Here is a 288358-nt window from a genome sequence, read left to right on the forward strand (position 1 = left end):
TTGGGGACAAGAGCCCTCTATACATCTCTATGGAACTGACCATATTCACAGCCATATATCTGTTGCGTTCCACTGCTTAGACTTTGCATGCATCAACCATCGGTTGCATTGTGTGCCACATCATCGACTGTGTCATTGACTGACAGATTGCTATATCATATGATGTATGCTGATAAGTAAAATACATTTCCAGGCATTTTAAGATCTGGCAACATCTAAGCAGTGAAACGCGACCACTCAACTACTTCCTGTTTTCCTCTAACAATTAGCAAACTTCAGACCAATAAGAATAGAGCCAGGCAGTTTCTAGGTAGATAATCAATCATATTACCATTCTAAACAACTGACTCACCATATTTTAGAACTACACAGTGACTTGAAAATAAATCATACACTGGCTAAAATGTTGTGATCTTGTGCACTCCAAATAAGTGCAGTAGGGACCTTACAAAGGTGCTATCTAGAACCTTAAAGGGTTCTTTGGCTGTCCCCATAGGATAACCCTTTGAAGAATCCTTTTTGGTTCCAGGTAGAACCCTTTTGGGTCCATCTAGGACCCTTTCCACAATTGTGTTCTACATGGAACCAAAAAGTGTTCTGCTATGGGAACAGGAGAAGAACGCTTTTGGAAGCCTTTTTTCTAAGAGCATAGGCATCCATTGCATGCAACAGTTGGAAAGAAACTCCCTCTCTTCCATTCAATCTACACTGTGTGGTGCTTGACTGAGCTGTCCTGGAAGCAGAGGGTTTGTGGTTGTAGCTACCTCCCTCAGTCTCACCGAAAAACAAATATTATTTTAAAAAAATCTTCTTTTCCCCTCCTCACTACACTGCCACCACCGCTCAGTAAAGAGCTTGAGGTGAATCTGACCATTATGATATAACACTGGGCTCATGTGTCCACACACACACCACACTCTCCCCATGTGCTCTGCAAACTAATCCAAGACTTGGATCTATTTGTAAAGTAATAAAACTCTACTGTACATACTTTCTCCTCACACTTAACCACAGGAGGTTGGTGGCACCTTAATTGGGGAGAACGGGCTCGTGGTAATGACTGGAGCAGAATTAGTAGAATGGTTTCCATGTCTTTGATGACATTGCATTTGCTCCGTTCTAACCATTATTATGAGCCATCCTCCCCTAACCAGCCTCCGCTGCACTTAACCATCATAAGGCAGTGTTACCCAATCCATTCCTGATGGACCCTGTGGGTGCAACAACAACAAAGAAATCTGTCCCCCAAAAATGTGCACACCCTGGGGTCCCACAGGAATGGAAGACTTCTGCCCACCAGACAACACCATAATGCTCAGTACCATTTAACTCTGTCCCTCCTCAGCTCATGAAGTCAGTGACCGAGTCCTGTCCTGACATCACCCGTATCTACAGCATCGGGAAGAGCCACATGGGCCTCAAGATGTAGGTCATGGAGATCTCTGACAGCCCTGGAAAGCATGAGCTGGGTAAGTAGATATAGACCTACTCCAGTTTATGAAGTTTTATCTTAAGGCAATACTACATAACGTATCTACAGTACCACTGCTATAGTACTTTGTACTGTATGCTCTCAGAGACTGGAGTTAACCCTTGTCTACACTGACAGGTCTAAAGTGTTGAATCAGTCTGCCAGTACTGGCAACCACTAATACCCCTTACCTACAGTACTTATAATGGAAGGGAGATAGCCAGGAATGCCTCAGCATAGATGAAGAACTGGTTAGCCTGCACACTGGAATAGAGAGGAAAACCCTATTATATAGAGGGTGACTAGTCTTCTTAATATGTCAACACTGGAAATTCTTGGCCTGTTTTGTATGGAGTAAAAAGCTTTCAATGGTTTTTGACTGTAAATATTTGTTCATCTCCAACTCTCTTGGCAGAGATTAAGCCAGACTGTAGTTTAACTTGTTGAATCTAGGGATCTTTTATTTTTGGGGAAAAATAACGTCCCAAAGTAAACTGGCTATTTTTCAGGACCAGAAAAAAGAATATGCATATAATTGACAGTTTAGCATAGACAACACTCTAAAGTTTCCAAAATTGTAAAGATATTGTCTGTGAGTATAACAGAACTGATATTGCAGGCAAAAGAATGAGAAAAATCCAATCAGGAACACAGCGGTTTCTAAATTATCCTATGCCTATGCTCCCCTATTGAGCAGTGAATGGGATATCAACGAGATTCCTTTTCTATGGCTTCCTTAATGTGTCTAGTATCACAAAACATAGTTTCAGGCTTTTATTTTGAAAAATGAGCCTGAGCGACAACATTGCTTCAGTGTCCACCTGATGGCTCTTTGTGTATTTCTCGCGCAAAAGACAGAGGTAGTCATTTTTCCACCCGGTCTTACTGAAAAAAGCTCTGTCCTGGTGATATTTTATCAAATAGATATTTGAAAAACACCTTGAGGATTGATTATAAACAACGTTTCCCATGTTTCTGTTGATATTATGGAGCTAATTTGGAATATTTTTCGGTGTTGTCGTGACTGCAATTTCCGGTCGTTTTCTCAGCGAAATGTGAAGAACTAACGGAGCTATTTTTGGCTACAAAAAAACAACATTTAGCTATCTAACTGGGAGTCTCGTGAGTGAAAACATCCGAAGTTCATCAAAGGTAAATTATTTAATTTGATTGCTTTTCTGATTTTTATGACCACAATGCCTGCTGCTAGCTAGGCATAATGCTATGCTAGGCTATCGATAAACTTACACAAATGCTTGTCTTGCTTTGGCTGTAAAGCATATTTTCAAAATCTGAGATTACAGGGTGATTAACAAAAGGCTAAGCTGTGTTTGAATATATTTCACTTGTGATTTCATGAATATGAATATTTTCTAGTAAGATTTTTTGTCTGTTGCGTCCTCAAGGTGTTTTTCAAATATCTATTCGATAATATATCCACCGGGATATGGTTTTTCAGTAGGACCGATTGGAATAATGGCTACCTCTGTATTTTACGCGAGAATCACTCTGGGAGCCATCAGGTGACCAGTTGCGCAATTTAGCCGCTTACGGGTATTCTTCAACATAAATGCGTAAAACTACGTCACAATGCTGTAGACACCTTGGGGAATACGGAGAAAAAGTAATCTGGTTGATAGCGCATTCACTGCTCAATAGGGACGAATTGGAACGCAGCGCTTTCAAAACATGAGGCACTTCCGGATTGGATTTTTCTCAGGCTTTCGCCTGCAATATCAGTTCTGTTATACTCACAGACAATATTTTTACATTTTGGAAACTTTAGAGTTTTCTACCCTAAGCTGTCAATGATATGCATATTCTAGCATCTTGTCCTGACAAAATATCCCGTTTACTACGGGAACGTTATTTTTCCAACAATGAAAATACTGCCCCCTAGTCACAAAGGTTAATGAAGCTAGCAAATAGTAGCTAGCAGACACATTGAGCAGCCAGGCCACAATCAGCTTATCAAGTCACTTGTGAGTGGAGACATGTGTGCTTCGTTGCTGTTTAGTTTTATACAACTTTCTCATTATCTATTACCAGAGTGTGTCTGTCTGGCAGTGTTTCAAAACAACTGTCACGGGAGACACAAGATGCTCACAAATGGGTTATGGAATATTGACAAGATGCAGTTTGGATACAAGTTCACTCTGATCGTATCAATTCTAATCTTGCCGAAAAAAGTGGCAGACTCGAGTGATTGACACTATAAAAACATCAGCAAGTGGCCACTCCATAAAGGGCTTAGGGCCAAGGGTTATTCCAACATAACATTGGGGACGTGTTGTTTTATGTAAACAAGTCGGAGGCGCTGCGTAAAGGGCAGATCTGCTGTCTGGAGATTCTGGCTGCTATCTAGAACCTAAAAGGGTTCTTTGGCTGTCCCCATGGGAGAACCATTTGGAGAACCCTGCCATAACTCTCCTGTGACGATCTGAAGAATCAGGTTACTGTGGATCCGCTCTACAGTGTGCTCTCTCTCGTAGAGGGGGAGAGCAGGAAGTCTGCTGTTTTATGGGCGGTCATAAAATACGCTCCCTCTATGCTCTGTTGTGTTCGAGATTGGAATGTAAACTGTGGAACACAGAGTGACGCTTGGACATCAAAAGTTTGAATAATTAAACAATATTTATATTTTTGGGAATGTGGGAATGGTCCGTGGACACTTAAGGGACAGTCATGTCGAGTGTGTTTCATTTGATGATCTCATGAAGGACAGGAAATGCACATAACTGTATCTCTAAAAGTGTACATTTCCCAGCTGTCAGGTTTACATATAAATATTGTGAAACATATGTGATTAAACATGACACTCTTTGTGAAAAGATGTAATGTGAACCTTCTAAATGAGAGTATGGATTTTCATATAATGTTTAACTAGTCAGTGACCACACCCCGTGAGCCCAAACATCACATTAGGCATCATAGAACCACCCCTTCTTCCACAGAGTATAAAACCACTTCCTACAAAATTTACATTAAGTCAGAGAACGCCAGGATGGATTCCCCACATTGGAATTGCTACAATTCTATAGGCCATCAGACCAGAAAATATGGAGATGACACTACCTGTTGAAATGGTTAGGCACTACAACTCTACCAAAGGATGGGACCATACAGCGTAGAGCATTGGCTACACCGCTGGAAATGGTTTAATTCTGAGACTATCAATTCAATTCAAGAAGTAAGAAATCCTAGGCCGTCGAACTACCAGTCTGCAGCTGGAAATGTACAAAGCCTAGGAGAAGAATACAGACACCACCGAAACATCCATCCTATGCGACAACCATGGGTACGCCTGACATATCCATTATGAACACAACCAGAGACTTTCTGTCGATTGACTCTCCAGCAGACAGACCGGTGACCACAGAGAGAGACAGCAAGACAAACACCATACATTTTCGAATGAGCAGTTGTTCATATAAGGCAGTAGCAATATCTATGAGTGTAGTTATCAGCTATGAGTTTCCCGCTCTTGAGCGGTCCACATCCCCTTTCCTTTGTCTACCAAGCCATCATATCGGTTTCATCCGCTGGGGACTTTGTCTTTGTATCATGTAGTAACCCTTGTATAACTAATTGTGTGTGTGATTATGTATTTCTGTGATTATTTAGTTAGTTAGTAAATAAATAATTAAGCCAATTTGTAGATCGCTGATTCATCATTTAGGCTAGGGTTCGTGCAGATATTCAAGGGTTTGTGACATTCAGTAATGAGAACTGATGAGGTACAATACATTAATGAGAATTACTTATCGATAAGATATGAAAATATCTGAAGAGTCAATTCGGGAAATAGAGACTCTATAAACATTTTCCAGTGGTGCCCCGACTTCCTAGTTAATTAAAGTTTACATGATTAGTTTAATCACGTAATAATAATTACACATAGAGAATTGATAAAATAACAGTCTTCACATTTAATGACAGTCACAGACACGACAACCCTTTTTGCTTCTAGATAGAACCCTTTTGGTTCCAGGTAGAAAGAAGAACCTTTTGGGTTCCGTGTAGAACCCTTTTCACATAGGGTTCTACATGGAATCCAAAACCTAAAAGGGTCCTCCTATGGGGACACCGCAAGAACCCTTTTGGAACCCTTTTCTCTAAGAGTGTATGATTGGATAGAGTGCACGGAGCTGATAAAGAGCAATCACCACAGCTTCTTCTCTCGTGTTAGTGTGTAACTGTGGAGCTGTCCACTGTAACAGTGGAGTTGTCCTGTGATGCCAGTGAGCTGCCCATCAAGTGGGAGAACAACAGAGTCTTTACCGGTCTACATGGAGTAGGTTCGTCCATCAATAGTGTCTAGTGCAGGTAAACACAACACGATGGTGTTGTTGATCCTAACTCTATATTTTTGCTTTGTATTGAAGGTCCATAGAGGACGCAAGGGTGTAATCAGAGACAAATACACAGAGGCTGGCATTGAGGATGCTATAATAGAACGTGGATGCCATAGACCACCATATTAGATCAGATGGGCTCCCTCCCTCCTCACATGCAACATTTTTTATGTCAATAAATGATACAAGAAAACCTATAAATTATGCTGTCAAATTGCCCCTAGATGGCACTACAGGAATATGTTATGAAATTAGTAGGCTAAAGAAGTCAACCACTTACCAGTAGCCATTTTGTGTCCTGCCCCTACTGTAGTACCTGACGGGGACTACTGGCGCCTGCTGAACCCGGGTGAGTACGAGGTCACGGTGAGTGCCGAGGGCTATAACACTTCCACACATACCTGCCGTGTGATGTACAACCACTACCCCACCATCTGTGAGTTCCGCCTCACAAACCCCCCCAAGCAGAGGCTGAAGGAGATCCCATCCAAGGGAGGCAAGCTCCCCAAAGCCCTGCAGCGGAGGCTGCAACAACTGCGTCTGCGCAAACTGCGTGCCAGCACTAAGGCCATCAACCAGCGGTGGCTAGCAGGAAGGCACAATGAACAATCACAGCCCACTTTGTCTGGAGGGTTGTTGTATTTCATTGGCTCTTGTTAGGGCACTTTCTGGTTTAAGTCAGTTTGGGTGTTTGGAAGTCTTTACAACATGTGGGCAGGCAAAAAAATATATGTTTTGGTAGAGCAATGGTAAAATACATTGTACTTTCAGTATGGTATAGCTTTATTGCTGAAGAAAGGGACCAATTGTATTTAGATATTTGAATCAGATTGGAGCAAAATATTGCAAGATGATTGAATGACAGGGCCAAATATTATTTTCACTTAATTAGCTCTCAGAAAATAGTTACAACAACAACAAAGTGGCTTGATACTTGACAAATGCAGCGTTGGGTGGATATACCACTATTCTAGGAAGATTCATGCCACAAATTATAAGTAAAACTCGTGAGCCTAAAATGACGTATGTATTTTGACATATAGTTAAGAGCTCATATGCTACAGTCTAGAACTAAGAGTTCTATACATGAGATATTGTATATCTATTAATATAAAGTTGTGTTCTTATATTTTAGTTTTTTTTGATACATTTTATAATACTTTTTTTTTTTTAATTGCTGGCATGTGGATGTCCTTGCAAGCCAAGAGACAATGTTACAAATTAATTCCAAGTAAAGCTTTTCTTAGAACACAAATAGTTCAAATCCATGTCTTATTTTCTATGTAGCTGTACATCCTGTTGCTGCCGGTGTCCTCCACGGCGTTTGCGGCTGACAAAGCGACACCACAGGGTGGTGATCAGGGACAGGAACACACAGGTCAGTGCCACAAAAACACCCACCCACATCACCAACGACAGCTGCCCGCTTCCCTGCCGAAGAGGAATAACAAGCATCAGACACACACCATCTAGACAGTATGAACATATCAAACAACAGCACTTAACTTAAGCACTCAACAAGTATCAAACTCCCCTAAATAATGTCACAAATGAATCAAACAATTACATTTAGTAGTTTAAAACATGAACATTTGAAGATGAGCCAAAGATAGTCTCTGACACAGATATCTGGGAATATATTTTCTCCCTCTTCAGATGTGCTACACTAGCTACAGTAAGTTTCCATCCATTTGGCAACAGATTTACATGGGAATACTCTAAAATCAGCATTAAAACAATATGTGCATTTTCCCACCAGAGAGGTGTTTCCATCACATTGACTTGTTGCGGATAAAAGGCTGTACTTGATGACATAGTGCAGATAAAAATACCCTTTGCGGTAAAATGTCCATGTACCGAAAAAAATGCAAGTTAAATGGGTTTACATGGCATTTTCGACTCTACTGAGGGTTTTCTCACAATTATTTTTTGAACTTTATAGCAAATGTGCCCACTCCGGTATTGTCACGAGCGCTTAAGCCCACAGCGCTATTTGAAAGCAGCATCAAACTCATCATCATGCACATTCACCACCCTGTGAAGTTCAACATAAACATATTTAATCTGTTGCCTAATAAACTGCATGCTTTCCCGACAAGTCATAGTGGGAAGACCACACACGGCATAGTGCGACTCCAAGTTTACTTCCATATCATGGTTATTATATCAATATTTGGCCTTAAAAGCGTTTCCACAGACATGTCTTGCATAAATATTTTTACAGACACAAAAAGATCCCACCTTGTCTAGCTTATTTTGGTTTCTTGACAATTAAAGTTTTCGAAACATTTTCTGTTTCCATCAGGCCTGTCATGACATTTTTTAAATTACATGTACTTTACTCGCATAAAAAGGTGAGATGGAAAACAGGTTAGTGTTCTCTTTACCTGTCCCTGATGGATTCCCTTCAGCAGAGCGAATGTGCTGAGATGGTTGCAGGAGCACACAGTGTGCGTGGAGTTCGAAATCACTAAGGTGCAACCCCGCCCAGACCACACCCCCGGTCCATTCTCATCCGACCAATAAACACAGGTGGGGTCAACATCACTGGACTAGGACACAGTGTATATGGGTTGGGGTCAATTCCATTTAGACTCAGTAAATTGAGGAAAGAATGTGACTTCATGGAAAATATATCAATGAAAAACATGTTTTACTGACAGTCAGAAACTATTAAGTAGAGACAAGTGTTACCTGCAGGTGATGGAAGGTGAGATTAACCTGTTGGGGCAGGTATGTTGTGTTGGAGTTGCTAACGGAAACTGTCGCAGCACTGGACATGAGCTGCTGGCTCTGATGAGAAGTGTTGTCCTTCAGACTATCCAGATTCCTATAGTTGAGCAGAACGACATACGCAAACCCTGCACACAAAAAAACAATACAAGAAAACATAAGGCCTAATACAAGAACATGTACAACTCACAATATCCCAAGTGAATCCATCAATGTATGTCTTTAGTAATATTTTGAGCAGATGAATGGTACTGTAGGACTGTGGCTACCTAGGTAATTCTGGTAATCTCCAACCACCGTCTCCCAGGTGGTGTCAAGTTGAGTGTTCTCATTGGTTAGGCTGACTGGTCCTTTAGGTGGAGTCTTGTCTCTCCTCACCATAATCTCAACCTCTGTTTTTATTGACAAAATCAACACAGAGCAGAAATCACCATTACTGAAAGAACACAGTATTGCATTAATTATATTTTAAGTTGACACAATGTAATGTGCTTGTTAGTGCTCTGTTTATTGTCAGTATGGTGCTCAGATAGTGGTCTTCCTGTGGTACTGTAACGTCTGCTTCCAACTCACACTCCCAAACACGAAAATCCCCTGAATGCAGCTCACTTTCCAGCTCACACTCTCAATCACATAGATCCCCTGAACACAGCTCAATCTCCAGATCCCAATCACCTGAATTCTGATCACCTGTTCACACACCTGTATGTCATTATCACTCACAATTTAGTTCAGTTCTTTGCACCTCATCATTGTGAGGTGTTTGTTTTGTGATACACTTCTATTAGGAGCTCTGTTTTTGCATGTGTAATTTAATCCTATCCTCCTGTGTATGATAGTGAGGCAGGCAAAAACTAACGATGCCTTTTGTCTATTCCCTGCCTGTACTTTAGCCTATGGGATTTCCTCTTATCAACCTATTGCCTGATCTCCCGGACGTTACTAGTCTTTTCCCTGCCTGTACTGTTGCCTTTTTTGATTTTTTGTGTAAGACCTTCTGCCTGCCACTGGACCCAACTGTCTGCCGCCTCCTGTGGTCCCTTACAAATAAACACCTGCTGCACCCTGCGCTTGAAACCAGCTCTCTGTCTCCCATCGTGTTCAATAAAGGTACCTGCGAGGTAGTCAGTAAATGGTAAATATGTGGTCAGCGTGTGCTCAGTGTGTTTATGTTACCGGTGTGGTTGGTCTCTATCCTGGTCACGTTCTCTGTCAGCAGTGGAGCGATCAGTCTGAATGAGATTTCAATCGTCCTCAGTAACTTAGTCACTTCACTGCTACTATGGTGACCATTGGACTGGAGGCCCAGTTGAACAACATCAGTGGTATTAACCAGTAACTAGAGAGAGACAAGGGTTTTGTACGTGTGTGTTAGAGGTCGACCGATTATGATTTTTCAACGCCAATACTGATACCGATTCATCGGCCGACCTCTTGTGTTTGCATGTGTGTTTCTGTGTGGTGACTTACTGTCAAAAACACATCTCCAGTTGGCAGCAGTCTTGTCGGTCCAGGCAACGTAGAGTTGCTCAACACCAAACAGTTGTTTTTCAACAGAGACAAGAAACTATCAAAGCCTGGTAGAGTCTGGGAGGGAGGGAGGAGGGGGGGCATGTGCATTAGTGGGTAAATGCATACAACATTTCAAGATCATGGAAAAATACCCTTTTCCCAATTAATAATGTAATAATTCTAAAGTAAAGCCTTACCTGTCCAGCCTGTGTTTCATACTGGTCACAATTAAGCTCTAATGTAAAAACATGGAGACATATTACCTCAAAAACCATTGTATGTACACTATGTACAGTATAAAACCTGACATAGACTTTTATGGTGCTTCAGTACAGTCAGCCAGTACATGGAAGACAGACAAAAGGTAGCCACCTTAGAGTATTTAGACAAACCCAATACAACAGCACCCAAGAGGAAATGTGTCTCTCACCTGTACACTGAGTTTGTCTGTTGCCGTAGTTACTGAATCCTGTGGGACACTTGCACAGGTAGCTGCCCAGCTGATTGACACAGATTCCCCGTTCCCCACAAAAATGTTGGTTCTCAACACACTCATCTATGTCTGATAGAGAAAGAGAGTGGTAAAGGGAAAAGTAGTGGAGATGGAAAGATGATTAAAGATGGTATGTTTACAAAGAGAGGGTGATAATCCCTCACACGTTAACACAGTCACACTTTCAATAAGATTATATTGACCACCACATGATTCAAAGCCAAGCGATCTGAAGCCAAAATAGCATTGATAGTAGTCGCATCCAACGGTGTTGATGCATGTTGAATAGCTTTTACAGATGTTCTTCTCATTTAAGCACTCGTTTATATCTACATGAGGGAGATGAGAGGTGAATTTAGAAAGACTAGATTATCTTCAGAAAAAACATCCCACTACTAAACAGTACATAGTGTTGAATGTTCCTAAACAGGGTCTGTTTAATGGTGGAGATTATCAGAGGTCAACATTACTGATCAAAGCACATTCCTAAAGCAAAATACATTGCAGGAAATTATAACCATATTCTCCATCATTACCAATACAATTCAGAAACTCTGGATTGGAATTCGGTTGAGTAAAGCCATTCGCACATCTAGTAACTCTTGCTCCTTGGTCCTTGAGTAGCGCTAAATGAAGACAAAGAAAAGTTGAACTGCACACATGCATATGTTAAATATTTTAAACAGACTTGTGGATGTGTTGGTCAAATAAAAAGCAGAAAATTGACCGACCCACAATCAGTAGAAATAGAATGGCTCCCATGATGTCTGACAACTGGTGAGTTAATGGTACATGTCAGCTTGGTTTTAGTTCTAAAGAATAATTTGGAGACCTCACGGATGTGGTTAGCGCAGGGAAGTAAAAATAGTTCCCCATAACTAGCACCGGCATTTTCTTGTAAGTCGAGAACAAAGAGGAACTGACTGTGTGGCATGAGAAGACCATTTGCATCGCAATTCACATCAGGTTAATTTGTCTAGTTTTGCGTAGACCACGTCCAGGAGTTCCATCCCTGAATTAGACTCTAGTGTAGAGGGTCTATCTCCAAGATCAGACATAAGAGGACACATTGATCTAAAACACCAACATGCACAGTATAGACTCTTATCAACAGGGCCACATAAACCAGCTGCCTTACCAAAAGCAGACTTAGAATCCATATTTCACTCTGAAGCAAGGCTACTTATCTTTTTCTTTTCTTTACAAAATGTCTTGCTCTTGATTTCTTTTGAAGATGTCTGACCTTTATGCTAATTTTACAAGTTACTGCAGCAGCATTTCCCGTAACTTTCACATTCTCACTTGCTCTATCAGCATTTCCCGTAACTTTCACATTCTCACTTGCTCAATCAGCATTTCCACATTCTCACTTGCTCAATCAGCATTTCCCGTAATTTTCACATTCTCAGCATTTTGCTCATTCTCACTTGCTCTATCAGCATTTCCCGTAACTTTCACATTCTCACTTGCTCTATCAGCATTTCCCATAACTTTCACATTCTCTTGCTCTATCAGCATTTCCGTAACTTTCACATTCTCACTTGCTCTGCTAACTCACATTCTCACTTGCTCTATCAGCATTTCCCATAACTTTCACATTCTCACTTGCTCTATCAGCATTTCCCGTAACTTTCACATTCTCACTTGCTCTATCAGCATTTCCGTAACTTTCACATTCTCACTTGCTCTATCAGCATTTCTCCATAACTTTCACATTCTCACTTGCTCTATCAGCATTTCCCGTAACTCACATTCTCACTTGCTCTATCAGCATTTCCATAACTTTCACATTCTCACTTGCTCTATCAGCATTTCCCATAACTTTCACATTCTCACTTGCTCTATCAGCATTTCCCATAACTTTCACATTCTCACTTGCTCTATCAGCATTTCCCATAACTTTCACATTCTCACTTGCTCTATCAGCATTTCCCATAACTTTCACATTCTCACTTGCTCTATCAGCATTTCCCATAACTTTCACATTCTCACTTGCTCTATCAGCATTTCCCATAACTTTCACATTCTCACTTGCTCTATCAGCATTTCCCATAACTTTCACATTCTCACTTGCTCTATCAGCATTTCCCATAACTTTCACATTCTCACTTGCTCTATCAGCATTTCCCATAACTTTCACATTCTCACTTGCTCTATCAGCATTTCCCATAACTTTCACATTCTCACTTGCTCTATCAGCATTTCCCATAACTTTCACATTCTCACTTGCTCTATCAGCATTTCCCATAACTTTCACATTCTCACTTGCTCTATCAGCATTTCCCATAACTTTCACATTCTCACTTGCTCTATCAGCATTTCCCATAACTTTCACATTCTCACTTGCTCTATCAGCATTTCCCATAACTTTCACATTCTCACTTGCTCTATCAGCATTTCCATAACTTTCACATTCTCACTTGCTCTATCAATTTTTCACATTCTCACTTGCTCTATCAGCATTTCCCATAACTTTCACATTCTCACTTGCTCTATCAGCATTTCCATAACTTTCACATTCTCACTTGCTCTATCAGCATTTCATAACTTTCACATTCTCACTTGCTCTATCAGCATTTCCCATAACTTTCACATTCTCACTTGCTCTATCAGCATTTCCCATAACTTTCACATTCTCACTTGCTCTATCAGCATTTCCCATAACTTTCACATTCTCACTTGCTCTATCAGCATTTCCCATAACTTTCACATTCTCACTTGCTCTATCAGCATTTCCCATAACTTTCACATTCTCACTTGCTCTATCATAACTTTCACATTTGCTCTATCAGCATTTCCCATAACTTTCACATTCTCACTTGCTCTATCAGCATTTCCCATAACTTTCACATTCTCACTTGCTCTACATTCTCACATTCTCACTTGCTCTATCAGCATTTCCCATAACTTTCACATTCTCTATCAGCATTTGCTCTATCAGCATTTCCCATAACTTTCACATTCTCACTTGCTCTATCAGCATTTCCCATAACTTTCACATTCTCACTTGCTCTATCAGCATTTCCCATAACTTTCACATTCTCACTTGCTCTATCAGCATTTCCCATAACTTTCACATTCTCACTTGCTCTATCAGCATTTCCCATAACTTTCACATTCTCACTTGCTCTATCAGCATTTCCCATAACTTTCACATTCTCACTTGCTCTATCAGCATTTCCCATAACTTTCACATTCTCACTTGCTCTATCAGCATTTCCCATAACTTTCACATTCTCACTTGCTCTATCAGCATTTCTTTCACATTCTAATCTTTCACATTCTCACTTGCTCTATCAGCATTTCCCATAACTTTCACATTCTCACTTGCTCTATCAGCATTTCCCATAACTTTCACATTCTCACTTGCTCTATCAGCATTTCCCATAACTTTCACATTCTCACTTGCTCTATCAGCATTTCCCATAACTTTCACATTCTCACTTGCTCTATCAGCATTTCCCATAACTTTCACATTCTCACTTGCTCTATCAGCATTTCCCATAACTTTCACATTCTCACTTGCTCTATCAGCATTTCCCATAAGCATTTTTCACATTCTCACTTGCTCTATCAGCATTTCCCATAACTTTCACATTCTCACTTGCTCTATCAGCATTTCCCATAACTTTCACATTCTCACTTGCTCTATCAGCATTTCCCATAACTTTCACATTCTCACTTGCTCTATCAGCATTTCCCATAACTTTCACATTCTCACTTGCTCTATCAGCATTTCCCATAACTTTCACATTCTCACTTGCTCTATCAGCATTTCCCATAACTTTCACATTCTCACTTGCTCTATCAGCATTTCCCATAACTTTCACATTCTCACTTGCTCTATCAGCATTTCCCATAACTTTCACATTCTCACTTGCTCTATCAGCATTTCCCATAACTTTCACATTCTCACTTGCTCTATCAGCATTTCCCATAACTTTCACATTCTCACTTGCTCTATCAGCATTTCCCATAACTTTCACATTCTCACTTGCTCTATCAGCATTTCCCATAACTTTCACATTCTCACTTGCTCTATCAGCATTTCCCATAACTTTCACATTCTCACTTGCTCTATCAGCATTTCCCATAACTTTCACATTCTCACTTGCTCTATCAGCATTTCCCATAACTTTCACATTCTCACTTGCTCTATCAGCATTTCCCATAACTTTCACATTCTCACTTGCTCTATCAGCATTTCATAACCATAACTTTCCCACATTCTCACTTGCTCTATCAGCATTTCCCATAACTTTCACATTCTCACTTGCTCTATCAGCATTTCCCATAACTTTCACATTCTCACTTGCTCTATCAGCATTTCCCATAACTTTCACATTCTCACTTGCTCTATCAGCATTTCCCATAACTTTCACATTCTCACTTGCTCTATCAGCATTTCCCATAACTTTCACATTCTCACTTGCTCTATCAGCATTTCCCATAACTTTCACATTCTCACTTGCTCTATCAGCATTTCCCATAACTTTCACATTCTCACTTGCTCTATCAGCATTTCCCATAACTTTCACATTCTCACTTGCTCTATCAGCATTTCCCATAACTTTCACATTCTCACTTGCTCTATCAGCATTTCCATAACTTTCATAACTTTCACATTCTCACTTGCTCTATCAGCATTTCCATAACTTTCACATTCTCACTTGCTCTATCAGCATTTCCCATAACTTTCACATTCTCACTTGCTCTATCAGCATTTCCCATAACTTTCACATTCTCACTTGCTCTATCAGCATTTCCATAATTTCATTCTCATATCAGCATTTTTCACATTCTCACTTGCTCTATCAGCATTTCCCATAACTTTCACATTCTCACTTGCTCTATCAGCATTTCCCATAACTTTCACATTCTCACTTGCTCTATCAGCATTTCCCATAACTTTCACATTCTCACTTGCTCTATCAGCATTTCCCATAACTTTCACATTCTCACTTGCTCTATCAGCATTTCCCATAACTTTCACATTCTCACTTGCTCTATCAGCATTTCCCATAACTTTCACATTCTCACTTGCTCTATCAGCTCTATCATTTCCCATAACTTTCACATTCTCACTTGCTCTATCAGCATTTCCATAACTTTCACATTCTCACTTGCTCTATCAGCATTTCCCATAACTTTCACATTCTCACTTGCTCTATCAGCATTTCCCATAACTTTCACATTCTCACTTGCTCTATCAGCATTTCCCATAACTTTCCCATATCACATTTCCCATCACATTCTCACTTGCTCTATCAGCATTTCCCATAACTTTCACATTCTCACTTGCTCTATCAGCATTTCCCATAACTTTCACATTCTCACTTGCTCTATCAGCATTTCCCATAACTTTCACATTCTCACTTGCTCTATCAGCATTTCCCATAACTTTCACATTCTCACTTGCTCTATCAGCATTTCCCATAACTTTCACATTCTCACTTGCTCTATCAGCATTTCCCATAACTTTCACATTCTCACTTGCTCTATCAGCATTTCCCATAACTTTCACATTCTCACTTGCTCTATCAGCATTTCCCATAACTCACATTCTCACTTGCTCTATCAGCATTTCCCATAACTTTCACATTCTCACTTGCTCTATCAGCATTTCCCATAACTTTCACATTCTCACTTGCTCTATCAGCATTTCCCATAACTTTCACATTCTCACTTTCTATCAGCATTTCCCATAACTTTCACATTCTCACTTGCTCTATCAGCATTTCCCATAACTTTCACATTCTCACTTGCTCTATCAGCATTTCCCATAACTTTCACATTCTCACTTGCTCTATCAGCATTTCCATAACTTTCACATTCTCACTTGCTCTATCAGCATTTCCCATAACTTTCACATTCTCACTTGCTCTATCAGCATTTCCCATAACTTTCACATTCTCACTTGCTCTATCAGCATTTCCCATAACTTTCACATTCTCACTTGCTCTATCAGCATTTCCCATAACTTTCACATTCTCACTTGCTCTATCAGCATTTCCCATAACTTTCACATTCTCACTTGCTCTATCAGCATTTCCCATAACTTTCACATTCTCACTTGCTCTATCAGCATTTCCCATAACTTTCACATTCTCACTTGCTCTATCAGCATTTCCCATAACTTTCACATTCTCATATCAGCATTTCCCATAACTTTCACATTCTCACTTGCTCTATCAGCATTTCCCATAACTTTCACATTCTCACTTGCTCTATCAGCATTTCCCATAACTTTCACATTCTCACTTGCTCTATCAGCATTTTTCATTCTCACTTGCTCTATCACTTTCATAACTTTCACATTCTCACTTGCTCTATCAGCATTTCCCATAACTTTCCCACATTCTCACTTGCTCTATCAGCATTTCCCATAACTTTCATTCTCACTTGCTCTATCAGCATTTCCCATAACTTTCACATTCTCACTTGCTCTATCAGCATTTCCCATAACTTTCACATTCTCACTTGCTCTATCAGCATTTCCCATAACTTTCACATTCTCACTTGCTCTATCAGCATTTCCCATAACTTTCACATTCTCACTTGCTCTATCAGCATTTCCCATAACTTTCACATTCTCACTTGCTCTATCAGCATTTCCCATAACTTTCACATTCTCACTTGCTCTATCAGCATTTCCCATAACTTTCACATTCTCACTTGCTCTATCAGCATTTCCATAACTTTCACATTCTCACTTGCTCTATCAGCATTTCCCATAACTTTCACATTCTCACTTGCTCTATCAGCATTTCCCATAACTTTCACATTCTCACTTGCTCTATCAGCATTTCCCATCTCACATTCTCACTTGCTCTATCAGCATTTCCCATAACTTTCACATTCTCACTTGCTCTATCAGCATTTCCCATAACTTTCACATTCTCACTTGCTCTATCAGCATTTCCCATAACTTTCACATTCTCACTTGCTCTATCAGCATTTCCCATAACTTTCACATTCTCACTTGCTCTATCAGCATTTCCCATAACTTTCACATTCTCACTTGCTCTATCAGCATTTCCCATAACTTTCACATTCTCACTTGCTCTATCAGCATTTCACATTCCATAACTTTCACATTCTCACTTGCTCTATCAGCATTTCCCATAACTTTCACATTCTCACTTGCTCTATCAGCATTTTAACTTTCACATTCTCACTTGCTCTATCAGCATTTCCCATAACTTTCACATTCTCACTTGCTCTATCAGCATTTCCATAACTTTCACATTCTCACTTGCTCTATCAGCATTTCCCATAACTTTCACATTCTCACTTGCTCTATCAGCATTTCCCATAACTTTCACATTTCCTCTATAACTTTCACATTCTCACTTGCTCTATCAGCATTTCCCATAACTTTCACATTCTCACTTGCTCTATCAGCATTTCCCATAACTTTCACATTCTCACTTGCTCTATCAGCATTTCCCATAACTTTCACATTCTCACTTGCTCTATCAGCATTTCCCATAACTTTCACATTCTCACTTGCTCTATCAGCATTTCCCATAACTTTCACATTCTCACTTGCTCTATCAGCATTTCCCATAACTTTCACATTCTCACTTTCATTTCCCATAACTTTCACATTCTCACTTGCTCTATCAGCATTTCCCATAACTTTCACATTCTCACTTGCTCTATCAGCATTTCCCATAACTTTCACATTCTCACTTGCTCTATCAGCATTTCTATCAGCATTTCCCATAACTTTCACATTCTCACTTGCTCTATCAGCACTTTCACATTCTCACTTGCTCTATCAGCATTTCCATAACTTTCACATTCTCACTTGCTCTATCAGCATTTCCCATAACTTTCACATTCTCACTTGCTCTATCAGCATTTCCCATAACTTTCACATTCTCACTTGCTCTATCAGCATTTCCCATAACTTTCACATTCTCACTTGCTCTATCAGCATTTCCCATAACTTTCATTCTCACTTGCTCTATCAGCATTTCCCATAACTTTCACATTCTCACTTGCTCTATCAGCATTTCCCATAACTTTCACATTCTCACATCTCTCAGCATTTCCCTCTCACATTCTCACTTGCTCTATCAGCATTTCCCATAACTTTCACATTCTCACTTGCTCTATCAGCATTTCCCATAACTTTCACATTCTCACTTGCTCTATCAGCATTTCCCATAACTTTCACATTCTCACTTGCTCTATCAGCATTTCCATAACTTTCACATTCTCACTTGCTCTATCAGCATTTCCCATAACTTTCACATTCTCACTTGCTCTATCAGCATTTCCCATAACTTTCACATTCTCACTTGCTCTATCAGCATTTCCCATAATTTCACATTCTCACTTGCTCTATCAGCATTTCCCATAACTTTCTCACTTGCTCTATCAGCATTTCCATAACTTTCACATTCTCACTTGCTCTATCAGCATTTCCCATAACTTTCACATTCTTCTCACTTGCTCTATCAGCATTTCCCATAACTTTCACATTCTCACTTGCTCTATCAGCATTTCCCATAACTCTTCACATTCTCACTTGCTCTATCAGCATTTCCCATAACTTTCACATTCTCACTTGCTCTATCAGCATTTCCCATAACTTTCACATTCTCACTTGCTCTATCAGCATTTCCCATAACTTTCACATTCTCACTTGCTCTATCAGCATTTCCCTATAACTTTCACATTCTCACTTGCTCTATCAGCATTTCCCATAACTTTCACATTCTCACTTGCTCTATCAGCATTTCCCATAACTTTCACATTCTCACTTGCTCTATCAGCATTTCCCATAACTTTCACATTCTCACTTGCTCTATCAGCATTTCCCATAACTTTCACATTCTCACTTGCTCTATCAGCATTTCCCATAACTTCACATTCACATAACTTTCACATTCTCACTTGCTCTATCAGCATTTCCCATAATTTCACATTCTCACTTGCTCTATCAGCATTTCCCATAACTTTCACATTCTCACTTGCTCTATCAGCATTTCCCATAACTTTCACATTCTCACTTGCTCTATCAGCATTTCCCATAACTTTCACATTCTCACTTGCTCTATCAGCATTTCCCATAACTTTCACATTCTCACTTGCTCTATCAGCATTTCCCATAACTTTCACATTCTCACTTGCTCTATCAGCATTTCCATAACTTTCACATTCTCACTTGCTCTATCAGCATTTTCCCATAACTATCAGCATTTCCCATAACTTTCATTCTCACTTGCTCTATCAGCATTTCCCATAACTTTCACATTCTCACTTGCTCTATCAGCATTTCCCATAACTTTCACATTCTCACTTGCTCTATCAGCATTTCCCATAACTTTCACATTCTCACTTGCTCTATCAGCATTTCCCATAACTCTTCACATTCTCACTTGCTCTATCAGCATTTCCCATAACTTTCACATTCTCACTTGCTCTATCAGCATTTCCCATAACTTTCACATTCTCACTTGCTCTATCAGCTTTCCCATAACTTTCACATTCTCACTTGCTCTATCAGCATTTCCCATAACTTTCACATTCTCACTTGCTCTATCAGCATTTCCCATAACTTTCACATTCTCACTTGCATTTCTATCAGCATTTCCCATAACTTTCACATTCTCACTTGCTCTATCAGCATTTCCCATAACTTTCACATTCTCACTTGCTCTATCAGCATTTCCCATAACATTTCTCATTCTCATTCTTGCTCTATCAGCATTTCCCATAACTTTCACATTCTCACTTGCTCTATCAGCATTTCCCATAACTTTCACATTCTCACTTGCTCTATCAGCATTTCCCATAACTTTCACATTCTCACTTGCTCTATCAGCATTTCCCATAACTTTCACATTCTCACTTGCTCTATCAGCATTTCCCATAACTTTCACATTCTCACTTGCTCTATCAGCATTTCCCATAACTTTCACATTCTCACTTGCTCTATCAGCATTTCCCATAACTTTCACATTCTCACTTGCTCTATCAGCATTTCCCATAACTTTCACATTCTCACTTGCTCTATCAGCATTTTCATTCTCACTTGCTCTATCAGCATTTCCCATAACTTTCACATTCTCACTTGCTCTATCAGCATTTCCCATAACTTTCACATTCTCACTTGCTCTATCAGCATTTCCCATAACTTTCACATTCTCACTTGCTCTATCAGCATTTCCCATAACTTTCACATTCTCACTTGCTCTATCAGCATTTCCCATAACTTTCACATTCTCACTTGCTCTATCAGCATTTCCCATAACTTTCACATTCTCACTTGCTCTATCAGCATTTCCCATAACTTTCACATTCTCACTTGCTCTATCAGCATTCTCACTTGCTCTATCAGCACTTTCACATTCTCACTTGCTCTATCAGCATTTCCCATAACTTTCACATTCTCACTTGCTCTATCAGCATTTCCCATAACTTTCACATTCTCACTTGCTCTCTCACATTCTCAGCATTTCCCATAACTTTCACATTCTCACTTGCTCTATCAGCATTTCCCATAACTTTCACATTCTCACTTGCTCTATCAGCATTTCCCATAACTTTCACATTCTCACTTGCTCTATCAGCATTTCCCATAACTTTCACATTCTCACTTGCTCTATCAGCATTTCCCATAACTTTCACATTCTCACTTGCTCTATCAGCATTTCCCATAACTTTAACTTTCTATCAGCATTTCCCATTCTCACTTGCTCTATCAGCATTTCCCATAACTTTCACATTCTCACTTGCTCTATCAGCATTTCCATAACTTTCACATTCTCATTTCAGCATTTCCCATAACTTTCACATTCTCACTTGCTCTATCAGCATTTCCCATAACTTTCACATTCTCACTTTTCACATTCTCACTTGCTCTATCAGCATTTCCCATAACTTTCACATTCTCACTTGCTCTATCAGCATTTCCTCACTTGCTCTAAGCTTTCATAACTTTCACATTCTCACATTCTCACTTGCTCTATCAGCATTTCCCATAACTTTCACATTCTCACTTGCTCTATCAGCATTTCCCATAACTTTCACATTCTCACTTGCTCTATCAGCATTTCCATTTCACATTCTCATAACATTTTCACATTCTCACTTGCTCTATCAGCATTTCCCATAACTTTCACATTCTCACTTGCTCTATCAGCATTTCTCTCTTCACATTAACTCACATTGCTCTATCAGCATTTCCCATAACTTTCACATTCTCACTTGCTCTATCAGCATTTCCCATAACTTTCACATTCTCACTTGCTCTATCAGCATTGACGGGAAAGGGGTTTCAATGCTTAACATTTAGTGTGTCTTTGTGATTACACAAATGAAGAGCGTTTCTGGGTTTTTCTTGAAGTGGTGGTGGGACTATTTGTCCATGAAATCAATAATTTTCCTGACGAATTCTCCTTCCATAGCCGAAGCATCCCAATATATTGAAAGGCTACATTATCTAGATTTATGTTAGCTCAAAAGGTAGGTCGATTAACCAATGAAGAGAGAAGTTTCAAGAGCTATTGAGAATGAGAGATGTCAAAGTCATGATAATGATGGCAAATGCATTTGTGTGATAAACAGCCTGTTGGAAAATGAAGAAGCAACTATGATCAAATGGTGGGAGACATTAGATTTACAATATTAATATCACTCACACTATGTTCCTTCATGATGATCAACGGTAAGTTTCAGGGCAGACATACATTTATCTAGCCTGGCTGACACAAAACGCTAAGTTTTCTTGACAAAGCTATTTCTCTCTGTGCACTCGTCACTAGTTACTACAGCCACAGCTTATTTCTAAAATGTCTCTCCTTAATTCAAATTTCATTTGAATCCTAACCCTAAACTTAAACACACGGCTAACCATATGCCTGCCTAACCTTCAACTAAAACCAAAAAGCTTATTTTTGGGGGGATGGGGGATTTTATGATTACAGCCCAGGTTTGGAACGCTCTTTCTTATTGGTCTATTGACTAATTTACTGCCTGGTGATGTCACCAGCAAGCCAAAACTCCATCCTACCTAAACAGGCTGACATTTTCAAACAGCTCTTACACTAAAAAGGCATTATCATAATGTCCACAATTTCACAGTCTTATTCCAACCTCAAAGTGTTTAAATATACATAAAACTCAGGAAATCATGTTCTTGACTGCACTGGGCCTTTAAGTCCGTTTGGAAATGTTTACACCATGTGGGCAGTTATAAAGGCCTAACCTAATGAGAGGCAAAAAAAAACTGTCTTGGGTGAGCAATTATCAAATTCATTGTACTTTCAGTATGATGTAGTGCTTTATTTTTTTTACAAAACGGACAGCTCATATTTAGACATTTATGTCAGAATGAAGGATATAATAGCAAGATGATTTGTGGATTTAAATACCTTTTCAAGCACTGTAAAATAAACAGGAAAAATATCACTTTCACTTCAAATAAGTTAGTTACAACAACAACCAAGTGGCATAAAATAACAATTTTAAAAAGAGGCAGCAGAGTAGCCTAGTGGTTACAGTGTTGGACTTGTAACCGAAAGGTTGCAAGTTCAAATCCCCGAGCTGACAAGGTACAAATCTGTCGTTCTGCCCCTGAACAGGCAGTTGACCCACAGTTCCTAGGCTGACTTGCCTAGTTAAATAAAGGTACAATTTAAAAAAAATACTGGACAAATGCAGCGTTGAGTGGATTTACCACTATTCTCATCTCTACAAATTACAAACCATGTTTATGAGACTGAAATTACTTATGTTGCCATAGAGATGAGAGCTCATCTATTACAGTCCAGAACTGATTTCTATAGATGAAAAATTGTATATCTATTAATAAAAAGTTGTGTTTTTGTTTGTTTGGTACATTTTTAAACTACTTAAATAAATACAAATTCTGTCGGCCTAGTCCTTGCAAGCCAAGAGACAATATTTTCAAATTAATTCCAAGTAAAGCTTTTCTTAGAACACAAATAGTTCAAATCCATGTCTTATTTTCTATGTACAGTGCCTTGCGAAAGTATTCGGCCCCCTTGAACTTTGCGTAAAGGGGCTGAATAATTTTGCACGCCCAATTTTTCAGTTTTTGATTTGTTAAAGTTTGAAATATCCAATAAATGTTGTTCCACTTCATGATTGTGTCCCACTTGTTGTTGATTCTTCACAAAAATACAGTTTTATATCTTTATGTTTGAAACCTGAAATGTGGCAAAAGGTCGCAAAGTTCAAAGGGGGCCGAATACTTTCGCAAGGCACTGTAGCTGTACATCCTGTTGCAGCCGGTGTCCTCCACGGCGTTTGCGGCTGACAAAGCGACACCACAGGGTGGTGATCAGGGACAGGAACACACAGGTCAGTGCCACAAAAACACCCACCCACATCACCAACGACAGCTGCCCGCTTCCCTGCCGAAGAGGAATAACAAGCATCAGACACACACCATCTAGACAGTATGAACATATCAAACACAACAGCAGCACTCAAGCACTCAACAAGCATCAAACTCCCCTAAATAATGTGACAAATGCATCAAACACATTTAGCAGTTTAAAACATTAACTTTTCCAGAGGAACCAAAGGAAGTCTCTGACACAGATATCCTGGAATATGTTTTCACCCCCATCAGATGTGCTACACTAGCTAGGTTTCCAGCCAATTTGCGAAAGATGTACATAGGAATACTCTAAAATCTGCATTAAAACAACATTTTCATTTTCCCACCAGAGAGGTGTTTCCATCAAAATTATTTGTTACAAATAAAAGCCTGTACGTGATGACATAGTGCACATAAAATACCCTTTGCGGTTAAATTAACATGTACTGAATAAAAAATAAAGTTACATGGGTTTACATGGCATTTTCAATACTACTGATGGTTTTCTCAACAAACAAAAAAGCTTTATATAGCAAGTGTGCGCACTCCAGTTTTGTCACGTGCCCTTAAGCCCACAGCGCTATTTGAAAGCAGTATCAAACTCATCACTCATTCACCACCCTGTGAAGTTCAACATTAACATACTTAGTCTGTTGCCTAATAAACTACATGCTTTCCCGACAAGTCATAGTGGGAGGACCACACATCATAGCGTGTCTCCAAGTTTACTTCCATATCATGGTTATTATATCAATATTTGGCCTTAAAAACGTTTCCACTGACATTTCTTGCATACATATTTTTACAGACACAAAAAGATCCCACCTTGTCTAGCGTATTTTGTTTTCTTGACAATTAGAAAGTTTTCCGAAACATTTTCTGTTTCCATCAGGCCTGTCATGACATTTTTTAAACGACATGTACTTTACTCACATAAAAAGGTGAGATGGAAAACAGGTTAGTGTTCTCTTTACCTGTCCCTGATGGATTCCCTTCAGCAGAGCGAATGTGCTGAGATGGTTGCAGGAGCACACAGTGTGGGTGGAGTTCGAAATCACTAAGGTGCAACCCCGCCCAGACCACACCCCGGTCCATTCTCATCTGACCAATAAACACAGGTGGGGTCAACATCACTGGACTAGGACACAGTGTATATGTGTTGGGGTCAATTCCATTACCACTCAGTCAATTTAGGAAAAAATGTGACTTAATGTAAAACATGTCAATGAAAAACATATAAACATATTTTACTGACAGTCATAGACTATTAATTAGAGACAAGTGTTACCTGCAGGTGATTGAAGGTGAGATGAACCTGTTGTGGCAGGTATGTTGTGTTGGAGTTGCTAACGGACACCATTGCGGCACTGGACATGAGCTGCTGGCTCTTGTGAACTGAATTGTGTCTTCCACATTTAACCCAACCCCTCTGAATCAGAGAGGTGTGGGCAGTTGCCTTAAACATCCACGTCTTTCTCGCCCATGGAACAATGGTTTAACTGCCTTGCTCAGGGGCAGAATGACAGATTTTTACCTTGTCAGCTCGGGATTGGATCCAGCAAACTTCCGGTTCCTGGTTCAACATTCTCACCACTAGGCTACCTGCTGACCCATTGTAAATATGTGGTCAGCATGTGCTCGGTGTGTTTATATTACCTGTGTGGTTGGTCTCTATCCTGGTCACGTTCTCTGTCAACAGTGGAGCGATCAGTCTGATAGAGATTTCAATCGTTCTCAGTAACTTAGTCACTTCACTGCTACTACGGTGACCATTGGACTGGAGGCCCAGTTGAACAACATCAGTGGTATTAACCAGTAACAAGAGAAGAGCGACATAAGGGTTTTGTACGTGTGCGTTAGAGGTCGACCGATTATAATTTTTCAATACCGATACCGATTATTGGAGGGCCAAAAAGGCCGATACTGATTAATCGGCCGATTTAAAAAACAAACATGTATTTGTAATAATGACAATTACAACAATACTGAATGAACACTTATTTTAACTTAAATATAATACATCAATAAAATCAATTTAGCCTAAAAAAAATGAAACATGTTCAATTTGGTTTAAATAAAGTGTTGGAGAAGAAAGTAAAAGTGCAATATGTGCCATGTAAAAAAGGTAACTTTTAAGTTCCTTGCTCAAAACATGAGAACATATGAAAGTTGGTGGTTTATTTTAACAGGAGTATTCAATTTTCCCAGGTAAGAAGTTTTAGGTTGTAGTTATTATAGGAATTATAGGACAATTTCTCTCTATACGATTTGTATTTCATATACCTTTGACTATTGGATGTTCTTATAGGCACTTTAGTATTGCCAGTGTAACAGTATAGCTTAAGTCCCTCTCCTCATCCCTTCTCGGGCTCGAACCAGGAACACATCGACAACAGCCACCCTCGAAGCAGCGTTACCCATGCAGAGAAAGGGAAACAACTACTCCAAGTCTCAGAGCGAGAGACGTTTGAAACGCTATTAGCGTGCACCCTGCTAACTAGCTAGCCATTTCACATTGGTTACACCAGCCTAATCTCGGGAGTTGTTAGGCTTGAAGTCATAAACAGCTCAATGCTTGAAGCACAGCGACGAGCTGCTGGCAAAACGCACTAAAGTGCTGTTTGAATGAATGCTTACGAGCCTGCTGGTGCCTACCACCGCTCAGTCAGACTGCTCTATCAAATCATAGACTTAATTATAACATAACACACAGAAATACGAGCCTTAGGTCATTAATATGGTCGAATCCGGGAACTATCATGTCGAAAACAAGACGTTTAATTCTTTCAGTGAACTACAGAACCGTTCCGTATTTTATCTAACGGGTGGCATCCATCAGTGTAAATATTCCTGTTACATTCCACAACCTTCAATGTTATGTCATAATTAAGTAAAATTCTGGCAAATTAGGCGGCCCAAACTGTTGCATATACACTGACTCTGCGTGTAATGAACGCAAGAGAAGTGACACAATTTCACCTGGTTAATATTGCCTGCTAACCTGGATTTCTTTTAGCTAAATATGCAGGTTTAAAAATGTATACTTCTGTGTATTGATTTTTAGAAAGGCATTGATGTTTATGGTTAGGTACAGTCGTGCAACGATTGTGCTTTTTTTGCAAATGCGCTTTTGTTAAATCATCCCCCGTTTGGCGAAGTTGGCTGTCTTTGTTAGGAAGAAATAGTCTTCACAGACTTCGCAACGAGCCAGGTTAGCAGGCAATATTAACTACATATGCGGGTTTAAAAATATATACTTGTGTATTGATTTTAAGAAAGGCATTGATGTTTATGGTTAGGTACACATTGGAGCAAGACAGTCCTTTTTCGCGAATACGCACCACATCGATTATATGGAACGCAGGACACGCTAGATAAACTAGTAATATCATCAACCATGTGTAGTTAACTAGTGATTATGATCGATTGATTGTTTTTTATAAGATAAGTTTAATGCTAGCTAGCAACTTACCGTGGATTCTTACTGCATTCGTGTAACACGCAGTCTCCTCGTGGAGTGCAATGTAATCAGGTGGTTAGAGCATTGGACTAGTTAACTGTAAGGTTGCAAGATTGAATCCCCGAGCTGACAAGGTAAAAATCTGTCGTTCTGCCCCTGAACAAGGCAGTTAACCCACCGTTCCTAGGCCGTCATTGAAAATAACAATGTGTTCTTAACTGACTTGCCTAGTTAAATAACGGATAAATAAAGGTGTAAAAAAATCGGTGTCCAAAAATACCGATTTCCGATTGTTATGAAAACTTGAAATCGGCCTGATTAATCGGCCATTCCGAAAAATCGATCGACCGCTAGTGTGTGTGTGCGTTTGCATGTGTGTTTCTGTGTGGTGACTTACTGTCAAAAGAATATCTCCAGATGGCAGCGATCTTGTAGGTCCAGGCAACGTAGAGTTGCTCAACACCAAACAGTTGTTTCTCAACACAGACAATAAACTATCAAGGCCTGGTAGAGTCTGGGAGGGAGGGGGAGGGGGGGGAATGTGCATTAGTGGGAAAATGCATAACACATTTCAAGATCAAGTAAAAATACCCTTTTCTCAATTAATAATGTAATAATTCTAAAGTAAAGCTTTACCTGTCCAGCCTGTGTTTCATACTGGTCACAATTAAGCTCTAAAGTTAAAACATGGAGACATATTATCTCAATACCCTTCTACAGTACACAATGTACATAGCTGTGCATGATAAAGGAGTACATCATGGACAACAGGTGGAATGGTGCTTGACTCTCACCTACACACTTAATTTGGTTTTTGCTAAAGTTAGTAAATCCAGCAGGACACTGGCACCAGTAACTGCCATTCAGGTTTTGGCCTGGGTAAATAAAACTTGACAAGGAATGTTATGGGGGTTCAGTAGTCAGCCTGTACATGGAAGCCAGACAAAAGGTAAAAGGTAAACCCAATACAACAGCACCCAAGAAGAAATGTGTCTCTCACCTGCACACTGAGTTTGTCTGTTGCCATAGCGACTGAATCCTGTGTGACACTTGCACAGGTAGCTGCCAAGCTGATTGAGATCGATTCCCCATTCCCCACAAAAATGTTGGTTCTCAACACACTCATCTATGTCTGATGGAGAATGGGAGTGGTAAAGGGAAAAGTAGTGGAGATGGAAAGATTAAAGATTGTTTTTTGACAAAGAGAGGGTGATAAATCCCTCACACGTTAACACAGTCACACTTTCAATAAGATTATATTGACCACCACATGATTCAAAGCCAAGCGATCTGAAGACAGAATAGCATTGACAGTAATAGCTTTCAACGGTGTTGATACAAGTTGAATAGCCTACAGATGTTCTTCTCATTTAAGCACTCATTATATCTACATGAGGGAGATGAGAGGTGAATTTAGAAATACTAGATTATCTTCCGAAAAAACATCCCACTACTAAACAGTACATAGTGTTGAACGTTCCTAAACAGGGTCTGTTTAATTCTGGACATTATAAAGTAGCCACCATTTGCCTCGATGACAGCTTTGCATACTCTTGGCATTCTCTCAACCAGCTTTACCGGGAATGCTTTTCTGGCAGTCTTGGAGTTCCCACATATGCTGACCACTTGTTGACTGCTTTCCTTCACTCTACGGTCCAACTCATCCTAAACCATCTCAATTGGGTTGAGGTCAGGTGATTGTGGAGGCCAGGTCATGTGATGCAGCACTCCATCCCTCTCCTTCTTGGTCAAATAGCCCTTACACAGCCTGGAGGTTTGTTTTTGGGTCATTGTCCTGTTGAAAAACAAATGATAGTCCCACTAAGCACATACCAGATGGGATGGCGTATTGCTGCAGAATGCTGTGGTAGCCATGCTGTTTAAGTGTGCCTTGAATTCTACATAAATCACTGACAGTGTCACCAGCAAAGCACTTCCACACCATCATACCTCCTCCTCCATGCTTCACGGTGGGAACGACACATGTGGAGATCATCCGTTCACCTGCTCTGCGTCTCACAAAGCCACGGTGGTTGGAACCATAAATCTCAAATTTGGACTCATCAGACCAAAGGACAGATTTTCACCTGTCTAATTACCATTGCTCGTGTTTCTTGGCCCAAGCAAGTCTCTTCCTCTTATTGGTGTCCTTTAGTAGTGGTTTCTTTGCAGCAATTCGACCATGAAGGCCTGATTCATGCAGTCTCCTCTGAACAGTTAATGTTGAGATGTGTCTGTTACTTGAACTCTCTGAAGCATTTATTCGGGCTGCAATTTCTGAGGGTGGTAACTCTAATGAACTTATCCTCTGCAGCAGAGGTAACTCTGAGCCAGTTTCATGATAGTGCTTGATGGTTTTTGCGACTGCACTTGAAGAAACTTTCAAAGTTCTAGAAATGTTCCACATTGACTGACCTTCATGTCTTAAAGTAATGATGGACTGTCGTTTCTTTTGCAAGTATGTTAACACAGCTGAAAACTGTTGTACTGATTAAAGAAGCAATAAAACTGGCCGCCATTAGACTAGTTGTGTTTCTGGAGCGTCAACATTTGTGGGTTCGATTACAGGCTGAAAATGAGCAGAAACAAAGAACTTTCTTCTGAAACTTGTCAGTCTATTCTTGTTCTGAGAAATTAAGGCTATTCCATGTGAGAAATTGAACAATTAGCCTTTTAAAATTATAAACCTGGATTAGCTAACACAACGTGCCATTGTAACACAGGAATGGTGGTTGCTGATAATGTGCCTCTATACGCCTATGTTGATATTCCATTAAAAATAAGCCGTTTCCAGCTACAATAGTCTTTTACAACATGAACAATGTCTACAATGTATTACTGATCAATTTGATGTTATTTTAATGGCCGAAAAATGTGCTTTTCTTTCAAAAACAAGGACATTTCAATGATGATGTGTTGGTCAAATAAAAAGTAGAAAATTGACCGACCCACATTCAGTAGAAATAGAATGGCTTCCATGACCTCTGACAGCTGGTGAGTTAATGGTACATGTCAGCTTGACTTTTAGTTCTAAAGAACAATTTGGAGACCTCACGGATGTGGTTAAATCAAATCAAATCAAATCAAATTTTATTTGTCACATACACATGGTTAGCAGATGTTAATGCGAGTGCAGGGATGTAAAATATTTCCCCAGAACTAGCAACAGAGTATTATTTTAAGTAGAAAACAAAGAGGAACTGACTGTGTGGCATGAGAAGACCATTTGCATCGCAATTCATATCAGGTTAATTTGTCTAGTTTTTCGTAGACCACGTCCAGGAGTTCCATCCCTGAATTAGACTCTAGTGTAGAGAGTCTATCTCCAAGATCAGACATAAGAGGACACATTGATCTAAAACACCAACATGCACAGTATAGACTCTTATCAACAGGGCCACATAAACCAGCTGCCTTACCAAAAGCAGACTTAGAATCCATATTTCACTCTGAAGCAAGGCTACTTATCTTTTTCTTTTCTTTACAAAATGTCTTGCTCTTGATTTCTTTTGAAGATGTCTGACCTTTATGCTAATTTTACAAGTTACTGCAGCAGCATTTCCGTAACTTTCACATTCTCACTTGCTCTATCAGCATTTCCCGTAACTTTCACATTCTCACTTGCTCTATCAGCATTTCCCTTAACTTTCACATTCTCACTTGCTCTATCAGCATTTCCCTTAACTTTCACATTCTCACTTGCTCTATCAGCATTTCCCGTAACTTTCACATTCTCACTTGCTCTATCAGCATTTCCCGTAACTTTCACATTCTCACTTGCTCTATCAGCATTTCCCTTAACTTTCACATTCTCACTTGCTCTATCAGCATTTCCCATAACTTTCACATTCTCACTTGCTCTATCAGCATTTCCCGTAACTTTCACATTCTCACTTGCTCTATCAGCATTTCCCTTAACTTTCACATTCTCACTTGCTCTATCAGCATTTCCCTTAACTTTCACATTCTCACTTGCTCTATCAGCATTTCCCATAACTTTCACATTCTCACTTGCTCTATCAGCATTTCCCATAACTTTCACATTCTCACTTGCTCTATCAGCAGTAACTTTCACATTCTCACTTGCTCTATCAGCATTTCCCATAACTTTCACATTCTCACTTGCTCTATCAGCATTTCCCGTAACTTTCACATTCTCACTTGCTCTATCAGCATTTCCCGTAACTTTCACATTCTCACTTGCTCTATCAGCATTTCCCATAACTTTCACATTCTCACTTGCTCTATCAGCATTTCCCATAACTTTCACATTCTCACTTGCTCAATCAGCATTTCCCTTAACTTTCACATTCTCACTTGCTCTATCAGCATTTCCCATAACTTTCACATTCTCACTTTCTCTATCAGCATTTCCTTTAACTTTCACATTCTCACTTGCTCTATCAGCATTGACAGGAAAGGGGTTTCAATGCTTAACATTTAGTGTGTCTTTGTGATTACACAAATGAAGAGCGTTTCTGGGTTTTTCTTGAAGTGGTGGTGGGACTATTTATCCATGAAATCAATAATTTTCCTGAAGAAATCTCCTTCCACAGTCGAAGCATCCTAATACATTGAAAGGCTACATTATATAGATTTATGTTAGCTCAAAGAGTAGGTCGATTAACAGGAAAAATATTACTTTCACTTAAAATAACTCAGTTACAACAACAACCAAGTGGCATAATACTGGACAAATGCAGCATTGTATTCTCATCTCTACAAATTACAAACCATGTTTATGAGACTGAAATGACTTATGTATGTTGCCATAGAGATAAGAGCTCATCTGTTACACTCCAGAACTGATAAGAGTTCTACACATGAGATATTGTATATCTATTAACATAAAGTTGTGTTCTTATATTTTTGTTTGTTTGATACATTTTCATACTACTTAAATAAAGAATTGCTGGCATGTGGATGTCCTTGCAAGCCAAGAGACAATGTTACAAATTAATTCCAAGTAAAGCTTTTCTTAGAACACAAATAGTTCAAATCCATGTCTTATTTTCTATGTAGCTGTACATCCTGTTGCTGCCGGTGTCCTCCACGGCGTTTGCGGCTGACAAAGCGACACCACAGGGTGGTGATCAGGGACAGGAACACACAGGTCAGTGCCACAAAAACACCCACCCACATCACCAACGACAGCTGCCCGCTTCCCTGCCGAAGAGGAATAACAAGCATCAGACACACACCATCTAGACAGTATGAACATATCAAACAACAGCACTTAACTTAAGCACTCAACAAGTATCAAACTCCCCTAAATAATGTCACAAATGAATCAAACAATTACATTTAGTAGTTTAAAACATGAACATTTGAAGATGAGCCAAAGATAGTCTCTGACACAGATATCTGGGAATATATTTTCTCCCTCTTCAGATGTGCTACACTAGCTACAGTAAGTTTCCATCCATTTGGCAACAGATTTACATGGGAATACTCTAAAATCAGCATTAAAACAATATGTGCATTTTCCCACCAGAGAGGTGTTTCCATCACATTGACTTGTTGCGGATAAAAGGCTGTACTTGATGACATAGTGCAGATAAAAATACCCTTTGCGGTAAAATGTCCATGTACCGAATAAAAAATACAAGTTAAATGGGTTTACATGGCTTTTTCGACTCTACTGAGGGTTTTCTCACAATAATTATTTTGCGCTTTATAGCAAATGTGCCCACTCCGGTATTGTCACGAGCGCTTAAGCCCACAGCGCTATTTGAAACCAGCATCAAGCTCATCACCATGCACATTCACCACCCTGTGAAGTTCAACATAAACATACTTAGTCTGTTGCCTAATAAACTGCATGCTTTCCCGACAAGTCATAGTGGGAGGACCACACGTCATAGCGTGACTCCAAGTTTACTTCCATATCATGGTTATTATATCAATATTTGGCCTTAAAAGCGTTTCCACCGACATGTCTTGCATAATTCTTTTTACCGACACAATCCCACCTTGTCTAGATTATTTTGTTTTCTTGACATTTAGAAAGTTTTCATCAGGCCTGTCATGACATGTACTTTACTCACATAAAAAGGTTGGATGGAAAACTGGTTAGTGTTCTCATCAACTTTACCTGTTGTAATTCGTTCAGCACAGCGAATGTGCTGAGATGGTTGCAGGAGCACACAGTCTGGTTGGAGTTTGACATCACTAAGGTGCAACCCCTCCCAGACCACACCCCCGGTTCACACCCCCGACCAATAAACACAGGTGGGGTCAACATCACTGGACTAGGACACAGTGTATATGGGTTGGGGTCAATTCCATTTAGACTCAGTAAATTCAGGAAAAAATGTGACTTAATGGAAAATATATCAATGAAAAACATACCTGTTGGGGCAGGTATGTTGTGTTGGAGTTGCTAACGGAAACTGTCGCAGCACTGGACATGAGCTGCTGGCTCTGATGAGAAGTGTTGTCCTTCAGACTATCCAGATTCCTATAGTTGAGCAGAACGACATACGCAAACCCTGCACACAAAAAAACAATACAAGAAAACATAAGGCCTGATTCAAAAACATATACAACTCACAATATCTCAATGTGTGCCTTTAATAATATTTGAAGCAGATGATTGGTACTGTAGGACTGTGGCTACCTGGGTAATTCTGGTCATCTCCAACCACCGTCTCCCAGGTGGTGTCAAGTTGTGTGTTCTCATTGGTCAGGCTGACTGGTCCTTCAGGTGGAGTCTTGTCTCTCCTCACCATAATCTCAACCTCTGTTTTTCAACATATTGACAAAATCAACACAGAGCAGAAATCACCATTACTGAAAGAACACAGTATTGCATTAATTATATTTTAAGTTGACACAATGTAATGTGCTCGTTAGTGCTCCGTTTATGGTCAGTATGGTGCTCAGATTGCAGTACCTGTGAAGTGGTAAGTAAATTGGAAAGCGTGATACCTAGTCAGTGGTCCAACTGAATGTGTTCAACTGAATTGTGTCTTCCGCATTTAACCCAACCCCTCTGAATCAGAGAGGTGCGGGCAGCTGCCTTAAATCGGCATCCACGTCTTCGTCACCCATGGAACAATGGGTTAACTGCCTTGCTCAGGGGCAGAATGACAGATTTTTATCTTGTCAGCTCGGGGATTCGATTCAGCAACCTTCCGGTTACTGTTCCAACGTCCGTTAGGCTACCTGCCGCCCCATTGTAAATATGTGCTCAGTGTGTGTGTGTTACCTGTGTGGTTGGTCTCTATCCTGGTCACGTTCTCTGTCAGCAGTGGAGCGATCAGTCTGATAGAGATTTCAATCGTCCTCAGTAACTTAGTCACTTCACTGCTACTACGGTGACCATTGGACTGGAGGCCCAGTTGAACAACATCAGTGGTATTAACCAGTAACTAGAGAAGAGACACATGAGGGTTTTGTTGTGTGTGTGTGTGTGCGTTTGCATGTGTGTTTCTGTGTGGTGACTTACTGTAAAAAGCACATCTCCAGTTGGCAGCAGTCTTGTCGGTCCAGGCAACATAGAGTTGCTCAACACCAAACAGTTGTTTCTCAACAGAGACAATAAACTATCAAGGCCTGGTAGAGTCTGGGAGGGAGGAGGGGGGGAATGTGTGTTAGTGGGAAAATGCATAACACATTTCAAGTTCAAGTAAAAATACCCTTTTCTCAATTAATAATGTAATAATTCTAAAGTAAAGCTTTACCTGTCCAGCCTGTGTTTCATACTGGTCACAATTAAGCTCTAAAGTTAAAACAAGGAGACATACAGTGTTATCTCAATACCCTTCTATAGTACACTATGTACAGACCTGTGCATGATAAAGGAGTACATCATGGACGACAAGTGGAATGGTGCTTGTATCTCACCTACACACTTAGCTTGGTTTTTGCCAAAGTTAGTAAATCCAGCAGGACACTGGCACCAGTAACTGCCAATCAGGTTTTGACAGATGCCCACATTTCCACATACTCCGTCTGTATTACACTCGTCAATGTCTGAAAGAGGAAGAGAGAAAGAAAGAGATGAGGAATTAAGGGAGAGATGTTGAAAGTGTGGGATGCCAAGAAAGGACGTCACACACAAACATTTTACCACTGATATTCTCAGGCTCTAATCTAAACCCAGGAAGACACAGTTTTAAACAGCCTGCGGTGTTGACGCATGTTCAATTGTCCCCACAGACGGGGAGAATGTCTATATACTCGTTGATATCTAAATAATGTTGAGTCCAAGTGTAAGAGAGTTTAAAATGTTTCCACCTTCTTCACCAAAATGGTACCTTTTCGATGGCGCATCTGGATAATATGTTGTCAAGCAGACAGTTTTGTGTGTTTGTTAATCAGAGGATAATTAGTTTGAGCCAGGGACAGTAAAGCAGGAACAGTGAAGCCTGTTACACAAGGAGTAAATACCAGTTGAATATTATGGGTCAGTCAAAATAACACAACAGTGGATGGGACAGTCAGAAGACTCAAGAAGAATTGTGTTTCTCTCACCTACACACGGAGTTTGTCCGTTGCCAGAGTTCCTAAATCCATTGGGACACGTGCACAGGTAGATACAACCCTGATTACGACAGGTTCCCCATTTCCCACAAATATCTGGGATCCCAACACACTTGTCTATGTCTGAAAGAGAAAGTGTGTGGTGAGGATGAGATGGAGAGATGAGGGTGAGAGTGTCTGATTATAAGGATGATACTAAAGACACAGAATTCTTACCCAAGCATTGTTGAGTGCCACCAGTAGTCATTAAACCCAGAGAAACACACACAGTAATACCTAAAAAATACATGAATTTTAAAAGCTTTAACAGGAGCAAGGTAATTGTGTTTCATTTGAAAACAGCATAACATTTTGTAAAAGCAGAATATTTCAGGTCATCCCACCCCCTTGACCTTTGACCTACTAACAGCTAATTCCATGGGTGAAAGCACATGATAGTGTTGAAACAAGCTGAATTGTCCCCACAGATGAGTGAGTTGTTACTACACTTGTCGATATCTAAATGACACCACATATACAAAATAATGTTATGACAGGCGTAATGTCGTTACATGGTCATTTAAAAGCGCTGGTTTTGTCTAGTCCTGCTTACATACGATTCACTCTCAAACTCAAGGTATCCATAAGAGTATTGATTCAAAGCTCTATACATCAGAGGAAAATCATGTTTAAAGTTCTGACAGAGATCATATTTACGTCAAAATAAATACATATTTTCTGAATAAAGACCCCCTTTAAAGTGGATGGTTTTATTGTTCTTGAGCAAGGTCTGGTTAATGCTGGAGAATGAACAAATGAGCCATGTATAAATTGCTGATATAGGTGAGTATTACTGATCAACTTAACAATACAATCATTTACAAACATTAAGTCTAAAACCTTCACATTCAGTCTTCATCATCATCATCACAAATAGCATAAAACAAAACCCCCTTAGCTTCAGCCCCACCTTCCTGTGGCGCTCCATGACCATAGTCCTTGAGAAGCGCTAAATGAAGACACAAAAGAAAGGTTGAACTGCACACATACATATAATATATATCTTTTAAACAGACTCAGTGATGATATGTTGGTCAAATAAAAAGCTGAACATTTACCGACCCAGAATCAGGAGAAATATAATTGCTCCCATGCTCTCTGACAAGCGATGAGTTAATGTCAAATGCCAGCTTGGCTTTAATTCTAAGTAATGATTTGGTAACATCACGCATATGGTAAACACAGTGAAGTATGAATAGCTCATCTTATCTAGCAACATCTTTCTCTTTAAACAGCAACCGCCCCTAAAAACCAACTTCTCATTTAGAAAACAGCCTATGTAGCATCTATATGAGTCCAAAAAGTATTCTTCAGTCTCAAAATTGACTCCCAAGTGTAAATAGGATCATTTGTCATAAAGTCCATCTTTAACCAAGTTTTGTGAGATTGTGGTCGTGAATACTGCATCACAACATAATTGAAGGTTCGGTTTGTTGAAATGGAGTGTAATGGATGGAATGGACTGAATGTAATATTATCAAACCCATGAAAACCATGTTTTTTATACCATTCCATTTCCTCTGAGACCTTCACTACACCTGCCACCTCAGGTAATTCATCCTCCTTCTCTTCTAGTTCATCTCCAGAGCTACTGGAGTACAGCTCATTCTTATGAACTCGACACCAATCTTCCTCGACACATAGTCTCCCTCATTGTTGCTAGCTTCATCGGATTCAAACTTGTAACCTACTTCCTTCCATCTCCTCATTGACCCCAACCCTGGAAATATACTTCCGTTACAATTCTTATCACTTTCACTGTCAGACACCATGTTCCACGCATAGACTGTAAAAAATACAGTAAAAACAAAAAACCTGTCTCCATCCCGCCATCCTGTGTGTGAATGACGTCATTAGCTCTTAACGAGACAGCGTGCGCTTTCGTATAAGAAGAGGTTGTGTCTTTTCATGCAAATATCGTTGATCAGTATAATAAAATAAGTCCCAAATGGAAGGAAAACAGATTGTTTGTCATCTGTAGCCTCATGATATCAGCCAAAACATGCTCAATAACACTATTGAATATGCATTCACATGAATTATGAATAGGCCTAGGCTATATCTTGGTTGATATACCCAGTTTATCAATAGAGATTTACCATTCAAATAAATGATTACCATTATGTTGTTATGTACAGTAAACAAAAATATAAACGCAACATGTAAAGTGTTGGTCCTGTTTCATGAGCTGAAATAAAAGATCCCAGAAATGTTCCATATGCACAAAACGCTTATAAATATCACCACTCTCAAAACAAATGATGATTAGCAAATAAAAAAAGGGGTTTTCTGGTTAAGCCTTCACATTTTTACAAACATATTTTATACTTTGCAAACACAAGTGGTCAAATATGTTTTTCTAAATATGACAACATTTGTGACTCCACAGATGACATTTGTGACTCCCTTTCCTCATATAATTTCCAAGCTAAATTTCCTTTCCTCGTTTCCTAGCATCCTTTCCTTGATTGTTTTCTTCCTTTCCCCCTTTGCTATGCTAGCTCTCCACTACTACTGCTAGCTCTACACTACTACTATTGAATGTCACACCATCCTTCGCTCTGGCTCCCCCTCCTGTCCAGCTCAGAAGTTCGGCGTCGCCGGCCTTCTAGCTGCTGCCAAACCTGCTGTGAACAAACGCCCTTCACTCATCAACCCCGTACATGTCTCGTCATCATTACACACACACCTGGTTCCAATCCCCACTCTATCACTGCATATATACTCCCTCTGTCATTGTAACTGTTGCTTGTTTTCCTGAGAGGAATCTCTCCTACTATTCCCTGAGAACTTTATTATTTTGCACTTTGGGTTTCGTCCCGCTGTTATATATGGCGATTTAATAAATGTAGTAGTTCTATACCTGTGACTGCCTCCTCCTCTCTACACTTGTGACACTGCTACAATTACAGTTAGTTTAACAGTACCAGCAAATCAGTGGCCCCGTGGTAGTGTCCACCCTGAGATTGGAAGGGGGAAGAAGAAAAACGGACTTAAATTGAGATAGCCTCAATGGCGCTGGCCATGTTGTTGCAGACGCTATAATCAAGTATTTGTATAACTAACCCAAGATGGAAACGACCGATTCTGTCTGGTCTAACGGCAGCAAATTAATCATAGTTGGCAGAACAAGCGAGGTGGTTGGCAGAGTGAGATCCTATTGGCTTCGTTGATTTAACCTGCTGGATTGTAATGTACAGATTGGGGATTTAATTCATTTCAATATTAGTTTCTGCATTTGGAATGAAGGTGAGAATGTGTAACTTTATCCAAACTGGATGGGATAGCTAGCTCATGTGCAATACATGATGTACTAGTAGCTAAGCGACACAGACAGGTTTTAGTTGTAAGATAACCTTGCTGCTGCTTGTTTGCAACAGCTTTCTTGGGTGGTTCCTATTCTTCTAAAGTAATGGGAAAGTTACTTCAAAGTGCAAAAAAAAATGTTTTAAGTTCCAATGTCCAGTGACCTTGTTGCCCGTGTCGCTAACTAGGTAAGCTGATCAATCAGACAGCTACCAGCTTTCTGGTAACACAGCCTGAAACAAGCACTGCAAAAACTTAGAAAGCTGGTATCACAGTCTGATTTACCAGACTACCTAGCTAGCAACACAGGCAACAGGTTATATACAAATGTGCCAATGGTGACTGTTGGTTTCTATATTACTGTGCAACTTATTTAGCCCATTCACAAATGAAGCCTACTTCTCATAAAAATAGTCCTCTCTTCTTAAAGATTTGTCACAATACTGCTGCAGAATATTAGCAAGCACTTGGGGCTCTCGAGTGGCGTAGCGGTCAAAGGCACAGCATCTCAGTGCTAGAGGTGTCCTTACAGACCCTGGTTCAATTCCAGGCTGTATCACAACCGGTCATGATTGGGAGTCCCATATGGCAGTGCACAATTGGCCCAGCGTTGTTAGGGTTTGGCTGGGGTAGGCCTTCATTGTTAATAAGAATGAGTTTTTAACTGACCTGCCTTGTTAAATAAAGGTTGAATAAAAAACATTACATCAAATCAACCACCTCCCATTCGAAGCATCTCCCACACTCCCTTTGCCTGTGACCACCACACAACACACAGCAACCACATCCCTCTTGGGGTGGCCACATTATCCTGCCTCCATCCTAAAGTTGCCAAATAAACTTCATGTTTCAGCCCGGTAGACCAGTTCCTACAACCAGCGGTAGAGGCCGGTATGAGAGCATAGCAGACTCTACCCCTGTCCATCTGACTGAGCAGCTACTGAGATCTATCCATCAGAACACAGGTCTACCATGGTGGGCCAGTACCGTCTGTACCACCGTGGTCCTGAGGACAGTCGTAACACTGCCACTGGGAACCTATAAGGTGGTCATCCTCGCAAAGGCCTGTGTTGCATCAAGAACCAAGCATCCTATTATACAGTGTTTTTTCAGCCCTTGTTGGTGCACACACTAGTCTCAACAGGGTCAGAGTTGAGCTTGAGAAGCCCTGGGGTGAATCTCCATAGTCTAAAGTGAAGTAGCATCCTTCCTCATCTTATTTCCTTAATTTGCACAGGTGAAAGCAAATATCCAGGAAGCAGACAAGTGGTTTCACCTATTTTGTGAACACAGATGGATGCAGTTGAAGGAGAAGAGATACGAGTAGGAAGCTACATTAGACTATTGAGGTACAACCCTGGTGTAATGTATTATTTGCTAAACAATTTAAAATGTAAATGTACAGTATCCAAACAACCACAAAATATTTTATCAGGAAAGAAGTGCTCATCCATATTGTTATGTTAAACATGATATAATCACAATGGGGAGATGTTCTCTGCTGCTCACCATTCCACCAGAGGGAACACGAGACACTTGTTGAAACTCCCTCGTCTCCCATCGTTTTGTCTGTTATTGAAACATCCCAGGAAGATCAAGATGTTTACACACATTCTGGGGAACTATGACAGGCATTTTAAAGTCAGCCAATGCTGTGACTGGTGCAAACGTTGCTGAGCGCTTGGCCTTATTAAGCATTCTATCACACTCCTCCATCCTTCCTCAGCTGTGGGATGTTGTTTTTTTCCTGCCTCCACTTACTCCTTTTCCTCCCCTCCCCAGTGCTGCTCTCTCCCCCACTGTGTGAGAACAAGAGTCAGCATATTGCTCCCCCCTCTCACAGGCCTGACACACACACACACACACACACACACACACACACACACACACACACACACACACACACACAAGCATTCTATTCTACTCATGTCTATGAATGACCTTCATGAGTCATCATGAGGAAAACAGCATTTTTACTTTAATATTTGGCTGTAATACATCAAGGTCCCTGACTCTTGGAGGACTTTGAGAACTTGATTTTAAAAAAGGAGTAGTCGGTTTGAATTTCGTTGTCATAACTCAGAGAGAGTGCTCCCTTCTGACCAGGCTACTTGGCTACCCTGATTCACTCTACGACCTATGTCCAGTTTTGGGTTACTAATGTGTGCAGTGTAATTTTATAACTTTTGGCTGCAGGGGGTGTCTATGTTGAATCAAAGCTAATCCCCGTGTTTCTCTTTGCCTCCAGCTAAGTTGAAGACCTGAAAGTGGAGATGGCGGAGCTGGCTAAGAGGTTGCGTTACGAGATCTCAGTGCGAGCCAAGTGAAAAGGGCTGGATATAAAAACACTGTCGGTAAAGAAATGACCTTTGACCCAGGCTTATGGAGGGCTGCCTCTGGGAGCTTGGCGCCAACCTCAAGACTCTAGTCTATACATATCAACAGAAATAGAACGCACTGCCTCACTCAGTACGGAAGTGGTCAGATGATGCAGATGCTACACTACCAGTACTGTTTTGCTAGCCCAGACTGGAATATGTTCCGATATTCATCCGATAGCATTGGCGAGTATTCCACATTAGTCACCGGCTTCATCAACAAGTGCATCAATAACGTCGTCCCCACAGTAACCATATGTACATATCCCAAACAAAAGCCATGGATAACAGGCAACATCCGCCTAATGGCTAGAGCTGCCGATTTCAAGGAGCGGGATACTAATCTGGACGCTTATAAGAAATCTCATTATGCCCAACAAACAGGCAAAGTGTAAATACATGACTAAGATTGAATCTTACCACACCGGCTCTGACTACCAGATGAGCTAAATGCTTTCTATGCTCACTTCGAGGCAAGCAATACTGAACCATGCATGAGAGTACCAGCTATTCTGGACAACTGTGTGATCACGCTCTATGTAGCCGATGTGAGTAAGACCTTTAAACATCTGGCAGGGCCAAATGGATTTCCAAGACTTGTACTCAGAGCATGTGCTGACCAACTGGCAAGAGTCTTCACTGATATTTTCAATCTCTCCCTGGCTTAGTCTGTAATACCTACATAGTCCCTGTGCCCAAGAAAGCCAAGGTAGCTTGCCTAAAGGGTAGCCATGATGTGCTTTGAAAGGCTGGTCATGTCTTACATCAACAGATACAATTACCTCGACTAACCTTTACAACCGCACATTGACTTGGTACCGGTACCGCCTGTATACAGCCTCATTACTGTTATTTTATTGTGTTACTTTTTAAAAAAACGTTAGTTTCTTTAATTTAGTATTTATTTTTCTTACTTACTTTTAAAAAACTCTGCATTGTTGGTTAAGGGCTTGTAAGTAAGCATTTCATGTTAGTCTACACCTGTTGTATTCGGCGCAACCAAAACATGAGGCCTCTCCTTCACTGCAGCCGAGGTAGGTAAAACATTTAAACGTGTTAACCCTCGCAAGGCTGCAGGCCCAGATGGCATCCCCAGCCGCGCCCTCAGAGCATGCGCAGACCAGCTGGCTGGTGTGTTTACGGACATATTCAATCAATCCCTATCCCTGTCTGCTGTTCCCACATGCTTCAAGAGGGCCACCATTGTTCCTGTTCCCAAGAAAGCTAAGGTAACTGAGCTAAACGACTACCGCCCCGTAGCACTCACTTCCGTCATCATGAAGTGCTTTGAGAGACTAGTCAAGGACCATATCACCTCCACCCTACCTGACACCCTAGACCCACTCCAATTTGCTTACCGCCCAAATAGGTCCACAGACGATGCAATCTCAACCAAACTGCCCTAACCCATCTGGACAAGAGGAATACCTATGTGAGAATGCTGTTCATCGACTACAGCTCGGCATTTAACACCATAGTACCCTCCAAGCTCGTCATCAAGCTCAAGACCCTGGGTCTCGACCCAGCCCTGTGCAACTGGGTACTGGACTTCCTGACGGGCCGCCCCCAGGTGGTGAGGGTAGGCAACAACATCTCCTCCCCGCTGATCCTCAACACTGGGGCCCCACAAGGGTGCGTTCTGAGCCCTCTCCTGTACTCCCTGTTCACCCAAGACTGCGTGGCCACGCACGCCTCCAACTCAATCCTCAAGTTTGCGGACGACACAACAGTGGTAGGCTTGATTGCCAACAACGACGAGACGGCCATCAGGGAGGAGGTGAGGGCCCTCAGAGTGTGGTGTCAGAAAAATAACCTCACACTCAACGTCAACAAAACTAAGGAGATGATTGTGGACTTCAGGAAACAGCAGAGGGAACACCCCCCTATCCACATCGATGGAACAGTAGTGGAGAGGGTAGCAAGTTTTAAGTTCCTCGGCATACACATCACAGACAAACTGAATTGGTCCACCCACACAGACAGCATCGTGAAGAAGGCGCAGCAGCGCCTCTTCAACCTCAGGAGGCTGAAGAAATTCGGCTTGTCCCCAAAAGCACTCACAAACTTCTATAGATGCACAATCGAGAGCATCCTGGCGGGCTGTATCACCGCCTGGTAAGGTAACTGCTCCGCCCACAACTGTAAGGCTCTCCAGAGGGTAGTGAGGTCTGCACAACGCATCACCGGGGGCAAACTACCTGCCCTCCAGGACACCTACACCACCCGATGTTACAGGAAGGCCATAGAGATCATCAAGGACAACAACCACCCGAGCCACTGCCTGTTCACCCCGCTATCATCCAGAAGGCGAGGTCAGTACAGGTGCATCAAATCTGGGACCGAGAGACTGAAAAACAGCTTCTATCTCAAGGCCATCACTGTTAAACAGCCACCACTAACATTGAGTGGCTGCTGCCAACACACTGACTCAACTCCAGCCACTTTAATAATGGGAATTGATGGGAAATGATGTAAAATATATCACTAGCCACTTTAAACAATGCTACCTAATATAATGTTTACATACCCTACATTATTAATCTCATATGTATATGTATATACTGTACTCTATATCATCTACTGCATCTTTATGCAATACATGTATCACTAGCCACTTTAACTATGCCACTTTGTTTACATACTCACCTCATATGTATATACTGTACTCGACACCATCTACTGTATCTTGCCTATGCCGCTCTGTACCATCACTCATTCATATATCTTTATGTACATATTCTTTATCCCCTTACACTTGTGTGTAAGACAGTAGTTTTGGAATTGTTAGTTAGATTACTTGTTGGTTATTACTGCATTGTCGGAACTAGAAGCAAAAGCATTTCGCTACACTCGCATTAACATCTGCTAACCATGTGTATGTGACACATAAAATTTGATTTGATTTGACACCTAAAAAAAAGGTTGGTTTTCTGAATCATGCCCCTGTCAGTATCTGATGGGATCACCAGCCCACCACATCTCCTTCTCATAGAGTTAATCAGGCTGTTTATTGTGGCCTATGGAATGTTGTCCACTCCTCTCCAATGGCTGTGCGAAGTTGCTGGATATTGGCGGGAACTGGAACACGCTGTCGTACACGTCGATCCAGAACATCCCAAACATGCTCAATTGGTGACATGTCTGGTGAGTATGCCGGCCATGGAAGAAGTGGACATTTTCAGCTTCCAGGAAATGTGTACAGATCCTTGCGACATGGGGCCATGCATTATCATGCTGAAACATGGGGTGATGGCGGCGGATGAATGTCACAACAATGGGCCTCAGAATCTGATCACGGTGTCTCTGTGCATTCAAATTACCATCAATAAAATGCAATTGTGTTCGTTGTCCAAAGCTTATGCCTGCCCATAACATAACGCCACCGGCACCATGGGGCACTCTGTTCACAACCTTGACATCAGCAAACTGCTTGCCCACACGATGCCATACACGCTGTCTGCTATCTGCCCCATACAGTTGAAAACAGGATTCATCCACGAAGAGCACACTTCTCCAGCATGCCAGTGGCCATCGAAGGTGCGAATTTTCCCACTGCAGTCAGGTCAAGACACTGGTGAGGACTATGAGCACACAGACAAACTTCTCTGAGACGGTTTCTGACAGTTTGTGCAGAAATTCTTCGGTTGTGCAAACCCACAGTTTCATCAGCTGTCCAGGTGACTGGTCTCAGATGATCCCACAGGTGAAGAAACCGGATGTGGAGCTCCTGGGCTGGCGGGTTACACATTGTCTGCGGTTGTGAGGCCAGTTGGACGTACTGTCTAATTCTCTAAGACGATGTTGGTGGTTTATGGTGGAGAAATGAAAATTAAATTCTCTGCCAACAGCTCTGGTGTACATTCCTGCACTCAGCAATTGCACGCTCCCTTAAAACTTGAGACATCTGTGGCATTGTGTTATGTGACAAAACTGCACATTTTAAAGTGACCTTTTATTGGCCCTGCCAATCCTGAGCCTGGGGGTGTCTGATGACGCCACTGGTAAACCTCCACACTCACCCACCTACTTAATCAATCAATCAATTCACAATCAAGGCTGTTGTATCTTCTACAAGAGACATAATCACATTTGTACTGCTTTATTCTGACTATGAAATATTTAAAATATTAATTGATTAATACTGTCATTATTTCAGTGTGGCAGACAGAGCTGACATTAGGTGGCGCTCTATGGTTCTTCAACCTGACGTTGTATGACTCCACTTGTCTCCCTGGGCGTCATCAACCTGTTCCTCAGAGGTGAGGCCCTGGTCTAACTAACACACCCTGGCTTGAGCAGCAGCTCCATTAGACACACAATAGGGAAACATTTTAGAGGAGAGCTTTGATCCACCCAGTATTCAGACCCCCCCCCCCTTTGTTTTACAAGAGGAAACTCCTCACCTGTTGTGCTTTCAGCTGTGTTAAACTCACAATGGATTTCAGGGGTGGAGTGTCATGTTTTAGTGTAACAAAACGTAGGCTAGGACAGAACATACTGTTAAAGATGATCTACTGTGATATGTTTGCAAAGGATAAAAATATGAATAGGGTTGCTAAAACATTTTTATATTTACATTTTAGCAGATGCTCACATCCAGAGCGACTTACAGGAGCAATTAGGGTTCAGTACCTTGCTCAAGGACAGACTTTTCAACTAGTCAGTTCATGGACTCAAATCAGCGACCTTTCGGTAACTGTCCCAACGCTCTTAACCGCTAGGCTACCTGGCGCCCTGGTTCAGATTTACTGTATGTGATTGACACATCTGTTTTGGATTTTAATTTGGTCATTCTGCATCCTTCACTGACCCATGAAAATACAGAATGTATTTCCCACTAGGAATGAGAACATTGAGACGTTGACCTTATTACGTCTGGTTTCTGTGTTGTCCAGTATTTTCTCTGCGGAGGAAAAAAGCATCCAGGTTCCAGAAGTATGTAACCAACTTTGTCAGAGGGATTTCTCTGGTGATGATGCCCATAGCTGCCACCGTGCCCTCAGTAAGTTTATGTGTGTGTTTGCATGCGTGCGTATACGTTTTCGTGTTCGTGCCTGTTTGTGAGTCCATCCGTGCGTGTCCATATATCTGCATGTATGCACATGCGAGTCTGCATGCTTGTCTGCACACGCAACCACAAACCAGAAACATTTTAGCCTTCAACAACATTTCATCACAAAAGCTATTAAACATGCCACACCACTTTCCCCTGTAGATTAACAGACAGCTAGCACATTTCCCTAGCCAGCCCTATGTTAACACCCTCCCACTAGCTCTGAAACAAAATACTTCAGCCACACCTCTGTCTCCCTAACTCCAGTTACCTCTTTGGTTTAGTTAGATCTATTCTAGTAGGGTGATGTTTCGAATGCTTTTTCAGATATGATTCTGAGGGGCTACCCATATGAACCTCGCTTCCAGTTGAATTTTATTTTATGTACGGAATTAAACCCTGCTTATTTGTCTATGCTGAATGCCAAAGATTGACACACTATCCTTTTGGCCTCTTCATTCTTCTCTATTCTCTAGTCTATAACTCTGTACTGGTTGACCTCCAGTTGGGTGGGACTGGGACACAATCTGCTCCTGCGCTCGCCTCGCTTCCGGAGGCTGTGCCACATCCCATCCACGTGCTCCAACTCAGACACGGCTTACAGAGATATTGCTTCCTCCTTCGTTTCCAAATACATCAAGTCAAAACAGTTTTCCATCTCATAGTGGATAAAAGACTTTCAATCCTAAATCAACCCTAAAGCCCCTTCGCCCAATTCAGCCAGTCAAGGTATTAATGATTAGCTGAATAATCACGTGTTAGCACTGGGTTGGCACAAACGCCTGCACTGTACACCCTGTATCTCTCAAAGACAAGGAGTGATGGTCCATCAGAGAAAATCAGACATATCCAACACGTCCATATCTAACAAACCAAGTCAGTATCAATATATCTATGTGACTGGTGTATACTGTAACATGTATGTGCATGCTTACTTTGAAAGGCAACCACTCCCTGTTCTACCCAGGATAACTTGGTGTTGTGATTAGGGAATGTAACTGGCAATGCAACTTTGACTGACATTGTAACTGGCAAACGATGTGCAAGAAATGTATTTAAGATGACCACCATAGTCATGGATGATCAGTAGATTTGTACTTTGAACATCCAGTGTAAATTGCACAAAATGTTTATTTATTGAATGTGAATCTCATTATGTCATCCATAAATCGCTGATATCAGATGTGTTCAAAAAGTTGAAGTAATTGGGTTGAAGTTACTTCAGTAAAATAAAACATTATTTTGTATTAACTGTGGTGTTTTTGGTTCATTGCAAAGTCAATTTAAAATGGGGATTTAGACCAAAACTTTTATGGAGACATGGAAGTCAAAGGAGGGGATTTTGGGGGCGGGGTTGAGCTTCAACAAAATCGCTAATAAGAACTGTACAGTGCTTTACACTGTATGAGACAGCCATGGCAATACAGAATCACCACTATAAACTCAACATCAACATGTTGGTGCTTTTCGCCGTGGCGGTATCGTTGTCACTTGCGCCCGCATCTGCGGACCGTGTGCCGCGCACCTGTGGCACGTGTGAACCCAGCCTGTGCGACCCTCTACCAAAGGAGGGCTGCAAGTCTGGCACAATTTTTGACTCCTGCGGTTGTTGTTCACTTTGCGCGTATGGAGCCGGGGAACCATGTGGGGGGCGCGGAGCCACAGCCAAGCGTTGCGCCTCTGGACTGGAGTGCATAAAGAGCGAAAAGGACAGAAAGACAAAGCTCGGCGTTTGCGCCTGCAAAACCAACTACGAAGTGTGTGGCTCCGATGGGGTGACTTATAAAACTGGTTGCGACTTGAAAGTTGCCAGCCTGAAAGCGGTGAACGAGGAGAAGCCTGAAATCAAGATCTTGAATAAAGGAAAATGCTCAACAGGTGAGAATGGGGGGAACGGCAGATAACGGTCCACTTATTATATAGAGCGCAGTAGTAGTTTAGTGGACATTGAACTCTGTATATTTTGGAAAAACTGTTTTGATTTGGTGTATCACGCTACAATAATTCTCATCCATATCAAATACATTCTGACCTGATAGCCAATAGTTCACCAAGGGGCCTAGACATGACATTTTGGTGTTACATGTTGGTGTCACTTTCATCTTGACTAATCTTTCCCCTTGATCAGTAAGAGGTATTATGTTTATTTTTAAGTGTGATATGCTTGCTATACGCTTTCTGGCATAATCAATAACCATTTACACAATGCAAATAATGTTAATGTATTAATCCAAATTCATTCATATATTAAACTGATTCTAAATGGTCTTGATCAGACTACTGTCTAGTTACTGGATAGAAGAACTGAGAACTATGGAAGATCTGTGGCACTGTCCACTGGGTGTGGACAAGGTTCACATCATCCTCTATCTCTATAACCCTTCCAAAACAACCAGATCTAATGCCAGCCACGGAACAAGCTGAAAGCCGTTGTCTCCACTCTGCGGTGGCACTCTCTGTAGAACATATAGCCCTGAACAGACATGTCTGAGATTTTACATTTTATAAAGGAGGATGACTGTCGATCAAACAGCAGCGTCTCGCCTACAAACACACAGACAGGCCCTGTTGGTTTAAAGCAAAGCCAGCAGTGTCTAGTTCACTGAACCTTCACATGATTAATTATAACTGCATGCCGGCTCTGGATTAGGCAGGCGAAAGGGTTCAGGACGTGGAAAAAGAATGGAAAAAAACCTGGCTAGCTGCCAGAAAAAGTTGTGCCACAGGAAAGGCCCCACATATACAACAGGGCAAGGTCAGACCACCACTTAAGCTGCACCCTTTAGGCTCTCAGACAGGTCAAGGTGAACATAACGTTAGGTTCAAATTCAAGGCCAACATTCCTCTCTCCACTCCAAGTTGTTATTGTTTTCTGCAGGTTAGTTGACTAGGCCTAGGGCTGTGGTTTCAGGGGAGGATTTTGTTGACCTTACTTAACTGGTGACAGTAAATTTCACCGGAACTCAAAACAACAGGGGCCTCTAGCTACAGTTGAAGTTGGAAGTTTACATACACTTAGGATGGAGTCATTAAAACTTGTTTTTCAACCACTCCACAAATTTCTTGTTAACAAACTATAGTTTTGGAAAGTCCGTTAGGACATCTACTTTGTGCATGACACAAGTACATTTTACAACAATTGTTTACAGACAGATTATTTCACGTATAATTCACTGTATCACAATTCCAGTGGGTCAGAAGTTTACATACACTAAGTTGACTGTGCCTTTAAACAGCTTGGAAAATTCCAGAAAATTATGTCCTGGCTTTAGAAGCTTTTGATAGGATAATTGACATCATTTGAGTCAATTGGGGATGTACCTGTGGATGTATTTCAAGGCCTACCTTCAAACTCAGTGCCTCTTTGCTTGACATCAGGGGAAAATCAAAAGAAATCAACAAGTCTGGTTCATCCTTGGGAGCAATTTCCAAACGCATGGAGGTACCACGTTCATCTGTACAAACAATAGTACGCAAGTATAAACACCATGGGAGCACGCAGCCGTCATACCGCTCAGGAAGGAGACGCATTCTGTCTCCTAGAGAGGAGCGTACTTTGGTGCGAAAAGTGCAAATCAATCCCAGAACAACAGCAATGTGAAGATGCTGGAGGAAACAGGTACAAAAGTATCCATATCCACAGTAAAACGAGTCCTATATCGACATAACCTGAAAGGCCGCTCAGCAAGGAAGAAGCCACTGCTCCAAAATCGCCATGAAAATGCCAGACTACGGTTTGCAACTGCACATGGGGACAAAGATTGTACTTTTTGGAGAAATGTCCTCTGGTCTGATGAAACAAAAATAGAACTGTTTGGCCATAATGACTATCGTTATGTTTGGAGGAAAATGGGGGAGGCTTGCAAGGCGAAGAACTTCATCCCAACCATGAAGCATGGGGGTGGCAGCATCATGTTGTGGGGGTGCTTTACTGCACCCCCAGGAGGGACTGCAGGAGGGACTGGTGCACTTCACAAAATAGATGGCATCATGAGGAGGGGGAATTATGTGGATATATTGAAGCAACATCTCAAGACATCAGTCATGAAGTTAAAGCTTGGTCGCAAATGGGTCTTCCAAATGGACAATGACCCCATGCATACTTCCAAAGTTGTGGCAAAATGGCTTAAGGACAACAAAGTCAAGGTATTGGAGTGGCCATCACGAAGCCCTGACCTCAAACCTATAGAACATTTGTGGGCAGAACTGAAAAAGCATGTGCGAGCAAGGAGGCCTACAAACCTGACTCAGTTACACCAGCTCTGTCAGAAGGAATGGGCCAAACTTCACCCAACTTATTTTGGGAAGCTTGTGGAAGGCTACCCGAAACATTTGACCCAAGTTAAACTATTAAAAGGCAATGCTACCAAGTACTAATTGAGTGTATGTAAACTTCTGACCCACTGGGAATAAAAGCTGAAATAAATCATTCTCTCTACTATTATTCTGACATTTCACATTCTTAAAATAAAGTGGTGATCCTAACTGACCAAAGACTGGGAATTTTTACGAGGATTAAATGTCAGGAATTGTGATAAACTGAGTTTAAATGTATTGGGTAAAAGTGTATGTAAACTCCTGACTTTAACTGTATATGAGTCAGTGCTTATTTATGATCCTAATTATCATATCATATCCATTCCTTGGGTTGGAGTATAGAGCATTGAAAAGACAACATAGTCAATCTTCCATAGGTCAGCTGTTTCATCATAACATTGTTCTAAAGCGGCCCTTACTTTGCAACCCTTGTCATTCAAAGCCTATTCATCATAACTAAAATAACATTCCAGTAAAGCTACATTTCTGTCTACACTTGTGGATCGCATGTAAAGTATTACGTGCCAGAAGTGTGATGTAATTGCACAAATTATTTTCTTGACCCATAGAAATGACAGATCATTCTGTTTGAGCTAAATAGATTACCAGCTTTGTTTTTCAGAATTAATAATAGAGTTTTAATTGGTGCAAGTCAGCATAAAGCCTGTCCCAATGTTTCAAAGGCAATTACAGTAATGTCCAGGTTCATATTGAGAAACCAAACAGAGGTCATTTTCAACTAATTCTTACTGGCATGAGAAAATCGAAGGGAGAAAGTATGCTTAATATTTCACCAAATTCCTAACTAACAGAATTAACTCCAAACTCCTTGATGTGTTCCATGTTATATCAGTGCCACCACTTACTGTAAGATTCACATGAATTATTTTCTGAACGGCTAAAAGGACTGGAGCATCTGTTCATTTGTAACACGCTCACTCATTTATACAACGCATCAATCAGAACACGAACATTGAATTCCTGCTCTGACATTTCCATACTGTACCAGCTTGTCCCAGGGGATAACACCAGAGCTCTCTCTGAGTCCGCCCAAGGTAAAAATACATGTTACAGGTTGATGTGAAGGAGATAATAAATCCACTCAATTGTCTCACCTTTTTTTCCTTTCTTCTTCTCCTCCTCCTCTATAGCACCTGTCATTGTGACAGCCCCTGGTGAGGTCTACAATGTCACAGGCTCTCAGGTCTACCTGAGCTGCGAGGCCATTGGAATCCCCACCCCTGTGATCACCTGGAAGAAGGTACCAGAAGGTCCAACGGTGAGGTCAATAGGACATGTTCAATTGAAATTTGAATCAACACTTTTCTAGGTTATGGTACGAAAGAAAAGACAATCGCCCCATGCTTTGAGAAAACACTTCTACACAGGTACCAGAATCACTCCCATGTATAGTTTAGTATGACGGTCCAAATAACTGTACATACGGTAGGTTGTTCATGTATTTTCCTATGTCTAGATATTCATACATCCACTTCAACTGAATGTTGATTTGGGCTCTATAGTTGAGGACATAATGGATGAAAGAGATATGACCATGGAGGATATGAAGCGCGTGATTGTTGACACTGAAACAATAGCACAGGACATAAGAGGTTAATATGAAAACAGATATAATCATGATGGAAATCTGGAAGTTTTGGTGGTAAACAAAAAAGTCTTCCTGCACTGAAAGAGTGTGGGTTTGAATTGATACATTTGAACATTGTAAGCATGGTTTAATTGATTCGATTAACACAAACGCCCACACTCTCACAGCTCAACAGAATGTTGCTTTGTTCGAATGGAGCCCATAGATTAGAGATTTGCCTTGACCTGTTAAATCTGACCTATTTAGCAATCAATGCCTATGTAACTGGTGTTAGGGGTTTTCCTTTAAATAGCCAGTCACACACCTTAAATAGCAGAACTTGAGGAATTAAGGGTGAGCTTAGCAACCACATTCCTCTTTCTCTTGTAGTGGAGGGGCCCCATTATGTTTTAATTACAGTAGGTAGTGGGCCTGTCATGGTCCTAATCAAATCAAATCACATTTTATTTGTCACATGCTTCATAAACAACCGGTGTAGACTATCAGTGAAATGCTTACTTTCAGGCCCTTCACTACAATGCAGAGAGAGAACAAAAGAGAAATAGTAGAACAATTTAAAAATTATATCAGAAGGATTAAATAGAAAAAAACTAAGTTGCCAGAGAGGAAGGAAACCACAGGGATTTCACTATGAGGCCAATGGTGACATTAAAACAATTACAGAGTTTAATGGCTGTGATAGGAGAAAACTCAGGATGGATCAACAGCATTGTAGTTACTCCACAATACTAACCTAATTGACAGAGTGAAAAGGAGGAAGCCAGTACAGAATACAAATCTCCAAAACATGCATTCTGTTTGCAAAAATGCACTAAAGTAATACTGCAAAATGTGGCAAAGCAATTAAATGTTTGTCCTGAATACAAAGTGTTATGTTTGGGGCAAATCCAATACAACACATTACTGAGTACCGCTCTCCATATTTTCAAGCATAGTCGTGGCAGCATCATGTTATGGGTATGCTTGTAATTGTTATGGACTGGGGAGTTTTAAAGGATAAAAATTAAACAGAATGGAGCTAGGCACAGGCAAAACCTGGTTCACTGGTAGATGAATTTACTTTTCAGCAAGAAATTACCTAAAAGAGGCCAAATCTATACTTGCTTCCCAAGAAGACAGTGAATGTTTCTGAATTACAATTTTGACTTACATTTACTAGAAAATCTATGGCAAGAACTTAAAATGGTTGTCTAGCAATGATCAATAACCAATTTGACAGAGCTTGAAGAATTTAGAAAATAATAAAATGAGCAAATGTTGTTACAATCCAAGGGTGGAAAGCTCTGAGAGACTTACCCAGAAAGACTCAAAGCTGTAATCACTGCCAAAGGTGCTTCTACAAAGTTTTGACTCAGGGGTGTGTAAATTTGATATTTCTGTATTTCATTTTTAATAAATTTGCAAAAATGTCTAAAAACTTGTTTTCACTTTGTCATTATGGAGCATTCTGTGTAGATGGGTGAGAAGAAAAAAAAATCCCCAGAGGGGCCCCCATGTTGAGGGTCAGCATGGCAGATATGTTGTTGTCTACCCTCACCACCTGGGGTTGGCCCATCAGGAAGTCCAGGTTGCAGAGGGAGGTGTTTAATCCCAGGGTCTTTAGCTTAGTGATTGGATGGGACTATAGTGTTGAACACTGAGCTGTTAGAGTGAAGGTGATGACTATGCCCGGGTTAGGTCCTATCTACTGTAGAGGACTAGAGCCTGGAGAAAGTAATGTCCGGGCCTCCTGAAGAACAGTTTTCAGCTTGCCTCAAATTCCCCACAGATAGGGAGGGAGAGGGGAAGGGGGAGGGAAATAATGGGAAAGGGGAGAGCGGGAGATAAAATTGAGGGGGAAGAGTAGGAGACGGAGACAGAACTGATGAGTGAGAGACGGGGAGAGAGAGTGAAGGAGAGAGAAAGGCCAAAATATGTTACAACATTTACATTTGACTAATTTAGCAGGTGCGCTCTTATCCAGAGTGCATACCTTTTCATACTGACGCCCCCGTGGGAATCAAACCCACAACCACCCTGGCATTTCTCTCTGGAATTAAGTGACCTTCAATGTCTTCGACACACCAAAACAGGCCAAACTCACCTCCAGCTGGTTCTCACACTTCGTCTCTTTGAGGGGAGAGAGAGGAAAAACATGTCAGTGAGCTCGATAAAAAACAACTGCAGATGGATGGTTTGGATCCAACAGAACATGTCATGTGTTAGTTACATCCATCTTTCCATACCAAGACTTTCTTGTGGCCCACTGATTTCCCAGATGAGCCTTTGCTTTCTTTGCTTATGTCATGTGTTTTTATAGCTGTAAATGTCAGTGTCTGAGCTTAGGTCATATAAAGAGAATGTGATTTTAGATGACTTGAAATAACATTGGGCAATTTACTGAAACCTACTATAACATGATTAAGTTGGTTGCCTCGTGAAGTGTATTAGCTGAAGCGTCAAACGTTTTCAGTTTCACAGCTGCACACACATTGTGTGCTTTTAATGAGTTGATTTGATTAGTAAGTTATTACATTAACGGTTGTTTTCCCAGGTCACCGACGGAAAACAGAGAATGGAGCTGCTTCCAGGAGACAGAGACAACCTAGCCATTCAGACCCGTGGAGGACCTGAGAAACATGAGGTCACCGGCTGGGTCCTGGTGAGTCCAACCAGCCCACACACACATAAACATACAGATATGCACACTACTTGAAATATTTTTGCTGTCATACTGACTTGTGGATCTTCCCCCACAAACACAAATCAGTCAAATACCTCAAAGACCACACAGAGTTAATAAAGGGAAAATTAAAGCATAGGGTGGAAGAGTTACTATGTATTAGATAGCTGACATTACATTATTTATGCAATTTATTTATAATTATAAACCAGGTATTTCGAGCCCTGAATGCTAATTGGCTTAAAGCAGTGGTATACCACGGTATGAGAAACATTTTTTTTTTACTGTTCAAATTACGTTGCTAATCAGTTTATAATATCAATAAGGCACCTCGGGTGTTTGTGGTATTTGGCTGATATACCACGGCTAAGGGGTGTATCCAGGCACTCCGCGTTGCATCATGCTTAAGAACAGCCCTTAGCCGTAGTATATTTGCCATATACCACACCCCCTCATGTCATATTGCTTAAATATTACCTGAGGCATATTCCAAAGTTGTCCATCAATGCTCCTCATTGACTTGTTCTGTTCAGAGCCTCTACATAACAGAGAGTTGAATAGAAATTAAACTCCTTCTTGAATGTCTCAGTAAAGGAACAGAAAACATTGGTGGGCCCTGTTCAGTGGTTAGACCTATATCTATCTATTCTTCCGTCTTCCGTCTTTTCACTCTCGCTATTCTGCTCCCCTGCTGTCAAACATCAAATTCTCTCAATTTCTTGATCTCATTTCAGAGTATTTATCTTCCACAATGATTCGTTGCCATGTTTTCTTAATTTGCCATCTTCCACTGTAGATGTTTGTAGTTGTGAGAAGTAAACGTCTAAACATCTACACAGGTGCAAGCCGGCACTGGACAGCAGTTATACAACTGCAAACAATCCTGAACACTTGAAATGGCGCCCGTGCTATGTCGAAATGAGCTGAGTTTGGCTGGAAGGGAGAGTTTGAGGCTGTGTTTGTGTCCCCTTGCAGCTGCTTGTTTACTGCAGACCACATCATGTGTTCTGCTAAAAATCACATTGAGGTTTAATAACCACCGTCGCCATGCTTTTCAGATCTCGCCGCTCACCAAGGAAGAGGCGGGTTTGTACGAGTGTCACGCTGTCAACGCCAAGGGAGAGGCCTCAGCGGTGGGCACCATTCACGTGGTGGAGTCCATCGATGACATCCCTGTCAAGAAAGGTACTGAAGCACCCCTGTCCTATTGCACTCGCATTTCTACTTTGTTTCATGTTAAATCTAGACCCACACAACATGGCACCAAAGGGCATGTCTACCATTTATACATTGATTTTGTCTCTTCAGGTTTGCATGATGCTGTGTCTGTACATGTGCGTCCTTGTATGCGTACATTCTGTGTGTGTGTGTGTGTGTCTGTGCATGTATGCGTACATTCAATGTGTGTGTGACTTCTAGCCCGTGGTGACCATCCCGTCCTGACATGTTTAGGAGTGCCTGCTCTGCTTTTGGCTCGGCCCACGTCACTTGGCTCTCGACAGGGCTAGATGGTTGCCTCGACAAGGCAGCACGTGTCACTGGGGTTGACACATGCAATTTATTGACCTGCCTTTAAAGCTTTGCTCCATGGGAAAGAACCTGGTTGTTTGAGTGAAAACCCCATCACAATAACAATGTTAGGTCTACCTTTAGGTGATCTCCCATCCCTGGTGGTCTGTGATGATGGATGCTATTCAAAACAACAAACCCTTTCCAAGGCACACTCTCCATCGTGCAAGATCCTATCTAAGCACTTCTCCTTCATTTCCAGTGATCTAAAAAGGAAGCAGGGCTAGATAGGTGACACAATCTGATGAAAACCAATCCAAGTATTCAGGTCTTCCCCAACTTTGGTCATAATTTGTATGGTTTTTTTTTTTTGCACCTTGGGTCTGAGAAAGCGCTTTTAACAATTAAATGAAGTATTATTATTTATTATAAACAGGACCAGTTAAGGACCCATACCCTAGACATTCACTTACCTCTTTGATAAATGAACTTATCGTTCGTGTTCTTGTCTGTGTCTCTTCCAGTGACCAAGGATGATGAGCTGTAAGGCATCTCAGCACAGTAGGGACTCAGTGGCGGCTCCTGCAGGATCAAGAGTGGAGGGAGCAGCCCCAAACCCCCCCATCCCCAACTATCCCACCGCTGACACAAGTAGACCTGTACACTGACTGAGAAAGAGGACCAACACTCACTATTAGCATCAATCATATTTATACTTGATTTGTTATTTGATAACAAGTCATAGTTTTCATAGTGATACTCAGTATACTGTTTATGCACAAGCATCAACGTTGCATCTCACAACATTGAAAGTTACCATCATGGACATCCACAAGACACATCGAGGCCTCACACACATTTTTCTTGTCAGTGGCATCACACACAAGTCAATCTTTAAAATGTGCAAGTTACTGCCAAAATAATTTAAACACTTGAGTAAATGAGGGATACAAAGTATATTGAAAGCAGGTATTATTCCTGGCTTAATTAAGCAATTATAACATCCCATCATGCTTAGGGTCATGTATAAAAATGCTGGGCATTCCATTATTTTGGCTACCATGGTTATGGATGACAATGCCTGCATCCACAGGGCAAGAGTGGTCACAATGGTTTGATGAGCCTGCATGGCTTTCTGTCACCAGATCTCAACCCAATTGAACACGGGGGGGTTCTGCAGTGGCGCCTGAGACAGCATTTTCCACCACCATCAGCAAAACACCAAATTATGGAATTTCTCATGGAAGAATGGTGTCGCATTACTCCAAAAGAGTTCCAGGCACTTGTATAATCGAGGCCAAGGTGCATTGAAGCTGTTCTGGCTCGTGGTGGCCCTACACTACTAAAACACTTTATGTTGGTGTTTTCTTTATTTTGGCAGTTTCCTGTATGTGCGCACACACATGCATGCTCAACCAAACTCAGCAGTATTTCACATCTGCCTTACTCTTCCACCATCTCTTCCTTTGATGTAGTTTTCTATGTTTTTGTGAATTTATTTACTCTAAAGACTTTTACCCTGGGTACCTCAAAAATATTACATTTCAAGGCAATCATGGTTGGCCAAGGCAGAAACATACTGACATGCAGGCTAAAAATAACTAAAATCACAACTTGCAAAATGAATGAATATGAATAAATCATTACATTCGAGATTCCACTTTTTATTTATAACGTACACTATTTTTATTTGACCTCCTGAAAAGTACACAAATCATTCTTTCCCTTAACACATGGTACTTGATAAGCCATAAAGCCATGCCTTTGCAAAAGCCATTGTGTGGAGTGAGCGATCTGGAATGACAGGCAGGCTTAACCAGACACAAGGCTTTCTCTAGCATTCATATAACCCCAGGGCTCATATACCACGGGTTTAGCTAACAAACCACACAGCGGCGCATGTCTGGGGATGTACTGTAGGGTATATTGAGGAAATGACAAGTTTGAAATGGCGTAGAAAAAGAGGAGGATTTATGTTGGAATGCAGAGATCCACGTTCGGTGCTATTGCTAATAGTCTGCGACTCCAATGAAGGGGCCAGTGGACATTGCTTTTACCAAAATGTTGCTAGTTTTTCAGCTTAAGGATGTATTTGATGTATTCACTTTGGTGTATGGTTTACTAACACTGATGTTACTACCATGGGACACTTGCTTTACATTACTAATAAATACAAAATGGACATCAAGTTGTGGCTATTTCGATATTATATGATCAAGACGTCTGCACAGAAGTGTAACACTATATATATATATATAGTATATATATACTATATATATATATAGTATATATATATAGTATATATATATATATATATATATATACTATATATATATATATACTATATATATATATAGTATATATATATATATATATATATATATATATATATATACTATATATATACTATATATATATATATATATATATATATATATATATATATATATATATATATATATATATATATATATATATATACATATATATATATATACATACATACATACATACACACACACACAGTATATACCTCCGTTTTTCAAATCCACATAAAGCTAGCTAGCTCAATACAAACACTGAATGAAGAAAGTGTGACAATAAATTAAAAACAAACCTTTATTTATTCTAGTTTGACAAAAACAACCGAGACGTTGTTCCTTCCGTTATAAAACAGTGATATCACGCCCAAAATAATTTTGCGAGACAAATCGTGGGGACCTGACCATTAGCGTCAAAACAAGTTGACTGTTGCGTTTAGTTTTTGTCTCCTGAGGCTCCATCTCTCCCACTGAAGAGATAAGCGATGTCCTCGACATTCCTACAACACAATTCCATTCCTGTTGACTGGACAGGGGTTTAGTAGTGCTCCTAACTGGTCATCATGCGAGGGGCGATACTCATGGACATGAGCTCCTGGAAGAGCAGCTTGCAGGCGTATGGCATTCTGACCAGTGAGATCTGACAAGAAAGGGTGGAAACGGTTACATTGTACAAACATCTTATTCGATAAATCTTCCACAAAACTAAGGCTATATAAGGCAAGACTTTTTTATAGTCCTGTTGGAACACTTTAAAATCTATTTCACTATACTGTATTGTAGTTAGAATTTGGAATTGACATTCTGGTTACAGTAATAAAGGTATAATGGACATAAACAACATGTGAACAGGCCGGCCTAAGTAATAAACAGGAATAACTGGGAGACTGGTGGTGGTGTTGTTCCGTACCTGTGTTTTGTTGCGACAGCCCCTGCACTCGTAGGTGTGTGTGCGGGTGTTGGCGATGGCCATGAGGCCACAGAGGTTGCAGACGTGGACCTGGTAGGGGTCAGACGCCTCGAACAGCCTCTCACGCAGGAACTGAGCCGCGCCGTGGGCTATCTGACAATCACGCTCCATCTCCCCAAAACGAAGACCTCCATCACTGGGTGCAAAACGAGAGCATGGTTAGTTAAAGCGGCAATCTGCAGTTACTAAATCAAGTTTTGGACTTATAAAGTACTGACTTATAGCTATTGTTTCTTGAAGAATATAACTTAGAAATACCTCATGAGCTTAGTTCAACTGTCGTACGCCATCAGAACCCAAAATATAACCTTGTTTTACTGCATTATTGTTGCCTCAAAATATGGTTAAAACTAGAATGTTGATATCATGGATGGTCAGTCCTTGCATCCATTGCTCTGTCTATGAATTTCAGTGGTTACATTTCTCCAGGCCCATCCCTCAGCTTTTTACCAAAACAGAGGTGGGGTGCCTGCTTGGTTATTGTTTCAATTAAGGATTCTAGATTTAACTGGGCGAGATCAGGGCCTGTATTCATAAAGCATCTGATCTAGAAGTGCAGATCTAGGATCAGGTCCCTCTCCCACTGTGCATTTATTATCATCTAAAAAGACAGAACTGATCCTAGTTCAGCTCCTACTTAAAGTTGCTTAACAAATACAAGCCCAGGAATGCATGCCCAGTGCACTCAAATAGTGCCATAAAAGGGAACAAGTCCTACGTTAAATCATTCTTAGTATTCTTACCGTGATCTGCCCTCCATGGGCTGTCTGTTAAGGATCTGGACAGGGCCTCGGGCCCGGGAGTGGATCTTGTCGTCCACCATGTGCTTTAGGCGTTGGTAGTATGTGGGACCGAGGAAGATCTGAGAGGTAATCTTACGGCCGGTAAAACCGTTGTACAACACCTAGAAGGGAAAGACGAGGCCCGTTAATTGTACTCTATAGACAGACTAGTGTGAAATAGCTCCGTGTGAAATAGCTACTAAGGAAGTTAGATGTGAATGGTAAAGGAGGGTGTTGTCCTGACCTCGTTGCCCCTCAGGTGATATCCGTATTCAGACAGCAGGTTGGAGACCTTCTGCACGTTGACCGCATCGTTGAAAGGTGTGGCGTCACCAATCTCCCCTTTGTTGGCTGAAACCTACACGGTGAAAGAGGGTGAAAACAAGAAAACTCCCATCCATACACTATACTTTATTTCCATGACAAAAAGTCTGACCTTTAACAAACAAATTCACACTGACCTTTGTAATTTCTAAAATATTTAATCTAGGTACCTTATTAGTTTACTGTCACATTCTTCAGAGGTCTCAACATAGGAGTAACACAAGTTAAAATGAAGTAGGGGGAGGAGTTAGACAGGTACCTTGCCCTGCAGGCACTCGATCAAATGGCCGACTGTCATACGAGATGGGATGGCATGGGGGTTGATGATGATGTCTGGGGTAATTCCCTCGCAAGTGAAGGGCATGTCCTGTGGAAAGAAACGGAACAAAGGACATAGTTCCCTTACAAAAACTTGTGTGAGGGTTCCAGTTTTCTAAGGCATAACCCCTTGCAGGAATATTGCACGTTCTACAGAGACTTCCATGTTCTCTCTAAATAAGTTTTATAGTATTTACTGGGACGTGGTTGACTTAGCATTTCCTCTGAAGAGGCCTTTGGCTTTATTTATGTTTAGGCTCAGTCTAAACACAATGTCTCTAGGCCATTGACTAAACTTCATGATAAACATTTCCTGGCTCAATGTCATACTGTGTAATCTACTTAAGAGTGAGCAGTCCTATAGACTATGCACGAGGAACATGTGTTTAATACGCTACCTCCTGTCTGTACTGAATACCACAAGTACCCTTCTGCCCGTGTCGACTGGCAAACTTGTCACCAATCTGGGGGATACGAACAGAGCGAACCTGCAAGAAGAAACAAATGGAGTTTGAGTTAAATCATGCCACAATTTGGGCCATAAGGCTCCATAACCTTATGGCCCAAGGTTAGAGGGTGCAATATTCAACCAGTGGAGCTCATATTTAATTTAGTCAATCTGTCAACAACTCGGTTTTGGTATCTCGGGCTTGTTGCTTCTATGGAAGCAATCATGCTCGTAAAACTCAACTCAAACCTGCCCATTCTACAGATGACCTTCCTGCCTACTCTAAACTTGACAAATAGGTAGAGCTGCCAACAGGGATAATTTATTACGGTTTGTTTTGTCATTTTTACAGCCTACTAATGCATTGTCAACTTGTCACAATATGCCTATTGTGGGAAGCTAGAGGACTCAGGACACACCCTGATCTTGCAGAACTTGTAGCCCTCCTGGTTGAGGGTGACCATGACTTGGTCCACGATGCCCGTTTCGCTGGTGCGGAGGAAGGTGCTGCAGTCCCTCTTGGTGTAGCGCCGGTTGGTGCTGTCCAGCTCGTCGTCGTTCTCCGGCAGGGTCACCGTCTTGCCGATGATCACGTCCTCGCCAGAGACGCGCACGCCGGGAGCTATCAGGCCGTCGTCGTCCAGCTTGTCGTAAATGGCGTGCCTCATACCTGGGGGAAGGCAGGGGCATTGGATTGTTCACTGAGCAGTTCTGTTTGTATGACTGCCAATTTAAATGGAAGCTGCCAATGGAACATTTTATGAGATGATGGAAATAGTAGGCTCTGATTTTCTGGCCGACTCCTCTATTACTTCTATACTTGTAGATGCCAAGATGCCTAGGACGTACCCGAACATGTTTCGCGTGTGGGTTTTTCAAAGACTTCCTCCTGATCAAAGCCTTTCTTCGACTCTTGTTCTTTATAGGAGCGGTAGAACACAGACCTGAAATAAACACCGTTAATTACACCACCGCCTTAAAAGTCATGATCACAGCAAATTTCTATCTTCAAATCACAGCGCAAACCTGAAGAATCCACGGTCCACCGCAGAGCGGTTCATGATGACAGAGTCCTCCTGGTTGTAGCCAGTGTACGCCGCAATAGCCACAATAGAATTGATACCTAAACCAGGCACAAATGAGAGGATTTCAACGAACTTAAAAAAAGAAAATGGCATAAATCTTTAGGTCAGAGTTAAGGAGTGTTTTTGGCTGCTACTTCTGCAGCGCTCCAGTTCTCACCTGCTGGGAGCTCTCTGAAACGCAGGTACTCCATAGAGCGAGTGGTGACTAAGGGTTTCTGGGGGTAGTAGAGCACATGGGCCAGGGTGTCCATCCGCACGTGGAAGTTGGTGATATACACACCCATGGCTTGTTTACCCATAGCAGACTGGTACGTGTTTCTGGGAGACTACACAGGGGAAAAGATGGGGGGGAATGGCATTAATAAGATTACACTTAAAACAGAGGCATATAAATGACAAATCGTGTGATACTGTATACCAAGACTGAAACAAAAACGTATGTTTTATGTCCTTGTCTTGTCATAGACAATACCATTGCCACCGCACCTAATCAACCATGCCAACTTAATATTTTAGGAGCGTAATATTTTTAGCTGTACCTGGTTGTGATCGGGGAAGGGGATGATGGAAGCACAGACTCCCAGGATCATGGAGGGGTGGATCTCACAGTGGCTGTATGTAGAACAGTAGGCCACGCCCTTCTCCTGGAGGTCGTCAGGGGTCATGGCCAGCATCACCGTCTCTTCCTCCAGGGTGTCGATGTACTCCACCACGCCGCTGGCCACCAGGTCCTGCCAACTGTAGTTGTTGTACTCCCTCTCCTTCAGCTGGTCGATGTGTCTCCTCTTCAGCAGCAGCTTCTGTTTCTCTACGATCAGCAGAGGACGACAGATCCTCCCGGCGTCTGTGTAGATGCGGATCTCCCTCTCTCGGATGTCTCTGATCATGGACACCTAGAAACAGGCGTTAACAGGCGTAGCACATCAGGATAAGGGATATTGTGTTTGTAGGTTAATTCAAATGAATAATAATATAATAAATAATGAAAATGTTAGAAAAGATGAAATTCCGGGGGAAAAAATCACCTCAGACACAATGATGTCCATCTGCCTCCTCAGTTTCCTCAGTGTGTTCATCAGCTGCTCTGGGTCCTTGTGTATTCCCACCCAGCAGCCATTCACAAAGATCTTTGTGGCACTGTTAGTGTTGAATTAATGAAGAAAAAAATTCAGTTAAAATGCAAATAAGAGAGGTTGACAAACTATACAAGTCACTCAGCATAAAAGACTGAGAACGCTTAGATATCTTCTGGACTGATAAAGAGCAGTGTGCTGCCATCTGCTGGACTAACTCTGCGATGGCTGCAGGTGAGATCTCCTCCAGGTTCTCCATGCTCCACTCCTCCAAGAACTCCAGGATGGGAGAGGGCTGGGAGCCCACAGAGATGTAAGCCATGAGAGCCAGGTTCTTCACCAGGCCTACAGCATGACCCTGGAGAGACCAGATAGACAGAGGGAGGCACAAAGACAGGAACAAAGTAAGAAGGGACAATAGCATATCAATGACACGCCTTAATTGACGGAGAGCTTAATTCTTTGAGGGTAACCTCAACCTTAAAATATGGTATGATGCAACAATAGCCCTTGATATGAACACAGATGTCATTTGGGTTGGTTTTGAACGTACCTCTGGGGTCTCGGCGGGGCACACCATGCCCCACAGCGTGTTGTGAAGCTGCCTGGGCTTGGCTAGCTTGCCGTCTCGACCGATGGGGGAGTTCACCCGTCGAAGATGGGAGAGGGTTGAGGCAAAGGTCAAGCGGTTCAACACCTAATGATAAAGAACACAAAAAGTTCTGGTTCGGAATGACAACAATCATCTTGTCGCAGCATAATGGCAAACTGAGCCTAAACTATATAGGAATGTGTACCAGATGTCTTCTGCACTGTTACCTGGGACACTCCAGCTCTGGCCTGATGGGCCTTCTTGACGTCACCCCAGTTCCCCGTGGCAAGAGAGTACTTCAGGCCATCGGAGATGATGCGCGTCTTGATGGCCAACTCCAGGTTGAAGTCTTTCCCTCTGTCAATGAACTTCTGGGCGTAGATGCGGATCTCTTTCAGCAGGTTCTTGAACATTCTAAAAGCGTCCAAAGAAATGAAAAAGAGCTTGATTCAAGTTACAGGCTTAGTATCCCATTGACTTCATAAATATTCACCAAATGCTCAGTTTGGATAGGAGTGCGGTTTGCACAAAGTAGTCCTGCATCTGTGAATCATAGCTTCGTAGAGGTGTTCCTTCAGGCCTTACCCTCGGAACAGGAAAGCCAACAGAGGCCCAGCCAGGTCCAATCTTTTGTTGCCGTAGTGATCCCTGTCATCCAGCTCTCTTCTGCCCAGAGCAGCCAATAGCAGTCTGTGGACCATGTACCTACAAACAGACCCAAATATACAACACTGTGTTAGGCTAATACATCAAGCACAACAACAACATATTGGTCTTTATGCAATCAGTAACATCATACTGTGATAACCATAAAATTACATATAGAATCTCCAACAGAAACCTGGTGAATTATTGGATCTCTATGATTATTACATTAATATAACATAATAAAAAAACACACCCTAAGAAATAGGCCTTTTTGGTCTCACAGAAGTCACTGACTCCGACATGGGGGAGCACCTCCTTCTGCAGCACCTCCTTGGCGTATTTGATCCTCCTCTCTTTGGTGACACCGGGCTTGGCACCACGAGAGCCGATGAAGTTCAGGGCCACGTTCTGCTCCTGGATCACAAAGGCCTCATCCAGGGAGGGCTTGACCTGGTGGAGCACAGCACATCAGATTAGAGGTGTGGGTGGGCGATGAGACAGAGGGGGGAGTATGTTTCATGTGTCAGTTAAAATGTAGAACTTTTACCATCTCCATCATCTCAGGGTCGTCAAAGTCGTAGATGATGTGCTCCAGGATGTCTCTGTCGGACACAAAGCCCAGGGCTCGGAACACTATGATGATGGGCACCTCCTGTCTGATGTAGGGCAGAGTGGACACGATCCTCTGACCAATGGCACTTTTCTTCACCCCCTGGGGGAAAAGAAACAAGGAGAGTCAACATTTGGGTGCAGTAGCAGAGGAAAGAGAACCTAAATGCAACTTTGCCAGCAAATTCAGACAGGGTATATTTTGGTGTTCTAGGTTGTTTGTTTCTCACCTGTCCACCCCTGGCCATCATGCTGACCCAGATGGAGCTGGTAGGCCGCGAGGAGTTCTCCAGGCAGGAGCGGCACTCCCCTGTGTATGCGTACTTTGAGTCCTTCTTGGCAAAGACGTACACTGTGTTCGTGGCCATCTTTTCTTGGGCAATCAGGACCTTCACACCAAACACAACAATTGTTATCAATAAAACTTCCTCTTCAAGCAAAAGCGTGTGTTTCTCAGGTGCTTCGTGAAAAGTATTGAAGAAACATTGGTACCCAAACAAACAAGGCCAGAAATACAGTACCAATCAATCAAAAGTTTGGACACACCTACCCATTCAAGGGTTTTTCTTTAGACATCAAAACTATGAAATAACACATATGGAATCACGTAGTAACCAAAAAAAAGTGTTAATCAAATCAAAATATGTTTTATATTTGAGATTCTTCAAATAGCCACCCTTTGCCTGGATGACAGCTTTGCACACTCTTGGCATTTTCTCAACCAGCTTCATGAGGTAGTCACCTGGAATGCATTTCAATGAACAGGTGTGCCTTGTTATAAGTTAATTTGTGGAATTTCTTTCCTTCTTAATGCATTTGAGAGATTCAGTTGTATTGTGACAAGGTAGGGGTGGTATACAGAAGACAGCCCTATTTAACCAAGTCCACATTATGGCAAGAACAGCTCAAATAAGCAGAGAAACAACAGTCCATCATAAGTTTAAGACATGAAGGTCAGTCAATATGGAAAATCTGAAGAACTTTTAAAGTTTCTTCAAGTGCAGATGCAAAAACCATCAAGCGCTATGATGAAACTGGCTCTCATGAGGACCGCCACAGGAAAGGAAGATCTCCAGAGTTACCTCTCCTGCAGAGGATAAGTTAGAGTTACCAGCCTCAGAAATTGCAGGCCAAATAAATGCTCACTGAGTTCAAGTAACAGACACATCTCAACATAAACTGTTCAGAGACTGCGTGAATCAGGCCTTCATAGTCAAATTTCTACAAAGAAACCACTACTAAAGGACACCAATAAGAAGAAGAGACTTGCTTGAGCCAAGAAACACAAGCCATGGACACTAGACCGGTGGAAATCTGTACTTTGGTCTGATGAGTCCAAATTTGAGATTTTTGGTTCCAACCCCCTTGTCTTTGTGAGACGCAGGGCAGGTGAAGGAATGATCGCCTGACCTCAACCAAGTTGAGATGGTTTGAGATGAGTTGGACCACATTGTGAAGGAAAAGCAGCCAACAAGTGCCCACCATATCTGGGAACACCTTCAAGACTGTTGGAAAAGCATTCCAGGTGAAGCTGGTTGAGAGAATGCCAAGAGTGTGCAAAGGTGTCATCAAGGCAAAGGGTAGCTACTTTGAAGAATCTCAAATATATTTGGATTTGTTTAACACTTTTTTGGTTACTACATGATTCCATATTTCATAGTTTTGATGTATTCACTATTATTATACAATGTATAAAACAGTAAAGATAAAGAAAAACCCTTGAATTAGTAGGTGTGTCCAAAATTTTGACTGGAACTGAACATCCCACCCTCCACCCCTGTTCGCTCTTTCTTCTTCTACCTTCTCAGAGCCATTGATGATGAAGTAGCCCCCGGGATCTAGCGGGCACTCGTTGAGCTCACAGAGATCACGGTCCGTCAGGCCGCTGAGAAGGCAGTAGGTGGAGCGCAGCATGATCGGGATCTTGCCGATGAAGGTCTTTTGGTGCTGGGTCTGCAGCTGGTCCTCTCCCTCCTTGATGATGGTCTTGGTGATGTCCACGTACAAGGGAGCAGAGTACCTGTATAATACATATGTGAGCCTGGTTGGCACTGGCAGGAATAAAGATTGCCTATGACATGCACGAGAAATATATTGTGATAAAATGTTGGCTCCAAATGGGCCAACTTACGTGAGGTTCCGGAGTCTGGCTTCGTTGGGCATCATAGGTGAAGGTGCTCCATCTCTTTCCCAGTGAGTGGGTTTGGAAAGGTAGATCTGTTCAAACTTCAGCAGGTAGCGTGGCTATAGAACAAAGCAACAGGCTCATTAATAACAGGCCATGAATGAGTGCCCTCAGAGAGGCCCTACATAGAGCAGCGTTTCAGAAAGTTCCTGTCTGTCACTCACCGGGTCCTCCACCTCTCCAGAGGTGTGCTGGGCCTCAGCCTGCAGGTCAATGGGCGGGGCGTCCTCCACAATCCTCTGCACAGACATCTGGATGAACTCGTCAAAGGAGTCCAGCTGCTGTCGCACCAGACCCTTCTCATCAAAGTAGGAACTGTAGTGTGCATCAGAGAAGATAGTGTTATTTGAACATAAGCAAGCTGCATAGTGTATGCTCCATGATGATCAAAAGAGAGATAGGTAGGGAGAGCATAATGTTACCTGATAACAATCCAGCAAGCTTCCTGCCATAAATCGGGGGTGATTTCATCCTCATCCTCATCGTATTGGATATCTGCAAGAGATCACGGAAAATACATCAACAAAGTGAATGCAGACACAGTGATTTAATGTTAGCCTAGGCCCCGGATCTAGTTCATGGAGTTTTCTACAGAAGAACAACTGATAGACACAAAGAAAGGTATTTCAGCTCTGCAGATATCAAAGACAGCTTTTTTTTTGCACATAATGTCATTATGTGATGCTCATATAGATAGGCCTAGTTGAAAGTGTGCTATAGCTAGCTAACTTTAGGTGTTTAGTTTGGTGAAACCATATTTGGTATGTAACAAACAAGTCAACCTACATAGCGCTAGCAAACTTGCTTGCCATCTCTTCTTGTTGATGCTCCTGGCGCCATATATTAGCCTATATGCTAATTTAGCTAGCTGGCTACATTATGTAAAATAGCTGAAATACCTTCATCTTGGTCATACATGGTTACTGCTTATTCCCTCTCGTGTTTGCCTAAATAAGCAGAATCCGACGTTTAAATCATCAACAGTGTCGGATTCAACGTTGTCTAACGTTGCACACTTTGCTATCTAAATGAATACAAAAAGAAATATTGACGGTCTATCGTAAAACGTCATTTCCTGCCAAAACTGTTATTTTGCCGTGCTAGAAATTAGTCTTAACTAAATATGTATACTATTCTGCTCTAATATTAACTATGATAATCATATTATTTGATCTAATAAATAATATCTTATTATTATTATCAGATGCCGAATCTTAATAGTTGTAAACGTAAATAAACAACATTTCCACCAACGTCAGTTCCGTCAGGATATACATGGAGTTTTGGTTGCAGCAACTCACATGTGTGATGGATTTAAACTACAGCTTCACAGACTAGATATTTCGCTGGATATATAAAAATGAAGCATCCGCTTGGCGTTTCCACTCATGACCAAATATGGTCGTGATAGGAAGACCTTAGCCCACTGGCCGGCAGTGGGGGAAGATGGAACGAGCTGGATTTCGACGACACTCTGCAAATGTTTTCATCGATCAAACATTTGATCTCAATACCGTTTTCTGTTCCCAAAACTAGAATCTGTTTTGAACAGAGTGGACTACGTTTTGTGGACTTTACCCTTTGCAAAAGTTTTTAAAAATCGCGTTTAGAAGGAGTGCAAAGACGAATTGAATTATTGCGCACGTGCACTTTACAGAGTATGCGTTCCCTAACGAAAATATGCAGATGATGCTAGAACGCGCCAATAGAATCTCGCTAGCTCGTGCTTGGCTCTACCCACCTCCTGCTTGCTCTGCCCACGATAACTAATTTGTTCCCGTTGGAAAAGACAGGCTGTAGAAAAGACGTGCTGTGGTATATCTTGGTTTAGTTATACACATTTTTGATAGTTCAGTTAGGGGCGGTAATGACTGCCAACCGCCGTTAAACTCCACCAAAGAAGAAGAAGAAGAAGAAGAAGAAGAAGAAGAAGCAACAGCTCGTGTTGTTATTCAAGGTTATGTTATCATTGTTTAATGTATGGTTCAATTGTGTTACTTTGTAAAGATGTATAAATTGTTGCCACCCCCATTACGGGAAATAGTTACATGTACATTTTTTCGACATCTATCAATTCCATGTCTATCTGTAAACCAAAGTACCAAATCGATCTCATCACCTCTACCAAGGCACTATATGTCTGTGTTTGAAGGAAACATGTTCCATCATAAACTCCCTTTTGTATTGGATGACCAGTGGTGGAAAAAGTACCCAATTGTCATAGTTGAGTAAAGATACCTTAATAGAAAATTACTCAAGTAAATGTGAATGTCACCCAGTAAAATACTACTTGAGTAAAAGTCTAAAATAATTTGGTTTGAAATATACCAAAGTATCAAAAGTAAATGTAATTGATAAAATATACTTGAGTATCAAAAGTAAAAGTATACATCTTTTCAAATTCCTTATATAAAGCAAACCAGGTGGAACCATTTTCTTGTTTTTAAAATTTACGTATAGCCAGGGGCATGCTCCAACATTCAGTATTTCATACAAACTAAGCATGTGTTTAGTGAGTCTGCCCGATCTGAGGCAGTAGTGATGTTCTCTTAATAAGTGTGTGAATTAGACCATTTTCCTGTCCTGCTAACCATTCAAAATGTAACGAGTACTTTTGGGTGTCAGGGGAAATGTATGGAGTAAAAAGGACATCATTTTCTTTAGGTATGTAGTGAAGTACAGATACCCCAAAAAACTACTTAAGTTGTACTTTTCAAGTATTTTTACTTAAGTACTTTACACCACTGTGGATGATACAAGAACGACCAGATTTTACAGCACTGTAAGAGAAGCAAGGGGTGATATTCAAGATCTGGGTAAAAATGTCAACATTCAAGGGAAATGCAACTCCATAGAGCCGGAAAATGAGGGGGAATTTGTTTTCCTGGACTACATAGATCAAGAAAATACTCACAAGGACCAACTTCATGGTTAGCTCCATGTGATTGCTGTCCCCATGATTTCCAAAGAAGACGAGGTTGCCGCTGAGGTCAGGCTCTGAGAAGCAGCAGAGAACTCTGGAGCAACAGCTGTGGTCATTGAAAGATGGGACCAAAGTTGCGACAGCTAGCCCCGATTCTCTCATCGAGTTTCGTGATATAGACTTCCTTCTCGAGGAAACAAGCAAAAGGACGAAAAAGAAAATCTATGTTACGCTAGATATGGAGGCTTGACACCTGTTGCAACGGATGTGGCGCAGTCATGCACTGCACCTGATGTGGCAGGCTATCTACCAAGTGAGAAGTATAAACTTTTGCTAGAGGAGAAGGAATTGAAAAAAGGCATTTGTCATCGTTGTTACTTGCTCACACACCACCAAAAGGCATTGACTGTCAAGATGTCCAAGGAGGAATATCTGGATATAGTCTGCAGGGTCAAATCAGAGAAAGCCTTGGTACTGTTCATCGTGGATCTCCTGGACATCCCATACTCCATAGTACCAGACTTGCTATAGCTTGTTGGAGAAAACAAACACATAGTGGTTCTGGGTAATAAAGTGGACTTGCTCCCTGGAGACTGAAAGCTACTTGCAAAATATGAAATGTCAGCTTTCCCAGTACTGTGCTGGTGTAGGCCTTTCCAGTGATAATATCAAAGATACCCCCCTCATTAGAACCAAAACGGGATATGGCATAGAAAATCAAATCTCCAGAGATTGTGGAAGTACAATGGAGACATGTATCTAGCGGGAATGGCCAACACGGGGAAATCCACATTGTTTAACACTCTACTGGAGTCAGACTACTGCAAATCCAGAGCCTCGGATGTGATCCACAAAGCCACCATATCTCCATGGCCTGGTAAGATGGAGCTCTGCCCAGCCTGCATGTTATCCACAGTTACTATAAGATACATTATGATTTAATGGAACACTCTTCTTTGTCTATTGTTGCTGCAATCATTAGTCTTGAATGAGCTTCACATTCCAACCACTTTTACAGTCACATTGATGGAGGGTTTGAATCAGACTTACATTTGTTTATTTAAAAGTCTCTAAAATGTAGATTTTCTTCAATTTACTTTAAAATGTAATATTATCCAAAGATATAATGCCGAACCTTCTGAAGTTCCCCATCATCAACCCCATTCGGTACTGCAAGTTCAGGAGGTCCTAGAGTGCCTCCAGAGTGCCTCCAAGCAGACGGAGAGTGATATCTCCACAGGAGCTCAAGCGACTGGAACAGTTCAGCAAGCAGGGCTACCTAGTGGGTAAGAGATTGGTGTTGGCTGTTGGTGACAGAACTGGTGGTAACCCCACAGGGTAACCTAAATACCAGGGGTTCGAAATGGACATCCCACACAGCTCAACCCTTGTTGTTAATGGTTTGCGTGGTTACTCATTGTAATGTAAGCTAATTATTTTAAAAATCCTATGTTGATTTAGGTAGTATTGGGAGGACGTTCCGGACCGTCGTAGAATCCAAAAGAGGCCTGATACAGTCTGGCCTATGGAGAGGACATGATTGACAAGGAGGAGGAGAAAGACCGTACTCTTTTCAACCCTTCTCCAGATGTGGGCTTGACAGTCAACGAACTGAAAGATGCCCACTGGCTCTATGACACCCCTGGCATCATGAAAGAGCATGACGTGAGCTACTTTCTGCTTCCGCTTGGCGCCACTGCTGGCTGTTACGCCGGGCTAAAACGACTTCACTGTGGCCAGTATAATTGTTGTCTCATAGATTACAGTGCAGCTCATAATGGAACCCTGTACCTTCCTAAATGAAACAGTCTGTATACATGTTGTAGCTGTTCACTAGCACTAGGAGAGAACACTGCTGACTAATTAATACCACTCGACTTAGTTTCCCTTCTGATGCAAGAGGGTTGGTAGATACAAAAAGTACCTTTGCATGTCCTCTGGGGGAACAAGGTGTGCCTTTCTATGTATCCTATTACTAGGCTATACCACAAAGTATAATTTGCACAAGCAGGATGCCATGATACATTTACGCACACTGCAATAGAACAGAATTATCTATAAAGTGGTCACTGCAGTAGATTTATGACTGGTTTATTATTGCATTGTACCACTCTCGTAAGGGGTTTCTTACAAGAAAAGCCCAGACTAGTGTTGAACAATGCCAACCATTCAGCTCATAATCTTCTGGTCATTGCTATAAACCAAGGCAAAGTGCCCCCCCACCTCCTCTTTCTCACTCTCTCATGCTTGATAAGTCCTCAATCTGTTGACCGAGTAGGTTAAGGTGGTCGTGCCCACACAAGCCATCGTACGCAGGACGTTTGTGTTGAAAACTGGAATGTTGCTGTTCCCGGGAGCTCTAGGACGAATTGATTACCTTCAGGTGAATGCCTTCTTTCATTATTAAACTTTGACATCAAAACAATGGTGCACACTTTTGCCTTTATGACAGACATATTATTAGCTGCTGGTTCTTAGTCATTGCTTCTAACCGAGTCTCAATTCACATCACCAGTGTGGACAAGGCTGACCGCATCTATCAGAAGCATGCTGGTCAAATCCTGCTGGGGTTAAGTTTATGCTGCTTGCTCTACTCTACTCAGTTAAGGAATTAAAATCTCTTTCTCAAGTGCTACTACAAACAAGTTTACAAATAATGTTATCAACATGAAGAACTGTGTGAATAGGTACCAATGGGTTGAGAAGAACCCATGAAGGAATTCCCCCCCTCTAGTCTCCAAAGAGTTTGAGCTGAAGGGGCAGGGCTTTCAGAAAGCCAGCCCTGATATTAAGATGTCCTCTGTGGGTAATACACACATAATTACAAATTGATCAACCAGATGACCCAAGATTGTCCTTTTTTCAAAAGAGGCAGGTGCTACTGATAAATGTATTCTGTTCTTAGGTTGGGTGGCAGTGACAGGAGTGGAGGGGAACCGTTTCCTGCTGCGTGCCCATGCTCCAGAGGGTACAGGGCTCTCCTTGAGTAGTCCACCTCTACTCCCCAACATCATTAATCCTGAAGGGAGAGCACATCAGCACATCAGTCTGTTGCTTATAAGACTAGGAAACCCCAGGGCCTGGTGGACACCAGCCTGTCCTACATAGGAGCAGAGAGGCTCAATTTGAAGAAAAAATTAAGTGCGTAAAATCTAAATGGAACAACGTGCATTTTCAAAAGGCTTTTTGTACTCAATGTCTAATGTTGATACCGTACTTTAAGCTTGTGGATGCTTTTCAGCTCTGGGTTTTGTAACATTGTAAATGTAATGATCGTAAATACCCTACATATAAACAGCTGTCGTTATTTATCGATGTGTAGGCTGCTTAAATTTTACATTGCTTTCATTACATTTAGACAGCAGGCACCTTTAGTGTAATATTTTATTAAACATATCAGTAACTGCTGAAAAGGTAAGAAATGGGAAGGAATCACACACCAACAATACCTCTGGATAGTAGGCCAACTTTTATTAAAAAGTGTAGAGCAGAAAATGGTACAGGATGCTTTGTTTTAAACTGCACAAAATGGTTTTTAAAACAGCCAATTGTTTGCAAAAAGTCTTAGGGACAGTGGCCAATAACTCCCCACTTTGGTGAAGGTATTAATAGAAGTTAGTTCTCAATTATTATATTGAAAAAGAGTACATTTCTTCACTAACTGCAAATGACAGGTATAGGCTAACAGTAAAAAAAATCAAAAATAGCCTGGGAATGTATTTGCTTTAATCGCTGAACACAACCAGCGCTAAATTGAACCAGGCTTCTATTTCCTAATGCACACAGCTTTTCCTCAATAAAATGTTGTAAAGACTACCACACTGTTTGTGACCAGTATAAACATAATAACAAATCCATCGCAGATCAGACTAGCAAAGGCTGCATATCAAACACCCCAATTTCACCCTTCAGCAACATGACTTTAATGTCGTTTTTTCTTTTTGTTGGCGACATGGTTAGCAACAATGACAGAATAAAAATAAATAATTAATGTACATGGGAATATCGTAAGCAATTCATTAGACCCGGGAATTCATTTGAAACATGCGTTTATTTGCTGAAATGTGTGCCGATTCCCAGCTATTAAAATGAACAGGCGGCTGGCAATTTGAGACTCAGCATTTAATTGAAGTTTTACGGTACATATGATTACAATATGTGGATACAAAATGGTTACAATGACTGAAATACAGTTCTTATCCACTAACAAGCACAATACAGTAAGTGAACAAAGAGATAAAAGGTGTACATTTACAGTGCTACGGAATATAACTGTCTAGATAGTGTTCCCTGGGAAACTGCATTTATAGACCGGTTCAAGAGCACATCGGCTAAATTGGACCAGTTTCCCAGGGAACCCTGGTATAGTCTTCCTTCCAATAGTCAGGATACTCAAGACATACATCTTTATAATTCTATATCTTCTCACTTTGGCATCACACCCAAAATATATTGCACTGAATTTACTAAAAGAGTACACATGGCATATTTTTTTTATTAGCTCAGTCTAACAATCACCTCATAGTACAGAAAACTAAATGCATATGAATTAAGTATTTCACAGGCTACGCTTTGGAAGTACAATTCTGTAAAAACAGATGAGTGGGGTAATAAAAACAGCAACAGTCAGAGAAATCAAACAATTACAACTAAACCTCAAGGAATGGTTATAAAGATAGACATGATGTAACAACACTATAATTGAAATCAGAGCTCTTACAGTGTACAAAGAATGTGACTCAATTAACAGAAACCTACACTGTTAATATGCAAAAACATAAAATACTGATTGTCGAAGGCACTGAAGAGTAAAAAAAAAAGAAGAAAATGTAGAACTACGGGCATCTTCGCAGGCTCAACAACTGTAAAAAAATAAAAACATCTTTGGACTTTTTCTGAAATCAGATACAAAACTGATAATGGTGTGTTCACAAACTTCCATTTCACAACTTGTTTTCAATGTTAGCTGTCTATTCTCTGTCAGTGATAGCAACATAGTATCTGTTTTATACCACCCAGAAAATCTCTATCCATATCTTAAGTTCTAGAGGGCTACAAATGTCAAGGTCCAGTAGGCTGACACTAGGAACACCCTACCTTCCACAGAGTTGTGCATTTATTAATGAGTAGTATGAGTTTTTTTGTATGACTACATTTACTTGGATATTCAAAAAGTGACAACATATTTCAAACATTAACTCAAGAAACAATTCTATACACATCTCGCCACCATTGTACCGGATGAACCCCCCAAAAAACTCACCCCATTTCATAGTTCATCAATTTGAGTGTAAGTCAAGATTTTTTGTAATTTAAGAGATTTTTATAATTAGTCCATTGTGAAGATTGATAATTGATTTATACTATGTTTAAAAAAAAATCTATTGATATCAATAAAAAGACTAATTAAAGTAGTTGTCAAGTGCTCCCTAAATGGTGGAGTGGACAACTTACACGTGTGCCGACTTTGAACATACAGCCCTCTTCCCCATTTAGGGCACAGACCACTTCACTGGAGTGGACTCACACAACAGGACCACCTGGGTCCTTCTAATATAATCCCCATGTGAATGAAGGGGTTTCTTTGGTACTTCATTGAAAAAGTGTACCACTTCCTTTCATAATAGATGTACTATTGTTGTTCAACAGGACTGATGGATAAAAATACAAAAAACTGGTACAACTCGTCTCTTGGTGGCTTCTTCTAATATAGAAACTCAACCGGCAAGGTGTAGCGATTTCTTGACTATCAACCACTATATATGTAAGATATATACAATGCTATTTGATTTTAGATACCAGTAGTTGAATAACCATATGAGATTTACAAGTATTCTGAGATTTACAAGCAACAAAATTAATATCCCATATTTTCTTTGATGGGTGTTTCAGCCAAATGCCAAACAATGAAATTTTTCTGGGGGCCTCTCACGTATTAACTCACTAACTAACTCATTAACTTATCCTTTATGATTTAAATTAAAGGCATCCCATCATGTTTGAAAACAAGAACTATAGAATTAACAGTCAAAATGTCTGGGAACCAATCCGTGAAAGCCCAGACACCAATAATCAAATTAACTAGTCGGCCTAAAACTGTATTACAATGGCTGTCAGAGAGTTTTAGGGATACCATATAATATTTTATACAGTACTTACTAGTGAGCACTAATGCAAGGTAACTGAATATGTAGTGTCAACATGTTTACACAGACAATTATGTTTTATAACAGGTAGAAAGGGTAAAACAAAAATACACTGCGGAAACTGATTAAAATGGGATAAATCAAAGCCCCCTGCTCTGCAGTCACTCACTGGTCCAGCTTGGATGCATTGTCAAGATAGTACACATTCACCAGGTGGCGATTCAGGTGCCGACGGTACTCCACCTCCAAGGGGAAGGTACGGTCGCAGAAAATACACATGTGACTCTTGAGTTCAGTTGGAGTCGGAATCTCTTCTGTGGGAGTTTCAGGGTCATTGGCCAGTTTGCCGGCGGCAGCGGCCAGTCCGTTGAGCCCCGAGTCGTCGCTGCCCTCCGAGGCGCTATCACTGATCTCACTTCCTCCGTCATGGCTGTGGATGCCCTCGTCCTCTTCAGTTTCGGTAGGCTTTCCTCTTGGCCTAGGGAGCTCCAGGGAGGGTGTTGTTGGTGTTGATGGTTCTCCCTGTGGCCGTCTGAAATCGGGAGAGCCGTCAATTTCTGTGGGAGATGGGGACTCGTCTTCAGGAGTAGGAGTTTCCTCTGAATGGTCGGCGACCTTACCCTGCTCAGCCTGTGGAGTTGTGTCCTGAGATGTAGAGGTATGCATAGCGGGGAGAGTCTCCTGGTCAGACGCCTTCTGCTCTCCCTGTAGAACTGTTGGCTGAAGCTTTGTAGCTGGACCCTTTTTGTTTTCAGGGAGGCTAATAGGGTTCTCAATGATGGAACACCTCTTGTTCTCACTGAAAGCCTCAGTCTCTTCATAGCTTGCTTCTGTCTTGTTGCACTTTTTCACAGGCGAGTTCATAATCTGGTTTGCTGGGTTCTCCTGTTCTGACACTGGGCAAGGCTCAGTCGTCATGCTTTGGCGGATACTGGCTTTTGATTGTGACTTGTGACCAGCCTTGATTTTTAACCGTTTGGCCTTTATGTTGGTGCAGGGCTCCTCAGGAGATTCCTTCATTGATAAGTCCAAGGCCTCGGCAGCCTTTCTCTTTAGCGGCTTCGTCCTGCTCTTCTCTCCCTGTTTTTCCACTGGTGCATCCAGACTTTGAGGTGCTTTTGCAACAGTCTTATCAACCACTTTCTTAATTTTTTTAGAAGGACTCTTCTTAGATTTTGTTGTGTTTTTGTTCTCTTTTCCTTCCCTCTCATTCTTCAGTGTTCCCAGCTGCTCTTTTTTCTCCTTCTCCAGCTTCTTGTTTTCCTCCATATTCTCCCTCTCCAGCATGTCTTTCTCTAACGTCTCCTTGACCGATTTCTCCTTCTCAACATCGTCCTCTTCCAAACTCGCCTTTTGAACTTTTTCCATGGTTTCCTTTATTTCACTCTTATCCTGAACACTCATTTTCCCCTTCATCTGTTTTTTGGGACGTCTCTTAACTTTATAACCTGTGGTTTGAACTGCAGCTGCTGTCTCCTTCAGGGTAACATGCTGCTTTGTATTCTCACTGCTCATCTCTGTACTCTTGCGTTTCAGTGTTACCTTTTTCTCTGCCTTGTCCTTTGCCTTTTTAGGTGTCTCTTTGACAGGGGAGACACAACATTTCTTGTGGGTCTTGTCTGTTGCTACACTTTCTGCAGCTTGAAGAGGGCCGGGATTGCTGCTCTTCTTGGTTGAGAGATTGATATGGCTTGATTGTTTATCAGCTCCAGAGATCTCTGGTCTCTCCTCCATGTCCTCCTCCTCATCATTAATTGCAGACAGCTCAAACTTTGCAATTCCATTCACGATGGTGTACTCATCAGCAAATTCATCAGAATCAGGTTTCTTGACACGCAGCTTGACCTTTGACACATCCATTGCAATCTGTGGGCAGCCGGGATGTCTGGATTTGATGTGATACTGCAGGTTACACTTCTTGGAAGCGGCGTACTTGCAGACAGGACAAAGGAACTGACGCGGGTTGAGGTGGAGCTCCACATGCTTCTTGTAGTTGCTGCGATCAGCCGTCTTGTATGGACAGTGGGGGCAGCACAGGGGCTTGGGCCCATTGTGAACCTGTCTGGAATGGCGTGTCACCTCATGCTGATTGGCAGCCAGGTAGTTGCAGCGGTCACATTTGAAAGGCCTTTCACCTGTCAAGAAAAGCAATGTGGAAAATGCTCAGGTTAGACATTTTAACTGATATTAAACTTCAATGGGAACACTGGCTCACATTTCATGCAGGGAAGATGGACCAGAGTAAAGAGAGACAAGCAACAATTACAGGTCGAACACTAAGCATCTCACAGCACGTATCGCAAACCACTTTACCGTTCTTATCCAAAACCATCTGCTCCAGCGAATGCAACAAAGGAGAAAAAGTTGACTATGAGAGGAAAGCAAAACAGAGACCTATATCTATGCACAATCAATTATGTGTGTAATTTCTGCTACATGCTAGAAATATGTACCGTCAGGCTTTTTTGTCATGTAGCCTGTGTTAGACACTCACCCGAGTGGGTTCTCATATGCCTGGTAAGATGGGTCTTCTGGGAGCTTGAGTACTCACAGTACGGACATCGAAAAGGACGCTCCCCTACAGCAGCAAAAACAGAGTTAGCTATACTGTTAAAAACACTCATACGTTGACCATTAAGTGCATTCTTGGAGTGAAAAGGTTCTGTTTGACATACCTGTGTGGGTGCGGATATGCTGCACGTAGTTGTTCTTACGGTCCGAGAAATAGCAGCACTGGTTGCAGGTGAAGAGCTTACTGGGGAAATGGTTCCTGAGGTGCTTCCTCCAGTGGTACTGGCTGACGGTGGTATAAGTGCAGATGGTGCATTTGTAGACCCTCTGGTCGTCGCCCTCCTTTTCGTGGTGCTTGAGGTGAGCCATGTAATGGTCGTAGCGGTTGGTGTTGTAGCCGCAGCGCTCACAGCGGATCACCCCTTTGTTGTTGGCCCCACCATCACCGCTCTCCGCCTCTTGATCTGGTCCCGCCAAAGTCTCTTTTGCCCGTGCCTTGTCCCCCTCCACGCGTTTCACCACGATCATCCTATTGGCACTGTGGATTTGGATGTGGGTTACAAACTCCTCCTCTCGCTGGGCCTGGTAGTTGCAGGGTTTACAGAAGAAGGGTTTCTTCTTCTTAGCTGACTCCATGATCATGCCCAGAGGGGTAGAAGGGGTAAAAGGGGTGGGAGGGCTAGAAGGGAGCTGTTCAGAGGGTTTGGACAGGTCCAGCCCTTCTTCCTCTTCTACTTCATTGTCAATCTCCTCAACCTGTGAAAGGGCCACCCGTGGAGACTCTGGGTAGTCTACAATACACATCTCTCTCTCATGGCTATCGTAACTGTATCTGATGATGTTCTCGTCTTCACTATCGGAGTAGCTGCTGCTGCCGACGGTTTGAAGCTCCATCATCTCCTTCCCTTCGGTTGGATTTTCACAGGCTACGTTGGCGAGCATGACCAGCTGTGGGGCCGGCAGCTCATTCTGTGGAAGCTCAGCCAACCCCTGGGCATCCTCCACCAAGGGCATGCCAGCTGAGGTGGCATACATGACCAACCCCATTGGATATACTGTCTGAGAAGCCATGCTGGGAGGGCTGTGGTTGTGGGGGAGGAGAGCAGAACCAGAGGTCATGGTCATTGATCAAACAACTTCAAATAAGATATGTTAAATTACATTTGTTTTCATTACAGAACTAACATTTTTGTAGTAGTAGTCACAGAGAGTATGAGTTTTAACAGGCCTTTAATTCAGGACTTCATCAATCTTTTGAACGTTTATCACATAGGCCACTCAGTCACACATCAGTCCCACGTCATCAAAATGATATGGCTTGCAAGTTTTCCAAGCAACTCCCAACCAGGGACATACCATGTAAGGTAATGTCACTGTTCCTTCTCTGAATTAGTCATTTGGTATTCATATCATAGTTGGAAAGTGCAGGATGTTTTTATAATAATCCAGGAATGGTGGACACAATAAAGAAAAAACAAATGTCATCAATCCAAGTGTCAAAATAAATAAAAGGGAAGTATGCTAAACCTATACAATTTCAGAACACTTTCATCATGTAATTGATTCCTTATCTAGATTTATTCATGTCTTCATGCAGTCTGCTGTACATATCAATGTGATGAACCAGTATATAACCGATGACAATGTTGTATCTATTCTTAATTTGTAAAAAATAATATTTATCCAGACTATTTCATACTTAAAATGTAACCCAATTAAATAAAAAATAAAAGTTTTTTCCCCCATAAATATATTTAAATGTTTAGCACAAAACTACCAAGAATATCCCACCACTTCAAAATGTATGTTTCATAACTTCATTGTGGGCCTACGTCATGTATTTTACTTTAACACAGTGCCTTGGGAAACCCCATAGTGTCCTAGTCCTGTGTTTGCATGCACAGAAATGTGTGTTCGGCCATTTTGAAACAGCACCACCAACTTGGTCGACAGCGCCCAAAAACTACAGTAGCCTGCCCTACATTCTAACTAGTACGCAGAGAAAATAAGAAAGGAGTTGTATGATCTCAATGCGAAACAAAATATATAGTTATAATTGACCTAAATGGTAATGATGACCAAATACGTAAAACAAATCAAAAATAAACGTTTTACATGTCTTTACTTTCTAACTATGAGACAAAGTGTATAGACATACTTTGTCACCGTGCTGGTATTACAATAATCAAACTGAATACAATATGACTTGCAAAATAACATTTATTTGACTGCGTTATAGTCTATGTATAGTTGTAAACAAGGACTTGACCTCAGCAATACAAAGCAGAAAGTTGCAACAAAAAAAGCTACAGGAAAGGTTTGGGCGTGGAGAAGACAATTATTTATTTAACAAATGGATCGATTGTAGTTAAAACGTACTTTTACCAACAATAGTATTCCACAAATCGCCATGCAAACTTGCCACGACAGGCAGAGAATGTCGCTGTCCAGCAAGGCCCTCAAAACTTCACTCGGAAAACTAGTTTTGCGGAAGAGCAAACTCCGAACAAAACGAGGTTGTTAACTTGTAAACTCTTGAAAAATGTAGCGATAATGAGTGTTGTTCGTTTTACTTTAAAAAAATGTATATATATATCACAAATAAAGTTTGGCGTGTAAACACTTAGAAAGTTAAGAACAGCGTTATGTTAGCCATGGTCCTGATATTCGTGCTGAAATCAGCCCTGGACAGCGCCTCTCCCTTTCAACAACCCCCACACTGCCTCCATTTTCAAAACTGTTCGTCAAAGTTAGTTTGTTTCACAAATTAAAACAATAGACAACAAATCTGTTAATTCCTAAATTAAACAACTCACCGTATATCTGTATCCACTCCTTGTCGGTAGTCGGTCTATATTATCGATGTAATAGTACACAAACTATTCACGGAAGAAGTTTCCACACATTCCTACACATCGGCCTGGCTCCGTCTGTTTGCATGGATGGCTGACGTCAGCGCCAGCTAGTGTTTCTGCCGGGGGCTTCTTCTTTCCAAATCCCCATGTTCCAAATGGCCATACAATCTAGCAATCCGGCTATTATTAATCATTATGAGTTGATTTTTTTCATTTAGAAACGTTTTTGGCAAACATGTATTCCTCTTATATATAAATTAAACTAATATTAAACTAATATAGAGTGGGGCAAAAAAGTATTTAGTCAGCCACCAATTGTGCAAGTTCTCCCACTTAAAAAGATGAGAGAGGCCTGTAATTTTCATGATAGGTACACTTCAACTATGACAGACAAAATTAGAAGGAAAAAAAATCCAGAAAATCACATTGTAGGATTTTTTATTTGCAAATTATGGTGGAAAATAAGTATTTGGTCACCTACAAACAAGCAAGATTTCTGGCTCTCACAGACCTGTAACTTCTTCTTTAAGAGGCTCCTCTGTCCTCCACTCATTACCTGTATTAATGGCACCTGTTTGAACTTGTTATCAGTATAAAAGACACCTGTCCACAACCTCAAACAGTCACACTCCAAACTCCACTATGGCCAAGACCAAAGAGCTGTCAAAGGACACCAGAAACAAAATTGTAGACCTGCACCAGGCTGGGAAGACTGAATCTGCAATAGGTAAGCAGCTTGGTTTGAAGAAATCAACTGTGGGAGCAATTATTAGGAAATGGAAGACATACAAGACCACTGATAATCTCCCTCGATCTGGGGCTCCACGCAAGATCTCACCCCGTGGGGTCAAAATGATCACAAAAAATCCCAGAACCACACGGGGGGACCTAGTGAATGACCTGCAGAGAGCTGGGACCAAAGTAACAAATCCTACCATCAGTAACACACTACGCCACCAGGGACTCAAATCCTGCAGTGCCAGACGTGTCCCCCTGCTTAAGCCAGTACATGTCCAGGCCCGTCTGAAGTTTGCTAGAGAGCATTTGGATGATCCAGAAGAAGATTGGGAGAATGTCATATGGTCAGATGAAACCAAAATATAACTTTTTGGTAAAAACTCAACTCGTCGTGTTTGGAGGACAAAGAATGCTGAGTTGCATCCAAAGAACACCATACCTACTGTGAAGCATGGGGGTGGAAACATCATGCTTTGGGGCTGTTTTTCTGCAAAGAGACCAGGACGACTGATCTGTGTAAAGGAAAGAATGAATGGGGTCATGTATCGTGAGATTTTGAGTGAAAACCTCCTTCCATCAGCAAGGGCATTGAAGATGAAACATGGCTTGGTCTTTCAGCATGACAATGATCCCAAACACACCGCCCAGGCAACGAAGGAGTGGCTTCGTAAGAAGCATTTCAAGGTCCTGGAGTGGCCTAGCCAGTCTCCAGATCTCAACCCCTTAGAAAACTTTTTTGAGGGAGTTGAAAGTGTTGCCCAGCAACAGCCCCAAAACATCACTGCTCTAGAGGACATCTGCATGGAGGAATGGGCCAAAAGACCAGCAACAGTGTGTGAAAACCTTGTGAAGACTTACAGAAAACGTTTGACCTCTGTCATTGCCAACAAAGGGTATAAAACAAAGTATTGAGATAAACTTTTGTTATTGACCAAATACTTATTTTCCACCATAATTTGCAAATAAATTCATTAAAAATCCTACAAGGTGATTTTCTGGATTTTTTTTTTCATTTCGTCTGTCATAGTTGAAGTGTACCTATGTTGAAAATTACAGGCCTCTCTCATCTTTTTAAGTGGGAGAACTTGACTAAATACTTTTTGCCCCACTGTGTATATATATATATATATATATATATATATATATATATATATATATATATATATTACACTGGGGGCTAATTAGCTATCTAAAATGCTCTGAACACCTGCGTGTAATGGAAGAAGGCCGCCAGAAATGTGTAAGCTGCAACTGTGATAAAGCCAGTTTAAACAGTGTACAGTAAGTGTATATTTTGCATTTCTGAAATTATTTTGATGTGATATGAAAGTAAAGGGCTGTATTGAGAATCAATTCACGTTTAGATGGAGTATTTGGCTGTTTTGGCTGCCAGAGCCAGTCTACCTCTGAAAGTAATATGTTAAATCCTTGGACCTTAAGGAGTAACGGTAGGCTCCTGAAGAGTACATATTGGGTTACACACAATGTCTACTGCTATACACATCATTCCCAATAATACAATCACGAATGTAACATTATAATTACATATAAAGAAATTTCACAAGTCAAAGTACAACGATTTTTGCATAATTCATGATGTGTTTTAAATCTTCACATTTTGGCTTCACAACAAACAGTTGACAGCTCCAGCACCCTGATAATGCCAAATTATCAGATGGTCTCATGATTTAATTCACCATACCTGGGTTGGCTGGTCTGGTTATCTCCCCAAAACAGTCCTTAAACATTGTTTACATGATGTGTAATATATACATACAGAATGTGTCATTTTTAGATCAGTGTAAGGGGAGAAAATAGCTTAATCTTCCTGTTTCTGTGTTTTATTACTAGGTATACTGGGGAAAACCCACACTGACCATGGGGAAAGAGCTATTGCATAAATTCCACAATGCAGGTTTGATTGAATTCTGTCCACACCAATATAATATAATACCTGGATGGGATGGTTCAAGTGATGCCCATCCTTCTGTGTGACCTCTGTATGTGGGGAATGTTTCAGGAGAGGACATACCAGGCCTAAATGCAAAATAAAAAATATAACATGAGAGCAACCCACACAGACTGCATTCTCCAGTCCACAGTGTACTGCTGCACAAAAACTAACTTTGGTCTGTTAGGTCCATGGTTGGGTCCAAAGTCTTTTGGAGCATGCCAGGAAGCAGGCTCTAGTCTGGGCAGACACGTGCCCTCACTTGTGAAATTTGGTCTTTGCAGCTGTATAGTCATGGGTCTGTTGCAAATAGAGACAGATTTTCAGCTTGATGAAAGTGTTATAAACAACTCAAAGCTTCCAGGTCATGAATTACACCAGAAGCATTAGGTAGTTACCTTGGGGGAGTTTGCCTGTAAAAATGTAATTGACACACACCAGCTGGTCATGATCAAATAAAAAAAACATTTAAAAAAAAAACATTTTTGCTATCACAATATTCAAGAGAAACAGAATTATCATGGACACAATGTATCACAACGAATCTTCGTCCGCCACGGGGTGGCGCTTGTATGTAATATTTGACATGGGTACACTGCCTCAATCAACATTTTAACAAAGATTGTTATAATTAAAACAAGATGAACCACAGACTGTCGTTTCAACTCGAAACAAATGAGTCAGTGGGCAGAACAAACAAGAGGTGGGCAGAGCCAAGCCTCGAGCTAGAGAGATCCTATTGGTGCGTTCTAGCATATATTAAGTCTACAAAACTTAGTGCACTCTGTTCGTAACAGGTTATAGTTTTGGGAATAGAAAACTGTATTGAGATCAAATGTTTTATCGATGAGAAAATTAGCAGAATGTCGAACAAAATCCATCTTGTTCCATCTTCTCCCACGGCCGGCCACTGGGCTTCCTCTCACTATCACATTTGGTAAAGTTAGTGAGTCGAAACGCCAAGAGGATGCTTCACATTTATACATACGGTGAAATATCTGTCTCACACAATAGGATTTTTATGCAGATTTGATCAAAACATTTTTGCGGTTGATTAATTCTATCAATGGAGGTCACATATGCCTTGATCTCATTGTCCAACGAAATAAAGCGTGCTCTTAATTTAGTGCTCCATTTGAAATCATTGTTACTAACAGACTAAATGTTTCATATTAAAAGGGACAATAACATAAAACCAAAGTTACACTAAATGAACAGTTTAATAACTTTCTACCACATGTTATTTATTTACACTGACAATTGAATTTCATAGTTTTATTTTATTTCCATCTGTCAAACAAAGAAAAAAGTTTAGAAAGACCAACTTCAGTTAGTCCGTGCATATATAAAGGAAATCCAACCAGTAACATTTACAAGCATATCATATAAGATATAACTACTACAAGCACTTTTTTGCTTGGGATGTATTCATTACGTCGGAGGGACCTAAATTATTTGTTCAATAGAAACTCGTTTTCGTCACAAAACGTTTTCCTTTTGGAGTAAACATTTTGTGGTGAAAAACCTTTTGCAACAGAATAGGCGTAATGTCATGTAACTGTACGCACACTCGGTCCTTCATAGGGGTCCGTCGTGAGGGACCTTGAGCAGAGTTGCAGGCAGTGAATGGACCCTGAGAGCGCGCTAGTTTGGAATTGAAAAGTGTCGCGGGAGCTTTTGATAAAGAATATCATCAAGACGAAGCAGCTGCATTATAAGTTGGATGCACTGTTGAGCGCTACATAACTAGGGGTTTGCGCTGATTGTACGGATATTGTGATAGCTGGTTATATGACATCCCTTGAGAAAGCAAGAACAATATGTATGTATGTCAGGAGAAGTTCAGTATTATCATAAGGAGATGCATACTTGGAATAGGCAGGGGAGGTTTAAGAGAGAGCGGGAGGAAAATGGTGAGCTTGAATCGGTTAAAAATAGCAGAAAAAAGGGAGATGGTTTGTTAAAGAAGAATGGTAGAAAGTGTAAGTGGAGTGTGCTGAAGACAAGAGGAGAAATGGAATGAGGGCAAAATATCGGAGGTGGTAGGTGTGGTGAAGTTCTCGGAGCCCGAGGCTTGTACAGAGGGTCAGGATAAAGATGAGTCTGACAGTAGGAGTGAAGTTTTTGGCTGATCCATTTGTGGTTTCGGGGTGGGTGAAAACAGAGTTGGGTACTGTGGAATCGGTGAGGGAAACCAGAAGTGGTCTTGTGATAAGTGGTTGTGTTTCTGCTGGTCAGAGGGAGAAGGAGCTCTGTGTTAAACGAATGGGGCAAGAAATGTGAATTGTTTCCCTCTCAAGAAAAGGGCGCAGTTGAAAGGAGTGATTACTGGGGTAGTAGTAAATGTAAAAGTTGACCAACCGAGGAGGAAGATTCCCGGTGTTTGTGATGCTCGTCGTTTGTTGCGACGCAGACAGGATGGCGAGAGTGGTGAAACTGAAGTCAATGTCTGTTCTTTTGAGTTTTGATGTTGAGTCTTTGCCCGACAAAGTGATGTTAGGCTATATAAGTTATACTGTATGAGCTTTTGTGCCGAATACGTTGTTACAGGTGTCAAGCTTATGGGCACGTGGCAGCAGTGTGTAAAAGGGAGGTTCCTAGGTGTGCAGAAGGGCATGAGACAAAGGAATGTGTAGTAGCATTAGGGAAACTAGTGGTATGTGTTAGTTGTCGGGTGCCCATGGTGCTGGGGATCAGAAATGTCCCGTGTGAGAGAGGCAGGTTGAGGCTTCCAGGGTGAGAGTAGTGCAGAAGTTGTCATATGCTGAGGCAGTGAAGAAAGTAGAGGAAGATGGGTCAAGGGGAGGGAGCCTAAGAGGAGTGGTGTGAGTAGTAGATCTGTACCAGTACAGAGGGATAGGCCAACAAGTGATATATGTTTTAGTAAGGTTGGATCTTTAGCATTTATAGCAATGGTTATCAGCTGTACTACAGGGATGGAACATAAGTCACAGAAAATTGAGGTTGTGGTGACAGCTGCAGAGAGCTATTTGGGTGTGCAAGACTTGACATCAGAAGAGTTACAGGGTCTGTTAAGTGGTGATGTCCCATTCTTTCATGTTGTTGGCATGAGTTAGGACTAAATAGATTTAAATAGTGGAGTAGGGTGGTGTTATTTTAATTTTATTTGAGATTTTTTTGTGAGTGTAGTGTTATAGTATGGTATTTATTTATCTAGTAGGTGGAGCTTTTGTGCCGAAAAAATAAAAATAAAAAATCTAGTAGGTGGCGGTAATGCAACATATTGGATGCCAACCGCCGTTAAACCTCATCGAAGAAGAAGAAATTCTTCGTAGGGCAGACTCCTCCCTGCTGCAGTTCACATGGAAGATGTCACTTGAACTAGTCACGAATTTCTGTTGGGGTCTCCACAAGGAAATGGCTGAGGGATTACGTAGTTTTTTTCAAAATTGTACAACTCTTTAATCCTGGACGCGAATATTTTAATAACACTAGCATTATACGATCGGATATGTGTGTTTGAGTTTAGTTGAAGTCAATTTGGCCAACACAACGGGAAAATAATAATTTCGAACTTTTCGGACTCACCTCGGACTTGCTGCTGTTAGTTTACTACCTAGCGATAACACCTGATATAGCTAGCTAAATAGTTTTAAGTAATTTGGGACAGTTAGTAGTGATGGCTGGTATTAACTTGAGGGAGGCTTTTACAACAAGATAACTAATTTCTTATACGACTAAAGTACAAGCAAGGTAAAGGATAAAACGGGCAACTTTTTATTGAAGTTGTCTCCAGCGAAAATGAACAATTGTACCGTTAGCACCTAGCTAGCAAATTATCTAACGGTAGCTAGTTGAGTGACATCAGTGGAAATTGGGTATGGTGTTGCAACTTTGTAACGTCAACGTTACCTACTTTAGATTTGTTTATCAATTTAACTAGCTACAGTAGCTGATTTAGCATAGCATGCTAATGATGCGGGATTCAACTGTGAATTTCAGTGTTCTCCATAGAACTTGCAAATTGGTCGTCATTCTTTGTTTTCTCCATATTTCGGTCACTTTAATTTTTTACGTGAGGTCGTTAGATATTCCATTTTCGTTTGCACAAAATCAGCAAGCACACGCAGCGAAAAAGCATAACCAAACTACATCAAAGGACACCAAACCTGACGTGGTTGAAACGAACCGCTTTTCTGTAGACAACGTGACATCTACATTCAATAAAGAACTTGTAAAATGTTTTGACACTTCACCACTGCTTGGTAAGTAGCTATGCATGTGTTGCCAAAACTAATAACGAGTCGATGGCAATTAATATTTAATCAATATTTCTGACGTATGCTGTAGACTCACTGGTACTTTTTATAGTCATATGATGCCTGGTTGGTAGTCTTGCCAAAAGTGGTTTTTATCAGCAAACAATAGTTGTTGGCCATGTAAATCGGACACAGTCATTCATTCATCTGCTCTAATGAGGAATGGTTAGAGCTTGCATTATATATGTCGCTTTAATCTGTATCTTAATGCAACCTACAAGCGCCAAGTATAACCAGTTAGCCACCAGTCGATGTCTTAGTTCATTTATGACCCCTTCCTTAGCCTGTAGGGTTTGGTATTTCACTTATTCATACAATAGATATATCTATGGCGACACGCCCACACCCTTATGTAACAGTTTTGCTTCCGTCCCTCTACTCGCCCCTACCTGGGCTCGAACCAGGGACCCTCTGCACACATCGACAACAGTCACCCTCGAAGCACGGTTACCCATCGCTCCACAAAAACTACTTCAAGGTCTCAGAGCGAGTGACGTCCCCGATTGAAACGCTATTAGCCCGCACCCCGCTAACTAGCTAGCCATTTCACACCGGTTACACTTGCATTATTAATGCATAGCATAGGACTACTGCTAGTGCTCTTGAATGAGCAGCGTTGGTTGTTTCCACAAAGGTTTGTTGTTGTTCAGTGCCTTTCTCTCTTAGCTCAGGTTTTTTTTAATGGTTTATGCGGCTGTGGCCCGAGCTGATCTGTCCCTCTGCCACAAAACCCTGACTGCTCCACAGGTGGGAATTGGTGGATTAAAGTGGTGTGCACATTCTCCCCTCAGCTGACTTGGAGATTGAATTGAAAAGCAATGCAGTCTAGGAACATCAACCTCCAGGTCACATTGCAGAAAACAATACAATAAGTTCACTACATCATATATGCAGTTTAACCTTCTGTTATTTTTTTGTATTGCTTTTGTAATTTGACCTACTGTAGCTACCTGTGTAAGCCACTGGCATATAGGAGCCACACTATTGTGTTTAATAATAAAACAGCTTATTGTCAGCAGAAAAGGCAGTAGCAGGAGAGTGGAGAACTAGGCTCAATTTTCTTACAATAGTATATTAGGCCTACAATATTAACAGATTTTACATCCTATTTCCATTGGCTCTACTGAAATCATCAGTTATCAGGGCTGTTGTAAATAGAGCCCTGACAAAATTGTATAAGACTTCCCTTCTCTCACGTTCTCATCCAGTGGGCCCACTGCGAATTGAGTTTTCTAACCCAGTCAGCCTTGATGTGGTAAGGAAGGAGAACCCCAATCTTCAGAATGGGGGGCGCTTCAGGCCCAAAGACTGTGTGGCCCTTCAGAAGGTGGCTATCATCATCCCTTTCCGCAACCGCGACGAGCACCTCAAGTTTTGGCTGTACTACCTCCATCCCATCCTTCAGCGCCAGCAGCTGGACTACGGCATCTACGTTATCAACCAGGTGAGTCCTTCCCGGCCCCTGTCTGCTCTCTGTCTGCCTGTGTGGAGTAGTTGGTAGTGCTGAGCGATTATTGGAATTCAAATTTGTTCCCTTTTTTTTTTCTGTGAGCTCAATGCGCACATCGCACAGTTTCTCTAGAGATAAATCAAATCGAGCCTGAACTGTGCAATGTAGTAGGCAGTTGTTTCCAACAGGCCAATATTCTACAAAGTTTAGCGCATAAAACATGGTAATTAACCACAATGACCATAATCCATTGTGCATCTACTTGTCCAGTCTGTGTTTCTGCTATGCAAGAGAGAACAATGCACAATTGTGAGGTGATATAAAGAGTAGTTGTTTTTTTGCGAGGTATCACTGCCTTAAAATGCATGATCTAAGTGATTGATACTTGGTATTCAGCAGTCTTAAAAGTATGCCTATTTTACTTTGAAGAACTACAGTAAAGTGATTTTGTCAGACCGCTTAGGCAGTAGCTCTATAGAGATGGGATGGTGGCTTGGAATGAAATAATAAAGTCATCAAATAAAACAAATGTAATATACACAACTGAAACATATTACTAAAGTAATGTGAATTAATGGTTAGTAAACAGTAATGGGCAGTCACTACTAGCATAGGACTGGTATTCATTGTTTTGTGTTACAGCATTCAGCCCACGTGCTTTAAATGTAACATAAAAAAATACCATTTATTTTTTAAATAATCAAACCAGCTTCAAAAAGCGCTAATCACTCAGCACTGGTAGTGGGAAATGCAGTAAGATTTTAACCAGTGAGCAAATCTTAGTGCAGGGAGTGCCCCTTTTAATTAGGTGGTTTTTATTGCATGAAACAAACAAAGTTTGTCTGTGTATTTCAAATATAGGATAGCTAGAGTTTACTCGTACGGTAAACTACAAGTACGGGTACTTTTGCCGTATTTTATTTGGGTTTGTTTTTTACGTGTTAGACTAAGCTATGTAAAAAGAAAAGGGCATCAAGCTCCCAAATGACAGGCTGTAATGGCAGTTGCCAAGTGACTAGTTGAGAGATGTACTGGTAGATTTGTTTTCTTGTTGAGTAACTCTTCTGGGACAGAGACATATGGGCAATTCCATGGTAACGGTGTACGCTGAGACTCAGGTTTTTCACTTTAAAATGTATACCAAAGAAAAAACATTGATTTTAAGGTTTAACAAGAAATACAACTTTATGCACAAGGACTACTACACTTTCAATACATTCCACTGAAAATTTTACAAAAACACATTGATAGGAAAAACTGTGCAGATACAAAGTTTGGTAACAATAAAACTGAGGGAGATTTTATCGTAATTCTGTTGCCAAACTTTTTTTCCAGTAAATATACAATACTGTTCAAAAGATGGCGTCACTTAGAAATGTCCTTTGTTTTTGAAAGAAAAGCGCTTTTTTTCGTCCATTTAAAATAACATCAAATTGATCAGAAATACAGTGTAGACATTGTTAATGTTGTAAATTACTATAGTAGCTGGAAACGTCTTATTTTTTTATGGAATATCTACATAGGCGTACAGAGGCCCATTATCAGCAACCATCACTCCTGTGTTCCAATTGCACGTTGTGTTAGCTAATCCAAGGTTATCATTTTAAAAGGCTAATTGTTCATTAGAAAACACTTTTCCAATTATGTTAGCACAGCTGAAAACTGTCATGCTGATTTTAAAGAAGCAATAAAACTGGCCTTCTTTAGGCTAGTTGAGTATCTGGAGCATCAGCATTTGTGGGTTTGATTACAGGCTCAAAATGGCCAGAAACAATACTTTCTTCCAAAACTCGTCAGTCTATTCTGAAGGCTATTCCATGCGAGAAATTGACAAGAAACTGAAGATCTCGTACTACTCCCTTCACAGAACAGTGCAAATGGTCTCTAACCAGAATAGAAGGAGGAGCAGGAGGTCCCGTTGCACATCTGAGCAAGAAGACAAGTACATTCGTGTCTAGTTTGAGAAATGAATGCCTCACAAGTCCTCAACTGGCAGCTTCATTAAATAGTACCCGCAAAACATCAGTCTCAACGTCAACAGTGAAGAGGCCTTCTGGCAGAGTTCCTCTGTCCGGTGTCTGTTCTTTTGCCCATCTTAACCTTTTCCTTTTATCGGCCAGTCCGAGATATGGCTTTTTCTTTGCAACTCTCCGGGTTTGGCTGGTGTAGGCCATCATTGTAAATAAGAATTTGTTCTTAACTGACTTGCCTAGTTAAATTTAAAAAAAGGCCCACCTGTTAATTTAAATGCATTTCAGGTGACTACCTCATGAAGCTGGTTGAGAGAATGCCAAGGGTGTAAAAAGCTGTCAAGGCAAAGGGTGGCAATTGGAAGAATCTAAAATATATTTAGATTTGTTTTAAACAAAAAAATTGATTATTACATGATTCCTTCCAGATGTTATTTCATAGTTTTGATGTCGTCACCATTGTTCAAGAATGTTGACAACAGTAAAAAATAAAGAATCCCTTGAATGAGTAGTTCTAAAACTTTTGACCGGTTGTTTGTGTATTTTTTTCCTGTTTTAAATTGTTCAATAGTTGTATGGTTTGAACTTTGAAATGAATGGTTTTTGTTTGGCATGCATTTTAAAGTGGAAAAATCGTAGTCTTGGTGTAATTCCGTTACTGTGGAATTGCCCAAATATCTGTTTTCCATAAAGGAATTTCTTGCTTTAGTCAAGAGGAAAAAGTAGGCCAGCGTCCAAATAACTCTTGCCTCGCTTCTTTAAAGAACTCCTACAATTTGCAGTAGACCCAATCCTTTGTGTTCCCATCTATGGGGAAGAAATCAGATCTGGCAACATAGTGCCAGCATTTGTCTCTGCGTCTGTTCTTTGTCCATCAGCAATTTCCTTTATTTATTCATGGTGTTTGCACAACCAAGAGACTCATGCTCTCTATCGTCAAACTAGCACTGAACACCAATGGACGTGGCACAAAATAGAGAGTGGCTTTCAGACGGGGCTATCTCTGTCACTTTAAAGACCTGAGAGAACAATCCTGTTTGGAATGCTCTTTTTATCCTCACATTCCTGTTTCTTTTCATCAAGATCCTTTATTAAAGGAAAGGTCTTATGTACTAAAAGTGTATAGAGTTGGTTACAGATAACTAATGGAAGAATTAAACAAGGGTTGTACTTAAATGTGAATGCACAACATTTGGGCAACCTGGCCTGGGTACAAAATATCCTGTCTTCTCCAGATGTAAAAATGATTAGTAGGTGTAATTTGGGCTTTTTATTGCAATCAAGTAGGCCCATTTTATTGTTTAGCGGTGCATGTTCTTACGCTACTTGACCAAAAGTATGTGGAAACCTGCTTGTCGAACATCTAATTCCAAAATCATGGGCATTGGTTCCCCCCTCCCCCTTTGCTGCTATGACAGCCTCCACACTTCTGGGAAGGCTTTCCACTGGATGTTGGCACAGTGCTGAGGGGACTTGCTTCCATTCAGCCACAATAACATTAGTGAGGTCGAGCACTGATGTTGGGCGATTAAGCCTGACTCGCAGTCGGTGTTCCAATTCATCCCAAAGGTGTTCGATGGGGTTGAGGTCAGGGCTCTGTGCAGGCCAGTCAAGTTCTTCCACACCGATCTCAACAAACCACTTTTGTATGGACCTCACTTTGTGCACAGCGGCATTGTCATGATGAAACAAGAAAGGGCCTTTCCCAAACTATTGCCTCTAAGTTACAGGCACAGAATGGTATTGTATGCTGTAGCATTAAGATTTCCCTTCACTGGAAGTAAGGGGCCTAGCCCGAACCATGGAAAAACAGCACCATACTATTATTCCTCCTCCACCAAACTTTACAGTTGTCATTGGGGCAGGTAGCGTTCTCCTGGCATCCGCCAAATCCAGATTTGTCTGCCGGGCTGCCAGATGGTAACGTGTGATTCATCACTCCAGAGAACACATTTCCACTGCTCCAGAGTCCAATGGCATTGAGCTTTACACCGCTCAAGCTGACGCTTAGCATTGCGCATGGTGATCTTATGCATGAGTGTGGCTGCTCAGCCATGGAAACCCATTTCATGAAGCTCCTGACAAACAGTTCTTGTGCTGATGCTGCTTCCAGGCAGTTTGGAACTTGGTAGTGAGTGTTGCAACAAGACTATTTTTACGTGCATCAGCACTCAGCGGTCCTGTTCGATGAGCTTGTGTGGCCTACCACTTCACGGCTGAGCCATTGTTGCGCATGGATGTTTCCACTTCACAATAACAGCACTTACAGTTGACCGGGGAAACTCTCTAGCTGGGCAGACATTTTACAAACAGACTTGTTGGAAAAGTGGCATCCTATGACGATGCCACTTTGAAAGTCACTGAACTTCAGTAAGGCCATTCTACTGCCAATGTTTGTCTATGGAGATTGTATGGTTGTGTACTCCATTTTATACACCTGTCAGCAGCGGGTGTGGCTAAAATAGCCAAATCCAATCATTTGAATGGTTGTCCACATACTTTTGGCAATTTGGTGTATCTAAAACCTTTGAATGAAAACGGACAAGTTGACCATAGACATCACATCATTTGTATGCCTGCCGATGACTAGTGATCATAAGCACTTAGTGCCACAACATGTTGGCTACTCTGTTTTGACAAATAGCCTAGCTACATTTGTAGAAGTCTCTAAACATGAGGCCACAGACATGGGCAGAAACGTATTTTGTGCGTGTGTCTGTGTGCGGTGATGCTGTAAGTAGTTAGACTGAATTCTCACAGGTGTGGGGATTTACTGACTTATGGGAATACTAAAGTTGGCCTCAAGTATATTTGGAAATTAATTTGGCAAAAGGAAAAACTAGTATGAATGCCACTGCAGAGCCCAGAGTTGACAAGGTGAAAATGTAGTAGTTATTGGGTCACCTAATCCCATTTCACGCAAAGGCAGACCTTAACATAGGATAACGATATCCATTCTTCTCAATATCCTTCTAGTCATCAACACTGTCTGGGTTAAAGCAAAGTAACTTTTGAACATTTATTGACAACCAAAGTTAATACTAGCGTACAGGGCCATGTTGTAGATTAAATCTATTCCTATTTGATAAAAAATGCGTATCAGTTCGGTGTAGTTCAATGGTCTATTTAAGGACATGATTCTTTGCAGATGTAGGCTCTATTGGCACTTGCGAGGCCAGTACTGGGTTTCAGCTTGAAGGCATAACTTACTTCTCTTTCAGGTCTCATGCCAGGACATGAGTCTGTTGCCTCCCACCCACTAACAGGTAAAGTGTGGGAAACCAGCATGTTGTAGGGCAAACGCCACACCTAGGCTTTACGCAGTAAATACATGGTTCTATTTGAGCATATAACCTTTTTTTTTTTGACTACGCTCCATTCCAGTCTCCTGCACAGGTAGCAAATTGGTGTCCACTGCAAAGAAAATAAGCTTTAATGGCTGCTTTTATACTAATGGGCCAATCTGACTTTTTCCATAGTCATGACAGGCCTAGCTATTGCTAGAGGGCCGTTCAATGCTGTTAAACACAATTATGGGGTCTTTGTTGAAATTATACTCAGTCTTTCTGTTTCTCTCTTCTCTCCTATTTCTCCTAGCCTTTCCTATCTTTTCCTCCCTTGTTTTATTTCCTCCTTTCCCTGGCCCCTTGCTCTACCGCCGTCCTTTTGCATGTCAGGCGTATCTGGCCAATGGCTGTGGTCGCTGGAAGAGGTGAGACCGGCCCCCTGCTTGCTCTGGCCAATTGCGTGATCCCATGGGCTGAGGGGTTCTACTGGTAATATGGGATTATTTTCTCTGTCTCATTGAATTAGAGATCTATTTTAGTCTCATGCTGTCTTCTTCACTTGCTTGTTTCCGTCTTTGCAAATGATCCACATCCTGTATACAGGTGAATCTGTCATGCACTGGAGGAGAGAGGGATGCATCACTTGGTGGAAGAAAAATGCAAACACACACACGCATACTCACTCCCATAAACACACTCAGACCTCCTTAGCGGATATTTATTTCAGACCGTAGCAGATGTCAATACGTTTATTTCAATCAGTGTACATGTCTGTTTCATATCACCACAATGTGTGACATGTGACTGATGGGGAAGTGCATCAGCAGAGAACACTACTGAACATTGAATCAATTGTCCAAGGGTTGGAACGCCTCTTCAGATGACTTGAACTTCGCTGCTTTGTGGCATCCAGACCCTCTTCCTCATTTTCCATTTCTTTTTAGAATGTTGTCATTTTAAAAATAGAAATACATGTTTTTATTAAAACACTAGCCACACTATTCTTTAATTTGAGAACCTCGGTTCTTGTTTCGACTGCATGTTAGGTTTCATCTGCCTCCATTTGAGTCTTTAGGTTCTGTGGGTATTCAAGCTGAACTTTTTCAGGAGGACCATCAGATAAAGCCAGTGATACATGAGACGTGACCATTTGAAAGTCATTTGAAGGCACATTGACACAGAACACGATGCTCCCGTATTTTTTTTCCCCCAAAGGACACCACACAGAGAATCATGCCAGGACACTGACGTACATTAGCCCTGGTAACTGACCATGTATGCAGCCAGAGAACACAAAAAGATCATTAAAAATACCCACCCAACAAGTAGTGGATGACATGCCAGCCCTGAAAAGAGCCCAGAATATGTTGGTTTAACAGAGGATTAAGTTTAAAGCCTGTACAGACTGCAATATGATATTCTGTCATTCAATCCCCCAATTTAAGGATATTTTGTCCCCTTTCATTAAGCTAGGCCAATGGTTATAAGACAAGAACTGCTGAAACTCGATTACTGCTTTAAGTTTCAAAATGGGAAATGGTTGTCTCCTAGATTTATCTATCCATGTCCATCAGCATTCCTTTGTTTTTGAGTCATAATAATTATCCTACACCTTGGAGAAAAATCTCTCCTTCCCATTAGAATTCTGTCTCTAGTTACATTCACTCTACATAAAGAGGTCACGATCCATTAGCTCCTAAAATGCCACTGACACGTTTTTAGCACTATTAAATTGTATTTGAATCTGACTTATACACCCTTGAAAAGACCTAGCGTAACAGCTACATGAAGCCACAAAGAGCTGGGCCTGCAAAGCTTTGATGACCCTGCATCAGCAACAGAATGAATTTCAAGTTTGTACGTGCACGCACTCTTGATATTAAGGGTAAACGCATGTTTTCCAGCAAACAAGATGACTACACAACGTCATCAAAGACCAACGACTCAAAGTCCTGTACTGTATACACCAATGTTTTTCAGTTGTCCAGTCCAACTAGCTACACAAGTCTGGTACCTTTTCTTTCCAAACTTCAGTGTAGGATGTTTGTAGCGTCTAGTGCTCAGTCTCTGACACGTTTTGTATTCCCAATAACATTATAATAGATAGCCACCTGGATGGTTTAGTTTAGCCTTGGTTCTGGTGTACACTTTAGTCAAATTAGACATGGGTTGCCGAACAATGAGGACCAGAGTTGCTTACTCCTGTCTAGACCCTCAAAAATAACTATTTAGTTTACCACGATTCACCTTCCAATTCCAAACCCCTATTCTCTCCATTCACTCTCTAGGACGGTGATGAGATCTTTAACCGCGCCAAGCTCCTCAACGTTGGCTACACAGAGGCCCTGAAGGAGTACGACTACGGCTGCTTTGTTTTCAGCGATGTGGACCTAATCCCTATGGATGACCGCAACACCTACAAGTGCTTCAGCCAGCCCAGGCACCTGTCTGTCTCCATGGACAAGTTTGGCTTCAGGTAAGTCAACCCCTCCCACAGATGACCAGGCATTCTCCCCAGTCCACGGCGGCCTCAGCCTCTCCCCAGTCCACGGCGGCCTCAGCCTCTCCCCAGTCCACGGCGGCCTCAGCCTCTCCCCAGTCCACGGCGGCCTCAGCCTCTCCCCAGTCCACGGCGCCTCAGCCTCAGCCTCAGCCTCCCCAGTCCACGGCGGCCTCAGCCTCTCCCCAGTCCACGGCGGCCTCAGCCTCTCCCCAGCCTCTCCCCCACGGCGGCCTCAGCCTCTCCCCAGTCCACGGCGGCCTCAGCCTCTCCCCAGTCCACGGCGGCCTCAGCCTCTCCCCAGTCCACGGCGGCCTCAGCAGTCCACGGCGGCCTCAGCCTCCCCAGTCCACGGCGGCCTCAGCCTCTCCCCAGTCCACGGCGGCCTCAGCCTCTCCCCAGTCCACGGCGGCCTCAGCCTCTCCCCAGTCCACGGCGGCCTCAGCCTCTCCCCAGTCCACGGCGGCCTCAGCCTCTCCCCAGTCCACGGCGGCCTCAGCCTCTCCCCAGTCCACGGCGGCCTCAGCCTCTCCCCAGTCCACGGCGGCCTCAGCCTCTCCCCAGTCCACGGCGGCCTCAGCCTCTCCCCAGTCCACGGCCTCAGCCTCTCCCCGGCCTCAGCCTCTCCCCAGTCCACGGCGGCCTCAGCCTCTCCCCAGTCCACGGCGGCCTCAGCCTCTCCCCAGTCCACGGCCTCAGCCTCTCCCAGTCCACGGCGGCCTCAGCCTCTCCCCAGTCCACGGCGGCCTCAGCCTCTCCCCAGTCCACGGCGGCCTCAGCCTCTCCCCAGTCCACGGCGGCCTCAGCCTCTCCCCAGTCCACGGCGGCCTCAGCCTCTCCCCAGTCCACGGCGGCCTCAGCCTCTCCCCAGTCCACGGCGGCCTCAGCCTCTCCCCAGTCCATGGCGCAGACATTGGACAGACACATGTGCATTCACATTGTCAAAGGCACATACACACTGAGCTCATTTAGTAGGAGTGGCCACATAAAAGCTTAAAGAGCACCTGTGGATTCCATGATGTTCTATCCCTGTCACTCACTTCAACCAATTTACTGCTGAATTACCACTACGGTTACAGACGGCTAACGGTAGACTTTGCTTGATGCTGCCTATTGAAAATTGACTTGTCTTTTGTTTTGTTGAGTTTCTGGTTCTGTCTGTCTTTATCTCAATAGCTGTCTATAGGTGTTTGCTGTGGGCATTTCAAATCAAGCCCTTCACTGGGTTTTAGTGATTGACTACCACATTCCCCATGGGATGGGGATGTAATTATGAAGGATATTTTATGGTTGGTAATGATTTCCTTCTTCCTTATTGATCACGTGACTGATCCTAACCAGGTTCTGTAAAAGATTACCCAATAATTAGGCTATAAAGATTAGGCTATGTGTAAAGTATCACATGCCAAAGGAATAACATTATTTAGTTTCTCCCTATTAAACGCACAAAGTCAGTAAGACAAGCAAGCATTTAGATCGCTAATGCAATAGGCGGTGTTGGAAACAGCTTGACATGTCATTTGAATTAGGCCCTAAATCTAGCTACACTAGTAAACTGTTGCTCATTTGTATTTGTTATGGATCCCCATTAGCTGCTGGGACTTTATTTGCCTCGAGTCGTGTGTTGAATAGCCTGCCTATAGACTTACATAGACTTACAAAACTGAGCGACACTCACATGAGCAGTACTGGCTTCAAAGGTCAGCTGTCAGAATGGCTTAAATGCAAATCATTTTAGCCTTAGGTGGCAATGCTGTGAGTGTCTCATGGGTTTTGAACTGTTTTCTGCTTTGTGGAGTCCAGTGACCTGTAGCGCAAACTCCAGTTGGTTTAGCTGTTGCTCTACACGTGTAACACGTCAGACAGGGAAGGGCTCTTGTGAGGCTACAGGCTGTCTGTGTTTGATAAAGTGATTTGGGAGCTTCTGATCTACACCTCTGGGCCTACACAGCTGTAGGGCTTATGCTTGGCTAGGCGCTGATATACAGTCAGTTTGCCTCCGTTGTCTGCTTCTGATTTTAAGATTAGTAAAGTAAGCTGCTCCCAGAGGTGACGTCATAGTGCAGTGTGCCCCCTGTGTACAGGTCATAGAACAGGTCTCTCAGCTTCTAACTGGGCTTTTATGGGCGTCCTGTCACCAAATTCCTCCCTGTGTTGCACACACAACAGCTTGTGTCCTGTCACTGTGTCATGTTCCTCCAGGGGCATGCAGCTCACAGAGATGCCAAGCTCCCCTTGTTCGGTGACTAAATCCCACAATGGATTAATGGGTTTTTTTCATTAGATTTTCTTAATTGTGGCCACCTTTCCAATGTTAGCCATGGGATTTAAAGAATCGCATTATAGCCAAGGATAACTCGTAGAGTGTCCAAAATCAACAAAATGAGGCAAGGCAAAACCAGGGAGCCTCAGTCTTTCAGCTACACGTTGCCCTACAGTGTACAGAGAGCCAGCGTGTAACTTACAGAAGGCAGTGATGCATAGAGGAAGAGGGTTTTTCTGCAGCACCGCATCTTCTAGGCATAGACTTTTTTCCTGGAAACAGGAAATTGACTGCAATTTCTGCCGGGCCCCAAGTCCTTGACCCCTTCATTTGAGAGCTGTTTAAACTCCAAATATCACTATGTATTTATTTATCTTTCTCTCTCCCGCTCTCTCTCTCTCTCGCTTTCTTTCAGGTTGCCGTACAACCAGTATTTTGGGGGCGTGTCGTCAATGAGCAAGGAGCAGTTCCTCAAGATCAACGGCTTCCCCAACAACTACTGGGGCTGGGGAGGGGAGGATGACGACATTTTCAACAGGTCAGTCCACACACCCACTCTGACTAACGTCTGTGGTGTATCAGGACTCCATGTAAAAGTCAGCCGCAGGACAGCAAGAAATACGACTCCAAGTAATTCATATTTATTGGGTAAAGTGTTAGCCAAGGTTTCACATGAAACGGTTTTCTTGTTCAGTGTCGAAGCCCCATCACATAGTAACATAGCCCTAGTTCTTGTCACTCGTCAGTGATACTCGTCAGCTTTGTTCCAACTTGTCCCCGAGGGTGCCTATGTATGCCACTACCACCATTTGCTCTGGAAGGAAATGTTAATGAGTTAAAAGAGAAATGTTTGCTTTTGAAAGAGTTATGGCTCCTTCAGACCCAGTCTGACCTTTCCTGAAATAAGACTAACAGGATATTTTATAGGGATTGGAACCATAAATATTTTTGTTCTGTTCCAACGAACAAAAATACAGTTCTGAACCGGTTCAAACCAAAAATGATTACCGGTTTATATATCGTTCCCTTAACCTGTGAAAACAACTTTTTTTAAACGTTCATCTTATTAAATTAGTTCACCAATCAGTGTGACTAGAGCAGTCAAGCTAGTTGTTTACATGTGTGATTGACAGACAAGTGTAGCCTATGGCTCAGGACACCGATGTGGTGAGAGAGGGTTGAGGAGGAGGCTTGAAGCGCTGGGCATCTTATGACAGGTATTATCTGAATTGGGTCCACTGAATTATACCTAGGAGGAGCGGCTTCTATGGGGTTAACTTTGAATGTCCTTTTAGCTAGCTAGCTCACAAGCTTGAGCAGAGCAGCACTATCTTTTTGTAGTTAAATCCAATGTGATAACTAGGCCTATAGTATCCTTAACTAGCATTGAAGTTCATCCATTTTTCTCTAGCAAATTAAAAAATCTATCTTCTGAATCACACTTGTAACGTCAGTACATTAGCCTAGGCATCGCAGGTAACCTCAACACTGGCAAAGATGTTGTGCTTTGTTTTTTTTTCTGGAATGTAAAATAACGTTAACTGGTTAACATGCTTTTAAAATAAGTGTGCATCACTTTATTCACGTTTCTGTTCCTTGAAAAATGCTGTTTTCCGGTTTTGTTCTCTGAACCAGTTCCAACTCCTGGTACTTTGTGAAAAGAGAAACAAAGAGAACCATGCATAACTTAATTTACAGTATCTCCTGTTCCAGAGCCAGTTTTGTTCAGTAGTGTGATCTAAGCTTTGCTGGATTTGGCATTAAATTAGCTCTACAAAACATATACTGTGCCTTGTTAACCTGTGTCTTTGAGGCATGTGTAACCCTATAGTTATTTAATTCAGTTTGGCTGGTCTATAGAGCAACTCCACCCTTGGTGCGGAATGCCCAACAGCACAAGGTGTTAAGATGTGTTTTTGTCTCTTCTGCTTTACGTAGGTCTTCGTAGGGGTTGGTTTATAATTAACTTCATCCATTTTGATTGTGAAACTGTAAACTGGCAGACTGGATGTTTCCAGAGACGATCAATGTTATTCACGGTGTTCGGGAAGCTTTTGTAGCTGTGTCACTGAACCCAGCTACACAAATGTGACCTGTTATGTAATAAGCAAGGCCAATTTGCATCTCTTCCAGAGGCAACTGAATTAAAATCCAAGAACTTGTTTTACTCCCTTTCACATCTATCCTATTTTTATTTGACTTAAAAAAAAATGTTTTTCACTAGTGTAAAAAAAAAGTGCAGATTGTCTCCTCTGAGTTAAACTTTTTTGCAACTGCGGTCCAGTGTTTTAGTTAGACGGGGGTTCTGACGCATGTTGCTGCTGTCTTTTAACAGGCTGAGCTCCAAGGGGATGACCATATCACGGCCCAGCGGAGCCGTGGGGAAATGCAGGATGATCCGCCACAACCGGGACGGTGGGAATGAAGACAACCCTCAGAGGTGAGGTTCCCCCTTGTGAACAGGACTCCTGCACGATGCTCAGGGGCGGTATTTCAATCTATAATGGTACCGCCTCTGTCTTCATTCACTTCCTTTCACAGGAATATAGCCAAACTGTATTTGATAGGAGTAAGTGTTTTGGTCCACCTAGTTTCAGCTATATTGCTTTCACCTATCCAGCTCTGTCAGATCTGTAAAGGAGAGCAGAAGGGATGGAACAATAGGTGAACCCTCCCCAGGCTCCCCTTTCCTTCTCCACACAAAGATCTGTTTCTCGCTGCTGTTTCCCTTGACGTCATTTCTCACTAACGCTGGCTGACTTTCTGAACTTGGACATTCTTCTCCGTACCGATGCAACCTTAATAGAATATTCAAGTCTGGCGTGCAATGTGTTTATTATCACGCAAAGCCACTTAATCCTTCATCTCTATTGAAATCACTATGTAGATATTTATAGTAATGACTTTTCCCTTTAGCACTTTGATTTGTTTGATGTCGTGTAGTTTTTGTTTAATCTAGTGACGGTTGTTGTGAAATCCAAAAGAGATGTTTGCCATAGGCTACACCTTAAACAAAAGACATGGTTCCTAAACCACAATATTGAATTGTGGTTGAACTGTGGTTTTTCGTTCCAGGTTCGACCGCATCGCCCACACCAGGGAGACGATGAACAAAGACGGCATCAAAACCCTGTCGTACAAAGTGGTCAAAGTGGAGAAGGATCAATTATACACCAAAATTACTGTGGACGTGGGAAAAAAAGACTGAGAACCAATAAAACATGAACAGCCTTGACAACCTGTGGTATATGCAGTAACCAAATGTGCCTTGACATTGTAAATAATGATATGCCTTGGACTCTTTGGACTACAGAGAATGACTGATCTGATCAGCAAACAAACGTTCCCTTTATTTTCGGCCTTTGCACATCCGATGGTGAATTGGGATTCCAGCTTTTTCTTTATAGGATCCATAAATCATTGACACCAGGAATGACCGTTGACATTCAGTACATTGACACACTGTTGGTTTCCTATTGGGCTTGTACGTACTCCACACTCTTTTTGAAGATTGCTGCTGCGACAAAGTCCTTTGTGAGCCATTTTGTCTTGACGGGTGGTTGTAAAATGATTCATTTATTGTCCTATGCATCGGGGAGTCTCAATTCATTTTATGTCTATTTCTTTCTAGTACTGTTGATGTTGTTTTGGCATCATTGTAGTTTTCTGTCACTTTTGTGAGATATTTGCTATTCCTTTTGATTCCTTTGCTGATCGAGCAAGGTTTCAACCCATTCAATGCCAAGTGCTCAGGCCAAAGATTGAACTTCAAGTTGTAGAGTTCCATAACAAACCAAGTCACTTTAAAAAAAAATTTTTTTATTCAAAGGCAACCAAACAATGATCTTAAGATTGTTGTACTTTTGGATACATTCACAACCTTTTGATAGAGCATCAAAGGGCATAGAACTCCAAAAAATATATATTTTTAAAGTCCAAATCCCATGATAGTTATTAGAGAAGGGGTCCTTAAGGGTATTTGAACTATCTTGAAAGTGTCGCCGTTGAAGCTCCCTTCCCTGTGAAGAGCACCATTCCAGGTAGCCTCTAAGGAGGCCTCTCCCTGGTGGAAAATAGGTACCTGAATGTATTTGCCTGGTGGTGTTGTGTGCGTGCCCTGAGGTAAAATGCTACCATGCTGTTGTCTGTCATGAGTGTCTGGCGTTCTACTTTTTTTTGTGTCTACGAGAGTGGGTTCTATGCTGAAAAGGATCCTCTTGTAGTCCGTGTATGTCTAAGGAAGTGTGAGGGTTAGAAAAACAAGCATTTTGTATCCTCAATACCTAGTAATCAATACCCTTAAAGACATCCGCATGTTTTTAAACTGGACGGTCACCATGTCTTCCTCACAGGTACTTCATAAATCCTCATATACAGTGAAAATGGCTCAAGCTTGTGAGCCATGGGGCATGATGTTGCACAAGTAAAGTCAGTAACTCAATCTTGAGAAAAAAAGCCATTGAGATTTCTGACTGGATGGAACAGAATAATTGTGCTGTCCATACTTAGGCTTAAATGTTTGCCATTCCTCTCCTGACTGCTTCTTAATTATATCAGTGCTGGTGTCTGGAGAATCTATAAAATGACTGCCATTTCTGCCTTACCTAAATAAACTTGAAAATATAAATTAATTGGTCAACATTTTGATGTCACTGGGTTGCTCTTCAAGCTGTAAGCCTTTATGGGCTCGGCCAGGAAACCCAATATCGTGGGCTTATTCAACTATGGTGGAACGTTGCGTATAGAAATCCTTTATATAGAATGAGCACAATGTACAATCATGGTGACTAGAGGATTGTGTCAGCTTTACGCAACACATTTCTATACTTTAAATTTGGAGTGGTTGCCAACTTGAGTACATCTTAAAGGCCTCGTAACCACATACCTCATCACTGTCTGGTAGCCACACACAAACGCTCTAAAGACATGGGAGATGCCTTGCATGCAGGGATGCATTATGTGCAATGCATACCATTTTTATCTCATTTTCTCAATCCACCCAAAGGCTCTTTCAGAGTTAAACTAAGGTCTTTATAGGTTGGCTAAAGCCAGGTTGTGTACCTCCCATAGACAATGGCCTTTATTGAGAGCCAGCATTTTGTAGGTCAAGTGTGAATTCAGTTTGTTTTACAAAAGTTAGCTGGCTAATCTGCAGGGCTTCATTACTCTGTTCCTTTTTCTCTTCATGGTTTCCATTATGATTCAATGTGTGCATGTATGTGTATGCTTGTGATTTCTACAAATGCATGACTTTGTAAATCTTTTGCTGGCTCTTCACATTTTCATTCAAAAATGTATACTGACTTGCAGCAATGTTTTGGTGTCGATTAAAAAAAAAATCTGTTTAGGTAATTAAATATTTAAGTAAACGTCTTCTCATTCATTAACATGGGTCGAAGACTTGGTGGTTTCCATGACACAGATCAAGCCCTGGAATGAAGTCTCAATTGAGAACATTAATCTGTGCCTGGGAAACTATCCCTGAAAGTCCCCTCACACCATTATTTTTGTCCAAGCATTGGATCAGCCAGCTAAACTCTGTTAAGCGCCCTCTTGGTTAATGTTCAGTGTTGGAATTGGCCAGTAGTGTCCTATGCACAGAGCAATGGGATACTTGACGGGACAAAGGTGTAGGGGCGGGCAGAGTAGCCCTCTACCTTTTTAAACTAAAGACAAGCCAACTGCTTTCTACATTTTATCTAGTGAAGGAAAAAAACGTCCAGGTGAGAGGTAACTACTATACTTCATCGTTGCATCAGTCTCACTCATGCAGATTTGTGTTGAGACAACCAGCTTGAAGCTGTTACCTGTAGGTGGTGTCGTGAACACTGCAGTGTTATGGAGGGCAGGGGTTTTGACACAGGTTGGCAGCAGAGGCTGAAGTCTTTTCTACTTTCCAACCCCGTGGACGACATGCCACCTGGCTGACTTCGACTCACCCAACCTGGGACGGTTGACCTTCAGGGCCTCCTGGACTCGGAGCAGCGTAGGAGAGATCTGGAAGTCAGTCTGGCTCGGGTCGAAAGTGCTCTGCAGAAACAGAGGCTCCGACTGCTCCAGAGAATGGGCCGAGGGAGCCGACATGCACAACCCCAGGTAATAGACAGCTGCTGCTGCCACCTGTTCTGTAGTATAGGCTGTGTCCTTCATGACCACTGATCTATGAATGGACTGGGTAGGTTTCCAGCTCCCTATGACACTTGCCGCATTCCATTATGTTTGTGTTCCATTTTGTATCAGGGATTCTATAGGAAGGGAATTTAGGCTAATGACACATCTAAATAAATACCTAGCTGAGTGGATTTCCTTTCTCATAGGGTAACTGCTAACTTGTGCCATAGTTTGACCCATATTTGTTAATTGCCTCCCCCACAGATACTTGTATTGAATCTTCGGCAGATCAAACGACCAGTAAAACTCCATCCCAGACTGTTATCAGGGAATGTCTACATCCCACCATGTGGTGACCTATACAGAAGGTAATGAATAACTATGGTGCTTCTTGATCAGTGCAGTGGATCATTGGGCTCCTGAGTGGCGCAGCCGGCTAAGGCACTGCATCTGTGCTAGAGGCGTCATTACAGACCCTGGTTTGATTCCAGGCTGTATCACAACCGGCCGTGGTTGGGAGTCACAGGACGGCGCACGATTGGCCCAGCGTCATCCGGGTTAGGGTTTGGCCGGGGTAGGCCGTCATTGTAAATAAGACATTTCTTCTTAACTGACTTGTCTAGTTAAATAATAATAAAAACATTTTGGGGGGGGCTTTCTCTTTTTGTATGTTGCCCAGGACTTTTCTTTCTCATGTCGTCAGAGTGGGCAGGTTAAAGTTGGACTTGGAGATCATTAGCGCCCAACTGGACCAGGTTTTCTGTTCTGGGGGAAAGTGTCTCCCCAGGAATGGACCATCGACCCATAAGGACAGCTTGACTCCTGTAAACCCTTCATAAGCATAGGAAACTATCCTCCCATTGGCAGAATGAAAGCTGCCCACTATATGTCCACTGAAATGATATCTTTCATTTTGACCTCTGTCTGTCAATCAGGAGAATTGACTCGGTACCGTTCCTCAGAGAGAGGACCATAATATCAATGACCTTGCTTATTTCTCAAGCAGTGGACAAAGGTCAACATTTGAAAGTAAATCACTCTCTCATCCTTTTGTTCACTAATAACATGACAAAACTGACACCGATCATGTAAACACCATGAGAAAATAATCCTGGGTGGCTGACTGATGTGTTTGGGCCCTAACCCAAGAAACTGTTGGTGTTTTCAGGAGCGAGACAACCTTGAGCATCTGCTGGAGGAGTCTAGGGCCTAGCAGGGCCTGGTGGAGCAGGTAAGGGATGCCTCAGAGGCCCGTATGGAAGCCCTCCACTCCCAGCTGTATTAGGAACGCTTCAGCCTCCAGGAGACACACAGAGAGAGACTGGCCACACTGGCAGAGCAACATGGCAGCAAGCAGGTGGAGCATTGGAAGACCAGACCAACTAAACTGGTACAGGGATTCACACCCAAAATGGATTCAGGTGGTTCCTTCTACACTTCGTATTTGTACAGAAGCATGTAATCTTGCCAGACGTCTCGGTAGTAACTAACCCAGGCCTCACCTGATAAGGCTAACAGAAAACTGAAAGGGGTTGTGAACCAGTAGAAGTCAGGTTTTACCAATCATCACACCAGTTGTGAGTAGCCACACAACAGTTGTCTCTATAATAATGCCACAGTAAAGACATATACTATTTTGTGTAACACCACTTTGTTGGCTGATGATCTGCAGATGAATAAGTCCCTGTAAATGAAGGTGGTGTCTCTCAGACAGAGGCTGGGGTCTGCAGAGGAGTGACCAACCTGATGGAGAGTGACAGGCGCCTACTCAGGGTTCTCCTAGCGGCACCGGAGACTGAGCGGGAGGAGCTGCTTCAACAAGGACACCCCTCAGCCCTTGGGTAAGGAACCCCCAGCCTCTAATATTGGTGCACTTCGAGGGCTGAAAGAATCAGATGGATAAAATAAATATGGTTCTACTTAGCTCTTTTATAGGCTGGGGTAGAATGTCCTCCGTATTACTGCCTTACACCTATCCATACCTTATGGTCGTCATACGTGCAAAGAGTATGGGTGGATTTGGGATGGAATCAGTATCTCTTCCTTTATCTTGAGGTAATGGAGAATTTTCTTTTCTCATTGTTTTCACTCTTTACATCATCAGAGTGCTGATAGCTCCAGAACACGGAGAAACAGACAGATTTCTAACAGAGGAACAAAAACCAGTGGTTTGTCAGTCCAATTGGAAATGGTCAGACTTATAAAGGACGAGCCAGAAGCATGGGTTTGTCAGTCCACATCTTTGTCTCTTAGGAGCACTTGGGAAACGAAAGTGGAAATCTCTGGAAAGGAGGAGAGGGTGAGGGAGGAGAGTGCCGTGTATGAAATGGAAGAACAAGATGAGTGAGCGGAAGGGAATAATGTGTGTTATTCATCTGCAGTCAAAATTCAGTGAGGACTTAAGATCCATGAGGTGACCCACTCTAGGCCTGGCCCACAGAAAGAAATAAAGGAAGAGAACATGGTAACTGTCTCTTTGGGAGTCCTTTCCTACAGCACCATGTCAGGTTGAAGCGGTCTAACATGTGGCAGACTGATGTTTCCTTTCAAACAAACCTCTCCTCCAAACTCCACTTCAGCTGTTCCCAAACTTTCATTTAACATATACAAATGTTATATAATATAACAAGCATATATTTTTTTAAACCTGGGATATTATTAAGCCATGGTATTTATTATACTTCCAGTACTTTATGTTAAAATATCACTTTAGTAAAGTTCATGCAACCTGAGAACCATTTTTACGCCAAGATGCTACTTTTTGCAGTTTACTGTGCTACATGCTTCACCATCCAGTATCATGCCAACACATGCTGAATAGACAAGCTATAGACATACCTATTAGTTATGTGTATTGTGGATTTCTGAGGATTCACTGGCTTAGAATACTGCTGATCAAAGATAATTCTAGACAGTCTCTGCCTCTGGTCTGTGAGGGGAATCTGGAGAGCCCATTCTCTAACAGCTGTGCTCAAATCTGGCTATGTATACATTATAACAACCTTATGTAACAGCAAGCTTGTTACAGCCACAAAGCCCATGACCAATGTCCATTTCTTCATGTAACACCCAATTACACTGGTTGACACAGAGTGCCATTGTCTTAGTCTGAGGACTCTGACATATTCTTGTTTATTGTTGAGGCTGGTGAGTTTTGATTTCTGGCTTAAGCTAATACTAATCCCTCTCTTAGACTATTTTCTTTGGCCCTGAGCTTGTGGTCCACGGTGCACTGCCTTTTACTGCCCTGGTCCCTGAGAACACATAAACATGGATTCGTGGGATATGCAGACTGGGAAGACATGGTTGGAATACCGCAGGGCTAGACACTTTCTCTCACCGATATGACAGTCATTATGAAAGGACCAATCAGAGCTAGGTGATAATGATGTCATTATGAAGGACTAATCAGAGAGAAGGGTTAAGACAGAACTACGTTTAGGATGTAAAGAAAGCACTCCTAGATAGCAGTATTTTTCTTTGAAAAATATGTAAAGACAGATATTTTGTATTTATATTATTAACATAATATATGCCATTTAGCAGTTGCTTTTATCCAAAATGACTTAGTCATGCATGCATACATTTTAAGTTTGGGTGGTCCTGGGAATCAAATCCACTATCCTGATGTTGCATGCACCATGCTCTACCAACTGAGCTACTTCATATTTTCCTCTGTTCTTTTCACTTCCAAGTACACTGCTTACTCAGGAATAGGTGTTACATAATGTTATTACATTCATACTGACCAATCCTGGCACTTTATTCTTGGAGCATACTGGACTAATTTCCCCCTACAGTTTAGCTGATCTTGCACTAATTTTATTTGTTGCAACTGAGAGGTATGTGCCCAAAACCATGTACTTATGGCTGTCTGGCTGATGCAACGTTGCATGACTCCACACTGGCACAGACCGCACAGACAGTCCTTCTTGATTGAGGAAGCTGGAAACTTCCTACTCACTAACACTCTCACTTTATTCTTCCATATTTTTCTGTTATTCTCTCGCTCTCTCTCATTATGAGGAAATGGGACGATGACCCTGTCATGAGATTTTCCATTGACGTCATCACAGTCCAAGATTTCCATGTGTTCTCAGTGTATGCTTGTCCCTGTTGCTTTTTAACAGCCCCATGTCTGCTTATTTCAATGGCGATACAAACGTCAAACTAGGTATGTTTTCATGTTAACATTGCTCCACAATCGACTCCTGATAAGTACACTTCAGATACTGTAAGTGTAATCTGTTTTAGTGCAATAAAGTTGCATTTACCAGACGTTGACTGTAATCCAAAATAACAACTATTCATACAATGTTAATGCAACCCTATCATTCCATGTACAGAACCTGCAGGAACTCTAGCGCAAATCTTCCTTTTGAAAACCCAGGAGTTACACCAGCAGGTAAGAATAAAAACAAAGTCATGTGGAGATTGAATAGATACACATCCCTGTTTCACATAAAATGTCTTCCATGCGTTCCATTCCATCTACTACATAATGATGTACTTCGGTTTCGCAGGCAGAGAAAGTCCTGGCGGTGAGGCACATTCTTAGATAAAAAGATGCTATCTACAACCTAAAAGGGTTATTTGGATATCCCCATAGGAGACCCCTTTGAAGAACCCCTTTGAGTTCCATGTAGAACCCTTGCCACAGACGGTTCTACATGGAACCAAAAAGGGTTCCCCTATGGGGACAGCCGAAGAACACTTTTGTAACAATTTTTTTCTCCCTCCTAAGTGTAGCCACAGATGGCAGACTTAGTGCCCTTGGGACCAGTATTTGTCATGAAGCTTAACTTTATACCTTCCTTCCTCGTCTGTGTCTCATCTCAGGACAGAGAGAAGAGGCTGGTATTTATGGCAGCACGAGCCAATGGCAGCCAGTCCAGTCAGTTCATGGCATCATCATAATCCAATTCTTAGTATGACCTCACACCAAGTTGCCCATATATCTATATCTAGACCTCTATACCAGGCAGTGTCAGACTGTTCTTTCTGCTACCGCACGGCAAGCGGTACCGGAACGCCAAGTCTAAGTCCAAGAGGCTTCTGCTTCTACCCCCAAGCCATAAGACTCCTGAACAGCTAATCAAATGGCTACCCAGACTGTTTGCATTGCCCCCCGCTACTGTTATCTATGCATAGGCACTTTAATAACTTTTTTTCTGATAATTGAATCAATGCATGAAATATAAACAATGTGGACAAAGTTGTGTAGTAATAATTGTTTATGCTTCTACAGTTGGCATGACCAATATGTGCTACTATATCAGTGGTTCCAGTTATCATGCTAGCAAAGGTAACTGAAAGTGTTGACCCCTTGTGGACTGGTTTGAACAGGAGCACTTATTTTTAATCAACCCGAGATTCATTATTTATTTCTCAAATGTAGTTGACGAACAAAAGTTTAAAAATCTGATTATTCACACAGCGCAAACACACTGGGGTCAAAATCCCCTTTGACTTGATAAGTTTCAACTACACTGCATTCATCACTCAGTTATGATTCATTCATCACTTTTAGCTCAGTCAGAGGAGAGGAGACAAGGAAAGGAGACGACCACACCAATGCCTCCTTGCCTTCAAATGATTGAGACAAACCCCATTAATTCAGACAGTTCTCGAACATCCTTCTCCGGAGCAGAGTGGTCCCCTAGCCTAGATGGATCCGTCGGCCACCCTTCTGAAGAGCGTCTGTCGCTGCTGGGCTGTCATGTTCTCACAGCTCTCCAGCAGGTTGGCCACAATGAGGGTCTGCTGGATGGTCTTGGACTTGACCCACACCCGCCCGTTCATCCCCACCACAATCTCAAAGGGGAACATCTTCTCCAGGTCCTTGGCTATCTCACTCTGGGGTGCCAGCAGCCTGGATAAAGAGAGTACAATTACTATTCAGGGTCAATTACTACTCAACCAGGGTCGTGTTGAGTGGTGCAACATTACAGAATGTTTAGATAGATTTGTAAAATGTAGATCATATGCTGAATGTTAACTGCGAGGCTGTTTTGAATAACACTTGCTAAATGACCATAGACTAGTTTTATTATTGTGACATACCTGCGTACAAGTCCTAGGGACACCTTGAAGAGAAGCCCGCCTGCTCCAAACACCCCCATCCCGTTGGCTCGTCCACAGCTGTCTATACACACCAGCTCCGGCTCCATGTCTTTGTTGGCAATGATGAACTGAGAGTACACCAGGTCCCCCACCTGCAACGGCACCACAGAAACAAAATTGAGAAAGACTAGTGCCATCAAACTTTAAATTGAATTGATTTCAGGTGAATTTGACTTTCTTTACATGCTCACATGCCTGCAATTGATTGTTAGCTGAAGTTTGTAGTGGCTGTTTAAAGAACAGCCCTGGATGACCTTTTCTCTTGGCCCATAGACTACTTTTTAGGGTGAAGAACCATCTAACGTCAAGTTGTAAACTAGTGAGCCTTCCTCCTGGAAGAATAAAGAAGTGTTTGTGACAATACTGACCTGCACATTAGGTCTATTCCTCTTGGTAGCCCCCTCGAAGGCGAGGTAGGAGAGTGACGCCTGCTCACTCCCCCCTACATCCACCTTGAAGATGTCACCTGACTTGGCAGTTATGATGCCAATCACACTCTCCCCCTTCCCTGGAACATACTGGGCGAAAGGAAATAAGCAGCGTCCATAACTTACTTGAAAAGGACACTGCCTGTGTTGTGCCGAAAATCTCCCCCCTGACAGAATTCTGCCCCCCCCAACCTCGCGTGAACGCGCACAAACAAGTCTTCATTGCTGCTAGTTGGGATTTCTGCTCTTCACTCCGTTGTCAGTTTCGGCTACATTTCACTGAAAACTGAACTGCAGGCATTAGTAGTGCCTCCCCCGCGATCAAAACACCATAAAATTAAACGCAGCCTAACTGATCATTGACAGCTGCCTTGATGGACACAAATACAAATACTTTCTGCTACTAAGATCCGTGAAATGTGGGCTAAACTGACAACGGAGTGAAGAGCAGAAATCTCAACTAGCAGCAATGAAGAATTGAGTGTGAGCGCTTTCACGCGAAGGGAGGGGGGAGGGATTCTGGCAGGTGGAAGATTTGTCACAAAACAGGGAACAATCACTTATCTCCCTTGGGAAGTCCAAGTCTGGTACTAGAGTTCAAAATGTTCATGCATGCCATCAATTTCACCAACCGTTTTAGCTCATTCCTGCCAAGACCATATTTGTATTGGGGTTCTGAATTGTCTGTTTACTGTGACAAAGATGGTAACGTTAGCTAACTAAATATAGTAGCCAAACTCTGCAGATACCATAGGCACGCGCCTTTCTTTGTAAAACACGTGGTTACCAACGCATCGTGCCTTTATTCTTCAAACACATATAATGAATCTGACCCTGAATGATATCGCTAGGTATCTAGATAGGTAGCTATTTATCAGTTATTCCAGATACATACCCTCCTTTGCTGAGAGTCTATCCAGTACAGATTCGGTTGTTTATGTCGAAGGATTCCGCTTTTGCAAACGAGAACTTCATCTCCGTTTCGCCGAAGCCCTGGTCCACAAACAACTTTCTCGGGTTTGCTGTCGGTGATACTTTCAGGCATTTGAAAAGAAAATACATCTCCTGGTAATAAAACATTACCAACTTTATCTTTGAAACAACTCAGCATGTCTGTATATGTGCACTTCTGATAGGGGAAACAATAAATGTGACGACACAGGAAATCTAGGAAGAAAAAGCAAAAACGGAAGTATATTTGTTGTAGCTCACCCATGTGGTTACTACAAGTTACTACTACTAAGAATGTGACTTAAATGTATTGTAGGTGTAATATATTGTGTATTGTATTCCAATCAACATACTACGTGAATAATGACATAAAAATAGGACAATATAACACAAACAAATAAACAAACCATGTGGACACAATAATGAGCATCTGGACCTTTAATGATAAAAGATTCCACAGGAGCTGGGACTGAAAAATCGATTTATTCTTTACAAAGATAGTGTTAAGATTGAATACAAATCAATATGATTGTGTGTGTACTGTGCATGAGTGTTCCATAAAAAACTACTTCTACAATCACAGAAAGAATCAAAGATAAATGTGATGATAATATCACATTCACAGCGGAATCATCTGTACTTGAGTAGGCTACTCTTCAGCAACTTCCGTCTTTCACTATCAAGATGTCTGCATTGGTTTCCCTTAAGAGAGACACAGAAAGAAACAGCCAGTAAGATTTTTTTAAAGCAAGCAAAATGTCTCTTATAAAGCTTTCCAGTGGACTAATTCTGTGTTTTCTATAGATCTTTTTTCATAGGTGGAGTAGAAAATCACTTGCCTAGTCACCAGATCTCTTTGTTCAGATCCTGCAACCAGGCAAATGTAGCACCACCCTGTGCTTACTGGCTATAACAAAATGTACAACTGTGCGTGGATGACGCTGGGGGTGCTACAGAGATGAGCAGCACACCCAAACAATTAGAGGAAACATTTCAGGATAATTAAACTGATATATGGTAGACTCACAGCCGGTGAACACACAGAGAACACTCGTTGGGATAAGTGTTTCCATCATTACCGCACACTGGGGAGTAGTTGAGCGGGCATGCCTGGGATTGGCTCATATCCCCACAAGATGGCTAGTAAAAGAATAAAATAACATTTCAAGATGATATCATCTTGCCACCTGGAAGACTAAACCAATCCTGGTTGTCTATAGTCATGCATGGACATTCTCATGAATTTATTTGTAGTTGCCACATTAGTAAAGGGAACTGTAATGATAATATTGTAATGGAAGCCTCACCCTCCTGTAGAGTCTGGACTGGTCTGCTGCGTCTACTAATGTGACATATAACCACAAGTAGAATTGAACCTATTATTCTTTACTACCTATCATTTATTATCATAACTGCTAATGAACAGTACAATCGACAGTACAATCTTTGTCATGTTTTGACAAACTACTGTTCCTAAATGGAAATGAAACATGAATTATGTACAGAATAGTAAGGCATTTTGTTCATATAAATGATGAATGTATTTACCTGCAGAAAAGAAGACAGCCAGGCAGACTAGCAAAAGAGTTTTCCCAATCATGTTCATGTGGTCTGACCAAAAGAGATCCAATTCAACTGATAACAATAGTTGCTACAGGTCCAATTACTGAATACAGCTCCAAAAGTACACTATAATCTCTATGATGTCTCCTTTGCTACTGTATTATCTGCGATGTGCCTCTTGCTCAAGGTCTGCTGTTGGTTTAGTCCCTGTGGATGGAGTGGCGTTGTCATATAGTGGAGGTCGCATCTGTTTGTCTGTGAAATAATGTGACCCTGTGTTGGGTAAAGCTGATGTTTTGACGGCATTGCACCTGACCAGCCCGCCAGCAACAGTTACGGCAGAGGCCCCCTATTGTCCAGGCCTTTATTAAGGGATGAACATTCCTACTGCCTAAATATTGCTGAGCGCCCAATAAAAACGGGGGTGTGACACTGGTGTTGTTGATGATGAAATGCATACATGTTGACCAAGAGAAACTATCAAACTTTACTATGTAATACGTTTTTTTTAAAGCACTGAATTAAAGACCGTACATTATGTTCACTGAATGTGTACCAATTTTGTAATATTTTGGTCCCCACAACAACATAACCTGGTCTTGTTTTCACCTGTATGTATACTGATATTGGCCGTGTTCGAGAGCATCAAATCCATGATGCATTATGAGTAAATGGTGACTGCCTGACTGATCTACATATAATAATGAGTAGTTATTAAAGATGCATGGTGATTTGTAGCTCAGTCAGTCGGCAGTCGCCTGCACTGTCGGCTGCAACGTCGACAAACCCATTGTCTTTGTGCTAATGCTAATGAGGCTCTCATTCACATGACTTCTACTATGTAAAGTCAATCAAATATGATTTATATAATAATTTTGCCACAGAAGGCTCAATACAATGCGGTCACGTAGCGTTGGGCCAGTAACCGAAAAGTTGCGGGATCGAATCCCCGAGCTGACGAGGTAAAAATCTATCGTTCTGCCCCTGAGCATGGCAGTTAACCTACTGTTCCCCGGACTCAAAAAACGTGGATTTTTCATGGCTCTCTAAATTTGAGCTTCTCTCAGTTTCCGTAGTCTACAACTGCACAACGCCAAAGATTATCTATTATATTGACAAGATAGCCGAGTGACCGCTCTAACAATGGAAATACATGTCCACAATTGAGCGTAGGCAAGTGAGATCAGGGGGGACCATTCTAGCCACTGAGAGGGCAGATAGGCGTGTGAACAACAGGCATAACTGAGTTGTTTTTCTCATTGTCGCCGGAAGGCCACGTGCATCCACTTCTACATTAACATATGTGTAACAGACTAAACTTCTATTCGATCAAATTAGCCTCACTTATATTCGACACTCTGTCATAGACGTCAATACAAAAAAAGACAGAGTAAATCCTTTTTGGGCGGAGTAAATCCTCTCGCTTCGCCTCTTCGGACAACTCAAAAACAGTTTACTGAACCAGAGATTTGTATATTTCGACGATATGCTAATGTCTCCGCCCAACAAAGGCAGGCGATGTAGTTTAGGTCCAAAAGAAACCCATATAAATTCATTATTTCGTTCAGATTTGGACGAGAGTGAAACGTCTCGCTCTGCCATCCTCTCTGACTGAACTCGCAAGGTGCTCTTGGTTACTTTTTGCGACACTAGTGTTATTATAAAAACTTTCAAGCGAAATGTTTACAGTAAGAAATTCATTTCGCAGATCGTCAAGGCTTATAGAAAATATTTGTTTGAAAAATGGTGACGTGGTAAGTTTGGACTATTTGGTCTTATTTTGACAGTGAGGGCAAATTCCAATGCAAATCGATTGTTAAAACATTATTTTAAAAGTTAAAGTTTGTAGCTTAATAACAGTCACCAGGTTTGACAAAAGTCAATGTGAGTTTCAGTTTATCTATGCAAACGCTTTTTTTTGCAATATCCGCGTGGTATTGAGAAATCTTGGAAACTAGGAGAGATTTGCCCTCGGTGTATGTAGCCCAACCGGTCGGCAGATGGCACTATTATTCATTTCACGTCGTTTGACAAATTATTGCCTTAACTTCATTAAGTAATTCTATGAGAAAAAACATGTAACATGCATGACATTATTTCCAATGGACCTATAGGATACAGTGTGTGACTTGTTTTTATAATTTACCATATCTAACTTTGCATAATAATGTAACATTGTCTTAGATTTTCGAAGCAAGAGTACGAGTAACGTTATGCAATATAATTCATGCACACTGCAGACATTTTAGACTGGAAGAAGTCAAACTCCAATGTACGACAGACCTTTGGACCAAACTGAATGAAAGGTTGGGTAGTAAACTGATTCCAAAACGCCAAGGCCCGGTTTTCCAAAAGCATCTCAAAGCTATGTTCAATCTCCGAGCTGTTTCCAAAAACCATCGTTAACGTTGCCCTTGAAAACGCTCGTAGTTTAATTTTTGCCTCAGCTTTTCTACGAGTGGTCGAAGTGCTTCGTATATGCTTTTTCTTTTTTGCCCTACCGCGTCACTTTAGGCCTATAGGCTACAGACAATATCTCCGCTAAATATTGGGTTTATCAGTCTGTGACCGCAGATAACTTTATTCTTAAGTTAACTACAAATAAAGTTACCAATGTCTTTGCAATTGATACAAACAAGCGAAGTATAAAAATATGCTTCAAATTAAAACTGAGATGACTGCATTAAAATATAAACAGTAGGCCTATTTAAATCATATTGAAATGCATTCCATGTTCAATCAATTTAGTTATGTTTTGCTACAGGCTACTGTCTGTAATTTGTCTCAATATATTTTATGATGTTTCGCCTAACTGTGCGCAATGACGTGTCAAATCAGTGATTTAGGGCATTTTTATTGGGTAAGCAATAAGACGCATCAATATTTGTAGCCGTAAACGGTAATATTTCTCTAGAAGCTGATCCGTCGTCAGTATTGTGAAATAATTCAAATGTAAAAGTTATATTTGCATTCAGAAAGCTGACCCGTGAACAGCACTCCCTTTCTTTCGATCATACCAGTATCGACACATGCTCCAACGATGTATTTGCGTGGTGTTTTGGGAAACGTGTATCTCCGGCGGTTGAAGGAACGATGCATCAATAAAACATCGGTTAGCCTAAATTCCATCGCTATCGGGAAACAGGACCAGAATAGTTTTGCTCATAGGAGTAGGCAATTAGTTTAAGATTAATTTAACGTGATAAATAGCGGAAAGACGACACCAAAGGTTTGACTAAAACTCACATTTAAGTCATGACACTGAATAAAGTATCCAGCTGGGTCCCTCAAGCAAAAAAAAAAAACATGAAATGAAGAGAGAAATTAGAAAACATATAGTATCGTATTAGAATTTCATGCTGTCAAGTAATGGACAATTAATTCCATGGTAACGGAATTATGCTGAGACTCCCAATTTCTTTAAAACAATTAAATAAACAAACATTAATTTCGAGGTTTACACAGTACATTAAAAAAAACTGCAGATTCAAAGTTTGTTAACAGAATTTCTGTAAAATCTCCTTCAGTTTTATTCTGTTGCCAAACGTTGGATATGCACATTTCTTCCTGTAAATGTGTTTTAATAATTTCTACTGAACATTTCACAAAAAGTAGTTCCTGTGCAAACAATTCTATTGTTTATTAAACTTTGAAATCAATCGTTTTTGTTCGTGTACTTTAATCTGTCTCAGCAAAATTCGTTTACCATAGAATTCATGTAAAAACCCACATTGACCACAGGGTGTCAGCAGTGACTGTACTTTTCTCCTGTCAGGCTCTAGACTGTATTTCCACTGGCCCCCAGCAGCAACAAGGGACCTTCTATGAATTCCGTACCTACAGAATCCTTCCAGAGAAGAACGCTGCCTTCCTCAAACTGACCAATGAGAAAATCCACCTGCGTACTGCTCACTCCGAGCTCCTGGGCTACTGGAGTGTAGAGTACGGAGGCTTGAACCAGGTCTTCCACATCTGGAAGTATGGTGAGGAGGAGGCAGAGAGCAAGCTAGGGCTTTGAGGACCAGTCCATGTGTAATTCAGTCAACTCAGGAAATACTGTACATTGAAATTGTATAAAGGAATGGATATTCACCTACAATAAGCAAGCACTCGTGTTTGCATTTTGGAATCCTAAATTGACTGTAAGGGAACCTGCATGAACTCAAGCCCAGAGAACAATGTAAAATAAGCCATTGTATCGTCAGTATATCTCCTGTTGTTGTGTTGCTATCTAGACAGCTATGCTCAGCGGGCAGGTGTGCGCGCATCCTTGGCTCAGGACCCCAAATGGATTGAGGAGTACATCTCCAAGGCCATGCCCATGCTCATGTCTCAGGACAACGAGGTCACGTATTTGGTACCCTGGAGCAAGGTGGACAGGCCACCCAAGGAAGGTGGTGAGTAGCTGAGTTAAATAATTACCCTCTTGTCTGACACTATTTGAGTTTAGTTGTCCCAAGACAGAAAAACAGAACTTCTCCCTCCTTTGTTTGTGTATTGACCTTTTGTGTTTATTTCCTTGGACAACACTAATCTTTTTAGAGTAGTTATATTTCTTGTAAGTACAGGACAGCACCTTGTGTTTTTAGCAGGAAATGAAATCAGCCATGTTTACCCAAAAGAGGTGGTGGCAGGTCGCCTCGCTTCTTAGCATGTTGGGCAAGTAATCGAAAGGTTGCTGGTTTGAATTCCCCGTGCTGACTAGGTGACTAATCTGTCAATGTGCCATTGATCAAGGCACTTAAACCTAATTTGCAACTGGAAGTCGCTCTGGATAAGAGGGTCTGCTTACTGATTGAAATGTAAATGAGTGATTTCCCCACAGGGAGGAGTTTAGCCTCATTTAAAAGGAGTTTTTGAAACGTACAGCACATGACATTCCTATTGATTTGGTAAACAAAACCACCGTGTTCCAATGAAGAAAAAGTTCCTTTCAACACAGATCTGTAGTGCTATGTTGCATCACCCTCCACAGTTGAATGCACTCAGTTAACTGCTCTAGAATTAGTGTTCTGCCAAACCACAGCTCGATTTTAAAGCATTTGCAGAGGCTAGGGGTTGGTTTAAGAAATTATGATAGTTGGATATGTTGCATATTATTAAGGGCGTTGTGTGTGTGTGTTTCAGGGGTATATGAGTTGGCATCGTTCCAGATGAGGCCAGGAGGCCCAGCAGTGTGGGGGGAGGCCTTCCAGGCTGCAGTCAGTACCCACGCTGCCGGGGGGCATGCCCACCTGGTAGGGGTCTTTCACAGTGAGTTTGGACAGCTCAACAAAGGTACAGTAACAATCGGGTCAATGATTATCAGGATGGAATGATCTAACACATGTGTAACAACACTGATATTATAATATGAATGCAAGAGTGTGAGGCAGAATGGGATTTCTCCTTGTTTGCCAGTCAATGCCCTGTGGTGGTATGAGAGTCCGGACCAACGGGCAGCAGTACGTCACAAAGCCCATGGTGATGCCAGGGTGGTGGCAGCCGGTAAGCCCTTCAATTTATTCCCCTTTTAATCCAAGAAGAAAAGGGAATTTTGACAGCTCTATTCACATTTTAGTTTCTATCTGCACTCTTCCAAATCTCTCATGATCTCTCTCCCCAAAGTGAGGGAGAGTGTGACCTATCTGGAGTCGCAGACGAGCAAACTCATGTTCCCCTGCCCCTACTCTCCCCTCAAGTGATCTCACACTGAAACCCAGGATTAAAGGGACTAAACCTCAACTGGATCTAATATGCGTCTTACACTGTTTATAGACCTAAGTAGAGGTTATAAAATGCTACTGAGATTTCTTAAATCAATCAACCGATGGTGATCATATCATCTAAATGTGATGACAGTTGCACTCAAACAATGTATTAATTGTAATTATGAATGTTATACTGATATCAACATATAAGTCACTCAGAACCAAGTATAATTAGGACCTTGGCTATAACAATGTTTATTTCATTCTACTGAGGGCTGTTCAGTCTTAACAATAGATGGCTCTTGTGAAATGCATTTATATGTTGTAAAGAACTGCTAGATATGAAATGCCAATGTCCTGAATCAAACAGTTCTGTTAGTAATGGATTAGATTTATTACATTTAGACGCGTGCATACGTTTTGCATATGGGTGGTCCTGGGAATCGAACCCACTACTCTGGCGTTACAAGCGCCATTCATACTATATTAATAGGTATAGATAATTGTGCCTTATTCATTGTGTACATACCACATGAATACTTGTCTGGACTAGAATGCGCTTTTCTGTAACCTTTGTAAATAAGAAGGTTATGTGAAAATGTATGACCAATAAAGACATATTTCAAAATGAAACATTCTGCTAAAATGTGGTTTTGGACAGGATTAAGTTTACGGCCATGTTGACACAAGATTAAGAGAATGGGAAACACTTGCCAGGACTGACAATTTGCTGGGTTTTATTGTGTAAATAAGTATTGTACAGGGCGAGTAACAGACATTCCCACAGCCTTTCTCAATACATTAAAAACAAACAGCTATTAAATAAATAATTTTCTTGGTAGGATTCTTTCTTTTTGATCAAAAACAAAACAAACAATTGTATACAGTCTGTGGAAATTCCAGTGCAAAAACAATATTCCAATTAACACCACAAATAAAGTGCTTGGAATGTTGAACTGCCCTCATTTCAGGCAAGCTTTGTTTCAAAATACTGAGTCATTTCACCCGAATGACCACAAAATGAATTTCACAATAAAATGGCACTTGACTGCACCGGTCTCTGCAACGATACATGACAAGCTTCCAGGTCACACGTTATGACAGGAGTTCAAAACTGACACGGCACGGTTTGTCCCTTCCAGCGTCCATGATGATGATACTCGATTTACTATTATCAACCCATGGAGGGAATGTTTCTGTTTTCACCTAGTGGTTTGGTGGTGAAAATACTGAAGTATCCTTAACAGTTTGTCTGGCAGGGCACTGTGGTATGTTGTGTTGAGGTATTCATTGCAAATGTTGATAATGTGTCTTAACCCACAAACAAATCTTTTAGTTTTCTGTAAAAGCTATAAAATGTTTTTTTTTATATATTTTTTTTAACTTGTAGTTATTTGCATAGTGTACATTGAAAAGTGTACTTAGTCTCTGCAATTGGAGTGTTTCAAAATGGCTGAGTCCACTACATAGTAAGGTACTGAACTACAAGGAAGAACATTCATAATTACAGTAATGCCACAATGTACTTAGCCAAACAAAATTAAACTATTCCTTGATATATATAAAAGGTACATCTTTCAAAACAAAATCAAACCAATTCAGATTCTACAGTACAGCCCTTGGCCACAGAAATGATTGGGATTCTTCATCATGTAATTCTGGTCTTGGACAGCAAAACCAAAAGAAACAGACCATGAATTATTTTCCTATCATTGGTAGAAACCAGTTAATTGGAATTACACAAATGAACACAGTTTCCTTAAAAATATACACTGCATAACGTCTGCTGAAGCACAGGATAGAATTATGGCAGTTATTCCAAGTTTAATACTCTTTCTCCTTAATGACTATCGTGAAGGGCTCTCTGGGCCTCAACTCACTTCAGCGCGATTGGGAAACTTTGCATTGAGCTTTCCAGCCGGGCCCTTCCGAGGGCAACACCTGGCTGAAGAATTAAAATACTACTGTAATAATACAAGGACATAAACTCAGTCCAACACTGTTTGCGGGTTCCAGTTTTGGGTGGAAGATGGTGTCTGTTTGCTCACACCAAGCTCTCCTTTAGCCTCTCCTCGGCTAGCTTCTCTTCAGCCTGCCGCGAGCTGAGCGGGGTAGTGTCCACCACCGCCTCTTTGCGCTTAACTGAATTGTCTTTTGAGTGGTAATCGTCACTCTGGTCCTTGGCAAAGTTCACAAACACCTGGTAGAGAAGAGAGCGTGTAAGCTATTATCACAGTACATCCCAATCCTCAATAGCGTACATGATGCTATGTCCAGTCTACTAATAAAAGAACATGCAGAAAGACAAACATGCATAGTGCTGTAATCCACAATCACACCTCAACGAAAACAACTCTTGACCACAAAGCCTTAAATCAGTGACGGATGGCATCTTACCTGGTCCAGTGTGGTCTGCGACACAGAGTAGTCTTCTATCCGAAGCAGGTCCTTGTTCTTGGCCAGGATGCTGAAGATGTGTGCCAGGGAGGTGAGAGAGGAGGGCAGCTGGTACTGCAGCATGTTCCTGTGCTTCTCCTTCAGGGTGCTGCCCGGTAGCTCGCTCTCAATGAACTTCATCACCGGCGGCAGGTCAGGGTCCGCCCCCGCCACACGCAGGATGATGGTGTACCCGTCTCCGAACCTGGAGAGACAGAAGAAGGAGAAAATATGGGGGGGTGAGAGACGACAAGGTGAAAAAATTATTTTAGCATTCTTTTGGCTCACAAGAAAATAAGATGAGCGTTTAAAAGGCAAACAAAGAGATTTCAGGAGAGGTAAAAAAACAAACCCTGAGAGGCTTGTAAGGCACCTCCCCTTTCAAATGATTACAAAACCATACAAAAAAGTATTGTTAAGAATTAAACAAATACATCTAGATTTACACAAAAAAAAATGAAAACATTATGAATTAGGGGGGTTAAAAATAGTAAAATAAAAAATATATCAATACATCATTTGAGCAATTTACTGTATTTAAAGCCACAGAGCACACTTTGTAAGTATTGGCTTGTTTCATATGCATCAGTGAAAGGACTTGTCATTTTACCTATTCTTTAGGTGCTGAACGCTCCCCAAGCAACGGAATCTGCCGTTGACCATGATGGCCATTCTGGTGCACAGGGCCTCACATTCCTCCATACTGAAGACACAAAATGGTAGACACAGACATTAGGTACAGTGTAAAGGAATTGATGAACTAGAAATCACAGCCCTGCAAAGGTTAGTCTATGTCAAATAAGCGAATACCTTGTCAAAGTAAAGTTAACACTCCAAAAGCTATTATTGTCATCCTGCACAGTAAGTGGGTAAGCAATACTTTGAATCATGTAAACTACGTAGTACAAGCCAATAGGCTTACATTTGTGCTAATGAGGATTGCCTAACCGCAGCCTTTACCGTACATAAGCTATGCTGCCAACCAATCAACAACAAGACCATGCATTTCAATGTATAGCAGTTAGCTCTGAGGTGTTATGGTGTTTCTGGTTACCTGTGCGAGGTGAGCACCACGGAGCGTCCCTCCTTGATGACGCTGTGGATGCAGTTCCATAAGGCCCTGCGCGCTTTGGGGTCCATCCCAGTAGTGGGCTCGTCCTGTCACAAAGAGCACAGCCAGGTTAAGGTTGGCCCACAGGTTGAGCAGGAAACACACAGAGAAGACCAGCAGCAGGGGAGAGCAAGGCATTATGGCTCTTCTAGTGTTGCATTATGCTATTAGAAACTTGCTTTCTCTCTGGCTTTTTCTTTTCTCTTTCGCTCTCTCTCTTGCATTGTCTCACCACTCAGTTTCTGTCTCTCTCTCCCTTTATGCCGCTCACAGCTGATGTGGCCAGCCCCTCTCTCCAGCCCAATAGGAGCAAAACATAAGCCTATGATTTTCCAGGAACCATTTGAGAGCACTGGTGTGCCAGTGGGAGAGTTTTAATCTAACCCTCATAACACAACCATCGCTGCTGCAATCCCCACCGGGAGAACAATGAAACACCAGTTATCTGATTTAGAGGAGGTTCCTTTGTTGATATGTCACATCAAGGTCACCTCCAAGCTGATGCAACCAGTCTGATCCCCTTGTGTTGGTGGTTACAGTTTATGTAGGTCTGTGTGTGTGTTGGGACATAGTACGTACCAGGAACACGACGGGTGGTCCTCCTATTAGGGCCATGGCCGTGGAGAGTTTCCTCATGTTTCCTCCGCTGTAGCTTCCTGCTGCCTTGTCCACATACTTTACTAGGCCCAGCTTACGGATGCCCCATTCAGCAACCTCACACACTTCCTTCTCGGGCACTCCACGCAGGACGGCGTAGAACTCCAGGTGCTCTCTGCCTGTCAGCAGTTCGTTGATGGCGTCAAACTGGGGACAGTAGCCCATGTTCTGGTGCACTTCGTCTATCTCCCGCAGTATACTACCAAAGCAAAACAAGTAAGTCTCACATTTAGACTACTGAAGCTCTCCACTGTAATACCTAGTATGAGCTCTCTGGCACAAAATGGCTGACTTACCTTTTTCCAGCCAGGAAAGCTTCTCCACTGGTGACCATGGAGTCTCCTGTCAGCATTTTGAATGTGGTGGTCTTTCCTGCTCCGTTCACACCCAGGAGGCCAAAGCACTGAGAGAAAGGAAACAGAGGAAATATACCTAAGGAGATTGAAAGAGATTGCATGTCATTGCATCGTGTATTTACTTGTTTTAAATAATCTAATCTTACCTCTCCAGGAGGGATGCCCACACACAGGCGGTCTACAACTGGCTTTTGCTTCCTCTTGTAGACCTTGGTGAGCTGTCGGAGCTCCAGGATGTCTCCGTGTCCCAGTCCGTTGACGATCCTCTGCCTCTCTCTGGCCACGTCCTCGTCCTCCTCACCCACCGGAGGGAGCTTGGTGTGCAGGTTAATGGGCTTGATGCAGAAGCGGTACTGGAAAAGGACGGTGATGATGAAGAAGACCACTCCTTCCACGGCCATGGCAAACAGGTTCTTGCCCACCATGTCCCATTCCAGAGGGGATCGGAAGCGGTTCTCACCTGTGAACAGCAGGAGGAGTGGGTTTAGAGAAATGTTCAAGAGACACCTCTGCGCTGAATTACATAGAAAAATGGCTCATGGGGAAATGCAGTTCTTACCAAATCTCTCCAGAGCGTCGGCCATGGCCTGGTTCTTCACCATGTCGATGAGACCTCGGCCAAGACAGAAGTGAGGGAAGATCAGCAAAACGTTCTTCAGGATGTTGTTGATACCCCCAATTTCCTGAAGAGGAAGAATATTTAACCCTTAATGCTAAGTGGAACATTAACAAAAGATTGTGTTAATTCTCTGTTGTCTAAAAAAACATGAAATGGCTTCCTTAGGCAAGGATGAGCACACCACATTATGCAGCCAATGTGTGGTGTCCCTTACGTTGTCTCCGAAGAGCTCCATGACGAAGGTGGAGATGCTGCCGTTGATGCCGATGAGGATGTTGACAGAGGTCAGCACCACGTAGGCCGTGCTGGGGATCTTAAAGAAGAAGGATGCCGGGTACATCAGGGGAGTGATAGACCAGCCATAGAGGAGCAGTAGCAGGGCCAGCACTGGCAGGTTGGTGGACGACACATAGGCCTTTTGTTGGAAGCAGACGAAGATGATGATGACGAGCGTTGCCGGGACGATGTAGTTACACTGCAAGACAAACGAGATGACAAGGTTAGCAATCAATCAAACAAATTCTGTTCATGTAGCACTTTACACTAATAGAAAACAGCTGCTAAATGCTCAGAAGAAATTCTCAAAATGGCGGTTAGGAGTTCTCACCATATCCCAGATGAAGTTGGCCGTCCAGTAAAGCAGGGGCTGCACGCCGCTGATGAACTGCATGTGCTTGGCCTTGCTCACTCTCTCCTGGATGAGGAAGACTACGAAGCTGGCTGGGACGAAGGACATGGCAAAGATCACGCAGATGGACACCAGGACATCCACTGAGGTGGTCATCCTACAGAGATGGGGTAGTTGGGTGTTAAGGAGAGTACACTGTGCTTGGCACACTTTACAAACTCTACATTCTACTAGGTCAATTACTTTAATGATGTCATTGTTCCAAGATCTCTGTGGCGTGGGTACTTACAGCGCCACCTGGGACAGCTGCTCCTTGGTGAGGTTGAGCGGGTGGTTGAAGGCGCGGATGCCAAACTTGCTGGGGTCCTTGCCAGGGGGCAGGTTGGAGCGCAGGATGCCGTTGTTCATCACGTTGAGGAAGGCTCCCATGCTGTGCCATCCCTTGTTGTTGAACCAAATCTTGACATTGTTCTTGGTGTCCAGACCATTGATGAAGCTAGACAAGCTCTCCAGGAATCGGTCTGCGGCTGCACCCTGAAGATATATAATAACAATGGTTTAGATTGGTGAAAGTGATGTTGTGTTCAGTGGCAGAAACTGAGTTATAGTGAATGTGGAAATGAATGAATGGAAGTCTCACCTTCTCCAATTCAAAAATCTTCCTCACTCGAGCGATGGCGTCGTCAATTTCGTCAGCTGCGGGGAGGACGTTGGTGCTCCTGGCACCCAATGAGAAGCCACCGTACCTAAATTCATTTACCCAGATTTTGTTCTTCAAACTGTGATAAGAAAAAAAGCATAATTATTTAATGGCAATTTGGGCTAGACAGGTATACAAAAACAATTGTATAACTCAATCATTGTACATACGATATCATACCGCTGTTATAAAATATATGCAATATATATATGAAGGTGATACCTTTTCCCAATGATCTCTGCATAGGTCTTCACCAGATAGTCAGAGATGTTTCTGTTGGTCAGATTTTGCAGGGTGTCTGTCTCACTGATCTTCATCTGAGGGGGTGGCAGTCCTCCGGCTCCAGCAGGACACTCAGGGAGCATTTTCTTGCGGCCGTCACAGCTGCAGGCGCATGCAGGGGACGGCTCCTCCATGGTCCAGTTACCTGTGCGGAAGAGTTCCAGAAGGGTCTCTGGGACCTCCGGTATGGACCAGTCTTCGTCACCCATCGTACAGGGAGTGTCACTGAGAGAGGAGAGAGAGAGATTGAGTCATTATCTCCTAAAGAACATTGAAAATATGTGCCTTATCATACACCTATCTGTCATATTTATTTCCTCAAAGACAGGAGAAATTGTACAAATGGAAATAACCATTTTGTTAGACCCTGGCATATTGAGACTCACGGTATGGGCTGTCCTTCCATGCAGCGCGTTCCAAACCCAGGTCCTTCGGTGAGGGCACTCAATAACCGTTGTGTGCTAGCGTCTTCAGGGGCGTCATCGCTGATGAAGAGGGACTGTTCTTCATACATCCATGGCTGCAGCTCCAGACTGGGGTACTTTCCAAAAGGTGGGACGATGAGACTGAAGACCAGGGCAATGCACACAAACACAGCAGGGAGTACAATCTGAGCAAAGAAACCTTTTCTGGAGCGTTGAGCGTACAGAAACCTCTTCCAAATCAAGGCCACAAACTGCTGCCTCTTCAGACTCCATCCCGTCACCTTGTAGGAGCCTTTACCGTCCGAGCCGCTCAAGAAGTCTGTCTCTCTGGATTCTGGGTCTGCTTCCGAGTCGTTATGTTCATTGTTGTCGTCATCAATCTGGGGTCTAAGGCAACTCTGGTGGTCTCCACCGAAGGCATTTCCTCCACCAAAGGCATGATTTCTACGACGTCTGCGCAGGGGGAGTGTACCGTCTAGGCAAAAACACATACAAAATAACAACAATTAACAGATGCTGACATGTTCGAGAACCATTCAAGACTTAATAATCCGAGTCATACCCACAGGCGATTTCTAAAGGGTTCTTACCTGAGGGAACTTCTGTGTCAACTCCGTTGTCCTCTGCCACTTTCAGGAAAATCTATGAGGAGATAGAAAAGACAGAAATCAAACACTATTCCCCAATGCAATGTAAAGCACTTTGATCATCTAGAAACGAGATATCCATTTAATAATCTATTGTAGTTGTACCTCTTCCAGGGTGGTGTCGGAGACACCATAGCTGGATATGCCCAGGTCATGGAGGTGATTGTCCATGTCCTTGAAGAGCTCCACGAAGGCTCCGTCCTTGGCGGCGCTGTAGGGTAGGACGTAGATGAGCTCGTGGCCAAGGTTTTCCACCATGCGGGCGGCCGGGACGTGCTTGAAGATCAGGCTGGAGATCAGGGAGACGTCGGGGGGCACGAAGGCACTTTCACAGATGGAAGCTGCCTGAGCAGTTTCTATGGTAGCTACTTCACTCTCGTGTTCGCTGCCAAGGCCTGCGTCAGAGCTGCTCTCAGAGGGACAATCCTCCTCCTTCTTAGTTAAGGAGACGGTACTGGAGGAATTGCGGCAGGAGCTGAGGAAAGGTTCTGGGCCCTTCTTGACCAGGGTGAGGTAGTAGCCTGTACCTAGCTGGTTCTTCAGGAAGAGGGAGGAGCCCACGCAGCACAGCTTGCCGTGGGAGATGATGGCAATGCGGTCGCCCAAGATGTCCGCCTCGTCCATGTGGTGGGTGGAGAGGATGATGGTACGACCTGGAGAGGGGAAGGGAAAACAGTGAGTTCTCACACAGGACTCCCCCCAGTAGTTTGTTATGCATTGCTGCTAAAAAGAGGTAAGGAGTTAGTGGTTACCTAGACGATATTGGAGCAAGAGGTCCCAGATGCCCCTGCGGGCGTAGGGGTCGACCCCGGCAGTGGGCTCGTCCAGAATCACAACCTTTGACCCCCCGACAAAGGCCAGAGCCACAGAGAGCTTCCTCTGCATCCCTCCAGACAGTGTGCTGGTCCTGGAAGTGCGTTTGTGCGGCAGGCCAGTATCTATCAGGATCTGTTCGATCTCAGACTTCACCTGTTCCTCAGATAGACCCTTCAGGCGAGCATAGAACCAGATGTGCTCCTCAACGGTCAGCCTGGTCAAACCCAAAAACAAACACGTTAGACTTCATATAACAACTGCTCATAACAAACCAATGTAACTATTGACATAAATATTTCCTGTTTTTGGTCATTATAATTAACTTTCTGTTAAAACTGGTTGCTAATATGATGGACTGGGAACACTTACATGCTGAAGAGAACGTTGTGCTGTGGACAAACACCCAGACTCTGTCGAATAGCACTCAGCTCCGATCGGATGTCTTTTCCCATGATGTAAGCAGTGCCAGAGGTAGGCGGAAACAGTCCCGTTAGAATCGACCTGACAAATACAAAGATGTCAATACCAGATGAACTCCTTTTAAAATGTATAAATGTAACTTTCAACTAAATTTGTATGGGCTATTGTTCACAGATGGCACCAGTTGTATGTCATTGCACTTACATAGTGGTGGTTTTCCCTGCTCCGTTGTGGCCCAAGAAAGAGGTGATCTGTCCTTCGTAGAAGCCCAGAGTCAGCCCATCCACAGCCAGCTTCTTCCCGTGCCGGTACACCTTGACTAGGTTCTCTATGAAGACACCAGTTTTCAGGTGGGCTGGCTCTTCCTCTATACAGACAGCTGAAGACACAACATAATGTAATTCAAATGGGGTACAATGACCATCACATTTTCTTTTGCTTGAATAAACACACAACTGCTCAAATTAATTTGCCCACCATGTGGATAATCAGTTGTTCTGCATCAGAGTTAAATCGGGGTCTTACCTTCACAGCTCCTTCTCTTGTTCTGACTGAAGTCAGTCTTCCTGTTTTCCCCTTCTCCAAACCAGTAGGACTTGGAGAAGAGGAAATACCAGGGCCTGGGAATACCATACTGACCTGAAGGAGACCACAAAAAACACATGCATTCAGACAATGCAAACAACTAAACAATACAATACAATGCAAGTGGCTTCAACATAAGCCTAACAAAATGGTACCCAAACAGATCCATACAGTGGAATAGTTCAGCTCATGGACACCTACCAGGGAAGACGGACTCGATGTACCAGGTCATCACCATGTAGAGGAAGGAGTCGAAGTACATCATGATGATGGCGGTGGTCAGGCTGAAGTCGTCCTCCTCCATGGGGCTATTGAACAGGTTGTACCACTGGATGCCGATGCCCTGCTCTTCGAACAGGGCAAAGTACTCACAGCCAAAGCCAAAGGCCACTGGGGACAGCAGGCTCTGTAGAGAAGGAGAGATGTTAATACACTACATGACCAAAAGTATGTGGACACCTGCTTGTCAAATATCTCATTCCACAATCATGGGCATTCATATGGAGTTTGTCCCTCCTTTGCTGCTATAACAGCCTTCACTCTTCTGTGAAGGCCTTCCACTAGATGTCGGAACATTGCTGCGGGGACTTGCTTCCATTCAGCCAGAAAAGCATTAGTGAGGTCGGGCTCTGATGTTGGGTGATTAGGCCTGGCTCACAGTCGTCGTTCCAATTCATCCCCAAGGCGTTCGATGGGGTTGAGGTCAGGGCTCTGTGCAGGCCAGTCAAGTTCTTCCACACCGATCTCAACAAACCATTTCTGTATGGACCTCGCTTTGTGCACAGGGGCATTGTCATAGTGAAACAAGAAAAGGGCCTTCCCCAAACTGTTGCCACAAAGGTGGAAGCACAGAATCATCTAGAATATCATTGTATGCTGAAGCATTAAGATTTTTGTTCACTGGAACTAAGGGGCCTAGCCCGAATCATGAAAAATAGCCCCAGACCATTATTCCTCCTCCACCAAACTTTACAGTTGGCACTGTACATTGGGGCATGTAGCGTTCTCATGGCATCCACCAAACCCAGATTCGCCTGTCGGATTGCCAGATGGTGAAGCGTGATTCATTACTCCAGAGAACACGTTTTCACTGCTCCAGTGTCCAGTGGCAGCAAGCTTTACACCACTTGGCATTGCACATGGTGATCTTAGGCTTGTGTGCGCCTGCTCGGCCATGGAAACCCATTTCCTGAAGCTCTTGATGAACTGTTCTTGTGCTGACGTTGCTTCCAGAGGCAGTTTGGAACTCGTGGTGAATGTTGCGACAGAGTACAGATGATTTTCACAGTCCCATTCTGTGAGCTTGTATGGCCTAACATTTCGCGGTTGAGCCATTGATGCTCTTAGACATTTCCACTTCACAATAACAGCACTTACAGTTGACCGGGCAGCTCAAGCAGGGCATAAATGTGACAAACTGTGCCACATTGAAAGTGACTAAGCTCTTCAGTAAGGCCATTCTACTGCCAATGTTTGTCTATGGAGATTGCATGGCTGTGTGCTCGAATTTTATACACCTGTCAGCAACAGGTGTGGCTGAAAGAGCCAAATCTACTCATTTGAAGGGGTGTCCACATACTTTTGTACATATAGTGTATCATATACAACAACAATGCCAATAAGATGATGAGCCTGAGGAGGTAACCAGCAGCAGAAAAAAACAATGATGTGACAAAAGAGTTACATTACAAACACATTTCAAAGAAAAAGCTGCCCTGTTTGTAGTGGCACTACACTTAATAACTTAATGAAAGTGGCTCCTCTTATAAAATGTCACATGTGGACAACCAACATCAACTCAAAATGTCTAGTACATATAAAAGCATGACTCACAGCGACTATTTTGGCCCCAAAGCCCACATAGTCCTGCCAGGCCACACAGAGGACGTAGGGCAGGTAGAGGGTGAAGTAGATGATGCCCCCGCATGCCGCCGCCAAGTTGGCACGGGCAAACATTGTGCTGATGAGGAAGCACTGCATGATGGTTACCACGGCAAAGGAACCCAGGAACAGGAAGATGACGCCGGGGTCACTGTAGGGCAGCAGGTTCCCCATCTGATTAGAGGAGAGAGAGGGAGGATTCTCATTGGTAAATAGAGGGGAAGTCAATTAACATCAGAAAACCAAAAAAAAACATTCTCACATCAACTTAAAATATTAAGACAAGTTATTGCCACGATACCAATATCACTGAAATACTGATATCACTGAAATACCGATATCACTGAAATACCAATATCACTGATATCACTGAAATACCAATATCACTGAAATACTGATATCACTGAAATATTGTGATGCGAAAAAGGATCATTGTCATCCTAAATCCTGGGATACAGTGCAATACCTTGAGCAGCACAACCAGCAGGCCGGCAGAAATTAGCAGGGGGATGAGGCTGCTGATGAACCAGCTGAACCACAGGATGCCATTGTCCAATCCCATGATCCTCATGGTCTCCTTGAGCCTTGCCTCCTTCTCGTACACCACGCTCTTGATGATGATGGCCACAGAGTACATCCAGGCCAGGGTCATGAAGAGGGGCATGGAGCGACTCATCACCCGCAGGAAGCTGGAGGACAGAGGTCATAGGAGGAAATGGAAGCCATTTTAAAGCCTTGCAGTTAGCCACTCAACACAGATCCCAGGTGAATAAGGTCAAATCCTGCTCGGTGTGACTCACATGTCGTCCACGTAGCAGGGATAGGGCATCTGTTGGATGTAGACTCCCGTCTTCTCCTTGACGCCAGTTACTGCTGTGATGATGCTATGCTCGACGATGTCCTGGAGGTAAGAGAAGCCACCCCAGATGTAGCGCAGGTCCTCAAATGGGTCAGCACGAGGACCAGGGTCCCAATATCTGTTGAGAAAAAAGCAACGCATAAACCCCCCTTCCTGTAAACCTCTTACAAATTCATTCCCTCCCAAGGAGCAAGGTTCACAACAAATTCAAATTCAAAATGACCCCAATGACACAGGCATAAAACACTGTCCAATACATCTAGTAGATAGATTGGGGCGCTTTGAATCAACATACCCGTCTTTGATCTTGTTGGTGCGCTCCACGTTATCGATGTCCATGCGGATCTTGTAGTTGACGTTGGCCGGCAGTTCAGAGCTGTTGGCCTCAATATCTGGAAACACAATCCCCGCCCAGAACTTCCTATCGTCCAGGAGCGCCATGGATTTGTTGACCATCCTTTCCTCATTGGCCACGGGCTCCATCTTATCCAGGTTTACACACTGTAAGCAAACAAAACGCATTTGTTAAAGGCCTATCCTCATCTGGTCTTGGCCAGGACTAGCAGATCTATTCACATGCTGGAAGGGGGGCTTTAAATGGAATGTTCATCAGGTTCCTGGCTAACTTGGTCCAGCTGTGTTTTTCTTTGCCATTTCCCATTGTACAGTGGAAGAGGTTGGGGCAAAGTAAAATGGCTGCAATTGACTACTGTTTCCACAAAGAGAGGGCAATGACTGGAATGAAAACTCTCAGGCCCAAAGCACCTGGATGTGTTTCACTTGTTGTTTTAACGCCCGCAATTATGTAATTGGTATGTATTGCAGAAGGTGCTGAATGGGGACTTTACCAGAAAGAGAACAAAATTGAACTGAGGCTAAGAAAGGGGCCAAGTGACTGTGTGTGTGTGCGTGAGCGACACATAGAGAGACAATGAAAGAGAGCGAGACCTCCATGAAGCGGGATATGCTCATGATGGCCTGGTCCGTCTCGTTGAAGACTTCCCTCCAGGTGAAGGCTGTACCGTGGGGATGCGTGTCCTGCGAATGTTTGGTCAGGAAGTTGGAGACGTCCTCCACAGTCCACTCTGAGCCCGCCAGTTGGGAGGTGAAGAAGCTGCCAGTGCCATTGTTCTTCAATAGGGTCTGGGAGAGAGGAAGGAAGAGCAGGAGAGTGACTGTGAGTGGACTTTGTGGTACCGTCCCGCATCTCTCCACAGGATGCCAGTGTTGACCATCTGAAAGGGCTGCTTCCCATCAGGTATTTTGTTGTATTGCTATTTGCTGTGTTACTGTGTCATGTCCTGGGTGTTGTCTCTGAGTTATTATTACAGATGCCATTCTATAAGCCAAAAGCATTTCAAAACTGAAAAGAAAATATTGTATAAGGTATTCTACAATGGTGCTCTGCAAGGCTAACGTAAGTGATGTTGGCTGTAGTAGACACAACAGATTAGTCAGACATACCCTTACTAGGTCCATGTGTTCGCTGCTCTCCATGAAGGTCCAGACCTTGGGCTTAATTTCCTCCCACATGCCCCCCAGCTCTCTGAGGACCCCCAACTCCTGGAATGTTCTGTTCACCTGAAGGAGAGGGCAAGATTGGGACTGTTGGTGTTCTGCTAAAACTACTACTGGGACCAGTGATGTACTGTAACTAAGAGGTATAGTATAACTGATACACACCTCGTGGATGATCTTCTGTGTGGCTGGGGTGTCGGGGGTGTACAGGATCTTGCCCATGAGCAGAGGCTTCAGGGCCTGCCAGATCATCCTGGACACGGGGCTGGACTCCATGTTCCTCATCATAGCGTTACAGTATGGAGCTGGAGGGGGTCACAGAAGGAACAATGACATCAGGTCCAGACAAGAATGTCACAACTAGCAAAGAAATTGGTTCCCCGCTAAAAAATGTTTGAATATCACTGAAACACATTAACATAAAGGAGAAGTTGCCTACTGGATGTGTTGTCGTAGGCAGAGATGGGCTCCTCCCCGTTGGTTGTGTTGTGGTTGCCGAACAGAGCCTTGTAGTTGTTGTCCTCGTACCAGTTGAGGGACTTGATCTTTAGTCCGCCACCCTCGGGATGGCCACAGACAATGCGCGACACAGCCTGGTACATGTGGCTGGGGGAGGATGTGGCGTTCTCCGTGAGGAAGATGATCTCGTTACGCAGGTCTCTCCAACTCTTCATGCTGGCCAGCTATTTGGGACACAAATGAGTGTGATGTTAGCAAATGGGGTCAGGGGGTCATCTTTTAGGATGCCAATGGTAATGTGACCTGGACTTGGAGCAATTCATTGTGATTCAAGACCAGCTTGTTGACATGGTGAGATGGATACATATTGTAATAAGGCAACTTGTAAATGTGTTGTAATGACTGTGTGTTAGTCTTCGCCTTATACCTAGTACCTCAGCACAGCCATGCTAAAACCACAGTAATACACGCCCCTTGTGTGTTAATGCCTTATTGTTCATTATTATTATTATTATTTATTTTTAACGCTATTATGGTATTTTACTACCTTGGTTTTTTATTTCTTTCACCTTTATTTAACCAGGTAGGCAAGTTGAGAACAAGTTCTCATTTACAATTGCGACCTGGCCAAGATAAAGCAAAGCAGACACATACAACGACAGAGTTACACATGGAGTAAAACAAACATACAGTCAATAATACAGTAGAAACAAGTCTATATACGATGTGAGCAAATGAGGTGAGAAAAAAAAGGCCATGGTGGCAAAGTAAATACAAGCAATAGCAAGTAAAACACTGGAATGGTAGATTTGCAGTGGAAGAATGTGCAAAGTAGAAATAAAAATAATGGGGTTGGTAATAATGGTTCCTTGGCTGACCAGCGCATTTTTACAACAACCTGATTTTGCTACCTTGCATTTCTGGTCAAAAATGTATCTTCATACCGAATTATAAAAAGGCGAGACTCAGAGTAGACTAGGAGCAGACTGGGAGCAGACTTAGCATTAAAAACACAACAACAGACCTCACAAGAAGCCTGTAAAGCGTGTGTGCTAACTGTCCTAATGCCTTGTAATGCACAACGCCTTGTAACAACATTCACACAATACAGTGCTAACAAATGTGTCCTGTTATGTCTGCACAGAAAAGCTAGACCTTTTGTGGCAGAATTGCCATTCTATGTTTGACCTCTTCTCTCTCACTATCTATTTCTATCCTGCTTTTTCTTCGCTCTCCAAAGCTGGTTTCCTCACCCAGCATGGGAAAACAAAGAAAGTCAGGAGTGAGAAGAAAATAAGTGCCAAAGGGAAAAGGTTACTCTCAGTCATTCATCACTGGGGAGGAGGAGGAGACGTGGTCCCGACTGTTGACTCTCCCAGAGCCTATTTGACAATGTGGTTACATACATGCCAGTCAGGCCCTCCCATCTCCTCTCCTTCCCTCCTCTCCATATAGACGGACCTGACTCAGCCCAGCCATGACAGCAAGAAGGCAGTCACATGGTTCCAATCAAGCCAAGGTGGCGCACCTGGAACAAAGTGTGTGTGTGTGTGTGTGTGTGTGTGTGTGTGTGTGAGAGAGAGAGACACGGGGGAAACAGCTGTACACACTGAACTCTCACACAATAAGTCATAACCACACAACAGGAGCTCTGGACCCCTGAGTTGTTTCTAGGGCGTTGGTTGGGGTCGAGTGGCCATACCACTACATAACTCCAGGGTAATGTGCCAAACCAAGTAATATTTAGTGACTTAGAGTTTCTTGACATCTTCAGATACATTGTTGGGGTTAGAGGGCAACAACGAACAACAAAGTGTGTCTATGAAGCGCTGGGGTTGTTTTAGTAACCCCTAAAGACTGCACACTATACTGTAGTTAAGGGCCTTCATAAACACCACATAGCAGTTCTACATAGCTCAAATCTAATTTTATTGGTCACATACACATATTTTGCAGATTTATCACGGGTGTAGCGAAATGTTTATGACATGGGTATGCAGCTGCAACATACCATGTGTTTGCAGACATAAGAATCTATGTATACTTATAGGGGGTTATCCTTATTGTTGTAAGCAGAGTAATCAACAGAGCACTGACTGGTTGAGAAAACACAGACAAAACACTTGGGTAGTCAGGCCCGCCATCGAGCCAGTCTTATTTTTGCCTCCTGTTTGTTGTCATAGGGGCATGCATTCACCTTGTCAGCTAAAGTTAACTTTCCTTTGCGTAAATGCTGACTTGCCCGCTAACTTGTTTAGAAACCCTTCTCTCTTTGTTCAGCTGTTCCCAGTCATCTATCTCCTGAGGAAATCTAGGCTCAGAGACACTTGATACCAATACAGTTACTGCCAAGTTACTTACAAGGCCGTTTTCTATTGCTGTGGAGGACAGTATAACTGACAAAGCAAGAAAATAGCAAGAACACAACGAGAAGAGATATTCGCAATATAAGAGATATCCTCAACATATGTGTCAGGCCTACAGTACTTGACTTCATTGAAAGAGGTGAATGCCTCCTTCCTCTTCTGTTCTCATATCTTTCACAGGAGGAAACTGTGATTATCATCACATTTGAACATTGGCCAACAGTTGTCCTCGACATTAAGCTGTTGCTCAAACGTCTAGGGACCAACTGCCTCTCCAATTGACTTTCTAGCTACATGTATTAGCAAACCAAACAAATTGGGTCAGGTTATCAGGCAACAAACAAATACTGTAGGGAGTTGAGGGGGACAGCACAATGCCACGTGCTGTTTTTAAGCCAACCTCTCCTCCTGTATGCTGTGAAACTTCAAATAAGACTAGATGAAAGGTTGGGGTGGGGTGAGAAATATGTGGTGGCCATTTTGTAATGATGGGGAGAAAAAACTGCTGTACACTGAGTGTACAAAACTTTAGGAACACCTTCCTAATTTTGAGTTGCACCCCATTCTTGATACACACGGGAAACTGAGTGAAAAACCCAGCAGCATTGCAGTTCTTGACACAAACCGGTGCACCTGGCACCTAATACCATACTCCATTCAAAGGCACTTAAAAATTGTGTCTTGCCCATTCGCCCTCTGAGTGGCCCACATACACAATCCATATCTCAATTGTCTCAAGGCTTAAAAATCCTTCTTTAGCCTGTCTCCTCCCCTTCATCTATACTGATTGAAGCGGATTTAACAAGTGATATCAATAAGGAATCATAGCTTGGAAAGCAGGTGTTCCTAATGTTTTGTTCACTCAGTGTACATCTAAGGGCCTTTTCTGTCTGTGGTCCAGCCAACAGCAAACTGTTGATCTTAGGCAGGAGTGTTTGTTAAGACAGTGATAAAAAGAAACATGGTTATAAACAAGAAATGTACTGGGCAATCATAATCAGTGATGACAGTGATTGTCTACCTCCAAGGCCAGGGAGCCCAGGCTCTCCAGGAGTTTGTCTGTAGCCTTGGCCACCTGCTGGACGGCTTCAGGGTCAGTCCTCACATCTTTCTGTGGAGGGAAGAAGTGTCAATTCACACACACATAGAAAAGAAGAACAGTGACTGTTGTTTTCAACTTTGAATTATTACACTCATATAGCAGTCAATACAGACTGAAAACTCTTGTTTTTCTTAAAACTGCATTGTTGGTTAAGGACTTGTAAGTAAGCATTTCACAGTAAGGTCTACCTACACCTGTTGTATTCGGCGCATGTGACAAATAAAATTTGATATCTATACAATAATATTAAACGGGTGAAAGTAACAACAATAACATAAGAGTAAACATTTTGTTATCAATAATGTCCTGCAGTTTTAAAGCATTTTTAATATGCAATGAGCAGAAATATTACATTTAAAAAATATATATTTTTTTTTAACCTTTATTTATTAGTGACCCATTCAGTTAGGGATTGGTGACCCATTAGTTAGACTTTGGTTTGTTTTGACTGTGGGTGTTCCTGCCTGTTACTGCGATTCGGTCAGTGGGGTAGCCAGTCTCTGAATTGACATTTTAGGAGGCTGACAGCGAGGTCAGTGCAGTCTTTCATGATACCGGGGTAAGGACAGGGTCTGAAGTGCCTCAGTATAACTGGAGTATCCTCCTAGGATGGTGCGGCACGCTCTTTTCTGAATAATCTCCAGGTCATCAGGATAAGCCTGGGTCAGTGAGCTGTTCCAAGCAGAAGCAGCATACTCCAGGGTGTGGCATGTGTAGCTGGTGTAAATGCTCACCAGGTCATCCTGTGGCACATGGAACCTTTTAAAGCGGTTGGAGGATACAACATTTTCTGTTGCTCTTGGTTACCATAGTAACAACCTGCTCACCCCATTGTAAGTCCTTCTGTAACTTTACCTCTAAAGTCTTCACACCATCACACACTTTGAAATCCTGACCCTTGATCCGGAGAGAGCATGGGACAGGTGGATTTCTTGTGAAGGTCACCGTGCACTTGGCAGGGTTCAGTAACATTTTGCTTGCATGAACCCACGTGTCCAAGTTGTTCAGGGCTGTTGTGGTGTGCTGATGTTTCCTATTGTCCATGTGTTGGCCAGATATATTGTCAACATATTTCCACCTGCTGTCGACATCCAGGGCTGCACTGTCTATGACCGGAAGGAAGATGAGAGGACCCAGAAGAGTTCCCGTTGGCTCCTACCAGTCTGAGAGGCTGTCTTGGAAGTGTACCTGTTGTTTGCGGATGGGCATAAAACTGCAGAGCCATGTTGTGAGGGCAGGTCTGACACCCAGTTGGATTACGCGTTCAATGGGGATGGTGTGGTCGATTTTGTCAAAGGCCTTGGAGAAGTCAGTGGTGATTAGTGCTGTTACTTCGACCGTATTACCGCCACACTAGCTGTCACGTGATGACTGCAGTCAAATTCCAGATGATCATTTAGTCACGGTAACTAGGCTTCTCCAAAACTGGGCTCTGATGCTGCTGATGGTCATTAGTAGCCTACCAAACTTGCTAACTGCCAGTCGCTAATGGCCTGGTACTCAGTGATCTATTGTCCCGCTAATCACTCTGACATCAATGTAAATGCAATCGAAAATCACATCAAACACTTCATGAGGGCCCATGAGCTCATGTTGCGCAACATTTCTATAGGCTATGAAATTGCTTGAGAAAACTGAGTTCTGATGGCCTTTATTAAAAAGAGGATCCCATCAGATTTCTATAGGCTAGGCCTACTATATTTATTTATCAGCTTTCCTAATATTAAGCACATTGCTTTGCTTTACAACAGGAGTAGCCTACCTGGCAAGAAAGAGACCCCTTTTCCGACAGGTGCATGATAATGGTCCATTCTAAATCAAAACTAATTCCACACATATATTATTTAGTATATGTAAAGACAACATTAAATTAAGAATAGTCTGATGAGTGACAATATTATCCCTTGTGAACGATATATTATCAATTGTGAATGATGCCCAGCGTGTGCAGAAAGGTAAGAAACAGACTTTTTTGCGACTTTAAAAAAAATCATAGTCATAGTAGATCTTTACGTTATATTAATGTTTGTATCACAATTGAAGTGGCCAAATAACTCCAAAAGGTTAGCCCACAGGCCGAGAACCCTGGGAACACAGTTAGAGAGCACATAGCCTACAGAGCCTTTGTGAAACATGTGTTCTTAGGAGCCCAGTCATTGTGCAATCGTATGTGAAAACAGAGTTGACTGGCCACTGTTTAAAAGAGGATCCCAGCTTTCTTATGCTGCTATGTTTACAGCTAAATTCTGAAGCACATGAATCCGCTTTAGAACCTGGCAGACACAGGAGGTGCCTGCAGTTTCAAGCTTGGGGAAGCAAATTGTCACCATAAAAATGCACTTTCATAATAATGCATTCCATGCATCTTCACATTTGCAGATACTGTAGGCCTAAATAGTGAATATGTGCAGTTAGGATATTGCCAATCAGATAGGCTATACTGTTGTTCATTCGATTAGGCAGAGATTTTTGATAACTAAACGAAAGATTCGTCTTTTCATCGTCTTCTATTTACAACACTAACCATTTGCTTTCCAAACTATGTATTCCTGCATTTGTATTTTGAAATATTTGCGATATGCCTGGCTTGGCCTCTCTACCTTCCACAGAAGTCGCAACTCAACAATAATCTGCCCAAAATGTGCCTTTCCACAATTTAAAAGCCACATGATCCTCTGGCCAAATCATGCTTTAGTAGCCTATTTTGTATAATTGTATTTATTTCTGTAGAAACAGTAGTAGGCTAATTAGACTATATAATTGTGTTAATTTAATTCAGTTTACTTTAGGAAAAGCTTAGCTGCCTATGCTTGCATATTAAAAATGTATCCTCAAAACATTTAGTCTAAGGTTTGTTTCACAACTAAAGTTGCATAAATAACTCTAAATTAAGCATATAGGAGGACCGTTTGGGGAAAATATCCTTTCTATTTTATTCAGTTATGTTCAATTGTATACTTCATATTATAAAATTTAATTAAATAATGCCACGGAATTCTAAGCAAATCTTGTCTGCTAAATTAACTAGTGTAGCCCACAGCCATACGGCATAGCCAGATCAAGGCCTAACATAAGGACAACTCAGAATATGCTACTCTGTTCTTCTGAAATAGACTACATTTTCATCATATATATTGTTTTAGACCTGTCTAAAATAAATAATGGATTTATTGTGATAATGTAGCCTATATTAAATATATTTATTTAACTTCTTAAAATGTAGATGTTTCAAAGGTCTGCATCAGTGGCTTATCGGCTATGCGTGGAAGCAAGGAGATGCTAAATGTGTTTATGTTAATTAACAGTCAATTACTGGTTGCTGGTTTCAATACCCAAGCCGGCAAGGTGAAAAATCTGTCAATGTGCCCTTGAGCAAGGCACTTAACCCTAATTTGCTCCAGGGGCGCCAAACTACTATGGCTGACCCTGTAAAACAACACATTTCACTGCAACTTTCCAGAGTGAGACAATAAAAACATAATGTTTCGATTTCGATTTAATAGCACCCTATATGCCCTAAGGTCTTGTTTAACATGTCTTGTTCCCTAAAGGCTACAAAAAGAAGAACCAAAAGAGGGACACAAACACACTGTTTCTTGTATAAAACTATCATCAGAATAAGGAAACTGACCCTTGGTGGCATGTCAGAATGGGGACAGGGGTCAGAGAAGAACATGTTGCCCTTGACTCCTTAATGTTTATCATTGTGGGCAGTCAAACTGTACCTGACTGACAAGGTGAAACAATCTGCAGCACTTTTATAGATAGAAATCACACTAACTTCTCTGTCTGGTTTCTAGGAACCTTGTTTTCCATCTATAAACGTTACAAAATATGCCGTTGACGTGCAATTTCTGCCTTTTTTAATTCAATTCATGATCTAATCTCTGGGCAAAATGACCATATTGCAAGGATGTTAATGATAGAATTCCCTGACACTGGTGCTAAGGTGTGGAATTGGAAGTGACCTTTATAAAACTATGATTCAGAGAGAAGTGATACTAATAAATGACTACCATTTTAAGATTGAGGGGCCAAAATCCTCTCTTTGATGGCAGTTAGTTTTGAAACATATCACCAGGCTACAACTAGAGGTAGGTCGACAGGGACAAGCAACAACATGCCTCCATCTACACTTATCACTTTCTTTCTGATCTTCTGCTTTCCCCCCTACACTTTGTTTCTCGACACTGTGCATGTCAGTGATTAAGTCACCTGGATTTGGTCTTTAAGGAGAAAAACAATAATGCGCCTAGTGCCCATTTGTTCTTACCCGTATGGGTTTGAGGAAGTCCAGGTTGTGGAGGAAGTGGCTTTCTGCCTGGTTGAGCCAGGAGCCTGGGGACACGCAGAGCATCTTCTGGACCAGACTGGACACCTTGCTGTCTGTGATGGTCACAAAGTCCTCTACTCTGGTGCCGTTGCTGCTGCACAAGTCCCTCAGGTGGACACCGAAGCCTTTGACCAGCACCTGGAGATGGAGAAAGGTCAGTGTGTAATGTAGCAATGACCCAGTATTTCTTCAGAGTCGAGAAGAACGTCTAGTATTGAACATTCTCCAGGTTACATTACTAGTCCAGAGGGTATCCCTGCTTCATCACATTAATAGCTAGCATTTCATAACGAGTAGACATGGTGACAGCGGACATACTTGTTTAATGCCTCTTGACAATTCAAAACTCTGTGATGTAGCCGCTATTTACTATTTTATTTTAATTTAATTTATTTTATATATTACTTTTACCCATTTTAAAAGAGAATTACCGACTTGTAAAAAAATCCAGGCAATTATAAGTAAAATCCAATCTTACTTTGGATTTGACTTATAAATAAATACCAGGCCTGGCTTTTTAGATGTTTCATGTTGTTCTATTATTTCTAATAGTTGTTGTATATTATCTCCAATGTAACATCCATGTAAAAAACCTCTGATCAGGATGAACAATACTGGTAAAACCTTTTTAATTCTGAGTGCTATGCATTTCGCTAGTACTGACTGACGAATAGACTGACGAGTTTCAGAAGAAAGTTCTTTTTTTCTGACCATTTTGAGCCTGTAATCAAACCCACAAATGCTGATGTTCCAGATACTCAACTAATCTAAAGGCCAGTTTTCTTGCTTCTTTAATAAGCACAATAGTTTTCAGCTGTGGTAACATAATTGCAAAAGGTTTTTTTAATGATCAATTAGCCTTTCAAAATGATAAACTTGGATTAGCTAACACAATGTGCCATTGGAACACAGGTCTGATGGTTGCTGATAATGGGCCTCTGTACGCCTATGTAGATATCCCATAAAAAATTCTCATCAAAAAGAGTTTTTTAGAAATGTTAGCAAATGTATTAAAAATAAAAAACAGATACCTTATTTACATAAGTATTCAGACCCTTTGCTATGAGACTCAGGTGAGCTCAGGTGCATCCTGTTTCCATTTATCATCCTGGAGATGTTTCTACAACTTGATAGGAGTCCACCTGTGGTAAATTCAATTGATTGGACATGATTTGGAAGGGCAAACACCTGTCTATATAAATAAGGTCCCAAAGTTGACAGTGCATGTCAGAGCAAAAACCAAGCCCTGAGGTCAAAGGAATTTTCTGTAGAGCTCCGAGACAGGATTGTGTTGAGGCACAGATCTGGGGAAGGGTACCAAAACATTTCTTCAGAATTGAACATCCTCATGAACACAGTGGCTTCCATCATTCTTAAATGGAAGAACCACCAAGACTCTTCCTAGAGCTGGCCGCCTGGCCAAACAGAGCAATCGGGGGAGAAGGGCCTTGGTCAGGGAGGTGACCTGGTCACTCTGACAGAGCTCCAGAGTTCCTCTGTGGATATGGGAGAACCTTCCAGAAGGACAACCATCTCTGTAGCACTCCACCTATCACGCCTTTATGGTAGAGCGGCCAAATGCAAGCCACTTCTCAGTTAAAAGGCACATGACAGCCCGCTTTGAGTTTGCCAAAAGGCACCTAAAGGACTCTCAGACCATGAGAAACAAGATTCTCCAAATATCCACTATTTCTAATGTGTCCATAATATTTGTGATTTCCTTAATTAAGGGCACGGTGATGATAGTTTGTAGAATGATTTCCTTTACGGTCCAATGAGGTACTTAACACTGTTATAGTCTCCCACCATAATGATTTGATCATTTGTTGCCTGAAATTTAAATAGATTGGTATAAATATTTTTAAAAATGTATGGATCATCCTGATTTGGACCATATAGATTAATGCGACACATCTGTTTTTCATCCACTTTCATGTACAAAAGGATCCACCTTCCTCGCAAATCATTCCTGACTATTTGCAAATTCAGATGAACATTTTTGTTAATTCATTATTATTATTTTTTAAACCTTTATTTAACTAGGCAAGTCAGTTAAGAACAAATTCTTATTTTCAATTACAGCCTAGGAACAGTGGGTAAACTGCCTGTTCAGGGGCAGAACAACAGATTTGTACCTTGTCAGCTCGGGGATTTGAACTTGCAGCCTTCCGGTTACTAGTCCAACACTCTAACCACTAGGCTACCCTGCCGCCCCACACCTTTTGAGTTCTTTTGTCCATGACAGAAAATTATTTCACTACCCCATTCCTTTTTCCAAGCAACGTCATCTAAGGATATAGAGTGAGTTTCCTGTAAACAGTATATGTTATATTCCTTTTAGCCACATAAAGACTGATCTTCTTTTTTTATAATCTGCTAAACCATTACAATTATAACTGGCTATACCCATTACCATATCTATATACTATTCTCAGTCTAAATTGACCATAATTAGTGCCTATAAAGTTACTGCCATAAGAGGTATTATGACAGTCAAAATGAGAGATTTCAAATGTCTGATGTTTAGAATTCAAGAAATAGGTTCTAGCAATATTTGTTTTATTCCCTTGCCTGTTTGCCTGTACGCCAATGCCACAGATGTTAGAACATGTAGTCAAGATATTATGTGTGTAGTAAATCTGAGTAGGTTGATGTGTGTGATAATGGATGCGATTTAGTGAGTGTGTATGATGTCTGGATAAGAGTAATACTATAATGTGTGATGTCCAAATAAATAATAACCCAGACAAGTTGTATGGTTGAGTGTCTATGTGTGTAACATGAAGTGAGTATCGCCTTAATATTCAGAATGATAATTGTAATCCCATAATCGCATCACCATCATAGTTGCATTATATATACATTTAACATAATTTTCATTGAAAAACACATCCCAGAATTTCCATAGCAAATGACATTTCACATGATCCTGAAAGAGACCTTTCATTACTCTAGAAACGGCTTCACTACAGTACAAATGTATCCCGTACAATATGTTATCATTCCCCAACTTCCCTGTTCTGATATCTTCCCCTTGCTTGTTGTTAACATATATAAACATGTAGACAAAGACAAACAAAAAACAGACAAACAAAAAACATTAAATTATAGAAAGGTTCTCAACAATAGAGAGAGGGGAGAGAGGGGGAGGAGAGAAAGAGAGAACGAGAGAGATCAAGTGTGTGTATGTATGCGTCCGTATGTGTAAGCGAGCGTGTAATTGAGTGTGTGTGTGCTCAAGTCAACTTCATAGTGTTCAGATATTTTTACAGTCCCTATCATTTTTCTTCGTAACATGGTATTATGGAGCTGTCTCGGAAGAGCTGTCCGTCTTTAAAGAGTTTGTCCACAATGAGAAAGGCATGCTTACCCCTCTCACTATGTTGCCTCTGTACAGGATACAGACTCTTGCGACGTTTGTTTATGTCCCGGGGAAAATGGTAAATGAGACCTTTCGTTGGTAGTGTTCAAATTTTGCGTTGACAGATCGGGGACCCTTGGTCTTGTCACTCCGAGCTCCAAGTCTGTGCATTCGGTGGAAAGCCACCTTGTTTATAGTCTCTACAGGAAGTCAAGGCGGATTGCAGTGAAGTTTATGTCACTGAAATAAAGACACTACTGACCTGCTCTGTATTTGCTGCTACCTGCAACAAATGGACAACATGGGACCTGATCTGCTGAGAGGCTAAGAGGGAAATAATGGACAACATGGGACCTGATCTGCTGAGAGGCTAAGAGGGAAATAATGGACAACATGGGACCTGATCTGCTGAGAGGCTAAGAGGGAAATAATGGACAACATGGGACCTGATCTGCTGAGAGGCTAAGAGGGAAATAATGGACAACAGACCTAATCTGCTGGGAGGCTAAGAGGGAAATAATGGACAACATGGGACCTGATCTGCTGGGAGGCTAAGAGGGAAATAATGGACAACATGGGACCTGATCTGCTGAGAGGCTAAGAGGGAAATAATGGACAACATGGGACCTGATCTGCTGAGAGGCTAAGAAGGAAATAATGGACAACATGGGACCTGATCTGCTGAGAGGCTAAGAGGGAAATAATGGACAACATGGGACCTGATCTGCTGAGAGGCTAAGAGGGAAATAATGGACAACATGGGACCTGATCTGCTGAGAGGCTAAGAGGGAAATAATGGACAACATGGGACCTGATCTGCTGAGAGGCTAAGAGGGAAATAATGGACAACATGGGACCTGATCTGCTGAGAGGCTAGGAGGGAAATAATGGACAACATGGGACCTGATCTGCTGAGAGGCTAAGAGGGAAATAATGGACAACATGGGACCTGATCTGCTGAGAGGCTAAGAGGGAAATAATGGACAACATGGGACCTGATCTGCTGATAATGGAGGCTGAAGAGGGGAAATAATGGACAACATGGGACCTGATCTGCTGAGAGGCTAAGAGGGAAATAATGGACAACATGGGACCTGATCTGCTGAGAGGCTAAGAGGGAAATAATGGACAACATGGGACCTGATCTGCTGAGAGGCTAAGAGGGAAATAATGGACAACATGGGACCTGATCTGCTGAGAGGCTAAGAGGGAAATAATGGACAACATGGGACCTGATCTGCTGAGAGGCTAAGAGGGAAATAATGGACAACATGGGACCTGATCTGCTGAGAGGCTAAGAGGGAAATAATGGACAACATGGGACCTGATCTGCTAAGAGGGAAATAATGGACAACATGGGAGGCTAAGAGGGAAATAATGGACAACATGGGACCTGATCTGCTGAGAGGCTAAGAGGGAAATAATGGACAACATGGGACCTGATCTGCTGAGAGGCTAAGAGGGAAATAATGGACAACATGGGACCTGATCTCTGCTGGGAGGCTGGGAAGAGGGAAATAATGGACAACATGGGACCTGATCTGCTGAGAGGCTAAGAGGGAAATAATGGACAACATGGGACCTGATCTGCTGAGAGGCTAAGAGGGAAATAATGGACAACATGGGACCTGATCTGCTGAGAGGCTAAGAGGGAAATAATGGACAACATGGGACCTGATCTGCTGAGAGGCTAGGACATGGGACCTGATCTGCTGAGAGGCTAAGAGGGAAATAATGGACAACATGGGACCTGATCTGCTGAGAGGCTAAGAGGGAAATAATGGACAACATGGGACCTGATCTGCTGAGAGGCTAAGAGGGAAATAATGGACAACATGGGACCTGATCTGCTGAGAGGCTAAGAGGGAAATAATGGACAACATGGGACCTGATCTGCTGAGAGGCTAAGAGGGAAATAATGGACAACATGGGACCTGATCTGCTGAGAGGCTAAGAGGGAAATAATGGACAACATGGGACCTGATCTGCTGAGAGGCTAAGAGGGAAATAATGGACAACATGGGACCTGATCTGCTGAGAGGCTAAGAGGGAAATAATGGACAACATGGGACCTGATCTGCTGAGAAATAAGGCTGGGACCTGAGAGGGAAATAATGGACAACATGGGACCTGATCTGCTGAGAGGCTAAGAGGGAAATAATGGACAACATGGGACCTGATCTGCTGAGAGGCTAGGAGGGAAATAATGGACAACATGGGACCTGATCTGCTGAGAGGCTAAGAGGGAAATAATGGACAACATGGGACCTGATCTGCTGAGAGGCTAGGAGGGAAATAATGGACAACATGGGACCTGATCTGCTGAGAGGCTAAGAGGGAAATAATGGACAACATGGGACCTGAGGGAAATAATCTGGGACCTGATCTGCTGAAATAATGGACAACATGGGACCTGATCTGCTGAGAGGAGGGAAATAATGGACAACATGGGACCTGATCTGCTGAGAGGCTAAGAGGGAAATAATGGACAACATGGGACCTGATCTGCTGAGAGGCTAGAGAGGGAAATAATGGACAACATGGGACCTGATCTGCTGAGAGGCTAAGAGGGAAATAATGGACAACATGGGACCTGATCTGCTGAGAGGCTAAGAGGGAAATAATGGACAACATGGGACCTGATCTGCTGAGAGGCTAAGAGGGAAATAATGGACAACATGGGACCTGATCTGCTGAGAGGCTAAGAGGGAAATAATGGACAACATGGGACCTGATCTGCTGAGAGGCTAAGAGGGAAATAATGGACAACATGGGACCTGATCTGCTGAGAGGCTGATCTGCTGAGGGAAATAATGGACAACATGGGACCTGATCTGCTGAGAGGCTAAGAGGGAAATAATGGACAACATGGGACCTGATCTGCTGAGAGGCTAAGAGGAAATAATGGACAACATGGGACCTGATCTGCTGAGAGGCTAAGAGGGAAATAATGGACAACATGGGACCTGATCTGCTGAGAGGCTAGGAGGGAAATAATGGACAACATGGGACCTGATCTGCTGGGAGGCTAAGAGGGAAATAATGGACAACATGGGACCTGATCTGCTGAGAGGCTAAGAGGGAAATAATGGACAACATGGGACCTGATCTGCTGAGAGGCTAGGAGGGAAATAATGGACAACATGGGACCTGATCTGCTGAGAGGCTAAGAGGGAAATAATGGACAACATGGGACCTGATCTGCTGAGAGGCTAAGAGGAAATAATGGACAACATGGGACCTGATCTGCTGAGAGGCTAAGAGGGAAATAATGGACAACATGGGACCTGATCTGCTGAGAGGCTAGGAGGGAAATAATGGACAACATGGGACCTGATCTGCTGAGAGGCTAAGAGGGAAATAATGGACAACATGGGACCTGATCTGCTGAGAGGCTAAGAGGGAAATAATGGACAACATGGGACCTGATCTGCTGAGAGGCTAAGAGGGAAATAATGGAGGCTAAGAGGGAAATAATGGACAACATGGGACCTGATCTGCTGGGAGGCTGAAGAGGGAAATAATGGACAACATGGGACCTGATCTGCTGAGAGGCTAAGAGGGAAATAATGGACAACATGGGACCTGATCTGCTGAGAGGCTAAGAGGGAAATAATGGACAACATGGGACCTGATCTGCTGAGAGGCTAAGAGGGAAATAATGGACAACATGGGACCTGATCTGCTGAGAGGCTAAGAGGGAAATAATGGACAACATGGGACCTGATCTGCTGAGAGGCTAAGAGGGAAATAATGGACAACATGGGACCTGATCTGCTGAGAGGCTAAGAGGGAAATAATGGACAACATGGACCTGATCTCTGCTGAGACAACATGGGTGCTAAGAGGGAAATAATGGACAACATGGGACCTGATCTGCTGAGAGGCTAAGAGGGAAATAATGGACAACATGGGACCTGATCTGCTGAGAGGCTAAGAGGGAAATAATGGACAACATGGGACCTGATCTGCTGAGAGGCTAAGAGGGAAATAATGGACAACATGGGACCTGATCTGCTGAAATAATGGAGGCTGATCTGCTGAGGAAATAATGGACAACATGGGACCTGATCTGCTGAGAGGCTAAGAGGAAATAATGGACAACATGGGACCTGATCTGCTGAGAGGCTAAGAGGGAAATAATGGACAACATGGGACCTGATCTGCTGAGAGGCTAAGAGGGAAATAATGGACAACATGGGACCTGATCTGCTGAGAGGCTAAGAGGGAAATAATGGACAACATGGGACCTGATCTGCTGAGAGGCTAAGAGGAAATAATGGACAACATGGGACCTGATCTGCTGAGAGGCTAAGAGGGAAATAATGGACTAAGAGGGAAATAATGGACAACATGGGACCTGATCTGCTGAGAGGCTAAGAGGGAAATAATGGGACCTGATCTGCTGAGAGGCTAAGAGGGAAATAATGGACAACATGGGACCTGATCTGCTGGGAGGCTAAGAGGGAAATAATGGACAACATGGGACCTGATCTGCTGAGAGGCTAAGAGGGAAATAATGGACAACATGGGACCTGATCTGACCTGATCTGAGAGGCTAAGAGGGAAATAATGGACAACATGGGACCTGATCTGCTGAGGTGCTAAGAGGGAAATAATGGACAACATGGGACCTGATCTGCTGAGGGGCTAAGAGGAAAATAATGGACAACATGGGACCTGATCTGCTGGGAGGCTAGGAGGAAATAATGGACAACAGACCTAATCTGCTGGGAGGCTAGGAGGGAAGTAATGGACAACATGGGACCTAATCTGCTGGGAGGCTAGGAGGGAAATAATGGACAACATGGGACCTGATCTGCTGGGAGGCTAGGAGGGAAATAATGGATAACATGGGACCTAATTTGCTGGGAGGCTAGGAGGGAAATAATGGACAACATGGGACCTAGTTTGCTGGGAGGCTAGGAGGGAAATAATGGACAACATGGGACCTAATCTGCTGGGAGGCTAGGAGGGAAATAATGGACAACATGGGACCTAATTTGCTGGGAGGCTAGGAGGGAAATAATGGACAACATGGGACCTAATTTGCTGGGAGGCTAGGAGGGAAATAATGAACAACGTGGGACCTAATCTGCTGGGAGGCTAGGAGGGAAATAATGGACAACATGGGACCTAATTTGCTGGGAGGCTAGGAGGGAAATAATGGACAACATGGGACCTAATTTGCTGGGAGGCTAGGAGGGAAATAATGAACAACATGGGACCTAATCTGCTGGGAGGCTAGGAGGGAAATAATGGGCCATGGGCATGTTGAAGAACTACTACACTGCTTTTCATGGTGTCCAGGATGTGGTGAACTGACCCTAGTAATATGCCTCATAATATTCCTCATGGGGTGGCAGGTAGCCAAAAGGATGCTGGTTCAAATCCCAGAGCCAAATAGGTGAAAAATCTGTTGAGCAAGGTACCTAGCCCTAATTGCTCCTGTAAATTGATCTGAATAAGAGCATCTGCTAAATGACTCAAATGTATATGTCATAGAACTTTGGGAAGGTGGTATTTTTCCTCTTACCTTTTCCAAGTTCACGTCGGCCTCAATGATCTGGCGCACGGCGTGTTCCGAGAAGGAGGCGTTTCGCAGAAGGAAAGTGGACAGGGTCTCATTGTTGTGGAGGAAATCCTTCAGCTTGAATCCTGTGGGAAACAAACACAACAACTTGTTCAAACCAGCTCTCTCCTATACCCTGACATTACTAGATGTGTGTGTACGGAATTGTCTTATTTTAGTAGACTTATTTAGCAAATGTTGGTTGTTCCTTCTGCCAAATCATACTATTTTCCATAGTCGTGGGTACTGCATTAGCTTTCAACCTCATTAAATGTCGTCATGGAGCATGTGCTTGCTTGCTAGTTACTCAGGTGACCAACTCGAAAACGCTTGGCGCAGGAGTTTAGGATTATTTGGATACGTTTTTTTGTTGTCTTTTAAAGTTCAAAAGAATGTTTGGAAATGAATAAAACATCCCAGAAAAGGTTGGGTCTATATCAGAGGTTGGAAAGAAGTGCCAGAATACACCATTTCCATCATTATGTTATCTAAAATAATCAACCATTGACATAGACCTGTGGAGAAGGAAGTGACACACTTCACACCTTCAATCACAGGGTAATTCCATGGTTACGGAATTACGCCGAGTCTCCGGTTTTTCACTTTCAAATGTATGCCAAACAAAAAACATTTTCAAAGCTTAACAAACCATACAACGCAACATATTCTGTGTAAAATTGTTCAAAGTTGTCCTTGTGCATAGTTGTATGGTTTGTTAAACCTTTAAATCCATGGCTTGTGTTTGATATAGATTTATACATTTTTGAGTCTCAGAGTCTCCGCTAGCACATTCACACTGAAAAACACTGGATCATACACAAACTGTCTGCAAATTGTCTGCTAACTGCCCCTCCCCCTCTCTCATTGGCTACTTCCCTAAACTCCTGGGCCCTTTCAAAGAACAAAAGCTGGAAGTGAGTCCAGTCACTAGTACTGGTAGCAGTGGGGGGTTAGGGGGACAAAAGGACAGTAGGTGGCAGATTCCTGGAACATTAGCTAGACGGCCGTTTGAAGACAGACGAGGTGAGGGGGTGGGGGTCAAATTGGGTCTCAGAAAATCTGGAGCCTTTGCAAAAGCTGACAGACTCCATTTGGTTTTACTGTCTAGAACCCCTGTAAATCATTATAAACGATTGTCAAAAGGAGTTACAAATTAGCAACAAATTTTACGCCAATGAACCATGAACATGCGTTAGAATTTAGTGACAGACAATTGAATCAATATTTGTCCACTGGTTACAGTACATTAAGAATCCACCACGCCCCCCAAGGACACCTTTCAGCAAATCCACTTTGACAAATCCTTCAGTGTATTGACCGGCTTTGTGAATTCCTGTTTTGTCTCTGGAAGTAAGCCATAGGCTTGATTTTTACATGACGGCCTGACAAAACATTGGTGGCCCTAGGTCTTGTTCATGCTCCTTTTGTTAATTGTGAGATTAATCAATCTAGATATTTTCCACATATCAAGTTAGAATCAAGCTGTAAGATGTGTGCTCTGAGAACACCAAAAAGTTCAGACTTCCTGAAATACACTGGATCCAAAGCAATTTCAAAAGTCAATGCAAGATTATGCAAACCCACAAAAGCATTGTTTTTAGAAATTGAGACCTAACTATCTACTCTTTTAGATAGATGGCTCCATTATAAATACCATTTACAGTGCCAAATTCAATCAACTAAGCCATGGGTCCACATTGAACCCCAAAAGTAAGACGTCACTGCCAAAAATAAATGATATTCAGATAAAAATTTTAAAAAACATGACATGGAAAAATATCTGATTCTTTTGTCCATGTGAAAGCTGTGGTAGTGAGGGCTTTGTGGAGAGCACAGTCCGGTCAAAGCTCTGTTCACAAACTCAATGACAACCAGTAGCATAAAAAGAGGGAAACACACAATACCTGGCAGAACCTTTCAAAGAGTCCACTTTGGTCATGCAAACACTTGCTGACATCAGATTTATTGTGGAATTTGCTTATTCAGCTTCAGATCTCTGTTAAAACTGTTCAACTATCTATCCTCCATTTTAACCACTTGACCCCAGTCGCACAAAGAAGCTGAAATGTTTACTGTACAAACTAACAACTAGATTCTAAGAACCCCCCTGGCCTCATCAGACAGGTTTTCAGAAAGGACTGATTAACGGATATCATCAACGTGGATTATCAGGAGTATCTTGATCAGACCCGTGGCTGTGCAAAAGTGCTTCATTAGCATATAGTCCATGCACTGTGAACTCAGGAGCCTGAACATTATCAACAACCAATACTGAAGGGATGTTACATCATCACTGTTCATACTTCCACATAACAGCAATAAACCAAGCCATGTTGGTATGAGTCACAATTAAAATATCCCCCAGCCCCATCAAACTACACTGGCTTGGTTTATCAATATCATGCTTAGACTAGTAAATAGGATGGACTGAAGCACAAACTGATTAGCAAAATCAAATAAATGAATGGGAGTGTTTTAAAACAGGTGGCCACCATCATGAAAGCCATGTCATAAGAGACAGACCTAGCATAACCGTTCATCGGCAGGGTAGCCTAGTGGTTAGAGCGCTGGACTAGTAACCGAAAGGTTGCAAGTTCAAATCCCCGAGCTGACAAGGTACAAATCTGTCGTTCTGCCCCTGAACAGACAGTTAACCCACTGTTCCTAGGCCGTCATTGAAAATAAGAATTTGTTCTTAACTGACTTGCCCAGTAAAATAAAGGTAAATAAATAAATACATCTTTATTGCCACTCGCAAAGGCTCAAATCAGATATCACTAAATTACCTTCTTAATTAAATTCCTACTCCAGTCTACTTTTCAGCTCATATATCACATGATTTGCTTAACAAAAGGCACATCTCAATAGGTGGTCCAGGTGTCCTCATGACATGGCACAACTAGGAGGGGGGCATTTCCTCTTTTGGTCTCTATTGCGTGGTGAGGAGTAGTCGTCTACTGTGATTGGAAGCGACTTCACCATTCATTTTCTTGATTCAGGTTCACCCAAACATCGTTTTAAGCTTTGTTTTACTATAGACAGTTACAGTTGATTTTGGGATTGTATATTGATTCGCTCTCCTTAAATATTTATCATGTAATGTATTCGTTTAAGTCTCTGAATTGTTTAATCAAACTTTTTTTTAAATCCCAGAAATGTTCCATATGTACAAAAAGCTTATTTCTCTTAAATGTTGTGCACAAATTTGTCTACATTCCTGCTAGTGAGCATTTCTCCTTTGCCAAGATAATCCATCCACCTGACAGGTGTGGCATATCAAGCAGCTGATATCGATTTGCTGAGGAGTATTTCTGTCTGTAATAAATTCCATTTGTGGGAAAAAATTATTCTGATTGGCTGGGCATGGCTTCCCAGTGGGTGGTGTCCAAGGCTGCACCCCTGCTCAGTCCTGTTAAATCCTCACGAGTGGCACAGCAGTCTAAGGCACTGCTTGAGGCGTCACTATAAACCTGGGTTCGATCCCAGGTTCTCACACAACCGGCCTAACTATCCAGGACTCAGGGTATACCTAATTATCCAGGACTCAGCGTATACCTAATTATCCAGGACTCAGCGTATACCTAACTATCCAGGACTCAGCGTATACCTAACTATCCAGGACTCAGGGTATACCTAATTATCCAGGACTCAGCGTATACCTAACTATCCAGGACTCAGCATATACCTAACTATCCAGGACTCAGCGTATACCTAATTATCCAGGACTCAGCGTATACCTAACTATCCAGGACTCAGGGTATACCTAATTATCCAGGACTCAGCGTATACCTAACTATCCAGGACTCAGGGTATACCTAATTATCCAGGACTCAGCGTATACCTAACTATCCAGGACTCAGGGTATACCTAATTATCCAGGACTCAGCGTATACCTAACTATCCAGGACTCAGCATATACCTAATTATCCAGGACTCAGCGTATACCTAACTATCCAGGACTCAGCGTATACCTAATTATCCAGGACTCAGCGTATACCTAACTATCCAGGACTCAGGGTATACCTAATTATCCAGGACTCAGCGTATACCTAACTATCCAGGACTCAGGGTATACCTAATTATCCAGGACTCAGCGTATACCTAACTATCCAGGACTCAGGGTATACCTAATTATCCAGGACTCAGCGTATACCTAACTATCCAGGACTCAGCGTATACCTAATTATCCAGGACTCAGCGTATACCTAACTATCCAGGACTCAGCGTATACCTAACTATCCAGGACTCAGCGTATACCTAACTATCCAGGACTCAGCGTATACCTAATTATCCAGGACTCAGCGTATACCTAACTATCCAGGACTCAGCGTATACCTAATTATCCAGGACTCAGCGTATACCTAACTATCCAGGACTCAGCGTATAACTAACTATCCAGGACTCAGCGTATACCTAACTATCCAGGACTCAGCGTATACCTAACTATCCAGGACTCAGCGTATACCTAACTATCCAGGACTCAGCGTATACCTAACTATCCAGGACTCAGCGTATACCTAACTATCCAGGACTCAGCGTATACCTAACTATCCAGGACTCAGCGTATACCTAACTATCCAGGACTCAGCGTATACCTAACTATCCAGGACTCAGCGTATACCTAACTATCCAGGACTCAGCGTATACCTAACTATCCAGGACTCAGCGTATACCTAACTATCCAGGACTCAGCGTATACCTAACTATCCAGGACTCAGCGTATACCTAACTATCCAGGACTCAGCGTATACCTAACTATCCAGGACTCAGCGTATACCTAACTATCCAGGACTCAGCGTATACCTAACTATCCAGGACTCAGCGTATACCTAACTATCCAGGACTCAGCGTATACCTAACTATCCAGGACTCAGCGTATACCTAACTATCCAGGACTCAGCGTATACCTATTATACTTCTGCAGACATTTTCTACCATCAGCCAAAGTGGATACACAGGCATGGCAAATACCTAATTCATTACAGTGGTACTGTATTTGCCTTGAAATGTAAGTATTATCTGTGTTGTCTGTGTATTATCTGTGTATCTGTGTTGTATCTATGTTGATATACTACTCCAATGAAAGGCTTATCCTTTAATAAAGTCCATTACCCAAGCTAATGTAATATAAGGTCACCTGACTAAGGTAGCACAGTCTTATTTTGTCTAATGCGAAACACACCATTAACCCAGCACACAGTAAGTATGGAAGTACGTAAAATCTGTCCTATCTTGAATGGCATATGAGAATACCTTCAAGCCATGCGGCAGGCAGCCTAGTGGTTAGAGCGTTGGGCCAGTACCGGAAGTTTGCTGGATCGAGTCCCCAAGCTGACAAGGTAAAAATCTGCCGATCTGCCCGAGCAAAGCAGTTGACCCAAAGTTCCCTGGGCGCCGAAGACGTGGATGTCGATTAAGGCAGCCCCCCACACCTCTCTGATTCAGAGGGGTTGGGTTAAATGCGGAAGACACATTTCAGTTGAATACATTCAGTTGGACAACTGACTAGGTATCCCCCTTTTGCCTTTTCCCAATGGCCTGCCACGACCTGTCAGTTGGGAGAGGCTCTGCCGGCTTTCATCCATCTACTGCCTCAAACCATCTCACATATCGCCACCACTGTCACTCTAAACACAGCATTGTCTAAGTGCTCATAAATAAAATGTCATTATAGAAGAAATCTGGGTGTGAAATTGAAGTGGTATAATATTAAATCAGTTTTAAAATTATAACTATCCATCCACAGCCATTCACAGGCACAGGAGGAGAATCCAGAAGGCAGGTTGGAACAGGACAAAAGAGGATGGGGGAGTCCCGCTGTGAGTCAGCACAGCGTAAGGGAATTAGTGTAAACCCTCTTTTTTCTGCCCAGACGTGGGCGTACAGTAACTCTCCGGGGCACGCCCAACAGGGCGTAAAGTTCAGGGCAGACAGAGATGTACTATGTAGACCTGGAATGAGTCTTGATTCAACTTCAGTGAAAATACTGTCTATTCTAGGCTTTGAGTTCATGAACATTCTGCTCAAATGAATAGGCCCCTGGTGTTTCTTGTGAATGTAGTAATGTGTACAGTGAACAATGGTTTATATAGAGGTGACTCTTACCTTTGGTGTTGGCCTGTAGTGTCTTCAGGGCTTGGATGAGGCCTTTAAAGCCATCCAGATTCCGGTCATTCTGACTGTACAGCAGGATCTTCTTGGCATCGGAGAACAGACGAGAGATTCTGCAGACATCCACAGATTAACACAGAATAAAATTGAATCAGTTCAATTCAAGTTATAAACAGGATATTTACAGGAAACATTAAAGTGACCAATTTCTTTATTTGGAAACAATGATGTTATTAATCCAATGAAGCGGATGAATCATAAAATAAAGTGTATTCATGTTTTTATATTTTAAAAACAAATCAGATACAGAGATGCAGCTTGGGGTGGGACTCACATGGACTCGTTGAAGTTGCCCACGACCCCGGGGGACTCTCCAGGAGTGGGGTTGCGGAAGCAGGGGTTGTTGGCGTTGCAGATGATGCCTTGGATCCAGGGCAGGGTGCCCGCCGAGGGCATGGCCTTGTTGGGGAAATGACCTGAGCGAGACACCGGGAGAGATACCATCAGTAACGTCACTGTACAGTCGTCATAAGACACAAATTGTGGTGCTTGAAATTCAATCATTTATACAGCACATTCAAAACCACATCTCTGGTTGTATAGCAAAACACTTTTGGGGGGACATTTTTGACATATTTAGTCTATCAATACACTATCTACAGAGAATGGACTGCAGAGAACACAGGGTAATTCCAGTCACGTTGGATCTGATACTGAGACACTTAAATAGCCTCTATATCAACCCGACGGAACTACTTGAGGTGGTCTTTGAACATCACCTACAGAGTTTCAAAATTCTATTTTTGTCTACGCAAAAGACACCTAACTGATGTGTGTTCTCAGATTAATTTATCGAGCTGGTGGCGGATGAGCTAGCATCAGCGTAACCACGTCTTGTCCCATCTTGAAGGCTTCACTGCAGCCTCAGGCCTTATCAATGTGAGGGAGTGATTGCCTAAGTACAATGTACAACCTTTGTCCCCTCCTAAGGTGCCATCCCTCCCTCCCCGAGAGGCTTGCCTTTATTTGTGTGATGAGTTAAAAAAGTAGGCCCGCTATCAGTAAACCTGAGGCCTGCCAACTGGCCCATTACTAAGAAAAGCAGAGATAAGAAATAACCCCACATAGCCAATTGCTTAGCTGATTCAGGGCAGCCATATTGCCTTTCAGAGTGATCGTCATCGACGGCCTATAAAGATTATGAGTTAATGAACTAGTGGGTGATAAATGTGAATCCTAAATGCATTTTAGCTAGGCAGTTTTCAAACTAGCACCACATTAATCTGAAACCATTTGAAATCTTCCAAACTAGCACCATATTCAACTCAAATGCTTTGAAATCTTCAAAAAGAGCAATGGGTATTTGGAGTCTTATTGCACGGTCACATTTCTTTCATGGTTAATATCCATCCCCTAAAGCAATAGGTTAGGCCCTGTGCAAGGAAGACCCTGTCTTTCCTATGGGGTGTAGGAGAAGTTACAACATGCTCAGACCCACGTGCTGTATGACTCACACCATAAGTATCCCTGTGCCTGGTGCCTAACCAAGACTTTTGGAAGAACTGAAAGCATTTCACCCCTAATGCTTCTGCTTTCTGGCAGATGGACAAAGCGCAGGCTTCCGGGAATGAAAGAAAGCGGATATTCTGACGTAGACAAAGATTTCTCAGGAGATGTGTTCATCCCATTGATAACAGTTATTAGTAGCTATGCGAATGCTTTGTCCCACACAACTGTATCCTGAAGCAGGTTTGTAGGCTATTACACAAAGTAGGATCAATAAGAATGCAAGTCCCATACAAAGAAATAATAGTTGCTTTAGCAAAGAGAAGGTAACCGGCAGCTTCATTGATCCTGTTCTGTGAACTGACCCCAGTGATATAATTAACTGAAGAATTCTCTAGCGTATCATTCCGGGGAAAACAGGCTTTGGTTCAGCAAGTGCATTTCCATTATATAAGCTTTTCCCATACCCGTGCCAAAGATAGTCTCCGAGGGCCTTGCGACTTTTATCAGCTTTCACATATAGAACCTTGATAATGAGATTAGAGCAGTAATAAAGGCATGGTAAACTCTAACCCCCCCATAAAGTCACTGATATGTCCACAGGCAATCTGAGCCACCTCACAAACGAACTGTCCAATCAAACAGAAAACAATCAAACTTATGTTTGTACAGTTTTGACTAATCAAAGAGACATTTTGTTTTGACAAAAAAAAGCTCCGGTGATTAGTATTGGATCTATTGTAATGTTCATATCGGAGGCTTCATGCAGGAGAAGTAAAGGGATACATGCCCAGTGGGAAGAAATCTTCTGTCAGGCTTTAGATAAAAACCCATTAACAGAGGTATATCTGCCATCCCATACCAGAAAATTGATTAGCAGGACAGAATATTCCCCATATAACAGTTAACGCATAAAACACCCAGCATACACACCAGATAAGGACCTATCATAAACAGTTCAACACGATTAGGCTGCTGTTGGACTGTGAAAATGTATGTCTTTTTTCTTCTCCATAGTGGGTTTACTCGAGTGGCCAGCACGTAGCAGTTTCCGAATAAATGACTGCACATGGCATTGTAGCATACTAGTGCATGGTATAGCTAGCTTGTATACTGTAGCATCAATGGCTTGTATCTTTGGCAGTGTACAATATGTATACATGCGACAACATAGTTCATCCACAGAGTCCAAATACAAATGCCTCCGTGGCCACAACAACAGGAGTGGTTGAACAGCCATTTGGGGTGTGGGGTGGGGAATTCAGTTGAGTGTCTTGTGGAAATGTGTCTGTGTGTAAACAATGACGAGGGGGGTGCATCATACTTACATTCATGTTGTTCGTACGGAGGGTAGTTCAGTCTCACTGATATCAAAATGAAGAAGATCAACAGGGGCCATACTATCTCAATCAGCAGTTGGAGCTAGAGAAGAAAACAAGAGAAGGCCAGTTAGCATTTATTACAAGGAGCGTGGCCCATGGTAACCATTACTACCCCCCCCATTTATAACCATAAGCCTAGCTTGTCAGCTAATAGTCTGGAGCGCTCAAAAGCTGCCATTCAAAATGGCTCCATCACTACACCATATAATAGGTCTGCATCAACGCTATACGCAGGGATGATGTAGCTGTCATAAGACAGCGTCTATTAGGACTGCATTCCTAATAGACGCAAAGCGATCAATACAACCAACCCCCACTTCAAAATAGCCAATGTTGCACACCCACATCCAGCAACAGAAGTCATCTCTGTTCAAGGGTTATCAGGTGCATGCTGATTGGATTAGGAGATGGAGAGAGATGCTACTCCAGCACACGTAAAGCCATCTAGAGGCAGGGTTCTAGCACAGGTGGGAGACAAAGCTGTAGTAGCAATTAAAGCGAACACTGCTAAGATACAGCTCTGTCCCTTTGGGCATGTAGCATATTACTTTCCAGTAAAACTTTTTTTTTTGACTACTTGAATAAAGGAGCCCACGTCTCACATCTAATACACCGTAAAATCTCCCTCCAGTTAAGGGAATTGCTTACAATAGTTATTGTAAAAATCAAATCAAATGTATTCTTCACATACAGTTTACAGCAGGTATAAAAGGTACAGTGAAATGCTTGTTAGTTCCCTCAACAATGCAGAACATTAATCAATAATAACAATGAAAGGAGTCAAGTCAAAAATAACAAGTAATAGAAGAGGTAGTATGCACAGTAATAATGGACTGGATTTACAAATATAAAGTGGGTAGTGGAATCAATGGTATATATTGGAACAGCAGCGTTGACTGTGTGTGTGAGTGTGTGTATGGGTGTTTGTGTGTGTGTTTGTGCGTGTGTGTGTTTATGGGTGTTTGTGTGTTAGGGTTGGATGTGTGGGTTGTCAGTGCAAATAATTTATCCGGTGCAAATAGTCTCTAAGGTGCAGGTCTGTCCAGGGAGACGACTAGCATAAGCTTTTCAGCAGTCTGATGGCCTGGTGGTAGAAGCTGTCTCGAAGCCTTTTGGTCCGGGACACGATACTCTGATAGCGCTTGCCAGACAGTAACAGAGTGAACAGTTCGTGGCTCGGATGACTTGAGTCCTTGACAATCTTTCGGTCCTTCCTCAGACCCCGGCTGGTGTAGATGTCCTGGAGGACAGGGAGATCGCCCCCAGTGATGTATTGGGCCTACCACAGTGCTGATCTTACTCTTATAATAGGAGAACAGGACATGACCCCTCTTTGAAACTAAACAGCTATTGAACTATTGTGTAAAGTATGATTTGCTACAAAGAAAGAATTTAAAAACTGTAGACCTGGTGTATGACAATAATAAAGTAAATACATTTGTTTGAAATACACTGTAAACATTATAACAGAAGAACATAATTATACATCCTCTTTTAAATTGTCCTATCAAACAAAGCCTCGGGAAAAAGTCCCAATTCCTATTTCACCAATTCACACAATCTGATTTAAAGATGTTCTGCTTACCGTTTGCCTTCTCCTGTAGGTAAAGTTCTTCCACAACAACAAGCCCAGCTGAGTTGAGATGGACATCTCTACTCTGGACCTCATCCACTCAAGCTTCCCTCCAGCTCCAAACTGAAATGACACACAGGCAGTGGTGACTGTGGGTAAAAAGTCCAGCCAGCCAGCACACAGCTCAAAGGTACAAGGTCAAGGGTCATTTGTCTAGTTGACAACATCTCTCCAATAGGTCCTCCTCACATGGGAACTTATTCTGCACGGTGTCCCCACTCAGTTCCCAAGCAGACTTTATGAGAGTGAGGATGGGTTGAGGGGACGTATTTACAGGTTATTAGTGGTTCTGTCAGTACAAATCGTGTTTCTGATGGTCCAGATTTGGAGTGTATATCTTTGCAGATGTTCTTTATATCTGGTCAGAATCACTGATACAGGCCCTCCTCCACCCTCTGGGGTACGGATAATGATTATGTCTCCAGAGAAACCTAGATGCAAATAAAAGTATTTTGTATCAAATTACTCTAGGCAGAATTAGATGTTTTTGGTTTGGGTCAAAATGACCCATATTCATGCAGAAACACAAAACATGATTTAGATTTGTTTATGAAAAATGTAAAGTATTAAATAAACCACCTTGTGGGGGTTATGACCAAAAATATGCCCCAAGGGTCAGATGCCCCTATGACCCCAGTCAGAATCTGAGTTCCATCTCTCTCTGGACCCCTTTCCCATGAACTGTGTGACTGACTGACTCTGCTGCTAGCTAGGCATCTTGTTCGTTAGCTATAGCTGTGTAGCAACTTAGCCAACCAGGCACAGGTAGATAGATGGTTTAAAGCAGCTCTGGCTCCATGTTCATAACTAAAACTGATAGCTAATTTGCTTTGTTGCGATGACAATACATTCACCTGGATATTAGCTAATTGCCAGGGTAGCTAGCTAATGAACTCCCTCGGAGTATAAACTAGAACATCTACGGTCATGAAGCAGAGCTAGACAGAATTCCCGCCTAGGGATGAGAGCGCATCATTGCACCGGTTAAACACCGAAGCATGCCTTTCCTCACATGCACAATTGTAAACAACATAAATACATCCAGGCGTTTGGCTGCACCATGTTTTACTGGACATATATGGCCCTAACTTCATAGACGAGGGATAAAACACTGGGTCACAGGGATGAGATTCGCGCAAAATGGATAACTGTTTATGTTGTTCAAGTGGCATGAATCGGAGTTTGCACAAAATGTATTTTGTTTGCATTGTAAACATGCATCATTCAGTTTTGACTGCTAGTGAGGCTCCTGGCTTTTCAGGATATTGAAATTACAAATCACAAGGGTTATTTGTCCTTATGGTTAAAAGGCATATGAAAACACTGAAACTGGAAACAAGCTATTGAATGATCAGTGATCATCACCATTTGAAGCATGTAATTTAACTAAATATATTTACTTACATTTAGGCTACAATTGTTGTAGGCTAAGTGGGAATGAAACCATCATGGTACAGAAGGAGAATGCGTTCCTATTTCTTACTTACTTTTTTCAAACTACATTGTAGGTTAAGGGCCCTATAAGTAAGCATTTCACAATAAGGTCTACACCTGTTGTATTCGGCGCATGTGTGACAAATACAATTTTATTTGGTCGGAGAGAATTAATTAATAAATAGATTGAATGAATGTTTATATTGAGGGAACGAATAAATAAAATAAAAAAACTGAACGGATTAGTCTGGACAGTTTTTTCCTCCACCATGGCACATTAGGGCTCCTGAGTGGCGCATTAGGGCTCCTGAGTGGCGCAGTGGTCCAAGGCACTGTATCTCAGTGCTAGAGGCCTCACTACAGACCCTGGTCCAATCCCGGGCTGTATCACAACCGGCCGTGATTGAGTCCCATAGGGCGCCGCACAATTGGCCCAGCGTAGTTAGGGAAGGGTTTGGCCAGGGTAGGCCGTTGTTGTAAAATAAAAATTTGTTCTTAACTGACTTGCCTTGTTAAATAAAGGTAAAATAATTGTTTTTTAAAGTGTCTCAGCATGAACCCAATAAATGGAGCATGGGTATAAGTGAATGAGTGAGTAGGCTACACAGAAATAGAGGACTCTAGTGCACAAAAGCCTGTTTTAGAATGCACCACATTCAACATTTTGAAGAAGTCAACTGGGTGAGACTTCCTATGGGTTAAGGAAGGATCGCATAATTCCTCCAGGTCACCAGGAGGGATCAGCCAATGAATTATACTTGTGAGAAAACATTCCATAACTGCAGGTGGCAGTAAATCATCAATCTTTGTCTTTATACCTGTTCAAACACAACCTAGGTTGCAGTGTCGACCCCGCCCTGTGCAACTGGGTCCTGGACTTCCTGTCGGGCTGCCCCCAGGTGGTGAAGGTAGGAAACAACATCTCCACTCCGCTGATCCTCAACACTGGGGCCCCACAAGGGTGCGCTCTCAGCCCTCTCCTGTACTCCCTGTTCACCCACGACTGTGTGGCCATGCACACCTCCAACTCAATCATCAAGTTTGCAGACAATACTACAGAGGTAGGCTTGATTACCAACAACGACGAGACAGCCTACAGGAGGTGAGGGCCCTCCAAGTGTGGTGTCAGGAAAATAACCTCTCACTCAATGTCAGCAAAACAAAAGAGATGATCGTGGACTTCAGGAAACAGCAAAGGGAGCAGCCCCCTATTCACGTCGACGGGACAGCAGTAGAGAAGGTGGAAAGTATTAAGTTCCTCGGTGTAGATATCACCGACAAACTGAAATGGTCCACGCACACAGACAGTGTGGTGAAGAAGGCGCTACAGCTACAGCGCCTCTTAAACCTTAGGAGGCTGAAAAAATGTGCCTTGTCACTCGTAAACACTCACTAACTTTTACAGGTGCACAATTGAGAGCATCCTGTCGGGCTGCATCACCGCCTGGTACGGCAACTACACTGCCCACAACCTCTCCAGAGGGTGGTGCGGTCTACACAACGCATCACCGGGGGCAAACTACATGCCCCCCAAGACACCTACAACACCCGATGTCACAGGAAGGCAAAAAAGATCATCAAGGACAATAACCACCTGTTCACCCTGCTTCCATCCAGAAGGCGGGGCCAGTACAGGTACATCAAAGCTGGGACAGAGAAATAGAAAAACAGATTCTATCTCAAGGCCATCAGATTGTTATACAGCCACCACCAGCACAGAGGTGGCTGCCTACCTACAGACTTGATACCATTAGCCATTTTAATACATGGATCACTAGTCACTTTAATAATGCCACTTTAATAATGTTTACATCTCACATGTATATACTATATCCTTCACTATCTATTATTTTCTATCTCTTGCATTTTTGCCGCTCTGTTACTGCTCATCCATATATTTTATACTTATATATTCTCATCCCATTCCTTTAACAGATTGTGTGTATTAGGTTTTGTTGTGAATTTGTTAGATATTACCTGTTAGATCCTGATGCACTGTCTGATCTAGAAGCATTTCACTACACTCACAATAACATCTGCTAGCCATGTGTATGTGACCAATAAAATGTGATTTAAGTGTGCACTATGTAACCTTTCAGTTTGTTTACCATAGAAGTAGTAGAAGAAGAAAATGTACTACTTTAAAATTGAGATGGCCTCAATGACGTTGCCCATGCTTGCACAGACGCCATAACGGGAAATATACAATGTTGCGTCCTCTATCTCTACCGTACGCTACTATCAGCTTCTCTACCGGTGTTTGAAGTGACAAGCTCAGTCTAGGCTATTGTCTCCCTGTCTTTTGTACTCACAAGAGCCAGGTGGGCTGTTTGTGTTATAACTCCCGCAGGTAATACGACAATATAAATGACTCAATAACATGTTATTTTGCTGGGCTTCACATTGACGTCCCTTGCTGTAAATTAAAAACAAAGTAACTTGTTTCTAAGTTGTTTATTAACTTGTTTGGTGGCAAAATGTTGTAGAACAAGTACAGGGATAACTCTGCAAAGAATGTAATTTAATAGAAAATATGGGATCGTTTTTTAAAAGTCAGTTTATCACAATGGGTGAGAAGATTCGTGCCATGCGGTGTTCTCCGCATGCTTGGAAAAATCTAATATTAAGTCCTTTTCCTAAATTAGTAAATCACTGTTACATAACTATACATAATGTGGTTGTAAATGTGACGGAAGGCTAGTCTACATCGTGTTTTATAATTAAGTACAACAAAAACTACAACGAACACATTTTTTGCTATAAAACAAAATATATATAAGTGATGCGTTGTTGAAAAGAAAAATAGCAAACGTTTGCCATATAACTCCGTTATATTTTCAGCTTTCTTTCTAGCAGATAGGACTACCATTAAAAGAAGAGAATAAACAAATGACAGACAATTAATCAGTGGAAAATCGAAATACCTTTTCCCAAAGGCACGAAATCAGACCCTTTCAGCATCAATTGTGTTTCCTCCTAAGCTAAACCACACTTCTTCACCACTTTTTGAAATATTTTTGATCCTGGCTTGTTATCCAGGCATGTGTGACCTGTACACAGAGGAGGAGAATCATCTGGATCTAGAAAAGCTTTTATATGGAGTGAACCTTGGCTACATCCGCCTGGAGAACTACAGGGGTTACTCTCGGTCATGGAGATGTTCCGTGATTAAATCCCCCTAGTGGAGCACATGTAGACTCGGGGCTACTCGCACTCCCCGACCTCCTTAACATCTGGAACTAATGATAATCGAAATAAAAACAATAGACCTACATGTATTTAAAGTAGTAATAACCTTCCCGGGACTACATTTCGTTTGGGTAAACAGTTGGGTTTATACGCCATCGTCTTTCCACAAATTCTGTACATTTTAGTTAGACATTTTAGTCATTTAGCAGACCCTCTTATCCAGAGAGATTTACAGGATCAATTAGGATTAATGAAGTGCCTTGTTCAAGGGCACATCGACAGCCAGCTCGGCTATTCGGTCACTGGCCCAATGCTCTTAACCGCATTTTCATTCGGATTATTCAGAATGAAAACGAACAATCACTGACGCTGAATATGTTTTTCCATGGATTTAGATTAAACTCCATAATTTACTGTCAAAACATAATCTGGTCATGTTTACCTTTCATGAGATTCAACCATTAATTAGATATTTCCCCTGATTTCTTCCAATCATTTCCAGGTTGCATGTATCAAATCAAATTGTGTTGGTCAAATACACATATTTAGCAGATGTTATTGCAGGTGTAGCGAAAAGCTTGTGTTCCTAGCTCCAACAGTGTAGTATCTAACAGTGCAGAAGTAGCTAAAACAATTCACAACAATACACACAAATCTAAATGTAAACTAATGGAAATAAGCAATATATAAATATTATATAGAGCTATGTCAGAGTGTAATTGACTAAAATACAGTAGAATAGAATACAGTATATACATACGAGATGAGTAAAGCAGTATGTAAACATTATTTAAACATGATTAAAGTGACTAGTGTTCCATTATTAAAGTGGGCAGTGATTCCAAATCTATGTAAATAGGGCAGCAGCCTCTAAGGTGCAGGGTTGCATAACCGGGTGGAAGCTGGTTAGTGATGGCTATTTAACAGTCCGATGGCCTTGAGATAGAAGCTGTTTTTCATTCTCTCCGTCCCAGCTTTGATGCACCTGTACTGACCTCGCCTTCTGCATTATAGTTCGGTGAACAGGCAGTGGCTCAGGTGGTTGATGTTCTTGATGATTTCTTTGGCTTTCCTGTGACATTAAGTGCTTGTAGATGTCCTGGAGGGCAGGTAGTTTGCCCACGGTGATGTGTTGGGCAGACCGCACCACCCTCTGGAGAGCCCTGTGGTTGCATGCGGTGCAGTTGCCGTACCAGATGGTGATAATGCCTGACAAGATGCTCTCAATTGTGCATCTGTAATAGTTTGTGAGGGTTTTAGGGACAAGCCAAATTTCTTCAGCCTCCTGTTGCACCTTCTTCACTACACTGTCTGTGAAATAGGCTGATGATTAATGACTCATCACTTGGGAAACAACAATGAGTTCAGCCGAGGGGGTGTTCTTTTTAAAAGACTGAAAACATTTCCCCAAAGCAATGTGACGATGACAAAAACACAAATGTCATTGAAAGGAAAGATTTGAAGAGATTTGCAGTCAGCAAGTTACCCTTGATGACAATACAGTAATTTGCTCCCCCGAAATGGCGTAGCCTCTCACCTATGAATTGGATTAGTACAAATAAATATGTTTATAGATGGAAATTATAAGGCCCATGAAATAGTTAAATAATTACACTATTAGGTTATGCATATTCATGAAACCAATCATTGTAGCTCTTTTTAATTATATCAATTATGACCTTTTCATTCTGCCAATCTGAATGGGACACTCAGCCGGTTCAAAGTTCAACTACTCAAAGCTCAATAACTTATCAACACAGTAGGATGTATAGCTGTAGGCAGAGCATATCCTCAGAATACCATCTCCAACACTCTAATCAGAAAAGGAACAGTTCAAAGTTTGCCAGACGCTTTCATACCTCGTGGTCTAAAGTCAAGCTGATGTCATCTCATTCTAGTCAATAGGAGAACTCTGCAGTCCAGGCCTCAGTCCCTAATTAATGGGAAAAATGGGAACAATGTATTAGTAATATTTGCAGAAGCCTAGTACTGGGAAATAACAGTAGAAAACATTTTATGGTATTAATCTGTTTTCATCAACCTGGCCAAGGCTTTCGACTCTGTCAATCACCTCATTCTTATCAACAGACTCAATAGCTTTGGTTTCTCAAATGACTGCCTCGCTTGGTTCACCAACTACTTCTCAGATAGAGTTCAGTGTGTCAAATCGGAGGGCCTGTTGTCAGGACATTTGGCAGTTTCTATGGGGTGCCACAGGGTTCAATTCTCGTGCCGACTAATTTCTCTGTATATTTGAATGATGTTGCTCTTGCTGCTGGTGATTCTCTGATCCACTTCTACACAGACGACACCATTCTGTATACATCTGGCCCTTCCTTGGACACTGTGTTAACAAACCTCCAAACGAGCTTCAATGCCATACAACACTCCTTCCGTGGCCTCCAACTGCTCTTAAATGCTAGTAAAACTAAATGCATGCTCTTCAACCGATTGCTACCCGCACCTGCCCGCCCGCCTAGCATCACTACTCTGGACGGTTCTGACTTAGAATATGTGGACAACTACAAATACCTAGGTGTCTGGTTAGACTGTAAACTCTCCTTCCAGACTCACATTAAGCATCTCCAATCCAAAATTAAATCTAGAATCGGCTTCCTATTTCGCAACAAAGCCTCCTTCACTCATGGTGCCAAACATACCCTCGTAAAACTGACTATCCTACCGATCCTTGACTTCGGCGATGTCATTTACAACATAGCCTCCAACACTCTTCTCAGCAAATTGGATGTAGTCTATCACAGTGCCATCCGTTTTGTCACCAAAGCCCCATATATTACCCAACACTGCGACCTGTATGCTCTCGTTGGCTGGCCCTCGCTACATATTCGTCGCCAAACCCACTGGCTCCAGGTCATCTATAAGTCTTTGGTAGGTAAAGTCCCGCCTTATCTCAGCTTACTGATCACCATAGCAACACCCACCTGTAGCACGCGCTCCAGCAGGTATATTTCACTGGTCATCCCCAAAGCCAACCCCTACTTTGGCCACCTTTACTTCTAGTTCTCTGCTGCCAATGACTGGAACGAATTGAAAAATTACTGAAGCTGGAGACATATCTCCCTCACTAACTTTAAGCATCAGCTGTCAGAGCAGCTTACCGATCACTGTACCTGTACACAGCCCATCTGTAAATAGCACACCCAACTACCTCATCCCCATATTATTTATTTATTTGCTCTTTTGCACCCCAGTATCTCTACTTGCACATCTATCACTCCAGTGTTAATGCTAAATTGTAATTATTTCGCCACTATGGCCTATTTATTGCCTTTACCTCCCTAACCTTACTACATTTGCACACACTGTACATAGATTTTTCTATTGTGTAATTGACTGTACGTTTGTTTATCCCATGTGTAACTCTGATGTTTTTGTCGCACTGCTTTGCTTTATCTTGGCCAGGTCACAGTTGTAAAAGTGAACTTGTTTTCAACTGGCCTACCTGGCTAAATAAAGAAAGAAAAACAACATTTGGAGTGCACTGGTCTGTGTTAAAGAATTCTCATGATCACTTAGGGTAAAATAAAAATTAAAACACATAACTTCCTGTGTAAGAAAGGCACGAAAAACAATAGCCTACTACTGTCAATATAGTATGCCCTGTGAGATACATTTAAACAATTCTCATGACTTCTGCAACACCACGTAGGCGATATGGCGAAAGAAAAATACTGGACGGAGCTCCCTAAATCAGAAAGGTTACAAAAGCAATGTTTTACTATAGCAGCTTACCAATAGTATCGCTTGTGACGTTGAGGTACATTTAAATAATTCTCCTGACTTTTGCAAAACCACATAGGCTAAGACAAGATGAGGTAGAGCATGTAAACAGTTAATAACATGGTTTCATTGTCTGCTGAATCACATAATAGATGTGTAAAAGCTCTACCTTAGACTAGAGGAGCGTAACGACTATGTTTTAAGAGTTAAGTATTAATTGGGTAGGCTACCTGCTATCGATTTCGGCCTTTTTCACAGGATGTTTCAGACATACTATAGTAACTTGGCCCCTGCTCAGTGAAAGTAGGTGAAAGGTGAACTGATGTCATCTGACCCTGGCTGCAATTGCCCCCACCCAGATGTTCCAGCTCAAAGTGACTAAACTTATGTAATAGCAAGTGATGAGTCAGCAAAAAGTTTAGACAGTATGGAAAAGACACATCTAATCAGAAAAGCCTTTAAATATATACATTTGGCTCTTGAACAGCTTCTATCCCAAAGCAATAAGACTGATACATAGCTAACAAAATAAATACACGGACTGAGTTAACCTTGTATCTTTATTGACCTTTTGTATTTTTGCACAATCACAGGGCCCTACACACACACACACACACTCACTCTATCAACTGCTCGCACACATAATATGCACATACATTTATACTGACTCTACACTCACATGCAAGCTGCTGCTACTCTGTATATCATACAATGTATCCTGATGCCTAGTCACCTTACCCCTATACATATCTACCTCCATTGCTCCAGTATCCCTGCACATTGTAAATATGGTATTGGAACTGACCCTGTACATAGCATGCTTGCTTACTTATTGTGTTCTTCTCATTTCTCGTGTTTTTTTTCTTGTGTTACATTGTTATTTTTTCATTGTTGGGTTTTGAGTTTGCAAAAAAGGCATTTCACTGTACTTGTGCATGTGACATTAAAAGTTGAAACTTGAAACTTTATAGACCTTATCTAAGTTTGGATTTGTTTTAGGCTCATAGTGAAAGATTTGCACTATATGAGCAATTCCTATCAAGAATGTAAATTGTAAGATTCAAGTCAGTGGATTTAGTCAAAATTACTCAACCTTATTCTTCTCGAGTGTACATTACCATAGATTGTGATTCAAGAGAACATTTTCTGTAGAGAACTGTTGCCATTTTGTCTGAAACTTGTAAACACAGAGGCCCCCCTTGTCAATGCAGACTCATGACCCATTCCACATTGAGTGTGCGGGCCCCAGGAGGAATTAACAGTAGGTATTATGTAACCTGAGGAAGTGCGGCACACCTCAGCAGTGTGTCCACAGTATACCCCCTAGCCCAGAGGAACACCAGGTTTTATTCTGAGCCGTCAACATGGAGACGTCAGATGAAAAGGAAATAAGAGTCGACCCACACCACAACGGGAGGACTACAGGGTTAACATGACAATAACGCAAATTAAGGACTTGACTTTTCTCAAATGCTACACTACATTAATAGGTTTCATATTGTGTGATAAAAAAAATGAACTGACTAAATCTTCCAAATAGGTTTTTGATTAGAGCCAGGAGTTTTTACTGGGACATACATCAAACCATAAACTGTAAGCGAGACTGTAATCTGAGATATCTAATACAACCATTTAACACATGCACATTTAACACTTGCTCTTAACCCATGGTGCCATTAAAACATTGCTGATATAGTCACACTATAAACCGTCTTGCTTTAATGAAATACCCTTGTCTATTAAATATTGAGTCCCACAGTAACACCGGCATGTTTTTGGACTTCTAAGCCCTTTAATACATTGTGTGTTTGAGACTGCTGGGTTGTACCTTTGGATTGGTCTATTTCTTCTGCATCCACTGGTACCAATCATTTGGGGCTCCCGAGTGGCACAGCAGTCTAAGGAACTGCATCTCAGTGCAAGAGGCGTCACTACAGTACCTGGTTTGAATCCAGGCTGCATCACATACGGCCGTGATTGGGAGTCCCATAGGGCGGCGCACAATTGGCACAGCATCGTCCAGGTTTGGCCGGGGTAGGCCGTCATTGTAAATAAGAATTTGTTCTCAACTGACTTGCCTAGTTTAAATAAAGGTTAAATAAATAAAAAATGAGTGTGTGATTAACGGAAGCTAAGCTAGAGCAGTGTTTGAGACTGGGCTGATCCCAAAAACGGTTCTCCTTACAAAAACGTATGTAAAGTCATAACGTTTTGTGCTACAAACTAGTATGACATATCAAAAGACTCTCACGAACACATAACTTGTTTGCTCTAAGATGCTCACAAGCCACACAAGTGTCGTTAGAAGGTAACGGGTTCTTCTACAGTACATAGATCATAGGAAATCCCAGTGTCTATACTGTAATAAAGGTCACAGTTGCTGTCACAAACGCCATAGTTGTCACTGTCTAGTTCGATTTTAATTTCCCACTGAGCAAACAAGCTGTACTTACAGAATTCTTAGTCTTTTTTTTAATCAGGTTGTTTCTTTGGCAGACATTCTTTTTGACATTCATCAATAAAACTAATAAATGCAACTGTATATGTCAAATAGTTTTGTGTTTAACTTGTAGTCCTAGTGGTCCTGCAAAGAAAATTGTAAAACACTTCAATTTGAGGCTATGAGGGCAGAGCAAGCAGATTAATGAAAATTGTGAATTTCATCTTGTTTTTCTGAGGGTACCCTGGTAACAATGGAGTCTATTAAAAACTACCAGAGCGTAACGAATCAGACCCATTACACAGGGTCTGAATGACCCACCAAATGGGAGGCTCTCACCAAACACTGCCTCATTACACACTAGGCCAACAAAAACAAGAAACTGCCCCCTACTGCAAAAAGACTGCTAAATAATATGCTACATATTAGGTAACAAATGGAAGTGAAAGGTTTGAGCTACAGATTTGGAGTCCACCACACACATATAGGGACAAACAAAAAGCAATGGTCGACTCAGGAGATATTGTCCAAAAAAAGCATGACAAGTGAGGATGGCACATTTAGTTGAAATGCTGTGTCGTCACATTTAGTCATCTAGATAGTCATGAGATCCACTCCCTAAAACAAGATGAACTCTGTTATTTAGTCTGGTTTATACATAGACCTTTCTCAAAACCTCTGATTTGCTGTTTTAATGGAATGCCTAGACATATCATAGTAGCTCACAGATAGGAGTGCAAAAGGGGACAATTGTTGTAGTTTTGCTACCATGTACTATGTAGATCTTCTCGTAAGTGAGACACTAATGCAGCTAAATAGTTCAAAGATGTCCGCTTTCTTTACTTCCTTTCCTTCAACTGGAGTGATCTAAGTGAGCTGTGAGATTGGTTTTTAGATCAATGTACAAACAAATGTAGTCAAGGTGACGAGTAGAGGTAGCCAGTTCAGACTATTGAGACGCCCTGAATCTTTGACAACTCCATCCGTTTCATCTTTTGCTGTTGGGTCCACTTTACTGCCGACTTCTCCAACTTCTTTTACACAAGGTGTGACTTCCCCCTAGTGGCTGAAACCAAAATGGCAAGACGTTTGTATTGTACAAAGAGAAATCACATACTGAATGATCTCATCAAATGTTGCCCATTAATCCATTATAATCATGTACATGTCGGTATGTACAATTACATCAAAACAAATACAGAGAACACAGAATTTGTTTAGAAATGTTTTGTCTAAATTGTAGCCCTACAGTTGATGGTAAAAACAGGGATTGATAATCGAAAAGGACAAGAAAAACAAACTACTAACTTAGTACTTTGGACACATACTGTATCGCTCCAATCCCTTTATTTTAAAAAGGCATGCCAAAGGTTGATAATGCACTCCCTCATTACAGCCTTAAAAATAAACATCACACACACATTCACGCGCACAAGCACACACACAGCGCACTCTCTCCCTGGTACAACAGAAAACAATGCAACAAAGGCCCCTCTTTCTGCCTTCAGACTGGCATCTCCCTGCCAGTGCTGTGCCCCACACAGCAAAGAAGATGGAACAGAGAAGTTCGACAAGCGGTACCCAGCAAGGAAGGCCCAGGAAAACAGTGGACAACCCTTATTTGGGGACAGAATACAGCGTGCAGAAAAATCCTGGATACCGTATGAGAGTGAGAAAAGCGTTAATATATATTTTGGTATTGTGAAAAGTTATTTATGCTTCTTTCCCCCCCAGCTTAAAAGATGTGTATGCTAGTCATACATTATCATACAGTATACATTTGATTAAGATGATTGGTTTACGAACAAATCTTTCAAAAACAAGTAAATTATAGGTAGTTGCTAGAATATTGATCAAGTAGCCTAGGCTATATAGCATAATTTATTGGCTGATAAAAAAAAAATCGCATTAACCTCTGTGATGAACAATTTGGATTTAGATGAATGGAAATGGTCAATCCATTATGTTAATTTGATAATGGGAGCGCTGACAATACAAATTAATTGGGACATTTCATGCCCCCTTAGATGGCCTATTCATTTTTAAATTGATGTGCATTAGGGTTATGTTTTCTTAGGCCCACAACTCCTCCAGTTTTTAATGTCTTATAGTTTATCATGGGCGTGTGAGTCATATTGTGTAGTTAGAGTAAATGGACATTAGGATACAAAGAGAAAGCCGTGCTTTTAGAAGTCCTGCCATCCTCCGGTTATAGTCGGGTACCAAATGCGCAGTCGCATGAATGGACGCTACGTTCCTTTTCCGGCTGCATCTGCACAATCCACCAGGAAGTGTGGTGCGATAAATCCTAAACTATTAATCCCTTATACCTGGAGGAAGGAGATAGATATTAGTATGCATTTTGGATGGAATATACCATTTGTGTCGCCTTTCTAATCTACAAATCGTTCCAATCGGTGTTTTGCAATTCATGCAGGGTAAACATAATACCCTTAACTCCCTGCAAGTTTGGGTTTTTGTGCTGTAGCATTTAGTCCTTCTCAAATCTAACCCTTGACTGCAATGGGATGCTGCGGTAGCACAGAGGTAAGCTAACGGTTTCCTCCACCCCCATGTTGCATCCATTTAATTGCACCTTAAACATCATGCATGCAACGGCGATTGCACTGCTTATATTGTTGCGACCGCTGGCATCCAATGACAATTCTCACCACCGTAGTCAGATTAGATAAACCTAGGCAATATTCATCGGGGAAGAGTAGTGGTAATCCTATTATTGAAGTCGAAGAAATATCGAGCTATAACTTACGACAATAATGGTTTTATAGTTTAGTTCATTACCACCGACATCAAGCTACCGCTTGAAAGCAGCTTTGCGTACCATAAATAGCTCGTGAGCACTGTTAGCTTTGTAAACAAACCTCTCGCAACGTGCGAGATTTGACGCAATTGAACAGCGCCTTGAGAATGAAGAATAGTAGAATATCGTTAAATGTGATTGTTTAACGCAAAGTAATGTTTCACTACATTCGGCCACAGTCTATCTACGAAATTAAGATGTCAATGAAATTGCGTGCCGTTGTACATTTTTGTGTGAAATAACATGTGTAGCCTACAGTTTCACATTTGAATTGACAGACGCATATAGACTGCATCCTATTTGCTAATGTGGCACCGACGATGTTTTGGTATGTTGTTTTCCAGAGGACAAAGAGAGAATGGAAACCCTTGGAGGATCGAAGTTGCACGGATTTGCCGTGGTTCCTTTTATTTACTGTATTCTGTGTTGGAATGGTAAGTACATATATGCCTATTCATTTTACAATTGAAAACGATGTATAATGTAATACCATACATGTATGTTAAACTACATTTGAATACAAGGCTCACCTCAATGAAAGTCGTTCAACTCCTCCTATGACACACTATTTTTTTAAATGCCCAGCTGATTGATTGCCTGACTAGTGGCACCTGTTAGGTTACCACACCTACCACCTTCGCTCAGCCAATTGTCTCCAAGCATGCAGACAATTAACATCTGCTGAAGTTTAAACTTGAAGTGTGTTCAGACTTTTGAGAATGGTTGACATTGTGGCTAAAATGTATGAAACTAACAAACTGATCTGAATAGACATTCAACTCTCAGACCAGGCAATGAAAAAGTGGGAATCAAACATGCAACTATAATTAGGAGAGAGAGAGAGAGAGAGAGAGAGAGAGAGACTCTGTTGTAACAGATTAAGTACTATTCCATTTCTGGGATTTGAATCTGAATACTTAAAAACCACTGGTAATTAAACTTTGCAGTTAGACAGTAAGGATGGTACATTGCATTTTATACCTGTCAACAATATATTGATACATATCCATACCCCACTTTCACACAGGCACGTATTGCATTTGTAGCATTGGATGCTAATGCTTGGTAATGCTTCTCTCAGGGGAGTATCTGTGGGTTCACCATCGCCACGGGGGGCGCAGGCCGCCTGGTCTTTGGGTATGACAGCTACGGGAACACCTGCGGCCAACGCAATGAGCAGATCGAAGGGGTCCGGCTGAGTGGACTGGATCAGACGGACAAAAAGTGAGTCACTTCACACACTTCTCACCCACTTCACACACTTCTATCTTGAAGTGGCAGTGACATTTACCAAAACCCAACCCTATGTTTACAAACACAAATGGTAGGGCGAATTATCCCTCATTGAGAAATATTAAGAAATAGCTTTGCCCCGTTGCTCATTGGTTCAATAGAAATGTCAAATTGCAGTCATTTTAACCGTGATCTGGACGCTACTGGCATGAATAGAACGTTGAATAAATATGCAGAGGCCTCAGGAGTAGGACGTTCTGTCATGGTCAACTGTACTTACTGCCTGCACCACCCTCTGGGAACACTGGTATTTCAGCCACTTCATTTGCATTGCATGCTGATTACTTTCCCCTCTTTGGATTGACTGTGTGCTTAATGATTGGCTAGGGGTACCATAGAATTAGGAATTAGAATACCTCCTGTGGTACAGACCTGTGGGTCATCAGCACAGGGTAATTCATTTCTTTTTGGTTTTGCCGGAGTGTCAGTCAATAGATATTAATGGGTTTGAATTCGCCCTGCTTGACGGTTTTCCTCTTACCGTTTGGCCAGACTGCTGATGAAACAATGGAACATGTCATTTTTCATTATTTAAAATAATGATGCTAGTTTCTTCCTATTGGACATAGAATTTGTCCATTGTGTTAATGTGTGTATAAATGGTATGCATTGCCCTGCTGCCAATGTTTACAGACACAAGATATAGCTAGTCATAGGGAATGGGGAGAGGGAGAGAAAGTAGCTTGGTATCAGTCAGTGACTATGTAAGTGAACGGAGGTTTCTTGAGAGGGTGCTGGCTCACACCAGGAGGACCCTGTCACCCAAATTGTTGTGAAGAAGACTCCGATGTCACTGGCTGGCAGTCTTTTTCTCTCTTTTTGTATTTCTCTCTCTCTTTCTCTCTCGCTCTCTATTTATGTTTCTTTATTTTTCTTTCTAGGTCTCTGTAGGTTTCTCCCTTCTCTTTCTTTCCATACATCATTGTTTACTTTGTTTCTGCACTGTTGGGTGGTGCAGAGTGCAGACACTGCCTTGTCTCTCTGTCTGTTGGGTGGTGCAGACACTGCCTTGTCTCTCTGTCTGTTGGGTGGTGCAGACACTGCCTTGTCTCTCTGTCTGTTGGGTGATGCAGACACTGCCTTGTCTCTCTGTCTGTTGGGTGGTGCAGACACTGCCTTGTCTCTCTGTCTGTTGGGTGGTGCAGACACTGCCTTGTCTCTCTGTCTGTTGGGTGGTGCAGAGTGCAGACACTGCCTTGTCTCTGTCTCTCTGTCTGTTGGGTGGTGCAGAGTGCAGACACTGCCTTGTCTCTCTGTCTGTTGGGTGGTGCAGAGTGCAGACACTGCCTTGTCTCTCTGTCTGTTGGGTGGTGCAGACACTGCCTTGTCTCTCTGTCTGTTGGGTGGTGCAGACACTGCCTTGTCTCTCTGTCTGTTGGGTGATGCAGACACTGCCTTGTCTCTCTGTCTGTTGGGTGGTGCAGACACTGCCTTGTCTCTCTCACTCTTCCTTTGAACAACCACAAACTGGCTGTGCTGCACATAACACCCACCCTTTTAATGTGTCTCCTGAATGGTGTCTTCAGTCCCATTTTAGAGAGAGTTATACCAACAATGAGTAAACTGATTTCACTTATAGTGTGCTGTTGATGCTTGTGGTAGGGTTGTGTTGTGTAAAGACACACCTGCAGGTAAGGCTATTTAAATGAATAGCTATAGGGATATTGGACCCTTGGTTGTACATGGCTATTGTGTTGATTGATCCCACAGTGACTAGCATGCCCAGTCTGAAATAATCCCCTAGCCTTTAGTCCTGGGTAATAGTCTGACATGGGTGTCAAATGTGTGGTTGTATGTTTATTGACAGGCACATGCAAATGTATAGATGGAGGTTTTATCGACATAACTATTTTGAAATTAAATGGCTTCTGCCCTTGAGAACCTTTTTCAGGCTCACTGGTTAGCTTCCCCGGTCCATAATCATCACATTAGCTAGCAATTATATGCTTCATTAAAGCACCTTGACGGCCCCTCCCAGGATTGGGCTATTGATGTGACTGAGACACACACACACACACACACAGACAGACTGGCGCTGTAGACTGAGACCACTGGATTAATGCTGGCCCCAGCGGCAAGGTGTGTGAGTGTGTAGAAGAGTTTGGTGGAGAGGGTGTGAGGCTTGACTGACAGGCCTCGGTGCGAACGCAACCACCTGATGCTGAACTCAATTGAGAAGGCAGCTGTCACGGGATTCAATTAAGGACTACACAGCTGTCAATCCTGTTTCTGTCTCTCTCTCTCTCTCTCTCTCTCTCTCTCTCTCTCTCTCTCTCTCTCTCTCTCTCTTATTCTTCACCTCACTTCCTTCTCTCTCTTGGTATATCTTCTCTTCATGTCATTAGACCTATGGTGCTTTCAAGACTAATCATGACGTGTGTGACCTTCAGGCCGGAATGTCAGAAAGTCAGAGCTCTAGAAAAATGTTCCTAAATTCCTGACTTGGAATTACAAGTTGGATTTGTCCCTTTTGGAACTTGTTTTTTTCTGAGTTGTCTTGAATGCACTGAAGTCGGACGTCGGAGATTGCCCAGTTCCCAGTTGTTTTGAATGCGGAAATAACAACACAGCTGTGATCTTTCTTGGTGGTACTCAGACATTGTTTGTTCGAAAGTGTCTATTTTTGCAATTCTGTGGGCGAAAAAGTCTCGCATTGCTGGGGTGGATAATGTAATCCTAGCAATGTAGGCCAAGTTGAGGTTATGTTCAATGCTGTTTTCAGTCCTGCCCTCAGCAACCTTTTAAGGAATAGGCTGGTGTCACACAATACAGTCAGTGACAACAAAGTCCAAGCTTAAGGGATAGCTGGTCAGGGTTTATTTGGCTAGTACAGTTAAGCAGCTCCTCATTCACAAGGCAGGGGCCAAATGTAAACAGTACAGCGCAGTAGACGTATTGTTCTGGCCATGGCAGCTGGTTGATCCAGGATCAGTCTATCTAAGTCTGATCCTAACCTCCGCTGTTAGGAAGAACTGACCTTAGAGAAAGTCAAACTGCCCTCAAATATTCTGATAAATCCAGTGTGACTTGATTTTCATATCTATCTTCCTTTCAACAAGCATGTGTGCAGTGCAAACCACTGTGCCAGCTTATGAATCACCAGAAATTCAAATCTTGTCCATATACTGCTTACAGGGTAAGGAAACAATGTCGTTTTGTAAAATGGGTGAACTATCCCTTTAACATTTTAGAGGTGGGGGTACTTCAAACTTTTGACCTAATAGCAGGAACGGCACCATCTAGTGGTGAGAACCTGGTTATATCAGGATGTCGGATGGGACATAAAACAAACAACTTCAGTGACTAATTTCTCTGAACAGGAGAAAAAAACATCACCAAATTCACTGAGAATACAATACATAGTATGAAGAATCAGTACTCAGAGCTGCAGCTTCATACTACTTGTCAGACACATAATAATGTCTGGAACGGAGTGAATGGAATAGTATCAACCATATGGAAACCATGTGTTTGAGTCGGATACCGTTCCATGTATTCTATTCCAGCCATTACTATGAGCCCGTCCTCCCCAGTAAGGTGCCACAACCGCCTGTGTTGTCAGACATAGAGAACTGATACTGGTTGTTGGGGAGGGATTGGTGTGAGGGGTCTGTGGGTGGCTTCTGACCATTTCTTTGGATTCTTAATCATTGTTAGTAGAAAACACTTTTGGTCCAAATTGGATGTTAGGTACTGTATTTATTGAATGTTCTATGAATCCTATGAATTAATGTCAAATTTAGGGGCAATCCATTTCTGAGGTCAAATTATATTTCAACAAAATAATGTTGCAGGAATGCTAATTGGATCTGTTTCTAACTACAGAAATGAGTTCAGAACAGTCTGAGATGGTGGGTGTCATTACTTGCTGAAATTACATGAAACCACCCTTGTGTGTGTGTGTGTGTGTGAGTGTGTGTGTGTGTGTGTGTGTGTGGGGGGGGGGGGCGTGGGTGAGGCACCCCCTAGTGTATAAAAGCACCAGGCAGATGGACCACAGTGAAGGATTCTCTTATTGACATGTCCTTGTTCCTTTCACTCTCCGTTCCACTGCCAAGTCCCATGGACCAGTTCCAGGAGCAGCAGCCAAAGGCTCTCTATCTCGTGACATTCTATCATATCTCAGTGGATAAGGTATTGTTGAGGCAGTGGGTTTGCTTTGTCCCCAAAATGAACAGGACATTGAGGGGAGGTGTAGGCTTCTGGGTTTTCCCGGTCATTTTGTGACTTTGTTTTCCTCTCTCAGAATCACATGTTCCCACAATTTCACATCTCGTGACTCATTCCTCATATTTGTGATGGGAAACAGATTTTATTGATAAACTGTTAAACAAATTGCTGAAAATTCTCACATTCCTTGTTACCCATCCCTTATGTAGGTGTTATTGATAAAGAACAGATATTTCGTTGTCTGATTTGTCTGCAGGTATGTGTTCTTCCTGGACCCATGTAACATTGACATAGTGCAGAGGAAGATCAAGTCCATGGCCCTGTGTGTGTCCCTGTGTCCTGATGAAGAGCTGAAGACGTACCAGGACCTCAAGAGATTCGCCATGCACAATGGTGAGTGAGTAGGGCCCCTAGGGAAACAGAGTGGACACTGTCAGCCAGTGGTGACACAAAAGCATACAGGAACTCAAGTCCTTCTGTTCACCTGATTTAGAATTCCTCACAATCAAATGTCGACCGCATTATCTACCAAGGGAATTCTCTTCGATTATAATCACAGCCGTATATATTCCCCCCCAAGCAGACACATCGATGGCTCTGAACGAACTTTATTTGACTCTTTGCAAACTGGAATCCATACATCCTGAGGCTGCATTCATTGTAGCTGGGGAATTTAACAAGACTAATCTGAAAACAAGACTCCCTAAATTGTATCAGCATATCGATTGCGCAACCAGGGCTGGCAAAACCTTGGATCACTGCTATTCTAACTTCCGCGACGCATATAAGGCCCTGCCCCGTCCTCCTTTCGGAAAAGCTGACCACGACTCCATTTTGTTGATCCCTGCCTACAGACAGAAACTAAAACAAGAAGCTCCCACGCTGAGGTCTGTTCAACGCTGGTCCGACCAATCTGATTCCACACTCCAAGACTGCTTCCACACTCCAAGACTGCTTCCATCACGTGGACTGGGATATGTTTCGTATTGCGTCAGACAACAACATTGACGAATACGCTGATTCGGTGTGCGAGTTCATTAGAACGTACGTTGAAGATGTCGTTCCCATAGCAACGATTAAAACATTCCCAAACCAGAAACCGTGGATTGATGGCAGCATTCGCGTGAAACTGAAAGCGCGAACCACTGCTTTTAATCAGGGCAAGGTGACCGGAAATATGACCGAATACAAACAGGGTAGCAATTCCCTCCGCAAGGCAATCAAACAAGCTAAGCGTCAGTATAGAGACAAAGTAGAATCTCAATTCAACGGCTCAGACACAAGAGGTATGTGGCAGGGTCTACAGTCAATCACGGATTACAAAAAGAAAACCAGCCCCGTCACGGACCCGGATGTCTTGCTCCCAGGCAGATTAAATAACTTTTTTGCCCGCTTTGAGGAAAATACAGTGCCACTGACACGGCCTGCAACCAAAACATGCGGCCTCTCCTTCACTGCAGCCGAGGTGAGTAAAACATTTAAACGTGTTAACCCTCGCAAGGCTGCAGGCCCAGACGGCATCCCCAGCCGCGCCCTCAGAGCATGCACAGACCAGCTGGCTGGTGTGTTTACGGACATATTCAATCAATCCCTATCCCAGTCTGCTGTTCCCACATGCTTCAAGAGGGCCACCATTGTTCCTGTTCCCAAGAAAGCTAAGGTAACTGAGCTAAACGACTACCGCCCGTAGCACTCACTTCCGTCATCATGAAGTGCTTTGAGAGACTAGTCAAGGACCATATCACCTCCACCCTACCTGACACCCTAGACCCACTCCAATTTGCTTACCGCCCAAATAGGTCCACAGACGATGCAATCTCAACCACACTGCACACTGCCCTAACCCACCTGGACAAGAGGAATACCTATGTGAGAATGCTGTTCATCGACTACAGCTCGGCATTTAACACCATAGTACCCTCCAAGCTCGTCATCAAGCTCGAGACCCTGGGTCTCGACCCCGCCCTGTGCAACTGGGTACTGGACTTCCTGACGGGGCCCCCAGGTGGTGAGGGTAGGCAACAACATCTCCACCCCGCTGATCCTCAACACTGGGGCCCCACAAGGGTGCGTTCTGAGCCCTCTCCTGTACTCCCTGTTCACCCACGACTGCGTGGCCACGCACGCCTCCAACTCAATCATCAAGTTTGCGGACGACACAACAGTGGTAGGCTTGATTACCAACAACGACGAGACGGCCTACAGGGAGGAGGTGAGGGCCCTCGGAGTGTGGTGTCAGGAAAATAACCTCACACTCAACGTCAACAAAACTAAGGAGATGATTGTGGACTTCAGGAAACAGCAGAGGGAACACCCCCCTATCCACATTGATGGAACAGTAGTAGAGAGGGTAGCAAGTTTTAAGTTCCTCGGCATACACATCAGACAAACTGAATTGGTCCACTCACACAGACAGCATCGTGAAGAAGGTGCAGCAGCGCCTCTTCAACCTCAGGAGGCTGAAGAAATTCGGCTTGTCACCAAAAGCACTCACAAACTTCTACAGATGCACAATCGAGAGCATCCTGGCAGGCTGTATCACCGCCTGGTACGGCAACTGCTGCGCCCACAACCGTAAGGCTCTCCAGAGGGTAGTGAGGTCTGCACAACGCATCACCGGGGGCAAACTACCTGCCCTCCAGGACACCTACACCACCCAATGTTACAGGAAGGCCATAAAGATCATCAAGGACAACAACCACCCGAGCCACTGCCTGTTCACCCCGCTATCATCCAAAAGGCGAGATCAGTACAGGTGCATCAAAGCTGGGACCGAGAGACTGAAAAACAGCTTCTCTCAAGGCCATCAGACTGTTAAACAGCCACCACTAACATTGAGTGGCTGCTGCCAACACACTGCCTCAACTCCAGCCACTTTAATAATGGGAATTGATGGGAAATGATGAAATATATATCACTAGCCACTTTAAACAATGCTACCTAATATAATGTTTACATACCCTACATTATTCATCTCATATGTATACGTATATACTGTACTCTATATCATCTACTGCATCTTTATGTAATACATGTATCACTAGCCACTTTAACTATGCCACTTTGTTTACATACTCATCTCATATGTATATACTGTACTCGATACCATCTACTGTATCTTGCCTATGCCGCTCTGTACCATCACTAATTCATATATCTTTATGTACATATTCTTTATCCCCTTACACTTGTGTGTATAAGACAGTAGTTTTGGAATTGTTAGTTAGATTACTTGTTGGTTATTACTGCATTGTCGGAACTAGAAGCACAAGCATTTCGCTACACTCGCATTAACATCTGCTAACCATGTGTATGTGACAAATAAAATTTGATTTGGTGATTTTAGCATGTAATTCTTGGTGGGGCAAAAAAATCATAATGTGTAATGCACTACCAGCAAATCCACTACACAACACTAAACAATAAATTAAATGCACTATAACCATGACAAACGGTGCCCACAAACTGTTAGGGCCTACATAAATCTGTCCCAACACCTTACCAATGCTACACCTGCTATCAGCGGAGCCTTGTCTGGCAGCGAAACAGTTAATTCAGCTTCATTTACTCCCTTTAAAAAAACATAGCTGATATGGCTGAGTTGCTTAAACAAATGAGGTTTCTACTGACAATTTAGATGTACAAACTATGGCATAAGGGGATGACAAGCGGATAAGAGGCAATCTGTAATTTTGATTATGACATTAATGAGCGAGCGACGACGGACATAGTCAGTATAAACATTATCCCAGAAACCCTAGACCCACTCCAATTTGCATACCGCCCAAACAGATCCACAGATGATGCAATCTCTATTGCACTCCACACTGCCCTTTCCCACCTGGACAAAAGGAACACCTATGTGAGAATGCTATTCATTGACTACAGCTCAGCGTTCAACACCATAGTACCCTCCAAGCTCATCACTAAGCTAAGGATCCTGGGACTAAACACCTCCCTCTGCAACTGGATCCTGGACTTCCCGATGGGCCGCCCCCAGGTGGTGAGGGTAGGTAGCAACACATCTGCCACGCTGATCCTCAACACTGGAGCCCCCCGGGGTGTGTGCTCAGTCCCCTCCTGTACTCCCTGTTCACCCACAACTGCATGGCCAGGCATGACTCCAAGACCATCATTAAGTTTGCAGACGACACAACAGTGGTAGGCCTGATCACCGACAATGACGAAACAGCCTATAGGGAGGAGGTCAGAGACCTGGCCAGGTGGTGCCAGAATAACAACCTATCCCTCAACGTAACCAAGACTAAGGAGATGATTGTGGACTACAGGAAAAGGAGGACCGAGCACTCCCCCATTCTCATCGACGGGGCTGTAGTGGAGCAGGTTGAGAGCTTCAAATTCCTTGGTGTCCACATCACCAACAAACTAGAATGGTCCAAACACACCAAGACGGTCGTGAAGAGGGCACGACAAAGCCTATTCTCCCTCAGGAAACTAAAAAGATTTGGCATGGGTCAAATCTCCTCAAAAGGTTCTACAGCTGCAACATCGAGTGCATGACTGGTTGCATCACTGCCTGGTACAGCAATTGCTCGGCCTCCGACCGCAAGGCACTACAGAGGGTAGTAGTACATCATCACCAGTACATCACTGGGGCTAAGTTGCCTGCCATCCAGGACCTCTACACCAGGCTGTGTCTGAGGAAGTCCCTAAAAATTGTCCGACTGTTTTCTCTACTACCGCATGGCAAGCGGTACCGGAGTGCCAAGTCTAGGACAAAAAGGCTTGCCGGGATGCTGGCCTTCTAGGCAGAGTTGCAAAGAAAAGTAATATCTGACTGGCCAATAAAAATAAAAGACATTAAGATGGGCAAAAGAACAGACATTGGACAGAGGAACTCTGCCTAGAAGGCCAGCATCCCGGAGTCACCTCTTCACTGTAGACGTTGAGACTGGTGTTTTGTGGGTACTATTTAATGAAGCTGCCATTTGAGGACTTGTGAGGCATCTGTTTATCAAACTAGACACTCTAATGTACTTGTCTTCTTGCTCAGCTGTGCACCGGGGCCTCCCACTCTTTCTATTCTGGTTAGGGCCAGTTTGCGCTGTTCTGTGACGGGAGTAGTACACAGCATTGGACAAGATCTTCAGTTTCTTTGGCAATTTCTCACATGGAATAGCCTTCATTTCTCATAACAAGAGTAGACTGATGAATTTCAGAAGAAAGGTCTTTGTTTCTGGCCATTTTGAGTCTGTAATCGAACCCACAAATGCTGATGCTCCAGATACTCAACTAGTCTAAAGAAACCAGTTTTATTGCTTATTTAATCAGGACAACAGTTTTCAGCTGTGCTAACATAATTGCCAACAGGTTTTCTAATGATCAATTAGCCTTTTAAAATGATAAACTTGGATTAGCTAACACAACATGCCATTGGAACGCAGGAGTGATGGTTGCTGATAATGGGCCTCTGTACGCCTATGTTGATATTCCATTTAAAAATTCAGCCGTTTCCAGCTACAATAGTCATTTACAACATTAACCATGTCTACACTGTATTTCTGATGAATTTGATATTTTAATGGAAAGACCGGCAAGGAAGCGCTTGCATTTTATTCATCACAATCTCACATCATATCCATGAAAAAAAAAAAAACTCATCACCACAAATTTTTAGATGAGTGGCATTAAAAAAAAAAAAAAATTGAAAGATTGTTCCGTTAGAAAAGAGTGCTATGAGGAGCAGTTGTTTCTCACCCACCCCACCCCACCCCCATAAACAGAAGGCTACTAGGTCATCGTTCCAGCAGCCATCCATCACGTCATTGACAGTGAATCACTGCCATCCTTTGGAACGACAAACCCTTTCTACAAACACTGACATGACCGTGATCCCGCGTGCCATCTTCCCTTAATACTGTCCTTTCATTCAACACACACTCTGGCACAGCAGGCACCTTGGCACATGTGGAGAGCGAACTAGATGAACAAAAGGCACCATTAAGGCCAATGCCACCCCTTGCTGTATGGGTACTGTTGTTTGTGCTATCCTAGCCCGTCCTTCAGCCAGGCTTACGTGTCTCCTGTCAGCACTGTATATACTTATTGTGATACACGCACTCCATGTATGCCCCATGATAGACTGGGCTGGGGTTATGTAACTTTGCCTTCTCCAGAGGTCTTGTGTTCTGATTCTGAATTCCTGTGGCAGTGAGCGTAACACAGTTAAGAACAAGATTGTGTAACGTGCTCAGTTGCATGAAGGGAAAAGGATGAAATATGGATCAGCATATGTTGGTTTAGACAACATATTGAGCTATAACTGATCACTTCTGGGGAGACTGAATTTAAATCAATCGTCCTTATGTTCCAAGATATGTTTGTGGTTTCACTTTCCTGTGTTCAATGTCTTTGTATTTCACTCAGGGTCGGAGCTGTGTTCATACGAACTAGCCGGTCACAAATACCCCAGCCTTCCAGAGAGGTTTGACAAATGTCCCAAACTTCCAGTTCCACCCAGGTAGGAAGACTTAACATTAGGGCCTCATTTCAATAGGCTTAGATTGCTTACTTTCATTCAGGACTTTCACTTAACCAGTCATATAGATTAGATATTACCTCAAGAAAGGGGGGTACATATATATTTTTTTAAGTATTCAAACCAGTCATGTTTTAGAGAATCTCCCAGGTCATGTGACCCCTGATGTTTGACCTCTACTTCGTTCCATCCCACAGCAAATCTCTCCCGGTGTTCAACCGCTGCACACCGGTGGACATCTCCTGCTATGCCAAGTTTGCAGAGGCTGTGGTGACGTTTGTGAGCGACAACAGCGTGTTGCACAGGCTGATCGGTGGCGTGATTGCCAGCAAGGAGATCATCGTGGGCCTCTGTCTGCTGGCGCTAGGTGATGACCTCATCAGCATGTTTGTTATCAGCAGTATCTCGGGGATGCTGGATAGATATAAGCAATATGGCCAAATCTGCACCCATTGGGGAACAAGGTGGAACTACTACCATGCCTATCCAATTGTTTCAGATCTACATGAAGAGCCAGGGGAAGGGGCTAATGGGTTGTTTCTGAACAGGGCCTTAGTCTCTGAACTCAGTGGGAGGGATTGGTCTTGTGAGAGTGAATGACTAAATCTTTATTGTATTTCTGGGGCCCACTAGTCTCTGAGCCTTCCCTAATGTGAGCCAGTAAAGAATAGACCTGCATAGGGAACATCTGTCCTGCTCTAGTGCATTCTGCTGATTTCTCCATATCAGTATGTAGTGTCAGTACATAGGCAGTTACTGTAGGTCAGACATCAACGGCGGAGAAACACAGTGCTCGGTGAAAATACAGCAAAGTCATCACATCTTTGAGTCCCCCCTGAGACTGCACTCTTTGGAATGAGAGGAAGGAAGCTCTCAGGTAAAGGGCATGACATGGGAGCCATATGAACTTGTACATTTGGGAGTTAATGCTCAGAGTACATGTGGGTTAGAGTAAGACAAGGTTCTGCTGTGTCAAGGTGGGGAAGGAAAGGGTTTGAATATGGTTAGCTGATCCTCGATCTTCACTTGGTGAACTGGTTCTCTTGAGTTCTGATTCGTGGTCAGTTTTGGTTTTTGATTCCAAATGGTTGAGGTTAGGGTTGAGGCCCGAGGGCAGGGTTAACTGATCCTAGATCTGTGTTGTGCTACAGTGCTCTCCATGATCCTAATGCTGATCATCCGCTACATCTCTGCTGTGCTGGTCTGGATCCTCACTGCCATGGTGGTCCTGGGCTCCCTGGGTGAGCTCATTTACCTGTCTCCTAGCCTTACTTCCTGTGCAGTGTTTTGATCAATCAAAATAACAACTGAAAACCGTGCCATAGTTTTGCACCTAACAGTCATTCTATGATCATTTGTGGGACAGTCCTCTTTGCATTTAGCAGTGTGCAGGTGTTCAATCTATCATAGAAAGTGTCTCTGTTTTTCTGTAGCGGGCACAAGCATTCTGTGGTGGCTGTACATAGACCACCGGTTAACTGCCAACAAGACCTTATCTAAAGAGACTGCAGAGACTACGGAGACAAAAGATGCTGAGGAGGAAGCAGAGATGACAAGGGACAATGCCCAGGCGCTTCTGGTGTATGCCATCGCTGCCACCGTATTCACAGTGAGTACAGTTAGTGTTTGTGTTTGGAGTGAAAGGGAGACTGGGCAACCAAGCCTTGTAAATTGTGGGTGGAGTATGTGTGACATTTCAGATTGAATGCCTGGCGCTGCTTTGAAATCTCAAACTCTTGACTCCTGGCACCTCCCTACTTTTTTACTCCCCCCCTCCTTTCTCTCTTTAACCTTCCTCTCACTCTCTCCCACTCCTGTTGGCCATCTTCCCTTTGTTTCATCATTCTCTATTACCCCTTGTCTTCCTGTCTGTTTTTGTCTTCCTATGTCCCTTCCACCTTCTCTTGACCTGTTGTTCTCTTCTTCACTCATTTATATCCCTCTCCCTCCTTATTGATCCCAATTTCTCTCGCTCTCTCTCATCCCTCTCTTCCTATACCCTTCTCTCTCTTTCTGTGTGATTTCCCCCCCCAGGTGATCCTTCTCCTGCTGATGCTGTTCATGAGGAAACGAGTGGCCCTGACCATCGCCCTGTTCCACGTGGCCGGCAAGGTGTTCATCCACCTGCCGTTGCTCACCCTGCAGCCCTTCTGCACCTTCCTGGCCCTGCTCCTCTTCTGGATGTACTGGGGCCTGGTGCTGCTCTTTCTCGGGACCACCGGTGAGGGAGGGTTAGGGAGAGGGAGGGAGGGTGGAGGAGGAGGGAGCGGGGCAAGGGTTCTCCTCTTCTGGATGTACTGGGGCCTGGTGCTGCTCTTTCTCGGGACCACCTGTGAGGGAGGGAGAGGGGTAGAGAGGGAGGGAGGGTGGAGGAGGGAGCGGGGCAATGGTTCTCCTCTTCTGGATGTACTGGGGCCTGGCACTGGAAGCAAAAGTGAGTGAGAGAGAGAGAGAGAATTTTTACAAATGGTAAGTGATGAATTCCAACACAACAGGACATCGCACTAGTACGGTTTAGTTCAATTTACTGTATTGGCCTTATTCAGGAACTTGTCCAAACTAGTCCTGACCACTAGACTGAGACTGAGATGTCCACCTCAGGGAACCCGGTCCAGAACGAGGAGACAGGTCTGACAGAGTTCCGCCTGACTGGGCCTCTGCAGTACATGACGTGGTACCACGCTGTGGGCCTCATCTGGATCAGTGAGTTCATCCTGGCCTGCCAGCAGATGACTGTCGCTGGGGCTGTGGTAACGTACTACTACACAAGGTCTGACTCTGAAATTATATTTTCATGATTTGTTTATGTACAAACTCTACCTACATGTACATATTACCTCGACTAACTGGTGCCCCCCCACATTGACTCTGTACTGGTATCCCCTGTATATACTGTAGCCTCGCTATTGTTATTTTACTGCTGCTGTTTAATTATTTGTTACCTTTTATTTTCTATTTTTTTTACTTAACACTTATTTTTTCTTAACTTTTTAAAGCATTGTTGGTAAAGGGCTTTTAAGTAAAGCATTTCACTAAGTTCTACACCCGTTGTATTCGGCGCATGTGACAAATACAATTTGATTTTAAATGTTTATTCTATAGGATATCGGCTATAAGATTAGTAATAACATTCGATTTTATTTTCTGTCACAGAAGTGTGTTCTGCTAAAACAAAAGTCGAGGAATTTATGGGAATTCCAGAGAGAAGAACAAGAATGTCAATTTAAACTTCTTGGTCTCTTCATTTATTTGGCCTCCATTCTATTTCCCTCTATCCTTTCCTCTGTCTCAGGGACAAGACCAGGCTGCCAGTCACCCCCATCCTGTCGTCAGTGCTGAGACTGATGAGGTACCACCTGGGCACGGTGGCCAAGGGTTCCTTCATTATCACCCTGGTCAAGATCCCACGCCTAATGCTCATGTACGTCCACAACCAGCTCAAGGGCAAGGTAAAGCACCCTGTTGACTAACTTCTCTCTCTCTCTCTGACATTCATTGTATGGAGAATAATAAAATACTGCATGTTACATACAGTGATGTGCTGTACAAGCTAATCAAGGCTAGCTTGTTTGCTTGTCACCAGTAGATCTTACATTGCTGTCAATGTCAACATTGTTGTGACATGACACCTGCCATCTTCTGTTGCTCTGTTTAGGACAGTTTTAAGAGGAGAGAGGATGTATGTTCAGACGGCTGTTTGAGTTTGATACAGTGCTGGTAACATTAGGGGTGTTGGTTTGGTTAATAAATGGGACATATAATGACTATATATTTGAACTAACTCATTTTGGATAAACATCTGGTAAACCATGTTACTATATTATTATGTCATTTTCTTTACAGGTATGTTTCTTTATTCTCCTTGGAGGGTAATGTGAGTTAGTGTCTGTTGTCCTTAACCTACTGTTTGTTGTCACGTCCCAAGTGTTGCTGCTTGACTTGATCTATGGAGAGACACCTTGCAGCATAATGAATTGAAGGGATAAATTGGCATTAGCTCTCCAGAGTTCTGAGAGTGGAGGTAACTTCACCTGACTAATGCCCTGAACTGTAGGCCTACAGTTCAGTTGGGTAGGCCTACAGTTCAGTTGGGTAGGCCTACAGTTCAGTTGGGTAGGCCTACAGTTCAGTTGGGTAGGCCTACAGCAATCTGACTGCCTGCTGCTTTCAGTTTCCACTATCTTTTGGTTTAGCATGGAGATGTGAGAACACTATGTTCTGGAGCTCTGCAGGGAACAGTTTTGAAAACTATTGTATCTATTTTTGAATAGTGCATCTGATACCTTTCCCCATCTCTCTCTCACACAGGAAAATGCATTTGCTCGCTGCATGTTGAAGACCTGTATCTGCTGCCTGTGGTGTTTGGAGAAGTGCCTCAACTATTTGAATCAGGTAGGAGTGCTTTCCTTCCCCCTAATTGGATATTTGTTTTATATAAATAAAGGATAGATAACAGGTGTAAGTTGGTTTGTGTCCTGCTGGTCTGCTTTAGTGACTACAGTCTCTCCGCTCTCTCTGTCTTTAGAATGCGTACGCGGCGACAGCCATCAACAGCACCAGTTTCTGTACGTCGGCGCGCGACGCCTTTGTGATTCTGGTAGAGAACGCTCTGAGGGTGGCCGCCATCAACGCCGTGGGAGACTTTGTCCTCTTCCTGGGCAAGGTGAGGGGGGCAGCTGGGATACTTGAGGGCTTCAGAGTAGTCCCTATTCACTGTTACAGGATCAGATCTACTTTTCAACCCCTTGATTATTAAGGTTAGGATAGGGTTAGGGTAATCTGTTCCTAGATCTGTGGTTAAGGGCAGCCGTTACATTGAGTGTGGGCCTGATTGCGTGGACTCACGGGAGGCTGCTGAGGGGAGAATGGCTCATAATAATGGCCAGAACAGAGTAAATGGAATGGCATCAAACACCTGGAAACCATGTATTTGATACCATTACACTAATTCCATTCCTGCCATTAACACGGGCCCGTCCTCCCCAATTAAGGAGCCACCAACCTCCTGTGGCGTTGACTGTTCAATTGCCTGAATTTGAGGAGTAAAACTTTGACCCTTTGACCCTGAGTGTGTGTTTGTGTGTGTGCGTGGTCAGATCCTGATCGTGACTTCCACAGCGTTCGCCGGCGTACTGCTGCTGAACTACCAGCGGGACTACGCAGAGTGGGTCCTCCCTCTCATCATTGTCTGCCTCTTTGCCTTCCTGGTGGCCCACTGCTTCCTGTCCATCTTCGAGATCGTGGTGGACGTACTCTTCCTCTGCTTCGCCATTGACACCAAATACAATGACGGTACACCGGGCAAGGAGTTCTACATGGACAAAGCCCTGATGGTAATCTACGTGAAGATATGGTATACTGGTGGGATTTTGTTGAAATGGGAAATTATATGTGTATCTATACTGGACAAAAATATAAATATATTGGTCCCATGTTTCATGAGCTGAAATAAAAGATCCCTGAAATGTTCCATATGCACAAAAAGCTTATTTAGCTCAAAGTTTGTGCACTAATTTGTTTACATCCCTGTTAGTGAGCATTTCTCCTTTGCCAAGGTAATCCATCCACCTGACATGTGTGGCATATCACGCTCCCTCAACTTGAGACATCTGTGTCATTGTGTTGTGACAAAGCGGCACATTTTAGTGGCCCTTTATTGTCCCCAGCACAAGGTGCATCTGTGTAATGATTATGCTCTTTAATCAGCTTCTTGATATGCCACATCTGTCAGGTGGATGGATTATCTTGGCATAGGAGAAGTGCTCACTAACAGGGTTGTAAACACATTTGTACACATAATTGAAGAGAAATACAGTTTTCGTACATATGGAACATTTCTGGAATCTTTTATTTCAGCTCATGAAATATATGACCAACATGTTCCATTTAAATTTTGTTCAGTCTAGGTTTTTGTTTTTCTACACTAAAGCTAAGGATTCTGTGGTTTAATGACAAAGGTAATGCATTAATTTACATTGTTTTCATTTTAGCATACTTACAATAGTGAGTGCATACAGTTTTATATTTTTTCTTTCATACTGGTACCCCATGGGAATCGAACCCACAACCCTGGAGTTGCAAGTGCCATGCTCTACCAACTGAGCCAGACGGGACCATTCACATGATATATTAAGTGTATATTAACCGACACTGGTGCGTTTCAGCACATGGTATGACACTCCTTTCCATCTCTTCCTGCAGGAGTTTGTGGAAAACAGCAGGAAGTTGGAACGGGTGGTGGAGCGAGGGCGGAGCCGCCCCACTGAAGCGGTGTCGGTGGAGGGGCCGGAGATGAAGCCCATGGTGAGTGACAGTGGAGAGGGCGGTGACACTGAGGTGGGCTGGGGCTTGGACGGAGGCGGGGGAGAGTGGGAGGAGCTGCAGGAGTTCCATGTGTACTACCTCCTGGTAGGGGTGCTGGTGGACTGGGCCCTGGGGGAGCAGTGTACCATGGTCTCCTTGATCCTCTGCCTGACCGAGGACGTGGTCCTCTTCTTCTGCGTCTACCTGCCCACCTCCACACTCGTGCTCTTCGCCATTCTGCTCCAGAAACCCTCCCCCGTCGTCGTGCCTCAGCCACAACCAAAGGCACAGACGCCGTCGCCATCTAGATCGTTGTCTTCGCATGCTAGCTAAAGCATGCTAACTAACTTACCACAACAGCAACTTGCTCACCCTCATCTCTAATAACTCTTCTCAAACTATTCCATCCCTCTTTTCTTTTTACATTTTTTTTTACTGTTTTTTTGTTTTGCTTGTCTGTCATCTCCTGGCCATCTTTAACCTGAAGTGTAAATTAGTTGGGTTTTTTGTGCCTTATCACCATGGTGCTTTTTGGTAAATAGGGGCATGTCTGGTAGCTCTTCTGTCAGCTTAGAAAGATGGTGGGGGGGATGAACACAAAGAAACAGTATGCCATGAACAGTCCACCCCCCTAAAGTAAACAGCAGTGAGAAACAACAATGCCAGACTGCTGATGCATTGCTAAAAAGGGAGCAATGGGAAGATGTATATAGGTCTTTTTTTTTGCCTGTTTATTGTACGGTGCTGCTGGATTTCCATTTACTGCTGGAATTATTTAAAGCACTGTTAGGCGCTACTGAAGTTGGCAACTATCTGTTTACTTGTAGATTTGGCCTTTTCTTATCTCCTAGATACTCAGAGCATTATGGGTAAAGTTATTCTTGTAATTTTGTAGTTAAGAGGTAGAAGTATCTCCCCCAGTAGTTTGAAAATAATAAGCTATGTGTATTAGTCATAATGTACAATCATTGTTGATAACCGCAAGCAAGTCAGCTTTGGCCCAAGGATATACAGGTGTATCCCTCAGCCCTCCTCTGAGTGTCCCTCAGCTTTCAGGTCACAAGATGGATCTTAACATCACCACTCCACTGCATGGCTTCCATTTTCTTTTCCGTACCATTTTCTTATCCATACATTTCCAAGCTTTTTTAAAAATCTAACCCTTTTCCCACCCATTTATTATTTTACCATGGAAGTACTTTTTTCAATGACTGCATGTGATGCTGTGAATGGAGTAATAAGACTTGAATAACTTTGCTTTCCAGGCTCCAGGAACAAGTTCAGCTTGACCAAAATCACCTAAAGGGACTTTTTTTTAAAGACATTCCAAAATGTTTATTTTTACCAATGTGTAACATGTTTACTATGGTTTCACTCCAGGGATACAATATTTTAATAAGAAACTGTAAAAAAATATATAACAATGTAATGAAGCACTTTATATTGAAGCGCTGCATATTTTAAAAGGCTGATGCATTTTTCGTAGTGATGTCCTTTTTTATAAGACAAAGAATTGCCATCTAGTCAAACACAGTACTAAAATGTATTGAATCACTGGGTTGTCAACGTTTTGCATAACAAGTTTGCCTTTTGGTTGGACTTCTCGATCAGCGTGATACTTATTCATCATGCAATGATAGCACTTAGATGTGTTTTTAATCAACCACTGAAACTTAAGTACGTTAGACTCACGTTTGCATTTGAATTCAATCTGCATCATGGAAGTGTTATTTTGTTTTGAAAGGAGATGTATTTTTTTACCAGTGAGTGTAGGGGATTCTTTTTAAATTTTGCAGCGCGATTTTTGGGATGTGCAGAAACAGAGGATGTGATCATACAACAGTGTTACAGCAGGAGGAAGACAACTTGTAGTTCCCATGGTTTGGAGGGACACAGAGACAAAGTTACTGCGATTTGGAAGTCTACCCCCCCCCTACACCTAGGCACTTAGATCTACAAGGGACCATGAGAAGTTTAGGGACTAAGAGTTCATTATGAACTGGGCATGACATTTACAGAGAAATATCCAGAGGGCTGCAAAGGCTGTTGCTTTTCTTACTCAACCAATTGTCCCCTAGTTTGACTCACTTGGTTCCTCTATCAAACCAGTCAGTCATTGTTGGGATTGATGGACAATGTACATTTGACCTAATCAGGTGAGGTGTAACGAGTCCTCTTCCACTGAAGTCTCAGTAGGAAGTGAACTCAGACTTTGCAGCCCTCGAGCAATAACGCAACACCATGTAGTATTTACCGCTATAAAAATGTCTTCCTACTTGCACTACAGCTTTTAAAGACAAAAGTTCCTGGCATAGAGCTATCATCTGATGTTAGGTGGGGGGGGGGAGTGGAGGTGGATACACTCTCACTTTGCCTTAACCGGTTCCATAGGCTGTGCCCCCCATCTTATTGGTTAATGACGGGACTCCCCAGTTTAACTTGGGGGTGGGGTGGTAGAAGTGCTGTAAGCCTTAAGTCCCCTCTTCTCTTTGCAGTAGATTTGTATTTGATACCCAGAGTACTGAATCCATTGGAGCGACTGAAGAACAACTTTGACCCCCCTTTTTTTTTTTGTTGTTGTTGCTGTTATTGATCTAGGTGAGAAAACTGCTCTTTTTGTTTATGTGAAGGGTTTCAGAATGGTATGAATTGCACATGATTTATGCAGTTATTTTGTACCGAGAGTTTAATGTGTTGATAAGACTGAATAGTATTCTGATATTGTGACGTGATCCTGGTGGATATGTTGAAGGGAGACATGGCTGTGACTGTTCACATGATAACCTTTTCATTTTCAGCTTCTCGTGTGAGAGAATGACAAGCACCAGCCATCCTTCACAACACCATTGTTAATGTTTCAAAACAGGAAAACAAGTCTGTTGGTGCGCTTTTCTCCGGGAATACACTACTAGACCGTACACTGATGTACCTATGAAATATAAAAGAGCATGTATTTAGAAGAAAAATGGTCAAGCCGAATTAACATTGCCGCAGAACCCTATTGCGCAAAGCATGTTAAGAATTGCACTAAGATGGTATTCATTTAAACACTGATTAATTTAAAGTATCTGTAAAATATTTATAGTTGAATGACTAGCTGTCAGTCAGTACAATGTAGAGATGTTTCTTAAAATGTTTCAGAGGATGGACCTTTCCCCAAGTGAGAGAACCTGCCCAGTGCAATCAAGGAATCCACTTAAGGCACAGGACAGACTACTGATAACTAAACAGCATTTCTCTGAAAACGACATGTCATTCATGAGTACAGTCGTATGAAAGAGTTTGGGCACCCCTGACAATTTCCATGATTTCCATATATAAATAATTGGGTGTTTGGATCAGCAATTTCATTTTGATCTATCAAATAACTGATGGACACAGTAATATTTCAGTAGTGAAATGAGGTTTATTGGATTAACAGAAACCGGTGCATAAATTTGGGCACCCCAATAGACATATCACATCAATATTTAATAGAGCCTCCTTTTGCTAAAATAACAGCCTCTAGACGCTTCCCATAGCCTCTAATGAGTGTCTGGATTCTGGATGAAGGTATTTTGGACCATTCCACCTTACAAAACATCTCCAGTTAGGTTTGATGGTTGCCGAGCATGGACACTCCGCTTCAAATCATCCGACAGATTCTCAATGATATTCAGGTCTGGGGACTGGGATGGCCATTCCAGAACATTGTACTTGTTCCTCTGCATAAATGCCCGGGTAGATTTTGAGCAGTGTTTTGGGTCGTTGTCTTGTTGAAATATCCAGCCCCGGCGTAACTTCAACTTTGTGACTGATTCTTCAACATTATTCCCAAGAATCTGCTGATATTGAGTGGAATCCATGCAACCCTCAACTTTAACAAGATTCCCAGTACCGGCACTGGCCACACAGCCCCACAGCATGATGGAACCCTCACCATATTTGACTGTGGGTAGCAAGTGTTTTTCTTGGAACGCTGTGTTCTTTTGCCGCCATGCATAGTCCCTTGTTATGACCAAATAACTCAATCTTTGTTTCATCAGTCCACAGCACCTTATTCCAAAATGAAGCGGTCTTGTCCAAATGTGCGTTTGCATACCTCAAGCGACTCTGTTTGTGGCGTGTGTGCAGAAAAGGCTTCTTCCGCATCACTCTCCCCGTACAGCTTCTCCTTGTGCAAAGTGCACTGAATTGTTGAACGATGCACAGTGACACCATCTGCAGCAAGATGATGTTGTAGGTCTTTGGAGGTGGTCTGTGGGCTGTTTTTGACCGTTCTCATCATCCTTCGCCTCCGACATTTTACTTGGCCTGCCACTTCTGGCCTTAACAAGAACTGTGCCTGTGGTCTTCCATTTCCTCACTATGTTCCTCACAGTGGACAGCTTAAATCTCTGCAATAGCTTTTTGTAGCCTTCCTCAACCATAATGTTGAAAAATCTTTGTTTTTAGGTCCTTTGAGAGTTGTTTTGAGGCCCCCCATGTTGCCACTCTTCAGAGGAGAGTCAAAGAGAACAACAACTTGCAATTGGCCACATTAAATACCTTTTCTCATGCTTGGATGCACTTGTCTATGACGTTCAAGGCTTAATGAGCTCACCAAACTATTTTATTATTTTTACCTTTATTTAACTAGGCAAGTCAGTTAAGAACAAATTCTTATTTTCAATGACGGCTTGGAAACAGTGGGTTAACTGCCTGTTCAGGGGCAGAACGACAGATTTGTCAGCTCAGGGGTTTGAACTTGCAACCTTCCGGTTACTAGTGCAACGCTCTAACCACTAGGCTACCCTGCCGCCCCTGGTATACAAATCAACAGAATGACAAGGGTGCCTACATTTTTGCATAGCCTTTTTTTCACATCTGACTTAATGTCATAACTTAATATTGCTTCACTAAAAATCTTTGTCTGGACATTACCCCAGTACTCAGCTTTTATTAGAAAATGGCATGCCACTGATCATTTTCTGTGATAACAGAGTAAATTATTATGCAGCCTCAGAGGGGTGCCCAAACTTTTTCATACGACTATGTGTCCATCATAGAAGATCAAGACTTTGACCGAGGGACTGTTTCACTTAGCCTTGTCCGATTTGTACATTGAACACACCCAGTCATAACCCACACCGTTCTGTTTGCCAAACTCTTAGCGTTACCAGTTGATGCACACAACGGGAAAATCAGACACTGAACCTCAGAGACGGTGTTCTGGTTTATTTTTCTTTACACGACAGTAAAGCAAACTGCTCTGCGAATAGCTGAGACCCAAGGCCTGATTTGTCAGCTTCTATTAGCGCGGACAGAATGCCCTACTACTGAGAAGGAAGAGCCAGTATTGTAAAAGCCAGTAACTATACTCAAAACGATGGACCATAGACGACTTGCATGTTTTCCGTCTGTTTTTCTCTCGCTCCTCAGGGCGAGCCATCTTTGTAGGGTGTGAATATTACGGCATTAGCTCCACGTGACTTAACAGATAGAACAATAGCTTTACTCAGCAACAAAGCCACTGTTTTTCGAGGTGTTAGTCGACCTCTTCTTCGTTGTTGGAAACAAACTGCACGTCTATTCTTGTCACACAGGAATGAGAGATACTGTTCTGGATAGGTAACATCAGTTTAACTGGTGTAACAGTAGCTTTTAGAATTGTCTGCAGTAAGGTTGTTTAACATTGGGCAATGTTTTGTTTTTTATATTTCTTATGTATATTCGTTTTTTTTTCAAGGTAATAAATTGGAGAAAGTAAACTTGTCATTGACTGTCGTAGTTGTACATTATACATAAAGTTGACATCTTGTTATGATACACAAATGACAGGAAAAGTAAACTAAATGCAAAACAGTAACACACAAGTATCCTGCATTTGGACAAAATATGCTGCAACCCAAAATCTGGAGTGTGCCTTTTGGCAAACGAGTGAAACATGTCAAATAAAAATCTGTGACATATGCTCGTTGAAATACATACTGTAGTTAAATTAAGTGCGCAAATGTGTACATTGTGTATTTTGCATTAATTCCTATGGCAGTGCATGTACACTCTATTATATGATCTAGAGAGAATGAGGTTGGTCAGGTAGTGTTCTTGACCATAACATACAGTAAAAAATTGGTCTTGAGACTCTGTACCGGCAGGGCCATTCTTAATCAGATGGCTGTATAGTCTAGAACTCCAAAACCATTAGAGCCATTAGTTCCACAGGATCCACCCCTCTGTCCAGAGTCTCTACAGGTCCTCATCGTCCTCACTGACAAGTATAGTGTCCAGGTCCTTGTCCTTACGCTCTGCGCTCTCTGTGACAAACTCCCTCTGCTGGGCCTCCAGCTCTCTGAGCTCCCCCTGCAGGCGCTCCAGATGCAGCACACGCCGGTTCTTCAACAGCTTCATGGGGAACGGGTTCATGTCGCTGAAGGCTATGTTGGTCAGTTTCCTGTTGGAGGGAACAGAGTAAAGTGAGGCAGGAGACAGACAAGCCCAAGATTACTCAGCCTGCTTATTTCCATACAAAGAAACCACAGAATTGAACTCTATGTAAGCAGCATAGACACAAAATACTCCATAAGCTGTATGGCCCTAACACCAGGCTTAGCCCTCTCACACATGTTTTACTTGCATGCATTGGACAGAGATAATTGTATCTGCTCTTTGTTTGGAGATATGAGACTGCTGTGAATGCTGCCCTCAATGCACTCCTCTGGCTGTATAGCCTTGTTTTCTCCCATGTGTTGAGCCCATAGCTGAGACAACTGAGCTATCTGACTTATATATGGTGAGAGCATCAGTCTCGGCCTACAGCAAATAGCTATTCCGTCTGCTCTGCCAGCAACACTCCAACTAAACAGAGCAGCAGAAAAAGAATGGGCTCAGTAGGTACAGGGCAAAAAGCACAAACCATATAGATAATACAACAATTAAACAGGATACAAAAGGACAAGCTAAATGTGATTTAGTGGAATCGTTCACAAACCACTGAGGGGTGAATCAGGTGTACTGGGCTGTAACAAAAACATACACGCCAGCCCTCCAGGAGTTTAAGACCTCTACTATAGTGGTTCCTATCCCACTAGAGAAACATCTAATATAGTGGCTTTTTTTTCAGAACACAACCTCCATAGTTTGAACTTGGATGATCTTTAATGACCTCTCACCTGCCGTCAGAGATGGTCTTGGTGAAGAAGCGCAGGTATTGGTAGATCTCCACGTTGTCATGGATGTTCAAGATGTCCTCTTCTTTGTACTTGAACAGAGCCAGGGCATACCGAAATATCACCTGGATCAAAACCATGCATGTACGTTTACATTAGAACTGCCGCAACAACAAAAAATGTAACAACAGGTGGGTAGATTCTGGACAATCAATATCATTTTGTCAATCAGTTAACAACCAGTCATACTGCAGACAGGACCCACATTTGAATAACCATGAGTTAGAATTTCCTTTCGGCCCAGGCGCTAGTCTCTCTTAAGCGCGGTACCTTGGTGCCCTCGTAGAGGAAGGCGTCCCACACCCGCAGGAGGATGTCGCTGGGCAGGCTCTCAACGAACACCACCAGGAACCAGCTGAAGGTGATGAGGGACACGTCCACACTATGCTCCTCAAAGTGGGCTGTCAGTCGGGGCATTTTCTCCGCCATGAAGTCCTTCAGCACACGCTGGTCCACCTGCAACATCCACCATGTCATATTGAGTCACATCAGCAGATGACAACATATATTGGCATGACATAAGCAATGTTGTTCATGAAATGTATGCGCAATTTAAAAGTTTCAGTTCCATGTTTTGGAACAGATGCAGAACTAAAACTGATTAAATCCCACTAAAAGCACCACTTCCCATATTTGTATTACAGAGAACTATAGACACAATTATTTTACACATCTATACAGTTGTTTAAAATCACATATTTTGCTCCTTCGAGCCAGATCATTACCTGCGAGGCTATGAGTGTTTTGGTGTAGTAGTCCTGAGGCATAATGGTCTCCACCACAGCTACTAGACACCAGAAGGCATCCTCCTCACTCTCTAGCACCAGGAGAGCTATGGCTGCCAGCCTGAAAGGGGAGGGACAGGCCAATATCATAATTGCCCTCGGATATTCTGTCAAGATTGTTTTGAAGTCTGAAAGCTTGTATGGTATATATACAGCCTAGTCTGAGTAGCCAGATCTAGGAAGATGCACGTTTTTAGACTAATCATAGATTTTCACCAAAAAAAACCCTCTAAATTGTTATAAATCAGGCTTCCCTAAATTGAGAAGATTGTGTTGATTGAGTTGGTAGCATCCTGGTTGCATCACTGCCTGGTATGGCAACTGCTCGGCCTCCGACCGCAAGGCACTACAGAGGGTAGTGCGAGCGGCCCAGTACATCACTGGAGCCAAGCTTCCTGGACCTCTATACCAGGCGGTGTCAGAGGAAGGCCCTAAAAATTGTCAAAGACTCCAGCTACCCTAGTCAGCCTGTTCTCTCTGCCACCGCACGGCAAGCAGTACTGGAGCGCCAAGTCTAGGTCCAAAAGGCTTCTTAGCAGCTTCTACCCCCAGCCATAATACTCCCGAACAGCTAATTAAAGGGCTACCCAGACTGTTTTCACCCCCCTTAACGCTGCTACTATTCTCCATTTATTATGTACGCATAGTCACTTTAACTCGACCTACATGTACATATTACCTTGACTAACTGGTATCCCCTGTATATAGCCTCGCTACTGTTATTTTACTGCTGCGGTTTAATTATTTGTTACTTTTATTTTCAAATTTTTCACTTAACTTCTTAAAGCATTATTGGTTAAGGACTTTTAAGTAAGCATTTCACTGTAAGGTCTACACCTGTTGTATTCGGGCACATGTGACAAATAAAATTTGATTTGACATCGTTTTGGAGTCTGCACTTTATATCAGTTTACAGCTTTGTACATTAGGTGGCAGTATTTCTCTAGAGTTAATATTTATTGAGCACACTGCTGACTGATATAGGGAGTCTTAAGTACCTGTTGAGGCCCTGGCAGTAACCGATGGTGGGATTTTGCCAGGAGAAAGCTAGCAGAATTCGTTGGAGCTGCTGCAGAGTGGGGCTGGAGGGCGAGGAAAAGCGCTGATTGGTGGTGAGCGTGCGGTGTAGGTCCAACTGGATCTGTCTGGAGGCTTGGTGGGGTGACGTAAGGCTCTTCTGGCACAGCTGAAACAGTAATGGATGGATTTCATGATAGATGGATGGAAAGACTGACGGACAGATGGAGAAAGATTCTGAAATTGAGAGATGCATTGTAAGGAAGTGAACTAGCCTGATACACTAGCACCCACCTGCTCATAGCGATCCGGGTGGCGCTCCCTCAGCGAGCGTGTGCGTGCCCTTACCACCCAGCGCCACACCCGTGGGCGGTACTCCCGTGGCACGCCACACCGCAGCAGGAATTTGAGCTCCGGGGAGGGGCAGAGGTCATCGGCCGGGCGGCCGCCCAGGTACTGAGCCCAGCGGTCCAACAAGGGTTTGACCCCGGCCTCCTGCCTCAGCAGGTTGTGGGAGCGGATCTCCAGGGCCTGGATCTTGGCCAGCAGCTTCATGTCCTCCACCTCATAGTCCGGGATGATCTTGAAGCCGTACTCGTCGTGCTCCCTGAGGAATGGAGATCAGTGTTCATTCACTGCTTTTAGATGATTTAAGCCTTAATTGACTATTGATAGTAATCTAATTTTTGTTCATTGTGGGACTGCATTGGTGATTTAATGTGTTCTTGTAACAAGGTGTCCCCCTTAAGAGACTGTTGTAAATCTTTAAAGGAATGCCTGTATGAATAAAGAATACAAATAAATAAAAGAGGTTGGTCCTGTCATCTATCAGTGTAGTGAAGCAGAGAAGACAAAAAGACAAGGAAAGGAAGCCAGTTCAGAGTATTGAGCCAGGGCCCATTACCTGACAGGGTTGAGTTTGAGGACGTCGTTCAGGTCTCCTTTCAGTGCATCCTCTATGAGGTTCCTCACAGCCTCCCGCTGGCCCGGTTCTAGAGCCTTGCTCTCCTGCAGCTTCCTCAGTACACCCAGGTAACGACTCTCTATCTGACAGTTACGGGCCTCCAGGTAGGCACACTGCAACACAAAATAAGCACACCCTAAGACCGAGACGGAGGTCCCAATTCAATCAACTGTAGTGGCCTTCAGTGTTTCACTTAAGCACAACCCACTTCAACAGCACATGCAAATGTATTTGGCACTGAGTAGCGCCCATATTCACAAGGCAGACCTACCTTTACCATAAGGCTTTTCTCCTGCTCTGAACTGTTGCGCCATAGCTTGGTCAGCTGGTAGATCTCAGAGTTCAGGAACTTGTTCTGGATCTTGTAGGCCTCAATGTCATCCTGTGTGAGAATTATTAATAGTGAGAGGAAGGGCAGGGTGAAGGCCATTTAAATATGCAAAGAAATAGGATTCATATTTGTACTACAACTACGTTTTTTTGGACCAAAGAATAGAGATTCTATTCCAAAAGACTCAAATGTTCTGGCGCGCCAATTATAACTGTTGCGTAAATTGACACTAAATATCTGCGCGTGATCTTTTTGAAGACTGCCACGTACGAAAATTGAGATTTCTAAACGTGGGAGCACGGCATACGCATGTTTCTGGTTATAAATCAGATCTGTCGTAAACCTGTTCGCGCATGAACGCGCATTATAACTCCACCTGAATAGCGCCCGTCATTCACCTTTTAGAGTGGCAATAACACCCTTATTTGCTGTATACTTTGGAAGTATTGGAATTAGACCAACATGTTATATCTAAAGGAAATATCAAATGTCTTTGGAGGTGTTGGCAGAATGCCGTTTTCTTTTGCGTTGACATTTGACCGTTTCTGAAACACAAAAACAATTGCAAATTGTTGTGGACCTGTAAACATATAGTTTGAATTCCATAGTGTTTTGCATTTACCTTGTCCTGAACCTAAATGTGCAAAAAAACTGAAACATTGTCCATTCTGAAAAAAAAATCTAAACTACAGTAGGCTGTACCAGTGGTAGTCGATACACTTCAATGCAAAATATCAACTGTATGTTATAAACCACGCCCCCTTTTGGATGCATAGAGCAACAACTTGAAATTATAATAGCCTCTCTAATAGGCCATATTAAATGAGAGATGTGCATGGTAATTCGTTAAATGGATACTTCGGGAATATGAACTCATGGCCAGAAAAGGTGCAATGGTTGTGATATATACATTATGTTTATAAATGAAATACTGTCTAGGCTAATCGAGAAATGTGATATTACAGTAGTCAGACGTAGCCTACAAAACGTCAATGGAAAAGGTGAACCGTACAGTTCTACCGTGACACTGCGCTTCGATCGGATCCCATAGAGCAAAATACTTTAAATACCAGTAGTCGATCAATTTACTACTGTGAAGTGGGTCCCATTAAAGGAGAGACGGAACGAACAGTAGCCTATCCTAACTTGTAGGCCTATAGGCTATTTCGCGCGTATGAAACCATCAGTCAGAAAAGAGGAATGTAGCATAGAAAAAGCTTTCTAATTATTTTAGAATGCAAAGATAATTGCATGTAGTTATTATATTTAGCTACATGTTTTTTTTTGCTATAAATAAGTCACCATGTTGACTCCAATACTTCCCACAGTTGTGTCAAGTTGGCTGGATGTCCTTTGGGTGGTGGGCCATTCTTGATACACACAGGAAACTGTTGCGCATGAAAAACCCAGCAGCGTTGCAGTTCTTAACACAAACTGGTGGGCCAGACACCTACTACCATACCCGGTTAGGCCCTTAAATATTTTGTCTTGCCCATTCACCCTCGGATTGGTACATATACACAATCCATGTGGCCTCAATTGTCTCAAGGCTTAAAAATCCTTCTTTAACCGGTCTCCTCCCCTTCATCTACACTGAAGCGGATTTAACAAGTGACATCAATAAGGGATCATAGCTGTCACCTGGATTCTCCTGGTCAGTCTATGTCACAGAAAGACATGTTTTGTACATTCAGTATATATTCCCCATTTGCACAAGGCTAATAGGCTACTTTGCCTTCTTGCAATGCAATACTTCAACCACTGGAAACTGTGCGTATACATGGTCTAAAGTTTGTGGGTGGATAAGCACATTCTCACATCAAGTTCAGTTTTTATAAATGCCAACTTTTACATAAAAAATGACACGCGCATGTTTTGGGGCATATTTTGTGAGTATGCAACATTTATAAATTAAGCTCCTGGTCTTGGTGTCGAGGCTGGGCTTCAGTCTTGATTCCATCTCTGGTGTTGGACTGACCTACTACCTACCAACCACAAACCAACCTTGAGGTTCTCAGTGTCCTCCTGCAGCTGGTGGAAGGTCAGGGCCTCCAGGCCATTAGTGGTGGACATGGTGCGTCTTGGGTCGGTCATGCAGGCCGCCACCTGCTCTGACAGCTTCAGGATCACCTGGGATAACATCAGAAAATATGATATTATTAGGCAGTGATGCCATACATTATCATATCATGAAGTGTATACACTTGGAGCCAAATAGAACTCGGGCCCATATTCAAAAGGCATCTCAGAGTAGGAGTGCTGATCCAGGATCAGGTCCCCACTGTCCACATAATCATTATGCTCGATAAGGCTATACTGATCCTGTATCAGCACTCCTTCTATGAGACTCTTTGTGAATACGAGATCAGACCCCAAAAATGGGTTTCACCTCCTGTTTGGAGTTGTTCTTCGCCATCATCAGGGTGACGTTTTCCTTCAGCTCGGCCACGTGGGCGTCCCTTTGGGCCAAGCTCGCCCTCAGACCCTCCGCCTCGACCTTCAGCTCCTCCAGACGACCCTGCAGGTTAGCGGCTTGGCGCTCGCGGTGCCTCAACAGCTCCAAACGCTCCTGCTCACACTCGGCAGCCAGGAACTCCGTGCAGGTCCGCTTCTCCAGCTGAGCCGCCTCAAGGGCCTTGTGGAGAAGCCACACCAGCTCCTGGATGGGGGAAAGGGAGGAGGAAGAGGATAGGGTAGAGCCAGGGGCAGGATGGGAGGTGAATAGTGAGGTTAGTCCATCTAGTCTGGCACAGATTCAAATGAGAAGGAATACATTGAATTTCAAGATATTTGTAGGCATATCAAACCAATCAATACGCCATATTCTAGACGTCAGAGAGTGGATAAGGGCAGGGTGGAAATCAAGCATTGATTTGTAAGATATTGGAGATATTGATTTGTAAGATATTATTAGATCTGGCACAGCTTTGGTCTTAGCTCTAACCTTCTGGGCCTTGACCTCCTCAGCCAGCATGTGTTTCTCCTGCTGAAGGCGGGTAGTCTTGTCTGAAGCAGCTTCCCGTAGCACAGCGGGCATGGTGGCAGAGCTGCCCCTCGTCTTCCTCCTGATCCTCGGGGACGGGCATGTGAACGACCTGCCCTCCCCTGGGGAGCGCTCACCCGCAGGGTCCGCCAACAGCAGCGGGGTGGTAGGAGTCGGGGGGTCAACAGGAGTCCTAGGGTCTGTAGGAGGGCATGGAGGTTAGCTATGGCTCTGTGGTTATTATGGACTGTGAGATCAACTTGTGAAATAAAATGTTTCTTTGTTTAGACGAGAAAAAAATGACAATGTTACTCGAGCAATGATGACATTATGCCATCAGACATTGAGAAAACCTGATCCTTCTGTATGATTTCAATCAGCTGCCGACAGAGGGCAGAAGGGTGCCAGTGAATTAGAGAACATCTCCAGAGGCTAGGGTGTGTGTGGGACATACCAAGCCTGTCCTGGGCTGTCTGGTAGGGGGTCCAGGGAGGAGGCGCCTCCAAATGGAACACACTCCGACTCAGTTCCTGGGAGGACCGCTTGTAAAAAAGACTGTGCACCGAGTTCCTGTAGGAGCAGCACGCATGTGTGAGAACACACACACACACACATAAGCATGCACGCCAACATCTCCACCCCCAAGTGTCAGCCTTAGTGTAAACCTACTACTAGAACAATCCTTTATTATGAAGCGATTAAGGTACAAGTCCTCCAAAAAAACATTAATCTCAAAGTCACTTTCACTATGAAGTCAATCTTGACATGTTCGATTGGCAGAGGACAAACACCTGTAGTCACAAACAGTTCTGTCTACGATCAATAACTTCGATGAATATCAAGTCAATCTTCAACTACTACAACGTATCCCAAAGTGATGGGGGAAAAAAATCTACACAGTTACATATTGGGATAATATTTTTGAAGGCACAACATCATATCGTTTTGACAATATCACAATGTTACTTTTGCACTAGTTGGCTGTACCTGCACCAAAACCTTCATAGGTTTTTCTTTTTTTTTCAGCACTTTTATTTGCATGACTGATTGTTTTCTCATGGCTCTCTCTCGTCCCTCTGCAGCAGACATATGGTGAGCAATATGTTTGGAACATTGAATCGTAATAAAATCACAGTATCGAATTGCAATACAAATAGAATCTTGAGAATCGCAATACATATCGTATCGGCGCCTAAGTATCATGATGGTACCTGGCAATTCCCAGCCCTAGTATCCCATACCATCTGTTGTACAGGTCCAGTCATATGCCTCAATGCCAAATGAATGGCAAAGATAGGTGGAAAAAATAATAAATGAATAAATTCACCTACTGAATCTCTATCAGAGGATGTTTGAGGGAGAAGTTGCTTAGGGGGGCCCGTTGTTGCGGTGCGGGCAGATTGGCAGCCTCCTCACCCAAGAGGCCTGGCGGGGTCTTCATGGTGGGCAGGAAGTCATCTACGTTACAGGAAGTAACAGGAAAGAACAATGTCAGTGGATCACGCCCTCTGGAGCCAGGGCACACAAAGGACACAGCTACTCATGTAACAAGCAGGAACCTTCTGGCTGAAGACAATGAGTGATATTATGGGCTGTAATACAGAGAAAAAAAGACCATGACTATCCGGCCACATGGTCTCGAGATGAGGTTGTTTGATCTTACTGTACTGCTATGAACTGAAAGTTATGACACCATGGGGTGAGACCCATTGAAAAGTCTAAAAGATTCACATATTTTTATTAACTGACAAAAGTCCTGATATCTTTTGGGCAACCAAGTTGTGCACGCTAGATACAACTACAATGGCGACCGTGGGAATATTTAAAGGAGTACCACGGTCAAAGCATACTGTTCTGTTCCTTCGTGAAACGTTCTGGGCATGTCAGGACAAGCATGAAATACCTCACAGTTCACAAACCAGTAGGTAGGAAAGGTTGTGTCTACAACAGGAGCAAACTCAATGGCGTTGGGCAAAGTCAAAACAGGGAACTAGCAATAACGTCACTTTTACATTGTTCATTGATGCATATTCAAGACAGCTACGACTTGAACAGTTGGATTTCTCACTTATACAAGCCGTTTAAGCTCCAAAATATCATACAGATGTGTTGATTTATTGGACCAGAATAGCCTGTAGTATGTGTAGTGTAGCCATGCGGTGCTGTAACCAAGGCTCCTAGTTCAGCAGTGTGTCAGACGGGCACTTCCTCCCTCTCTCTCTCTCTGTCTGGGCCATGCAGAATCACCTCCTGCAGCTGTCAGTGGAGCTGTAGCTTAAACATTCATTACATAGATTACCCAGGGGTCAAAGAGCAGGGCACATTGGGATCACCTGCGACACATTCAGTAGGCAAACATTGTGGAACTCTAAGATAAAATATTTCTACATAGAACAAACCTGTCTCTCAGCTCTATTCATGACATTTCTATCTGCAACATTCTACAACTTTTGCCTACTGAATTTGGCCCTGGTTAGACTTCTTCGAACACTTCATATTCTACTGTTGAAATACTATTGTAAAAGAGGTGGTGCTTGTTTTATTGACTAGTTAAGAAAGTGTGGCGTAGCTACGGAGTAATAATGTTGGGTAATACAGTAGCTGCTACCATGTCAAATCAATACCAAGTGGATAAAATCCAACTGAGTTTACCTTCACATTTAGAATGAATGAAGGACATTAGCATCTCAATTCCTGTAAAATCAATACTCATAGTATTTCTATCTGGAAAGTACAGAGTGTTTCAAAATGTTGTGAATAGAGCTGAGAGACATGTTTGTTCTACGTAAAATATTTATAATCTTAGAGTTCCACAATGTTTGCCTACTGAACGTGTCCCAGGTGATTCCAGCGTGCCCTGCTCTTTGACCCCTGGGGAATCTGTGTACTGAATGTTTAAGCTACAGCCCCACTGACAGCTGCAGGAAGTGATTCTGCATGGCCCAGACAGAGAGAGAGAGAGGAAGTACCTGTCTGAGGAAGTACCCTGGAAGTACCCTGCTGAACTAGGAGCCTTGGTTACAGCATCAACTGTACATTTCAGTGTTCCTCAAGGCTCCATTTTAGGACCACTACTGTTTTCACTATATATTTTACCTCTTGGTGATGTCATTCGGAAACATAATGTTAACTTTCACTGCTATGCGGATGATACACAGCTGTATATTTCGATGAAACATGGTGAAGCCCCAAAATTGCCCTCCCTGTAAGCCTGTGTTTCAGACATAAGGACATGGATGGCGGCAAATGTTCTACTTTTAAACTCAGACAAAACAGAGATGCTTGTTCTAGGTCCCAAGAAACAAAGAGATCTTTTGTTGAATCTGACAATTAATCTTGGTTGTACAGTTGTCTCAAATAAAACTGTTAAGGACCTCAGCGTTACTCTGGATCCTGATCTCTCTTTTGATGAACATATGACTGTTTCAAGGACAGCTTTTTTCCATCTAGGTAACATTGCAAAAAATCAGAAACCTTCTGTCCAAAAATGATGCAGAAAAATTAATCCATGCTTTTGTCACTTATAGGTTAGACTACTGCAATGCCCTACTTTCCGGATACCCAGATAAAGCACTAAATAAACTTCAGTTAGTGCTAAACACGGTTGCTAGAATCTTGACTAGAATCAAAAAATTTGATCATATTACTCCAATGCTAGCCTCTCTACACTGGCTTCCTGTTAAGGCAAGGGCTTATTTTGAGGTTTTACTGCTAACCTACAAAGTATTACATGGGCTTGCTCCTACCTATCTTTCCGATTTGGTCCTGCCGTACATACCTACACGTACGCTATGGTCACAAGACGCAGGCCTCCTTACTGTCCCTTGAATTTCTAAGCATACAGCTGGAGGCAGGGCTTTCACCTATAGAGCTCCATTTTTATGGAATGATCTGCCTATTCATGTGAGAGACGCAGACTCGGTCACTGACACGCAGACTGAGTCACTGACATGATTTTCCTGTCCTGGTTTTTTTGTTTGTTGATTTGATTGATTTCAATTACCCGAATACAGTGTCCTCAGTGTAACCCCGAGTGTAGAAATAATCAGTTACAATATGAACAGTAGATAAGTGGTTTACGGGTATCAAGTCTTCAGAGATGAAAGCGGCAACGCAGCTAGAGCGAGCATTTGTCTGCAATTTGCAGACGGCGCAGAGAAAGATCTAAGCACATCTGATCAACGTTGTTTCCTGTCCTGAACCCCACCTACCAATCTCAACCTTGACCAGGCACGCCCCCCATGGGGCATATAATAATAGATCATTCAATACTGGAAGGATGAATTTGTTATTTGCAATGATAAAGGCCTGTGTAAGTGAAAATAACCTTTCATCTGTTTCATGAAAATGCCATGACCCTAAAAGTCCAGAGGGATTTAGATTGTTCTTGCGTTCCCCTCCCCAGTCTATCTACATTTTACGTCATTTATCAGACGCCCTTATCCAGAACGACGTACATGAGCAATAATTGCCTTGCTCGAGGGCACAGACAGATTTTTCACCTAGGTCGGCTCAGAGATTCAAACCAGCGACCTTTTGGTTACTGGCCCAACGCTCATAACTGCTAGGCTACCTGCAAAAGGGAAGTCAACCCTCCATTTGTTAGTCAGATACTGCACCTTTACGACAGCAATACAGGTTTACAGAGTAGAGACATGAATGTTGGCAAAGAATGACATTTCTTCTAGAAACTATTGCAACAGAAAAAAGTTATCTGCCAGGGCCAGTCATTTGCCAATGTATCTAAGTAGTGCACATACTAAATATATATATTTATATAGAAATGCCTGACTTAACTCGTGGAAATACTGTATTTTACATGATGGAAATGAGCAGCAAAGACAGCTTCCTTATTATTTGTAAACATAGGTCTCTGTTCTAAAACACTAGAGACCAAATAGGCCAGTTGTTTCCCCAGACATCAGCTGACTGGCCTGCTGGAGGAACATGGAAGAAGTCTGTTAATCCTCCATGCATTTTAAAACATTGGAATGGCTCCAATCATGCATTCTGTTTAACGACACTAGGGCCTGTTCCGCAGGCTGCAACATTACAGAACGGTCCTATAGAAATGTATAGTTTGGAACAGTTATGACCGTCTGTCATGTAGAATAGGGAATCATATCAGCAGTCAGCTCTACTCATAGTATTTCTATCAGGAAAGTTCAGAGTGTTTCAATTACCTGAATACAGTGTCCTCAGTGTAAGCCTCGAGTGTAAAAATGATCAGTTACAATAATCCTTGTCCTTTTCTGACAAGAATACTATCAAATTAAAGTGACGTCAATTGTTACAAACATTTTTGTATGTAAACTAGAATTTTTGACAGAATGTTTGTATGAAAGCCTAATTGAGAGTTTAAGATGAATAACTTACCCAAAACTCTGTTTAAGTCTCTGATTGGCTGGCTACACTTGATGCCCACAGTAGATTTGCTGAATCACTGAAAGGAAGTGGGTGTGCTGCCAGAGTAAAAGGTTTTCAGGAAGCTAGGTCTCAGAGGGAGAATTTGGAAATCCCTAGTGAGGCCACTTACCAGCCAGGGAGAGGCTGACAAAGTCAACTGCTGATGATTCATGAAGTGACTATGTAGCCAAAGGGACAAGTGTGGTAAATATTGACATCACACTCCAGTGCATTGACATCTGTTTTCACTCAAAATAAATTTGTTGTTGTTTGGACATTGTGAGTTATTACTAATGGTTAGTTAAAAATGATAACGTTCAATTCAACTAACTCAATTTGTTGCCTAGTAATATGTCTGCTTCCAACTCACTCTCAAACACGTAGATCCACTGAACGCAGCTCACTCTTCAGATCCCAATCAGCTGAATTCTGATCACCTGTTTAGACACCTGTATGTCATTATCACACACTATTTAGTTCAGTTCCTTGCACCCAATCATTGTGAGATATTGTTTGTTTTGTGACACACTTCTATTTGGAGCTCTGTTTTTCCCGTGATTTAATCCTCCAGTGTATGATAGTGAGGAAGGCAAAAACTGACGCCTTTTGCCTGTTCTGTGCCTGTACTTTAGGCTATCGACCTATTGCCTGATCTCCCGGACGACGTTACTAGCCTTTTCTCTGCCTGTACTGTTGCCTTTTTGGAACCCCTGTGTATGACCTTCTGCCTGTCCCTGGACCAGCTACCTGCCTCGTCCTGTGGTCCTTTACAAATAAACACCTGCTGCGCCCTGCACTTGAAACCAGCTCTCTGTCTCCCATCGTGTTCATTACACCTAGTTTTTTGTTTTTCACCTCTAGTCTGCCAATTGTAATCAAACAGTGTCATATGGTGTTCTGTATCTGTGTGTAGGATCTTGTACATATTAGAAATGACCTCTAAACTAGCATGTGTCAATTGGGAGTGGAATAACTTGAGACAAACCCGTTTGATAGAATATGACACCCATCTCCTAAGGTGTTCATAGTACAATTTAGTATGATATCAACTTTAAACAAAACATTTCCTCAGATAACACGACCCAACTGGTTACATAATTTTAAAAAAAAGTTAACCTTTATTTAACTAGGCAAGTCAGTCAAGAACAAATTCTTATTTACAATGACGGCCAAACCCGGACGATGCTGGGTCAGTTGTGCGCCGCCCTAGTGGACTCCTAATCACGGCCGGATATCATACAGCCTGGGTCATTGACATTCCAGTCACTGCTAACTTGACTATGTGTCCGATGGTTCCACGTGAAGCATTACATTTCTCTCACATCTTTTAACGCTTCACTAAGCATAAAACCACGCATGGTATATGATGGTATTGAGCTGTTATTCTTAGCCTGGTTGCCAGATCTGTTTCTACATGAACAACCTTCTCTGTCGATCATTGTCATGCCAGACATAATCTTGATCAGTGTCTGGGGGCCACTTCATTCTACTACCTCCCGTCTTTCTGTACCTGGGCAGCTGGTGGGTAGTTCCCCCTGTCCCTCTGGTCTCTGGTGGTCAGTGCAGTGACGTGTGGATTCTCCTGTCAGCTGGTCTCGGTGCTGCCATCTCTTCAGCTGCAGCTGTTGTAGCCAGCACATCATGGCCTCCTGGTTATCTGCCTGAAACAGACAGTATATATATTGTTAGCCTACTGTACATGTGTGCCCAAGTCGGAATATCTGTAATGCATAACTTCTAAAATGTTTGTTATTTTTAATCACGTTATTCAGATACAGGAGCACCACTGTTTCGCTGCCTCATGTATCCTTTTAGCGGTCTTCCCCATCCCTCCACAAAAACCAATGACATTTCAGAAATATTGATGACACTCACATTCAGAGCAAAGTCAGACGTTTGGAAAAACCCTGGGGATACCGGTTGAACATGTGATGGCACCAGAAGTGAATCCCCTCTAAATTAGGGACTTTGGCCAACCACTGACATTAATAATCAAGTAACTACCAGGATGAAAAGAAAACAGGCAGAACGGCCAACCTCGAGATTCAGATGACCACCCCTGATATAGTATAGATTAAATAAACATTACCTTGAGGACGAAGGTCCGTTCAGGGGTCTGGACGTGAAAGGTGCCCTGCTCTCCGTGGAGGGGGTAACCGAACGTGGCTCTGCACAGCTCTATCCTCCCCAAAGAGGTCACATCCTGCGCCGTCCTGTAGTAAAACAACTGGCTCTTCTTCTCCTCGTACGTGAACCAGCGCCACTTCCACGACTTCAGGGGACCTCCTTGTTTAAGGAGATACCCACATAGTTTAGTGATAGACAGGCTTTCCGTGGGTTGTTGCTGGGCTTGGTTGTCCATGGTGGTGGCAGACTGACTCTGGTTGTTGTCTGTGGCAGCAGTCTTAGCTGGGACCCCTTCACTCTGGTGGTCCTGACTCGGCTGGCCCATGCTGTTTGTGCGTGTAGCGGTCTCTTCAAAGTTCCTCCCTGTTGTGATACAATCATCCTCATCCGCTGGGCTTACCGCCTCTGCTTGGGGAGGAAGTGAGTGAGACGAGGCAGTGCTGGGATTTCCTTCTGGGTCCTCTCCCTCCATCACACTGAGAGACCAAGAGGGAGATGAAAAAAAGCTCAACTAAAACAAAGCATACAATGGTAGCCTACAATGGAGAGGTCACTCTGCTCCACTTGGAGACTTGACATGATAGTGAGGCTTTGACCATGGGGTCAGCATGAACACATCTAAAGCTGTTCAATGTGTAATATTTTATTTTCATCTCCATTTGTAAACTAATATGACTGGCTTAGAAAAGTGTTACACTTTGTGTCTCTAATCTTTTTTCCATGTTTTTCCTTGCATCACTCTACAACGTTTTTGAAATGGTCATACTGGTGCTATGTCGGATTTCATGAGGGTTGCCAATGGTGTAAAAAGTTGGATTTGTCTGTTTATTTTTGTGGCATCGATAAAAAAAAGGTATTTGATTGGGAATGGGGATCCATTTTCATGATGGGAAATCAATTCATCAATAAATGTTGGGAAACAGAAGACCTGCAAAAAAATATCGGTGGTTTAAATTCCCCTGGTGCAACTGCATGGTATTTGCAACTATAACGAGTCTGGACTATGATAAAGTAAGCCATATCAATGCAGTTAAACAGCTTCATGTAAAATAATGAATTATGTTGGCTTACACTTATGGGACTTCCAAGGCCATTTCATGATGATTATTACGGTCGTGTCAATCAGGTTTATACTTAGGCTACTGTAACAAGGCAACTGCCAGCATTGTAGGCCTACTCGACTTTCAAGGCAACAGCCATTAGAGCTCACTTTGCCACGCATGAGCCCTGGTCAGAGTCCCTGTCGCAGCTTTCACTTTCTTTCGCTACACTGGTGGCAGCTTTGGGATCAAGTCCAACTCACATCTAGTTATGTGATATAGTAGTGGGAAGCATTCTGTAATTACATTGATATATCTAGTGAACAATGGATAAGCAACAATGGGCGTGACGGATAGAAGTCGTCACTACGGGTGTGATCAAGCCTTACATCAAAGTTGCCTGAATGTGCAATGCCCCGATCAGTTATTCAGAAGAAAATCCTCTGTGACTGTCTAATTTACATAAGTTAACTTACCAGTGTGTACCTGAAACACACACATTCTATACATTTACAAAACTACCTGTTTAAAGTGTTATTATAATCATGGTGTTATTTTGTTAAAGTTTATACATCTAATAACATTACAATGATCCACATCATATGGGTAGACAAATAATGGAAGTGTGTTATGCAGCAAAACACAACCATCCTTTTTTTTAAGGATGCAAACCAGTAACATGAGTCACTGTTGATCCATCCTGTTCTGATCTAATGAGATGGATGGAGGATTTTCCAAGGCCTAGAATCAAGGCCTTTCCCAGTCATGAAGGATGAAGCTAGGCCCCTCTTGGTTCTCATTGGTGAAGACTGAACTCAAGTTAGGGGTTATATGTCAAACTCTCTAATACCACTTTGCTCAACATGTTATACCCCAGAGGTTGTAAATAAACCATGTTTGAGGTGATTTAACTTGGATTATCATTATTATTAGGCTGTGAAACCCATATCCAAATCGCTTCAGACTGAGCATTTCTCACTGGAAAATGCTGCCGACATTGAACACAGCCTAGGGTTAGCGCGTTTAATTTCAGACGGTCCTATGCCACTATTCCCAACATCTTATACACCATAGGTTGTAAATAAACTATTTTTAAAGTGATATAACTTGTATCATTATTATAGGACTGTGAAACCCATAGCCGAATGGCTTCAGACTGAGCATTTCTCACCATTTATTTACAGAGAGCAATTTCTGTTTTATAACAGGTACTGTCCATCATTTACAGTATTGTGTTGATTAATTACAGCTTTCTTTGGTGGAAATACAGAATATGTATAAACATGCCAAATATACCAAAGCTAAGGACCATTAACCATGATATTCATTACTGAAACATGTAAACTACAATGAATGAATACATGACAACTAGACACAAATATTTTATTTAAAAATGATTCATACAAAAGTCAAGAGTAGGCTATAACATGAGTAAAAACAAAGTGTGTGTAAGTGCATGTATTATGGTGTGTATTATAATTTTCCATCATAAAAATGTATCCACATTCCCCAATCAAATACATTCATCAATACCGCACAATAACATAAATAAAGTTGGGCATTTTGTCTCCGATCTGTCAACCATAATAAAATTCAACATAATGCATTTTATACAAGACTATGAAAGAAATGGTGTAATGTACACCAAAAGATACTTTAATTAAATGCATTAATGAAAAATATGAATATGCAAAATATGAAATGGGTTATGAAGAAAATTGTGTAGGCCTACTGTTGCCTACACGGGGAAAAAAAGGCCTTTCTGACTACAAGTGCACCTGTATCCCAAAGTATTAAGTGAAAACAAGCATAGAAACCAGTATTGGCATTAAAAAAAACCCACAAGGTTACTATATTTATAATTATTTCGGTGACAACCTGGTTGATTTAAAAAAATGTTGGGTTCTTGACACGTTCGTTTAAAAAAATATATATAAATAAATGTGCTACACAAAAAGGCAGTTTAGAACACCATTGCCCATCACGCAATGCTGTAATAACTTTCAAAAGAAAGATTGTTCCGAAGTTTGCCTGCCTACGAATTGACAGATTGTTGAATATGTACACTAAACCTCTACTGCACACATCTGGTTTTTCATTCTTATTTTTTATGTTTTTAGGATGTGTCCATCCCAAACCACATGAAGAAAACTCCCCACTGCATAAAAGCACAATGCTGTTAGAAGCTGCACCTCGGCAGTCAGCGCAAAACTTGGTCGGCTGATTGAGGGAGACAAAGTTCAGCCGTCTGAGGATCGCTGTATTTCTGCTCCATTATTTTCAGTCTGCAACTGGCTCAGGTTGTTGAGAATGTTCACATCTATACACACCAACCGACTGTGCTGCCGGTTATGTTGGAGAGCAACAATCTGCTGAATAGCAGCCATATGCTGTATTACTCTTGTTCCGCTGATGTCTGACAATGGCTTTGTCAGGCGGTGGTTAACTGGTGCAGTGAATCGGCTGCAGGAGAGCAGAAACGAGTGTACAAGGTATTTAATTCCACGACAGCACCAGTATACAGACAATACTCAAAGTGCGGAGAACTACCGGTCACTCGAAAAATAACGTGCGTAAAATATATAACCCGGCAAATATAACCAGCCGACAAGTACCGCCATGAACAATCAATAAACACGCACACTAACATGTGGGAAACAGAGGGTTAAATAATGAACATGTAATTGGGGAATAAAAACCAGGTGTATAGAAAACAAATGGAAAATGAAAAGTGGATCGGCGATGGCTAAAAGACTGGTGACGTCGACCGCCGAACGCCGCCCGAACAAGGAGAGGTACCGACTTCGGTGGAAGTCGTGACAGGCTTGGTGTTTAGTGTTCCAGGTGTTTCCAATTTGTACCGGATAAGATTCAGCTTGGGACAAAACTAATCTTGACAAAGTGTTACAAATACATGTCCAATATTATATTAGATCCTATCTATACATTACCCAAATGAAATATTTATCATCGTATGATCATACCCATTTACACAAAACATTTTTGAATTAAATCTTATCCACAATTATGTGGGCTACAGGTTATGTAGGATACAGGTTAGTCGTTAAAGTTTTAAAAGTTGTGGAAGTGACTGTCTCACTGACCCAAGGCCAATTTGGATTTAGGACTGGTCACATGACCGACTGTCAATCATCAAATCATTGGTGTAAGAAATTTGTTTTAAAAACAAAGAAACCCATTCTGTGTTGTCAGGAAGTCACGACTATTAATTGGCCAAAACGTAGTGCATGGGTCGAACCAAAACCGATAATTAAAAAGACAACATTTGAATAATCAAATAATTTTTCAATTTCTCATAATTTAATATTTTCTTTAGACAATAAAACCGTTTGTCTTGTTTGATTTTCTATTCAAATCAAATAAAGGAGGAAGGACCCTTTACTCGTTTTTTATCTTATCATCTAATAAGAAATATTAATCATTTTCAGGGAAGCTAGAAACCAATATACACAGGCAGTTAGAAAAGCCAAGGCTAGCTTTTTCAAGCAGAAATTTGCTTCCTACAACACAAACTCAAAAAGGTTCTGGGACACTGTAAAGTCCATGGAGAATAAGAACACCTCCTCCCAGCTGCCCACTGCACTGAGGATGGGAAACACTGTCACCACCAATAAATCCACTATAATTGAGAATTTCAATAAGCATTTTTCTACGGCTGGCCATGCTTTCCACCTGAATATCCCTACCCCGGTCAACAGCACTGCACCCCCCACAGCAACTTGCCCAAGCCTCCCCATTTCTCCTTCTCCCAAATCCAGTCAGCTGATGTTCTGAAAGAGCCGCAAAATCTGGACCCCTACATATCAGCCAGGCTAGACAATCTGGACCCTTTCTTTCTAAAATTATCTGCAGAAATTGTTGCAACCCCTATTACTAGCCTGTTCAGCCTCTCGTGTCGTCTGAGATTCCCAAAGATTGGAAAGCAGCTGCAGTCATCCCCCTCTTCAAAGGGGGGACACTCTTGACCCAAACTGCTTCAGACCTATATCTATCCTACCCTGCCTTTCTAAGGTCTTCGAAAGCCAAGTCAACAAACAGATTACCAACCATTTAGAATCCCACCATACCTTCTCCGCTATGCAATCTGGTTTCAGAGCTGGTCATGGGTGCACCTCAGCCCCGCTCAAGGTCCTAAACGGTATCTTAACCGCCATCGATAAGAAACAATATTGTGCAGCCGTATTCATTGATCTGGCCAAGGCTTTCGACTCTGTCAATCACCACATCCTCATCGGCAGACTCGATAGCCTTGGTTTCTCAAATGATTGCCTCGCCTGGTTCACCAACTGCTTCTCTGATAGAGTTCAGTGTGTCAAATCGGAGGGCCTGTTGTCCGGGCCTCTGGCAGTCTCTATGGGGGTGCCTCAGGGTTCAAATCGTGGACCGACTCTCTTCTCTGTATACATCAATGATGTCGCTTTGCTGCTGGTGAGTCTCTGATCCACCTCTACGCAGACGACACCATTCTGTATACTTTTGGCCCTTCTTTGGACACTGTGTTAACAACCCTCCAGACGAGCTTCAATGCCATACAACTCTCCTTCCGTGGCCTCCAATTGCTCTTAAATATAAGTAAAACTAAATGCATGCTCTTCAACCGATCGCTGCCTGCACCTGCCCACCCATCCAACATCACTACTCTGGACGGTTCTGACTTATGTGGACAACTACAAATACCTAGGTGTCTGGTTAGACTGTAAACTCTCCTTCCAGAATCACATCAAACATCTCCAAACCAAAGTTAAATCTAGAATCGGCTTCCTATTTCGCAACAAAGCATCCTTCACTCATGCTGCCAAACATACCCTTGTAAAACTGACCATCCTACCGATCCTCGACTTCGGCGATGTCATTTACAAAATAGCCTCCAATACCCTACTCAATAAATTGGATGCAGTCCATCACAGTGCCATCCGTTTTGTCACCAAAGCCCCATATACTACCCACCACTGCGACCCGTATGCTCTCGTTGGCTGGCCCTCGCTTCTTACTCGTCGCCAAACCCACTGGCTCCAGGTCATCTACAAGACCCTGCTAGGTAAAGTCCCCCCTTATCTCAGCTCGCTGGTCACCATAGCAGCACCCACCTGTAGCACGCGCTCCAGCAGGTATATCTCTCTGGTCACCCCCAAACCAATTCTTCCTTTGGCCGCCTCTCCTTCCAGTTCTCTGCTGCCAATGACTGGAACGAACTACAAAAATCTCTGAAACTGGAAACACTCATCTCCCTCACTAGCTTAAAGCACCAGCTGTCAGAGCAGCTCACATATTACTGCACCTGTACATAGCCCATCTATAATTTAGCCCAAACAACTACCTCTCCCCCTACTGTATTTATTTATTTAGCTCCTTTGCACCCAATTATTTCTCTCTCTACTTTGCACATTCTTCCACACAATGATGAGTGTTTATTGGCTTATTAATGAACCGCTGTTAGTGTAAATAGTCAGCTAACTGATATATCATAGCTCCCGGGTTAACCATTGGTAATCTCATTCAATGATGGCATACAGCCAATAAAACAGTATATACAGTGGGGCAAAAAAAGTATTTAGTCAGCCACCAATTGTGCAAGTTATTCCAAGATGAGAGGCCTGTAATTTTCATCATAGGTACACTTCAACTATGACAGACAAAATGAGAAAAAAAATTCCCAGAAAATCACAGTGTAGGATTTTTAATAAATTGATTTGTAAATTATGGTGGAAAATAAGTATTTGGTAACCTACCAACAAGCAAGATTTCTGGCTCTCGCAGACCTGTAACTTCTTCTTTAAGAGGCTCCTCTGTGCTCCACTCGTTACCTGTATTAATGGCACCTGTTTGAACTTGTTATCAGTATAAAAGACACCTGTCCACAACCTCAAACAGTCACACTCCAAACTCCACTATGGCCAAGAGCTGTCAAAGGACACCAGAAACAAAATTGTAGACCTGCACCAGGCTGGGAAGACTGAATCTGCAATAGGTAAGCAGCTTGGTTTGAAGAAATCAACTGTGGGAGCAATTATTAGGAAATGGAAGACATACAAGACCACTGATAATCTCCCTCGATCTGGGGCTCCACGCAAGATCTCACCCCGTGGGGTCAAAATGATCACAAGAACGGTGAGCAAAAATCCCAGAACCACACGGGGGGACCTAGTGAATGACCTGCAGAGAGCTGGGACCAAAGTAACAAAGCCTACCATCAGTAACACACTACGCCGCCAGGCACTCAAATCCTGCAGTGCCAGACGTGTACCCCTGCTTAATGACCCAGAAGAAGACTGGGAGAATGTCATATGGTCAGATGAAACCAAAATATAACTTTTTGGTAAAAACTCAACTCGTCGCATTTGGAGGACAAAGAATGCTGAGTTGTATCCAAAGAACACCATACCTACTGTGAAGCATGGGGGTGGAAACATAATGCTTTGGGGCTGTTTTTCTGCAAAGGGACCAGGACGACTGATCCGTGTAAAGGAAAGAATGAATGGGGCCATGTATCATGAGATTTTGAGTGAAAACCTCCTTCCATCAGCAAGGGCATTGAAGATGAAACGTGACTGGGTCTTTCAGCATGACAATGATCCCAAACACACTGCCCAGGCAACGATGGAGTGGCTTCGTAAGAAGCATTTCAAGGTCCTATAGTGGCCTAGCCAGTCTCCAGATCTCAACCCCATAGAAAATCTTTGGAGGGAGTTGAAAGTCCGTGTTGCCCAGCAACAGCCCCAAAACATCACTGCTCTAGAGGAGATCTGCATGTTGGAATGGGCCAAAATACCAGCAACCGTGTGTGAAAACCTTGTGAAGACTGACAGAAAACGTTTGACCTCTGTCATTGCCAATAAAGGGTATATAACAAAGTATTGAGATAACTTTTGTGATTGACCAAATACTTATTTTTCCACCATAATTTGCAAATAAATTCATTAAAAATCCTACAATGTGATTTTCTTTTTTTTCTCATTTTGTCTGTCATAGTTGAAGTGTACCTATGATAAATTACAGGCCTCATCTTTTTAAGTGGGAGAACTTGCACAATTGGTGGCTGACAATACTTTTTTGCCCCACTGTATATTGCTCAACTAGAGATATGGCACTAGCCAAAGTCAGTCAACGGTTCCACATTTAATTATCTGGAATGAAACAAGTGTGTGAATAGTAGACATGTAAATATCCTTTCAATGTTTATAGCAGATATCCAAATTTTCACAACCATATTCTGAGGAAGAACAAGAACTACCTGGTTAGGGTGATTGGCCTGATAGGGTGTGTCCAGCAATGAAATTAAACATCCAACCAATGCCTCAAGTGATGTGCTGAACATCCTCCACAAACCCACAGGGTTGTGGGTTCTGTCCAGAAACAACCACTAGCTCATACATCCTCTGCACTTATGGAGATCTGAGAGGATTGGACAGGTGTAAGCAATATGGCAAAAAGTATACCAAGTCTGTTAGAGGGTGGAGCTATCACCATGGCACCACCTATCAATGCCTCTCAGATCTCCACAAGTTTCTGAGAGAAGGGGCTAGGGGTTGTGTCTGGACAGGGCCTGGGTATCACACACCATAATAAATACTCATGCACCGGTCATTGGTTGTGTGAATATAAAGGGGACTGAGCATACTAGACTATATCATTTCTGAAAAGGTGTCATTTCAGAATGAGGGGTGTTGTAGCTCTATTGGTGTTGCTATTCTGTCTGTCAAGTAGTCTAACGACTTGCACTAAATTCTTCCACTGCTCTGTCGTTCGCTACATACTTTAGACGGAGACTGCCATCATTGAAGTAATTTGTGGTGACGAGGGGCACTGTACAAAACAAAGTCTTCGGCGATTTGTATCAAAGTAGCAAAGCCGATTGCCAATACTTAGCCTTCAAGGCAAGCAACACTGAACCATGCATGACGGCACCAGCTGTTCCCGATGACTGTGTGATCAAGCTCTCCATAGCCGATGTGAGTAAGTAATATTCACAAAGCCGCAGTGCCAGATGGATTACCAGGCCGCATACTCGGGGCATGCGCTGAACAGCTGGCAAGTGTCTACACTGACATTTCACCCTCTCCCTGACCCAGTCTAATACCTATATGTTTCAAGTAGACCACTATATTCCCTGTGCCCAAGAACACCAAGGTAACCTGTCTAAATGACTATCACCCCGTAGCACTCACATATGTAGCCATGAAATGCCTTGAAAGGCTCATATCAACACCATCATCACAGACACCCTGGACCCACTCCAATTCGAATACTGCCCCAACGGATCCACAGATGACGCAATCTCCAATGCACTTCACAATACCCTTTCCCACCTGGACATGAGGAACCCCTATGTGAGAATGTTTTTCATTGACTACAGCTCAGAGTTCAACACCATTGTGTCCTCCAAGCTCATTACTAGGCTAAGGACCCTGGGACTGAACACATCCCTCTGCAACTGGATCCTGGACTTCCTGATGGACTGCCCCCAGGTGGTGAGGGTAGGCAAGAACACATCCACCACGTTGACCTTCAACACAGGGGCCCCTCAGGGGTGTGTGCTTAGTCCCCTCCTGTACTCCCTGTTCACCCATGACTGAGTGATCGCGCACGACTCCAACACCATTGCTAAGTTTGTAGACGACACGACAGTGCTAGCGATGATCACTGACGATGATGAGACAGCCTATAGGGTGGAGGGCAGAGACCAGGACAAGATCATCTCCATCACCGTCAGCAAAACAAAGCAGCTGATCGTAGACAACAGGAAATGGAGGGCTGTGCACACTCCATTCAATGTGTAAATGTAACCATCTGCTGCTGTATTTTTTGTGTTATCTGTGATCATTTGTTTGTCTTGTGTAGTTTCTTAATCATTGTATCTAAACGGTATGTGTAAACATGTATATGCAGGGCCCAGCTGTAAAAGAGACCTTGGTCTCAGTCTGGTCTTTGTTGAAATAAAAGGTGTAATAATAATAATAATAATAATAATAATTCACATTGACAGGGCTGTAGTGGAGCGGGTCGAGATCTTCAAGTTCCTCATTGTCTACATCACTAAGGATCTACCATGGTCCACACAAGCCAACAGTCGTGAAGAGGGCACGGCAATGCGCTCAAAACGTTCTACAGCTGCACCATTGAGAGCATCTTGACTGGATGCATCACCAATTGGTATGGCAACTGCTTGGCATCCGACCACAAGACGCTACAGAGGGTAGTGCGCATGGCCCAGTACGTCACTGGGGCCGAGATCCCTGACATTCAGGATCTCTATACAAGGTGGTGTCAGAGGAAGGCCCTAAAAATGGTCAAAGACTCCAGCCACCCAAGTCATAGACTTATCTCTGCACCCGCACAGCAAGCAGTACCGATGCAACAAGTCTGGAACCAACAGGACCCCGAACAGCTTCTACCCCCTAGACATAAGACTGATAAATAGTTAAATAGCTACCCGGACTAACTTTTTTTTACTGATAGCATAAGCTGCTGGTATTGTTTATCATCTGTCACTTTATTCCTAGTTACATATCTACCTCAATTACCTCGTACCCCTGCACATCGACTCGGTACTGGCACTTTGTGTGTACAGCCAAGTTATCGTTACTCATTGTGTATTAAACTTTTTAGTTTTCTATTATTTCTCTATTTACTTTCTGTCTGCATTGTTGGGAAGGGCCCCTAAGTAAGCATTTCACTGTTAGTCTACACCTGTTCTTTACGAAGCATGTGATAACTAAAATGTGATCTAATTTTAAATCTCAGACTTACGACTGAATTTTTTTATTTAACTAGGCAAGTCAGTTAAGAAAAAAAATCTCATTTACAATGACGGTCTACCCCGGCCAAACCATAATCACAGCCGGTTGTGATACAGCCTGGAATCGAACCAGGATCTGTAGTGACGCCTCTGTAGTGCCTTACATGCTGACCAAACCGCACGTCTGCGAGTGCCATCACGGCAAGTTGTTTTTGTCCACCCACACCGGAAGTGATCAGGACACGCAGGTTGAAATATCAAAACAAACTCTGAACCAATTATATTAATTTGGGGACAGGTCAAAAAGCATTAAACATGTATGTTAATTTAGCTAGCTAGCTTGCTATTGCTAGCTAATTTGTCCTAGTATATAAACATTGGGTTGTTATTTTACCTGAAATGCATAAGGTCCTCTATTCCAACAATAAATCCACAGATACACCGAGAAACACTCGGTTTATCGTTTTCTCTCCTCCTTCCTTCAAGCTTCTTTTGACTAAAGAAGAATATTATATGGCGGTTGGCAACCAACATTACAGCATTACTACAACCCACCAGAGTGTGGACCTTCATTCATCTTTCCATCACCCACATGGGCATATGCTTCTAAAAACCAATGAGGAGATGGCAGGTGGATATATCCTCCTAAAAAACTATTTATATTTTAGCACCTGGCCACACAGATGCTCACGAGCAGTGTGGGTGCAATGATTGAATAACATGCATGTGTACATTGAATTTGCAACAGTGTGGTCAACATGTTAGACTGTAGCATCACTTGTGTTCAAGACAACTGGGAACTAGGTAATAATTTTAAAAAACGAGCTCATTCTGAAAAATCTGTCATCCAAATTGGAATTCCAAGTTGGAAACACAGGCATCTTTCAAGAGCTCTGACCTGAAGATAAGTAACATCATGATTTCACCTCGTTTTTTCCCCCGAGTTCCCAGTTGTCTTGAAAGCACTGAGGTTATAAATTGTAGAAATAGACACTTCAAAATCTTTACACACACAGACTTGAAATATGACCACATTTGAAAACCATCTTGAAATTTTGAACATATGTCCGTCTTTATACCATAATGTCACAGTCACATGTAAAAACTACAGTAAATGAAATATTTACCTACTCCTTTTAAACTCCTTCTCCAAGTAATAACATGCCATGGAATGCTCACTGGATCCCGAAAAAGGAAAGTCAGCAACAAAATTAGTTCCAAGGACCTACAGGTTGATCCAGGCGCGATAGAAACCAACGCCAATCTAGAGCTTCTTGGAATAGGGCGGTGGCGCGCGCAAAGCTATTTTCAATACATTACACAATGTATTACTTGCAGTTGATGCTTGCTTGAGTTAGCTTATTTTAGATTTAAAACATAAGCTAGTAAAGTTCGTCCCCTTCCGAAACATTTTGACAGTATAGGAACAGAGGTGTGTACTAGCTTTACATACCTTAGGCTTGCACGTCGGCGCTGTTTACTGGCAGCGGAAATTTCACTGGCAAAAAACGTCTCTCTCCAGTTGTCTAAATATTGGTGCTTTGACGACAACTGGGAACTCGGAAAAAAACGAGGTCAAATCATGACACCAGTGATCTTCAGGTCGAAAAGTTGGAGCTCTGGAAAGTTGCCCGATGCCGCGTTCATATTGTAGGCGGAACTAGGAAATCCCACTTTCTGAACGCGACCTATAACTACAACCAGTTAGCATGTCGGACATTTCCGAGTTTCTTAGTTCCGACTTGTACAGGAACGCCGCACGAGTTTCGGACTTGGAATTCGGAGTAGGTTGACTGTTCAAAACAGTTTTTCTCAGTCGGAGCTCGTTTCTCATGAGTTCTCAGTCTTGAACACGGTCGGAGATTTTTGATAATAACATAGGATACTGAAGGCATTCGCGTCGACGCACTTGTGTCTCTATAGTGGTTGTACATTCAATTTCAAGTGTGGTTCACTTTTCCCATGCAAGGTAAAAAACATTCACAGCTAAACATCGGTTGCTGCCATGAAAAACAATACAATTTGCGCCCATGTAGGAGAGTCATATGTAACATATCGAACACACATATTCATCCATTTCACAGATGAGTCAGTGCAATGAATGCAAAATGATTTGCTTCTCGCAAAGTAAAAAATAAATAATAATAATAATATGTGTGTGTATATATACACAGTGGCTAAGTGTATGTTGTGGATGGAGTAAGCTGTTAGTAGCCCATGTGCCTCACCCTAATCATTTGGTCTATTTTCAACAAAGCGGTATTGTAAACACATAACGTTAGTAGTTGTGGTGCTTGTCTTGCACATGCTTATTCGGCACACACAACATTCTAGAATAGAAATGTGTTATTTGACGTGTCAAATTAAAAGCTTAGTTAATGCGTCAAATAGTGTTATGGCGTGTATCTTTTTTGACACGCAAAGACCCAAACGGCGTTCAATGTGCCTCACACTAATCATTTGGTCTATTTTCACCTCTTAATTTCACCTACTGTTCTCACTTGGTGGTGCACAAATAGCATGTAACCTGTTTCAGAGAAAATAAATCATTGATCGAATATTGTAAAATGTTTCATTTTCTGTTTTATATGCCCCATTTATTTATCCTATGGTTCTGGCTGGTACAGGGAGTTCACCGAGAACGGCCCATGTTCTGAATTCTGTCGCTGTACATTTCAAAGTGCTGAACAACTAGTTATATTGACTATTCCATAGTTGCTGGCTCATTAATGTTTTAATCAAAAATACGGATTGCGTCTTATCTGCTTGTCGTTCCCTTATGCCATAATTTGTAGATCAAAATTTTCAGTAGAAACCAAATATGTTTAAGCAAGTATGTCATATCAGATGTTTTTTTTTTAAAGGCAGTAAATGAGGCTGAAAACTGTTTCGCTGCCAGACAAGGCTCCGCTGAATGCCAGGTGTAGCATTGGTAAGGTGTTGGGACTCTGCTGTTGGGACAGCTTTATGTAGGCCCTAACAGTTTGTGGCCTTTATGTAGGCCCTAACAGTTTGTGGCCTTTATGTAGGCCCTAACAGTTCGTTGTAGTGCAATTCATGTATTGTTTAGTGTTGTGTAGGGGCTTTGCTGGCATGCATCCCACTTTTTTTCCTCCCACCAAGATTTACAATGTAAAATCGCCACTGTATATATTGTAATGAAACCGCAGGGAGCAGGTCTCGAACCCTCAACCTTCTAGTCCAAAATCCAGCGCGCTATCGACTGTGCAGCAAAAGCATACTCGAGCAGCAGAGTCGAAAGCCGCGCTTATAAACCCAGGGTCGTGACAAAATATATATTTTTTCTCACACTGCACTGCCTGCACCACTTTAGCCTATTTTCGTCGTCAAAGTCATGGCATTTCCCCCCCGTACAGGAAGAGGGAGACGTTGCAATAAGGGTCTACTCATTTCAGCATTTTACGTCTCCCTCTTCCTGTACGGGTTGAAAGGTGAACAAATTGAAATCGCAGCTGCAGCAGCGTTTGTAAATATTATTGAAGCTACGCAAAGGTAGGTTACTTGTGTGTCACATCATGCAGCTTTTATTGATGATACAATTAGAACTATTATATTGAATAACATGACTTGTCTCTCCACGCACAGCTAGTTAACGTTACCTTACCATATCGGCTAGCTTGCTAGTACAGATGCTAACCAATACGCCTTTTCGGCATCTGCTTACTGTTAGGTTGGTAGCTAAAGGGTGTGATGCGGAACTTGAGGTTGCTGAAGAGCCTTCGTTGCTCAGAGCTGCAGGGCCCGGGCACGCCGCAATGTTTCTCTGTTCGGACAGACACCCGTACGGTGCTCATCGCTTCAGAATACTCCGTCATCGAGTTGGACCCACGAGCTGGCCAGGTACTTTACACATAGCAGTGTTCTTCAATCATGGTCCTGGAGTCCCACCGGGTAAAGGTTTTTGTACCAGCCCATCACGAACACACTGTATTCAACTATTAATCTCCCCATCATGTTCAGGTGATGAATGAGGTGTCGTTGACAGCTGAGCGCTACCTTCCAGAGGATGGCAGTGGGACAGTTGTTGGTATCCAGGACTTACCAGACCAGGAGTCTGTGTGTGTTGCTACAGCCACTGGTGATGTCATCCTCTACAACTTCAGCACTAACCAGGTATCAACACTGTAGAAATAACCCTGTTTATTGAAATGACAAAAGATGAACACTGTTACTCATAGCAGGTTTGTACTGCCTTTGTTTCCGTGTGTGTGTGTGTCCATTTTAGTTGGAGTGTGTGGGCAGTGTGAACAGTGGTCTAACAGCCATGAGCTGGAGCCCAGACCAGGAGCTGGTCACTCTCACCACTGGTCAGTATATCAACCACATTCACTTATGGTCTATTGTTCATGGGGTCTATCATGAGCCATCAGAAGTAATGTTCTTTCCTTCCTTTTCTTTCCTTTTCTTGATACTTTTCAGGTCAGGACACCATTATCATGATGACCAAAAACTTTGAACCCATCATAGAGGTTGGGATCCATCAGGATGACTTTGGAGAGGGTAGGATAGATTTATTTTATTTTTCAAGAGACTCAAAGTTTCTTTACATACTAAGAGATAATCAGCAGGATATAAACCTATAAAAGTACACCAAACATGATGACAGACTAACCATGGAGAACACCAAACATGATGACAGACTAACCATGGAGAACACCAAACATGATGACAGACTAACCATGGAGAACACCAAACATGATGACAGACTAACCAGGGGAGAGCACCAGACATGAAGACAGACTAACCAGGGGAGAGCACCAGACATGAAGACAGACTAACCAGGGAGAGCACTAGACATGAAGACAGACTAACCAGGGAGAGCACCAGACATGAAGACAGACTAACCAGGGAGAGCACCAGACATGAAGACAGACTAACCAGGGGAGAGCACTAGACATGAAGACAGACTAACCAGGGAGAGCACTAGACATGAAGACAGACTAACCAGGGAGAGCACCAGACATGAAGACAGACTAACCAGGGGAGAGCACCAGACATGAAGACAGACTAACCAGGGAGAGCACCAGACATGAAGACAGACTAACCAGGGAGAGCACTAGACATGAAGACAGACTAACCAGGGAGAGCACCAGACATGAAGACAGACTAACCAGGGGAGAGCACTAGACATGAAGACAGACTAACCAGGGTAGAGCACTAGACATGACAGACTAACCAGGGAGAGCACTAGACATGACAGACTAACCAGGGAGAGCACTAGACATGACAGACTAACCAGGGAGAGCACTAGAGATGATGACAGACTAAACAGGGAAGTGAACTAGACGGAGGATAAAAGCCAGGTAAGCCTATGTGAAGAGGTGTGTCTTTAGTGTGGACTTGAATATGTGTAACACTATAGCTTCCGTCCCTCTCCTCGCCCTTACCTGGGCTCGAACCAGGGACCCTCTGCACACATCAACTGACACCCACGAAGCATCGTTACCCATCGCTCCACAAAAGCCCCGGTCCCTGCAGAGCAAGGGGAACAACTACTTCAAGGTCTCAGAGCGAGTGACGTCACCGATTTGAAACGCTATTAGTGCTAGCTAGCCATTTGACATCGGTTACATATAGATTGTGAGGTTCTGACATGGAGAGAGAGAGGGAGTTCCAGAGTTGGGGGGTGCTAAGAGCACCTAAAATTGGAAGATGGGATCCTAATGTAAATATTCATGTGTATGTACTCTATGCCTTTGGTTGATTGACATACTTTTTATGTGTTTTAGGGAAGTTTATTACAGTGGGCTGGGGGAAGAAAGAGACCCAGTTCCATGGCTCAGAGGGCAAGCACGCTGCCCAGAAGAAGACCATAGTAAGGAATATGAGTCACCTTTCATCCTAAGAGCAGTTGAACACTATTTAATGAAGGTCTCACTGCCTCGCCCCTCTCTGTGACAGGAGGTGCAGCCAGCCATGTCCTGGGACGACCGCAGGCCGAGGGTGACGTGGAGAGGAGATGGCCAGCTCTTCGCTGTGAGCTCTGTTTGCCCCCAGACTGGTGTGAATCAGTGTTTTTCACAAACTCTGTGTGAAGTGAAACAATTACTGTAAAAAGATAAATACTGTAGATTGTGTTGGTTTCACATGCATTGCATATGTGTGATGTTTCAGGTGCCAGAAAGGTCAGAGTGTGGAACAGAGAGTGTGTCTTGCAGTCAACAAGTGAAACCGTCAACGGTCTGGAGCAGTCACTGTGTTGGAAGTAAGATCTCTGTGGAGAATCATTCAACATCTTTGACCACCTTGTTGTATTATGGTTTAGGGAACTTAAATACAATGCATACCACAACATGGTTTGCATGTGAACCTTATGGAACCAATGCCTTGTTTCAGACCGTCAGGTAGTTTGATAGCAGCCACACAGCGTCATCCTAACAAGCACAGTGTGGTGTTTATGGAGAAGAATGGGCTCCTACACGGGGACTTCACCCTGCCCTTTGGAAAAGAACAGGTCAAGGTCAGTCACTCAAATACTCTACACGAAAACTGGGCGATAAGGACAAAAATCCATATTGTGATACATTTCCTGAATTGATGCAATAATGATAAATAGAACGATAGGTTTATAATATAAATGGTCTCCACAGTTTTTTATTTAATTTTTTATATTACCCTTAAAACTACTGTTACTGCTTTGAATGTTGTAGCTTTCAATTGTCCCATTTAACAACTAACCATATTAGCAAACTTATTTCATTTCAAACTTCACATTTCGCTAGTATAGACCCCCACAGTGGTGGTGTCATAATACGCATAAAACCTAGTGGTCAAATAGTTTTTCCAACATTCATTTTTCCCATAGGGGATTTTAGAAACGCTTAAAGTAAGGGCTGTGTTTCGTGTCGGCTGACCCTGGTGTGATGTTTTGATAACCCTGTACATCTCTCTCGGACAAGGTGACTTTTCTCAATATATTCGGCTCGATTTACTCTCAGATTTGAAAATGCTGTTTAGCTTCAAATTAAGACAACATGCAAAACTACAAAATCTGTAAGCTCCTGCAGGTCATTTCCATGTGAGACCTTTGCAAACAGGTCTAGTGTCAATTTAAAACTTGCAGAAGACAGTTCACAGAATTGTCCATTAAGAAATGTAGCCAATTTATTCATTACCATATGTAGCTAACGTTAGATAGTTAATCCAAAGATTCCTACCTTTGCCTCGATTCGGCAGCCTCGTCCAGATCATGGTATTTGTAGTTCTTTATGATGGTCACATTAGCAGCTAATTAGCATTTAATTTTGGGGGGGTATATACAGGCAAAATATATTGATAAAAGTCACCTTGTCCGAGAGAGATTTACGTGGTTATGAAAACATCACGCTAGGGTAAACCCTACATGGGACACAGGGGATTTTAGAAACACTTAAAATAAGGGCTAAGGGGAAACATTTATGGGGGGGAAATTATTGGAACCATTTCCCTGTTTGACCACTAGGTTTTATGGGTATTATGACTCATACTGTGATACTCGATACCTGTGGTAATGAACGATATCAGCAGTGCCTGCAATAAGTGGTCGGTGTCGATGAATTTTGGTTTATCGTCCCAGCTCTACTCGGCACACTGATCTAGGATCAGTCTAGCATTTTGCTCCCTATGGTTCAGGTTAGGATTTGGGGAGGGAAGCTGATCCGAGATCTGTTTGACTGTTTCAGGTAAAGGCACTGCTGTGGAACAGCGACTCTACTGTGTTGGCTGTGTGGCTAGAGGACATGACACGAGAAGAGGGGGGCCAAGTCAACACATACAGTAAGATCTCTACCCATTACTCCCAGCATTATTTCATACATTTATAATATGGGTTAATCAGTATTTTTCAGTCAATGTGTTGCCTTTTTATCAAGCAGATTTTTTTTAAATGTAAAAGAATACTTTGGTATTTTGTCGATTAGGCCACGTATCTACTTACCCAGAGTCAGGTGAACTCGTAGATACTATTTTCATGTCATTATGTTTTGTGTGGACCCCAGGAAGATTAGCTGCTGCTTTTGCAACATAGCTAATGGGTATCCTAATTAAATACCAAATGTCTCTGTGTCCAGTATGAAGGAAGTTTGAGGTAGTTTTGAGAGCCAATGCTAACTCGTGTTAGCGCAATGGCTGAAAGTCTATGGGTACCTACTAGCATACTAACAGATACCCATAGACTTCCAGTCATTGCGCTAATGCTAGTTAACGATTGCGCCAGTTAGCAACTTACTTCATACCGGACACAGAGCTATACAAATGGTATCCACAAGTTCATCTGACTCTGGGGAAGTAGATAAGGGGCCTCATTGCCAAAATCCTGAAGTATCCCTTTAACTGATCTGGAGTGACATCCAGCATATATATATTTTTTTTTACCCCTGCCTCACTCCCTATCCGCCTCACTCCCTATCCGCCTCACTCCCTATCCTTCTCCCTCCCCCAGTTCAGCTGTGGACAGTAGGTAACTACCACTGGTACCTGAAGCAGAGCCTATACTTTGGCAGCGACCCCCAGAGGGCGCCAGCCGACGTGAGCTGGGATCCTGAGAGGCCCCTGGGGCTGCACCTGGTGACCCGAGGCTGGGCTAGCCTGACCTACGACTGGGGCTGGAGCACTGACCGCAGCCACGGGGAGGACGGGCAGGACAACGCTAACGTGGCTGTGATCGATGGAGGTGAGTCAGATAGGGACCTTCTTCCAATATCTTTGAAATGCATCCTATCCGTCTGCATTCATGGAGGTGATCACTAATTTATAAGTGAGCGGATAGGTTAAAATATGGTTGCCCCTCCCACTGCTTTCACTAATCTTAATCAAGTATTTCAAAGTATAGTGTTTGTGTGACTATTTCTCTTTGTAGACAAGGTCCTAGTGTCGACATTTCGTCAGTGTGTGGTGCCCCCACCCATGTGTGCCTACGAGCTCCAGCTGCCTGCCCCTGTCAACCTGGTGACCTTCCACCGCCTGCCCCAGAGAACCAATGAGCTGGCAGCACTCACTGCTGACGGACACATCCTAGTCTATGGTCAAGGTGGGCCACCAGATGCTTTGAGCATCTGCCCTCTCCTTTCTAATTGATCAGCCATCACTCTTCTCTCTCTTCACCCCTACTCTCTTGATGCATACACTGAGTATACCAAACATTAGGAACACCTTCATAATATTGAGTTGCGCCCCCCCCACACACCTTTTCCCTCAGAACAGCCTCAGTTCACCGGGGCATGGACTCTACAAGGTGTCAAAAGCGTAGGGATGCTGATCAATGTTGACTCCAATTCTTCCCACAGTTGTGTCAAGTTGGCTGGATGTCCTTTGAGTGGTGGACAGCTCTTGATACACACAGGAAACTGTTGCGCATGAAAAACCCAGCAGCATTGCAGTTCTTGACACAAAGCGGTGCGCCTGGAACCTACTACCATACCCCGTTCAAAGGCACTTAAATCTTTTGTCTTGCCCATTCACCCTCTGAATGGCACACATACACAATTCTTGTCTCAAGGCAGATAAATCGTTCTTTAACCTGTCTCCTCCCCTTTATCTACACTGATTTGAAGTGGATTTAACAGGTGACATCAATAAGGGATCATAGCTTTCACCTGGTCAGTCTGTCATGGAAAGAGCAGGTGTTCTTAATGTTTTGTACACTCAGTGTATATCTCTGACCTCTTTCCTCTTCCTTTCCATCTCTTTTCCCACTCACACTGTGCTGTTAATTAATTGTTAAGACAGGTACTGGGTACATAAATCCCAGCTACTTTTGTGTTTAATTCTGTTGTCTGTTCAGGTACTGGGGACAAGAGTGACCCTACTGCCAGAGTGGGAGGATTCCGATCTATCACACACGCTCCTCAGTTAAAGACTACCTACAGGTACAATCTGGACAGTCATTCCAAAGCTTTTTCATTTATGACCCTCACGCTAAAGTTGTATTGCGCCCTAACATTGTGGCTGTATTGTGTGCAGGGTTTTGTTGGATCAGGAGCTGCCCCTGGCTTTGCGTCTCCTGCTGTGGCTGAGGGGGGATGTGTTCCTGGGGGTGGGGGGCAGTGTAGAGGGGCCGTCCCAGTCCACGCTGCTTATCCTGGGACCCTCGGAGGCCCAGAGCCCCCAGTCAACCCTGGAGATCAAGTAAGAAAGAACAATAAATCACGACAGCGCTGCTTTTTACATACTGTCAGACGGTCCCCCTAACTGTTTGTATCCCCAGGTCACGTGTGGAGGTTGAGGGTCACGTTATCAGCATGTGTCACAGCTCCAATACGGGCACAGTGGCCCTGCAGCTGGAGGACGGCCAGATCAGGAAGTTCCTCTGGGGTACATGACAACTACTTCCTGGGCTATGAGAATATTGTTTGTAGACTTGCTTGTGGAATTGAGCCAGCTATCATGAGATGTCTTCTATGCCTCCAGCATGAGCAGCTTTGTGTATGTCCCCAGATTCCCTGAAGCCTAGTGTGGTGGGCTGGCAGGACACGACAGGCTACAGCATCAACTTCCCAGATCCCTGTGTGCAGACGGCCCTCTGTACTATAGAAAAGGTAAGGGTATAGTCCAACTGAATACTGCTGTCGCCGAAAATCACTTACTATTATTTGTTGATTTGATAATATTGATTGTGCCAAAAGTACCTACCTCCTGGTCTCAAATCTAGGGGATTTCTTGTAATGTCAACAGGAGCATCTGCTGGGGCTTACAGACCGATCTCACCTGTTTGTTGACGACACAGAGGTATGTCTTTTGTTTTACCTTGGTGATTCAGCACAAAGGCAGAGTTACCATTATGATTGATGTAAACACACTTATTACTTAAATGTAGCTGCTTGGCAGCCACATGTAATGCAAAGCCAGGTCATATTAATTAGAAACAGTCAGCTTTATTGACCAATCTGGTTGTGTCACTGCCTCCCTCTGTTCTTCTTCCACAGGTGGCCTCCAACGTCTCCTCCTTCGTGGTCTACGATGACTTCCTGCTACTCACCACACACTCGCACACATGCCGCTGCCTCCGACTCAGCACACTCACTGTCAAAGGGCTGCAGGTGGCCTTGGCTGCAGACGGAGGTCAGAATGACCAGAATGACGAGACTCTCCGCAGGGTGGAAAGGGGCTCTAGAATCGTCACTGTGGTCCCCCAGGACACCAGGCTCATCCTGCAGGTCTGAACTGTTCAGTCTGTCATAAGAACAGATTGCAATCCCAGATTATTTTACCTCATTGCGATTACCCATATTGTTTGGCACTGCATCCCTGGTCGTGTTGATGGTGAGTATGACACGTGCGTGTCTGCAGATGCCTCGCGGTAACCTGGAGACCATCCACCATCGAGCACTGGTATTGGCTCAGCTCAGAAAGTGTCTGGACAGTCAGAAGTTCCGAGAGGCCTTTGAGTGCATGAGGAAGTTGCGGATCAACCTCAACCTGATTTACGACCACAACCCCAAGGTTAGTAAGCCACCCATTCACTTCTCCTTCACCTTAACCTGTCTGACCTTCTGGTGTGGAATGGCACATACAAACTAGATGTCACAAAAACGGTTGTGTTAAATCTCAAATGTGTCTACTCTAACCAACAGTTCGCAGATACAGTGCGGGTAGACTAGTCTACATGAGGTTATTATTGATAAGAGAGAGAATACTTTTATTTGTCAAATGGCAGTCAAGCATCGATCATCCTGCCACCAAATTAAGACCCTCAGTATTTAATGGAAAGGCGCATCAAGCTCATCGCCTTGCACTTTCACCACCCTGTAAAGTTTATTATCATTTATTTCGTCTGTAGCCTAAACTTGAATGCTTTCCGTATCATCGCGTGACTGCAAGTTTACTTCTATATGATGATCTTCTCTGGAAGGTGTTTTTAGAGAGTGTGGAGACCTTCCTGAGACAGCTAGACTCTATCAACCACATCAACCTTTTCCTCACAGAGCTCAAGTAATAACCATTTTTATTTTACAACGATAACAAACAACGGCCATTTTGTAATGTATAGGACATTTTAATGTGGACGTTTTTTCTTTTTTTCTTTTACAGAGAGGAAGATACCACTACGACAATGTACCCATACCCATCGAACGCTTCAGGCCAGTCAGCGCCTGGGGCTTGTGGGAAAAAAGTTGACATTGTTTGTGATGCGCTACGCTGCACCATGGAATCTATGGACCAACACAAGTGAGTGCGCTCTTGATACAGGTTATTCTTTTTGTCAATGAAAACCAATACAATTTGATTTGTATAGTCTCTATTCACAGAACATTTTAACTAGCATTGTACTCAAATCGTGTTTCCTTTACGCTTCATTTTGAGTGTAATATTGTCATTATCACCCACAGGTACTGCCTGTCTATCTTGACGTCACATGTGAAGAAGACTGTTCCTGAGCTGGAGGTTGCCCTGCAGAAAGTCCACGAGCTTCGAGGTAAAACGGTCACAAGCAGATCAGCAAGAGCAATACGAAATTGTTAACAAGATATCTGAAAATCCATGCGTTTGTGTATTTGTAGTGAACCCACCCGGTGCAGCCAATGCGGTGAGTGCGGAGGAGGCTCTGAAGTACCTGTTGTTCCTAGTCAATGTCAACGAGCTGTATGAACACTCTCTGGGCACCTACGACTTTGACTTGGTCCTCATGGTAGCTGAGAAGTCCCAAAAGGTCAGTGACAGAATGGTACTGCAGGTAAACCGTACTTAATAGTTACCCTCATGAAGCCATTTTCTGCAGAAACTTTGAGGGACGATCACTGCAAATGGAGAAAAGGCCGCTACTTTAATTTATTTTCATGGGTATTAAAGATTAATTATCTGTTGCCCTCCCAAACATTCAAGGACCCCAAAGAGTACCTTCCCTTCCTGAATATGCTGAAGACTCTAGAGCCCAACTACCAGCGCTACACCATCGACAAACACCTGAAGAGATACAGGAAGGCCCTGCACCACCTCAGCAAGTGTGGTGAGTGTGTAATGCAATAGCCCTCAGCATTTCATTAAGGGGACAATTACGTAATTGAAATGAATGACCTAGACTGGGTGGTTTTTTTTGTTGTTTTTGTACCAGGTGAGGAGCACTTCACCGAGGCCCTAAATCTGGTGAAGGACCAGAGGCTGTATAGTGAAGCCCTGGGGCTCTATCCAACAGACAGCCCTCAGTACAAGGTAATGCATTCTCACACATTACTAAATAAGTAGCCACACTGTGTGCTACTGTTATGTCTCTGACCTCTCAACCCTGACCTCTAACCTCTGTCCAGGCCTTGAGCTGTGCCTACGCTGAGTACCTGGTGGAGCAGCAGCAGGCGGAGCAGGCAGGGTTGTTGCTGTGGCGCTGCGGCGAGGCGGTCCGCGCCCTCCAGGCCTTCGTGGGCAGTGCCAGCTGGAGGAACGCCCTCTGTGTGGCAGAGCAGATCCCCCTTCCACCTGACCAGCTGGCACTGCTGGCTAGGGACCTGGCAGGTACTGTCCTACCGACGTCCTGGCACTCAGCGCCAACACATGAAGTCTTAAAGTTGTGTTGTCGATTCAAAATGTGTTGCTCATTTGGTTTCATATTTCCCCCTATTGTTTCAGAGAAACTGATAGAGCTCAGAAGATATACGGAGGCAGCCATATTGTTGGAGCAGTATGCTAAGGACTGTGAGGAGGCCATCTCGGCTCTGATCACAGGTGCAGTCTGGGAAGAAGCACTTCGACTGGTGAGTTAACAAGATGGCCTCCATCGTACAACATGCTCTACAAACTCCTCCCAAGACAAAATGACATTGTCTTTTGTCTGTTCTAGGTGTATTTGTACAACAGACAAGACATCATTGAAACAAACCTCAAACCAGCTCTCTTGGAAGGTAAAACCCCAATTTTTCATTGGTGAATTTAAATGCTCTTCATGATAGTGCTAATGATGTTTCAGTGTTGCAATATATTTGTTATTTGTGATCTTTATGGCACCAAATGTATATACATTGGTTTTATGAACACTGTTTTCTTAAGCATGTAGTTCTCAGACCTCCTACCTGGAAGCTCAGAGGGCGATGTTCACTCGTCACAAAACCCGTCTGGCCGTGGTACGGGAGCTTAAGGAAAAGGCCAGGCTGGAGTTACTGGGTAAACCAGCATTACTTACACACACATCATTTTTGTAATAGCTTAAGGGGCTTTGAGAATGGGCTTGTCCATGTTATACTGACGTGCCTCCCTCTCTTTGTTTCCCTTTCTCTCCCTTGTTCTGTCTCCCTCTCTCATTCAAGATGAGGATGTCCCAGACTGTCCAGAGGCAGAGCTCTACTCAGAGGCCAGTAGTGTGATGTCTGGCAGCCGTGCCGGGTCCAAGTACTCACATAGTAACTCCCGCATCTCCTCGTGAGTCAGCCCTTTACACATCTGTATGAATTACATGATGTGGGGTTGGGACTTGGTAGTAAGATGTCAGTAGTCTCAGTATGAGATAGGAACTAACCGCTGTCTCTTAGGAGGTCGTCTAAGAATCGCCGGAAGGCTGAGCGCAAGAAGCTGAGTCTGAAGGAAGGGACCCCCTTAGAGGACATGGCCCTGCTGCACGCCCTGGCAGAGATCATCCACTCTGTGGACAAGATGAGAGGTAGGAGACGCACGTTCTTGTTGATAGGTAGTGTCATGTGGGCAGGTCCTGTGTGATTGACAGTGTTATGCTCTGCCCCTGCAGAGGAGGTGCACAGCCTGCTGAAGGGCCTAATGCTGTTCCAGTTTGACGGACAGGCGGGGAGGCTGCAACAGGCCTATGGGGAGGCTCTCCAGATGATTGAGGTGGCCCTTCCTGAGGTGTGGCAGGAGGGTCTTCAGCAGAGTCAGGCTCCGGTGAGAGACAAACACACACACACACAGGCTTGTTCTTAGGAGTTAATTTAACCTGTGTTTTAATTTTGTTCTCCAGATTACCGGTCCTAACTCCACAGCCAACAGCATCATGGCTTCATTTCAACAGCCAAGACCCTCATCAACCCAAGGTCCATTTTACTAGTATTATCCTATTTATTACTATTGAACATACACAATTTACTCATTTGTTTAGTAATATTAGGTGCTAAAATCAAATGTTTGTATTCCCTTTTTAGTTTATTAATATAGTATACACGTTTCCTCTTTGCAGATTCAGAGACTCCCCCACCCCCAAAGATGAGAAATGGTGTCAAGTGGAAGCTGAGTATTTTGAAGTAGCTTTTTGTCATCACTGTTTTCTTCTTGTTTCTTCTTTTAACTGTAAAGCTATCTTATCACGTAACCTGTTAATAAAGATGTATACTGTTTTTTTGTAACTCTTGTATGACTAAAGCATGATCAACAGAGCTGTCAAATGTTCTCACAATATAATGTCGGTAATGGATATGGAATTATTAATACTGTCAGAGATATGGAAACGGCAGGCAGTCAGTTCATAGTTCAATTTAGTTCATTTACCAACCTTAAAGGCACATTGATAAGTAGCTTTCAGAAACATTTTCGATAAATGACAAAGGGCCCTTTCTCCTCATAGTCTTTCCTCCGAATCCAAAGTGACTGGAAAGAGGACAGGGAGGCAAGAATTGAACCTCCAAGCCACACAGTGTTTTGACGCTCCTGGGATGCCACAATGGTAGTCCCACCACATGGTGCTATCTGGTTGAGCTCGCTCTGCAGCCGTTCAGGAAGACCACTGAACATTGTGGAGCCGCCACATATTAGGATATTCTGTAGCATGTCACTCTTCAATCTGATGTCACATTTATTGATACAGTTCATGACCATAATAGGAAGTCCTGGCTCAAGGGATCCAATCAGATTTGGTTGGAATAGCACCTCTGGACAAAGAGAGCGCTCATTTCCCAATGAGATATAATTCCCATCTGGAAGCTTGTATTGCACCATGTCACAAACTCTTAATTCAATGTCTATATCAGGGGCTACATAGCAACATTTTGCCTTGATGTCATCCATTAGGCCCAATTTGTCAAAAGAGAACCCTTTTCCAGACTCCTGCAGTAACTTCTGCAAGTAAAGGTCAAGGCTTCGTCCTGCATATTCTGCACGACAGGTGTAACTTGGTATGTAGTGGCCGTCATCAATGGGAACTGCGTAAGAGCATCCATGCCCGCATTCCAAAACCAGTCCGCTAGTTCTGCCATAGGAATACATGGATAAAACGGACTGGTTTTCAATAAACATTGCTGGAGTGCTGAAGCTCTCGAACATGATTTCGGCGAGTTTTTCTCTGTTGGTGGTCGGACTAAGAGGAGGGTCACACAAAAGCACGGCGTGCTCCTCGCTTGGGATACCCAGCGTTTTGAACGAGTATTCCCACAGTCTCTCCATTGCATCCCATTCTGTTACTATGCCGTTATGCACCGGGCTGACGTGGGATATGTCTAGTGTTTCTAGAATTTCCCTCCCCACATAGCCGTGCTTGTAATCCAAGGGGCCTTTGCGCGCCAAACCCACAACACTGGGAATTACGCAGGAGGGCGCATCTGCCCCAGCAAACCCAGTTTTCAGGTATCCTGTACCGACATCGATGACTACCGCCTTGGTGTACTTCACGATACCCTTTGCCTTTGGACTCGACTCCTCTTCATCAAGCTCTGTTTTCGGTTTAGATGATTTGGATGTCTTCTTCAGTTTAGGGTTATCCGGAGAGGTGTTTTTTGACTTCGAAGACTTTTTCTTTTCCTGACTGTTCCCTTCATTCACTCTGATCAACTTTGCGACTTTTGCAGGACCCTCACTTGGAAGAATGGGATCCACAAAAGTGTCGTTATCCATATTTTTACTTCATGGTGTAGGCCATAACTGTAACATGCAAAAACCAAAAGCGCTACGTCCCGAACTATGTCCCGACAGTTTTGAAGCGCCAGGGTGATGCGCATTCAATCACTGTGTTTCCTTTGTGACGTAATTGATCGTAGTAATAGTAAACGTAATTTGGAATGCATATGTACGGAACAGTCAGAAACGAGAAGAGTAGCTGCAGATCGCTAATCTGGGTACCAGTCTTTTTAGCTCATATTCCACCCCTTGCCAGAGACTGGCCTTTTGGCAATCTAAACGTTCAATATGCAAACGGATTTACGGCGCAGTTCCTGTTTGGTAGTTGGAAACAACATTCATATTTTCCATGACAATGTTATGGAACAACAATGCACTAGTCAAAAAAATCCTATAGGATTAGCGATTTTTTCCAATCCAATCCTATAGGGTTTTGTGTCCCCTGTATCAGAATCCTATTGGACTACCTTTTTTTCCCTATTGGGAATCAAAAGTTATCAGATTGGTTCCTATAGGTTTGGTAGAATTTTGTCACCCCATTCAGATTCCCATTATAACTTATTTTTCTTCCTAATTGAACCAATTCAATTATAGTTCATCATTATTTACAGTACAATGCAACAACATTAATTACATGTTCGTTGGTCGGAAACAGCAGTTCTATATTAATGATAGAATAAATATGTGGTAATTACAATATCACTGGAATCATTGCAAATCAATACCGAAACTTGTGTAGCTACCTGGAGCCGGCAAACGGATTTTAATAAATAGTATTTAACTTCAGTTTATTGTTGTTACAGTTTGTGTTATTATGGTATTATTGAGGGCAATGTTTAGTTAATTAAATTGGAAGTTATTAATTGTGATCATGGTCACAGCTCTATCGCAATTGACGATCAGATAAAATGCATTAGATTGACGGTAACAGTCAGTCAGATTAGGCTACAGGTTTTAAACACTGGCTGTTGTTGACAAGCATATTCAGTTCATATCTATATTATGTGATTCAGTGATTGAAATGACGACCCCAGGCTATTGGGTAACACAAGCACTTACCATTTATGTTGAATAAATTAGTCTGTCAATTTGAACTAAACAAGCGGCTAAATCCTTTATTTTGCATTGGCTACTGAAATTAGATGTAGGCTAGGTCTAGCTGCTGCTATAGGCTACCTGCATCTAGCTAAGCAAACCATGGCAGTTGAATTACAATCATAAACCCAGATTTTACTGAGGTTTTAGTGAATAGTCAAACGAGTTCACTCCCAGACAGTCCTAGCAAAATTCTTTCTTGAGAAATTGCTCTTTGCTAAGAATCTATTTTTGTTTCTCTTTGACCATTTTTAATTGAAAATAATCACAGTAATACCCTTTACTGACTTTACAGTATGTAGAGCCCAGAATGTTATTTTTTAGAGCCCAGTCCCATTTTAACCACGTTCTTGCCAGGATGAGCCTTTTATATCTCCCGTGCACACGCTGGCAAGTGTAGGAGTGGGCCAATGTGGGTGGATGTCTATTTTAATAAATCAATTGACTATACACCATCACAAAGAAATCTATTATACATTTGTTTTAGGCAGGTCCTAAGAAACCATTTAGGCTATAAAACTAGTCAAATGTATTTTCAAACGAATAGAATGGCATAGTTTGAGTTTGTTAGTGGTCTGTCAACACACATTTTGCCCTATGTTATAGTGCGCTAAGAATATAATGAAATATAAAAAAACATTTTCCCAGCACGACATGCGAGATATAAAACGTGATATTTTGAAACCGAGCCCACCCAAGGCAAGCCCGTGCTATTTTGATCCACGTTTGATCTATTTTCTACCCTCTTGCCTTGTTAGGGAGCTGGCATAGGGTCTTACATTGAGAGTATCTTCGTCATGATACCCATAGAAAATAATATCAATCCACATGGTCAACAGCATTAAGTCTCGTGTTCATACTTCACAAACTCCGCAGGATTTTGGAGTTGCCGGCGATCGAGCAAAAATAATAGGCCTACACTTAATTTAGGCTACATTATTGCATGCTAAATGTTTCTGATCAGTAACAGATGAACTATACCACCTCCACGAGCCCGGGTATGGGCGAGGGGACGGTTTAAAGTTATACTGTTACACCCAGCCAGAGATCTAAACAAATATACAGATGGAGATTCAAACAATATGACAAGACTAGTCACAGGCTTTTGGTTGGGAGTCCTACTAAACGACTGCAAAGTGAAGAGCAAAATAACCCACTTGTTAAATTACGTAACATGCTGGCAAAATGTTCTGTTCGGTGTTGATGAGCCATCTCGACAAGATTACATTTCTACAGCCTGATTGTAGCCTAACCAATAGCAAACAGAGATTCAGTGAAAAGAAGAGTCGGACATTGATTTATCAAGACCCCACGCTTGTCTCAAAGCAGCATGAAACGGTTGATCACACGTGGGTAAACTATTGCTTCAATCATATAACATCTGGATGCCTTTGGGAGTTTCAGTAAGCAACCATTTTCCTTCAATTGCATAAGCCTACTTTATTCCAGTGCATGTGGTGGGCTATGTGAAGCTATGGGAGTAGTGACATGCCTTGCAAAGTTGAGCATTTCCAGGATGATTGTAGTAACAGGCGGTGTCCAGCAATGCTATGCTCTTAAACACATGCAATTCTACTCACTTTGCCATAGGGCAGAGAAAGATGCAGTTTTACAAAATAATTTCTAAATATACCCATTTTCCATGTGGTGGAGAGCCTTTTGCAGTTTTGTACACATTTTCTGCATTTCTACACATTTTGTAATGACTTGATATGAGTGAGAATGAATTAGCAAAATCAAATGGGGCCGTGGAGATGTACCCTGTTGGTGTTTGGCCATGATTACTAAGACTAACTACCAATCTAATCATCATTAGCAGACATGGCTAATTGAGTGACTAACATAAGAGAACTACTGATGCACAACCAAATTTCACCTGGCGAATTATATTCTTACTCTCAATAGTAAGTTGAGACTCTGACTGTGGCCCCCCTAATGAACACGGGCCTTAAGCGACCGCTTACATCTAGAACCGGCCCTGCACAGATTGCAATCATGCAGTAAACAATCCACCTGAGGACATGAATCATGTTATGTTTAGAAGTTCTATTGATAATCATTAAAAATGTTTGATTGCATGTAAATTAAGAGTTGTATTGGTAATTTTGTATTGGGTTTAACAACTGTTCAAAACAAGTACCAAAAGTAAGTTCACAGCCTCTGCTTTTCAGGAAACAAAGAAAACACATACCTGATCAAATATCTTTAATGGGACAGACAAGAAATAGTACATGACAATCCATACGTAATAGCAACACATGCATTTCACATCTAGGAACACACAGCAACACATGAAAAGGTATATCAGATCGGGGATACAAAAATCAACATGAGTCATTCACCAGAGACAAATGAAAGCCCTTTCCATTTCTTGCTGTGCAGTAACACAAGCAATTGTTGACCTGACTGACAAATGAGGCAAAATACCCAACCAGATGTTATTGGAAGAAAAAAATCCTATAAAAAAAAATATTTACATAAAGAAAAGTTTGTATTAAAAAAGGTGTCTAAAGCCCATGCCTGCACTCCCATTACCCCAGTGTTTCCCCTAGCTACACTTTCTCTGAGGTGTGGCACAGGTGCCCCAAAACAGCAACACATACTGCCAATTTGAATAAATTGGGGCCCAAAACATTTTAGTCTGAACAAAGAGCTAGATGGGAGTCACTACCTGGCCGCCTAAAGTGATGGTAGAGGAAACACTGCAGCATCCCATGGGAAAAGCAGCTGGCATGCTGATGAAGGGGGTATGTGGGGTTAAGGTATACGCTCAGGGTTTCCAGAGCTTGAGTAGGCCGTCCTCACTGTACGTGGAGATTAGGTTCTGATGGGGGTGGTGGGCGATGCCGATCACATCCTTCTCATGGACCTGGGATGGGGGAGACAAGAGTTTATGATGAGACAAAAGTCTAATACAAACTTTAGGCCAGAGGGTAGGCAACTAGATGATCGGAAGCCGGAACATAAATATAATTGGTACACTGCAAATTGACCCAGTCCCTCCAAAAAGCCTTTGGGGGTGCCCCCCCTAAACATCTCTGGGCTGCCTGTTGCCGACTCCTGCTTTAGGCTATAGTTCAATGTAATTGTGCCAGGATTGGCTAACAGAAATTTTGATTTACGTGCATAATCCTGACTAAATTGACAACTCCTATTTTTATCATTGAGAAATGAGTTTTAACCAGGCTTGGGGTTGATTGTTTTTAATTCACATAATTTGGAATAAACATACTGTTAGGGTTCTCTCCAGCTTTCCGGTGACTGTGCTGAAGCAGTAGAGCACAAAGTCCTCTCCTACACAGTATATCCACTCGCCACGTGGAGACAGTGTACAGCAGACAAAGTCTCCTCCCTCCCTCTTACCAGAGCTGAAACTTCTCACAATCTGGAGGACAAAAGGGGAATAAGGTCATACCAATAGCATTTTTTTTATATTCAAAATTAATACTTCATATTCATTTTTTTAAATGAAAAGTGACCGTAAGTGGTCAAGTTAAGTCCTGACCTGGCCCTGCATGTTCATGATGACAACAGTGTTGGAGCGGTTGCACACCACAAAGTGCTCTGGGTTCTTGGGCAGAAGGATGACGTTGTTGACTGTGATGTCGGTGCCGGCCGAGGTGCCCAGGGACTTGAAGGTGTTAGTGCATTCTGTGGTCTTCATGTTCCACACCTGACAGGAGATTCACACAAGTGTTAATCAAAATCCATCAACACATATTCTGCTGGAAATGCAGGTACACAGGACATACCAGATTGTCCAATTCATGGTAAGGGGTGGAGACAAGTCAAAATACAGTATCTGATGCAAATACCTTTTTTTACTTATTATGGGACTGTTGGCTTCTAGCAGCCTTTTGCAGAGTGGGGGTTCATACCTTCACAGTGCCGTCAGAGGAAGCACTGATGATATGGTGGCCGTCAGGTGTGAATGTTGCTTCATTAACAAATGAGGAGTGTCCTCGGAACTCTTTCAGTGACTTGCCTGACTTCAATCCGTGAACCCTGTGGAACGCAAAAACACAAGTTATGGTTCCTTGGTGACCACTGTTCTATAGGCAGGAAAAACAAAGAGAAACCATGAGAGAAAGAGGGCGTTATGTGTGCAGATCACCTGATGGTCTGGTCGAAGGAAGCACTGAGCAGCTGGCTGCTGTCCTTGCAGAAACTGAGGCACGTGACACCTTTACTGTGGGCGCGCTCAAAGCGCCGCAAGCACTGACCACTCTGGATCTTCCACACCTGTCAGAGGAGAAACGAGGTAGCGAAGGTAGTGTGAGTATCCACTCAACCCAAAGCAAGAGTTTGAACATTAAAAAGTTGAGGGGAAAGTGACATTCCTATAGTGCCAGTAGAGACCTTTATTTTGCCGTCCTGGGCCCCTGTGGCCAGCATCTCTGTGTCCCTGCTGAAGCACATACACAGCACTGCATCGTCCATCATCATGAAGTTATCCTGCGCCTGGTACTTGAGATCCTATCACACACACACACATTTGATAAGGTCATCTTATTAAAACTCTACCAAGGCAGTAAAAGGGTATTTTGAAAACAAGTGTATTTCCCAAATCAGAGTATCAATTGGTGTTAGATCACACACGCACCTTTCTGATTTTGCCAGTGGTGAAGTTCCAGACCTCGATAAAACCATCCACTGATCCTGTGACTAGGTACTGACCATCAGGGGAGAAGCGGGAACACTCCACATGGGACTTCTGCCCAAACTAGTAAGAACAACACTGCATTATGATGACACCCAAGCAGAACTCCTTGTTCTTGTTCATGCATTGTGTTTTTATGCATAATTTAATTAAAATGTTACATAACTAAGCCAGTACCATTGAGATACAATAATCTCAGTTGAAAAAAAGACAAGGCCAAGGGCAAGCATCAAAACCATCCTTACTAATAAACACTGGCAATACCATAGCTGGACATACAGTACCTTGATGTGTCTAGTGAGCTGTGTGGGGAAGCGCTCCTCCTCTACGTCTTTCACGGCTGCCTTGCCTCTGAACAGGTCAATGGTCATACCTGGGGGCAGGAGACCCTGGTGCTGTTGCCATTTTAGGGACTGAGAGACAGAGATGGTGGTTAAAATACTAATCTGCATAATATTATCCTGGTCATAGATCAGACTATGTGCTGAATTAACATGAAAAGACCATATATTCCAGGTGTATAGGTACATGTCACCCACCTGTCCCAGCAAGGCCATGAGACGAGAGGGGGGCACCACGCTGACCTCCCCGGCCAGGGCCTGGGCGATGGCCACCCGTCTTTTCTCCTTACTGCTGCCATCTGGGTAGGCCTGGAGGACACAGAGGGAGGAGAGCACACAGACACTGAGCAATGACACAAACACAAGACCGCAGGAACTCTGAAGAACCCATAACAAAACAAACCAGTCATTTCTGAGTGGCAACGGAACAAATAGTGTTTTGACTTCGTCAGTTGTCTATAGGACATTTATTAATGCTATATTTCAGGAGAACACAGGTGAAGGTTATTTTTTGTGTTCAATTAAAGATGTTCAGGCATACAATAGAGGCACAGACATAACCAGACAACCTGGAAATAATTCATACTGAGTTATATCTCCCCTATACACGGAGTGAACTCACCTCTCTGGGGTCAAAGTAGGAGCGAGCCAGCAGGTTCTCCAGGTGAATGTACCTCTCTGGTTGCGTCTGCTTCAGCATGATCATGGGGTCTGTTTGCCTTAGCAAAGACCTGGCTGCTCCCAACTCTCTCAACTCAATGAGCTCCAACACCACCTAGGAGGGCACACAAACGCACTTTACAAAAAAACAATGACATAGCAGCAGAGCTAGCTAGAAAAGAACGTTCTGGTGCATACGAATTCCAAATACAACACGACAACTTTTTACCTGTTCATACAAGTCTATCAAAGTCTTGTCAGGGAGCTTGAGGGACTGAATAGCTTGCAGTACAGTATCCCAATGGCCACTGTTGATGTCGGCCACGAAACTCTCGATACTGTCCACAGTGTTCAAAGACACCGTGGTCTCTTCCTGTAAGGTGGTCAATGTCCGGTGCAGATTGTTCTCTTTCAGGTACTGCATTATCAGACGAATCACGCTGCAAAATCATGGTACACTCCATCAAGGCATGTCATATTTTGACGCAAGACAAGTTCTATCTAATCGTGTTCGCTTGCAAGCTAGTTAGCTAATTTAGGCGTTCTGACAGGCTAACGTTAGTATTAGTTAGCTAAGACTATATAGCTATATTAAAAAGATCACTGGTGGGTACAAAAACAATGAAACATAGCTAGCTAGCAGGCAAGTTATGTTAGCTTAGGTAGCTAACGTTTACTGGATACAAGCTGCTTGCAGGTTGAGGTAGGCCTCAACTGAGTTTAGAGCTGCCACGTGAACCATAATAAATAAACAAAACATTCAGCCATTTACAGTTGTGCAAATATGAATAGCTATAATACTTACTCGGCTGATTCCACCTCCAAAGACATGACTAAATCACCAAAAAGTAGATCGCTGTGAGTAGAGAAATCAGCGCAAAGGCAAACTAGGAACGAATAGTCGTTGAAGTGGGCGGAGTTTCCAGCAGTAGTAGACTAGAAATATATTTTCAAAATAAAAGTAGATTCACGTCAATAACGTCTGTATCTGTAGTCGACTACATGCATCAACCAATGCTTGTGTGTGACGCCATCGTCTTTCGACTGATAGCTTGCTATGTCATATGATGTGGTTAGCTGATACGTAAAATACCTATCCAGTTGTTGTAAGACCTGGTGGGCGGCAGCAACGCCTGGGCAGCAGGGGAACATGACCTGTATGTAGGCCCAGGCAGGGCCCTAATGGCGGTTCATTCAGGGCTGTGTTCAGTACGAAAAAACGTAGTGGAACTTTCAATTAAATGCGGGAGAGGGGCTTGGGTTGTTGGTTCAAAATGCATGCTGCCCTTTGATGCTGCATTCATAAACAAGTGGGAAGGTGGTAATTACCAGTTGTGAAGTCGTAAATAACAGTTGGATGCATTCAAGTGCTTTGAACTCGTTGAGAAACGCCGATTGGCTAATGGCCAACAAGCTGCGTCAACCATGAACTAAAAGTACAGCTATCATGCTTGTAAACAAAAAAACATGAATAGATTACTTTTTGTAAATACTGTTTTGTAGTTGCATTTAACTTCCAAAAATCCTGTTATAGAGGTAATTTCCTTAGTAGGTGACATCAGAGATCACCCTGCCACACCCACCAAATGGGTCAAATCTACCTCAAACTCTGTTCAAGAACATTGAAGAATGCTTTGAGGAAACATGTCGTTCAGTACAAAGCATTATGCAACATAGCAAATGTTCAATCCAATTGGACGCACCCCAGGTAGGCTACTGCATCTACACCGGCAGCCCAATTCTATTTTTCCCCCCATTAATTGGTAGTGTAATGGGGTGGTGTATGCATGCACCTTAAATTGGATGCGATCTGCCAACCAAATCTCAAAAAAGAAGAAGCAGTGCTTGCATTTTTATCGTAACACGGACGGCCTCCCGGGCATAACAATACTCAGTCGGGTATAAATATAGAGAGAAATACAACGTATGTGGACACCTGCTTGTCGGATATCTCATTCCAACATCATTGGCATTGATATGGAGTTGGTCCCACCTCTGTTGCAATAACACTCTTCTGGGAAGGCTTTCCACTAGAAGTTGGAAAGTAGCTGCTGGGACTTGCTTCCATTCAGCCATGAGCATTATTGAGGTTGGGCACTGATGTTGGGTGATTAGGCCTGGCTCGGAATCGGCGTTCCAATTCATCCCAAAGGTGTTCGATGGGGTTGAGGTCAGGGCTCTGTGCAGGCCAGTCAAGTTCTTCCACACCGATCTCAACAAACCATTTCTGTATGGACCTCACTTTGTGCATGGGGGCATTGTCATGCTGAAACAGGAAAGGGCCTTCTCCAAACTGTTGCCACAGAGTTGGAAGCACAGAATCGTCTAGAATGTCATTGTATGCTGTAGCGTTAAGATTTCCCTTTACTGGAACTAAGGGGCCTAGCCCGAGCCATGAAAAACAGCCCCAGACTATTATTCCACCCACACCAAACTTTACAGTTGGCGTTATGCATTGGGTCAGGTAGTGTTCTCCTGGCAGAGTCCAATGTTCTCAGAGTTCAATGGCGTTGAGCTTTACACCACTCCAGATGATGCTTGGCATTGCACATGCTGATCTTAGGCTTGTGTGCGGCTGCTCTGCCATGGAAACCCATTTCATGAAGCTCCCAACAAACACTTATTGTGCTGATGTTGCTTCCAGAGGCAGTTTGGAACTCGGTAGTGAGTGTTGCAACCGAAGACAGGCGATTTTTAGTATTCTTTAAAAAAAAATGTTTTTATTTATTATTATTATTTTTATGAGCTTCAGCGCTCTGCGGTCCCGTTCTTGTATGTCTACCACTTCGTGGCTGAGCTGTTGTTGCTCCTCGAAGTTTCCACTTCACAATAACAGCACTTACTGTTGACTTGGGCAGCTCTACAGGCGAAAGAAACACACACCTATTTAGGCGAGGTGCTGGCTAGGGGAGTGGAACACTTTTAGAAAATAAAAGAAAGCCGCACACTCTAGGAGCTCAGATGCAAAAATATTAATGTCCAACATTTCAACAGACAAGCTGTCTTCAGGGTATAATGACAAACACTGCGGGATGACTCATTTATATGGTGTCAAAAGAGACACAGGTGTCTGTAATCATGGCCGGGTGTGGCCTGATATCATTGGTTAATTCTCATATATTAAAATAGCATACATAAAACATAAATGGATAGTGTACGATCATAGATACAATTTGGATACATAAGCCTACAAACATTTACAATGAATAGCAAAATCACAATCATCACAAGAATGGCTTCAGATCAAAGTCTACGTTGAGACCGAAGGGAGCAAGGGTCTTTAAATTAAAGATCCAGGCGGCCTCTCGTTTCAACAATAAATTGTCGAGGTCACCCCCTCTCCTAGGGAGGGTGACATGTTCGATGCCAATATAACGTAGAGACGAAATCGAGTGGTTTTCTTCCAAAAAGTGGGCCGCAACTGGGTAAGTCGAGTTTTTGCACCTAATGGTGCTAGGATCCTCCGAGATACATACTTTTAATTTGCGATTTGTTTTACCCACATCGTTTTTACCACAAGGTTCAAGTTATAAGATAAATAATGGCCTTAGTGGAGAACATGATAACACCTTTGATTGGGATCTGTTTCCCTGTTTGGGGGTGTTTGAAGGATCTACATTTATAAGTGCCATTGCATTGAGCACAACCATTACATTTGTAGTTTCCATCCAGTAGGGGTGCAAATACACGTTGTGCAGGGATATCTTGGTGGTGGTAAATCAGAGTTTACCAATTGATCTCTGAGGTTTCTGCCTGCACTCGGCGGTCCTGTTCTTGTATGGCCTACCACTTTTTGACTGAGTCGTTGTTGCTCCTAGATGTTTTCACTTAAATAACAGCACTTACTGTTGAGTGCTCTAGCAGGGCAGAAAGTTGACAAACTGACTTGTTGGGAAGGTGGCATCCTGTGACGGTGCCAATGTTGAAAGTCACTAAGCTCTTAAGTAAGACCATTCTACTGCCAATGTTTGTCTATGGAGTATGCATGGCTGTGTGCTTGGTTTTATACACCTGTCAGTGAGGGGCGTGTCTGAAATAGCCAAATCCACTAATTTGAAGGGGTGTCCACATACTTTTGTGTGTATAAATATAGTGGCTATGGGATGTATAGACAATATGGACAGTATATGGATAGAATATGTAATTTATCTGAGGAATAGTATATGTACAGCAATAGTTAAATAGGATAGGCCTTGACTAAAATACAGTATATACCTGGGTAAACAGTATGTAAACATTATTAAAGTGACCAGTTTTCCTTGATGATGCACATAGGGCAGCAGCCTCTGAGGTGCATGGTAGAGTAACTGGGTGGTAGCCGGCTAGTGACAGTGACTAAAGTTCAGGGCAGGGTACTGGGCTGAGGCCGACTAATGGTGACTATTTAAGTCTGATGGCCTGGAGATAAAAGCTGTTTTAAATTCTCTCTGTCCCAACTTTGATGCACCTGTACTGACCTCGCCTTCTGGAGGGCAGGCAGTGTGTCCACGGTTGCAGACGGTGCAGTTTCTGTACCAGGCGGTGATACAGCCAGACAGGATGCTTTCAATAGTACATCTGTAAAAGTTTGTGAGGGTCTTAGGGGACAAGACACATTTCTTCAGCCTCCTGATGTTGAAGAGGCGCTGTTACACCTACTTCACCGCACTGTCTGTGTGGGTGGACTGTTTCAGATTGTCAGTGGTGCAGACAAACTTGAAGCTTTTCACCTTTTCCGCTGCGGCTCTGTTGATGGGGACGTGCTCTTTCTGTTGTCTCCTGAAGTTCACAATCAGCTCCTTCATTTTGTTTTCCTGGCACCACTCCGCCAGGGCCCGTCGCCATTGGTAGTCATGTTTCATTTGAGAAGACCTGTTTCATTTGAGAAGACCTGTTTCATTTGAGTAGGCTAGCAGTCTTATCAACATAGCCCACTTCCTCTTCGAATCAAACCAACATAGACTGTAGGCCTATTCTGCAGTCTTGTCTCTGAATGCTTCTTCATGCAGTGTCAAAGCTTACCATAGGCCTACTTGTGTCCCTGTCAATAAGGAAACAAAATCATTTTTGTTGCTGATGTCTTGCGAGGTTTCGTACATAAAATAGTTTCGGTCACACTTTATTTGGATTGTTCAGATAGTCCATCTGTAGGTGCTCTACAGATAGTGTGTTGATAGTCTCACCAAGGTTAGGGTTAGATTAGGGGTAAAGGTTAGGGTTAGTAGATAGTCTAGTGTCTGCTGGTTTTTGTTTTTTCCTTTCAATTAAGACCTAGACAACCAAGTGAAGAGTTCCTCACTTCCTCATCAGTGACCTTAGTTCATCAATCAAGTACAAGGGAGGAGCGAAGGCCTGCAGACACTCTGCCCTCCTTGGAATGAGTTTGACACCTATCCAAAGAGTATTTTCATATTTCCCTATTTCCCTAACTTCAAATTCCCTGGTAAAGTAAACATTGAATAAATAAATAACCTTGTTCTAAACTTCCCAATAGACCCCCCTGTACACCACCCTGGCAACATCCCTTGAATGGCCAATGGCACTTTCTCGCCATTTGCTGCTTTTCCCAAATTTGTTCAACAGGGGGAGCTCCACGTTTATAGAGAGGATCGTCTCGTCAGTACTCTCTGCCAGTGAAGGTCTTTCAAGGTTATGATGTTCAGTGCTGTGCTGCACCAGTCCAGCTTGTCGTTCATTTCATATATGTTTGTGTTGGACATTGGCTCAACGCTGCTTAGGCTTGGCATTAAATAACTTTTGTCCTAGAAAAAACGCTATTTGTTTGCATTGTTTGCAACAATATTGCATTGCACATGTGAACATCTTCTGGTAAAAGCTGAGTAATTGCTTCCTCCCTGATTTTTAATTAGACTTGGTCTTAAATGTTAGTATTTGGGATGATTGTTCAGCAAATAAATCTAATGTCAGTGTGTATGATACAATTGGAACACTGAGCTGTTTGACCCCACACATGATGAGCCGTTCTCCTAATAACATCAAATACATGACCTTGTAAGACACAAACAAAATACCACCTGTTTTATCTTCTTGATAGGGGTCTGATTAATTTGTCCCAAGAAGCTATTCACCTCTGTGCACTAACAGTGTGTGCATTAGTCGGCTCTTGAGTGTGAAGCAGGGGTGGGTGGGAATGGGCTAAATCGATTTTCCTTCTAGGCAGCTTTTCCCTGGGGTCCTAGTTCTCCATTGATAAGCCGTTATTGATCCTGGAGTCTCCCAGGCTGAGGACGGAGAAAGGAAAAATAAGTGAGAATAGTGAACCAGACAGGTCTAGCCTATTCAAATGGCTGTAACATTCACATAGTCTACAGTGCAAACAAAACCAGCTGGCATCAGAATACAATTAATGATGGCACATCAAGGTGATGAAAAGCTACAGTACAAATGTGACTGTTCCTGCGAGGCAATGTGTCTGCACACACAGGCACAGATGCATGGAGCTCCCTGAACAGCCTGGCTTGGAGAGATGCACAGCAGTGGGGTATCCTTCTTCCTGTAACACAATAAATGGAGTATCATAAAGCTCACCACAGAGAAACCGCTCTTCAGTAGAAAAGCTACTGGGCTGTATCACATTGTATTGACATGAAAAACCTAGCAAAGTGCTGACACAAGCAGATGTTTTGAATGGTGTTAGCGCTGTCTTTACAGACGCTGGGCTGACTCCTTGGCTAAGGCCGCTGCCCGGATTTAAGTAAATGTGTGACATGTACAAGGTTTTGTACAAGGTTTTTTTTTTTGATGAGGAAGTCCTGCTTTTGGGGGGCCTTGTTGTTGAGAATGCCCAAGAGGTCTGTATAAGCTTTACAGGATGTGACAGTATCTTGTCAGTTCAATTGCTGATCAAAGGGATGCTTTTGTGGGTTAGGATGCATTGGCAGTGATTTGAGTTCTTTTATTGGAAAAAGGGAATGATGGAATGAATCACAGTTTACCACGAGGCTTATTTAAATGAACTTAATAAGCGACCAGAAATGTTTCATAATCCTTGTCATAACAAAAGTAACAGTAAACTAAGTCATATGAATTGATAAGATCATGTAATGGACAATGGAAACTCCCTTGGGAGGTTAAAGATTCAGTCTACGCTACACGACAGTCGACTTGCTGACAGGGTGCTTGTCATCTGTCGTTGGAAACACAAAGAAGTGATGAGGCTGTAGTTGAAGTGTTTTGTAATTGTTAAACCATCCTTGCTTATTTTCATCAGTGACACTCCATACAGTATGGCTCAGAACATACTGCGCAGTCAGTAATTGCTGTGCTTAAGGTATTTACATACACACATGCAGACTTGGTTCGTACTGAAACAACAGATAGGCTTAACAAGTTTGAATGAGGGTATTAGGCATAAAACAAAAGAAAAATAAAGATAATTTGTGGTAGCCTAATTAATACTGTTATTACCAGGCAATTGTTTAATGATAGGATCGAGTGATGGAAGTAGAATGTCTCTCTCTACTGCCTTTCTTCTTTTTTTCCCCGGCTTCGACAATACACGTACACTTCATGAGTTATTGGTTCCCTGCATCTACTTGTTGCAGTGCAGAGTCAAGATAATAACTAAACCCATCTTCTGTTGGACTGCTGAAAATGATATATACTCCTTAGGCGAACCCATTTTCCAGACTTTTTAAAAGGGTTACATCATGGAGAATGTATTCTCTTACCATGAGCACCATTTAGCTGTTTCAAATTCAAAATAGGCTAAAGTAAACAGTGGAGAAATAATTATGCAATGCCTTGACCTCATTTGGGATACTTGCATTCTGAGATCATTTTGTAACAGGACAAATTCATCTGTGCTTTAATTAATATGTTTCATTCAAGTGAAACAGAGCTGTCACTGTCATGTAAACACACTTTGCCCTTGCAGTGGGGTCTAGAGAGGTAGGACTGGTGTGGGTCATTTTAAAATATTAGAACAGATCCAACAGTGCTCGTGGGTTCACTCGGGCGACTGCTGAGAGGGAAACAAACTGAAATGTCACTGCCTTGTACCTACCCATTGTGCTCCTCTGTATAATAATACTTTTTGAAAGGAGAGTGGCATTTGTCGCCATGGGAATAGGCCTGGCTGTCGGAAATTACTGAAAGTACAGCAAAACCCAGTTTGAAAAGGTCAAACCCGTATAATGAGAATTAAATGCCATTTTTCTCAGGATATCGAAGTTCCATTTCAAGATTCCACATTAATTATGGCCACAACTACCTTGAAGTATTTATCATTAGCATATAGAATTAGTTATTATTAATTATTAAATGTAGGAAGAAGTCATTCTCCCTCTGGCTTGCAAAAGTAGCAAGTGGGATTGTTCCAATTGCTGACAGTAACAATTAGCCTATCAGTCACACATACTTTAAAGATGCCACCTACAGTTCTCACTTCCTACCAGGCAGCTGTTGAAAAGCTACGTTTACACATCTTCCAGCTACAAGGAAGGCCACCTTTCCCATCTGAATCAGCCATATGTTGTGTTTCTACATCGAGTGTACAAAACATTATGAACACCTGCTCTTTCCATGACATTGACTGACCAGGTGAAAGCTATGATCCCTTATTGAAATCAATTGTTAAATCCACTTCAATCTGTGTAGATGAAGGGGAGGAGACAGGTTAAAAAATGATTTTTAAGCCTTGAGACAATTGAGATCTGTGCCATGCAGAGGGTGAATGGGCAAGACAAAAAATGTAAGTGCCTTTGAATGGGGTATTGTAGGAGGTGCCAGGTGCACCGGTTTGTGTCAATAACTGCAACGCTGCAGGGTTTTCCCGTGTGTATCAAGAATGGTCCATCACCCAAAGGACATCTAGCCAACTTGACACAACTGTGGGCCAGCATCCCTGTGGTATGCTTTCATCAACTTGTTGAGTCCATGCCCTGATGAATTGAGGCTGTTCTGAGGGCAAAAGGGGGGAGGGGAGGGGGTGCAGCAACTCAATATTAGGAAGGTGTTCCTCGTGTTTGGTATACACAGTGTATTCACTATGTCTTCATTTGCAGGAAGAAAGCAACACTCAAAAGATGAATGAACTTTCCACCCTTTCAGTGATTGAATGCTCCTTTTGCTCTCACACACTCGTGTTGACTGGAGTGTGAAGAGGAAGATGTGTGTCCATCTGTCATTCTTTCCCCTCCGGTGTGTCTGGTGCAAGCTTGATCAGCACAACATGAGGGCGAAAGGGAAAAGACAAGTGGGTGCACTATAGACAACACACATTATCTCCAGCCTCTCCTCAAGTAAGGTTGAAATGAATCTGTAATCTCATATCACCCTCCAATGTTTCTGGTGTCACCCCAGTCTTAAGCTATGATCCAAGAGGAGCATGTCAGTGCATAATGACTGGTCATGAATCATGACACGTGCAACTGAACTGCAATCAGCTTGGTCGCTCTCAAAACGTTCTTTGAACATTGCATGTAGACGCAATTTAAGAGATCACTCCCAGGGCACAACACGTGTTCAATACGATCACCTGGGACTTCTTGACTTCTCATCTGTCCAAAATCCTCAGTACAAAACTAAGCTGCCACTTGGCCATGCAGTGACAAGCATTACAGAGCAAGATGAGAGAAGAGGTAGGATAGAAAAGCGGTAGAAATAATTCTAAACAATATGGATTGATTTGGAAGAGAGGGAGCAAGCAGTGGTGGAAAAAGTACCCAATTGTCATACTTTAGTAAAAGTAAAGATACTTTAATAGAAAATTACTCAAGTAAAAGTGAAAGTCACCCAGTAGAATACTACTTGAGTAAAAGTCTAAAAGTATTTGGTTTTAAATATGTGTAATATAAAAAACGACTTAAGTAGTACTTTTATTTTTACTTAAGTACTTCACACCACTGGGAGCATGTGTGTGTGTGTAGCAGGAGACAGAGCGGGAGAGACAGAAAGAAAGGGTAACTTGGTCCTAGCTCAGCACTGCTACAGCTCTACCAGCGTGCCACAGCGATTTCCTTCCCCCTGCGGGAACCTGATATTAATCAATGGGACACATCGTTTAGTCGTGGCCATCGACTTCCACAAGCATGGAGCTCCACAGTTCACTCTGCAATTGTGTCTAATCACACACTTTTTCAGGGGAAAATGGCTCTGGATATTATGTAAAATACTACCATTATAACACCATACCTTGAGGTTGTGTCATGAAAATCTTTTGAAACCCTTATTACATAGATTTACGGAAATGTTTTTCAGATTTTTCTATGTTTATGTAGCTGTTGTTGTTTCCCTCTGACGTATGTTAGTCCTCCAAGTGCATTATAGCCACAGTAGGCCAATGTGTGGTTTATTCTTCACAAGTTTGGTCATGCTGTGGTAAACACTGACTGAGCTAAACCATGAGATACTGTAATTGGTATGTTCCGAAAATCACAGTGTTGATAATTAGGTTGCTTATAAAAATGCTGTCGTAGACCTGGGAAGGCAGCAACATGTGTTCTTCCTGACAGCGCCAAAAACATTTATCTCCATTCCTCAGAACGGATTTCACGTGACATGGAAAATAGCACAGGCCGTGCTGCTCAAGGATAAACAGTGTGGTGTGTGTGTGGAACACAGACAATGTCTTCAAACTTTTTTTAAATTATCAAAGTAAACATGACATACCGGTAAATGTTCTGTTTACACCGATATAATAATATCACTGCTTCACTGCATTCTTCCAACATTGCACATGGGGAGGAACGTTTCCCATTTGCTAGGAAGACATTCATGCCAGTATGGCCCAAAAATATCTTTGGTATCTCAGATTGTTCTGGCAATTCTCACATAGAAACTTAATTGTGAGGAATAATGTTTGATATGCTTTTTACACTTGTGCTTTAACACACACCATTTTTTGGAAAATCATGATGAAAGTGGCCATTTTAAACCTATACATGCTTCCTAATATTATGCTCTAAAAAATGAATTATATCAACAGTACCAGTCAAAAGTTTGGACACACCTACTCAATCAAGGGTTTTTCTTTATGTTTACTATTTTCTACATTGTAGAATAATAGTGAAGACATCTAAACTATGAAATAACACACATGGAATTTTGTAGTAACCAGAAAAGTGTTCAAAATATATAAATCAAAATATATTTTATATTTGAGATTCTTCAAAGTTGCCACCCTTCGCCTTGATAACAGCTTTGCACACTTTTGGCATTCTCTCAACCAGCTTCACCTGGAATGCTTTTCCAACAGTCTTAAAGGAGTTCCCACATATGTTGAGTAACTGTTGGCTGCTTTTCCTTCACTCTGCGGTCCAGCTCATCCCAAATCATCTCAATTGGGTTGAGGTCGGATGATTGTAGAGGCCAGGTCATCTGATGCAGCCCTCCATCACTCTCTGTTTTGGTCAAATAGCCCTTACACAGCCTGGAGGTGTGTTGGGTCATTGTCCTATTGAATAACAAATGATTGTCCCTCTAAATGCAAAACAAATTGGATGGCGTATCACTGCAGAATGCTGTGGTAGCCATGCTGTTTAAGTGTGCCTTGAATTCTAAATAAATCACAGACAGTGTCACCAACAAAGCACCCCCACACCATCACACCTGCTCCTCCATGCTTCACGGTGGGAACTGCACATGCAGAGACCTACTCGGTGTCTCACAAAGACAAGACGGTTGGAACCAAAAATCTCAAATTTGGACTCATCAGACCAAAGGACCAATTTCTACCAGTCTAATGTCCATTGCTCGTATTTCTTAGCCCAAGCAAGTCTGCTCTTCTCAGCATGAAGGCCTGATTCACACAGTCTCCTCTGAACAGTTGATGTTGATGTTGAGATGTGGTAACTCTAATGAACTTATCCACTGCAGCAGAGGTAACTCTGGGTCTTCCTTTCCTGTGGCGGTCCTCATGAGAGACAGTTTCAGTATAGCTCTTGATGGTTTTTGTGACTGCACTTTAAGATTATTCCGGATTGACTGACCTTCATGTCTTAAAGTAATGATGGACTGTTGTTTCTCTTTGCTTATTTGAGCTGTTCTTGCCATAATATGGACTTGGACTTTTACCCAAATAGGGCTATCTTCTGTATACCATCCCTACCTTGTCACAACACAACTGATTGGCTCAAACGCATTAAGAAGGAAAGAAATTCCACAATGAACTTTTAAGAAGGCACACCAGTTTATTGAAATGCATTCCAGGTGACTACCTCATGAAGCTGGTTGAGAGAATGCCAAGTGTGTGTAAAGCTGTCATCAAGGCAAAGGGTGGCTACTTTGAAGAATCTCGAAAATAAAATATATTTTTGATTTGTTTAAGACTTTCTTGGTTACTACATGATTCCAAATGTGTTATTTCATAGTTTTGATGTCTTCACAATGAGTAGGTGTGTACAAACTGTTGACTGGTACTGTATATTCTGAAATACAATTGTCACGCCCTGACCTTGGAGATCCTTTTTATGTTTCTATTTTGTTTGGTCAGTGTGTGATTTGGGGTGTGTATTCTATGTTCTATGTTTTGTATTTCTATGTTTTGGCCGGGTAGGGTTCTCAATCAGGGACAGCTGTCTATCGTTGTCTCTGATTGAGAACCATACTTAGGTAGCACTTTTCCCACCTATCTTTGTGGGAAGTTGACTTTGTTCATGGCACAGAGCCTTTAGCTTCACTGTTTGTTTTGTAGTGTTTATTGTTTTGTTCAGCGTCTTTTCTAAATAAAATAATATGTACGCTCACCACGCTGCACCTTGGTCCAGTTCTTTCAACGGCCATGACAACAATTGTATTTATTCAACCTTAAAACATTTCATATCTCAAAAGTACCATTTTTGATTTTGTTCATTTTGAGACGTATTGTTTTAAACAATATACTCTACAAGAACATCACATTTCCAGAGTGTACACTTTGCTACTTTTAAAGTTATGATACATTTTGTGAGCGCCACCAACACAGTGAATGGGAAAATGGATTCAAAGGGAATTCCCTCTGCTGGTGATTTGCTGAATGTGCCATCATACAGGAGGGCTATGATTGGTTAGTAACCTATAAAACCTATTTATATGTATAAAATTGATAAATTCTTCAAAAGTAGCAGAGTCCGTTCTGCAAATTGTATGTGTTTGAAGAGTGTTGTATATTGTTCCAAGCAATGTCTAAAAATAAGCCAAATCAAAAAGGGTACTTCTATGCAAATAATAATGTTTTCTGTTGAATAAATGTATATGAAAAATAGTATTTCAGAGTCTAGACATACTTCACATTTTTAGAGCATGCCGTTAGCAGTATAATCACACCAAGATGTTGTCTGTACCATGTATGGTTCACAGATCATAGTGTCTTATAAAGGGGGGATACCTAGTCAGTTGTACAACTGAAATCATTCAACTGAAATGTGTGGGTTAACTGCCATGCTCAGGGGCAGAATGACCGGTTTTTACCTCCTCAGCGCTAGAATTTGATCCAGCAACCTTTCAGTTACGGACCCAATGCTCCTCCCTGCCAGGCTACCTGCCGCCGCATGACAGGAGTCCAGTATACCGATATTGGATCTTAATTTGACTTATATTGTGACAGTAAAATAATCCTACAACAGGATTTTAACGTTTAGTACATAGTGTTGCAGAATCGATTGTTAGGCTATAAGCAGTTCAACAGTAGCCTACATGAAAAGTGCAATAGTGTTTTATAACTGTGTGTTAGTGTGGGTTTTCAGTGAATTTATGTAAATCACGAAGCTCATCTGCATTTCCTGCTGAGCAGGAAAATTCTCAGCAACAAGAGTGATCAAATTAGGATGTTACATCTGTAGGTTGAAAACGGCTTAAAATGGTCACTTTCATCATGATTTTCTCAAATGGTTTGTGATACAAATGTATAAAGCATATCAAATATCATTCCTCCCAATTAAGTTTGTATGTGAGAATTGCCAGAACAATTTGAGACACCCAAAATATTTTTGAGCCATGCTGGGGTGGAATCGCCCATTTGACTCTTACAGGTCAGTTGCTCTTTAGCGTTTGAGGGATGAAGCACTATCAATAATTAATTGGCTAAAACGAGATTTGGCGCTTGCGCCAGATGAGGATGGAGGCAATGAGCTACAGGTCTTAGGCTCCACACCTCTCTGACCTTACTACATCACACAGGAAATAGATTAAGATATAATCACTTTCTGGGATCCGGTCTGGATCATACATCTGGCCCAAGCTCCTTTTCAGTGTGGTTGCAATGCTAACAGGCTGCCTTAGCAATGTCATATGTTTTCCAACAGTGGTTTATCCATTTACGCTGAAAAGTGTGTGACCAGTCAGTAATTCGCCCATGATTACTACAAGGTTTAGATAGCTGGCTAGAATCACTTACAGTACCCAGCAATCTATAAAATGTTAACTGACATTGGCTAATTGAGTGACTGTCAGTGACTGACATAACAAGAGGAAAACTACTGATGCACAACCAAATTTCGAAATTGCTGTTGTGTATTCTACTATCCTAGCTAGCAGTAAGTTGAGACCACTGACTTCCATGAAAAAAAGCCTGTCTGACTTTCTAAGCAGCCGCTTAAGTCGTTTATGCCTAGAAACTGCCCTGTGCTGTAGTCTTGAAGTGTAGACAACTGATTGTGATATAGACTGCACCTTATATATTTTCACCCAAAACAAATAAAACAGCCATAATGCCACATTCTGACCCATTCTAGTTTTCATCAGGTGAGATACTATCCAATCACTTCTTTTATCGACTATCAAACTCTCTACTCTGTCTCAAGGAGTCTGCCTGGGTCCCACAGGGCTGAAGGAAGATGACAAACAGAATTAAAGTGACACAAAGGGAATTTCAGGACACGTTCCTAGGATATTAAAGACCATCCAATCTTGCACCGATTCCCTCTCCCCTCTTGTCTTTCTTTCAGTCTCGAAGCAATGAAGATAGCCTTACTGAACTGGGAGTTGTCTCCCCTGAGACGGCAGGTTATGAGAGAGCAACGCATAACCTTTTAATCAATAGTCACTCTCATGAATATGGTGTTTTGATGGGTTTAGTTCGCTGCTTCATCCCTGAGAGTGCTGTGAGGGGATTCCCAGATTAATGATTGCATTCAGTGTTAGCATATAATCCCACTCAATGGGAGACAGAATTAGCCAACGCTTAAACTGTTAGGGTTTGTTCTGCACTGCACTGCAGGGGGATCCCAAAATAAATAAATCAACAGTTTGTCAATCCAAAACATCAGAAAATATACAGATTTTCAGTGATGTAGGTGTTGCCTTTCATATTATAGTTAAATAAAAGTGGATGACCAGCAACACAAGACCGCAGTCTGTTCTGTGGTGGAAAACAGATTGGGACAAGAAATTGGCCCTGGCATTTCTAACACAACAGCACATTTCTTCCCTTGAGGCCACTGTTAAGGTTTTCTTCCGGTGAAGGAGAGGAGGACCAAACTGCAGCATGGTTATTTCGATACATCTTTAATAAAGATAACAACGAACAATACAAAAACGTACTGTGAAAAACAGCCCTATCTTTTAAAAAAAAATTTTTTAATAAAAAATAATTTATTACCTTCAATACCATTCATTCTTTACAACTCATAATTGTCATACATACTCCAACAATGGTATTATAATTTAACTAAACAAAACAAAAACCCCAAACAAAACCTCAGGGGAGCATCGTCCCTCCCCGTCACCCTACAAACTACCTTTCTCTATCTCCCCGTCCCTAATCTATCCCCTTACAAATCTAAATGACACCCAGCCCTAAACCCCCCTTCCACCTCTCCCGAGCAGCATGCTGCCCCCACTTCCTCTCCTCCCTCTTCATCCTCCCCTCAAATCTCCTTCCACCCTCCTCACTATCCCTTCCACCCCCAATCTCTCCCTGTCTTCACCATGTTCTGCCTGGCTTCCCACAGCCCCCGTTTAAAGAGACTCATGAGAAGCCAGAGCAGAAACCTGTCCCTATCCGTCCCTCTCGCTCTCCCTACACCTCTCTCTAACCTGGCCCACGTCAATACAAAATCCCCCCTTACCAAACCTAACAACACCCGTGCCCTAGCCCATACTACTCCGGCAAAGGCACATTCCCAAAAGACATGGCGCACAGTCTCCTCCCTGCCACAAGAGGATCTTGGACAGGTGGGGGATTGCACCAAACTATACCGGTACAAGATGGAACGTACCGGCAAGCACTTATGGAGGCTCAACCAATTCAGGTCCATGAGCCTGTTGTCCAGACCCCGCGCCTGCACTCCCTCCCAGACCACTTCCGAGATGCCCACTACAGGCGCCGGACTCCCTGCCTTTCTGACCTCCTCTGACCAAAGTGCCACGGCAGCTGTTCCGCCCGAGGACCCGTGTTAGACCACACCATTACGCTTCTCGCCTGATAGAGAAGAACACCCGCAGGAGGTAACCGGACGGGTGTATCACTGGATGAGCAAGCTCCGTTAACAAGAAAGAAACAAAAATTGCGTCCAGCTTGAGGGGGAAATGTGGTACCCCCCTACCTCCCTCCCCGATGGGACAGAGCATGCGTGCCCTGGCGACCCACTCGCACCTGCCACTCCACATGAACTGAAACACAAGCCTCTCTAGAGGCCTCCTCAGACAAGCCGGCAATGGGTAGATGTACGCCAAATACAAAAGAGACGGCAACACATCCACCTTTAGGACCAGGACTTTGCCCATAAAAGACAAATACCTAGCCTTCCACATTGCTAGCTTCCTCTGTACCACTGCGATACGCATGTTCCAGTTTAGCGTCGCTGAGCCGGAGGTCTCAAAATGGACCCGGAGAATCCTCAGGGCCCCCTCAGAGAGATAACCCCCAGGCACATCCGTTCTACCGCGCCATCTACCGAAAAACTTGACGGAAGACTTTGCATGGTTCAGAACCGCTCCCGACGCTCGGGTGAAATCCCCAAAGATGGCAAGGGACCTTGTCAGGCACGAGTCCTTGCACAGCAGCAAGGAAGTGTCGTCGGCGTACTGCGTCATCTTAACACGCAGCCCACCACTTCCAGGGATCAACAAGCCTTCCACCCCTGTGTCTGCCCTAATGGCAGCCCCCAGAGGCTCCATGTACAGAACGAAGAGGAGAGCCGAGAGTGGGCACCCCTGCCTGACCCCAGACGAGAGGTCAAAAACGTCACCCAAGTGACTATTTACACTAACTCGGCACCCCGCTCCGACATATAATGTACGAATCCATCCTATGAACTTCTCCCCAAATCCTAATCGACCTAACACTCTGAATAAAAAGGATCTATTCACGCGGTCAAAGGCTTTCGCCTGATCTAGCGCTGCTACCATTAAAGGCAGTCCTCTATCTTCAACCCAAGCGATGGAGTCCCTGATTAACTGTAGGTTCCATCTAATAGAGCGGCCCTCTACCCCGCACGTCTGATCCTCATGGACGACGTAGGGAAGGGCTGTGCGCAACCGGTCTGCTAAAACCTTTGCAAGTAGCTTGTAATCTACACACAGCATGGTCAACGGCCGCCAGTTGCCAAGGTCTGTTACTTCCCCCTTCTTATATAAAAGTGACAGCACACCAACAGCCATTGATCCCCCCGGGACCCCCGTCTCAAGGATGGCCTTCAAGACTTCGAGGACCACTGGTCCAAGTATACCCCAAAACTTGAGATAAAACTCAGCCGGCAGCCCATCCATCCCAGGCACCTTCCCTTTTCCCATCCTCCTAAGAGCGCTCTCAACCTCTTCTAGTGAAATCTGGGCCTCCATCACTTCTCTAATGTCCTCCGGCAACCGCCTGGACAAGTGTTCTAAAACACATTTCCCTGCTCTACATCTATTTCCCTTTCCTTAAATAAACCTTGGAAATGATCAGTTGTCACCCTGACCATATCCTCTGGTTCTCTAACTATACTACCATTTTCTTCCCTAACGCCATGCATTACCTTCCTACTCTGTCTGGCCCTAACCGACTTAAAGAACATAGCAGAACAAGTCTCATTGTGTTCTAGAAAGCCACTATGCGCACGCTCCAGGAAAGCTTGAGCCTTCCGCTCCTGCAACTCCCTGAGCTGCGCCTTTAGGGTTGCGGATCTCTCCCAGTCAAACGACCCGCCGAGGTTGCCTGCCTCGTACTCGAGTTCAATTAACTTTTGGATACGATCCACCTCCCTCCTCTCCTCCCTTTTTTTCCTCTTGCAATACCCTATTATAAAAGCCCTAATCCTCACCTTAACTAATTCCCACCACTCTAACACCCCCTCGCACCCCCTCTAACACCCCCTCGCACTAACACCCCCTGGACCGGAGGCCTTCAAGCCTCCAAAAGAAACCATAAAACCCGTCAACAAAAGCCTGCTCCTCGAGCACATCCCGATCTAACTTCCAGTACCCCCTACCAAAGAGGCAGACTGGCGACCCCACCTGCAGGAGCACCCCGTCGTGATCCGAAAAGAAAACAGGCAACAGCCGCCCAGACAACTTACCCAAAGACCTGGGTACAAAAATATAGTCGAGCCTCCGCTCAACCCCCCTGGAGTTGCGCCATGTAGGACCGGCCATTTTCGGAGTAGTGTGCAGACCACCATCAACCAGACCATGGCAAGCCATTAGCCTGGTAATGGCGCCTGCACTGCTATCCCCCTATTCCTAAATCTGTATTAAAATCCCCCTATCACTAATTTCCTATTTGTGACACACAGGGGCATCAGACAGTCCACCATCTCCCTCCTGTCTGCCACCACCTGTGGCCCATACACCACCACTAATCTAAATTTACAATCCCTTATTGTGACATCCACCCCTATAACCCTCCCTGCATTACCACAAAAGAATCCTCCACTTTTACCTCCCTGTGCCCACACAAAATCCCTACCCCGATGAGTGCACCCCCAATACCCCAAACCGACTCCCCCTTGTCCCACTCCCTCTTAAACTTACTAACATCCCCTCCATCCCTCAGGTGAACCTCCTGTAAAAAAACAAAAATCAAACCCCACACCCTCCAACTAAAAACCGCCCTCCTCTTAACAAAATCCCTTAAACCCCTTACATTTAAACTAACAAAAGTAAAATTAGATGCCATGAAAAAATAAAATAAAATCATGTAATACACTCAAATTCTAAACCCAGACAGAAAAAAAAAAAAAAAAAAAACAGGAGACTCACCCGATGCTCCCCTGCTCCATATCTACCGGTGAGAACACCATCTGTACTCCCGACATCCCCCCCTCTTCCTCCATCTCATCAACCCAGGATGCAGGAATAGTGTTTGGCTCTGGGGTGCCCTGCACCCTGGGTCTATCCCCACACTCCTCCCCCTCCCCAGTGCTGCAGCTGGTTTGGAAAAAAATCGGGAGGCTGAGTCCCCAAACAAAAAACTCCCCACCTCCTCCTGTACCCAGTCTTGAGTCTTGTTAGGTGTGTCCCCATCCAACAGAAGTTGAGGGCCTGGGGAAACCAGCAGCAACCCAGAGGTTTCTCCCACCCCCATCACTCTCTTGGCCATCCCCTCCCTCTCACTGTCGGCCAATCGCACCCTCCTCTTCATTCTCTTCTTTGGTGATGGCGGCAGTGGAGAGATACCACCTCCCCCCGCCAGCTCCTCCACCATACCCCTCATCTCTTCCACCAGGGCACTTTCCCCCAGTCCACTTGCTCTTCCACCGTCTTCTTCTCCAACACTCCTCCCTCGCTTTCTTCTCTCTCATGCTTCTCCACTCGGTTGCCTTCTTCCGCCGCTTTTCCTGGTTCTCCTACTCCCGTGCCTTCCGTTTCCTTCTCTCTTCCATCCGCCGCTTCTTGCTCCTCCTCCTTCCTTGCGTTCTTCCCCTCTGGACCTGTACTCTGGTCATGAGGCGTGCTTCCTTCCGCTCCTCTTCTTCCCCCATCCCCCGCTCCTGCTCCCCCACCAGCCGCAGACGCATATGACCTCTGACGAGCCGGGCACCCACGCCACAGGTGTGCAGACGAGCCACACCCGTGGCACGCCTTAGGCTTGTCACAATCCCTCGCCTCGTGTTCCTCAGATCCACAAAATCGGCATTTTCTTGTGCTGCACGAGGCGAATATGTGGCCGTAGGCCATACAGCGCCTGCAAAATGGGGGCTGACGTGCATAAAACAACGTCCCCCTGTCAGCCCCTAGGGAGAACATAGCAGGAGGATGGAGGTAGCCACCATGTCCCTTTGGGTCCTCCCTGAGGAGGGCCTGGAAGCCTCTCCTCCCATTCCAAAACCCAAGGGAGTCTTTGAGGTGCCTTGCTGAGGAGACGTTATCCATGTATCTCCCCAGAAAGGCCCTCACCTCTTCGTCCTTAACGTATGGGTTGTAAATTTTGACAGTTACAACCCTAAAGTTGTTCTTCGCCAGGCTTGTTATTTCATAGTGGCTCATGGGCCTCTCACCTCCCACTGCTCTTGCCCTTCTCAGGATATCATCGTGTTTCTCCTCTGTATATAGTGCCACGTCGTATGCTCCCTCCAACGAGTTGCCTTGGAAACAAAACACGTCCTTCACCGTCAGCTTTAGAATCCCCATCAATATTATCCTTCCAAAAGTTTCCCGTCCTAAAGGCTCCAACTCCTTTTCCTTCCAAGCAAACCGAATCGTGTTGGCCAGCCCAATCCCAGGGACCGACCGTGTTGATGGATTTAGCACCATCTCCGCAAGGAGAATGGCGCTCGTTCTCTTCTCTTCCAAAACAATGAAAAAAGAAAAACCAAAGTGACTGAGCCTATCTGTTGCAAACAAACACAGAGACAGGAACAATCACCCACGAAACACTCAAAGAATATGGCTGCCTAAATATGGTTCCCAATCAGAGACAACGATAAACACCTGCCTCTGACTGAGAACCACTCAACGCAACCATAGACTTTTCTAGACAACTATACTACACCACAATCCCATAAACTACAAAAATACCCTGGACAAAACACACCACATAAATAACCCATGTCACACCCTGGCCTGATCAAAATAATAAAGAAAACACAAAGTACTAAGACCAGGGCGTGACAGCCACATTATTAAAAAAACTAGTTTGACCGGCCCACTGGGCTAAAAATGGACCATCCCAGATGGTTAGTCTGCCCCTGGAGGAACCAGTCATTCAGTGCTTTCAGAAAGTATTCACACCCCTTGACTTTTTCCACATTTTGTTGTGTTTCAGCCTGCATTTTAAATGAATTAAATGAAAATTGTGTGTCACTGGCCTACACACAATACTGCATAATGTCAAAGTGGAATTATGTTTTTAGAAATTTGTACAAACTAATTAAAAAGGAAAAGCTAAAATGTCTTGAGTCAGTAAGTATTCAACCCCTTTGTTATGGCAAGCCTAAATAAATTCAGGAGTAAAAATTAGCTTAACAAGTCTCACAATAAGTTTCATGGACTAACTCTGTGTGCAATAATAGTGTTTAACATGAATGACTACTTCATCTCTGTACTCAATATACTGTATATTCACAACTCAACTACTCCTATGCAGACTTGTCTACAGACGCTACCAGTCGAGCAGTGAATTTCAAACACAGATTCAACCACAAAGACCAGGGAGATTTTCCAATGTCTCACAGAGAAGGGCACATATTGGTAGATGGTTACAAATAAAAAAGCAGACATTGAATATCCCTTTGAGCATAGTGAAGTTATCAATTACACTTTGGATGGTGTATCACTACAAAGGTACAGGTGTCCTTCCGAACCCAAGGACGGGAAGGAATGAAACCGCTCAGGGATTTCACCACGAGGCCAATCATGACTTTTAAACAGATACAGAGTTTAATGGCTGTGATAGGAGAAAATTGAGGATGGAGCAACAACATTGAAGTTACTCCACAATACTAACCTAAATTACAGAGTGAAAAGAAGTCAGCCTGTACAAAATAAAAAATATTCAAAAACATTTGCAACAATAAACTAAAGTAAAACTGCAAAAAATGTGGCAAAGAAATTAACTTTATGTCCTGAATACAAAGCATTATATTTGAGGAAAATCCAACACAACACATCACTGAGTACCACTCTTCATATTTTCAAGCATGGTGGTGGCTGCATCATGTTATGGGTATGCTTGTCATTGGAAAGGACTATGGAGTTTTTTTAAGGATAAAAATAATTGGAATAGAGCTAAGCGCAGGCAAAATCCTAGAGGAAAACCTGTTTCAGTCTGCTATCCAACAGACACTGGGAGACAAATTCACCTTTCAGCAGGACAATAACCTTAAACCCAAGGCCATATATATATACATTGGAGTTGCTTACCAAGATGACATTGAATTTTCCTGAGTGGCTAGCTACTTGAAAATATATGGCAAGACTATGGCAAGACTTGGAAATGACTGTCTAGCAATGATCAACAACCAACTTGACAGAGCTTGAAGAATTGTAAAAAATAATAATGTGCAAATATTGTACAATCCAGGTGTGCAAAGTTCTTAGAGACTTACCCAGAAAGACTCACAGCTGTAATCACTGCCAAAGGTGATTCTAATGTATTGACTCAGGCGTGTGAATACTAATGTAAATGGGATATTTCTTTATTTTATTTTCAACACATTTGCAAACATTTCTATAAACATGTTTTCACTTTGTCATTATGGGGTCGTTTGTGTAGATGTGTAGGTGTTTTAATTTTTTTTTAAATGTAATCAATTTTGAACTCAGTCTGTAACACAGCACATGTGGAATAAGTTAAGGGGTATGAATACTTTCTGAAGGCATAGCATAGCCCACAGATCCTCTTGATGGCAACATGTTTTGAGCTCCCACTGCAGATTCATTCAGTATCATTACAGACACCCTGACATAAAAGGGCTCTTAGCTACTTTGTGTGACTGAGCATAAAAAGACCCATCTCCTTTTCGCTGGCTCAGGAACATAGAAGGTATACAAGTCTGCATTGTTCGTGTCAAAAGTAGTTTGATGTATTTTCGAGCATCTGATCTGCCCAAAGCAAAGTCATCCCAGAGGAAAACAAGTCACGAGCATCTTCTAGTTTCTTTTTCTTTGTAATTCCGTACCGTATAACAATAAAAAAATAATGGCTGTTGACTATATATGTTGACATCATGATCACAAGTTGCCTCAGGAATCTCCATGGATGACTGCTCTCTGCTGGTTCATTCAGAAAATAAAGTTCCCCTCAGAAGGTAAATGGAGATCTCGCTTGCTGGTAAATTGGCATCTTATTTCAAAATTGTAAAAGATAAGGCCGCCTTGCAATTCAGTGATCTTTTATTCACGTTTGATCAACCCATTTGGCTTGCGATTTAAGCAAGTCATTTTGGATTGTGGTCTTGTGGTTTCCTAAGAGAGAAATACTTCTTATCAGGTAGAATCCTTTGAATACCTTCATAAAACAGGTACCACGAGTTCAAGTTGAGTAGCTGAAGATGTGACCGGCATCATTAAAGGCATCTATATTAGTCCAGTCGCAAGGCGACTAAACAAGACCGAATGCAAACAGTGTAGCTTTTCCCTCCGCAAGGCAATCAAACAAGTAAAGCGTCAGTATAGAGACAAAGTAGAGTCGCAATTCAACGGCTCAAACACGAGTCGTATGTGGCAGGGTCTACAGTCAATCACGGATTAAAAAAAGAAAACCAGCCCCATCGCGGACATCGACGTCTTGCTCCCAGACAAATTAAACAACTTATTTGTTCACTTTGAGGACAATACAGTGCCATTGACACGGCCCGCTACCAAAGCCTGTGGGCTCTCCTTCACAGTGGCCAACGCGAGTAAAACATTTACACGTGTTAACCCTCACAAGGCTGCCGGCCCAGACGGCCCTCAGAGCATGCGCAGACCAGCTGGCTGGTGTGTTTACGGACATATTCAATCAATCCCTTTCCCAGTCTGCTGTTCCCAATGCTTCAAGATGGCCACCATTGTTCCTGTTCCCAAGAAAGCTAAGGTAACTGAACTAAATTACTTCTGCCCCATAGCACTCACTTCTGTCATCAAGAAGTGCTTTGAGAGACTAGTCAAGGATCATATCATCTCCACCCTATCTGATACTCTTGACCCATTCCAATTTGCTTACCGCCCCAATAGGTCCACAGACGACGCTGTCGCCATCCCACTGCACACTGCTCTATCCCATCTGGACAAAAGGAATACCTATGTTAGAATTCTGTTATGGGGATGGGGATGGGGCCACAGTGTCTCCTGACCCCTCCTGTCTCAGCCTCCAGTATTTATGCTGCAGTAGTTTATGTGTCGGGGGGCTAGGGTCAGTTTGTTATATCTGGAGTACTTCTCCTGTCCTATTTGGTGTCCTGTGTGAATCTAAGTGTGCATTCTCTAATTCTCTCCTTCTCTCTTTCTTTCTCTCTCTCGGAGGACCTGAGCCCTAGGACCATGCCCCAGGACTACCTGACATGATGACTCCTTGCTGTCCCCAGTCCACCTGGCCATGCTGCTGCTCCAGTTTCAACTGACCTGAGCCCTAGGACCATGCCCCAGGACTACCTGACATGATGACTCCTTGCTGTCCCCAGTCCACCTGGCCATGCTGCTGCTCCAGTTTCAACTGTTCTGCCTTATTATTATTCGACCATGCTGGTCATTTATGAACATTTGAACATCTTGGCCATGTTCTGTTATAATCTCCACCCAGCACAGCCAGAAGAGGACTGGCCACCCCACATAGCCTGGTTCCTCTCTAGGTTTCTTCCTAGGTTTTGGCCTTTCTAGGGAGTTTTTCCTAGCCACCGTGCTTCTACACCTGCATTGCTGTTTGGGGTTTTAGGCTGGGTTTCTGTACAGCACTTTGAGATATCAGCTGATGTACGAAGGGCTATATAAATAAATTTGATTTGATTTTGATTTGATTTGTTAATTGACTACAGCTCAGCATTCAACACCATAGTACCCTCCAAACTCATCATTAAGCTCGAGACCCTGTGCAACTTGGTCCTGGTCTTTCTGATGGGCCGCCCCCAGGTCGTGAGGGTAGGAAACAACATCTCCACCCTGCTGATCCTCAACACGGGGGCCCCACAAGGGTCCAGTGCATTCTCAGTCCTCTCCTGATTGCGTGGCCATGCACGCCTTCAATTCAATCATCAAGTTTGCAGACGACACTACAGTGGTAGGCTTGATTACCAACAACGACGAGACGGCCTACAGGGAGGAGGTGAGGGCCCTTGGAGGTGAGGGCCCTCAACATCAGCAAAACAAAGGAGATGATCGTGGACTTCAGGAAACAGCAGAGGGAGCACCCCCCTATCCACATCGACGGGACAGTAGTGGAGAAGTTGGAAAGTTTTAAGTTCCTCAGGAGGTTGAAGCAATTTGGGCTATCACCTAAAACACTCACAAACTTTTACAGATGCAAAATTGAGAGCATCCTGTAGGGCTGTATCACCACCTGGTACGGCTGCTGCTCTGCCCACAACCGCAATGCTCTCCAGAGGGTAGTGCGGTCTGCACAACGCATCACCGGCGGCAAACTACCTGCCCTCCAGGACACCTACAGCACCTGATGTCACAGGAAGGCCAAAAAGATCATCAAGGACAACAACCACCCGAGCCACTGCCTGTTCACCCCACTATCATCCAGAAGGCGAGGTCAGTACAGGTGCATCAAAGTTGGGACAGAGAGACTGAAAAACAGCTTCTATCTCAAGGCCATCAGACTGTTAAACAGCCATCACTAACATAGAGTGGCTGCTGCCAACATACAGACACAAATCACTTGCCACTTTAATACATTTAATAAATGGATCTGATAAAGGTTTAACTAGCCACTTTAAATAACGGGACCTTAAAAATATGTCTACATATCCTACATTACTCATCTCTTATGTATATGCTATAATCTATACCATCTACTGCATTTTGCCTATGCCGCACGGCCATCGCTCATCCATATACATATTCTTATTCATCCCTTTTACATTTGTGTGTATGAGGTAGTCATTGTGAATTTGTGAGATTACTTGTTAGATTTCACTGCTCTGTCGGAACTAGAAACAGAAGCATTTCGCTACACTCGCATTAACATCTGCTAACCATGTGTATGTGACCAATAACTTTTGTTTTGATTTGATAAAACAGGTACCACTAGTTCATGGCTGCCAAGTTGTGTAGCTGAAGATGTGACCGGTATCATTAAAGGCATCTACAGTTTGAAATTAAATTCATAAAAAATCCTACAATGTGATTTTCTGGATTTTTTTTCAAATTTTGTCTGTCATAGTTGAAGTGTACCTATGATGAAAATTACAGGCCTCTCTCATCTTTTTAAGTGGGAGAACTTGCACAATTGGTGGCTGACTAAATACCTTTTTGCCCCACTGTATATTAACAAGGTCATGGATGTGGAACTCAGTTAAAACATGTCTTTTCAATACTCCTTTCTGAAGGCTTTTTAGAAACTAAATTCACACTGTTATCCAAGTCATTCCAATATTTATTATTTCATTTGAATAAAATACTCAATTTCTTTAAATATTATGTCATTAGCCTTATGTTAAATACCAGTCATTAAAGAACATGATTTCATTGTGTGCTGGAATTATTCCCTAATACAACTATAGTCAAGTAGTATATTTGACTTTCCCTGTTTCGACTTTCAAAAATAGAACTACATCAATTGAAATCTAAATGTCACTGTAACTGCTTTGATTCGAAGTTGCTCCATCTTGCTAGCTACTATTTTGTGCCTAGGGGATGTTTAGACTAGGGCAACAAGTAGATAAGGCAGTGACTTAAAGCTGGATGTCCCAACTCCGCCCTTTCCTCTATGCCAAACTGACGTTGTATCCATAGAGACTTGTAAGCCGAACGTTAATACATTGTGGGAGGCAACCCGTCTGTCTAGACTCTAGACTCTAGAGAGACTAATAACATGTACTGTGTCTGCACTGCCAGTGAGGTGTGGGAAGGTTTGTGTCCCTACTAAAGCTACTGTCAAGCTCTGCTGAAATAACATCTAGATTCTGTACTGGGGGCCTCTGTGCTTCCATGGCATTTCATAGATCTCCTTAGTTAAGCATGCCATTGAATATACATTCATTTATTATTAGTCACATATTACAGTTTTTCTCAGTCGCTTTGGTGCATTTTTCACATCATCCCTAACATGTGCAAAATAACAAGTGCATTTCTCAGAACAATTTGTACAAACTGCAATATACAATAGATATGTTTCTAAAGCTAGTCAGTCACATCTCTCAAAAGTAAATATTCATGCCAATGATCATGTCAGTGTCATCAGAATGATAAGTCATTGAGTCATTGTTCACGAACAAGGTCGTCAAAATGTTTAGGCATGTTGTCAATGTAACTGTGTACTTCGACAGTATTACCTGATGTAAACTTAGGCTACAGTTTGGATGACAGTTACTGTATTGAAAATGCACAAGGCTGCACTTCTAGGGCATATATGAATTTCAACAGTACTATTTACATATTACTGTATGTGGGTTATTGATTGAAAGAGACTGGACAACCCAAGGGGCACAAAGGAAAAAAACTAAATTAGAAAGAAACAGGAAACCACCCCTAAGGCGCCTGTCTGTCGGCCCACATATTCTCATCCACATCACACCAGATATTTTCCCTTCCAATGCAACGTGGAAAGAATCTTTTGGAATGCCTTATCCATCCTCTGCAGGCATCTACTGTGATGTCCTCACATGCTGCATCCATTGCAGCCAGCAGGGTCATCTGTGTGTGTGGCTGACGATCGTACACCTTCCACCTCCATGCTGAAAAGAACTCCTCAATTGGGTTAAGGAATGGTGAATAAGGTGGGCATCTATGAGCATCCTCGGGTGGGTCACAAACCATTGCCTTATGATGTTTGATCGATGGAAACTCACATTATCACAAATGACCACATACTTTGGGAAATCCTCTCTAAACACACGCCTCTCATCATCAGGGATGAGAGCCCTGTAGAGAGTCTCTAAAAAGTTGAGTAGATGCTGGGTGTTGTATGGCCCTATAAGGGGGATATGGGTTAGGACACCATGCTCCAAAATAGAAGCACACATGGTGATATTTCCTCCCCGTTGGCCTGGCAAATCCACAGTAGCTCTGTGACCGATGATATTCCGACCCCACCTTCTGCATTTGGTCAGGTTTGCTTGACAGTTTATGACAAGTAGTTCAACAATTTTGCATGTAATGGCTTATGCAAGGAACTAAAGCCTAGATGTTTTGAGTGGTAAGAGTATTCAACAGAGAACCATCTACTATATTTTGATCAACATGACATGAGTAATAGATAATGTGGAAAAAGCTGACACTTGTACATTATCAATTGCAATTTGTTCAAAGGAATAAGAAATTGCTTTAATGATGTGCACAAGTGACTAGATTATTTGGAATTTGTACAAGTAGTATCAAGAATTGCACTTTTGATCTAAGAAATGCACCAAAGCAACTGAGAAAAACTGTATGTAAAAAGCTTATAGAACGAGGGAGCATTTCAAAGTGTATCCAAATTAATTAGATATGGTCAGATTTCCAGTATTGTAGTCATTGCTGTTATGCTATTATTGGGAAGCTGTATTTTATATATCTTAGATCATTGAGATAAAGTATGGTCCCCTTTTGCTGCTATAACAGCCTCCACTCTTCTGAGAAGGCTTTCCACTAGATGTTGGAACATTGCTGCGGGGACTTGCTTCCATTCAGCCACAAGAGCGTTAGTGATATTGGACACTGATGTTTGGAGATTAGGCCTGGATCGCAGCCGGCGTTCCAATTAATCCCAAAGGTGTTCGATGGGGATGAGGTCAGGGCTCTGTGCAGGCCAGTCAAGTTCTTCCACACTGATCTCGACAAACAATTTCTGCATGGACCTCACTTTGTGCACAGGGGCATTGTCATGCTGAAACAGGAAAGGGCTGTAGCATTAAGATTTCCTTTCACTGGAACTAAGGGGCCTAGCCCGAATCATGAAAAACAGCCCCAGACTATTAATCCTCCCCCACCAAACTTTACAGTTTGTGTTATGCATTGGGTCAGGTAGCGTTCTCATGGCATCCGCCAAACCCAGATTTGTCCATCGGACGGCCAGATGGTGAACGTGATTCATCATGCCAGAGAACACGTTTCCACTGCTCCAGAGTCCAATTGCGGTGAGCTTTACACCACTCCAGCCGATGCTTGGCATTGTGCATGGTGATCTTAGACTTTTGTGTGTGGCAGCTCGGCTATGGAAACTCATCTCATGACGCTTCCGACGAACAGTTCTTGTGCTGACGCTGCTTCCAGAGGCAGTATGGAAGTTGGTAGTGAGTGTTGCAACCGAGGGCGGTCTCATTGTTTTGTGGCATACCACTAAGTGGCTGAACTGTAGTTTCTCCTAAACATTTCCACTTCACAATAACAGCACTTACAGTTGATCGGGGCAGCTCTAGCATGGCATATATTTGACAAACTGACTTGTTGAAAAGGTGGCATCCTATGACGGTACCACGTTGAAAGTCACTGAGTTCTTCAGTAAGGCAATTCTACTGCCAACATTTGTCTATGAAGATTGCATGTCGGTGTGCTTGATTTTATACACCTGTTAGCAATGGGGTTGGATTAAATAGCCGAATCAACATATTTTGTATATATAGTGTAGTTCGGCACCATTTATTCTACTGCCTGGGCAGTTGAGTCAGATCAGATGATGCAGTGTCCCTGTCGTCAGACTGTCACTGAGGCTGTTGTTGTTGGGACTGGGAGTATATCTGGACCCTCCTGCCAGTCCTCAACCACACAGATCCGACGGCAAAGGTTCCCATCCCATCCGCATTCCCCAATGTCAAGCAGCTCCACGCACTTACTGGACCAGACAACGACTTGGCATCCTCAAAGCAGGGAGATGGACTACTACACCATGTCTGTCATTGAAGTGTCCTTGCCGGGATCCTGACTTCTCCATCTTTGTTTCCTACTCAAATCTGCAAATCTGTTTCCATTTTTTAAAATATATATTTGGGAGACCCAGTAATTATAGGTTTGTGTAGTCTTTGTTTAACAGCATTCATCAAGTTGTCAGCTTTCATACAGTCACAATTTTGACGGCTCTGAGAACAATGACACCAATGCTAGTGTAAGCTTTCAGTATGTCTCATGTCAAGTTCTAGTATACTCACACTTTCACCACATTGTAAAGAGGCATGAGTGGTATTGTAGCCGATATCAACTGTCACGAGGGTACAAGTGTCACAAATGTCAAACTATTGTAATGCATATGAGATACTCATCCAGGATAACTCCTCCAGTACAGTTAAATAACACGTCTCTCTATCTGAAGAGCATATTGTTTTGATTCCATGTACACCTGTGTTCGAAAATATTCTCCTAACTTCCCTTCGATGATCATGGTCCAATTTGCTTTACTACACCGTGTAAATAAAGTCAGGGAGAACATATTGCTTTAGTACACATTGTGTAAATAAAGTCAGGGGAAACACATTGCTTTACTACACACTGTGTAAATAAAGTCAGGGGAAACACATTGCTTTACTACACATTGTGTAAATAAAGTCAGGGAGAACATAATGCTTTACTACACACTGTGTAAATAAAGTCAGGGAGAACACATTGCTTTAGTACACATTGTGTAAATAAAGTCAGGGAGAACACATTGCTTTAGTACACATTGTGTAAATAAAGTCAGGGAGAACACATTGCTTTACTACACACTGTGTAAATAAAGTCAGGGAGAACATAATGCTTTTTAAAACACTTCAACATTTCTTATGTAAATAAAGAGGTGATCTAACAATGAGCAAATGGAGTGTGTGTCCTTAAAAGCCCATTCTTGCGATGACACACAGAGGCCCATCATTTCTCCTCGATTGGCGCTCTTGGGCCCTTAGATCAGGGCCTCTGATAGAGCCATTTTATGTATTGAGTCTATAGTGGGTGATTCCACTTGGTCCCAGTCATCAGACTGCTACTGGGGGTAATGAGCGTCAGTCCTGAAGCCTGCCAGCTGCCATGAGTACTTTAACAAGGCTTGATCAGTCTCGACTGCCATTAGCACAAATGTCAACACTGAAGTAAGGGCTTGAATAATTTACTGCTGTCTTTATACAGTATAAACATAATACCTTGCCAGGTCATATATTTCACCTTGGTCTTCATAGAGGACCTTATATTTTCACCTTTTTGTATTTTCACTTTCTCATAATTTTATAGCTTTTGTGGTTAAGGTTTTTTCTTTATTAGTTGCTGTCAAAATGTATCTCATTAGACTGTCATGGCTTTCAAGTTTAATTAGGCTACTATGAAAGATGCAATCAACCGTCTGGATGGGTATGTATTGACCACCCGTGCATCCGTTCATCAAAAGGTTGGCGCTAATGTCAGATGACGTTGTGTCACACACCAGTTGATGTAAACATTCCGTAGTGTTTCCACATCATATTCAATATTACACTGTTCAAATCAATGAATTTGAAGCTAATCAGTATACCCTTCTGTCCTGTCGCTGACCGAGTTTGGTTCAGTACCAAGTGCCACAGTTTCAAACCTACAGTATACATCCTGAGAATAATATTTCCGTAATTGCTCAGTTTTCATTTACGGGAATCTTTTGCTTTTGAGAGATACATTTTCCATTCAGCTTCCCTCTTTTATGCCACCATGTACAGCTGAGACAAAGTATAAATGGCTTTGTTGCCAACACAATGGCTTAATGAATTATTCCCAACTAGTACTTAGAATTTTGTCGGGGGTAAGTCTTTGCAAGTTATTTAATTAAGGTTACCGGAACTGGTGTGACTACTCATCCATTAATATGAACCTTCTATGTAGGCCTAAAGCATCTTGTAATTCCTTGAAAGTTGCATCTGTTGGTGCCTCCTGAGTGGCGCAGTGGTCTGAGGCAATGCACTACAGTGCTTGAGGCGTCACTGCAGACCCGGGTTCGATCCCAGGCTGTGTCACAAGTGGCCGTGAAGGGGAGTCCCATAGGGCGGCGCACAATTGTCCCAGTGTCATCTGGGTTAGGGGAGGGTTTTGCCGCGGGGGACTTTATCAGCCCTCTAGCGAGTCCTTGTGGGGGGCCGGGCGCCTGCAGGCTGACTTCGGTTGTCAGTTGAAAGTTGTTTCCTTGACACATTGTTGCAGCTGTCTTCCGGGTTAAGCAGGCGGGTGTTAAGGAGCACACTTTGGTGGGTCATGTTTTGGAGGACGCATGACTCCACCTTTGCCTTTTCCGAGCCTGTTGGGCAGTTGCAGCAATGACACAGGATTGGGGAGAAAAGGGGTGTCAAATATATATACATATGTTTTTTAAAGACAGTTGCATCTGTAAACAGTTCACATGCTGTAAAAACATCCTACTGTTTTAGGGCAGAAAATTCTCAGCTCCAAGAGACAACGCATGATTAACTCCCAATGTCATTAAATTAACACCCAGTTAACTACCTTGTGTTTACCATGCGTAAGGACAACAATGTGGTATTATTTCGTCCTTAACAATGAATTAAAGCAAGGTTGGACTCATTCTGTGTGCAGAAAATTGAGAGAGAGAGAGAGAGAATGTGGCATGGCCGAGTTTTCACGGAGAAGGTCTCTGGTCAATATCTGCCTGTTCAGCTGGGACTGCAGCACACGGATTAGCGGTGCAAGGCACTCACTCAGCATGTAAGGCAAATCAGCCAGTCAACATCAGTCTTTAGCACAAGGGGATCGGAACTCTGTCTCCATGAGCATTGATCTGACTACACACACACACGCACTGGTAGGCCGTCATTGTAAATAAGAATTTGTTCTTAACTGACTTGCCTAGTGAAATGAAGGTTACATTTTTTTTAAAGACACACACTCACGCGCACACACACACGCTGAGTAGACAGTGCAGAGCAGCCCAAGCATGGGGGGAAATCGAATCATCACACTGCAGAAGCTCAGTCTGCTGTGAGTCCTGTGACAAAGGAAAATGGGTTTTGAATAGTGTTGCGTAGACGCCATCTTTTAAAGCCGACGTGTAACATATAAACCGATCGCTCATGACCAAAGAAAGAGGGCAAGAATGAGGTATGACACGAAAGGATCATTAGTAGTCGACAAGCAAATGGGGTTGAGTTGACGAATGGGACATGAAAGCCTGTTGTAAGTTTGGTGGCTTGTTAAACCTCAACCAACTTCCTGTCAACTTTTCTCTTTGAATTAAAAGGAAAGAAATGAAAGAAAGAAAGAATCTCACAGTAACGCATTCAGTGATTTTCAGAGCATGTCCGTAATGGTGTATCAGTCAGGCAGATGCACATATGTTGGCTTCCCTGGGGGATCAGGAGAGGGTAGGGAATCAGACACCCAGCCTGAGGAAGGACATTTATGCAGGGGAAAACAAGCAAACAAAAACATAAAGTGTTAACTGAGGAACTGTGCATTATGGACCGGTAACATGATTCTTAGAAGTATTTTTCACCGAAAAAGAAGATGCAGTTGTTGGAACTGAGATGTTGTAATGCCAAATATATGTGTGCAACTCTGCATGCTGCCATTCACAAAGATAGGGGAAGTGTCCAGATAGTTTACTTTTGATGCTTTCAGGAGCCAGATCTTGATGCAAATTGTAAAAGCAATGTATTTTATTACACACACTGTAATGCATACATACATACATTCATAAACCATGCAGAGGCAGCTGTTATTTTGAAGTCTAGTGTAAATATTAACATGCTACACAATATGGTTGACTGATAAGTTGTTACACTCTACATTGTTCACTGAGTACACCCTCAAGTTCTATTTTGTTGCACGCAGGGAATCTGTTGCACTTTTCAAAGACACCAGGATCAATGTTAGCCTTGCAAATCAAATCAAAGTTTATTTGTCACGTGCGCCGAATACAACAGGTGTAGTAGACCTTACAGTGAAATGCTTACTTACAGGCTCTAACCAATAGTGCAAAAAAGGTATTAGGTGAACAATAGGTAAGTAAAGAAATAAAACAACAGTAAAAAGACAGGCTATATACAGTAGCAAGGCTATGAAAGTAGTGAGGCTACATACAGACACCGGTTAGTCAGGCTGATTGAGGTAGTATGTACATGTAGATATGGTTAAAGTGACTATGTATATATGTTGAACAGAGAGTAGCAGTAGCGTAAAAGAGGGGTTGGCAGGTGGCGGGACACAATGCAGATTGCCTGGTTAACCAATGTGCGGTAGCCAATGTGCGGGAGCACTGGTTGGTCGGCCCAATTTTTTATTTATTTATTTTATTTTACCTTTATTTAACCAGGTAGGCAAGTTGAGAACAAGTTCTCATTTACAATTGCGACCTGGCCAAGATAAAGCAAAGCAGTTCGACAGATACAACGACACAGAGTTACACATGGAGTAAAACAAACATACAGTCAATAATACAGTATAAACAAGTCTATATACAATGTGAGCAAATGAGGTGAGAAGGGAGGTAAAGGCAAAAAAGGCCATGGTGGCAAAGTAAATACAATATAGCAAGTAAAACACTGGAATGGTAGTTTTGCAATGGAAGAATGTGCAAAGTAGAAATAAAAATAATGGGGTGCAAAGGAGCAAAATAAATAAATAAATAAATAAAAATTAAATACAGTTGGGAAAGAGGTAGTTGTTTGGGCTAAATTATAGGTGGGCTATGTACAGGTGCAGTAATCTGTGAGCTGCTCTGACAGTTGGTGCTTAAAGCTAGTGAGGGAGATAAGTGTTTCCAGTTTCAGAGATTTTTGTAGTTCGTTCCAGTCATTGGCAGCAGAGAACTGGAAGGAGAGGCAGCCAAAGAAAGAATTGGTTTTGGGGGTGACTAGAGAGATATACCTGCTGGAGCGTGTGCTACAGGTGGGAGATGCTATGGTGACCAGCGAGCTGAGATAAGGGGGACTTTACCTAGCAGGGTCTTGTAGATGACATGGAGCCAGTGGGTTTGGCGACGAGTATGAAGCGAGGGCCAGCCAACGAGAGCGTACAGGTCGCAATGGTGGGTAGTATATGGGGCTTTGGTGATAAAACGGATTGCACTGTGATAGACTGCATCCAATTTGTTGAGTAGGGTATTGGAGGCTATTTTGTAAATGACATCGCCAAAGTCGAGGACTGGTAGGATGGTCAGTTTTACAAGGGTATGTTTGGCAGCATGAGTGAAGGATGCTTTGTTGCGAAATAGGAAGCCAATTCTAGATTTAACTTTGGATTGGAGATGTTTGATATGGGTCTGGAAGGAGAGTTTACAGTCTAACCAGACACCTAAGTATTTGTAGTTGTCCACGTATTCTAAGTCAGAGCCGTCCAGAGTAGTGATGTTGGACAGGCTGGTAGGTGCAGGTAGCGATCGGTTGAAGAGCATGCATTTAGTTTTACTTGTATTTAAGAGCAATTGGAGGCCACGGAAGGAGAGTTGTATGGCATTGAAGCTTGCCTGGAGGGTTGTTAACACAGTGTCCAAAGAAGGGCCGGAAGTATACAGAATGGTGTCGTCTGCGTAGAGGTGGATCAGGGATTCACCAGCAGCAAGAGCGACCTCATTGATGTATACAGAGAAGAGAGTCGGTCCAAGAATTGAACCCTGTGGCACCCCCATAGAGACTGCCAGAGGTCCGGACAGCAGACCCTCCGATTTGACACACTGAACTCTATCAGAGAAGTAGTTGGTGAACCAGGCGAGGCAATTATTTGAGAAACCAAGGCTGTCGAGTCTGCCGATGAGGATGTGGTGATTGACAGAGTCGAAAGCCTTGGCCAGATCAATGAATACGGCTGCACAGTAATGTTTCTTATCGATGGCGGTTAAGATATCGTTTAGGACCTTGAGCGTGGCTGAGGTGCACCCATGACCAGCTCTGAAACCAGATTGCATAGCAGAGAAGGTATGGTGAGATTCGAAATGGTCGGTAATCTGTTTGTTGACTTGGCTTTCGAAGACCTTAGAAAGGCACGGTAGGATAGATATAGGTCTGTAGCAGTTTGGGTCAAGAGTGTCCCCCTTTGAAGAGGGGGATGACCGCAGCTGCTTTCCAATCTTTGGGAATCTCAGACGACACGAAAGAGAGGTTGAACAGGCTAGTAATAGGGGTGGCAACAATTTCGGCAGATAATTTTAGAAAGAAAGGGTCCAGATTGTCTAGCCCGGCTGATTTGTAGGGGTCCAGATTTTGCAGCTCTTTCAGAACATCAGCTGAATGGATTTGGGAGAAGGAGAAATGGGGAAGGCTTGGGCGAGTTGCTGTTGGGGGTGCAGTGCTGTTGTCCGGGGTAGGAGTAGCCAGGTGGAAAGCATGGCCAGCCGTAGAAAAATGCTTATTGAAATTCTCAATTATGGTGGATTTATCATTGGTGACAGTGTTTCCTATCTTCAGTGCAGTGGGCAGCTGGGAGGAGGTGTTTTCTCCATGGACTTTACAGTGTCCCAGAACTTTTTGAGTTAGTGTTGCAGGAAGCAAATTTCTGCTTGAAAAAGCTAGCCTTGGCTTTTCTAACTGCCTGTGTATAATGGTTTCTAGCTTCCCTGAACAGCTGCATATCACGGGGCTGTTCGATGCTAATGCAGAACGCCATAGGATGTTTTTGTGTTGGTTAAGGGCAGTCAGGTCTGGGGAGAACCAAGGGCTATATCTGTTCCTGGTTCTAAATTTCTTGAATGGGGCATGTTTATTTAAGATGGTTAGGAAGGCATTTTTAAAAAAAATATCCAGGCATCCTCTACTGACGGGATGAGATCAATATCCTTCCAGGATACCCCGGCCAGGTCGATTAGAAAGGCCTGCTCGCAGAAGTGTTTCAGGGAGCATTTTACAGTGATGAGTGGAGGTCGTTTGACCGCTGACCCATTACGGATGCAGGCAATGAGGCAGTGATCGCTGAGATCTTGGTTGAAGACAGCAGAGGTGTATTTAGAGGGGAAGTTGGTTAGGATGATATCTATGAGGGTGCCCGTGTTTAAGGCTTTGGGGAGGTACCTGGTAGGTTCATTGATAATTTGTGTGAGATTGAGGGCATCAAGTTTAGATTGTAGGATGGCTGGGGTGTTAAGCATGTTCCAGTTTAGGTCACCTAGCAGCACGAACTCTGAAGATAGATGGGGGGCAATCAGTTCACATATGGTGTCCAGAGCACAGCTGGGGGCAGAGGGTGGTCTATAGCAGGTGGCAACAGTGAGAGACTTGTTTTTAGAGAGGTGGATTTTTAAAAGTAGAAGTTCAAATTGTTTGGGTACAGACCTGGATAGTAGGACAGAACTCTGCAGGCTATCTTTGCAGTAGATTGCAACACCGCCCCCTTTGGCAGTTCTATCTTGTCTGAAAATGTTGTAGTTTGGAATTAAAATTTCTGAATTTTTGGTGGTCTTCCTAAGCCAGGATTCAGACACAGCTAGAACATCCGGGTTGGCTGAGTATGCTAAAGCAGTGAATAGAACAAACTTAGGGAGGAGGCTTCTAATGTTAACATGCATGAAACCAAGGCTATTACGGTCACAGAAGTCATCAAAAGAGAGCGCCTGGGGAATAGGAGTGGAGCTAGGCACTGCAGGGCCTGGATTCACCTCTACATCGCCAGAGGAACATAGGAGGAGTAGAATAAGGGTACGGCTAAAAGCTATGAGAATTGGTCGTCTAGAACGTCTGGAACATAGAGTAAAAGGAGGTTTCTGGGGGCGATAAAATAGCATCAAGGTATAATGTACAGACAAATGTATGGTAGGATGTGAATACAGTGGAGGTAAACCTAGGTATTGAGTGATGAAGAGAGAGATATTGTCTCTAGAAACATCATTGAAACCAGGAGATGTCATTGCATGTGTGGGTGGTGGAACTAATAGGTTGGATAAGGTATAGTGAGCAGGACTAGAGGCTCTACAGTGAAATAA

At 42.7% G+C, this 288358-nt stretch overlaps 14 protein-coding genes, 2 long non-coding RNA genes and 2 pseudogenes across 32 annotated transcripts; 7 read left to right on the plus strand and 11 right to left on the minus strand.

Moving 5' to 3' along the window:
• Positions 1 to 6591: 6591 nt before the first annotated feature.
• On the minus strand, positions 6592 to 37036 carry LOC112220643 (adhesion G protein-coupled receptor E5-like). Of its 3 annotated transcripts, none has more exons than XR_006079560.1 (12): positions 36976 to 37031; positions 36824 to 36862; positions 36091 to 36150; positions 35866 to 35997; positions 35236 to 35364; positions 35073 to 35110; positions 34838 to 34954; positions 34598 to 34760; positions 34007 to 34129; positions 33739 to 33878; positions 32307 to 32553; positions 6592 to 7010 (listed from the first exon to the last, which is right to left on the minus strand). XR_006079560.1 is itself a non-coding variant. In XM_042303109.1 (11 exons), exons 1-11 carry the CDS (start codon positions 37004 to 37006, stop codon positions 32395 to 32397), a joined length of 1131 nt encoding a protein of 376 aa, XP_042159043.1. In that variant the 5' UTR covers positions 37007 to 37031; the 3' UTR covers positions 32295 to 32394. The 3 variants fall into 3 exon arrangements, 1 of the variants encoding a protein (XP_042159043.1); XR_006079561.1 differs by lacking the exon at positions 6592 to 7010 and adding an exon at positions 33482 to 33638 and having other exon boundaries at positions 32428 to 32553; positions 36976 to 37036; XM_042303109.1 differs by lacking the exon at positions 6592 to 7010 and having other exon boundaries at positions 32295 to 32553.
• Positions 6956 to 11438, minus strand: LOC112220978 (adhesion G protein-coupled receptor E5). 3 transcript variants are annotated; one of them, XM_024383011.2, is made up of 10 exons: positions 11296 to 11438; positions 11101 to 11190; positions 10502 to 10633; positions 10269 to 10306; positions 10030 to 10146; positions 9736 to 9898; positions 8829 to 8951; positions 8548 to 8687; positions 8214 to 8378; positions 6956 to 7257 (listed from the first exon to the last, which is right to left on the minus strand). In XM_024383011.2, exons 1-10 carry the CDS (start codon positions 11324 to 11326, stop codon positions 7099 to 7101), a joined length of 1158 nt encoding a protein of 385 aa, XP_024238779.1. In that variant the 5' UTR covers positions 11327 to 11438; the 3' UTR covers positions 6956 to 7098. The 3 variants fall into 3 exon arrangements, with proteins under 3 accessions (XP_024238779.1, XP_024238778.1, XP_024238780.1); XM_024383010.2 differs by having other exon boundaries at positions 8521 to 8687; positions 11296 to 11427; XM_024383012.2 differs by lacking the exon at positions 8214 to 8378 and having other exon boundaries at positions 11296 to 11435.
• An 8079-nt stretch (positions 37037 to 45115) lies between the features above and the next one.
• On the plus strand, positions 45116 to 47315 carry LOC112220530 (annotated as a pseudogene).
• Positions 47316 to 48033: 718 nt separating this feature from the next.
• Positions 48034 to 58935, plus strand: LOC112220985 (insulin-like growth factor-binding protein 7). The gene is made up of 5 exons (XM_024383016.2): positions 48034 to 48528; positions 52119 to 52246; positions 55110 to 55217; positions 56297 to 56423; positions 57272 to 58935. The coding sequence occupies exons 1-5, from the start codon at positions 48066 to 48068 to the stop codon at positions 57292 to 57294; spliced, it is 849 nt and encodes a 282-aa protein (XP_024238784.1). The 5' UTR covers positions 48034 to 48065; the 3' UTR covers positions 57295 to 58935.
• A 417-nt stretch (positions 58936 to 59352) lies between these two features.
• LOC112220984 (DNA-directed RNA polymerase II subunit RPB2) lies at positions 59353 to 69169 on the minus strand. Of its 2 annotated transcripts, none has more exons than XM_024383015.2 (24): positions 69002 to 69169; positions 68525 to 68597; positions 68267 to 68417; positions 68049 to 68161; positions 67718 to 67937; positions 66148 to 66306; positions 65856 to 66020; positions 65562 to 65758; positions 65246 to 65365; positions 64888 to 65074; positions 64622 to 64765; positions 64287 to 64426; positions 64021 to 64132; positions 63535 to 63888; positions 63153 to 63321; positions 62937 to 63033; positions 62760 to 62854; positions 62330 to 62580; positions 61861 to 61950; positions 61404 to 61511; positions 61065 to 61178; positions 60782 to 60942; positions 59979 to 60174; positions 59353 to 59708 (listed from the first exon to the last, which is right to left on the minus strand). In XM_024383015.2, the coding sequence occupies exons 1-24, from the start codon at positions 69018 to 69020 to the stop codon at positions 59619 to 59621; spliced, it is 3525 nt and encodes a 1174-aa protein (XP_024238783.1). In that variant the 5' UTR covers positions 69021 to 69169; the 3' UTR covers positions 59353 to 59618. The 2 variants fall into 2 exon arrangements, with proteins under 2 accessions (XP_024238783.1, XP_042159049.1); XM_042303115.1 differs by having other exon boundaries at positions 68889 to 69009.
• Positions 69170 to 71065: 1896 nt separating this feature from the next.
• LOC112220531 lies at positions 71066 to 74754 on the plus strand (annotated as a pseudogene).
• On the minus strand, positions 74476 to 82669 carry LOC112220986 (RE1-silencing transcription factor B). The gene is made up of 4 exons (XM_024383017.2): positions 82499 to 82669; positions 79847 to 80763; positions 79666 to 79749; positions 74476 to 79306 (listed from the first exon to the last, which is right to left on the minus strand). Exons 2-4 carry the CDS (start codon positions 80751 to 80753, stop codon positions 77337 to 77339), a joined length of 2961 nt encoding a protein of 986 aa, XP_024238785.1. The 5' UTR covers positions 80754 to 80763; positions 82499 to 82669; the 3' UTR covers positions 74476 to 77336.
• A 5853-nt stretch (positions 82670 to 88522) lies between these two features.
• Positions 88523 to 106345, plus strand: LOC112220987 (beta-1,4-galactosyltransferase 1). Its single transcript, XM_024383018.2, has 6 exons — positions 88523 to 89452; positions 90715 to 90950; positions 98502 to 98689; positions 101392 to 101514; positions 103312 to 103416; positions 104052 to 106345. Exons 1-6 carry the CDS (start codon positions 89155 to 89157, stop codon positions 104182 to 104184), a joined length of 1083 nt encoding a protein of 360 aa, XP_024238786.1. The 5' UTR covers positions 88523 to 89154; the 3' UTR covers positions 104185 to 106345.
• Positions 106346 to 112442: 6097 nt separating this feature from the next.
• LOC112220989 (exosome complex component RRP40) lies at positions 112443 to 114800 on the minus strand. Its single transcript, XM_024383020.2, has 4 exons — positions 114534 to 114800; positions 113579 to 113728; positions 113151 to 113302; positions 112443 to 112959 (listed from the first exon to the last, which is right to left on the minus strand). Exons 1-4 carry the CDS (start codon positions 114747 to 114749, stop codon positions 112752 to 112754), a joined length of 726 nt encoding a protein of 241 aa, XP_024238788.1. The 5' UTR covers positions 114750 to 114800; the 3' UTR covers positions 112443 to 112751.
• Positions 114801 to 115644: 844 nt separating this feature from the next.
• On the minus strand, positions 115645 to 117394 carry LOC121840371. Its single transcript, XR_006079563.1, has 3 exons — positions 116138 to 117394; positions 115897 to 115931; positions 115645 to 115729 (listed from the first exon to the last, which is right to left on the minus strand). It is a non-coding gene; the product is annotated as an uncharacterized LOC121840371 (long non-coding RNA).
• Positions 117395 to 117693: 299 nt separating this feature from the next.
• Positions 117694 to 122475, plus strand: nipsnap3a (nipsnap homolog 3A (C. elegans)). The gene is made up of 6 exons (XM_024383021.2): positions 117694 to 117906; positions 119928 to 120135; positions 120388 to 120549; positions 121280 to 121429; positions 121553 to 121639; positions 121760 to 122475. The coding sequence occupies exons 1-6, from the start codon at positions 117832 to 117834 to the stop codon at positions 121834 to 121836; spliced, it is 759 nt and encodes a 252-aa protein (XP_024238789.1). The 5' UTR covers positions 117694 to 117831; the 3' UTR covers positions 121837 to 122475.
• An 87-nt stretch (positions 122476 to 122562) lies between these two features.
• Positions 122563 to 168125, minus strand: abca1b (ATP-binding cassette, sub-family A (ABC1), member 1B). Its single transcript, XM_042303116.1, has 37 exons — positions 167966 to 168125; positions 163560 to 163670; positions 161921 to 162014; positions 159421 to 159562; positions 159081 to 159199; positions 152940 to 153061; positions 143983 to 144180; positions 139629 to 139718; positions 136222 to 136465; positions 135948 to 136087; positions 135729 to 135845; positions 135213 to 135407; positions 134560 to 134765; positions 134206 to 134382; positions 133872 to 134094; positions 133358 to 133579; positions 131726 to 131930; positions 131465 to 131578; positions 131144 to 131318; positions 130889 to 131020; positions 130456 to 130733; positions 129809 to 130356; positions 129647 to 129698; positions 129018 to 129531; positions 128572 to 128856; positions 128290 to 128428; positions 127939 to 128183; positions 127629 to 127806; positions 127236 to 127496; positions 126962 to 127085; positions 126549 to 126862; positions 126343 to 126449; positions 125969 to 126245; positions 125333 to 125436; positions 124889 to 124981; positions 124240 to 124483; positions 122563 to 124042 (listed from the first exon to the last, which is right to left on the minus strand). The coding sequence occupies exons 2-37, from the start codon at positions 163641 to 163643 to the stop codon at positions 123887 to 123889; spliced, it is 6918 nt and encodes a 2305-aa protein (XP_042159050.1). The 5' UTR covers positions 163644 to 163670; positions 167966 to 168125; the 3' UTR covers positions 122563 to 123886.
• Positions 149686 to 151931, minus strand: LOC121840372. The gene is made up of 3 exons (XR_006079564.1): positions 151893 to 151931; positions 150043 to 150180; positions 149686 to 149763 (listed from the first exon to the last, which is right to left on the minus strand). It is a non-coding gene; the product is annotated as an uncharacterized LOC121840372 (long non-coding RNA).
• A 7814-nt stretch (positions 168126 to 175939) lies between the features above and the next one.
• LOC112220992 (choline transporter-like protein 1) lies at positions 175940 to 197051 on the plus strand. 5 transcript variants are annotated; one of them, XM_042303117.1, is made up of 16 exons: positions 175940 to 176080; positions 177577 to 177666; positions 178314 to 178456; positions 182952 to 183088; positions 189083 to 189176; positions 189392 to 189561; positions 190346 to 190435; positions 190628 to 190803; positions 191229 to 191415; positions 191796 to 191964; positions 192487 to 192643; positions 193503 to 193586; positions 193720 to 193857; positions 194291 to 194527; positions 195396 to 195497; positions 196763 to 197051. In XM_042303117.1, exons 1-16 carry the CDS (start codon positions 175964 to 175966, stop codon positions 196784 to 196786), a joined length of 2115 nt encoding a protein of 704 aa, XP_042159051.1. In that variant the 5' UTR covers positions 175940 to 175963; the 3' UTR covers positions 196787 to 197051. The 5 variants fall into 5 exon arrangements, with proteins under 5 accessions (XP_042159051.1, XP_042159052.1, XP_042159053.1 ...); XM_042303118.1 differs by lacking the exon at positions 175940 to 176080 and adding an exon at positions 176662 to 176958; XM_042303119.1 differs by lacking the exon at positions 175940 to 176080 and having other exon boundaries at positions 177581 to 177666; positions 178260 to 178456.
• Positions 197052 to 200678: 3627 nt separating this feature from the next.
• On the minus strand, positions 200679 to 228761 carry tbc1d2 (TBC1 domain family, member 2). 7 transcript variants are annotated; one of them, XM_042303124.1, is made up of 17 exons: positions 228548 to 228761; positions 228222 to 228272; positions 216260 to 216773; positions 215681 to 215831; positions 210096 to 210222; positions 209219 to 209334; positions 208726 to 208964; positions 208171 to 208440; positions 207771 to 207911; positions 205722 to 205832; positions 205391 to 205563; positions 204781 to 205093; positions 204468 to 204655; positions 203410 to 203530; positions 202955 to 203140; positions 202628 to 202749; positions 200679 to 201909 (listed from the first exon to the last, which is right to left on the minus strand). In XM_042303124.1, exons 2-17 carry the CDS (start codon positions 228260 to 228262, stop codon positions 201705 to 201707), a joined length of 3018 nt encoding a protein of 1005 aa, XP_042159058.1. In that variant the 5' UTR covers positions 228263 to 228272; positions 228548 to 228761; the 3' UTR covers positions 200679 to 201704. The 7 variants fall into 7 exon arrangements, with proteins under 7 accessions (XP_042159058.1, XP_042159059.1, XP_042159057.1 ...); XM_042303125.1 differs by lacking the exon at positions 228222 to 228272; XM_042303123.1 differs by lacking the exon at positions 228548 to 228761 and having other exon boundaries at positions 228222 to 228537.
• Positions 228762 to 228891: 130 nt separating this feature from the next.
• LOC112220993 (elongator complex protein 1) lies at positions 228892 to 242360 on the plus strand. 2 transcript variants are annotated; one of them, XM_024383023.2, is made up of 34 exons: positions 228892 to 229063; positions 230786 to 230955; positions 231076 to 231228; positions 231341 to 231422; positions 231535 to 231615; positions 232845 to 232930; positions 233017 to 233116; positions 233230 to 233320; positions 233452 to 233575; positions 234777 to 234870; positions 235535 to 235765; positions 235952 to 236122; positions 236876 to 236960; positions 237055 to 237219; positions 237299 to 237405; positions 237529 to 237629; positions 237766 to 237819; positions 238017 to 238247; positions 238381 to 238533; positions 238943 to 239022; positions 239122 to 239259; positions 239421 to 239506; positions 239592 to 239740; positions 239914 to 240037; positions 240143 to 240240; positions 240336 to 240537; positions 240652 to 240776; positions 240863 to 240923; positions 241069 to 241182; positions 241326 to 241437; positions 241548 to 241675; positions 241760 to 241911; positions 241988 to 242060; positions 242204 to 242360. In XM_024383023.2, exons 2-34 carry the CDS (start codon positions 230806 to 230808, stop codon positions 242269 to 242271), a joined length of 3969 nt encoding a protein of 1322 aa, XP_024238791.1. In that variant the 5' UTR covers positions 228892 to 229063; positions 230786 to 230805; the 3' UTR covers positions 242272 to 242360. The 2 variants fall into 2 exon arrangements, with proteins under 2 accessions (XP_024238791.1, XP_024238790.1); XM_024383022.2 differs by lacking the exon at positions 228892 to 229063 and adding an exon at positions 230457 to 230607.
• A 2-nt stretch (positions 242361 to 242362) lies between these two features.
• LOC112220995 (actin-3-like) lies at positions 242363 to 244008 on the minus strand. Its single transcript, XM_024383032.2, has one exon. The coding sequence runs from the start codon at positions 243847 to 243849 to the stop codon at positions 242542 to 242544; it is 1308 nt and encodes a 435-aa protein (XP_024238800.1). The 5' UTR covers positions 243850 to 244008; the 3' UTR covers positions 242363 to 242541.
• Positions 244009 to 247137: 3129 nt separating this feature from the next.
• On the minus strand, positions 247138 to 251633 carry smu1a (SMU1 DNA replication regulator and spliceosomal factor a). Its single transcript, XM_024383033.2, has 12 exons — positions 251414 to 251633; positions 250838 to 251048; positions 250571 to 250723; positions 250147 to 250257; positions 249892 to 250020; positions 249551 to 249670; positions 249307 to 249423; positions 249062 to 249189; positions 248826 to 248952; positions 248453 to 248620; positions 248180 to 248332; positions 247138 to 247816 (listed from the first exon to the last, which is right to left on the minus strand). The coding sequence occupies exons 1-12, from the start codon at positions 251437 to 251439 to the stop codon at positions 247718 to 247720; spliced, it is 1542 nt and encodes a 513-aa protein (XP_024238801.1). The 5' UTR covers positions 251440 to 251633; the 3' UTR covers positions 247138 to 247717.
• Positions 251634 to 288358: the final 36725 nt, after the last annotated feature.

Source organism: Oncorhynchus tshawytscha, linkage group LG21 (genome assembly GCF_018296145.1).
Source record: "Oncorhynchus tshawytscha isolate Ot180627B linkage group LG21, Otsh_v2.0, whole genome shotgun sequence".
In the NCBI taxonomy this organism is placed as follows: domain Eukaryota; kingdom Metazoa; phylum Chordata; class Actinopteri; order Salmoniformes; family Salmonidae; genus Oncorhynchus; species Oncorhynchus tshawytscha.

Coding starts and splice junctions, on each gene's coding strand:
- LOC112220978 (XM_024383010.2), bottom strand. CDS start 11,326: ATGGGAGCCATTCTATTTCTACTGATTGTGG. Junction 9,899..10,029: donor CTGGAGATGTGTTTTTGACA/GTAAGTCACCAC, acceptor GTCTCTCTCTAG/TTACTGGTTAATACCACTGA. Junction 8,688..8,828: donor AGATTACCAGAATTACCTAG/GTAGCCACAGTC, acceptor TTTTGTGTGCAG/GGTTTGCGTATGTCGTTCTG.
- LOC112220643 (XM_042303109.1), bottom strand. CDS start 37,006: ATGGGAGCAATTATATTTCTCCTGATTCTGG. Junction 35,998..36,090: donor TGGCACTCAACAATGCTTGG/GTAAGAATTCTG, acceptor TTTCTCTTTCAG/ACATAGACAAGTGTGTTGGG. Junction 34,955..35,072: donor ATGAAACACAGGCTGGACAG/GTAAAGCTTTAC, acceptor CCTCCCTCCCAG/ACTCTACCAGGCCTTGATAG.
- LOC112220985 (XM_024383016.2), top strand. CDS start 48,066: ATGGCAATACAGAATCACCACTATAAACTCAACATCAACATGTTGGTG. Junction 48,529..52,118: donor TAAAGGAAAATGCTCAACAG/GTGAGAATGGGG, acceptor CCTCCTCTATAG/CACCTGTCATTGTGACAGCC. Junction 56,424..57,271: donor TGACATCCCTGTCAAGAAAG/GTACTGAAGCAC, acceptor TGTCTCTTCCAG/TGACCAAGGATGATGAGCTG.
- LOC112220984 (XM_024383015.2), bottom strand. Junction 64,133..64,286: donor TCACCTGCAGCCATCGCAGA/GTTAGTCCAGCA, acceptor CAACACTAACAG/TGCCACAAAGATCTTTGTGA. Junction 62,581..62,759: donor CACACGCGAAACATGTTCGG/GTACGTCCTAGG, acceptor GCCTTCCCCCAG/GTATGAGGCACGCCATTTAC.
- LOC112220986 (XM_024383017.2), bottom strand. CDS start 80,753: ATGGCTTCTCAGACAGTATATCCAATGGGGTTGGTCATGTATGCCACC. Junction 79,750..79,846: donor GCATATCCGCACCCACACAG/GTATGTCAAACA, acceptor TTGCTGCTGTAG/GGGAGCGTCCTTTTCGATGT. Junction 79,307..79,665: donor GCATATGAGAACCCACTCGG/GTGAGTGTCTAA, acceptor TTTTCTTGACAG/GTGAAAGGCCTTTCAAATGT.
- LOC112220987 (XM_024383018.2), top strand. CDS start 89,155: ATGCTAATGATGCGGGATTCAACTGTGAATTTCAGTGTTCTCCATAGA. Junction 98,690..101,391: donor ATGGACAAGTTTGGCTTCAG/GTAAGTCAACCC, acceptor GCTTTCTTTCAG/GTTGCCGTACAACCAGTATT. Junction 103,417..104,051: donor AATGAAGACAACCCTCAGAG/GTGAGGTTCCCC, acceptor TTTTCGTTCCAG/GTTCGACCGCATCGCCCACA.
- LOC112220989 (XM_024383020.2), bottom strand. CDS start 114,749: ATGCTGAGTTGTTTCAAAGATAAAGTTGGTAATGTTTTATTACCAGGA. Junction 113,303..113,578: donor GGAATAGACCTAATGTGCAG/GTCAGTATTGTC, acceptor GTGCCGTTGCAG/GTGGGGGACCTGGTGTACTC. Junction 112,960..113,150: donor TCCCTAGGACTTGTACGCAG/GTATGTCACAAT, acceptor CTCTTTATCCAG/GCTGCTGGCACCCCAGAGTG.
- nipsnap3a (XM_024383021.2), top strand. CDS start 117,832: ATGTTTACAGTAAGAAATTCATTTCGCAGATCGTCAAGGCTTATAGAA. Junction 117,907..119,927: donor GTTTGAAAAATGGTGACGTG/GTAAGTTTGGAC, acceptor TTCTCCTGTCAG/GCTCTAGACTGTATTTCCAC. Junction 121,430..121,552: donor GTTTGGACAGCTCAACAAAG/GTACAGTAACAA, acceptor CTTGTTTGCCAG/TCAATGCCCTGTGGTGGTAT.
- abca1b (XM_042303116.1), bottom strand. CDS start 163,643: ATGAGGTCCAGAGTAGAGATGTCCATCTCAACTCAGCTGGGCTTGTTG. Junction 134,095..134,205: donor CCCTGCTACGTGGACGACAT/GTGAGTCACACC, acceptor TCTGTCCTCCAG/CTTCCTGCGGGTGATGAGTC. Junction 131,021..131,143: donor GCAGGGAAAACCACCACTAT/GTAAGTGCAATG, acceptor TGTATTTGTCAG/GTCGATTCTAACGGGACTGT.
- LOC112220992 (XM_042303117.1), top strand. CDS start 175,964: ATGGAACAGAGAAGTTCGACAAGCGGTACCCAGCAAGGAAGGCCCAGG. Junction 190,436..190,627: donor GGTGGTCCTGGGCTCCCTGG/GTGAGCTCATTT, acceptor GTTTTTCTGTAG/CGGGCACAAGCATTCTGTGG. Junction 193,587..193,719: donor GCCTCAACTATTTGAATCAG/GTAGGAGTGCTT, acceptor CTCTGTCTTTAG/AATGCGTACGCGGCGACAGC.
- tbc1d2 (XM_042303124.1), bottom strand. CDS start 228,262: ATGGCATGTTATTACTTGGAGAAGGAGTTTAAAAGGAGTAG. Junction 215,832..216,259: donor AACGGACCTTCGTCCTCAAG/GTAATGTTTATT, acceptor TGTCTGTTTCAG/GCAGATAACCAGGAGGCCAT. Junction 203,531..204,467: donor TACTGCCAGGGCCTCAACAG/GTACTTAAGACT, acceptor CTCCCCTTTCAG/GCTGGCAGCCATAGCTCTCC.
- LOC112220993 (XM_024383023.2), top strand. CDS start 230,806: ATGCGGAACTTGAGGTTGCTGAAGAGCCTTCGTTGCTCAGAGCTGCAG. Junction 233,576..234,776: donor TTGGAAAAGAACAGGTCAAG/GTCAGTCACTCA, acceptor TGACTGTTTCAG/GTAAAGGCACTGCTGTGGAA. Junction 241,676..241,759: donor CTCTGTGGACAAGATGAGAG/GTAGGAGACGCA, acceptor CTGCCCCTGCAG/AGGAGGTGCACAGCCTGCTG.
- LOC112220995 (XM_024383032.2), bottom strand. CDS start 243,849: ATGGATAACGACACTTTTGTGGATCCCATTCTTCCAAGTGAGGGTCCT.
- smu1a (XM_024383033.2), bottom strand. CDS start 251,439: ATGTCTTTGGAGGTGGAATCAGCCGA. Junction 249,190..249,306: donor CCCAGGACGGCAAAATAAAG/GTCTCTACTGGC, acceptor CTCCTCTGACAG/GTGTGGAAGATCCAGAGTGG. Junction 248,621..248,825: donor CCTCTGACGGCACTGTGAAG/GTATGAACCCCC, acceptor ATCTCCTGTCAG/GTGTGGAACATGAAGACCAC.